The following is a 288,358-nucleotide window of genomic DNA, read 5'->3' on the forward strand; positions in this document are numbered from 1 at the left end:
CCTGAGAAGATTACATCGAGGGGCAGACTGACCTGGTGGCAAATTGTATAGGGGACAGATTGACCTAGAGGGGATTGTACTGGGGGATAGACTAACCTGGGGGTAAGAATCTACTGTTGGACAGACCGACCTGAGAAGGAATGTGGGGGGGGGGATATTGACCTGGGGAGATTGTAATGGGGGATAGACTAACCTGGGGGGGGATTGCACTGGGGGGGGGGGGCAGACTAACCTGGGGGGTTGTACTAGCTGATAGACTGACCTGGGGGGATTGTACTGGGGAACACACTGACCTGGGGGGAGGGGGACTAACTAAGATGGGTGCTGAGGGTGAGAGGATTTGTGCTGGGCGGTGGAATTTAGGTGGCTGGAGAATTTGTGCTAGGAAGGCGAAGCTGGGCGGGATTGGTGCTAAGAGGGTGGACTGGGGGGATATTTTTTCTAGGAGGTGAGATTTGGGGGGGGGGGGGGGAGAAAAATAGGATTTTTATAAAAGCTTACCTGTGAAATCCTTTTCTTGGAGTACATCATGGGACACAGAGCACCATAGTAATCACTATGTGGGTATATAGGCACCTTCAAGCGATGGACACTGGTATACCCAATACAGGAAGTTCACTCCCTATATAACCCCTCCTCCTACCAGGAGTACCTCAGTTTTTGTAGCAAAGCAATATACCTAAACCCCAAAAGAGGGGAGGGACCTCTGTGTCCCATGATGTACTCCAAGAAAAGGACTTTACAGGTAAGTTGTTATAAAAATCCTATTTTCTTTATCGTACATCATGGGACACAGAGAACCATAATAATCACTATGAGGGACGTCCCATAGCAATGTTATTTGAGGGGAGGGAGAGACAACTCGTAGGGCACCCCCAAACTTGAGGACCTATACTTCTGCCTGCAGCACACTGCGCCCAATAGCGATATCCTTATGCCTCCTTACATCCACCTGATAAAATTTGGTGAATGTATGTATTGAAGACCAAGTTGCGGCCTTACAGATCTGAGCCATGGAGGCCTGGTGACTCACTGCCCAAGAGGCACTAACCGCCCTGGTAGAGTGCGCTTTGACTTGGAAAGGTGGAATCTTACTCCTTAAATCATAAGTCTGAATTATAACTTGCCGAATCCACTTAGCGACAGTGGATTTGGACGCTTGACTGCCCTCTGGCAGTACAAATAAGACATTAGTCTTCCGGATCTGAGCAGTCGTCTTTAAAGAGATTTTGACCACTCTCACCACATCAAGACAATGCAGTGATTTCTCTTCCTTGGAACATGGTTTTGGAAAAAACGATGGCAGGTTAATATCTTGGTTCAGGTGGAAACCTGAGACCACTTTTGGCAAAAAAATCTGGACAAGGGCGCAACACCACTCTGTCCTCATGAATGATCAAGTATGGCTCTTTACAAGAAAGAGCAGCCAATTCCGAAACCCTCCTTGCTGAGGTTCCGCAAACCAAGAACACCAACTTCCTTGTCAGAAGGACTAAGGGAATATGTTGTATCGGTTCAAATGGCTGTTTTTGTAACACTGACAAAACTAAGTTCAAGTCCCAAGGGTTCAAAGGTGATCTAACTGGCGGATTAATCCGCATCACCCCTTGCATAAAACCCCGGACTAAAGAATGTGTAGCAAGTGGTCTTTGAAGCAAGACTGATAAAGCTGAGACTTGGCCCTTAATAGTACTCAAGGCCAACTTCATCTCTACCCCTGATTGTGGAAAGGCAAGAATTCTGCCTATGATATATCTCCGAGGGTGCCAACCCTTGGATTCACACCAGGAAACATAAGCCCTCAAGACTTTATAATATATAGTTTAGGAAGCTGGCTTCCTTGCATCAAGGTAGAGACAACTGACACGGAAAGCACGTTTCTTCAGAATGTGGTTTTCAATAGCAAAGCCATTAAATTTAGCGTTGATAAGGTAGGATGGAATATCGGCCCCTGTGAGAGCAAGTCTGGCCGTAGTGGAAGGGACCTTGGATCCTCCACAGCCATCTTTACGATTGCTGCATACCAGGACCTCCTGGGCCACGCTGGGGCTACCAGAATTACCGGCTTTCTTTCCAGCTTGATCCTGCAAAGAAGTTGTGGCAGCAACTGAATAGGGGGGAATGCATAAATCAGTGAGAACTGATTCCACAGGGTCACCAACGCATCTGTTACGCATGCGAGTGGATCCCTTGTCCTGGACACAAAGTTGACTAACTTCATGTTGAATCAGGACGCTAGAAGATCTACGTCTGTAGTCCCCCATCTTTGGCAAACAGCCCGAAAAATTTTGGGGTGAAGAGACCATTCCCCCGGAAATAACTGCTTGCGACTCAGGTAGTGCGCCTGCCAATTCTCTACTCCCAGAATGAAAACTGCCGATAGGCATGGAACATTCCTTTCTGCCATATTAGAATATGGTTTACCTCTGTCTGTGCTGAAAGACTCTTGGTGCCCCCTTGGTAATTGATATAGGTCACAGCTGTGGCATTATCGGATTGGATCCTGACAGGACAATCCCATAACCTGGAAGTCCAGGCCTTCAGAGCCAGACGCACTCCCCAAATCTCTAGGACGTTGATGGGCAAGGCTCTTTTGGGTTCTTGACCACTGTCCCTGGACAGTTGTCTTCTCTAGTACTGCTCCCCAGCCTGAAAGGCTGGCATCTGTCGTTACCACTTTCCAGATAACTGGTCTGAAGGATTTTTCTTTCAGCAGATTCTGGGTTAGTAACCACCAACTGTGGCTTTGGGACACCCTTGGAGAGAGCTGCATTGGCAAGTCTAAAGCTTGAATCGTTTTGTTCCAAGCAGACAGGATACTGTTTTGCAACAGTCTTGAATAGAACTGGGCATAGGTAGCTGCTTTGAATGAAGCCACCATCTTTCCTAACAACCTCATGCAAAGGCGAATAGAGGGATCTCCTTTCGACCTGACCATCTGCACCAGCTCTCTTATGGAGTTGATCTTTGCCTGAGGCAAGAACACTTTTTTCTGGGCTGTGTCTATGATCAGGCCCAAATACTCCAGCTTTTTTAGCCGTTTTAAGGAAGACTTCTCTAGGTTGAGAATCCAACCCAGACTTTCCAGATAACTGGTTGTAATGCGTACACTTTGCTCCAAACGAGCCACTGACTGGTCTATTAGTAATAGATCGTCTAGGTACGCCAAGACTGTTATGCCCTGTGCCCTTAACCTGGCTAGAGGTGGGGCCAGACCTTTTATGAACACCCGGGGTGCTGTAGCTAGCTCAAAAGGCAAGGCTACAAATTGAAAATTCTCCTGTTCTACTCCGAACCGCAGAAACCTTTGGTGAGCGGGAAATATAGGGACATACAGATATGCATCCCTGATGTTGATAGATGCCAGAAGTATTCCTCCTTGTAGGATAGAAACTACTGACCTGATCGACTCCATGCAAAAGGAGCTGATCTTCAGGAACTGATTTCAATTCTTTAGATCTAGAATGGGTCTGATATCTCCATTCGATTTTGCTACCGTAAAGAGGTTTGAATGAAACCCCAAACCTTGCTCTTCTGTGGGGATTTGTATGATCACCCCCTGAGCCAGTAATCGGTCTAATGCCTGAAACAGAGATTGCCTTTTCCCTGGATCTTTGGGAACGTTTGATCTCAGAAAATGAGACGGTGGAAACTCCCAAAATTCTAATTTGTATCCTAGAGATACCGTGGAGATGACCAATCTGTCCTGAATTTCCTCTTGCCAGACTTCTGAGTATTGCAGAAATCTTCCCCCCACTCTGGCGAGTGGGGGGCGCCTCTTCATAATGAGACTTTAGAATTTCTCTTTGCAGATTTCCGGCCCTAGGTCTTCTTCTGTGCCTGGGCCTGGGCCTGACCCTGAGGCTTTCCTCTAGAGTCTGACAGTGGAGGCCATCGCCACTGCCCAGAGGCGGATGCCCCTGGCACAGGGGAAGCAGTCCGCTTAAATGAAGGACGTTTATACTTTCTTTTGACTGGCAAAAGAGTACTATTCCCACTAGAAATCGTTTGGATGTATTTAAATCATCCCCAAATAGTCGATCTCCATGAAAAGAGAAACTAGTCAGAAGCCTTTTGCAAGGTGCTTCAGCTGACCAATTTTTTAACAGGGTCCTACGCATGTGTACTAGCACAAGCGCAAGGCGGGACACCTGGTGAATAGTCTTTCATGGCGTCTATGGCAAAACATAACGCCTTTGGTAGTTCGACCAAATTGCGGGCCTGTTGTGCAGGAACCTGCTTAAGGGCCTGTCTAAACTGGTCTTTTAAGGACTGACAGATGCCTATTGCAACGACGGCAAGCTGAATAACAGCCCCTGCCAAGGAAAAATAGGATTTTAACAGGAATTCCAACCTTTTATCTGTTGGACCTTTAAGCATTTGTGCATTGTCTACTGGGAAAGTTAGACTATTATTCACACTGGAAATCGCAGCGTCAACTGCTGGAACATTCAATTTTTTGGTGAATTTCTCCTCTATGGGATAGAGTGCTGTGAATCTCTTTGGAGGGAGAAAATGCTTATCCGGGTGATCCCATTCAGCATAAATGTTTTTCTAGTAATGCATGTACAGCAGGGGTGTCCAAACTTTTTTCAAAGAGGGCTAGATTTCATCAAGTGAACATGCCTGAGAGCCGACCATTTTACCTGTCTTTCTTTGAACTATTAAAATAAAATGCAAATTAAATATTTTATGCAAAGTTTATTGCAAATGGCATACTTTTCATTTCGTCACATGGATGACAAATCTAAACAGGTGTTAAATCACTCTCTGCCTTTCATATCTGAAGGCCAGATGAAAAAAAATCCAGAAAGCTGTAATATATGTCAGGAACATTGTAAAGTACATTACATATTATAATAAAGGTTGTCAACTTTTAAGTTAAAAAAATTTGAACAGGAACATAACACCAAGTATACATCTTGTGTCCAAATATATTCATAACTGATTTAGACCAACTGACATTAACTGAGATTTTACAATATATTTATCTCAATTGAAAAAAAAAAAACTTTGCAAAACCTTTCTATTACTTGCAAATAATCCTGGGCTATATTAGTACTTGCAAGACAGAAGAAGTGGCGCTAAATAGCGGTGTAGCTCCTAGCTGAAGTGCAAAGCAATAATCTAATGTTCCAAAAAATAAAACATAATAAAAGTTCTCATTAATGTGAGAAAATACACATTCAAAATCCCTGTACAGGTGTATCAAACACACAGCACTATATAAAAAAAGGACATGAACTCTAAATAATAGTCCATAAATATTCCCAAGGCAGGACACCGTGCAGGAAAGGTGAGGTCTCTGAAAACAATCCACCAATTCACTCAGTGTTAGTGATTCCTCTCCCCTTGAATTCCACACTCACCAGCTCCATATGCCTCACACTCTCGTGTTTTGGCAATCAGGCATAAGTGTAGGTTGGTCAGTGAAGGGTCAAAGGATCCAGATTCTTTTATAATCCGGGTGTTACCTCAATTCATAAAAAGAACTCAAGATAGTGTGATACCGTAAAATAAGTGAATTTATTCAATTTAAAACTTAAATCATTGCACTCACATGAACAATTCTTGATAAAAGCCAAACTGACACTGCAAAGCAACTCCAAACCAAAACGAATCCTCCTCTGTGAAACGCCCAGCACCACTGTGAGAATGAAGGTCACGGCGGACCTCAAGAAGCAGCGATGGATAAGTTCTCACCCCTCTCCGCTGACAATCTAAGATTGTGGATCACCTGCTGGCGACGCAGCCCAAGGGGCAGCTCCTCCGAAGCGTTTGAATGCTCCCGCTGATGCACGGAGATCCACAGCCAAGTCCCGTCCGTCACTACTGCTTACTGATAGGTGCCGTACAGCCACGCCCCGACATGTTTCGTCACATCAGACTTCCTCATGGGATTGGCTGCACGGCACGGCACCTCCTCCCCTTATACTCCTTACGTCTTACGTCGTAATAGTATGCAAATCAGTGTTCGCCTTCCCAGATGCCTCTGCGGCCCTCAAAAGCAGCGATGCTGGGCCGATCACGTACATCAAAGAATAGCTAAACTGTACAAATATCTTGAAAGTGTCTGAGCACAGTATAAACAAATGTGTTGCATAGATCGGGTATTGAAACTCAAACAAGGTGAGACGAACTGTTATACATTCTAGATATCATTCATTGGGTCACATTCAGCAGTGTGTCACCAACTTGTTAGTTAAATACTCCCCATATGGAGTCTAGAATCATAGAACGAAAATCTTGGAACAAAAATCTTACATAATAGAGTTACTCTAGCGGTTTGTAATATATGGTCAAACGAGGCAACACATACATTCCTTGACCATAGACATAAATTGGGGCATTATCCTGAATATATCCTTCATACCCCCTACCTGATGATGAAAACTCACATGAATATACTCATATCTCATTCCCTATATCTGCATTATATGACAACTGTAGTGTATAAAGAATGTGAATGACAAACAATTGTCGTGATATTGACCAGTACAGTGAGCCATCTAGTGGTGGAGATAAAAAGTGTTTTCTCTATATTTCAAAAAATTGAGCCATCCAATTACCCCCCTAAATCAGTGCAAGTACAGCCCCCTAAAAATATGCCTGTGCTGTATCATTAAGAATACTCATAATCCATTTCCTATATCTACATATGACAACTATAGTGTATAGACCACATTAAACCCTTAATGGATAATTGTGAATAACTAAAAATATATATATCGTGTTGTTGGCCAGTGAAGTGAGCCATCTAGTGGTAGAAATAAAAAGTGAAAAGTGTTTTCTTCATGTTTCAAAGAATTGAACCACATAATTACCACCCTTTTTTTATTCAGTGAAAACACAGCTCCACAAAAATATTGGTAAGCTGTGTCATAGTGAATTGCTAAATATTAATTGGCCAATTTTTTAAGTGACGCTTATATATAAAAATTGAAGTAAAGAATTAAGAAAAAAATATATATTTAAGAAAAGAAATATGAGAGTCAAAAAACAGTTGTTTCTCTCGACAATAATTAAGTGTGGCGAGTTCTAAAGAAAAATGTATAGAGAGGGATATGAGGGCAGATTCCCTTGGGTATATAGTTCAAACATCACTGATGAAGCAGTTCAAATCTACCTCAATATTTAGGCCCCTAGGGGCAAGGCTTTTCAGACGAAATATCCATAGGGTCTCTCTTTGTGAGAGATCCCTAACTCTATTGGACCCTCTCCAAGCTGGATAAACACAATCCAATCCACAAAATTGTGCTAAGGAGGGGTCTTGATGGTGTTTATCCCTAAAATGTAGAGATACACTATGGTATTTGTAACCATTTCTGATGTTCGTAAGGTGCTCCGATATTCGGACTCGGAGTAGTCGTTTCGTCCGACCCACATACAGTAGCCCACACGGGCACCATAAGAGGTAGACAACATATGAGGAATTGCACGATATGTATTCCTTGATCTCAAAGTTTTGCTGGTCTGTGCTAGTGACAGTAGTCCTCCCCCTATTTGACACCCTCACAGTTTTGCAACATACACATTTCCTACATGGGAAAAAGCCTTGTAGGTTGATTCTTAAAGCTTGTTGCCCTGGTGGATCCAGGATCTTTCTCACCACTCTATCCCCAAAGTTTGGAGCTCGTTTATAAACGAACCTGGGTGATGAGGGTAAGATTGGACCTAGGTGTCTATCCCTTTCCAAGATGTGCCAGTGCTTCCTAAATATTGCCTCAATGTCCTTGTACTGGAAATGGAAGCCCGTGATGAACCTAATTTGTTGTTGGGTAGTTACTTCTAGTGGGCGCCTACTTCTAAAACACTGGTCTCTTGGTATAAGTGCTACTTCCTGTATTGTATTATCAAGTCCCTGTTCACGGTAACCCTTTTGTATAAATTTGTCCTTTAGTAGTTTAACTTGGGTATGGTAATCCTCCAACTCGGTACAGTTTCTTCGTACCCTGAGTATTTGTCCCTTCGGTATATTACGAATCCAAGTGGGGTGATGCCCACTAGTGATGGTTAAATAACTGTTGCGATCCGTAGGTTTGAAGTACGTCTTAGTCTTCAGACCATCCGTGTGTATTTCTATAGTTAAATCCAAAAAGTTGACAGAGGTGTCACTAATTTGGGATTCTAATTTGATACCATTGGGGTTATTGTTCAGATGTCCTAGAAATTCAGTCACTGACTCTCTGGATCCCTCCCAAATGAACATTAAATCGTCTATGAAACGACGATAAAACTTTAACTGAGGCCTGTGGGTATTGAAGACTCGTTTGTCTTCCCACTCGGCCATAAACAGGTTGGCGAGGCTGGGAGCATATTTAGCTCCCATTGCCACGCCAACCTGTTGTGAAAAGAAAAAACCGTGGTACCAAAAATAATTATGGGACATGCAAAAGTCTAAGGCATGTCCCAAAAAACGTTTCTGTGTGTGGGGGACTTCATCTCTCCTGCTGAGTGCCCAATTAAGTGCCAGCAGAGCATCCTCATGTTTTATGATGGTATATAATGAGGACACATCAGCCGTTACCAAATAGGTCTCTACTCCAGGGTTGATGACTAATCCCCTTAAGAGTTGTAACAGGTCTGATGTGTCCTTCAAATAGGCTTTGGTGGTTAAAACGCTGGGCTGTAGGAATTTATCTAAATATTCACCCATACGTGCCGTAACAGAACCAATCCCGTTCACAATAGGACGGGCCGGTGGTGTTTGTGCGTTCTTGTGGATTTTCGGCAATGTATAAATGATGGGGATCCTGCATATTGAGGGTACTAAGTAGCGTTTCTCTTTATCATTCAAAGCCTTAATCTGATGACCCCATTCGACCAGCGCATTCAGTTGTGTTCTATAAGCTTCCGTTGGGTCTACTCCAAGTTTCTTGTATGTGACTTTGTCACCCAAGAGTTCCATTAGCTGATGGTGGTAAAACTCTTTATTCAACAGAACAACTCCCCCCCCCTTATCCGCCGGGCGGATGATGATATTTTTCTTATCCTCCAATGATTTTAGTCCGTCTTTAATATACCTCGGATTTACCGTTTTCTTAACAGGGAGCTCTTCAATGTCTTTCAACACTAAATGCTTGAACACCTCTATGAAGTGGTTGTTCGATAATTGTGGATTGAAAATTGACTTGTTCTTAAGCCCACTATCTATTCTCTGCCCTCCTGTATTGGCTCTAATCCCTGATTCAACAGGGTGGCTGAGGAAGTATTTCTTTAAATTGAGTGTTCTAATAAATTTATGTGTATCAATGTAAGTTTCAAACTTATTCATTACTCTCCTGGGGGCACATTTAAGGCCAGTGTGTAAAATATTTAATTCCTTCTCATTTAACTTGGCTTCACTCAAGTTATATATACCCGTTTCTACATGTCCCTCGGTCTTTTTCTTGGGTTGTCTCCGTCTGCCTGCCCGACATCCCCTTCTCCTCTTTGGTAGGGAGTCATTTCCCGGTTTGGGTAATATGGGGGTCCAGTGGGGTTGCCTCCCCTGCGTTCCCCTGAATGTGTGTTCCTCCTTGGTGTCCCGGTCCCCCTCCCACCCCTCCCCCGTTGTCCTAAAAAAGGCTCCTGTTGATGGTATGTTCTATACTCTTCATCCATTAATGGTTGGTATCTGTTGTGTAGTGGTACATGATAATTAGGTTCAGGAGGAGGATAATGGTGCCATTGTTGGGGATAATCCATGGCACGCCCCCCTCCTCCCCCTCTCTGCTGGTATGAGTGGGGTGAGGAGTGCCCATATTGTTGTGGATATCCCCTGTTATTTGATCTAATTGGGCCTCCTGATTGATGTTGTTCATTTTGGCCATACTTCCTGTTAATCGGGGTATTGCCATTCCGATAGTAATTGGGGCCTGTTACACTCCTGTTATTAGTGCCCCTAGGGGGTGCCTCTTTGGATTGCTGTGATTGTGTAATGGTCCTAGCAACCTCTCCCTCTTTGTTAGTGGTATTAGTGTCAGAATTATTGCCATTTAAACTCTGCCAAGCATAAACCTTGTTGGTTTTAAAATCATTAGAGTCCCTATTATATTTTTTCACCTTTTTCTTTTGAGTTTCTCGATCTATCTTTTCAAGTTTCTTTTGCATGTTGGTGTTGAACTCTTTCATCTGATTAGAATCAATAATGGGTTCCAGTTTACTTTGCAGGACAGTAATTTTCTCTTTAATTTTACTGAGCTTAATCTGTTTTCTTTTTAAAACGAGGGTTTGTAGTTCCCTCCCTACTCGGTTAAAAAATTCGTACCACTCATCTATAAACACCTGTTCATTAAGCCCATCCTGGGGTGCTACTTCCCATCTTAGGCTGCGAAAGATGAGGTTCTCCCTTAGATAATGTTCAAAAGTGAAGACATCCCACCATGTCTTAATTTGTTTTTCTAGCAAATTCTCTAAATTCTTAAAAGTACCCGTGTAGTCTTCCTCACAGTCAATCATTTCATGACTAGTGGAGAAGACGCATTCGGGATCCATTTGTCTATTGGATAAAAAATTAATAGCATCCATGGCTGCAGATGGTTAAGGATCATACAATGTGACAAATGAGAAAACTCAAATATACGCGCCCCTCTTGAGTCTTCACCACTGCGCTCAAATGCCAGGTGGAGGGGTTCAACACCAACATGCAAAAGAAACTTGAAAAGATAGATCGAGAAACTCAAAAGAAAAAGGTGAAAAAATATAATAGGGACTCTAATGATTTTAAAACCAACAAGGTTTATGCTTGGCAGAGTTTAAATGGCAATAATTCTGACACTAATACCACTAACAAAGAGGGAGAGGTTGCTAGGACCATTACACAATCACAGCAATCCAAAGAGGCACCCCCTAGGGGCACTAATAACAGGAGTGTAACAGGCCCCAATTACTATCGGAATGGCAATACCCCGATTAACAGGAAGTATGGCCAAAATGAACAACATCAATCAGGAGGCCCAATTAGATCAAATAACAGGGGATATCCACAACAATATGGGCACTCCTCACCCCACTCATACCAGCAGAGAGGGGGAGGAGGGGGGCGTGCCATGGATTATCCCCAACAATGGCACCATTATCCTCCTCCTGAACCTAATTATCATGTACCACTACACAACAGATACCAACCATTAATGGATGAAGAGTATAGAACATACCATCAACAGGAGCCTTTTTTAGGACAACGGGGGAGGGGTGGGAGGGGGACCGGGACACCAAGGAGGAACACACATTCAGGGGAACGCAGGGGAGGCAACCCCACTGGACCCCCATATTACCCAAACCGGGAAATGACTCCCTACCAAAGAGGAGAAGGGGATGTCGGGCAGGCAGACGGAGACAACCCAAGAAAAAGACCGAGGGACATGTAGAAACGGGTATATATAACTTGAGTGAAGCCAAGTTAAATGAGAAGGAATTAAATATTTTACACACTGGCCTTAAATGTGCCCCCAGGAGAGTAATGAATAAGTTTGAAACTTACATTGATACACATAAATTTATTAGAACACTCAATTTAAAGAAATACTTCCTCAGCCACCCTGTTGAATCAGGGATTAGAGCCAATACAGGAGGGCAGAGAATAGATAGTGGGCTTAAGAACAAGTCAATTTTCAATCCACAATTATCGAACAACCACTTCATAGAGGTGTTCAAGCATTTAGTGTTGAAAGACATTGAAGAGCTCCCTGTTAAGAAAACGGTAAATCCGAGGTATATTAAAGACGGACTAAAATCATTGGAGGATAAGAAAAATATCATCATCCGCCCGGCGGATAAGGGGGGGGGAGTTGTTCTGTTGAATAAAGAGTTTTACCACCATCAGCTAATGGAACTCTTGGGTGACAAAGTCACATACAAGAAACTTGGAGTAGACCCAACGGAAGCTTATAGAACACAACTGAATGCGCTGGTCGAATGGGGTCATCAGATTAAGGCTTTGAATGATAAAGAGAAACGCTACTTAGTACCCTCAATATGCAGGATCCCCATCATTTATACATTGCCGAAAATCCACAAGAACGCACAAACACCACCGGCCCGTCCTATTGTGAACGGGATTGGTTCTGTTACGGCACGTATGGGTGAATATTTAGATAAATTCCTACAGCCCAGCGTTTTAACCACCAAAGCCTATTTGAAGGACACATCAGACCTGTTACAACTCTTAAGGGGATTAGTCATCAACCCTGGAGTAGAGACCTATTTGGTAACGGCTGATGTGTCCTCATTATATACCATCATAAAACATGAGGATGCTCTGCTGGCACTTAATTGGGCACTCAGCAGGAGAGATGAAGTCCCCCACACACAGAAACGTTTTTTGGGACATGCCTTAGACTTTTGCATGTCCCATAATTATTTTTGGTACCACGGTTTTTTCTTTTCACAACAGGTTGGCGTGGCAATGGGAGCTAAATATGCTCCCAGCCTCGCCAACCTGTTTATGGCCGAGTGGGAAGACAAACGAGTCTTCAATACCCACAGGCCTCAGTTAAAGTTTTATCGTCGTTTCATAGACGATTTAATGTTCATTTGGGAGGGATCCAGAGAGTCAGTGACTGAATTTCTAGGACATCTGAACAATAACCCCAATGGTATCAAATTAGAATCCCAAATTAGTGACACCTCTGTCAACTTTTTGGATTTAACTATAGAAATACACACGGATGGTCTGAAGACTAAGACGTACTTCAAACCTACGGATCGCAACAGTTATTTAACCATCACTAGTGGGCATCACCCCACTTGGATTCGTAATATACCGAAGGGACAAATACTCAGGGTACGAAGAAACTGTACCGAGTTGGAGGATTACCATACCCAAGTTAAACTACTAAAGGACAAATTTATACAAAAGGGTTACCGTGAACAGGGACTTGATAATACAATACAGGAAGTAGCACTTATACCAAGAGACCAGTGTTTTAGAAGTAGGCGCCCACTAGAAGTAACTACCCAACAACAAATTAGGTTCATCACGGGCTTCCATTTCCAGTACAAGGACATTGAGGCAATATTTAGGAAGCACTGGCACATCTTGGAAAGGGATAGACACCTAGGTCCAATCTTACCCTCATCACCCAGGTTCGTTTATAAACGAGCTCCAAACTTTGGGGATAGAGTGGTGAGAAAGATCCTGGATCCACCAGGGCAACAAGCTTTAAGAATCAACCTACAAGGCTTTTTCCCATGTAGGAAATGTGTATGTTGCAAAACTGTGAGGGTGTCAAATAGGGGGAGGACTACTGTCACTAGCACAGACCAGCAAAACTTTGAGATCAAGGAATACATATCGTGCAATTCCTCATATGTTGTCTACCTCTTATGGTGCCCGTGTGGGCTACTGTATGTGGGTCGGACGAAACGACTACTCCGAGTCCGAATATCGGAGCACCTTACGAACATCAGAAATGGTTACAAATACCATAGTGTATCTCTACATTTTAGGGATAAACACCATCAAGACCCCTCCTTAGCACAATTTTGTGGATTGGATTGTGTTTATCCAGCTTGGAGAGGGTCCAATAGAGTTAGGGATCTCTCACAAAGAGAGACCCTATGGATATTTCGTCTGAAAAGCCTTGCCCCTAGGGGCCTAAATATTGAGGTAGATTTGAACTGCTTCATCAGTGATGTTTGAACTATATACCCAAGGGAATCTGCCCTCATATCCCTCTCTATACATTTTTCTTTAGAACTCGCCACACTTAATTATTGTCGAGAGAAACAACTGTTTTTTGACTCTCATATTTCTTTTCTTAAATATATATTTTTTTCTTAATTCTTTACTTCAATTTTTATATATAAGCGTCACTTAAAAAATTGGCCAATTAATATTTAGCAATTCACTATGACACAGCTTACCAATATTTTTGTGGAGCTGTGTTTTCACTGAATAAAAAAAGGGTGGTAATTATGTGGTTCAATTCTTTGAAACATGAAGAAAACACTTTTCACTTTTTATTTCTACCACTAGATGGCTCACTTCACTGGCCAACAACACGATATATATATTTTTAGTTATTCACAATTATCCATTAAGGGTTTAATGTGGTCTATACACTATAGTTGTCATATGTAGATATAGGAAATGGATTATGAGTATTCTTAATGATACAGCACAGGCATATTTTTAGGGGGCTGTACTTGCACTGATTTAGGGGGGTAATTGGATGGCTCAATTTTTTGAAATATAGAGAAAACACTTTTTATCTCCACCACTAGATGGCTCACTGTACTGGTCAATATCACGACAATTGTTTGTCATTCACATTCTTTATACACTACAGTTGTCATATAATGCAGATATAGGGAATGAGATATGAGTATATTCATGTGAGTTTTCATCATCAGGTAGGGGGTATGAAGGATATATTCAGGATAATGCCCCAATTTATGTCTATGGTCAAGGAATGTATGTGTTGCCTCGTTTGACCATATATTACAAACCGCTAGAGTAACTCTATTATGTAAGATTTTTGTTCCAAGATTTTCGTTCTATGATTCTAGACTCCATATGGGGAGTATTTAACTAACAAGTTGGTGACACACTGCTGAATGTGACCCAATGAATGATATCTAGAATGTATAACAGTTCGTCTCACCTTGTTTGAGTTTCAATACCCGATCTATGCAACACATTTGTTTATACTGTGCTCAGACACTTTCAAGATATTTGTACAGTTTAGCTATTCTTTGATGTACGTGATCGGCCCAGCATCGCTGCTTTTGAGGGCCGCAGAGGCATCTGGGAAGGCGAACACTGATTTGCATACTATTACGACGTAAGACGTAAGGAGTATAAGGGGAGGAGGTGCCGTGCCGTGCAGCCAATCCCATGAGGAAGTCTGATGTGACGAAACATGTCGGGGCGTGGCTGTACGGCACCTATCAGTAAGCAGTAGTGACGGACGGGACTTGGCTGTGGATCTCCGTGCATCAGCGGGAGCATTCAAACGCTTCGGAGGAGCTGCCCCTTGGGCTGCGTCGCCAGCAGGTGATCCACAATCTTAGATTGTCAGCGGAGAGGGGTGAGAACTTATCCATCGCTGCTTCTTGAGGTCCGCCGTGACCTTCATTCTCACAGTGGTGCTGGGCGTTTCACAGAGGAGGATTCGTTTTGGTTTGGAGTTGCTTTGCAGTGTCAGTTTGGCTTTTATCAAGAATTGTTCATGTGAGTGCAATGATTTAAGTTTTAAATTGAATAAATTCACTTATTTTACGGTATCACACTATCTTGAGTTCTTTTTATGAATTGAGGTAACACCCGGATTATAAAAGAATCTGGATCCTTTGACCCTTCACTGACCAACCTACACTTATGCCTGATTGCCAAAACACGAGAGTGTGAGGCATATGGAGCTGGTGAGTGTGGAATTCAAGGGAGAGGAATCACTAACACTGAGTGAATTGGTGGATTGTTTTCAGAGACCTCACCTTTCCTGCACGGTGTCCTGCCTTGGGAATATTTATGGACTATTATTTAGAGTTCATGTCCTTTTTTTATATAGTGCTGTGTGTTTGATACACCTGTACAGGGATTTTGAATGTGTATTTTCTCACATTAATGAGAACTTTTATTATGTTTTATTTTTTGGAACATTAGATTATTGCTTTGCACTTCAGCTAGGAGCTACACCGCTATTTAGCGCCACTTCTTCTGTCTTGCAAGTACTAATATAGCCCAGGATTATTTGCAAGTAATAGAAAGGTTTTGCATAGTTTACATAATTTTAGAGTGGCAGCTCTATAGCCATTGCATAAGGACTTTCTCTTGTGTAGGGGGTAAGTACCCCTCCACCTGGCATTTGAGCGCAGTGGTGAAGACTCAAGAGGGGCGCGTATATTTGAGTTTTCTCATTTGTCACAAAAAAAAAAACTTGCCTGCACTAATGTGAAGGGCGAAACTGAGATCTGGACTGCAGCACGTAGGCTAGGTCTGGGTCAAAGGCAGTGGTTTTGATGCGCAAAATGTCACGCAGGTGAGAGTCACTTAGTCTTGTCCTCACGCGATTCTTGTTAAAGTTTATAGCAGAGAAAGTCTTCTCATACATATATGTTGAGACAAACAAGCTCAGCATTTTCTTAGCCAATGTTCGAATCTCTTAAAACCGACTCTTTTCCAGTTGGTGGTAAAAGTTCACAAGAGAGAGCTGTTGGTGACGACTGCGTAACTCGCTGTCACAATGCAGCTCAATGAGCTCGAGCTGCAGCTGATCTGGAGCATTATCGGGGTCAACAGACAATGGAGAGGAGAAAAGGCTGATCTCCTTTTCAATAGCTGCAAAATCCTGAAAGAGCTGTTTAAACTCCCCAGCCAGAGATGTGATGTCTGCTGCATACCTGCTCATTTGCGCACTGATATTGTCCTGTGGAAAACTGTTCATTATTTCCTGCAACGCTGAAAAATGTATAGTGTTGGGCTGTGTTTGTGACAACTGCCTTATGAAAAGTTGCAGCTTTGTTCCAAAGGCTTTGAGGTGTGAATAAAGTTGGTTCCCTGCTGCATCTTTCCCCTGAAGACTTGTGTTCAGTACATTCAGATGCTTTGTTATGTCAACTAGAAACCCAAAATCAGCTAGCCAAATCAGATCAGATAGTTCTTGCATCGGTTGTCCCTTTGTTTCCAAGAATTCTCTGATTTCCTTTCTGAGAGTGTAGAAACGCTGCAGTGCAGACCCTCGACTGAGCCATCTTACATTGTTGTGATATAAAACATCTTCATATTCAGTCTGGATGTCCAGTATTAACTGTTTAAACTGGCGGTGGCACTGGGCTTTAGAGCGAATAAAATTAATAGTCTTTACCACCGGTTTCATAACATGGTCATATTTGAGATGTTTAGCACAGAGAACTTGATGAATGATACAGTGGAGTTTAATAGCTTTGCCTCCTTCTTCGATCACCTTGTTACAGATTAGGGTTGCTAATCCACGTTGTTCACCAGCCATGGCAGGTGCCCCATCAGTAATAATCCCAGTAAGTTTGTTCCAAAGCAGTTTCATGTCGTCTATGGCGGAACTAATAGAAACAAATAAATCTTTTCCTCTTGTTTGGTCCATAAGGCTCTGGAGGTCAAGTAGCTCTTCAGTCACATTCATTTCATCGTCCACCCCTCTCATAAAAATCAGCAACTGAGCTGTGTCAGATAGGTCTGTGCTTTCATCACAGGCTATTGAAAAGAAGTTCAAATCCACTCCTTTGGATGTCAACTGTCTCTTAATATCTGATGATCTTCAATTCTCCGTGCTACAGTGTTACAAGCCAGGCAAATGTTGGCAAACTCTTGCATCTGCTCGGGACAGATATTCTCAACCATTTTCATAACGCATTCTTTGATAAAGTCACCCTCAGCAAAAGATTTTGCCACCTCATAGCTCGCCTTTGTGGCATTTTCATTTGACTCACAGGCTCTTGTGAAAAATCGCTGTTGAGACATTAAAACAGCTTCAAGTTGCTTCAACTTTTCACTGCGGTCACACCCTGTTAGCTTGTCATATGTGCTATGTCGCGACTGGTAGTGTCTCTTGACATTAAATTCCTTATAAACAGCCACTGTCTCTTAGTATATCAGACAAACACAGTGATTATGTATTTCAGTGAAGAAATATTAAACTTTCCACTTGTCTTGGAAGCGGCAGCCCTCACTGTCAACTTTCCTTCTCTTGTTTACAGTCTCCATTTTAGAAATTGCCAGAGGTTTTGGTCTAAGTGTGTTCGTCCAATACACTAATACACTGCCCAACAAGAATTCTCCTAAGTTTTGTGGCTGTGTGTGGTCAAGAGTCCGAGGATGAGCTGTTATTTAGATATATATATTTCCTCTTTGGCCCCCAACAAATCCTAGAGCTCCGCTCAGGGTAAGGATTTTTACTAAATATGTATTTTCTCTTCTTTATCCCCTGAGAAATCTGGCCTTTATCACTTCTGTGGCCCCCAGGCTCCGATCAGGGCAAGGATGAGCTGTTTTTTTATATTTCTCTCTGGCCCCCACAAGGATGAGCTTTTTTTTATATTTCTCTCTGGCCCCCACAAGGATGAGCTTTTTTTATATTTCTCTCTGGCCCCCACAAGGATGAGCTCAGTTTTTTTAATTATATATATATATATATATATATATATATATTTATTCTCTTTAGATAATGGTACTTATCTTATCCCCTGAGAAATGCCTGAGCACCTCTCACTGACACTCACAAGGATGACCACGGGCGTGTTCACAAATCGATGTGCCCGATCCCGCTAGGATGCTGACAGTGTGCAGCGCCGCAGCCAATCACCGCTGCCAATGATAGGCACCGAGTCACTGAGAGCTCTGCAGCGGTGGGAATGACTTGGTGTCTGTTAGTGGCGCGGCGCGCTGCCAGCTTCCCAACGGGCTTTGGAACACACCCCAGCAACACACCCCAGCTTATCAGTGAGAGGCGCTCAAGATTTCTCAGGGGATAAGAGAAAATATATATATATATATATATATATATATATATATATATATATATATATATATATATATATATATATATATATATATATATATATATATATATATATATATATATAAATTTAAAAAAAACGGGGCTCATCCATACCCTGTGTGGAGCTAGGGATCTACAATAGTGATAAAAGCAAACTGCAAGTGGGGGCCGCATAAAACCGGTCCGTGGGTCGGACTTTGGACATTCCTGATGCACAGGAAATGCATTAAAAGGCTGTGAAGGTTTTAAGGAACCTAAAGAAAAAACAAAAACAGAACTTTCAGCTGACTCTGTTAGGGGTAGCTTGAAAGAGGAATGAATCATCTCCGTAAGAGATTATACCAGCAATTTCTCAAATTGTGAGGCTGAAAAAAGGTTCATCCACTGTTGTCACCTCTGCAGAGGAGTCATCGGTTTGCCTTTCCTCCTGATCGCCCGAGGGTAACACCTCATCCTCTACCCACTGTTCCCTTGGTAAAGGGTCTGAGGTTGGGGAGGGGGATCTAACACGCTTCCTATCATTTTAGATGGAGGATGCGATTAAAGTCACTAATCTTCCTTCTACAGGAAAATGCATCTTCAGTCACATATACAGGGACTGAGATGTGGGAAGCAGCTGCACCACCAATTGGTCCCAATGACTCACCCTGGCTTGCCATATCAGGTATCTCAGGAGAGGATGACAGTGTGGAGGCACGACTGGAGTTCCCAGCGCTTAGGGGTGGGATTTTTGGTACCTTTGTGGTGTCTTTTTTCTTTTTTGGGAGCCATAGTGCTGAGCACAAAAAGCAGAGGCACTAAGTAAATGCACAACTCGCTGAGCAAATAGTCTAGCAAAAGACAATGCTGCTAATAAAGTTCAACTTTAGTACTGTGTGTAAATGTTATTTCCTGTACTGGAAATGCCTGCATCAACCTTACATGCCCCCAGCGCTCCTGTGTCCTGTGTGCTCCTTGTGGACTTACGTCCCGCACATGGCACTGCGCCTTAAGCCACGCCTTTAAGCCATGCCCCCTCCGTCATTAAACATGTCCCCCCTCTGTTTAACCCTTTCATGACTAAGCCTATTTTTGAAATTTGGTGTTTACAAGTTAAAATCCGTATTTTTTGTTAGAAAATTACTTAGAACCCCCAAACATTATATATATATATTTTTTAGCAGAGAATCTAGAGAATAAAATGGAGATTGTTGCAATATTTTATATCACACGGTATTTGTGCAGCGGTGTTTTAAACGCAAATTTTTGGGAAAATGGACACTTTAATGAATTTTAAAAAACCAAACAGCAAAGTTACCCCAATTTTTTTCTATAATGTGAAAGATGATGTTACGCCGAGTAAATAGATACCAAACATGTCACGCTTTATAATTGCACGCACTCGTGGAATGGCGACAAACTACCGTACTTAAGAATTTCCATAGGCGACGCTTTAAATTTTTTTTACGGTTACCAGGTTAGAGTTACAGAGGAGGTCTAGTGATAGAATTATTGCTCTCGCTCTGACAATCGCGCCGCTACCTCACATGTGTGATTTGAACACCGTTTACATATGCGGGCGCAACTTCCGTATGCGTTTTCTTTGCTGCGCAGCTCACGGGGACGGGGGCGCTTTAAAAAAAAAAAATATTTTTCTTATTTATTTTTATATTTATAAATTGTGTTAAAAAAAATGTTGATGACATATTGCTGTCACAAGGAATGTAAACATTCCTTGTGACAGTAATAGGTGGTGACAGATAATCTTTATGGAGGGATCGGGGGTCTAAAAGACCCCCGATCCCTCCTTTGCACTTCAAAGTATTCAGATCGCCGACAACGGCGATTCTGAATACTGTGTATTTTTTTAAATCTGCGCCATTGGCAGCCGAGTAAACGGGAAGTGACGCCATGACGTCGCTTCCTCGTTTACAATTAGAAGGCTGGAACGAGGCCGCCCCCACAGCTTCGTTCCAGCCCGCCCCCAGCCGCCGGAGGCAGTTGATTGGTCACCGGGCCGAACGGGAGGCCCGGTAAGAGCGGTGAGAGGCGGGGACGTCCCCTCCCGCTGCTCCGGTATAACAGCCAAGCGGCTTTTAGCCGCATCGATTGTTATACTCGGGTAGCCGATCACCCGCTGTAAAAAACGGTACCGGGATGATGCCTGCAGCTGTGGGCATCATCCCGGTATAACCCCCGAAAGCTGAGTATGCACATCTGCGTACGCTCGGCAGGAAGGGGTTAACTAGCCATAGTCCGCACGCGGGCGGCATTCGGCACGCTCCTTGAGCGAGAGTGGAGGGAAGCGAGGGATGAGGCGGGAAGTTTTGAAAAATCTTCTGTGGGGAAGAAAAAATAAACATATGAAAGCCGCCGCTGCACCCCCCGAGGGGGGGGGGGTACAAACTACTGTTGTACCTCCCTTCCCCCAGGGGGGAAAAATGAACATGCTGTTTTTTAAAAAAAAACTTTGTTCCGGATGAAGAATCCCTCCTGGCTTGCCGAGACCACACATGTGCTGTTTAGCTGGGACTCTGAGCTGACTGAGAAGTAACGTACTATGGTATGTGCATTTTACCCCCTTAGTGGAGACTTTAGGCATGACAACATTTTACATATGGAAGAAAAAACTATAGGTGGACTTTTTACAGTTCCTAGGCTTCTTCCCTTACCTTATCCTCGCTGCAGGATACTGCTGTAACAGACAGATCCAAACTTCACCCATCAAGGCGGCCTGCATTAGCAAACCTTCAAGGACCGGGTCCCTTTGTAGGGGTTCCACAGTTGGACCTGTATTAGCACCCCGCCAGGAAAAACTTTAGGTAATGTAGAAATGACCAAAAAGTCCTGGGTCCCGGGGTTCAGCCCTGCAAAGAGGCGTTACAGGAAAAACTTAGTGCTTCGTATACGAGGCCTGGGTACCATCCACCTTGGCCTCAGTGGCACTTTGGATGGACCTGGTTTATGGAGGCTGTTTAAATCCAGCAAGGATCCCTTCAGTGGAGCTTTTCAGAGCACATCTTCACTTGTGACCAACACCTTAGACACTGGCGAAAAAACTGAGGTACTCCTGGTAGAAGGGGTTATATAGGGAGTGAACTTCCTGTATTGGGTATACCAGTGCCTGGAGGATTTCTGCTAAGAAAGGGCATTTAGGGGGAGGGGATTTGTGCTGCAGAGGTGGAATTTAGTGGGAGGAGGGTGAAAATGAGGGGACGATTTGTGCTAAGAGGGATATTTTGTGCTGGATGGGGGGGATTTGGAGGGGGAAGAATTAGTACTGACTGGGGGGGGGGGTGTTGGATTCGTGTTGGGGGGAGGTTGGGAGATGACTGGTACTAGGAGATGGACTGGGGGGGGGGGGGGGGATTTGTGCTGGGGAGAGCACTAGGGGAAGAGGATTTATGTTGAGAGCAGGATTTGAAGGAGGAATTTTTGTAGATGCTATAACTTTTGCGCAAACCAATCAATATACATTTATTGCGATTTTTCTTACCAAATATATGTAGAAGAATACATATCTTCCTAAACGGAGTAAAAAATATATTTTTTTTATATATTTTTGAGGGATATTTATTATAGCAAAAAGTAAAAAATATTGCTTTTCTTTCAAAATTGTCGCTCTTTTTTTGTTTATAGCGCAAAAAATAAAAAACGCAGAGGTGATCAAATACCACCAAAAGAAATCTCTATTTGTGGGGAAAAAAGGACGTCACTTTTGTTTGGGTGCAACATTGCACGACCGCGCAATTGTCAGTTAAAGTGATGCAGTGCCGAATTGCAAAAAGTGCTTTGGTTAGAAAGGGGGTAAATCCTTCCGGGGCTGAAGTGGTTAAACCACTCATGTGTTGCTTTAGCAGTGTGTTTGGGGTCATTGTCCTACTGGAAGGTGAACCTCAGTCCTAGCCTGAAATCACACACAGAGTGGTACAGGTTTGGCTCAAGAATATCCCTGTATTTACCACCATCCACCTTTCCCTCAACTCTGACCAGTTTAACAGTCCCAACTGCTGAAAAACATCCCCACAGCATGGTGCTGCCACCACCATGTTTCACTGTGGGGATGATGTTCTTTGGGTGATGTGATGTGTTGGGTTTGTGCCAGACATAGCGTTTTCTTTGATGGCCAAAAAGTTCAATTTTAGTCTCATCAGACCAGAGCACCTTCCTCCATACGTTTTGGGAGTCTCCCACATGCCTTTTCGCAAACTCAAAACGTGCCATTTTGTTTTTTACTGAAAGTAATGGCTTTCTTCTGGTCACTCTGCCATAAAGTCCAACACTACGGAGTGTACGGCTTATTGTCGTCCTATGTACAGATACTCCAGTCTCTGCTGTGGAACTCTGCAGCTCCTCCAGAGTTACCTTAGGTCTCTGTGCTGCCTCTCTGATTAATGCCCTTCTTGCCCGGTCCGTGAGTTTTGGTATGCGGCCGTCTCTTGGCAGGTTTGCTGTTGTGCCATGTTCTTTCCATTTGGTTATGATAGATTTGATGGTACTCATAGGGATCATCAAAGATTTGGATATTTTTTTATAACATAACCCTGACTTGTACTTCTCAACAACATTGTCTCTTGTTTGGAGAGTTCCTTGGTCTTCATGGCAGTGTTTGGTCATTGGTGCCTCTTGCTCAGGTGTTGCAGCCTTTTGGGGCCAGGGGCGTAACTGCCACCATAACGACCCATGCGGGCGCTATGGGGCCCGCAGCTGAGTGGGGCCCAGTGAGGATAAGAGCACCGCCGGCACAGTCTCCCAGCCAGGGGAAGAGAGAGGAAAGGAAGAGGCGAGCTGTCCGTATCAGCAGAGAGCTGAATTGCCCGTAAGAGCTTTCATTAGAACTTCCATTGTTCCCGGGGCTCACGTCACATAGCTCCACCTTTTGGCCCGGTGCCTTTGATAAACAGAACGCCGATCCAATGCGGGACATGTGATGTCATCAAAGGCATCGGGCCAAGAGGTGGGGCTATGTGACGATGAGCCCCGGGAAGACAGGAAATTCAAATGAAAGCTATTACAGCGGGCAATCCCGCTCTCTGCTGATCCGGATGGCTTGCCTCTTCCTCTGCATAGGTGGGGCTGTATGGGGCACAGGCAGATCAGGCTGTATTGGGCACAGGTCACGCTGTATGGGGCACAGGTCACGCTGTATGGGGCACAGGTCACGCTACATTGACACTAGGGCGGGGGGGGCTGTTTGCAGGGGGGCCCCATACAACATTTTGCTATGAGGCCCTGCTATTTCTAGTTACGCCCCTGTCTGGGGCCTTTCAAAAAGGTGTGTATATGTAATGACAGATCATGTGAAACTTAGATTGCACACAGGTGGACATCATTTCACTAATTACTGTATTTTTCGGACCATAAGACGCACTTTTTTTTCCCACAAAAATATGGGGGCTAGCACCGCCCCCGTCGTCGCCCAACGCCGCTGTCATCACCCCCCCCCCCCCGCCGCAATGGTAGTCCCGGAAGACAGACATCCCAGGCCCCCACTAGCGCCGGACAATCTCCCGGCCTGACACCTGCTGAGGAGACAGAGCAGCACAAGCAATGGCACAGGTCAGGCTGCATTAATGGCAATGGTCAGGCTGCATTAATGGCAATGGTCAGGCTGCATTAATGGCAATGGTCAGGTTGCATTTCTTTGACACAAGTCAGGCTGCATTGGGATGGGATGCAAAGAAAAACCCACAAATAACATCAGGTGAACTCTCTGAAAACATGTGGTGTGGCTGTTTCAAGATGCACAAGGAGGCATTTGAAGAAAGATGGGCTGCATGGTCGAGTCACCAGAAGAAAGCCATTACTACGCAAATGCCACAAAGTATCCTGCTTACAATATGCCAAACAGCACAGACAGAAGCCTCGAACCTTCTGGCACAAAGCCAAAGCCATTTGGAGAGATCAAACTTTTTGGTCACAACCATAAACTCTACATTTAGAGAGGAGTCAGCAAGGCCTATGATGAAAGGTACACCATCCCCACTGTGAAGCACGGAGGTGGATCGCTGATGTTTTGGGGATGTGTGAGCTACAAAAGGCCCAGGAAATTTGGTCAAAGATGAATGCAGTATGTTAACAAAAAATACTGGGGGAATATTTGCATTCATCAGCAAGGAGGCTGCGCATGGGACAAACTTGGACATTCCAACATGACAATGATCCAAAACACAAGGCCAAGTCGACCTGTCATTGGCTACAGCAGAAAAAAGTGAAGGTTCTGGAGTGGCGATCTCAGTCTCCTGACCTCAATATCATTGAGCCACTCTGGGTAGATCTCAAACCTGCAGTTCATGCAAGACAGCCCAAGAATTTACAGGAGCTGGAGGCTTTTGCCAAGAGGAATGGGCAGCTTTACCATCTGAGAAGATAAAGAGAGCCTCATCCACAAATACCACAAAAGACTTCAAGCTGTCATTGATGTTAAAGGGGGCAATACACTGTATTAAGAACTGGAGTATGTAAACTTTTGATCAGGGTAATTTGGGTAGTTTCTGATGCCATTATGATTTAAAAAGAGTATACACAGTTGATTGATAATAAATGGCTTCAGCCAAACACTAACCATGAGTGAAAGTAAATTTTTTGTGTTCTCATTCATATTTTCTGAAAAATGTCCAAGAAATCATAAATTCTGCCAGGTACACCCCTCACATTTTTGTAAATATTTTATTATATAATTTCATGTGACAGTACTGAAGAAATTACACTTTGCTACAATGTAAAGTAGTGAGTGTACAGCTTGTATAACAGTGTAAATTAGCTGTCCCCTCAAAATAACAACACACAGCCAATAATGTCTAAACCACTGGCAGCAAAAGTGAGTACACCCCTAAGTGAAAATGTCCAAATTGGGCCCAAAGGGTCAATATTTTGTGTGGCCACCATTCTTTTCCAGCACTGCCTTAACCCTCTTGGGCATGGAGTTCACCAGGGCTTCACAGGTTGCCACTGGAGTCCTCTTCCACTCCTCCATGATGACATAACAGAGCTGGTGGATGTTGGAGACCTTTCACTCCTCCACTTTCCATTTGAGGATGCCCCACAGGGTTTAGGTCTGGAGACATGCTTGGCCAGTCCATCCCCTTTTCCCTCAGCTTCATTAGCAAGGCAGTGGTCGTCTTGGAGGCGTGTTTGGGGTCGTTATGTTGGAATACTGCCCTGTAGCCCAGTCTCCGAAGGGAGGGGGATCATGCTTTGCTTCGGTATGTCACAGTATATGTTGGCATTCGTGGTTCCCTCAATGAACTGTAGCTTCCCAGTGCCTGCAGCACGCACGTAGCCCCAGATTTTGACACTCCCACCACCATGCTTGACTGTAGGCAAGACACACTTATCTTTGTACTCCTCACCTGGTTGCCACCACACATGCTTAACATCATCTGAACCAAATAAGTTTATTTTGGGCTCATCGGACCACAGGACATGATTCCAGTAATCCATGTCCTTAGTCTGCTTGTCTTCAGCAAACTGTTTGCGGGCCTTCTTGCGCATCATCTTTAGAAGGGGCTTCCTTCTGGGAAAGACAGACAGAATATTTCCCAAAGACAACTTCTGAATATGACGCTGAGCATGTGCACTCAACTTCTCTGGTCGACCATGGCGATGCCTGTTCTGTGTGGAACCTGTCCTGTTAAACCGCTGTATGGTCTTGGCCACCGTGCTACAGCTCAGTTTCAACGTCTTGGCAATCTTCTTATAGCCTAGGCCATCTTTATGTAGAACAACAATTCTTTTTTTTCAGGTCCTCAGTGAGTTCTTTGCCATGAGGTGCCATGTTGAACTTCCAGTGACCAGTATGAGAGTGAGAGCGATAACACCAAATTTAACACACCTGCTCCCCAAACACACCTGAGACCTTGGAACACTAACAAGTCACATGACACCGGGGAGGGAAAATGGCTAATTGGGCCCAATTTGGACATTTTCACTTAGGGGTGTACTCACTTTTGTTGTCAGCGGTTTAGACATTAATGGCTGTGTCGAGGTATTTTGAGGGGACAGCAAATTTACACTGTTATTCAAGCTGTACACTCACTACTTTACTTTGCAGCAAAGTGTAATTTCTTCAGTGTTGTCACATGAAAAGATATAATTAAATATTTACAAAAATGTGAGGGCTGTACCCACTTTTGTGAGATAGAGATAGATATGGAGATATAAACATATCTCTATATCTATGTATATATAGTATAGATCAATCACAGTGAAGCACTCCATAACATCAAATAACAAATATAAGCTGAAATGTAAATAATGTCATAAATAATCATAAAATCACATATCTATAATAAATAGTGTGTAATAATCAAATCTTGACTCATGAAGACCGTTCCATATAAAGTTAAATTCTTAATGAGTGTCCATAAGCTAACTACGTTCATGTGCCAAAAAACAATATATACTCAAAACAGCTTCCACACTGTCTTAAAACTCTTTTACCATAAACTTCCACCACAAGTGTCACCCTCATGCCCATTCAGGTGTCTCCTCACCCTCGTGCGGTAGACTCCTTAATTATTCAAGGAGGTAAACAGCGCTTTTTTTGTTGCATAAACAGGATAGCAGGACCCTGGTCTCCTCTTCAATGCTCCACAGTCCTTGCATAGATGTCTCATAAAGTATGCAAAGAAGATCCAATAGTGTAATGAAATAAAATCCATATTTTGGTAACTTTCTTCTAATTCATGGCATCATTTAGGTGTTAACAGGTGTCAGAGACTGTCCCTGGCAGTCAGGTACAGCTGGAATTATGTCTAGAGTCACATGTGACAATACTCGGGTATTATATGGAGGAGACCGATCACTTACATTGTATTGCGCACACACACGACAGAGGAGAACACACACCTGCAGTAAGTGAATATAGCAGCCAAACACACACACACACTCTGATTTTCTGCAGATTTTTGTCTTCAGATTTACCAAAACCATGTAGTGCAAGGGCCTGCCTGATTGCATACAAATTGAAACTCCTAAGGTTTGACCTCATATTATACGGTTATGGTAAATCTGAAGACAAAAATCTGCAGAAAATCTAACAACTGTGTATGGGGTCTAAGATAGGGTGATCAGACATCCCTGTTTTCCGAATTCAGGGGTAGCTCCCATACATAATTGCTGACAGACTAACAGGACATGCAGCAGTGTGAACATGGATCCAGCGCAGACAGCGATTGGGGGGCAAGCGGAGGCTTATGGCTGCAGGGAGAGTGACTGGAGCTGTCAAATTGAAGCTCTAATGTCGGGGATAGGCGGAGCTGATCTGCGGAGCTCCTCCCTCTTTGACCGACAACCCAGTACATAGACAGCTGAGTTTTCGGCAAAATAACAGCGTTTAGTGGGCGGGAAGAACATCAAGGGGCCCAGCAGCTGACAAGCGTCTCTCTCCCTCTGCCTTTCTGCTACATTAGCAGACGATCCCCAGCCTCCTGGCATTCTCCCTGCATGGCTCAGTGCTCTGTTATCAGCTTTCCTTCCCTGCATTATCTTCTATCAACCTCAGTAAGTTTTGTTACCCCTCCCTGCTTCCAGATACTTATCCTGCTTACATTCTCCCTTCTTAGTCCTGATTGTGCCCAGGTCAGTCTCCAGCCCATGTATTTACACTGTGCAGAATTAGTCTTGCTCCCTCAGCTACGGTTTGGGCATGTGCAATATATGAATATGGATTGTGTGCATGTGCATATAATTTTATATATGTAGCAATAATTCTCGGTGGAGCTGCTGGTTTAAGCGGCTTGTTACCTTCACTCTCGACACCTGTTTCACCGGCACCGGGTCTAGGGTTCCGTTGAGTTTACCTCTGGACGAAATAAGCACCAAACACTTGAGTAGGTTTTCCAATGCTTTAAGAAAACGAACAAGGGAAGTAGCAGGAAAGAGGTAGCAGGAAAGCTTAAATACCTTTTCTGTTGTATTTCTTCAGAACATTCTTTGTAGTTGAACACTTGCAATTGAATAGTCCCCCTTTCGTAGGATTTAATCTTTGCCCGCCTGGATAGACATCTCTCACTTGCCTAGCAGCCAGCACGTAGCACGAACAAAAGTCTCTGCCACAGACTTATCTGGAATAAAAACCCGTACGATCCTCTGCTACAGGATGTATTGGTTTATGATGAATGTCAGATACAGTACTTGGACCTTTAAGCCAACCCGGCAGTACTATACTGTAAGATTACTTCGGAATGCGTCCTCCAACCGAGTCACCAGGCCCCTTTCCAGACCAGCACTCTGCATGATCCTTCCATGACGGATCCTCCCCTGGGATCTTCTCGGTTGTCCAGCTTCTTCACTCAGGATAGACAGCTCAGGACCATTCCTCCACTGCTGTGGTAGGCCCCAGACAGGCTTCTGGGCCCACCCACACGCCACAGCAACGCGGGCCTCCGGCACGGAGGACCACAAGGTGGTATTCCTAGTGCATACCTGTCAGCCAGGAGGGCCAGCAGGTGGCTGAAAACGAACCCTAAAACATGGCGTCTGTCCCATAAATACTCTCTTCCAGAATGCAACTCGGAGGACCACCTCCACCGAGTTATTTCCGGGACAGAGGAGCACTCGCTTCAACACATTGGTTTTCCAACACCTGCCGATGGTGACAACGACACCCACCGGCACAATGTGGAAACTGCATGCAACGTCAGCCAAGCTGGAACAGAGGCAAATCTAACTTCCTATAATAAGCGACCCACTAAATTTACCTGTTATCGGGTAAAAATCCAGATAAAAATCTACCAGCGCTATATATATATATATATATATATATATATCTCACCATTGTATATGTCTTTATGCCCTCCTGATCTCGATCTGGAGTGTGCTTTGAGTATTGTCTAGATGGCAAGTTGATCCCAGAGGGGCCCAGATCCCTTTCTGATTGTTACTCTGGGGGCAGTATCTGTTCTGACAAGGAGAACCGTGTGTTCCCTCTTCTAGCTTATTTACTGTGATCTGTAATAGTGGAAGTGTCTGCTATTGCCCTCTATGATTTTCTTCAACAAAATGGCGACAGGCGACTGCTGATGGTGACGTCAGCAGTGCGCGACAGTGGACGCGCAGGAAATTACGTCCAGTCCGCGCCACCGCTTGTTTGGATCACAAACATGGCGTGTGTTCCAGACATAGGATGGGCCATGAGGAGGGTTGCTAAACGGCAACAGGGAGAAGAGATCCTCCACATCCAGGTGGTGCATGGAGCTAGTGACCAGCATCGTGATGGAACAGCGCTCCTGGTCTCCCCTGGTGGTGGCGGTGATCAGTAGTACAGTGACTGGGTGAGCCTTAGATGTTTATCATTCTGCATCAAGCTCCCAGCCTTTTCATGTAATGACAATCAGGGAATCACTGTGAGCATCAGGCCCCTTACTCTCCTACACTACCCTTATTAATTAGATCATGTGTATTATTTATATCAATTTATGCAATAAACACCAGTCCATAGACTTTGATCACAAGCCTGTAACATCATGTCAGATATACTGCCTCCTGTGTACAAATTCAATCAACTATATGAGTCATCTGTTTACCTATGTGGGTCCTATTTGCTTAGTGGGTGTCACCTTTTGACCGTGACCCACCAATGTGGGAGGTGTCGTTGGATCCCTCTAGGAGGTGCCTTTTTGAATGGACATTGATGTGTGTGTGTGTGTGGCAATAGTGTGTGTGTGGCAATAGTGTGTGTGTGGCAATAGTGTGTGTGGCAATAGTGTGTGTGGCAATAGTGTGTGTGTGTGTGTGTGTGTGTGTGTGTGTGTGTGTGTGTGTGTGTGTATATATAAAGCAATACTGCTGGGCTCTGAGGAAGAAGTTATTCCTTTGAAACGTGTCAGCCAGCAGTGGCCCCTGAAATCTCCTCTGTTACCATCTGCTGGCTGTTGTCATAGAGCAATTGCTGTCATCTGGATATTATTTGTATTGCAAGTTTTCTTCCAGACATTTGTGAGCAGCTTTTTACCTTAATTTAAAAAAAAAATTATATGCAAGAATAATGCACAAGGTCGGTGTGCCCTTTTGTTCTTTCTTCTCTTTTGCCTGTTAGGATACCCCTATCCCTGAGGGCAGCAAGGCCTGAGGCATTATCCACTACAAACTCACTTGTGCGCAGGAGTGTTTGTTTTCTGCTATCAGTTTCCAGTCACACCTGTACGTGCCTCTATCTCACAGTGGATTGTTCCTCTAACTCACTGCCCCCAGCCCATGTATTCTTTTCTGCCCCCCGACAGCCACAGTCAATCACCTATATTCAGGTCTTCTATCTCATCTTATCCAGTGCGGCTTCTCACTCCTCTCTTCTAGTCCCATTCCCCCTCAATTCTGCTATAAATCGCCCATCCCAATAACAAACAAATGGCCCCTGCCCCCACCTATAACTGGCCTTCACAGCAAGGAGCACATGGAAGGGCTATCACATGAAAGACAAAAACAGAACATTCCATAGCTCAACTCACCAACCAGTCTGCCAACCAACCAAATTAACCTGTCCAACAGTCTGCGTTAAGAAAAGAGGGGTTTAGTTAACACGCATTTGCAAACGCATGCATAAGCTGCAAGGCCTCATCACGGCACCCTGTGTATGCTTGCAGTCCTAACACTACTGAATTTATAAGCGTCTCCACAATGGAAGCACATGCATTAAATGGATAGATGAGGGGCAGGTGGGCCTGGAGGAAGCCCGGCAGACTGGTTGGAGAGTTGAGCTATGGAATGTTCTGTTTTTGTCTTTTAATCGCCCATCCCCCATATCCCCCTCCACACACTCCATTCCCTTCTACAAATCTATGTAGCACTGCTCAGCCACCACTATGTAACCCTTAACTGACTGACCTGGTTAATGTGTCACATTTTCTATCACCTATAACTTAGATTTGGCATTATAGAATTCTTAATTGAGTCTGAGAGATAGACCAACTGCAGCTATAACTTCAGGTCAGTCCTATTCCTCATCTATAACATCATTAAGACTGGGTTCACACTTGTGCAATCACAGACATCGCGCATGTGATTCGCACCACATTGCTATGCACATCACATGCGATGTCTGTGCAACTATATGGCTGAAATACCATCACATTTACACCAGAATGGTGCAGGACTTTTTTTTTTGGTCCACACTGGAATCGGATCACATGGCTGTTCACACCATTGCGATCAGATTCCTGCACCATTTCACAGTTCACACTGCAATCTACGAACCAAGCTGGGGGTGTCATTAGCTTTTTATTGACACCCGCAGCGGTTCGCAAATGTCAGTATGGACCGTCTGTGATGCAGGAACCCACACAGGACTCACAGGGTTTCCCACATCACACCACTGTGAACCCAGCTTTAACCACTATTATTTTTTTAAATTATGAAAAAAAAATGAAAATGTCAATGGATATTTAATAATCATTAATGAGAGTGAGTGAGTGTGTGAGTATGTGAGTGAGTGTGTGAGTGTGTGAGTGAGTGTGTGAGTGTGTGAGTGAGTGTGTGAGTGTGTGAGTGTGTGAGAGTGTGAGAGTGTGAGAGTGTGAGTGTATCTCAAAAACCAATACCTCCATGGGATCAGCCATGATCCTTCTACCTGTCCAGGATCTAACTCCCCTCCCCCAGCAGACCTAATCCCCCTGTGCACCCAGCAGCAGCTTCTTCTCTCTCAGCAAACAGGGGGATAGTTTCAAGACAGGGGTGAGGGTGAATTCCCGAGCCCTGCGCTCTGTACGTAGCATCCCCCTGAGTCCTGCACTCTGTACGTAGCATCCCCCTGAACCCTGCACGTAGCAGCAGCAGCATACAGGGGGCACACTGACCACCAATATGCTGGGCCAGTGGTTACCAATATACAGTGGACATAACAAATCAAGTTAAATAACTACCATACAACTAAAAAAATCTCAAAAGCAATAAGAGAATCATGTTAGCTGGTTCCCTCATCCAACACGAATCAATAAAAAGCAAAAAAAAAAGCAGCACTGCCCTACACTTCATCTATTAAATTGTACAAATGGACTTATAAGTGCAATAGTAAAACCTATAAATTAATCTAGTGCAACATAGTAGTGATGGTGTCACCCCCTCTGCAAAAGGTAGGAAATATTGCAGAGCTGCAATGTGCAAATAGTGGTAAAACGCCTATATTTAATATACATAAAAAAATGTAAAATATGTACATCAATTGTACATTTTATTATGATACCATCATTACTATGTTCTAATACACAGGTTGATTTGCATCTGTTATTATTATTGTATGTAGGGGTTTCACCATTATCTGAACATTGAAGCTCTGCAGTTTCTGAAAATATTTTTGCAGAGGGGGTGACACTATCACTACTATTTTGCAGTACATTGGTTGATTTGCACTGGATATTCATTTATAGGTTTTACCATTACACTTATAAGTACATTTGTAGAATTGTATAAAAGAAGTGTAGGGTTGTGTATTGGTATACAGAAAGCAGGACATACTGATCACCTTTGTATGCCATTAGGAACTAACCCCCACTTGATGACCACACCCACAGGTGCACGGCAACGTGCCGCATTAGCACCCTCACTTTTATCTCAAGCACCACCATAGCACCCCCAAAAAAATTGTCTGGAGCCACTCCTACCCGGATTAGATTTGAATTTTGCCGTCCCATCCCTTCCAAGTTTTTTTCCTCTATCTTATCTTCTTAATATTTATTAGTCCTATCCAAAAAAAATTCTAAGAAGCATTTTATTTATCTCATGGACGAAACATATATGTCATAAATCATTCCATAAACACATAGCACATACAATGCATATATCATTTGAGGAAAATATGCTTATAAAATAGTTTACCATTTGCCATTAAAAAAAAAAAATGTCCCCGGATTTAATTTTAAAAATCTGGTCACCTTAGTCTAACAGCGAGAAGACAGCAATGAGCTCACTGGACCAGTTGCAGTCTCAGGGGATCATTGACCCTGTTCCAGACAGATTTCACAGTTCCTATTCTTATCGGATTACAGCACCTGAGACAAATGTTGCTGTATGGCCCATTCCTGATCTAAAGTGCTTGAACAAGTTCTTACATGTTCATTGTGGAATTGGTAAGGCCTGGGCTGTGCTGTGCTTGCTGTTAGGAATTACTAGAACTTGCAGTTCTACTGACATTGTGTACCACTTTGAGATTTGTTTTGTAACTAATTTAAAGACTCCATCTTGTAATTTCCATATCTTAATCGTACAGTACAGGACAGGACACAGGCAACTTAATGCACCTTCAGGTGATTGGACACTGGCAAGCTTCTGAGGACACTACTTCTGGGGTGCCTTCCCTATAACCCTACTAGGGATGAGCCGAACACCCCACCGTTGAAATCAAGTGTTCATTTTAAAGGCTTATATGCAAGTTATTGCCATAAAAAAGTGTATGGGGACCCGGGTACTGCCCCAAGGGACATGTATCAATGCAAAAAAAGTTTTAAAAACAACCAATTTTTCAGGAGCAGTGATTTTAATAATGCTTAAAGTGAAACAATAAAATGAAATATTCCTTTAACCACATGCCGACCGGGCCATAGCCGAAAGACAGCTACAGTGCGGTCGGCTTATTCTGGGAGGGCGTTCATGGACATGCTGAGCCATATTCAGCCTCTGTATGTGGCCAGGCTGTGGAAGTCTCACATGTGATATCGCCGTACTCAGGAGCAGGAGAATCTATTTTGGGATGTCATTTTTGGTAAGTACATACTATGTGTTATAAATATTGTATAAATGGACAACTTTGTGTTAAAAAAAAAAAATGCGTTAACCACTTCCTGCCCGCCAGCAGTCATATGAAGTCCTTGACTCTGTGCGGGGATATCTGAATGATGCCTGCAGCTACAGGCATCATTCAGATATCAGCTTTTTCAGCCTGCGATTCCCTACACCATAAGAACAATCAAAGCAGCTGTTCCACTGCTTGATCGTTCTTACAGGAGGCAAGAGGGGACGTCCCCCCCTTCCCGCCACCCTCCGGTGCTTTATACCAACTCACCGCTACGATCGAAGCCAGGAAGGTTTTTTTTTAATTTTTATTTCAGGCTTCCCAGCCTAGAGGTGAGATGTGGGGTTTTATTGACCCCATATCTCACTGTAAAGAGGACCTGTCATGCCATATTCCTATTACAAGGAATGTTTACATTCCTTGTAATAGGAATAAAAGTGATCAAAAAAAATGTTTTTTTTGGAAAAAAGTGTGAAACTAAAATAAAGTAAAATGAACAATAAAAAGAAAAAATAATTTTTTAAAGCGCCTCTGTCCTTGTGCTCGCATGCAGAAGCGAACGCACATGTAAGTCCTGCCCACATATGAAAACGGTGTTCAAACTACACAGGTGAGGTATCGTTGCGAACGTTAGAGCGAGAGCAATAATTTTGGTCCTAGACCTCCTCTGTAACTCAAAACAGGTAACCAGAAATATGGGTACAATATTGTATGACTGCGTAATTGTCATTCAAAATGTGAGAGCACCGAAAGCTGAAAATTGGTCTGGTTAGGAAGGGGGTTTAAGTGCCCAGTTGTCAAGTGGTTAAATATCATGCCTGGGGGGGGGGGTCCCCATCCCCTTGGTCTGCCTGTAAAGTAGCACATCTTTCCCATGTTTATAACAGTACTGCAGCAAAATGAGATTTCTAAAGGAAAAAATGTAATTTAACCCCTTCCTGCCGAGCGTACGCAGATGTGCGGACTCGGCTTTCGGGAGTTAGACTGTTTTTTAGAGCCGGCGATCGGCTATCCAGGTATAACAACCAATGCGGCTAAAAGGCGCTCGGCTCTTATACCGGAGGAGCGGGAGGGGACGTCGCCGCCTCCCGCCGCTCTTACCGGGCCTCCCGTTCCACCGGGAGACCCGATCACCAATCCGACACCTCCGGCGGCTAGGGACACACTAGGGTCTCCTAAGTGTAAACACGGAAGCAACGTCATGACATCACTTCCCATTTACTCGGCTGCCAATGGCGCCAGTTTTAAAAAAATATACAGTATTCAGAATCGCTGAAAACTGCGATCTAAATACTTTGAAGTGCAAAGGAGGGATCGGGGGTCTTCCTTGTGACAGCAATAAAAGTGATCAATTTTTTTTTAACACAATTTATTAATATAAAAATAAATAAAATAAATAAGAATTTTTTTTTTTTTTTTAAAGCGTCCCCGTGAGCTCGCGCAGCAAAGAAAACGCATACGGAAGTCGCGCCTGCATATGTAAACTGTGTTCAAATCACACGTGAGGTATTGCCGCGATCGTCCGAGCGAGAGCAATAATTCTAGCACTAGACCACCTCTGTAACTCTAACCTGGTAACCGTAAAAAAAATTTAAATCGCCTATGGAGATTTTTAGGTACCGTAGTTTGTCGCCATTCCACGAGTGCGTGCAATTATAAAGCGTGACATGTTTGGTATCTATTTACTAAGCGCAACATCATCTTTCACATTATACAAAAAAAATTGGGCTAACTTTACTGTTTGGTTCTTTTAAAATTCATGAAAGTGTCCCTTTTCCCAAAAAGTTGCGTTTAAAACACCGCTGCACAAATACCGTGTGTCATAAAATATTGCAACAATTGCCATTTTATTCTCTAGATTCTCTGATATATTTATATATATATATATATATATATATATATATATATATATATATATATATATATATATATATACACACACACACACACAGTGGCTTGCGAAAGTATTCGGCCCCCTTGAACTTTTCAACCTTTTGCCACATTTCAGGCTTCAAACAAAGATATAAAATTTTAATTTTTTGTGAAGAATCACCAACAAGTGGGACACAATTGTGAAGTGGAACGAAATCTATTGGATATTTTAAACTTTTTTAGCAATTAAAAAACTGAAAAGTGGTGCGTGCAAAATTATTCGGCCCCTTTACTTTCAGTGCAGCAAACTCACTCCAGAAGTTCAGCGAGGATCTCTGAATGATCCAATGTTGTCCTAAAGGACTGATGGTGATAAATAGAATCCACCTGTGTGTAATCAAGTCTCTGTATAAATGCACCTGCTCTGTGATAGTCTCAGGGTTCTGTTGAAAGCGCAGAGAGCATCATGAAGACCAAGGAACACACCAGGCAGGTCCGTAATACTGTTGTGGAGAAGTTTAAAGCCGGATTTGGATACAAAAAGATTTCCCAAGCTTTAAACATCCCAAGGAGCACTGTGCAAGCGATCATTTTGAAATGGAAGGAGTATCAGACCACTGCAAATCTACCAAGACCTGGCTGTCCCTCTAAACTTTCAGCTCAGACAAGAAGACTGATCAGAGATGCAGCCAAGAGGCCCATGATCGCTCTGGATGAACTGCAGAGAACTACAGCTGAGGTGGGACAGTCTGTCCATAGGACAACAGTCAGTCGTACACTGCACAAATCTGGCCTTTATGGAAGAGTGGCAAGAAGAAAGCCATTTCTCAAAGATATCCATAAAAAGTCTCGTCTAAAGTTTGCCACAAGCCACCTGGGAGACACACCAAACATGTGGAAGAAGGTGCTCTGGTCCGATGAAACCAAAATCGAACCTTTTGGCCACAATGCAAAACGATATGTTTGGCGTAAAAGCAACACAGCTCATCACACTCAACACACCATCCCCACTGTCAAACATGGTGGTGGCAGCATCATGGTTTGGGCCAGCTTTTCTTCAGCAGGGACAGGGAAGATGGTTAAAATTGAGGGGAAGATGGATGCAGCCAAATACAGGACCATTCTGGATGAAAACCTGTTGGAATCTGCAAAAGACCTGAAACTGGGACGGAGATTTATCTTCCAACAAGACAATGATCCCAAACATACAGCAAAATCTACAAAGGAATGGTTCACAAATAAACGTATCCAGGTGTTAGAATGGCCAAGTCAAAGTCCAGACCTGAATCCAATCGAGAATCTGTGGAAAGAGCTGAAAACTGCTGTTCACAAACGCTCTCCATCCAACCTCACTGAGCTCGAGCTGTTTTGCAAGGAAGAATGGGCAAGAATTTCAGTCTCTCCATGTGCAAAACTGATAGAGACATACCCCAAGTGACTTGCAGCTGTAATCGCAGCAAAAGGTGGCTCTACAAAGTATTAACGCAAGGGGGCCGAATAATTTTGCACGCCCCCACTTTTCATTTTTTTATTAGTTAAAAAAGTTTCAAAAATCCAAAAGATTTCGTTCCACTTCACAATTGTGTCCCACTTGGTGATTCTTCACAAAAAATAAAAATTTTATATCTTTATGTTTGAAGCCTGAAATGTGGCAAAAGGTTGAAAAGTTCAAGGGGGCCGAATACTTTCGCAAGCCAATGTGTATATATATATATATATATATATATATATATATAATATGTTTGGGGCACCAAGTAATTTTCTATCAAAAAATACGGATTTTAACTTGTAAACACCAAATGTCAAAAATAGGCTTAGTCGTGAAAGGGTTAAAATTGCTTGCAGCTGTAATGTATTGCCGACCCTGGCAATATACATAAAAAAAAAAATCATTGAAAAAAAAAAACAGTTTGGGTCCCCCCCCGTTCATACCAGGCCCTTCGGGCAACCTCCCAGGGTCTGCAAAGGTGTTAAAACTTTTCTTCAAGGCCGCCTGAAGATGTTTCATCCTCTGTTCCCTCTGCGAAGGCAGGATGAGTTCTGCAACTTTACCCTTGTAACGTGGATCAAGAAGGGTTGCCAACCGGTAACGATCCCTCTCCTTGATACCACAAATACTAGGGTCCTTTTGCAGGCTTTTCAGAATCAGGGAGGCCATGCAGCGTAACTTTGCAGAGGCATTCGATTCTGAGTCCTCTGGGTCACTAAGGAACACATTTTCCATAACTACGTCCTCCCAGCCACGTACAACTCCTTGGGTTTCTGGGGATTGAAAACCATCTCTTGAAGACTGCTGCATGTTATCCTCTACATCCATGCTGACACAATCCTCCTCCTCCTCTTCCTGTGTTTGGCAGGCCCGCAGGAATGCTATCTGGATAAAGGGGGCCTTGAGTGGAAAGGAATGTCCTCCTCTTCCCCCCACTGTTCTGCCTCAAGTGCCCTTAAGTTCATAATTCCATGAAGCTTGTGCTCCAGGAGGAAGACTAGAGGGACAGTATCACTGATGCATGTATTGTCGCTGCTCACCATCCTTGTGGCCTCCTCAAATGGTGACAGGACAGTGCATACAACCTTGATCAGTAGACACTGGCGTGGGGAAAAGAAGCCAAGCTCCCCTGATTCTGTCCTGGTGCCATACTCACACAGGTACTAAATGATGGCCCTCTGCTTTGCGTGCAGCCGCTGCAGCATTGCCAATGTTGAGTTCCACCTGGTGGGCATGTTATCTGGCCTGCCTCAGGAGATCTTGTAAGCCTGGGGGCATGGTCAAGAAATGCGGCACCACCAAATTCAGGACATGTGCCAAACATGGGTCAAGTGTCCCTGTCAGAGGGGGGAGAGAAGGTTGGTTCGCCATTGTCGCATGCAACCATTCCTGGCTGAAGCTGGTATGGCGTCAACCACCTCTGAGTCTGCTCCTGCAGAGCTGACAGAATCTCTGCCCCAGTGTGGCTTCTGTCCCCTAGGCAGACCAACTCAAGCAATGCATGGCATCTTTTAGTCTGACTGCTTGCGTAGCCCCTCGAACACTTACGGAGCACTGCTGGTTCAGAGGACAATTCTGCAGAAGAGGCCATAGAGGAAGAGGGGGTGGAGCAGAGAGTTGTGGCAGAATCACCATCAGCTTTTTGGAGGCATGGTGGTGTAACAAGCTCCAACAACACTGAACCCTGTCCTGCATCCTTCCCAGCTGCCAGCAGAGTTACCCAGTGCACCATGAAGGAAAGGTAACGTCCCTGCCCATGCCTGCTGGACCATGAGTCAGCAGTAATATGAACCTTACTGCTGACCGCCCTGTCCAACGAGGCCAAAACATTGGCTTCCACATGACGGTAGAGAGCCAGAATGGCCTTATGTATAAAGAAATGCTGTTTTGGAACCTGCCACTGTGGTACAGCACATTCCACAAATTCACAAAAGGGGGCAGAGTCTACCAGCTGAAAAAGGCAGCAGTTGCTGTGCTAGCAATTTGGCCAAGCTAACATTTAAATGCTGAGCATGTGGATGGCTGGGACCAAATTTCTTTTAACGGTACAGCAACTAGGGTAGGGAAATTTGCCTGCTGAAATCAACTGGTGGTGTGCTGCTAGCAGATTGGCTGCAAGTACTTGTGACACCTATTGCTATACCTTCATTCCTCTCAGTGCAGGTTTTTGAGAGAACTGGAGGTACAGTAGGGTTTGAGATCCCAGATGAGGAGAAAGTAGAAGTCTGACTTTTTCTAGGATGTGGGTCTTTCAGGTGCTGTTGCCAACGGACTGCATGGCAGGTCGTCATATGTCTGGTCAAGCATGTGGTGCCCAATCGGTTGCTGTTCCGGCCGCTTGATCCACTTCAGACATAGGTTGCAAACAGCAACGGTGCGATCTGCTGCACACGTGTCAAAAAAGACCCACACCAAGGCACTTTTAAAAGTCAGCAGCACCCTGCAACTGTGGAGCTCTGCGGTGTGTTGCAATAGGGTGGTTGCCCACTGGAGGACATCCTGCCTTGTTGGAGTTGTGCCTCCTCCTTCTCCTCACTTTCCTACTCTTCTCTGAGGCCCCCCAAGTACAGTCAGTGACCTCATCATCCCCAGTATGCTGCAGCTGGGGGAACATAACTACAAGTTTCTTATCCTTCTGTGGCAGCCCCTCTCTAGGCTCACGTTACTCCCTTCCTCAACCTGGGAACCAACATTGGAGCCTTCAAATTGCTGCGCATCCTTTAGTGGCCTGTGAGCGTCTGCCTTTCCTTGGTGGCCTTCTGGACACGATGGGGATTTTTTCTTTTCACAGCACACTACACTGTATTATACAGTGCCTTGCAAAAGTATTCACCCCCTTAGCATTTTTTGTGTTTTGCTGCCTCGCAAACCTGAAATTAACATGGATTGTTTGAGGATTTGCACCAATTTACAGAACATGCCCACAACTTTGAAGATTATTTTTTTTTATTGTAAAGCAAACAACAAATAGGACAAAATAACAACAGAAAAAGTCAACGCACATAACTATTCACCCCCCTAAAGTCAGTACTTCGTAGAGCCACCTTTTGCGGCTATCACAGCTCCAAGTCGCTTTGGATAAAGTATCTATGAGCTTAAAACTGGGATTTTTGCCCATTCCTCCTTGCAAAACTGCTCCAGCTCCTTCAAGTTGGATGGTTTGCGCTTGTGAATAGCAATCTAAGTCTGACCACAGATTTTCACTCGCTGAACCAACGTGCACACACACAGTACACAAGTACTAACGATCCACACACACTACTCAGACAACACTCAGGTACTCACAATACACAGGTACTACCTGACACTGACACTCAATACAGTCCACGTGCACTCGCAGCACTCATGTACTTACAATACACAGGTACACACTCACCCTACACAGGTACACACTCACCCTACACAGGTACTTGAGCCGTTACAACCTCTTGTTTTCAATTCTGGTTTTTTAACTCACCACTTAGTCCAGTTCCACTTGGTCTAAGTTCCAGCAAGCGCAAAGATGAGCACTGTGACCAATTAACCACTCCCCTTAATTAGTAGGCTGAAGGAAGCAAAGAAAAAAAAAAAAAAGCTGTTTAAAAAGTGACAGAAAGAGGTTAAGGAAATGCCCCAAAAAGAACCTAAAAATGCAACCCAGCAATCAAAAAGCAAAACTTGTTCACACTCTCCACTCAAGGTCCCAACTGTTTATCTTCCAACCAGCAGTCTGTATTTGTAGTTCCTGAACTGGAGGGCCATAGTTTGGAGACCCCCTGGTCTAAAGCAACTTCCACTTGGGTTTGCAGAGCAAGATATTTTTACTTGGAAACGATCACTCCAGATTGGACCGCGGTCAAATCAACCCTACATATTCCAACCTTACGGTTGGGACTAAGAATTGCTTTTGGAAGTTCAGGATCCATCAAACGGTTTCAGAGTCCACACTATTAAATGAAAGTTGATCTTCAAAAGCCGGAGCAAGCCGTCCCGGTAACCTAACAGGTATATATCCCCCAAGTGATAATTATTACTTTTTAATCAGTCCTTCACATCTGTTAAAAAAATAGCTTGCTCACCAGATAAAAAATTACCTCTTTGGTCATATAATGCCTTATAATAGCAGGGTTACAAATCCTCCATCTCCCCTCTGCAAAGAACTCCCTCTCCATTGGTTCTTTTCGCTCATCCATCCCTCCGCTCAGCAAGAGAGATAAGAAAACAATCACCATTGTGCAGCATATAACACCTTTATTTAAATGTTAAAATCACACTCAAAATGTAAAATTAGCAAAGAATAGCATAGAGCAGGCTCCCAATACAGTAAATCCCTGCACGTCCGGGTTCCCCACAGCATCTGACATCACATCCTGCCATCAATGCATTTTGTCACTAGGACTTTCTCAGGAACACAGCCTGCTATACGATCACAGTTTAAACAGCCCTTCCACCCTTACACAAGGACCACCCACATTTCAATTGAATAGCTTTCACCCTTACTCCAAACCCATCCACATATCAAATACTATCCCCTATAAAATCTTAATAAAATCATGCCCTTATGCAAGCCCACATTTTAATATAGATTAAAACTAGGGGCATAGTGGTGTAGTGGCTAGCACCTGTGTCTGTCCCAGATTCATTGGTTTTAATCCCAACAAAGACACTACCTGCCTGCAGTTTACATGCTGACAAAAATATATGTTAAGTGCTGCATAAATTGTTGGCGCCATAGAAATACCAATATATAAAAAAATACAACATAGATCTCTTTGCTCCATCTAGTTACAGAAATAATAATATTCATTATACAATTCCCCCATATTTGCATGTAAAATATAAAAACTTATGCACATATATGTACATTTCCCAAACTCAAGAATGAGGTAATTTTGTCAAACATATAGACCTCAAAAATAAGAAACAATTTAAATCCAGTCCCACATTTAGCACTTAAGGTTGCATCCAACTCAAAAAGCCTTCTCATTTAATTGTGAGAGATTTCCCTCATCATATTGGAACCACTCCAATGTCCTTTAATGGTATGCCACAGGATTTTATTTTTTTTATGGTCCCTGTTATAGAAGGCATTATATGACCCAATAGGTCATTTATATCTGGCAAGTGAGCTATTTTTAGTAGATGAGGAGCATGGAGATGAAGGACTGAATAATCAGGAATATTGGGTACGTGGTGAATATATTCACACATGAATTGCCTATGAACAACTATTCACCATTTATACACTGAGTGTTGATGTATAGGTCTATTTTTCTGCACAAGTATACAATTTATTTTATTATTGTAATTTTATGTATATGATGTGACACACACATACTTACATATAATTTACAACACTGGTTTTCTGATATATATTTATTCACTATTTATCCTGGAGAATAAAAGGTTAATCCAGCAGCTTTAAAAAGTGTTTGAGCGAGTAGGGACTAGAGCACAGGTTTGCGTGGTATTTTTAACAGGGCTACCCTGAGCTTGTAGGAGCCCCAAGACTGGAGCTAACACGTTGGGGAAACCTCTGGGCACACTGACAGGCCAAACACTTTCTGGATATAATTATCCAAAGCAGGGACATACAAATGTCCTTGAAAAGGTAATCGTTCAACCTGCTTCTAACAAGGCAGTTTTACTGACCAACAGTTTAGCAATAAGATCCTGTGCACGTGTACATATAAGACACTCAGGAGAGACAGCTGTTAAATGGAGTCCTTTAACCACATCCCGGCCAGCCGCCATTATACTGCTGCAAGGTGGCTCGTTCCCGCAAATCGCCGTAGCTGAACTTGCTTTTGTGGGCACGCGCACGCTCCCATTGACCAGCGGGGAGCCAATCAGCGGGTCCACTGGCCACCCACGATCGTTTCCTGCAGTGACAGAACGGAGATCTGCCTGTGTAAACAAGGCAGATCTCCGTTCTGACAGGGAAGATCACACAGATCCTGTCTTTCTGCTATGCATGAAGACGGATTTCTATACATTTCCCCAGTCACACAGTCCCCCATACAGTTAGAACACACAGTGAGGGAACACATTTAACCCCTTGATCACCCCTGATGTTAAACCCTTTCCTGCCAGTGGCATTAGTACAAGAACAGTGCAATTTTTTTTTCGCACTGATCACTGTAATGTGGCAATGTCGCAGTCCCGCTAAAAATCACTAATTGCCACCATTACAAGAAAAAAATAATAATAAAAATGGCATTAATCTATCCCCTATTTTGCAGACGCGATAACTTTTGCGCAAACCAATCAATATACGCTTATTGCGATTTATTTTTTACCAATAATATGTAGCAGAATAGATATCGGCTTAAACTGATGAATAAATTTGTTTGTTTTTTTTTTGGAAAATGTTTCATGGCAGTAAGCCATTTTTAAAAAATTGTTGCCTTTTTGTTTATAGCGCAAAAAAAAACAAAACACAAAAAAAAAAAAAAAAAAACACAACATGCAGAGGTCATCAAATACCACCAAAAGAAAGCTCTATTTGTGGGGAAAAAAAGGACATTAATTTTGTTTGGGTACAACATCGCACAATTGTCAGTTAAAGCAACGCAGTGCAGTATCGTAAAAAATGGCCTGGTCAGGAAGTGGGTAAATCCTTCCAGGGGTTAAGTGGTTAAGGGCAGTGTTTTTTAACTCCAGTCCTCAAGGCACCCCAAGCAAGTTGTAAGGTCAACACCACTAGAGAGGAGGCAGCTTTAGATAAGGCCTCCAGAAGTTTGTCAGAAGCAACCCTAAAGTGTAATTTATTTTAATTTAATTTCAGTTTTTTTTTTGCCATCTGTGTCCCATAGGGGAGATTTACCTTTACTTCCTGCCTCAGTCAAAACAGGAAGAGGAAATCCTTCCAAAGTGAGGGAATCCTGTGGTGTCTCCAGAAACGTGTCCCCATTGGAAGATCTCACCTCTTTTACTATTATGGCGTCGACCCAAAATTTGTGATTTTTTTTTTTAACTTTCATTTCCGACAAGAACGGTAAACAAGACAAAGAGAGGGTGAATCTACAGACAGCAATAAAAGCTGATAAATGTACTAATCCCTCGCTATCCAAAACTAAAAAAAAAAGTTTTGCCTTTACACTTTAAACACCAGTAACCTTGTCCACTGGAACTGTGAGGGTCTATCTGAAATAGGAAACTGCCAGCTCTACAACAGCATACTCCATTTTTGATAAATTAGCTTTCCACAGGATATTGGTGGAGAACACACTTTTTTTTGGTGAGCCCATACTGCACATAGCACATCCTTTAAGTGGGGATTTACAGAAAAGGATTGGGAATGCTGAGAGGCTGTTCCATGATCCTAATCCAGAAATCTTTCGAGCAGATTGCTCAGGAAGGGGCAACTTCAAATTTGTCTGAACCACTTCCTCAAGAAAATCAACACAGGCTTTTTGAGTCTGTGATAAGCCGTGACCCTGGAACTCTTAAGGAGCGAATACCTCTGAAAAGAAGGACCACTTTACTTCCCACCTCTTCCTCGGTGGGATCTAAATCAACCTCCTCCTCCCCCAACAGCAATAATGCACTAGAGGGTGAAATGCATTGTAGGGTTTAGCTCCTCCTCTATCAGTAAGGGGCGAAATGCATTGATTAGAGTTTAGAGTGCGGGCAAAACGCATGGGGTAGAGTTTAGAGTGCTGACGTCACATGGACTGTGTGGCAGCCACACTATATTCATGCACCCTGGACCACGAAGATCTGGTCAGTGGATCTGTTTAAAAAGGAGAGCTTCCATGAGAGAGCGGTTGTCTGGGTGAATACAAAGAGTGCTGTTGCTGCTTATTTTTTGGCAGCCACATGTTCTGGTGAGTGCGGAGTATTGGTGGTGGTTTTAGCACAGTGAATGAAGTTAAGGAAGATTCCTGAACACCATATGTTCAGGAATTGGTGGACTTATTATACAGATTGATATATGGACCATTGATTGGTCTTATTTGTGTATCATTTTTTCTCATTTACTTTTCTTGTGAATTTATTTTTCATTGAAGTCTTCACTGATTAGTGGTATATATTTTTAGATGTTAAAATTTGTTTAACACTGCACCCATATATTTTTTTACATACCTGAAAATATCAGCATAACCCTATTGTAATGGATCTGAAGATACTCTGTGTCCTGGGATGTACAATAAAGAAAAGCAGTTTATGTAGACATTCGTGCATCATGGCATAGCAGAAGACTCAGCAGAGAGAGACAGCGCCAAAACCTAGCAAAAAAAAACTATGCTGAGAGTGAGAGGGGTTATGCAGAGTGGTGTCATGCTTTGCCAGTGTCCAATCACATGGAGGTGGAGCATAATCCAATAGTCTAAAAATTAACTCTATGTCCTGTGATGTATAATTTAGAAATCCAAATTTTCTCACCCACTGAGGGACATCAAAAGTAATTAACTGTCAGAATGTCCAAAAGCGTTCCAACTGAGTGTTGAGCAATAGCAAAAAAAATTTAACTTTCACACACAGTAAATAATGAACACTGATTTGGGTTATTATTACTCAAGAAATGTAGCAGAATACATTTTGGCCTAAATTTATGAAGAAAGACTATTAGCAAAATGTTTTAAACTAAAAAAAAAAACAAAAAAAAACAAAAACATTTTTTTCAGTATTTTTGTCGGATATATATATATATATATATATATATATATATATATATATATATATATATATATATATATATATATATATATATAAAAAAAAAAAAACAGTAGAGATTAAATGCCACCAAAAAGAAAGCTTGATTGGTCTCAAAAAATAATAAAAATTGAAATTGGTTAGTGCTGCATGACTGAGTAATTGTCATTCAAAGTAACAGTGCTGAAATCTGAACATTAGCCTGGGCAGAAATCGGGTGAAAGTGTCCAGTATTGAAGTGGGTAATCACACTACCCTACTCCCTAGTAGGTTTCCCCTCAAGCGGTGCCCTACATGGCATAGATGTCCTCAGGTTTGGTCTGCTGCTGACAGTAGGGGATCAGGACCATTTCTCTTGCTGACTTACCAGTGATCATTTCTGGCTGTTCCCACTATATGTGAAGACTTAAATAACTATAGATTGAAGCATGGTGTTTACATACCGTGGGTTGAGCTGAGAAATTGCACTGAAAAAACAATACATCACTTAAAGCTGCACACCAGCAATAGTAATTTAAGAAGCACTGCTCTTGCATCAAAAACGTAATAAAAAAGCCGAGATTGTACAACATTATCAGACAATACTAGAGGTGGGTAATTTCTGTAGGGCATTATGTGATCCAAAACACACACATTCCTGCTAACTACATCTCTCAAGAGCCCTCTGAATCAAAACAGGTTTGCTCTTGGGGGTGGATTGCAGCAGGAAAAGGCAGAACAGCTTGCCTAGATCTTTGAGAAGGTCCTCCTACTGCAGGTAGTGCCAATGTAGTGACATCCACACTACATATACAGAACTACTAGGAGGCACTTAGCAAATGGGCACCCTACTAAAGTGACTAGTCTATCACAAAAAAAAGTCTTGCTGCATGCAATTTCAAGTAATGCTTTAGGACTGATTTCAAGTATCTACAGAGTCTATAATGGTAATGGAGGGCACATTAAGTAAAGTTGCACTTGCAGCTAAATGAATACACATTAAGAATCTGAATCTGCTACATTTATGCTGAAAAAATACATTTTATACAAACCAAGTACATATATATATATATATAAAAAAAAAGGTTTATTGTACTTCAAATACACAAACTCAACAAATTCCTCGTTCCAAAATGAATCTTCAAGAAAAAAAAAACGACATGTCTAGCGGTGGAATACAGTTTTAGGAACTACTTTGATTAGTAATCCCCCCATCTATTGCAAAGTAAATGAAAACGATGTTCGGGAAAAAAAAAAACAAAAAAACATTTATACAAGATGATTGATTAAATCAGTTGTGTGACAACAACAGATGAAGGCCTCATTCTAGGGTCTGAACTTGCTGGTACTTTTGAAAGGGAACAAAAAAATAAAAGCCTTTCCAATTCAATAAACGAAATGAAAACAGCTGTGGAGAAAAACAGACTTGTATTCCAGCAAAGTATCTTTCAGTCTGCCATGAACAGTCCAAAAATACTTTCAAATGGTTATCGCGATCCAATAAAATACTACGTAACTCTGCTGTTATGGCACCATACTTTCCAGTCAAACTGACTTGAAGAAATCAGATCGCTTCAGATGATGCAAACCAACTGAATCTCTAATAAAGCACATATGACAGCTGTGACACCTAGATTAGATTTCTAGAGTGTTGGACAGATAACCATTTTCCAGCATAATCCTGCTCTTCTTTTTTTTCTCCTCGTGTACATGAAGTTATTTGTATTTGCCTTTTTTCTTTTTTTGCAGTTTTTAGGAGAATGACCCAAGATAAACCTTGTGTTTTTGCTCATGCAGTTGTTCTGAACAGTTAGTATGAACCGACATATATCCACATATGGCATGCCCTGTTATTTTGTGGTTCTTCGCGCAGGCTCTGAGGCAGTTGGTGGAGGTGGTGGGCCGCGTCTATCAAGATCGTCTACATAGGATACAATAAGTTTACGTCTCTCCTCGGGAATGCAGTCAAGTACTAGATAGCGTTTGTCATTTTGTAGAATCTTTTCAACGTCCTTTAGATGCTGGTCAGATTCTTGAACTAATTTCTTTGACCTATAAGGAAATGACCAAAATCATTAGCGTGATCGAATTTTTTACAAGTGGAAGAATATTTTTTATTTTAGTTTGGAGTGAACACACACTGCGTCATTATCACTGTCTATAAGTGGTCCTACTGTGACAACCAGAACTCTGCTGAGTTGAACCCACCTTAGGAGTGTGTTCATATATTTCCATACACAATGCATTAGGAGGGTTTTGACAGCATTATTATGCAGCAAATCCTTCATAGAAATACATAGAAAATGCAGCCCATAGAGTAGAACAGGAAGTTCATTTAACAGCAATGCACAAGTTGCAGAGGCCATAGTGCCATTAAAGGAACTGCAGTCTGCTCACATAATTTGTAATAAAAACATCTTTGCTATTCTGAAGCTTCCCTCCAACCACGTTGCATATTATTTTATATATACTGTGATTCTGTACTTGCCAAACATGCTGTAGAAATCTCCCTCCACTGAGTCTGGCTGCAATCATTTTAACTGGGGCAGCTGAAGCTGCTGCCCGTTTACTTCCTTGATTTACACACACACCTCCAGCTCTGCAGCTCTCACTGGCCCTCTTCCTGGCAAACAGAGCTGTGCATAATCTCATAAGCCTAGGCTTTTTTACCAGACAAGAAACAGGAAGTGGGCTGTATACAGCCCAATGTTCACACCATGTTACACATAAGTGTCCAGTGTTTCTCATAAATTGTTTTTTTTCACACTTCACCACTGTGCAAAGCTGTATACCACCAGTGATTCCAATAAGAAAAGTTCACTTACCAAATGGCAATGACCCCTTATAAATATACAGGTCAGTATGCGCTTTACTTCTGTATAAAAGGCATTATACAGAAATGCATGTCCCTTGGTGGTATGGAGTGGAGAGGAGATGGAGATTTGAGTCCCAGGAGATCTGGCATGCTAGAAGCAGACTGGAATGGTCTTTTCAAATAAAGTAAAGGGCATACTGACCTGCATATTTATAAGGGGTCATCTATAGAAAAAAAGAGATTGCGCAAAAACTCAAAACACATGAATAAAGAATCATGCAGAAAACACATAACATGTGAGTGAATAAGTCACTACGAATTATTATTGTGTTGAAAAAGTCCCAACAAACACAGGATGAACTTTAAACTAAAGAATCCAAAAAAAAGAGACAACTTATATCTAAATGCGTTAAAAAGTCCCAAAACAGACACGATGAATTTGAAATAGCACGACAATGAAGGCAACTTCTGATGCAGCCCCTGGAAATCTGCAATGGGGGCTGGTCAATGCTTAACCACTTGCTTACTGGGCACCTAAACCTACCTACTGCCCAGACCAATTTTCAGCTTTTAGCACTGTCACTCTTTGAATGACAATTGCGCGGTCATACAACACTGTACCCAAATTAAATTTGTATAATTTTTTCCCCACAAATAGAGCTTTCTTTTGATGGTATTTGATCACCTCTGTTTTTTTTTTTTTTTTTTTTTGTTAAAAAAAAATTAAAGAAGACTGGAAAAAAAAAAAAAATTACAAAACCGTTTTATATTTTGTTAATAAATTTTGCAAACAGGTAGTTTTTCTCCTTCATTAAGTAAGCTGCACTGATGGGCAACACTGATGGGCACCGATAAGGCAACACCGAAGGGCACCGATAGCTGCCATTGGTGGATACTGAGAGGTGGCACTGAAGGGCACTAATAGGTGGCACTGATTGGAACCACTGGTGGGCATTGATAGGTGGCACTTGTGGGCACTGATTGCTGGCACTGGCAGGTGGTACTGGTGGGCACACGAGGCTCTTCCTCTTCGGGACCAATGTTCCTGCAAACAGAAGCCGGTGATCGGCTTTTTTTCTCCTCACGCTTTTAGCGTGAGAAAAAAACCCAAAAACATTACAGATTCTCTGTTTACATCACGTGATCAGCTGTCATTGGCTGACAGCTGATCACGTGGTAAGCGGCTGGGATCGGCCTCTTTCTCGGATCTGTGATCACCCGAGTCTCGGGGATCACAGCGCGCACCACGTGCACCCTTCAGGGGGGCGTGGTAAGGCTGCAAGGAGGAGGACGTCAATAGACTTACTCCTGGCAAAGCAGATCCACGCTGTAGCCATCATTTGACTATAGCGCAGATTTGAAGCAGTTAATATCCGAATGGAGAAGCAATTTAAAAAAAGCCAGATGGCCTCTTACCGGACACGATGGACCCCAAATTATAGAGATCAAACTCGCCTGATATCCACAGTGTCAGATGTTCCACCCGGTCCGCTCCAAAAAGGAATAGCCGCTCTCTCTCGTCTGGGACAGGGAGATGGTTTAATAACTTTCCAGTCACTCTGCTCGATACTACTCCAATAATTATTTTCAAAGGTGTTAAGAAAAAGAGAAACTTCATGGTGCAGTAAATAATGGTAGTTTATTCCAAAATTTTCCTTAAGCACAGCGCTGTGCTTAAGGAAAATTTTGGAATAAATTACCATTATTTACTGCACCATGAAGCTCCTCTTTTTCTTCTAAATCCCTTTGAAACTTATTGGAGGAGTATCGTGTCCGGTAAGAGGCCATCTTTTTTTTAACTTACTTCTCCGTTCGGATATTAAGCATTGACCAGTCACCATTGCAGATTTCCAGGGGCTGCATCAGAAGTTGCCTTCATTGACATCCTATTTCAAATTCATTGTGTCCATGTTGAGACTTTTTAACACATTAGAAGTTGTCTTTATGGATTCTTTATTTTAAAGTTCATCCTGTGTTTGTTGAGACTTTCAACATGATAATATTAGATACAGGTTATGTGATTTCTGCACGATTATTTATTGATGTGTTTGAGTTTTTGCGCAATCTTTTTTTCTATATAGGTTTGTAAATTGAGTATTTAATTCTTTGAGATAGCAGCATACATGCACACATTTTTTCATATATGAATTGTATTTTTTTTTTAACACAATATTTTTTATAATACTGATCGCATTACTAGTTTGGTGAGCACAGAATAAATAAATTATACATAAGGGGTCATCGCCATTTGGTGAGTGAACATTTTTTTGGAATCACTGGTGGATTACGGCTTGGCACAGTGGTGAAGTGTGAAAAATACACAATTTATCGGAAGCACAGGACGCTTATTAACAGTGTGAACATTGGAAGATTTATGTAGAACACAAAAGTGTTTTTCCACTTTTAACTATTCACTTTATAATTGTATGATATATGGCTAGAGAAGAAAATTGAAGTGTATACAGCTCCTACTTTTCTTTTTTATCCTGAGGTCAGTGCCACTGGCTGCACCAGTACGCTGTGAATGAGAGGTCCTGTGTTGATGCCCCCTCAGATGACATGACTGATTCCCAGAACTCACAATTTGTAATCAATCTTCTGAGTTGAGGGACACTGGATGTTATTCAACCTGAAAAGACTAACAGCTTTTTTTGATGAAAATGGGTACTTCTTGGGACAGCTTCGATTGAATTATTAAAGTCAGATTTATTTATTTTTTTTACATCGAGACAAGCTTTTAGGGAAACGTATCCCCAAGTTAGGCTTCAACATAGAAATCTAAGTGTCAGAAAACATGGTTAGGATTAGTAAAACAGCCCCTTATAGCACTTAATGTGAAATTTGTTCAAAATAAATGTAAGATTTTTACTGACTAAGCAAGAAAATATAAATCGCTTACATTTCTAAAATTACAAACCTGTATGTAATAAACTTTGTTTCCTTCAAAAGTGTTCGGAAGTCAGCTTTGGCAGTTATGTGTTTATCTCGGATATATTCTTCAAATTCTCTTTGCCTTTTCTGCAAGCACAAAAATAAATAACTCCAGCACCAAGCAGAAATAAAAACATGACCAACAGAAAAATAATAATATAAAATTTATTTCTTACACAGATTATGGATGGAATCACTTTGTTAAGCACCTTTAAAAGGGCTGTAATGGGGCTTTCAAAAAAGAACACATTCTGAGCAAATATTGTAAAAATAACCTGAAAATAATTTCTGATGTGAAAAACAGATTTTCAGATTTTCTATCTAGTAGTACTCGGTGCATCTAACAAGCTAAGTGAGGCCTTTTATTGCACTATGCCTGATATCACAGGATATGACTCGTCTATTTCCATTCAGTCTAAGCAGACGTGCATCAATAAAGTAGAACAGCAAAGCTGTGCTGTATTGCAAAGCAGTAAGCACAGAATGCATGAGCCAATATGGCTGCCCCATGTACAAACAATATACAATAAAAAACTCTAAACAGAAATAAGGTTTTAAAGACATTAACACACCATTACAGTTATTTTCCGGTTATTGATATGTTTACTGTCATAGTCTACTTCATTCTAACCCTGTGGTTGTATATATGTGACATTTAGAATAAGAGTTTGGAAAACAGGAAAAAAAAAATTACATATACATACAGTTTGGATTATACTGCTTACTGGGGGATTGGACACTGGCCAACAGAAAAATTGTATGCCAGCCCCCAAATAACCACTCCTCAATCCAACATGCCTCAGTTTTTCCCCCCTTCACTTCTTGTGTCCTAGGAGGATGTCAGCTCTGCTGAAAAAAGTTTAATAAAGATCCCTTGTCACCTTTGGGTGCACGACTCTCAGTGCACCAGCTGCTTATGTTTGCAAGTACCTGAAGCTCTGCCTCTTACTATGGATGTAGTTGCATTACTGCTATGCGGATGCAATATGTATGCATATAGACAGAGGTGGCATTTCTGCTGCTAAGAGGACTGCAGTCCATACTGCCCTAGAGGTTTTGAGGGTGTCCACTCTGTATCCTTTGAGGGAATTGGCACCTGCACTCTGGAAACTGGTGCCCCTATAATTATAGGGTCCACATTATTGAAATCTTCTTCAGCTCTGCTGGGTGGGTCCAAGTCAAATCTCTTGTCCTCTGAGCATGAAAAGTCTCTTGACATCTCAGTGTTTCCAGAAGGACTACCTGACCTACAAGGTGGACCGAGACCAGCTTAGGCTGTCCCTTACATAAATAAGGACCTAGAACCTCAGCATCACTTGGACACATCTGTTTCTTCGCAAAGCACTAACCCACATGTTTTAGTCTAGTCCTTTTCCAGGCATCCACTCTGCAGGATGCTCAGGCAACCTGTGAAGCATTAGAGAGGTGGGGGCATGATCTAAGTGTAATATAAAAAGGTATTTATTGGAGTGAAAGACAATTGGCAAACAACTTACACAAACAGTTAAAAGAACGTGCTCATTAATAGGATAGGGCCTCTGGTGGTAATCTGCAGCATAGCAGGACACCTTGGTACAAGCAAACACACTAAGGCCCCTTTCACACTTGTGCGACCTGAAAGTTGCGTGATTTTGGTGTGTATTTATGAGGTCTATGGACCTCAAGTAGCCTCAAAGTGGGACCAAAGTAGTGCAGAGACTACTCTGAAGTCGCACACATACGCATGGTACAGATATGAATGGTATACATGGACTTGTCATGCGACTTTGCAGTCCCAAGTCGCAGGACAAGTCACACAAGTGTGAAAGGGGCCTAAGTGGGCTGGTGGGTAACCTGTAGAGCCAAGATGACACACCAGGGGGCACCAGACTAAATGTAGTAAATTACAGGCAGTATTAGGTGCATGAAAATTAGTAACTCACATGGTACAAAAGAATTGGTGCCCACGGTCAGCACATGGCTCTGGCATGTGGGGCATGGAGTCTCTTCTGTAAAACCTGCAGCCTTCCACATGAAGAGCCAAAAACCAGTTGTAATGGAGGATGCAGAAACCAAAAAGATGGCCGCCGGACTCCTTTGGGATGCAAAGCACACTGGAATTGACATTAGGGGGCAGGGCCACATGTTTCAAGGCCGCCAAAGTCTATTTCTCAAGCCAAACTATGCAAGAAGCCGCCCGGATGTTCCAATTGAACTTTGGACTTTTTGCTGTACTCATCATCAGTATACATACACACACACACACACGACACTCATTGTGCCATATATCCCCCTTTTTTTTATCTATAACCTGTGAAGAGAGAGTGCCAGCTCCTTCCTAAAAGGCCCAACACCTCCAAAATCCATCTGAATAAAACTCTGCTGGGTTCCTGTGTTGCTAGCTACCTGGCTCTGTTGGCCAAAACTGTACAGCTTAAGTCTTTCTTAAAAGAGGTCTAAGCCCTGTATACACCCAGATCTCTTGTCATCACATAGGTAGTTCACCCCTATCGCAAAAGTGTAGGTAACTAACACACACACACACACACTAGCTTTACCCTGTTTCAATTTTTCCTGGCCTATCTCCACTCCCCTCTCGGTTGGCATAGGCTTGGGCCTATCTCTATAGACCAGGTAGTCCCTGGCACGAAACTTTAGCCTCTTCAGGCAACTGGGATAGTTCCCTCTCCCCATGCCTGGGCAACTTCACTCAGGGGAGTACCTTAATCCTTAGTTACAATTTGGCTCCTCAGAACAAATAGTTCTATACACACTAGCAGGTACCACCTTGACCAAGTTTCCAGGTTCGTTGGACACATCCAGGCGTTGCAGTTCATCCATCTCTGAGAAGGAGTGGGAGTCTGCCATGCACGGAACAATGCTAAGACCTTTAGCCTTGCTCACACTGTCTTTTCTAGGTACAATGCCTTGGAAACTCGCTCTCCTCGACAGCCAGTGTCCAATCACCTGAAAGTACTTGCCTATAACCCAGTTGTCTGAGTCTGCCTGTGTCCTGTACTGTAGGATCAAGAAAAAGGATTTTACCACTTACCATAAACTCCTTTTTTTGATTCATTAATGGACACAAGTCTGACCCCTTTGTTTCGGTTCATGTTCTTGGTACTGCTTTACAAATAGTCATGCTAACAAGCAGATGGGATATAGGGGGGCTGACTTACAATAGTTCTGGTTGCTAATGTCCCAACCTCCTGTAAGCAGCAGTATAACCCGACTGTATTCCTGTGTCCCGCAAATAACGCAAAGGAGTTTACAGTGAGTACAAAAATCCTGTTATTCTCCATGCAATTTTTAATTGTGCCTTTTATTACTCCAATTTTTCAACAACTTGTTTAGGCAAAAGCAACAAAGACAAAATCTGTATGGACAAACCTTTTTGTTTTAGTAACCCAAAATATAGAAGACCAAATAAAACACGTATTTGATGAAAGCCCAGCAATGCATTAATTTTCTTACCCGATCACTGGAAGAAAACTTAATAAACCGAGGATCATCTTTAATAATTTTCTTAACTTCTTTCCAAGTTGAAGTTAAAGTAATCTGGAAAAAAAAAAAAAAAAAAGTTTAGTTAAGCTGTCAAAATCTTAAAGCGGAGTTCTGCTGGAAATTTTTTTTTTTAAAAAGTCAGCAGCTACAAATACTGCAGCTGCTGACTTTTAATAAATCGAACACTCAGCTGTCCCAGGGTCCTGCGATGCGGGGGGAACGAAGCCCCACTCGTCTCCCCCTCCTCTATGCGGCGCCGGCATTGTCACTATGGGCGCCCGGCTGTGGCTTCATATCTGGGCACGTACTGCACATCCTCGGGGGGAGGGGGCTGGGGGGGTGGAGAGGTGAACTTCCTTCCGGCGCCGCGGAGCCCCGGGAGGAAGTGGGAGCTGGAACCCTCTAAAAAGAGGGTTTTTGCTCCACTCCACCACAAATGTGGCATGTTAGGGGGTCACCTTCCCTTAAAGCGGAAGTTCCATTTTTGGGTGGAACTCCGCTTTAAAGTATACTAAACAGAATGACATGGCTATGAAAAAGGTACACAGACAGAAAGCCCTGTAAGCGGACATTGTAAATACCCGTTTATATTAGTATATAAAGTACATTGCTCATAGTTGGAAGCCTTAATAATGTTACATACTGTATACGTTTCATCTAGGAGCTGACGGAACTGTTCACGCTTCTTTTTTGTAAGAGCGTCAATGTGTTCATTGAAAAGTTTTTCTTTTTCTTCCCTTTCTAATAGTGAGCCAGATTCCCATCTGTGATCTTTTCGAAGCGTCCTTCTGGTGTCTGACCATGAAACGTCTGAAGATCGCACCTATGAAAGTAACAGAATGCAATTATAATCTAGTTTTTACAAACATAAAAGGAAAAAAATAAACACACGATTTGCCCCTCGAAAAGGAAAATTACAAGGATTTGGAAAAATTCAATGTAGATAGTTACTTGCAAATCAGGTGATGCCAATGCATTTTCCGAAACCAAGTGCTAAGTGAGAGAAGTTTATTTTAATCATTACCTGTCGCACTTTATTTAAAAACTGCACGCCTTCGACTCATAGCAGGCATCTTAAAGAGGAACTGCAGTCCGCTCACATAATTTGTAATAAAAAACATCTTTGCCATTCTGAAGCTTCCCTCCAACCACTTTGCATATTATTTTTATATATACTGTGATTCTGTATTTGCCAAATATGCTGCAGAAATCTCCCCCCACCGAGTCTGGCTACAACCATTTTAACTGTGGGCAGCTGAAGCTGCTGCCTGTTCACTTTCTAGATTTACACAGAGGCACACCCTTAGCTCTGCAGCTCTCAATTGCCCTCTTATGACTCACCCCCCTTCCCTTCCTGGCAAACTCACAAGAGAGAGCCGTGCATTTTTACCAGACAAGAAACAGGAAGTGGGCTGTATAAGGTATTTACTGGCAGAAAAAAAAAAGTTTTACTATCCAAAGTTAAAACAAGGGCAGAAGATTTAATAGATGGAAAGTTGAAAAAATGACTGAAGGCCGCTTTAAAGATAAAACTCCCATGGACTGCCTGTAATCTGACTTTAAATACTGTGCTCACTGCTGGGAAAAGCAGTGAACCAATTATGCTAAGCAGGGGGCAATTAGATTTTTGGTTTACTTGCAAAACCCTTTTCTTGAAGTTCATCACAGGACAAAGTATCTTCAAAAAAAATTACGATCGGGTTATGCTGCCATCGTCAGGTGATTAGACACTGGGGGGGGGGGGGGGGGGGGGCGACAGGTAACCCCCACACAGGCGTAACCCCTGTCAGTCAAGCATGGCATTGGCTATTTTACGGGGCATAAACAAAGTAAGAGAAGTGGGATCCCTATCTGTGATGTACACTGATAAAAGGATTTTACAGGTAAACCAAAAATCACATTTTCTTTAACATACATCCTAGGACACAGGGTACCATCATAACCATTACAATAGGAAACTCAAAGCACTGAATATGAGGTCATCATCACAACAAGCCAACAGGTTCTTAAACACCCGAACCAGAACAGGTAAGAAACTCACACAGCTGCCTGCAAGACTTTCCGATGAAAGGTTGCATCCTCAGAAGCTGGAACATCCCCTTGCTAAAACTTTGTAAAAGTATGCACTGAAGACCAGCTGCAGTTGCCTTACAGACTTGCGCTACAAAAGCCTGTGTTAAATTGTCCAGGAAACTCTCCTGGCATTAGAAGCGGTTACCAAAAACAGTGGAACTTTCCCCTTTATACCATAAGCTTGAGAAATAATCAGATGGATACATCAAGAAATGGTAGATTTGGAAGCTGCATAGCCTTCAGGAAGCACAAAGCAGTAAACAGACTGACAATTTGCAGCAGCTGACTTAAGCTAAAACTTGATTACAAAAACCACAGCCAAGGTATGAAGAGCCTTGTTCCCCTGGCGCTGGAAGCTTAGGATAGATGGAAGGTAACAATATCCTGGTTAAGATGCAACGAGGAGACCACCTCAGGTATAAAGGATGCCAAAGGCCGTAGAACCACCTTGTCATTGGGAGCACCAGGAACAGCTCCTTGTACACAAAAGCAGCCAATTCAGAGACTCTACGAGCCGAAGTAATAGCAATCAGAAATATAACTTTCAGGGTTAGAAAGATTAAAGGAATATACCGGATGGGTTCCAATGGAGAGTTATGCAATATAGAAAGTACCAAGTTGAGGTTCCCCTGATGGAATAATACGCAAGACCCATTAGACAAATTGGAAAGCAGCAAAGAATGCAAAGCAATAGGCCCATGAAAGAAGCCAAAAACTGACCTCTGATTGTACTCAAGGTCAGACTCCGATAAACTCCAGTTTTGGAGAACCACAGGATACGCCCCACAACATAATTCTGAGGATGAAGTTCTCTAGCCTGATACCAGTTAAAACAAGTGGTAAATTTTCCTTGAAGTCACATTCCTAGCCTTTAGCAGGGGAGGCATGACCAAATCAGACACTCCTGTCTCTCAGGCCCCTGGCTTTACCAGCCATGCCGTTGAAGCCAGCGACTGTAAAGAGGAATGGAAGATTGGACCTTGCGAGGTTGATCTGAAAGGGCCCATGTTGTCTGAGTACCACATTCTCTTGGGCCAAGCTGTGGTAAACAGAAGCTAGGGATCTAGGGATGCCCTCCTCTAGAATCAGCAGGAGCTGTAACGGGTGGAAGGCATAAATTAGGGAGAACTGATCCCACAGTGTCACCAGAGCACCCACCGCAAATGCTTGGCGATATCTGGTCCTGGATGTGAATCTGTTCAGCTTTACATTGAACCTGGACACCAGCAGATCCACATCTGGGGTTCTCCAATTCTGTCAGAGTTCTGCAAACACTTCTGGATGAAGTACCCATTCCCCAGAGCCAGTTGCTGACGACTGTGAAACAGAGGAAAATTCGACTTGCCTGTAAAATTCCATATCTTAGAGTACAGTGCAAGCATCTTATTTATACATCATGTGTTATAGGTTTGTACCTTCAGGTGAGTGAATACTGGCAAGCCTTTAAAGTAGCTATAAAGGCAGGGTTTTTTTTTTAACTTACAGCATCCTGTGCAGCAAGGTGCAAAACCGTCTGCCATTGGCTCCCGCTACTGTCAATCAGAGCCAGTGACGAGGGAGCAGGGGCGGGGCTGAGCCCCGCTCTGTCTTATGTCCATGAACCTTGCTGTGGGGGGCACTCAAAAGGGGGGAGCCAGGAGTGCCAGTAGAGGACTCAAGGGGAGGATCGGGGCTGCTCTGTGCAAAACCATTGCACAGAGCAGGTAAATAAAAACCTGTTTGTTATTTTAGCAAAGATATACTACTCTACAAAAAAAAAAAAAAAAAAAAAAAAAAGGACAATCGTCCAGGGCACCTTCCCAATAACCCTACCCTACTCTGAGCCCACAATGCAAGCAATGCAGAGTAACAAGGAAACTGTAGGGAGGGTGGCTTATGTCCTGCACTATACTAGAATATGGAATTTACAGGGAAGTGAACATTCCTCTAATTTTATTCATACAGTACAGGACACAGACAACTTATTTATACACCATGGTATGTCCCCCAAGCAATGAATACAAGGGTGGGCACCAACTACATAAAATGGAACTGTGTAAACCCTGTTGCTGTAAGAACCTTGCGGCTGAAAGCTGCACCCGCAGGAGATCGAACATCCACCTGATACCTTTGAAAAAGTATGAACTGAAGACCAGGTGGCTGCCCTACAGAGTTAGGCAACAGAGGTGAATTCAGTGGTGAATTCTGAAGCAGGGTGCCAGTTATGAGGTCCTGCAGAAAGAACAAACAGGAAATCTGTCTCACTAATGGAAGCACTAATGGCTCCTACTACATCCAGGCAATTGAGAGAGAATTACTTTGAATGCTTGGATGGCAGAACAATGTCACCATTGAGACAACACAAACAACCGTTAGAAGAAAGTATGGTCTAGGGCAGGGGTCTCCAAACTATGGCCCTCCAGTTGTTCAGGAACTACAATTCCCATCAAGCCTAGTCATGTCTGTGAATGTCAGAGTTTTACAAAGCCTCATGGGATGTGTAGTTCCGCAACAGCTAGAGGGCTGTAGCTTGGGGATCCCTGGTCTAGGGTGTAATTTGACCCTGTCATTGTAAAGTATGAGGAAAGGCTTTTTCTTTACAGGAAAGGGTCGTCAATTCAGAAAAATATCTGTGCAAGGCAGAGGGAATAAATTAAGTTTCCAAGGAAACAGGCAGGTAAAAAGGTGGTAAGCAAAGGAGGAAATTCACACTGACAAATTTTGCTATCTGGGTTTTATGGTAATGCTGACACAAGCCATGTTGTAATTTAAGGTCATTAAAAATGGCCTTCCCTTTTTAACCTGTATCCGCTGTAACTTTCTGTAAAATGCAATGCAATATAGCAACCTTGAGGCATTCTTGTACAACATTGGTGTACCGATTGCCTCCAGAAATGTAATTTCCTGCTCATGTGATTTGCTCCCCAATTTCCCCGGACGTCCGCACTAAGATACAAGTCAAATTTTAGACACCTCCTACAATAGGAATTTCAGTTTTGGTGCCATACCCACCAAGAGCTGAAATAAAAAATTATGTAGTCCCTGCAGTTTTTTTTAAAAATTAGAACACTAAGAGCTCACAAGCTAATTACACTGAACCAATCCTTCCCATTCACAATTAGTCTGCAAAAGACGCAATGAAACGAACGGCCATTACTTCAGAGCAACAAAAAATAAAATTAAAAACACTGCAATGTACATTGACCAGAGGGATTTTTTTTTTTCTCAACAAAAGTGGAGTTACTCTTTTTAGTTTGATAAGTAGTCCTCTTAGGCCTTGTGGGTATTCCACAAGAGAGTTGGGTCTGTGTCAGGATTATGATTAGTTTGAAAATAGGATTTTTTTTGTAACAGCTTACCTGTAAAATCCTTTTCTTTTGATGGCCATCACGGGACACAGAGCCACAGTAATAAATGATGGGTTATGTAGGTACCTTTGAGTATTGGACACTGGTCACACCCTAATCAGGAAGTTCAACCCTCTATATAATCCCTCCCCTTCCAGGGATACCTCAGTTTTGTAGCAAAGCAATATAAGTGTATTAGAAGAGGGGCGGGACCTCTGTGTCCCGTGATGTCCATCAAAAGAAAAGGATTTTACAGGTAAGCTGTTATAAAAAAATCCTATTTTCTTTCTCGGACATCACGGGACACAGAGCCACAGTAATAACTGATGGGATGTCCCAAAGCAATGCCAACTGGGGGGGGATCACAACCATGTAGGGTGCAATCAGACCTGAGGACCTTGTACCGCTGTCTGCAGCACACTACGCCCAAAGGCAATATCCTCATGCCTTTTCACATCCACCTGATAAAATCTGGTGAATGTATGGACTGAAGACCAGGTCGCGGCCTTGCAGATCTGAGCCATAGAGGCCTGGTGATGCACTGCCCAAGAAGCACTAATAGCCCTTGTGGAATGTGCCTTGATCTGAAACGGAGGAATCTTCTGTTTCAAACCGTAAGCCTGAATAATCAATGGTCTAATCCATTTAGAAATGGTAGCATTTGACGCTGCCTGTCCTCTACTGGGACCCTCTGGCAGCACGAACAAAACGTCCGTTTTGCGAATTTGAGCAGTTGCTTCCAGATAGGTTTTGACTGCTCTTACTACATCCAAAGAATGTAGTGACCTCTCTTCCGGAGAACAGGGCTCTGGAACCACCTTCGGTAAAAAAATGAGGATGAGGGCGCAACACCACTCTATCCTTGTGTACAATCAAATAAGGCTCTTTACAGGAAAGAGCTGCTAGTTCTGATACTCTTCTAGCAGAAGAGATGGCTACCAGAAAAATTAGTTTCCTTGTCAGCAAGATCAAATGAATCTGACATATTGGTTCAAAAGGCTGTTTCTGTAACACCGACAGAACCAAGTTCAAGTCCCAGGGGTTTAGGGGCGCCTTAACTGGAGGATTAAGACGCATCACCCCTTGCATAAAGTTTCGGACTAAAGAATGCGAAGCAAGTGGCCGTTGAAACAATACTGATAAGGCCAAGACCTGGCCCTTGATGGTACTTAAGGCCAGCTTCATCTCTAATCCTAATTGTAGAAAATCAAGAATTCTACCTATGACATATTTTCTGGGATGCCAACCCCTGGATTCACACCAGGATACATAAGCTTTCCAGACTCTATGATAAATCATTCTGGAAGCTGGCTTCCTAGCATTGCTCAAGGTAGATATGACAGGACCTGAAAGCCCACAACTCTTCAGAACATGGGTCTCAATAGCCAAACCGTCAAATTTAGCGTTTGTAAAGCAGGATGGAACACTGGACCTTGGGATAACAGGTCTGGGCGTACCGGTAGGGTCCACGGGGAACCCACCGTCATCCTTACTATTTCTGCATACCAAGTCCTTCTGGGCCAAGCGGGGGCCACCAGAAGTACCAACTTCCTTTCCTGCCTGATCCTGCGAAGGAGTCGTGGCAGTAGCAGAATAGGCGGGAATGCATAAATCAGTGAGAACCGAAGCCACGGAATCACCAACGCATCCGTCCTGCATGCAAGAGGATCCCTCGTCCTTGCCACAAATCTGTCTATCTTTTTGTTGAATCGGGATGCAAAGAGATCTACATCTGGGACCCCCCATCTTTGGCATATGGCCCAAAAGACAGGATGCAGAGACCATTCCCCTGGGAGTAACTGCTGGCGACTTAGATAGTCCGCCTGACAGTTCTCTATCCCAGGAATGAAAACTGCCGATATGCATGGCACCTGCATCTCTGCCCAGGCTAAGATCTGGTTCACCTCCTTTTGAGCAGCTCGGCCCTGGGTTCCTCCCTGATGATTGACATAAGCCACTGCTGTGGCATTGTCGGACTGGATCCTGACCGGGCAACCCTGTAGCCTGATAGTCCAGGCTTTTAGGGCTAGGTATACCGCTCAGATCTCCAGAATGTTGATGGGTAGGGTCCTCTCGGTCCTGGACCATAGCCCCTGGATCGCAGACTGTTCCAGAACTGCTCCCCAACCTGACAGACTGGCATCTGTTGTTACCACCATCCAGGTAACCGGTAGAAAGGATTTCCCCTTCTGCAGGTTTTCGGGTATGAGCCACCAATTGAGGCTCTGACGCACCGCATGCGACAGGTGCATCAGAAAGTAATGCCAGAACCTTCTTGTTCCAGACCGACAGAATACCGTGTTGCAGTAGTCTTGAATGGAACTGAGCATAGGGAACTGCTTCGAATGAAGACACCATCTTTCCTAGCAGCCTCATACAAAGGCGGACAGAAGGCCCCTTCTTGGTCCTGACTGTCAGAATCAGCTCCCTTAAAGCAGAGATCTTTGCCTGAGGAAGAAATACTTTCTCCCGGCTTGTATCTATGACCAGACCCATAGGTTGAGGATCCAACCTTGATGTTCCAGATACTTGACCGTGGTCCTCAAGTTCCCGTTCAAGGAAGCTACCGACCGGTCTATCAAGAGCAGGTTGTCTAGGTATGCTATGACAGTTATACCCTGAGCCCTTAATCTGGCCAGAGGAGGAGCCAAGATCATTGTGAACACTCGAGGTGCAGTGGCTATCCCGAAGGGCAGAGCCACAAACTGGAAATGGCGCCCTCCTACTTCGAAGCGTAGAAACTTCTGATGAGCAGGAAAAATGAGCACATGTAGATATGCATCTCTGATGTCTATCGATGCCAAAAACTCTCCTCCCTGCAGGATGGAGACTACTGTCCGAATTGATTCCATGCGGAAGGACTGAATCCTTAAGAATCGATTCAGATCTCTTAAATCCAGAATGGGTCTGACAACCCCATTTGGTTTTTGGACCGTAAAAAGGTTGGAATAGAAGCCCAATCCTTGATCCTTTGTGGGAACCACCCTGATGACCTCTTGCGACAAAAGTCGCTCTAACGCTAGAAGGAGCGACTGCTTCTTCTCTGGGTCTCTGGGAACACTTGATCTGAGAAAACGAGGAGAGGGAAATTCTTGGAACTCCAGCTTGTACCCTAAGGTTACCATGGAGATTACCCATCTGTCCTGGAAGTCCTCCTGCCAGAGCTTTGAGAACTGTAGCAGTCTTCCCCCCACTCGAGCGAGCGGGGGCGCCCCTTCATGAAGAGGCCTTAGTGTCTTGTCTAGAAGACTTCTTCCCCCAGGACTTCTTTTGTTCCTGGGGTTGACTCTTGTTTCTAGCCCCAGGCGGAGGAGGCCGTTGTGACTGCCTGGAGGCTGAAGCCCTGGGGAAAGAGTCCGTTTGAAAGGGGAACGTTTACTCTTCTTCTTTACAGGTAAGAGAGTACTTTTCCCACAAGAGATTCTCTTGATATAGTTATCCAAGTCTTCTCCAAACAACCTTGCACCACGAAAAGGAAACCCAGCCAAGAGCTTCTTACATGGTGCTTCGGCTGACCAATTTTTCAACCATAAGATTCTACGCATATGCACCAACCCAAGTGAAAGGCGAGAGGTTTGCATGATAGAATCTCTGATGGCATCAACAACATAACATAAGGCCGCTGGAAGGTTAGCAAACCCCTGGGCCTGTTGTTCAGGTAATACTTTGATGACCTGCTTAACATGGTCTCTTAAGTATTGACAGACTCCAAATCGCTGCTACAGCAGGTTGGGCCACTGATCCTGCTAAGGAAAAAACATCCTTTAATAAGCATTCCATCTTTTTATCCATAGGATCCCTGAGCATCTGAGCGTTGTCTACAGGACAAGTCAGACAACTATTTACAGAGGAATAGGCCGCATCAATGGCCGGCATGCCCCACATCTTAATAAATTTTTCTTCTATAAGATAAAGTGTTGAAAACCTTTTCGGCGGAAGAAAGCGCTTATCTGGGTGATCCCACTCAGAATAAAGGAGCTTTTCAAGTAAATTATGAACAGGAAAAGCATGTGCTGCTTGGAAAGGTTTCAGTGACCCCAAAGCAGAAGAGGATTCTTTAACAGCTTCAGGTACAGGCAACTTAAATGTGGAGCGGACCAATCCAGTAAGGATCTGTACTAAGACTTTCTCCTCTTGGGAAGCCGAAGAGGGTCCCTCTCCACCTGATTCCTCCGAAGAGGAATCATCCGTCCCATCCTGATCCCCTGAAAGGGATTCATCTCCTTTATCACAGAGCTCCTCTTCCTGAGGGTCTTGGGAAGCAGAGGAAGGCCTAGTACGTTTTCTTCCACTGAGTGAAGCTGTAATCACGGCTATTAATCTTTCCTCTAACCCAGTAATGGTTGAGGAAAAAACCTCTTGTGTAATGGGGGGGGGGGGGGGGGGGAGCAGACAGGGGGTCAGAACCTGAACGAGATCCCCTAGTGTCTCTGGTTCTGGGGGTTCTTGAACCTCTTCTACCCATAGTGCAAAGCAACAAGGTGTGAGGTATCCAAAATGAACACTTACTGCTGAGCGATGTAGTCTGGCAAAAGCCTTGCTACCAAATGCCCAATCTGGTGTTACCCTAGTAAATGCAGCCTAGGAGAATGCCTGTGTCCCACCTTACATGCGACTGTCAGCTGTGTCCCTCCAAGGCTCAGAGCACCTGCAAAGTGTGCTTTAAGTAGCCATGCTTCTGGCACTGTGGACGTCTGAGCACGCTGACGCTGTGCTGACGCCCCCCCCCCCCCACTCTGCCGCCCCCCCCTTTCGTTTTTTTCAAAAACGAGCGCTTCCCGCGCGAGCCTGATCCTTCCAGAATAAGTATGGAGGAAGGCTGGGGGTGGAGGAGGAAGGAGAGAGGCTGGCAGGGATGGAGCCTGCATGATGCAAATGGCGGCCTGGTGGCGGCAGTGCGGTGTAAAAACCGTCTTACAGCCCATTTACGGCCTCCCACTAGCCTGGCGGGAATGTCCCAGAGGAGAAAACCCCCCATCCATCCTACTTGGAGCCGGTCGGAGGAGCTTGTACAGCGTCGGACGCTGAGACAGAAATCAGCATGAGAAGGTATATGCTCTTGGTAGCCCCCAGTGGTCACAATAGGCATAGCATGCATTTACCTTAAAGGAGAAAAACAAAAATTCTGTGGAATCTCCTCTTACCTTATCCAGCCGCAGGGTTCTGTATACACAGACCCAATCTTCTTCAAACGGTGGGCTCCGTTTGAAAAAACCGTCAGAGACTGGGGCCCCCTACGAATAGGGGGATCCTGCAGTTCTGGCCCTGTAAAGCAAATTAGGAGATTTAAAGCCATTTTCTGATCTGCTGGGTCCAGCTCTCTAAAAAGAGAAGCGTTACAGGTAAAACATCGTTTCTTCAGACACGTGGCCCGGGTACCATCCAATTCGGCCATGAAAAGACACTTTGAATGGATCCGGTTCGCCTGGCTTGCCCCAGTATAGGATATCAGGATATTCCCTTTGGAGCTTCAGCACAGGACATCTTTACACGTCCAACATCTAAGACACTGGCGTAAAAACTGAGGTATCCCTGGAAGGGGAGAGATTATATAGGGGGTTGAACTTCCTGATTAGGGTGTGACCAGTGTCCAATACCTAAAGGTACCTACATAACCCATCAGTTATTACTGTGGCTCAGTGTCCCGTGATGTCCGAGAAAGAAAATTAATTGATATCAGATTCAATTTTCTTTTGGATCTTCTGGTTCGTTGAGGGGGAGGAACTGAACTTCCAGGGGGTCAGAGAGCTGGTCGCCTTGGAGAGGTGTATTTCAATGGATATAGGTGCGTGGTCCGACCAAATGATCATGCCAATGGAGGACCAGGGATCTTTTGTAGGGTGAATTTGTCGGTTAAGAATAGATCAATTCTGTAGTATACCCCATATAGCGGGGGAATAGTAGGTGTAGTCTTTTTCGTTGCCATGTGCACAGCGCCAGACATCATATAAATCCCCAGAGGCTTGAAAGCAACATAATGATGTAGAGGTTTTTCGGGCAGGGTCTGTGGAATCCATAGATGGATCAATCACTTAATTGAAGTCTCCACATAGAATTAGTGGGTGGGCTTTATGTGTTTGGAGTTTACGTGCTATAGTAGCATAAAATTTTGGAGTAGGATTATTTGGGGCGTATAGATTATGGTCAACGGAGAGTTGTCAAAAGATGCAGAGAGGAACAGGAAGCATCCGGATCTGCGTCCATCGAATGAAGCTGGAATGCTACAGATGCTTTCACCGCTATCATGACCCCTCTTTTCCTAGAGTCTGCACTGGCCAGGAAGGTGTGGGGAAATTTTGGGTGACTGCATTGTGGGGATTTAAGTGCAAAGTGGGTTTCCTGAACTCAGATAACATCGCATTTAGGGGACAGGGCCTCCTTCCAGAGTAGGGAACGTTTGTAGGGGCTATTCAGCCCTTTTGCATTAAGAGACACAACTTTGACATTGTGAGGAGTATAAGTATGCCATTGTGTGCGTATCACTAGTTCAGGCAACGCAAAAGACCAGACCTTCTTTACAACATTAAGTTTACAAGAAATACCGTGATGAGTGCATATCTTAGTTGTATGTGATATATATGAATAGTTATACACATTGGTGTCAAACCTAAGAGGAAAGCGAGGGGGAAACAAAGGGATATGAAGAGTAAGGAAAAATAATAAGCGAAAACATAAAAATGAACAATTGCATACATGGTACGCTTTAAGTTGGGGAGGTGAATGAAAACCAAACAGTAATGAACTGTGGAGATACTGAACTGTCTGAACACGGGAGGAGGTTGTTAACTAAGGCATGCCACCCTGTAAGTTGTGCCAGATTAGAAGACAGAGTATATTACTTGTTGGTGACCATGCGCCAGTCTCCATGCACAAATTTGGCTGCTCCTTGGGTGGGGGCTCCTGCTTCAGGTGTGGGGATTAAGCCCCAGTTGTGAAGCTGCTTTAGGCCCTGTTTTAAGTGGAGGATGGTGGTGGTTTTGCCCTGGTAAGTGATGGAAAGTTTAATAGGGAAGCCCCATTTGTATAGGATGCTGTGTTGCTACAAGATTTTGGTGCCAGGTGCGAGATCCCTTCTCTTTTGTGTTGTGGCAGCAGAGATGTCAGAGTAGATGGCAAGTTGGCCGTAAGGATTTGGGAGGGAAGGCATGGATTTTGATGTCTGAAGAATCTGCTCTTTTGTTTGGAAGAAATGGATGCAAGTAAGGACATCTCGAGGTTTACTGGAATGTGTGGGGGTTTAAAGATCCTATGTGCCCTATCAATCAATAGATCTCATTCTGAGAAGGATGGTACAAGGGCTTTGAATAGGAGTTGCAAGTATTGCGACAGCTCTTGAGGGGTCACTGACTCAGGGATCTGGCGTATTTTTAAGTTGTTTCTGCAGGTGCGATCTTCAAGGTCGGCAAGTTTAATCTGAATGTGTTGAAGCTCATTTGCTGGTTCCTTGTGTGCATCCACTAATTCATTATATGCCTCTGTGAAATCAGTGAGCTGCCTCTCCACCTTATCAGTGCGGTCCCCCAGATCATCTACCTGCATTTGGATATGGGAAATTGACCTATTTAGATCTTTTTGTATGTCTTTTTGCAGGGTCATGAGCATCTGCTTCAACATGTGCCGAGACTGCATTGTCCGAAGCAGGCAGATCTGCTAAGAAGTCAGTCATTTCCCCTCCATCACCTTTCTCCTCCTCAGCTGCGTAATACTGTAAGGATTTCTTGCTTACCAGTGCTGTGTGGCTTGGTGAGCTGAAGGGGGATGAGACTGCTCTTTTGTTCCCATCTTTGTTGCCAGAGCAGAGCACGGAGGGAAGCATGTGAGGCTGCACTGCCTCTGTGTCCCGCGCCATTTTGGGAGCTGTGCAGCCGTGAGTCACTGAAGAACTCTGGCAGCGGCGCTCTAGCGGCTTATTCCTCTTGCGGGACAGCCTCACTTGTTCTCTGGGCAGATGGGAGGTGGTTGGTGCTGTGTGCGGCGGGTGCTGGACTCTGCTTAGTCCCCCTGTGTGTCTGACTGCTCAGATTAGGCGGCCATATCCGTTCGTGGCCAAGCTCTGGCCCGGAGTTACTCTTTTTAATAATCAACTATCAAGACATACCTTGACCTTAAAGTGGAGCTAAACTTCTCTTTCCTTTAATAGTCCGAGTCCCTTGCTGGCATGCTGTCCTTTGTCAGTCTTCATTGGCCAGCCTAGAACGACCTCACTCCTGCGCATGAGCACATGTGCAGTCATTCTGACACACAGGCGAACAGTCAGGTAGGTTTTTTTTTTTTTATTGCTGAGCCTGCCTACTCAAAGTTTTTGACACAGGGACTTTAGTTAAACTAATGGGTTTAGTTCTGCTTTAATAGAATTTCAAACATCAGTTGTCCTAATCACTCTCCAGTTCAACCTATATGAAAAGTTTTTTGTGCAGCTTTCATTCAGGTATAGACTTCAAAACATCTCTGTTGCAAAAATAAGACACTAAATAACAGATGTACTTGCAAAGAAAGTAAACTATTCAGAAGAAAGTGAAACCATTCTTGTGCCAGCAAACACTGATGTGATGCAAAATTGTAATTTTAAGGGCTCATGCACACTGGGCATTAAAAACACCACTTTTAGAAGCGTTTCACTGAATTTTTTTTGCCTTTAAATGTTCCCTTAGTGTTAGGGGCTACATACACAAAGTTACACATGTTTTGCGCTTGAACAATAATTCATTTAATTGTCCAGAATAAATTCATTTGCCCATTGAAATCAATGCCCAAGTGCTTGAAGCACCAAAATACTTTAGGTGCATTTTTGCTGCTGCCGTCAGAAGACCTAGGCAAATAGCCAATGTGCATGGAGGAGCCCGTCTCTTCAGCAACTGACATCTCAGAGTGTCAATCTCCTTTGTTCTCCACTGCGCTCAGTGGTACCTCCCACCAACCGCTATTTTACTACTGAGTCCTTTAGTGACTTTGGGGTTGGCAGGATAAACCACTGAACACAGCACGGGACTAAGTTCGACAGTCCTGGAAGAGTCCATTTCTAAAGAGACGACTTCAGCAGACAATTTTTCTTCATCACAGTGATGTTCAGCAGTGCAGGCGGTAGGGGGGGGGGGGGGGGCATATACTTTTCTTTACAGGGACATCTAATATTCCGGCTTTTTTTTAATCAAAAATGAAAAGGACAGAATACCTTGCATATGAAGATACTGCTTTAACCAGGATCCATCAGAATACATATACATTTTAAGAATATGCTTTTTTTACTCTGAATTTTGCTGAAAATGCTTGCCATTTTCATTTTTTAATGCACATAAAGCATTAATCAAAGCATAAATTACCAGTTAAATAACATATTTAAAAACAGAAAAACGTCCTTTCATTACCATATCAGACAGAAGGGCTTTGAAATTCTGGATGGCTTCCTCCCGCTTGTGCTGCTCTCGCTCTCTATCAATCTCCTTGGTCTGTTCAGATCGTGCCTTCTGCACCTCCCGCTCTCGTTCCCGTAAACTGGCCTCAATACGAGCCTGTCTTTCAAACTCCTTTTCTTTCTCAGTATCCAAATTCTGCAGAGGGAGACATGAAAATAACTCGCATTATGGCCAGCTAACAATGAACACTTCTTAAGAGATCCATAACAAACAGGCTTCTGGGAATGGTTTTTTGTGATCTTATTTTTTAGGATTCTTGCACCCATCTGCCGTATTTGCCTATTCAGCAATCACCGAAAGGAGCACACTTGCCCTATTAAAATAAAGATGTAGATACAAAAAAAAAAAAACAAAAAACAAAAAACAAAAAACAAAACAACAACTTCACTTCACAAAGCATAACTCCATGAAAAAAAAAGTTATTCTTTCATGCAGTGGGTCTTGCGGTCAGCAGTTTAGGTAAGTATATCTCTGCTCCGCAATCCCCTTGACGCAAATGAGCAGTTAACCCATGCAGTGCGGGCACAGCCCCACTGCATGGGAATTTTTTTTTCCCCTGGAGTTCTTCTTTAACATAGGAATACAGTCACTGATATGACTTTAAGTAGGACCTTCCTCATGCACCCATGACAGCGCACGTGCCAGGCAACTGACTGCTAAGGTACTGAGCACTGCTCAGAGCCAGTGTTCCCAATGTTAAAGGAAATCAAAAGTAACAGTGCCTTCCTGATATGCAGATGATTACAGGAAGCCAGTAGAAGGACAATATTTATATTTAATACATAACATAATTCAAGGGTGTATACAGTATGCAAGTTTAGTTTAAAATTAAAAAGTGATCCTTTTACATATTTTCTGGTAAAATGCTGGGACATTAAAGATTTTACTTACACTAAAAGAATGCACTTAGGCTTAATGCACACAGCTGTAATAAAATTACTGATATACAGCATCAAGATCCTGCATGAAAAACACAAGTATGGTCCATAAAGTGCACTCGCTTACACATGTACAGTCAGTGGCATAACTAGAACCTTCAGGGCCCTGGTGCAAGAAACCATGGAGGGCCTCCCTGACCTCCAGCCAGGGCCCTTCCCACTGATCGTGGAGGCAGCAGGACCTGGATAGGATGGGGAACAAATCCCCCCATTTTCCTCCTGCAGCCACTTAATGCCTATCAGAGGGAGAGGAGGAGAAGCAGACTTTTAGTGGCTGCAGGAGAAAAATTGAGGGGATTTTTTCCTCTAACCCCCCCCCCCCCCCCACATCCAGGTGTTCAGGGGCAACATGTGCGCTATTGCAATTGTTACCCCTGTAGTTATGCCCCTGGGATGAGTGGCAACAGTGGTGGTTGGGGAGGGATAGGATCAGTGGCGGGGGATGGGATGAGTGGCAATGGTGGGGGGGATGGGATCAGTGGCAGCGGTGGTGGGGGGATGGGATGAGTGGCAGCGATGAGGGGGGATGGGATCAGTGGCAAGGGTTGTGGTTGGGGGGGTGAGATCAGTGGTGGGAGGGTGGGATGGGATGAGTGGCAGCGATGAGGGGGGATGGGATCAGTGGCAAGGGTTGTGGTTGGGGGGGTGAGATCAGTGGTGGGAGGGTTGAATGGGATGAGTGGCAGAGGTGGTGGGGGGTGGGATCAGTGGCAAGGGTGATGGTTGGAGGGGGATGGGATGAGTAGCAGTAGTGGTGGTGTGTGTGTGTGGGGGGGGTTATCAGTGGCAGTAGTGGCGGTGTGGGGGGGGGGGGGGTTTATCAGTGGCAATAGTGGCGGTGTGTGGGGGGGGGGGTTATCAGTGGCAGTAGTGGCGGGGGGGGGGGGGTTATCAGTGGCAGTAGTGTTGGTGTGTGGGGGGGGTTATCAGTGGCAGTAGTGTTGGTGTGTGGGGGGGGGGTTATCAGTGGCAGTAGTGTTGGTGTGGGGGGGGGGGGTTATCAGTGGCAGTAGTGTTGGTGTGGGGGGTTATCAGTGGCAGTAGTGTTGGTGTGGGGGGTTATCAGTGGCAGTAGTGTTGGTGTGGGGGGTTATCAGTGGCAGTAGTGTTGGTGTGGGGGGTTATCAGTGGCAGTAGTGTTGGTGTGGGGGGTTATCAGTGGCAGTAGTGTTGGTGTGGGGGGTTATCAGTGGCAGTAGTGTTGGTGTGGGGGGTTATCAGTGGCAGTAGTGTTGGTGTGGGGGGTTATCAGTGGCAGTAGTGTTGGTGTGGGGGGTTATCAGTGGCAGTAGTGTTGGTGTGGGGGGTTATCAGTGGCAGTAGTGTTGGTGGGGGGTATCAGTGGCAGTAGTGTTGGTGGGGGGCATCAGTGGCAGTAGTGCTGGTGTGGGGGGGCATCAGTGGCAGTAGTGCTGGTGTGGGGAGGCATCAGTGGCAGTAGTGCTGGTGTGGGGAGTATCAGTGGCAGTAGTGCTGGTGTGGGGAGTATCAGTGGCAGTAGTGCTGGTGTGGGGAGTATCAGTGGCAGTAGTGCTGGTGTGGGGAGTATCAGTGGCAGTAGTGCTGGTGTGGGGGGGTATCAGTGGCAGTAGTGCTGGTGTGGGGGGGTATTAGGGGCAGTAGTGCTGGTGTGGGGGGGTATCAGGGGCAGTAGTGGTGGTGCGGGGGGTATCAGTGGCAGTAGTGGTGGTGTGGGGGGGGGATCAGTGTCAGTAGTGGTGGTGTGGGGGGGGGGGGGGAATCAGTGGCAGTGTTGATATTGAAGGATGGGTGCCACTCACTTGCAGATCACTTGGTCTCCCTCCTTGCTCCGTCTTGCTTGGGCGAGCAGAGAGGATGGGCGGGGCCTGTGAGTGAAGGCGGAGCTATAGAAGATGGGCGGAGCAGACGGGGACTGTGCCCGTGAGTGCAGGTGTGACAGAGAAGATGGGCGGGGACTTAAGTGAAGGCGGAGCCGGAGAAGATGGGTGGAGCGGGCGGGGATAGAGACAGATGGGCGGAGAAGATGGGCGGAGCGGGCGGGGACTGTCCCCGTGAGGGAGCAGAGGATGGTCAGGGAGGATGGGGGGAGCAGCAGGAGAGGATGGGCAGGACAATCGGGACTCCAGGTGAATGACTATCTCCTGGGCGGCGGCGGGCCCCCCCACAGTGGCAGAACTCAAGGGCCCAGTCGCAAATGCGACTGGTGAGACCCTGATAATTCCGCCACTGTGTACAGTCACGTCAACATGTGCATGCTTTTATACACATACAACATTTTTTAAAGCCAATCTTTAAATTAGGAGTATACAAATTTACATACATATGCAATTTTATTTACAGCTGTGTGCATGAGCCCTTAAGAGCCGGTAGAACAAAACAGCAGTAACATACTTTCACCACCTTCTCGATGTACTGCTTGAAAAGATCTTCTCGGGTTGAGGAGCTGTCTATAGCCTTGTATCTGGGATCCCCCTCAAATTTTTCTTTTACTTTGCTCCATCGAGACTGTGCATCCAAATGGTGACTTGCTAACAGTTCATAGAAGTCATTTTTCACCTGAAATAAACACAAGGCCATACATTTCAGAAACTCATAAATAAGACTGATTCATTCGTTTATCTTGTTATCCTAAAGAAAAAAAAAAAAAAAAAAAACAACAATGAAAATCAACTATAATCACAAATGTTACTTTTACCTACTTTCTGGGCAGTAGGAAAGAAGACAATTTAACATTGGGGAGTCGAAAATCTTTCAGCAATCTACACCCTAAGTGGCAAATCAGCAGATAATAGTAAAGTGTAGGATAGGGAAGTTTATGAAATCACCAATTACGTGTTTTTTTTTTTTTTTTTCTTCGTACAGTCCAATAATTCAATGTTTTAAAGGAGTATAGCCATATATATTACAGACATAGGCATCTACAGGCAATAATTTACTTATTGTTTGGGGGATTATTGTAAGTGATCAGTTTAGATGCAAAGAGCAGCATTCTTAAAATTTTCAGCATTTTCAAACAAGGTCCAAAGGCACCACTAAGAAGTCACGTTTTTCCCTGAGTGTGATGCTTAGAACACTTGATCATTTTTGTACATCTGACTGTTGGCTTTATTAGAAAAAAAAGGGAATTTGTTTATGTGCCTGGATAACCTGGAGCTTCATCCAGGCACTTGAGTACAATGCAAAATTGTCTTATCTGTAGGTACAACCTCAGGCACATTGGGCTTAAAAAAAAAAAAAAAAAAAAATGCTGTTTTTACAGGCTTTTCAGCCAATAAAAGCACCTCTATGCTAGCCTACAGTGGATATTAAAAGTCCACACACCCCTGTAAAATGTCAGGTTTCTGTGATGTACAAAAATGAGACAAAGATAAATCATTTCAGAACACTTTCCACCTTTAAAAGTGACCTATAAACTGTACAACTCAGTTGAACAACAAACTGAAATATTTTAGGTGGAAGGAAGCAAATATAAAAAAATTAAATATGATTGCATATTTAAATGTGCACACCCTTAAACTAATACTTTTTTGAAGCACCTTTTGATTTTATTACAGCACTCAGTCTTTTTGGGTATGAGTATCAGCATGGCACATACAGTGCCTTGCAAAAGTATTTACCCCCTTAGCATTTTTCATGTTTTGTTGCCTCACAACCTGGAATTAACATGGATTGTTTGAGGATCTGCATCATTTAATTTACAGTACATGCCCACAACTTTGAAGATTTTTTTTTGTTGTTTTTTTTAATTGTGAAGCAAACAACAAATAGGAAAAAATAACAGAAAAAGTCAATGCGCATAACTATTCACCCCCCTAAAGTCAAACACTTTGTACAGCCACCTTTTGCGGCTATCACAGCTCCAAGTCCCTTTGGATAAGTCTCTATGAGCTTGCCACTGGGATTTTTGCCCATTCCTCCTTGCAAAACTGCTCCAGCTCCTTCAAGTTGGATGGTTTGTGCTTGTGAACAGCAATCTTTATGTCTGACCACAGATTTTCTATTGCATTGAGGTCTGGGCTTTGACTAGGCCACTCCAACATATTTACAAGTTTTCCCTTAAACCACTCAAGTGTTGCTTTAGCAGTGTTTGGGGTCATTGTCCTGCTGGAAGGTGAACCTCTGTCCTAGCCTCAAATCACACACAGAGTGGTACAGGTTTTGCTCAAGAATATCCCTGTATTTAGCACCATCTTTCCCTCAACTCCGACCAGTTTCCCAGTCCCGGCTGCTAAAAAACATCCCCACAGCATGATGCTGCCACCACCATGTTTCACTGCGGGGATGGTGTTCTTTGGGTGATGTGATGTATTGGGTTTGTGCCAGACATAGCGTTTTCTTTGATGGCCAAAAAGTTCAATTTTAGTCTCATCAGACCAGAGCACCTTCCTCCACACATTTTGGGAGTCTCCCACATGCCTTTTCGCAAACTCAAAACGTGCCATTTTGTTTTTTGCTGAAAGTAATTGCTTTCTTCTGGTCACTCTGCCATAAAGCCCAACTCTATGCAGCGTACGGCTTATTGTCGTCCTATGTACAGATACTCCAGTCTCTGCTGTGGAACTCTGCACCTCCTCCAGGGTTACCTTAGGTCTCAGTGCTGCCTCTCTGATTAATGCCCTCCTTGCCCGGTCTGTGAGTTTTGGTGTGCGGCCGTCTCTTGGCAGGTTTGCTGTTGTGCCATGTTCTTTCCATTTGGTTATGATAGATTGGAGGGTGCTCCTAGGGATCAAAGATTTGGATACTTTTTTATAACCTAACCCTGACTTGTACTTCTCAACAACATTGTCCCTTACTTGTTTGGAAAGTTCCTTGGTCTTCGTGGCAGTGTTTGGTTAGTGGTGCCTCTTGCTTAGGTGTTGCAGCCTCTGGGGCTTTTCAAAAAGGTGTGTATATGTAATGACAGATCATGTGACACTTAGATTGCAAACAGGTGGATGTCATTTCATTAATTATGTGACTTCTGAAGGTAATTGGTTGGACCAGAGCTTTTTATGGGCTTCAAAACAAAGGGGGTGAATACATACGCACATGCCAATTATCAGTTTATTTCTGAAAAATAGTTTTATGTATATATTTTTCTAATTTTACTTTACCAACTTAGACTATCGTGTTCTGATCCATCACATATAAATCAGATTAAAAAAAACATTGAACTAAAGGCTGTAATGTAACAAAATAGGTAAAGCCAAGGGGGGTGAATACTTTTGCAAGGCACTGTAGATACATTGACCTGGCAAGATTTGTCCACTCTTTGCAAAAACACTCCAAATCTGTCAGATTGCGAGGGCATTTCCTGTGCACAGCCCGCTTCAGATCACCCTACAGATTTTCAATCGGATTCAGGTCTGGGCTCTGGCTGGGCCATTCCTAAACTTGAATCTTCTTTTCCTTTGTTGATTTGGATATATGCTTTGGGTCATCATGCTGAAAGATAAATTTCCTTTTTATGTTCAGCTTTCTAGCAGAAGCTTTACGGTTTTGTGCCAATATTGACACAGTTCAAAATTCCCTTTACTAAGGCCCCTGTTCCAGCAGAAGAAAAACAGCCCCAAAGCATGATGCTGCCACCATGATGCTTCACTATGGGTATGGCGTTATGTTAGTGATGTTTAGTGTTTTTGCGTCAAACATATCTTTTGGAATTATGGCCAAAAAGTTCAACCTTGGTTTCATCAGACCATAAACACATTTTCCGACGTGCCTTTGGATGACTTCATATGTGTTTTTGCAAAGTTTAGCTGGGCTGGGATGATTTTCTTCATAAGAAAAGACTTCCATCTTGCCACTCTACCCCATAGCCCAAACATACGAAGAATAAGGGAAAATCGCTGTCACTTGTACCACACAGCCAGTACTTGCCAGATATTCCTGCAGCTCCTTTAACGTTGCTGTAGGCCTTTTGGCAGCATCTCTGACCAGTTTTCTTCTCGTCTTTTCATCAATTTTGGCATGATGTCCAGCTCCTGGTAATGTCACTGTTTGCCATATTTTCTCCACTTGATGACGACGACATTCTTCACTGTGTTTAGGTTTATGGCATATCTTAAGCCTTGGAAATTCTTTTGTACCCTTCTCCTGACTGATACCTTTTAACAATGAGATCCTTCTGATGCTTTGGAAGCTCTCTGGGGACCATGGCTTTTGCTGTAGGATGCGACTAAAAAAATGTCAGGAAAGACCTACTAGAACAGCTGAACCTTATTTGGGGTTAATCAGAGGCACTTTAATCACTTGCCTACTGGGCACTTTCACCCCCTTCTTGCCTAGGCCAATTTTCAGCTTTCAACGCTGTCACACTTTAAATGACAATTGCATGGCCATGCGACACTGTACCCAAATAAAATTTTTATCATTTTTTTTTCACACAAATAGAGCTTTTTTGTGGCATTTAATCACTGCTGGGTTTTTTATTTTTTGCAAAAAAAAAGAATGAAAAAAAGAAAATTAAAAAGGTGTACTGATGTTCGCTGACTGAAGGGCACTAATATGCCACACTAAAAGGCAGTACTGACTGTGTAAAGTAATCAGGGCATTGATGAGTGTCCCGATTACCTGTACAGGTCCCCCCTGCGACGAGATGCCGCCGATTAGCTCTCTTCGCCACACACTCTGTCAGTGTAAGCTGAGGAGAGCCGATAAATGGCACTCCCTTTTTTATATATGGCCGGATGTGATTCACATGAGTAACTCTTTACCGAGATCAGGGTCGCGCCGTGTCCTAGGAACAGCGGCGGTTTTGGGGCATTGTCATATGATGTCGTCCCAGAACGAGAGTGCCACCCCGCCGCCGTCCTTTTACTATAAAGGCGGGTGGCAAGTGGTTAAATTATGGCAGGTGTGCGTTTGTGTGTGTGTTTAACATGAGTTTGAATGTGATTGCTTAATTCTGAACACGGCTACATCCCCAGTTATAAGAGGGTGTGCACACTTATGCAACCACATTTTTTTAAGTGCATCTTTTTTTTGGGGTTAGAGCCACTATTACGTTTTTATCGTTGTCTGTGCCCCCAATGTGGAGATATTCCCCTCCATCTGTACTGGTGACCATTATCACAGAAAAAAAAAGTAAGAAGAAATCCAAAATTTCAGAGTTGTCCCCAGAACATGAGGCAAGAGGAAATCTTTCAATGAAGACACCTGTCTAAGAGAGGAGTTATCATTTTGGGAGGTCTTCTCCTACTTGCTGTTGCATCTCTGGGACAGGAATTGAAGGAAAATTTCCCCAATTGTAGAAACCCCCCCCCCAAAAAAAAAACACAACAACTGGCAGGGGTTTTAACCATTACCTATTCTACCCAAAACCAAAAAGAGCGTTCTGGCTATACATGCAAGTCAAGCATGTGTGTGCTATGACCTAAATACTATTCTTTCCCCCAGTTTATACGTCAGTTGCGCGAAGAACACTTGGGCACCATGAGAAGAAGAAAAAAAAAAAAATGGCAGACTGTCAACCAAACACCAGTAATATACGTGCCGAATGTAAATAAGTGAACTGCGTGTTATTTTGCATACTATGAAGCTGTGTTGATGTAAGTAACAGTAACCTTAACTTTTTAGAAATATAATCTACATAGGGATGACAGTATTTTCTATCTCCAGAATGTTGGTGCTGGTCTATTTCCGCAATTCACCATCAGTGATCTATACTTCCCACTGCTGCTTTCTAATTCAAGTGACATTTAAGTCTATTCATTTTTCATGCATGACCTTTATCTAAGAGAAGCAGACATTTATACCTAAAACAGAGGTTTAAAAAAAACACCTGAAAAAAAAGGCTAAAAGCTATAGCCACTACTTTGAAAAAAGAAAAGATCAGGGGACTTGGCTTTTTTGGGTTAAGGAAATATTTCTTTGTTTATTGCAGACAGTTTTAGAAGAAACAACTCTTCGCCGTAAGGACATTCTTCTTCTCTGTGAGGATTTTGAAGCTTCTGAGTATTGAGACATCTATACCAGCATCTACTTTGCTCTCTAGTCTAGATCCTTTCTGTACAGTGACGGGAAGCAAACTTTCAGGTAATGCCACAAATTAAAGAAGAACTTCACTTTCTCCCTCCATCTTACAAGTTATGATGGCTTGTCCCCAATTCACATATTAACCTGCCTAGCAGATCCAGCATTGTCCTGCTGTGATCCTCTGTTCAGGGTCCTGGGCAGCCATCTTGGTCCTTTTTAGTGATCGTGAGCCAGATGTCTCTTCCAGATGCAGGCTCACACCTGCTGTGTGTCCCTATTCCTGCAGCCTTCCAAAATATGTAATGGGAATATTCCAAAGGGCTGAAGGAGAAGGGACATGGGCGACGAGGCCGGATACAAGATAAAACACAGAAAAAAAAAAACAGTTCCTATTGTGGAGGATTGGTGAGTGGGGTTTAAAAGGACATCACAAAAGTGATGCAGGGGTTTCAAGTATATAGTTGCACAGTTAGTCTGGTTGAAGAAGACAAGTCCATCTAGTTCAACCAATAAAAAGGTAAACCAACGTCAGGCTGGAAGACCGCTTAGATGAGGAAGTGGAAAAACAAGATGGCGAGCGAGCTTCTTGTGGGATGCAAAGCAGGCTGCAAGTAAGGTAATCTGGATGTTGGGGGGTGGAGCTATGCATTTCAAGGCCACCCGAGCCTTTTTTTCAAGCTAATCTAGCAAGCTTGAGAAAGAAGCTTGGCCGGCCTTGAAATGCATAGCTCGGCCCCCTGACATCCAGATGACATCAATTCCGGTCTGCTCTGCATCCCACAAGAAGCTCTCTGCCATCTTGTTGTTTTTCACTTCCCCATCTAGCTGTCTTCCAGCCAGACGTCTAGACTTTCCAGGCTGTAAGTTGTAGGAAGAGGCTCCCCACCCCAAATGCATGAGCCAACCACTAACGGATTACATACAAAAAGTGCCATCTCTTCTTCCCATGTGAGTTACTAATTTACAAGTATTTCTCAGTACTATTAATCCTGCACTCAGTTTGGTGACCCCCCCCTCGGTGTGTTCTCTTGGTCCTGCAGGTGTATCCATCCACCTCCTTTTGGTCTGAGGTTCACTGTTGTGAGACTGTCCATCAGAAGCCCTTGCTATGTGATGAGCCTGATTTTAACTGTTACAGTGCGAGTTGTCATTTGTCTTTTTACCACAATAAATCTGTTAAAATACTACACTCAGATTGCACACTGCTGTTCTTATCTGCAAGCAGAAATGCTTACCTGAGCCTGATCTTGATCCAATGATGTGCACGAGAGCAGAGGCTCTCTCGACTATCTCTCCTCATTGACTCAGACACAGCAGCAGGAGCCATGGCCCATGAGGAGGGAGTGGGGACAAGCTGTGCTGTCTTATGAACACATGTATTATGAGCGGGCTTGACAGCGAGCACGCACGAGTGCCCCCATAGCTAACAAATTGCTACTGGGGCACTCGGCAAGTTAGAGTGGCCAGGGGCGCCGGCGGGAGACCCGAAAAGAGGGAGGATCCAGGCTTCTCTGTGCAAAACCATTGGGCAGAGAAGGTAAATATAACATGTTCTTTTGAAAAAAAACATAAAAACTTAATCTTTACAATCAATTTAACCAAATTAAATGTCGACTCCAAAATAAATGCCCAGTTTTGCTAAAAAAACAAAACAAACTTGAAGTAGTATTAAAAGGGAAACTGAAGTTTACAATATTTGCCTCTGCTTCAACGGTATGATGGCCACAAAGTCGCTTGCTGGCATCTTCTCTGACTTCTTCCGGGTCCCGGTCCTCAGCTGTCTTAATTGGCAGGCGTGCGATGGCGTCACTCCCGCACATGTGCAGGAGTTCAGTCATCTCGGCACACAAACACTGCGATGAAATATGAACTGTACATTCTACAGATAACTGAGCAGGCAGGTAAGTTTATTCTATTTCAGAAGAGACACTGCATGTTTCTTCTGTAATAAAGAGCCTGCTTGCTCACAATTTTTTTATATGAGACATCAGTTCCTTTCTAAAGCTGGGTTTTACATTGCTGTTGTGCATTAAAGCGTGTTATGCCACAAGCGAATGTGTGTTGTGTTAAGGGATCACATTCATTTGTATGGGCTGCCTAATGCACCAGAAAAAAATGCAAGCACTATTTGCAGCCTACCAAAAAATAAGGGTAGTGCATTACCATGTGCTGTAGTGCTCTTCAACACAGGTGTGTTGTGATATCAGTGGGAATGAATGGCAATGCAGTGCACCAAAGCACAATAACGAAGACCCAAGCTAAAATCTTAGAGAAAAATAAAAAGTTCCAATAATCAGGTAACAGGAAGATGCTGTTTTGATCTCTCACAAGATTCAGTATAGGAGAGAAAGCTGCAGATTTTCAAATTGACAAGGTTATATAGTCATATGAGAGTAGATTTGATCTGCGTAATGACACAAGGAGATATTATCCCGCCAATCAGCCTCTATAGTAGAGGCAGGGGGTCCGATGCCACTCAAGGGTTCCACCTCCAGAGCACACTCCAAGCTGTGAGAATTCAGTAACAAACAAGCTCATTGACTTGCAGATTAACCCTTTAAAACGCATAATTTCTTTGCCAGCAGTGAATCTATAAAACTGCCGGAAGCTCCCCGTTCACCACCAAAAAGCATCTGTCTGCAACAAACATGCAGAGATGATATAGACGTACGTACGTACGTACGTACGTACGTACGTACGTGCGTGCGTGCGTGCGTGCGTGCGTGCGTGTGTGTGTGTGTGTACACACAAAAAAAAAATTAAAAGTAATTACCTGGACAATATGGTCTACTTACCATAACCAGAAACAAAATTAAAGTGGAAGGTGAAAAAGTGAACTGCCATATTATAGGGAACTTAAAGGAGTTGTAAAGGCAAAAGGTTTCTTTTTAACTTAATGCAGTCTATGCATTTGTGTGTGTGTGTAGCGGGCCCCCCAGCTTACCCTGAGCCCCTTCTCTATACAGCAATGTCCACGATTCCCTCGGACGTTCCGGACCCTCCCGATTGTCTGGGGCTGCAGCGCCATTGGTCTCCCGCAGCTGTCAAAGTCAGTTAGCCAATCAGGAAAGAGAGGGGGCGGGGCTTCATGTCTGAATGGATACACAGTGCTCTGACTTGGCTCGGGTGCCCCCATAGCAAGCTGCTGGTCTATGGAGGCACTCATCAGGGAGGGGCCAGGAGCAGCGAAGAGGGACCCGAGAATAGGAAAATCCGGGCTGCTCTGTGCAAATCCACTACAACAGAGCAGGTAAGTATAACATATTTGTTTTCTGTTTTTAAAAAGCAAGACTTTACAATCACTTTAATAAATGTTAATGGTCTATTAGCATTATCCTGAAAATATACCGATTTGTCCGGAATTCCTTCTGAAAATTATTAGTGTACTAACTGTTATGCGAGGGTGCCTTGGCACTCCAGTGCCCTAGACCTCATATAGCTGTATATCTGCAGTGTGAAATCTATGGCACTGCTGTGTCTGACTGCTAGTCTCTGGAGATATGGTGATATCACTATTGTGCTGCTCGATGTTGTTCTTGCTGGAGACTCCGACATCAGAAAGCAAAACCCTGCCTCTGACAGGGTGGCGTCCTCTACACCAAAGGTCTTCAAACTTAACAAAGGGCCAGTTTACCATCCTTCAATCTTTACAGGGGTCAGGCTATGTCCAATGGCAGTAGAATTAGGCAAGCCATAGACGATTCAATTTTCTTTCCTTTCATTATGGGTGGAAGGAAAGAACAATTGCTCCATTTCCCCATTAACACAGTGTTGATGGGGGAATTCCTCCCGCAGTGGTATTGCCAGCAGGGAGCTTTCCTGACCGGCAGAACAGAATGATTACTGCTAGCGCCCATACGCTCCCCCCTCCCCGGTAGCAATCCCATGTAAAAAATTTGACAGGCTGGTTGTAGTCGATTGATGAATCAATAAAAAAATAAATAAATTGCAGTGCTCAACACAACATCAAAGAACTCAAAACACCTGAAGCGTTATATTATTACATTGTAAAGTGCTGCGCAAACTGTTGGTGCTATATAAATCCTGTACAATAATAGTAGTGAGTCCAACATTGAAAATTATATACATATATACACACACACACACAAAAAAAAAAAAAATCAAGCAAAATAGTTCAAATTATATCTTGTGAAGAAGTATCAAGTAATAAGATTCAGGTTATCTCCTTCCTCTAGTACTTCAATCACCCAGTGTGACCTCCACCAATACCAGAAAAACACACTCACCAGATATAGTTTGTTGTTTAATGAATAGAACAGCAAAAATCACATACGATAAGATCCAGGTCACCAGAGGTCTGTGGTCATCATTAGCTCACACTCATGTCATGCATACCAGAGGTCTTGCAGTTTTTAATTCATGAGTTTTTTTCATATATCTGTATGCAATAAAGAACTTTGATATATTCTATTCAGTCCAACTTTTTCTAACTGCCTATAGGCCCTCGGGAGCAATTTTTCTAATTAATCATATTTTGCAGCACTTTCTCTCCACCCAGGTGGGTGGGTTTCACTTGATCATTAGCTCACATTTATCCGCTCTAACCAAATCACAGGACCCTCTTTAGAATGTATCCGAGTGCATGGATCATGATCAGGAAGCTTTATTTCTCGTGGTAAAAAAAATTCAGCGTATCCCACCTGTAGTAATTTTTTCGATTGTTTGGTCAACTTGGGTACAAACAGCCTGCTCATAGATGGATCAGATTCTCGGCCTGTCCCTGCTGCTCCGGCCAAGATTCGATCCATCTATGGCTGACTTTAGTGGGATGAATAGTGCCCCATATATGGCTTAAGGGGAATGAAGGAAGGAATGAAGGGAGGAATACGGTCTATTATCAGTGGAAGGAATAGTGCCCCAAGGGCCAGCTAAAGGCAAGCAAAGAGCCACGTCTGGCCCACTGGCCACAGTTTGGAGACCAATGCTCTACACATACACACACACACTGCAGAACACGGAATGGTAAGTTAGTAATGGAAAATGATCAGTTGCAGGTAGGCCACAGGCAATACTGATTACTAGTCATTTTCTCTCTGCCTGCCTTTTTTTGGCCACAGCTTCAGTTCTTTCTTAACAGGGAACAGTCATCACATTTTAAATGATCAAGAAACATAATCATCACAATAAAATAAGACTAAAGAACTACAAATCCAAAAAGTCAATTTAACTAGATAGCAGTCATAAAACTTAAAGCACAATAAACTTTGTCAGCAGCACGAATTGTGAGAGAGTTACCAGCTTACCTTCTCGCCTTTGTTTTTGGAGTCTTCCTTCTCTTTCTTTCTTGCTGCTATCATAAATTCACCAAATAACGTCTCACGATCTTTCATTTTCTCAATGGCTTTGAAACGAAGATCTTTGGCATGTTTGGCTGCAAATTCACTAAAGGTCATTCTGTAAAAATGAGTGTGTTAGTATCAAGTGTCAATATTTTACAAAACATTACTTTACCAGTGATTAAAGTAAAGGTAAATTCAAGGAAAAGGGGGAAAATAGCATTTTTTAAAACAGCTTACCTGTAAAATCCTTTTCTTTCGAAGGACATCACGGGACACAGAGCCACAGTAATTACTGATGGGTTATATAGGGTATCACTGGTGATTGGACACTGGCACACCCTATCAGGAAGTTCAACCCCCTATATAATCCCTCCCCTTGCAGGGATACCTCAGTTTTGTAGCCAAGCAATATAGTGTATTAGAAGAGGAGCGGGACCTCTGTGTCCCGTGATGTCCTTTGAAAGAAAAGGATTTTACAGGTAAGCCGTTTTAAAAAATCCTATTTTCTTTCTCGAACATCACGGGACACAGAGCCACAGTAATTACTGATGGGATGTCCCAGAGCAATGCTACCTGAGGGGGGGGGGGGACCACGACCAAGTAGGGTGCAATCAGACCTGAGGACCCTGTACCACTGCCTGCAGCACACTACGCCCAAAGGCGATATCCTCATGCCTTCTCACATCCACCTGATAGGATCTGAGTTGCGGCCTTGCAGATTTGAGCCATAGAGGCCCGGTGATGCACTGCCCAAGAAGCACCAATAGCCCTTGTGGAATGTGCCCTGATCTAAAACGGAGGAATCTTCTGTTTCAAACCGTAAGCTTGAATGATCAATTGTCAAATCCATTTAGAAATGGTAGCTTTTGACGCTGCCTGTCCTCTATTGGGACCCTCTGGCAGCACAAACAAAACATCTGTCTTGTGGATCTGAGCAGTTGCCCAGAGATGGGCCTTAACTGCTCTTACTACATCCAACTAATGTAGAGATCTCTCTTCCGGAGAACAGGGGTCTGGAAAAAAGGAAGGCAGAACAATGTCTTGGTTTAAATGAAAATCAGAAACCACCTTCGGTAAAAAACTAGAATGAGGGCGCAGTACCACTCTATCCTTGTGTATAATCAAATAAGGCTCCTTACAGGAAAGGGCTGCTAATTCTGAAACTCTTCTAGCAGAAGAGATGGCCACCAGAAAAATTAACTTCCTTGTCAACAAGACCAAAGGAATCTGACTTTTTGGTTCAAAAGGCTGTTTCTGTAACACAGCCAGGACCAAGTTCAAGTCCCAGGGGTTTAGGGGCGCTTTAACCGGAGGATTGAGACGCATCACCCCCTGCATAAAGCTTCGGACCAAAGAATGCGAAGCAAGTGGCCGCTGAAATAATACTGATAAAGCAGAGACCTGGCCCTTGATGGTACTCAAGGCCAGCTTCATCTCTAATCCTAATTGTAGAAAATCAAGAATTCTACCTATGACATATTTCCTGGGATGCCAACCTCTGGATTCACACCAGGATACATAAGCTTTCCAGACTCTATGATAAATCATCCTGGAAGCTGGCTTCCTTGCATTAATCAAGGTAGATATGACAGGACCTGAGAGCCCACGACTCTTCAGAACGTGGGTCTCAATAGCCAAACCGTCAAATTTAGTGTTTGTAAGGCAGGATGGAACACTGGACCTTGAGATAACAGATCTGGGCGTACCGGTAGGGTCCATGGGGAACCCACCGTCATCCTTACTATTTCTGCATACCAAGTCCTTCTGGGCCAAGCGGGGGCCACCAGAAGTACTGACTTCCTTTCCTGCCTGATCCTGCGAAGGAGTTGTAGTAGTAGCAGAATAGGCGGGAATGCGTAAATCAGTGAGAACTGATGCCACGGAATCACCAACGCATCCGTTCCGCATGGAAGAGGATCTTTTGTCCTTACCACAAATCTGTCTATCTTTTTGTTGAATCGGGATGCAAAGAGATCTACATCTGGAACCCCCCATCTTTGGCGTATGGCCCAAAAGACGTCGGGATGCAGAGACCATTCCCCTGGAAGTAACTGCTGGCGACTTAGGTAGTCCGCCTGCCAGTTCTCTATTCCCGGGATGAAAACTGCCGATATGCATGGTACATGCATCTCTGCCCAGACTAAGATCTGGTTCACCTCCTTTTGAGCAGCTCGGCTCCGGGTGCCCCCCTGATGATTGACATAAGCCACTGCTGTGGCATTGTCGGACTGGATCCTGACCGAACAACCCTGTAGCCTGATAGTCCAGGCTTTTAGGGCTAGATATGTCGCCCAGGTCTCCAGAATGTTGATGGGCAAGGTCCTCTCGGTCTTGGACCATATCCCCTGAACCGCAGACTGTTCCAGAACTGCTCCCCAACCTGACAGACTGGCATCTGTTGATACCACCGTCCAGGTAACCGGTAGAAAGGATTTCCCCTTCTGCAGGTTTTCGAGTATGAGCCACCAATTGAGGCTCTGACGCACCGCATGCGACAGGTGCATCGGAAAGTCCAATGCCTGAACCTTCTTGTTCCAGGTTGACAGAATACTGTGTTGCAGCATTCTTGAATAAAACTGAGCATAGGGAACTGCTTCGAATGAAGACACCATCTTCCCTAGTAGCCTCCTACAAAGGCGGACAGAGGGACCCTTCTTGGTCCTGACTGCCAGAATCAGCTCCCTTAAAGCAGCGATCTTTGCCTGGGGTTGAAATATTTTCTCCTGGCTTGTATCTATAATCAGACCTAAATACTCCAGTCTTCTTACTGGTTTTAGGAAAGACTTTTCTAGGTTGAGGATCCAACCCAGGTGTTCTAGATACCTGACTGTGGTCCTCAAGTTTCCATTCAAAGAGGCTACCGACCGGTCTATCAAGAGCAGGTCGTCTAGGTATGCTATGACAGCTATACCCTGAGCCCTTAATCTGGCCAGAGGAGGAGCCAAGATCTTTGTGAACACTCGAGGTGCAGTGGCTATGCCAAAAGGCAGAGCCACAAACTGGAAATGGCGCCCTCCTACATCGAAGCGCAGAAACTTCTGATGAGCAGGAAAAATGGGCACATGCAAATATGCATCTCTGATGTCCATCGATGCCAGAAATTCTCCTCCCTGCAGAGTGGGAACTACTGTCCGAATTGATTCCATGCGGAAGGATTGAATCCTTAGGAATCAGTTCAGATCCCTTAAATCCAGAATGGGTCTGACATCCCCATTTGGCTTTTGGACCGTAAAGAGGCTGGAATAGAAGCCCAATCCCTGGTCCTTTGCGGGAACCATCATAATGACCTCCTGCGACAAAAGTCGCTCTAACGCTAGAAGGAGCGACTGCTTCTTCTCTGGATCTCTGGGGACACTTGATCTGAGGAACCGAGGAGAGGAAAATTCCTGAAACTCCAGCTTGTACCCTAAGGTTACCGTGAAGATTACCCATCTGTCCTGGAAATCCTCCTGCCAGAGCCCTGAGAACTGTTGCAGTCTTCCCCCCACTCGAGTGAGCGGGGGCGCCCCCTCATGCAGAGGTCTTAGTGTTTTGCCTAGTAGGCTTCTTCCCCCAGGACTTCTTTTGTCCCTGGGGTTGGCTCTTGTCTCTGGACCCAGATGGAGGTCTGGAAGCTGAAGCCCCCGGCGCTGGGGAAAGAGTCCATCTGAAAGAGGGACGCTTACTCTTCTTCTTGACAGGTAAGAGAGTGCTTTTCCCACAAGAGATTCTCTTTATATAGTTATCCAAGTCCTCTCCAAACAACCTTTCGCCACGAAATGGAAACCCCGCCAGGAGCTTCTTACATGGTGCTTCGGCTGACCAATTTTTCAACCATAGGATTCTACGTATATGCACCAACCCCAGTAAAAGACGGAAGGTTTGCACGATAGAACTTCTAATGGCGTCAACCACAAAGCATAAGGCCACTGGAAGGTTAGCAAACCCCTGGGCCTTCTGTTCAGGTAATACTTTAATGACCTGCTTAACATGATCTCTTAAGTATTGACAAACTCCAATCACTGCTACTGCAGGTTGAGCCACTGAACCTGCTAAGGAAAAAACATCCTTCAATAGGGATTCCATCTTTTTATCTACAGGATCCCTGAGCATCTGAGCATTGTCTACAGGACAAGTCAGACTATTATTTACGGAGGAAATGGCGGCATCAATAGCTGGTATTCCCCACATTTTAATAAACTTTTCTTCCATCGGATAAAGTGTTGAAAACTTTCTCGGCGGAAAAAAACGTTTGTCTGGGTGATCCCACTCAGAATAAATGAGCTTTTCAAGTAAATTATGAACAGGAAAAGCCTGTGCTGCTTGGAAAGGTTTTAGTGACCCCAAAGCAGAAGAGGGTTCTTTAGCAGTTTCAGGTAGGGGCAACTTAAATGTGGAGCGGACCAATCCAGTAAGGATCTGCACTAAGACTTTCTCCTCTTGGGAAGTCGCAGAGGGTCCCTCTCCACCTGATTCCTCCGAAGAGGAATCATCCGTCCTATCCCGATCCTCTGAAAGGGATTCATCTCCTTTATCCCAGAGCTCCTCTTCCTAAGGGTCTTGGGGAACAGAGGAAGGCCCAGTGCGTTTTCTTCTACTGAGTGAAGACGTAATCACGGCCATTAATCTTTCCTCTAGACCATTAATGGTTGAGGAAAAACCTCTTGTGCAATATATACAGGGGCTGAAGTGCCAGAAGTAGGTGTAGCCCCTGACCCCAACAGCTCTCCCTGGCTAGCCGTCCCTGGCCCTTCGGGGGGGGGGGGGGCTGCTGCTGGCAGGGGGCCCTCAGAACCTGAGCGAGATCCCCTAGTGTCTCTGGTTCTTGGGGTGCTTGAACCTCTTCTACCCATAGTGCAAAGCAAAATTCTGTGGAATCAACCCTTACCTTATCCAGCCGCAGGGTTCAGTTTACACAGACCCAATCTTCACCTCTCACGGTGGGCTCCGTTTAAAAAAACCGCCAGAGACTGGGGCCCCCTACGAATAGGGGGATCCTGCAGTTCTGGGCCCGTAAAGCACCCAGCTAGAAAACCATTTTCTAATATGCGGGGTCCAGCTCTCTAAAAAGAGAAGCATTACAGGAAAAACCTCATTTCTTCGGACACGAGGCCCGGGTACCATCCAATTCGGCCTAGAAAGGACACTTTGAATGGATCCACTCTGCCTGGCTTGCCCCAGTATAGGATATAGGATATTCCCTTTGGAGCTCAGCACAGGACATCTTTACACGTCCATCACCTAAGACACTGGTGTAAAAAACTGAGGTATCCCTGCAAGGGGAGGGATTATATAGGGGGTTGAACTTCCTGATAGGGTGTGCCAGTGTCCAATCACCAGTGATACCCTATATAACCCATCAGTAATTACTGTGGCTCTGTGTCCCGTGATGTTCGAGAAAGAAAAACCATTTATCCTCACTTGCAAGATACATTAGAGCAGGGGTCTTCAAACTACGGCCCTCCAGTTGTTCAGGAACTACAATTCCCATCATGCCTAGTCATGTCTGTGAATGTCAGTTTTACAATGCCTCATGGGATGTGTAGTTCCGTAACAGCTGGAGGGCCGTAGTTTGAGGATCCCTGCATTAGAGTAACTGGAAGAGATTCAAAATGAGGGAAGATCTAAAAAGAACGAAGTGGTTAATCCTGAACATTGTGTAAAAAGGCTATTTGATCCTGTCTTCTCTGATCCTCCCCTTCTTTTACTATCCCCAATCAATCTACTGATAGTACATAACCTTGGAGGCATTCTGCACGTGCTCAGTTTGATTTGTATTGCTAGAGGGGAGTGTTTTCTTATTTTTGGGAGGGTGCATGTGATCAGCACAGGGCCAATCAGCAATGTCCAGACAGAATGTCATGGGTCATGCAGCCTCATAGGACAGTCAGGGGAGAATGAAAACTCCTCCTACAAGCTTTAACCAGTGCTCGGCTGGACACTGATAGAAGTCACAAGACTGCTATATACTGCTGATGAGAAAAGATATTTAGCAGTTTATATTTACTATAATAATTGCATTTCCATGTTCTGTGTACTGTGGGAGACCAGATATAGTAAATGCAGGATCCTGGGTTTAGTAACACTTTAGGGAAAGATTAAAAGAAAATATGATTCAATGTAGTGAACACTATAGTTCTACTATCCTAATCTGGGAGTCTTTCAATGCAGCACCTTAATATGTTGTGTAGTATGCATTGAAGCACAGGTAAGAAAACACACACATCGTGTGTGTGTGTGTGTGTGTGTGTGTGTGTGTGTGTGTGTCAAAAATTTTGGGCCCCAAGACATTGTTTCTCAACCTTTTTTCAGTCAGGGAACCCTTTAAAATTATGTACAATCTTAAGGCACCGCATTCTAAAATGTGAAAACCTAAATAAATAGTTTTATATAATACAGAAACACTTACGCATGCAGGACACCCAACTTTAGTGGAGAATTATTATTCCAAAGCAAACACACCTTTGGACACTGGTACCAACTAGTATTCCAATGTTTCTTTTCTCCCTTTCACTCAGCTAATGTGACAATAGTGTTGATGGAGAGGGGCAGAGGAGGGTAATGCATGCCTTGAACGATAACGGTTAAGAGTTGCTAGTGTGCTTAAGTTGGCTCTCTACCAAACTGTCAATCCATTAAATGGCTAGTGTCAGATGATCACATGTGCAGCACCATGGCACCTGCAGGTCAAACGGAGGCTAAGATGGCTATAAAGGAGAGGAAAATGTATTCCGCTTTAAGCTTCCTGAGTAAAACGGTTGATGGAGTCCACATTTGTAGGTCGCAGTACACTGAGCAGCTGCCAAGTCATTGATTACTGTAAATGAGCAGTTCACACTCCTCTTGGTAAGGGGCTTCATATGGTAGGAGAAAGGTCATCATAACCATCAACACCAAGTGGCTTGCGAGATGACTGCACGTTAGGGACCCTGCTTATTTTAATGGATGATTCTGGGATTTGGACACCTGAGACTGCTATTTTCTGTTAACTGTCATCTGTGCATGCACAGCTCAGTGTACAATCTTGGCATGCCTAGGTGCATCAACTTCACTGTTTTTGCATGATAGTTATGTCATCCCAGGCTGACCACGGATACAAAAACTAGAAGATGACTGGGCGAAGATGGAAGTTACAGCTCAAAAGCTTGCATTGCCAAAGGGCAAGTACAGAGGATTTATAGTAATTTATGTTTAGTGGTTTATGTTGCTCTGACCGTTGTGCATTTGCTCTACATCCCCAGACTGTAGAGAAGTAAAGCTTGCCTAAAGATGGATCGAAATTTGTCTCGTTCAGTAGGAACTGGTTGAATATCTATCCATGTATGGCTGCTCCCACTTGACACAAGCTAATCTAACAATCGACTTCTGTTGAAGATTGTTAGGAAATATTTTTCTCAATCAGCAGCTGCAGCCATATGGCTGCTGCCACTGAGCAGAATATTCTGACAGCGAAGAGTCCCCACTCTCAGAATACAGCACTTCAGCAGGGAGGATTCCTTTATCCACGTCGACCGGGTAGATGGGGAACCTGTTTGTTTATTCGATCAGCCCACTGGCTGATCGAAAAAAAAAGGAAGAGTAATCAATGACCAGCTTTAATGTTGAGGATACTTCATGTCTATAGTTGTAGTGGACACATATGTAGAAGAAAGGAAGCAGCAAGAAAACAGGAGTGGGCAGTCAAATAAGTAACCACTACACACAGTGGGTGGCTAGGCCTATGACATGTAAATTTTTTCTTCCCATTACCATTTGTACTTTACTGTCCCTTGAACCCCCCTTTTTTTAATGCACATTTTAGGCCTGAAAGTTACTTAAAAATAATATTTCCTGAAACCAGAGACCCTGTAGAATAAAATGATTGTAGCTGCACTTTTATGCCACACACTCTTTAGCACAAGATACACCAAAATTAAATTTTAGCGAACACAAACACAATATAATCCCTATTTTTTAAATGTAAATGAGGTGTTGGGTTTAGTAAAAATAGGATTTTTTAAAACAGCTTACCTGTAAAATCCTTTTCTTTCGAAGGACATCACAGGACACAGAGCCACAGTAATTACTGATGGGTTATATAGGTATCACTGGTGATTGGACACTGGCACACCCTATCAGGAAGTTCAACCCCCTATATAATCCCTCCCCTTTGCAGGGATACCTCAGTTTTGTAGCCAAGCAATATAGTGTATTAGAAGAGGGGCGGGACCTCTGTGTCCCGTGATGTCCTTCGAAAGAAAAGGATTTTACAGGTAAGCTGTTTTAAAAAATCCTATTTTCTTTCTCGAACATCACGGGACACAGAGCCACAGTAATTACTGATGGGATGTCCCAGAGCAATGCTACCTGAGGGGGGGAACCACGACCAAGTAGAGTGCAATCAGACCTGAGGACCCTGTACCGCTGCCTGCAGCACACTACGCCCAAAGGCGATATCCTCATGCCTTCTCACATCCACCTGATAGAATCTGGTGAATGTATGAACTGAAGACCAGGTTGCGGCCTTGCAGATTTGAGCCATAGAGGCCTGGTGATGCACTGCCCAAGAAGCACCAATAGCCCTTGTGGAATGTGCCCTGATCTGAAACGGAGGAATCTTCTGTTTCAAACCGTAAGCTTGAATGATCAACTGTCGAATCCATTTAGAAATGGTAGCTTTTGACGCTGCCTGTCCTCTATTGGGACCCTCTGGCAGCACAAACAAAACATCCGTCTTGCGGATCTGAGCAGTTGCCCCTAGATAGGCCTTAACTGCTCTTACTACATCCAACGAATGTAGAGATCTCTCTTCCGGAGAACAGGGATCTGGAAAAAAGGAAGGTAGAACAATGTCTTGGTTTAAATGAAAATCAGAAACCACCTTCGGTAAAAAACTAGGATGAGGGCGTAGTACCACTCTATCCTTGTGTATAATCAAATAAGGCTCCTTACAGGAAAGAGCTGCTAATTCTGATACTCTTCTAGCAGAAGAGATGGCCACCAGAAAAATTAATTTCCTTGTCAACAAGACCAAAGGAATCTGACTTATTGGTTCAAAAGGCTGTTTCTGTAACACAGCCAGGACCAAATTCAAGTCCAAGGGGTTTAGGGGCGCTTTAACCGGAGGATTAAGACGCATCACCCCCTGCATAAAGTTTCGGACCAAAGAATGTGAAGCAAGTGGCCGCTGAAATAATACCGATAAAGCAGAGACCTGGCCCTTGATGGTACTCAAGGCCAGCTTCATCTCTAATCCCATCTGTAGAAAATCAAGGATTCTACCTATGACATATTTCCTGGGATGCCAACCTCTGGATTCACACCAGGTTATATAAGCCTTCCAGACTCTATGATAAATCATCCTGGAAGCTGGCTTCCTTGCATTAATCAAGGTAGATATGACAGGACCTGAGAGCCCACGACTCTTCAGAACGTGGGTCTCAATAGCCAAACCGTCAAATTTAGCGTTTGTAAGGCAGGATGGAACACTGGACCTTGAGATAACAGGTCTGGGCGTACCGGTAAGGTCCATGGGGAACCTACCGTCATCCTTACTATTTCTGCATACCAAGTCCTTCTGGGCCAAGCGGGGGCCACCAGAAGTACCGACTTCCTTTCCTGCCTGATCCTGCGAAGGAGTCGTGGTAGTAGCAGAATAGGCGGGAATGCGTAAATCAGTGAGAACCGATGCCACGGAATCACCAACGCATCTGTCCCGCATGCAAGAGGATCTTTTGTCCTTGCCACAAATCTGTCTATCTTTTTGTTGAATCGGGATGCAAAGAGATCTACATCTGGAACCCCCCATCTTTGGCATATGGCCCAAAAGACGTCGGGATGCAGAGACCATTCCCCTGGAAGTAACTGCTGGCGACTTAGATAGTCCGCCTGCCAATTCTCTATTCCCGGGATGAAAACTGCCGACATGCATGGCACATGCATCTCTGCCCAGACTAAGATCTGGTTCACCTCTTTTTGAGCAGCTCGGCTCCGGGTGCCTCCCTGATGATTGACATAAGCCACTGCTGTGGCATTGTCGGACTGGATCCTGATCGGGCAACCCTGTAGCCTGATAGTCCAGGCCTTTAGAGCTAGATGTATCGCCCGGATCTCCAGAATGTTGATGGGTAAGGTCCTCTCTGTCTTGGACCATACCCCTTGGACCGCAGCCTGTTCCAGAACTGCTCCCCAACCTGACAGACTGGCATCTGTTGTTACCACCATCCAGGTAACCGGTAGAAAGGATTTCCCCTTCTGCAGGTTTTCGGGTATGAGCCACCAATTGAGGCTCTGACGCACCGCATGCGACAGGTGCATCGGAAAGTCTAATGCCTGAACCTTCTTGTTCCAGGTCGACAGAATACTGTGTTGCAGCATTCTTGAGTGAAACTGAGCATAGGGAACTGCTTCGAATGAAGACACCATCTTCCCTAGTAGCCTCATACAAAGGCGGACTGAGAGACCCTTCTTGGTCCTTACTGTCAGAATCAGCTCTCTCAAAGCAGTGATCTTTGCCTGGGGTAGAAATATTTTCTCCTGGCTTGTATCTATAATCAGACCTAAATACTCCAGTCTTCTTACTGGTTTTAGGAAAGACTTTTCTAAGTTGAGGATCCAACCCAGGTGTTCTAGATACCTGACCGTGGTCCTCAAGTTTCCATTCAAAGAGGCTACCGACCGGTCTATCAAGAGCAGGTCGTCTAGGTATGCTATGACAGCTATACCCTGAGCCCTTAATCTGGCCAGAGGAGGAGCCAAGATCTTTGTGAACAGTCGAGGTGCAGTGGCTATCCCGAAAGGCAGAGCCACAAACTGGAAATGGCGCCCTCCTACCTCGAAGCGCAGAAACTTCTGATGAGCAGGAAAAATGGGCACATGCAGATATGCATCTCTGATGTCTATTGATGCCAGAAATTCTCCTCCCTGCAGGGTGGGAACTACTGTTCGAATTGATTCCATGCGGAAGGATTGAATCCTTAGGAATCGGTTCAGATCCCTTAAGTCCAGAATAGGCCGAACATCCCCATTTGGCTTTTGGACCGTAAAAAGGTTGGAATAGAAGCCCAATCCCTGGTCCTTTGCGGGAACTATCATAATGACCTCCTGCGACAAAAGTCGCTCTAACGCTAGAAGGAGCGACTGCTTCTTCTCTGGGTCTCTGGGAACATTTGATCTGAGGAACCGAGGAGAGGGGAATTCCTGAAACTCCAGCTTGTACCCTAAGGTTACCGTGGAGATTACCCATCTGTCCTGGAAGTCCTCCTGCCAGAGCTCTGAGAACTGTCGCAGTCTTCCCCCCACTCGAGTGAGCGGGGGCGCCCCCTCATGCAGAGGTCTTAGTGTTTTGCCTAGTAGGCTTCTTTCCCCAGGACTTCTTTTGTCCCTGGGGTTGACTCTTGTCTCTGGACCCCGATGGAGGCGGCCGTCGAGACTGCCTGGAGGCTGAAGCCCCCGGCGCTGGGGAAAGAGTCCGTTTGAAAGAGGGACGCTTACTCTTCTTCTTGACAGGTAAGAGAGTGCTTTTCCCACAAGAGATTCTCTTGATATAGTTATCCAAGTCCTCTCCAAACAACCTTGCACCACGAAATGGAAACCCAGCCAGTAGCTTCTTACATGGTGCTTCGGCTGACCAATTTTTTAACCATAGGATTCTACGTATATGCACCAACCCCTGTGAAAGACGGGAGGTTTGCACGATAGAATCTCTAATGGCGTCAACCACAAAGCATAAGGCCGCTGGAAGGTTAGCAAACCCCTGGGCCTGCTGTTCAGGTAATACTTTGATGACCTGCTTAACACCTCCAATCGCTGCTACTGCAGGTTGGGCCACTGATCCTGCTAAGGAGAAAACATCCTTCAATAGGGATTCCATCCTTTTATCTACAGGATCCCTGAGCATCTGAGCACTGTCTACAGGACAAGTCAGGCTATTATTTACGGAGGAAATGGCGGCATCAATAGCCGGTATTCCCCACATTTTAATAAACTTTTCTTCCATCGGATAAAGTGTTGAAAACTTTCTCGGCGGAAAAAAACGTTTGTCTGGGTGATCCCACTCAGAATAAATGAGCTTTTCAAGTAAAGTATGAACAGAAAAGCATGTGCTGCTTAGAAAGGTTTCAGTGACCCCAAAGCAGAAGAGGATTCTTTAGCAGTTTCAGGTATGGGCAACTTAAATGTGGAGCGGACCAATCCAGTGAGGATCTGCACTAAGACTTTCTCCTCTTGGGAAGTCGCAGAGGGTCCCTCTCCACCTGATTCCTCCGAAGAGGAATCATCCGTCCCATCCTGAACCTCTGAAAGGGATTCATCTCCTTTATCCCAGAGCTCCTCTGTCTGAGGGTCTTGGGGAACAGAGGAAAGCCTAGTGCGTTTTCTTCCACTGAGTGAAGACGTAATCACGGCCATTAATCTTTCCTCTAGACCATTAATGGTTGAGGAAAAAACCTCTTGTGTAATATATACAGGGGCTGAAGTGCCAGAAGCAGGTGTAGCCCCTGACCCCGATGGCTCTCCCTGGCTAGCCGTCCCTGGCCCATCTTTAGGGGGGGAGGATGCTGCCGACAGGGGGCCCTCAGAACCTGAACGAGATCCCCTAGTGTCTCTGGTTCCTGGGGTGCTTGAACCTCTTCTACCCATAGTGCAAAGCAACAAGGTGTGAGGTATACAAATGAACACTGCCCACTGAGCGATGTAGTCTGGCTAAAAGCCTTGCTACCCAATGCTTAGTCTGGTGTTACTTCAGTAAATGCTGCCTAGGAGAATGCCTGTGTCCCACCTTACATGCGACCGTCAGCTCTGTGTCTCTCAGAAGGCTGAGTGCACCTGTACAGAGTGCCTTTAATAGCCTGCAGCTGGCCTGAGTGGGATTCTAAGCACTCTGTGCTGACGTCCCCCCCCCTCCTCTACCGATCCCCCCCCCCCCCCCCCCCCAGTTTTGAAAAAAACGAGCGCTTCCCGCGCTGCCGACTCTCCTGTCATGCTTCTGGAGAAAGGCTGGGGATGGGGGGGGGGGGGGGGGGGGGGAGGCTGGTAATCTGCCTGAACGGCTATCTTCAGAGATGGTGGCCATTAGGCCGCAGAGCCCGGGTGGTATAACCACTTTCTAGACCCCTGTGGCCCCTCTCTAGCCTGGGGGGGGGGGAACATTCAAACATGAGAAATCCCCCTTTCCATCTTACCTGTTTGCAGCCTGCTTGAGACGCTGGGACATAATCAGCGATGAAAACACCTGAGACAGACAGTCAGCATGTGCAGGTTTGTGCTCTTGGCAGCCCCCGGTGGTCACAATAGGCATAGCATGCATTTACCTTAAAGGAGAAAAGCCACTAGAACTCAAAAATTCTGTGGAATCTCCTCTTACCTTATCCTGCCGCAGCGTGCTGTTTACACAGACCCAATCTTCACCTCTCACGGTGGGCTCCGTTTGAAAAAACCGTCAGAGACTGGGGCCCCCTACGAATAAGGGGATCCAACAGTTCTGGAAACGTAAAGCACCTCGCCAGAAATTAGGAAGTTTAAAGCCATTTTCTTATCTGCGGGGTCCAGCTCTCTAAAAAGAGAAGCATTACGGGTAAAACCTCGTTTCTTCGGACACGAGGCCCGGGTACCATTCAATTCGGCCATGAAAAGACACTTTGAATGGATCCGGTTCGCCTGGCTTGCCCCAGTATAGGATCTTAGGATATTCCCTTTGGAGCTCAGCACAGGACATCTTTACACGTCCATCACCTAAGACACTGGCGTAAAAACTGAGGTATCCCTGCAAGGGGGAGGGATTATATAGGGGGTTGAACTTCCTGATAGGGTGTGCCAGTGTCCAATCACCAGTGATACCTATATAACCCATCAGTAATTACTGTGGCTCTGTGTCCAGTGATGTTCTAGAAAGAAATATTTTTTTTTGTCACACTTGCCTGCAAAATCCTTTTCTTTGAGTACATCATTGGACACAGAGTTAGGCTAATATTCATTACCTGCTGGGTTACATCTCCAGGTCAATGGATCCCCTATATAAACCCCCCCCCCCCCCCCATACAGGAAGTACTTCAGTTTTGTAGCAAGCACTGAATCCTCAAATAGAGGGGAGGGACCTCTGTGTCCCATGATGTACTCAAAGAAAAAGGATTTTACAGGTAAGTAGGACAAAAAAATCCTATTTTCTTTTTCATACATCATGGGACACAGAGTTAGGCTAATATTCATTACCTGCTGGACGTCCCAGAGCAACACCCTGCCAAACAATAGCCATTAGACCTTATACGTTAGCCTACAGTACACTGCGGCCGAAAGCCGAATCCTCGGCTGCTCGAACATCCACTTGATAAAATTTTGTGAACCTATACACTGAAGACCAGGTAGCAGCCTTACAAATCTGAGCCACAGATACCTGATGGCGAAAAGGCCAGAAGGTTCCTACAACCCTATTAGAATGAGCTCTCACCCTAAAAGGGAGGAGCTTTATGTTTCAGACCATAGGCCTGAATGATCAATTAACGGACCCAATTGGCAATGGAAGCTTTGGAAGCTTCCTGCCCCTTCGGTAAAACAAAAAAGGAGTCTGATCCTCGGATCCCCGCAGATCTAGACAAATAAACCTTGACTGCCCGGACAACGTCCAAAGAATGCAGTCGTCTCTCTTCCGCCAAACGAGGCTGAAAGAAAAAAAAGAAGGCAAAATAATGTCCTGATTTAAATGAAAGGCCGACACTACTTTTGACAAAAAGGATGGAACAGGTCGTAACACGACCCTGTTGTGGAGGAGGATCAAGTACGTTTCCCTGCATGAAAGGGGCGCCAACCCTGACACCCTTCTAGCCGAGGTGATAGCCATCAGAAACGCTAGCTTCCGTGACCACAAGTCTAATGCAATGTCCTTGATAGGTTCAAATGGTTGTTTCTGTAACACAGACAGCACCCAAGATTAAGTCCCAAGGACACATAGGTGACCTAATGGGGGAAGCAAGCGAGTTGCCCCCTGCATAAAGGTTCAGACCAGTGAATGGGAGGCTAAAGGCCTTTGGAAGAATACTGATAGGGCCGAAACTTGACCTCTGATTGTACTCAAGGCCATTCTCCCAATCACATATTTCCAAGGATGCCATTTTTTGGCTTCACACCAAGCAATATAAGTCTTCCAGACCTTACGATTGATCTTCCAAGTGACAGCTTTTCTAGCATTCACTAGGGTAGACACCACTGGTCCCGAGATGCCACAGTCCTTTAACACCCTGGCTTCAATAGCCATGCCGTCAAATTTAGAGACTGTAAATTGGGGTGAAATATAGGACCTTGAGACAGTAGATCGGGGCGCCGTGGAAGCGTCCATGGCCCGTCTATTGTCAGTCTCACAATCTCCGGGAACCAGGGCCTTCTGGGCCAGGCTGGTGCCACCAGAACGACTGGAACTCCCTCTCTCAGAATCCTGCGCAACAAATGTGGAAGGAGAAGGATCAGAGGGAAAGCATAAACCAGGGAGTGCTGGCTCCATGGAACTACCAGAGCATTTGCTCTGATTGCCAGAGGATCTCTTGTTCGGGACACAAACTGCTGTAGCTTGTTGTTGAACCTGGATGCCAGTAGGTGGACATCTGGCCATCCCCAACATTAGCAAATTTCCCGGAACACTCCTGGGTGTAGGGACCATACCCCCATGAAGATTTGCTGGCGGCTGAGATAATCTGCTTTCCAGTTCTCTACTCCAGGTATATGGACTGCCAATAGAATCGGCACCAGTCCCTCTGCCCAGGCTAGTATGTGGTTCATCTCCTTCAGAGCTGAACGACTCCTGGTACCGCCTTGGTGGTTTATATAGGCCACTGCGGTGGCATTGTCGGACTGAACCCTGATAGGGCAGTCCTGAAGCTCCACCGTCCATGAGGGCCAGTTCAGTTGATCTGTTCTGTCCTTGACCATTTCCCTTGAGCTGTGAGCCCCTCTAGGGTCGCTCTACAGCCTGAGAGACTGGCATCTGTAGTCAGTACTCTCCAAGTTACCGGGAGGAAGGCTCTTCCCCTTCAAAAGGTTCTGATCTTGCAACCACCAATTTAGGCTTAAGCATGCCCGAGGAGATAAGAACATTGGATAATCCAGGGCTTGTCCTCTCCTGTTCCAAGCCAACAAGATGTCTTGTTGTAGAGGCCTGGAATGGAACTGGGCATAGGGCACCGCCTCGAAGCAGGATACCATCCTCCCTAGAAGACTCATACAGAGCCGAATGGAGGGTTTTTTGTGGTGCCCCTTATCTGACGCACCTGATTCTTCAGGGCATAGATCCTTGTGGGTGGCAAGAATACTCTTGCTCGGACAGTATCTAGGATCAGACCTAAATATTTTAGACTTTGAGCTGGTCTCAAGATTGACTTTTTGGTATTTGTGATCCAGCCTAAGCTTACCAAATACCGCACTGTGCATGTTATGCTCTGTTCTAGAGCCTGTAGTGAGTGATCTCTGAGCAGGTCGTCGTCCAGATACCCGAACACCAGGATCCCTTGGGCCCTTAAAAAGACGCAGCACTGGTGCTAGGACCTTTGTGAACACCCGGGGAGCTGTAGCAAGCCCGAAGGGTAGAGCCACAAACTGAAAATGACGTTCCTCTACTGCAAATCGCAGGAACCTCTGATGAGGCTGAAAGATAGGTATGTGTAAAATACGCGTCCTTTATATTGATGGAGGCTAGAAAGTTTCCCATCTGGAGTGAGGCTACTACTGAGCGGACGGACTCCATCCGAAAGGACTGGATCAGTAGATACTGGTTCAGGGATCATAGGTCCAAAATGGACCTTGTGTCCCAGTTTGGTTTTTGAACCGTAAATAGGTTAGAGTAAAACCCCGCGCCCCTTTCGGGTACAGGAACCTCTACAATCACTCGATGCACTAAATGATGTAGTGCCTGAAGCAAGAAGTCTTTTTGGAGGATCTGAGGGAATGCTGGATCTTAAAAACCTCTGAGGGGGAACCCCCCCAAAACTCCAGCTTGTAACCGCGGGATATATTTGAGGTGACCTACTCGTCCTGAACTATTGTTCTCCAAATGTCCGCAAAGTGCAGCAGCCTTCCCCCCACCCGATGTAGTGGGTGCATCCATTCAAAAGGAGTGCTTGGTGCTGGGTTTAGAAGAATTTTGGACCCAGGGCTTTTTCTGGCCCTGGCCTTGCGGCTTGCCCCTGGCCCTAGTGCCTTGTTGGCGGCGGAACTGCCTTGGCGCTGAGACATGAGGAAGCAGTCCCTGAAATTTTAAACGAGGGACGGCTGGTGCTTTTATTCACAAGAAGTAGAGAACTCTTCCCCCGGAAATCTTTTGGGTATATGTGTCCAAGTGATCACCACATAAACGTTCACCATGAAAGGGGAAACCTGCCAATACCTTTTTGCGAGGAAGCTCGGCTGACCAGTTCTTAAGCCACAAAAGTCTGCGCATATGTACAGACAAGAGAGCCAAACCAGAAACCTGCTGTATTGAATCCTTTAAAAGGTGTCAACAGCAAAACATAGCGCTCGAGGAATATTTGCCTTATTTTCAGGCAGATCATCCTGGTTAGGCCCATCAAGCCGTCTGATCTGATCCTTTACAGACTGGCAGATACCAATTGCTGCAACAGCTGGCTGAATAGCTGAACTGGCCAAAGAAAAGGAAGCCTTTAATAATGACTTCAATTTCTTGTCAACAGGGTCTTTTAAGCCCTGTGTGTTATCTATCGGACAAGTCAAGTTCTTGTTTAAGGAAGAGACTGCTGCATCTACGGCTGGCATGCTCCACTTCTTAACAAACTTTTCATCCATGACATATAAAAAGGGAAAACCTCTTCGGAGGAACAAAAATCCTGTCAGGATGTTCCCACTCAGCATACACCACCTGTTCCAACAGAGGGTGTAAGGGGAAAGCCTGTGTGCGCCTGAAGAAGCCTCAGGGATCCCAAAGAGGACAAGGGAGGCTCAGTAACCTCTGCAAAAGGCAACTTAAAGGCAGAACGAACCATTTCGGTAAGAGTCAGGATCAAAAGCCTCTGATTTTGAGGCAGACACAAACTGGTTATCTTCTTGTCCAGATTGCTCGGAAGCAGACTCATCCGCCTGGCCATCCACAGAATCCTGAGCTTTAAGCTCTTCCACCATCCTCAACCCATTCCTGCTCCAGACTAGGAGGCTCCAAGGGTTGGGGGATGTGTCACGCTTCTTGTTACCCTGCGGGATAGAGGGACTCATGCCAGCAATCCTGTGCTCTAAACCGGCTAGGACTGAGGACAGTTTATCCTTGGTGATAAAGGGTGAAGAAGGCGCAGCAGCTCAGATTGCCCACAAGTCCTTCAGGGGATATGACTAGGTTCATCGGGAACTATTGATGACATAGGTGTGCCCTTCCCTGTAGTGCTAGTCCCGCTCCTCTTTTTTGAAGACATTTACTAGCCACAAAAAGGGAGTACCTGGGTGCAGTATTAAAACACCTCAGAAGGGAGACCCTTTAAAGGGCTCACCAAGCCCCTATGCAACAATCCTGCTAAGCACCTTTAGCCCGCTAAAGCAACACCTGGTGACTCACGTGACCCGGGTAAGGAGAAAATGACCTGCTGCAAATGCTCGTTTCAGAGCCTGCTCTGTGTCCCACAGCTGACTTCTGGAAGCACAGCATGCTTGGCATAGACAGCTTAAATAAGCTGGCTGTGCGCCGGAACGTTCTGTGCGTGCATGCGTACGCACGTGCATGGTCCTGGCGATCTGGCATGGTTGTATTCGCGTATGACGCGAATCTTTGTGCACCCAGATAAAGGCAACGGCGCAGGTTTTACTTACCTGTCCAGGCGCAGGGCAGCTTAGAAACTAAGAGCCCAATCTTCACAGCGGTTTCCTGTGACTTGAGGACCTTTGAGGACTGGGTACCCTTTTCACGTTTTGGGTGCACTCCTTTGGACCTGTACAGCACCCTGCAGGAATGCCTTAGTGGTGTGGTGTCCAGGATTCCACTTTGCAGGGTCCAGCGCCAGGAGGCCGCATTACAGGCAAAACCTCGCAGGATCTTGAGTCTGTACCATTTAAGCATATGAAGCCTGTGTCAAATGGATCCAATCGGTCAATCCCTCGATTCATTTAAGAACCGTTTGTTGGACTAGAGACCTGGAGCTCAGAGAGCTCAAAGAACCATGTCATCCACTTTGCAGACACTGGTAAAAAACTGAAGTACTTCCTGTATAGGAGGCGTTATATAGGGGATCACTTCCTGTCTAAAGACCTTTGGTCTACCAGTGTCCATTCACCTGGAGATGAAGTATAACCCAGCAGGTAATGAATGTTAGCCTAACTCTGTGTCCCATGATGTATGAAAAAGAAATAGATAATAAGACTTAAAATTGAGGGTGCATGTAAAAAAAACTGCCCATAAGCAATGCTTTGCCAATTTAGAGGTAATGGTGAATGATGGACCTAGAAATATTGCTCTCACACACCCACAGTGTGTGTGGCGACACCCATATGTGTGTTCCACTTCAACTCCTGATAGAACAGAGCTTGGGGGCAAGCTGCACATACTCAGTTTGGTGTATACTGCTAGAAATGTTTTTTTCTGGGAGGGTGTTTGTGATCAGCACAGGGCCAATGAGCACTGCCTGGACAGAGGGTCAGGGGCCCTGCAGCCTCTTAGGACAGTCAGTGGAGAATGAAAACTCCTCCTACAAGCTCTATCCAGGCACGTATAGAAGTCACAAGACTGCTTAAATTGCTGATGAGAAAAGGTATTTAGCAGTTTATATTTACTACAACAAATGCATTTCCATGTTCTGTGTACTGTGGGAGACCAGATAGTGTGAATGCAGGGTCCTGGGTTTAGTAACACTAAGTTGGGGGTGGCAAAAGGGTTATATACAACACTTACGGTTTTAATTCCGTGAATGCAAGTCACTGTATAAATGTGTGTAAATGTATACACTAGTCACATAGGTGTAAAGTGTATACCTGGTATTAATCTTGCCTTCCTCCATCATTTTCTTGAAGTCTTCCTTTGACTGCATAATCTTGTTTTTCTTCTCTCTCCGCTCCTCCTCCGCCCTGGTTTTCACATACTGATCAAACACCTGGGGAGATTTGAATTAGCATCCATCAATGTGAAATTATTCATCAGTGGGGCACAGGAGATCAGTGGTTATACAGGGGCAATTATTGGAAGAATTGTGAGAAATATGCTTGCAGTGTGCTACAAAACAAGGCTGCAAATTGTTTATAGAAATTCACCTGACCCATTTCTTTACCCATTGGAAATTCTGCACTTTACAAAAAATATGTTACATGTAGCTTCCAAGCAGTCTATTACCATATTTTATTGTAAACTACTCCAAGGAACCAAACTCATGAACAGATCTACCCTTCTCTTCTGGTTGATAGCGATTTACATAATGAAATCATTTAGCAAAGTCCGAGCTCTAGAGGAGTTTGCAGAGGTCTCAGACAAAGGTAAACCAACACCTTCCATTTGTTAGAGGCTGCAATTAATATGGCTACAAAAAACGTAAAAATGCCAAGGGAAGGGGGTGGGTGGGGGATAAACATGCAGCATATCCCTGCAATACATACATATTTCTCCATGTTCTATCCCTTTAGCCACTTTCCACCTAGACCAAATTTGACATTTCTCTCCTACACATAAGAATCAATGTTTTTGCTAGAAAATTACGCAGAACCCACAAACACTTTATAGAAATAATGGCGATTTATGTCACATAGTATTTGAGCAGCAATCTTTCAAATGCAATTTTTTTGGAAAAAAATACACTAATTAATTTTATTCCAAAAAACACCATATATAACCCAATTTTCGGCAAAATATAAAAGATGATGTAAATAGATACAGAACATGCTTTAAAATTGGGCACACTCGTGGAATGGCGCCATAGTTCGCTACTTAAAAATCGCCATAGGCTACGCCTAGAGGAAAAAGAATAGCAGTATTTACATCTGCCAGAGCCAGAAGTGATGTCATGATGGGGCTTCCGGCCTCCTAGGAGCCAGATCCGATCCCCAGCTTCCGGATAACACGAGAGAGCCCGGAGAGGCACCACAGAGCAGCATGGGGGGGGGGGGGGGGGGGGGGCTTGGGGCGCAATACCCCCTCCCGCTGCCTGTGGCTTTTACAGAGGGAATCGCTAGGTGAAAACTAAGATATCTGAATGATGCCTGAAGCTGCAGGCATCATCCAGATATCACCACTTCAACCTAAGGACATATGAAGTCGTACGGGCAGGGAGTGGTTGAAGACCCAGTAAATACAATAAAATGCTTGCAGATTTACCAGAAATGCTCACAAACTTCTTTTGAGGTCTGACGGCAGGGGGGGGGGGGGATTTTTTTCTACAGCTTACCTGTAAAATCCTTTTCTTGGAGTACATCATGGGACACAGAACAGCCATAATAACTAACTGGGTTATATGCCACCTATAGGTGAATGGACACTGGCAAATCAAAAAAAGACAGGGAGTCCTCTCCTATATAACCCCTCCTACACAGGAAGTACATCAGTTTTGTAGCGAGCAATAAACTTCCCAGACAAGAGGGGCGGGATCTATGTGTCCCGTGATGTACTCCAAGAAAAGGATTTTACAGGTAAGCTGTAGAAAAAAAATCCTATTTTCTTTATTGTACATTACGGGACACAAAGCAGCCATAATAACTACCTGGGACATCCCCAAGCAATGCTTTTGAGGGGAGAGAACCCATTATGACCAAACAAACACCATCAGAACAACAGGATCTATATTGCTGCCTGCAGTACACTGCGTCCAAATGAAACATCCTAACATTCACTTAATAAAACCAGGTGAATATATGCACCGAAGACCAAGTAGCAGCTTTGCAAATCTGAGCCATCGATGCTTGATGAATTGCCATGAAGCACCCACCCTCCTGGTAGAGTGTGCCCTTACTGGAAAAGGCAGGGCCTTACCTCTTAATTCATATGCCAGAACAATTATTTGGCAGATCCATTGGGAAAAAAAATAGACTTAGGTGCTGCCTGTCCCTTCTTGGGACCTTCGGGCAATATAAACCGAGCATCAGTCTTCCGAATCTGAGCCGACATCTTCAGATGGATCCTGATAGCTCGTACTACATCAAGAGAATGAAATAATTTCTATTCTGTAGATTGTGGATTTGGAAAAAAGGAAGGCAGAAAGACATCCTGATTCGGATGAAAACTGGACACTACCTTAGGCAAAATTCCGGTTGTGGCCGCAAAACCGCCCTATCCTGGTGCAAGATCAAATATGGTTCTTTACAGGACAGAGCCGCCAATCCCAACATCCTCCTGGCCGATGTCACTGCAACCAAGTAAACACATTTTCTTGTCAAAAGGACCAGAGGAATCTGCCGAATAGGCTTAAAAGGTTGCCTTGTAAGACCCTCAGGACTAAATTGAAATCCCATGGGCACAGAGGTGGCCTGACCGGGGGAAGCACATGATTCATGCCCTGTACAAATGTTCATACTAAGGAGTGAGTAGCAATAGGAGTCTGAAAAGATTTTTGCTAAGGCCGAAATTTGACCTTTGAGTGTACTTAAAGCCAGATTTATTTCCACCACTTTTTGTAAAAATGCCAGAATTCTCCTGGCCTCACACCAGGCAATGTAGGATTTCCAGACTCTATAGTAGATACTCCTAGAGACTGGCTTCCTAGCATTTAACATGGTAGACAATACTGGCCCAGAGATGCCCTGGTCTTAAAATCCTGGTTTTAATAGCCAAACCATTAAATTTAGAGACCATAAAGCAGGATGGAATATCAGGCCCCGTGAGAGCAGATTCAGACGGAGTAGAACCCATGGGTTTCCCACCGTCAATCTTACAATTTGCGCGTACCAAGTCCTCCTGGGCCAGGCTGGAGCTACTAGAAGCACCAGCTTTCTCTCTTTCCGGATACTGCACAGTAGCCTTGGCAACAGCCGGATTCCCCCCGGAATTCTATTTTGTACCCCTGAGACACCATAGAAATAACCCACTTGTCTCAGATCACTTCTTCCCAGGGGCCTGAGAACTCAAATATCCTTTCCCCCACCTGCGTGAGTGGAGGCGCCCCTTCATAAAGAGGGTTTGGGACTGGATTTGGGGGCCTCTGGGCCAAGGGTTTCTTCTGCCCTTGCGGCTTTCCTCTAGACCTGGATGGCTGAGGCCGTCGAAACTGCCTGAAATTGGAAGTTCTGGGTACTGAAGCACTAGACACCTTAAAAGGAAAGTCGCCTGCTCCCTTTAACTGGTAGAAGCGCACTTTTACTCCCTGAAATCTTCAGGATATATTTATCCAGATCTTCTCCAAATAGCCGCTCCCCATGAAACCAGCTAATAGCAGCAGGGTAACTCCGCAGACCAGTTTTTTTAACCAAAGAATCCTGCGCATATGTACTGATAGAAGGGCAAACCGGGACACCTGTTGTATGGAATCTTTAAGAACATTTACTATAAAACATAAGGCATGAGGAGCAATTCCTCAGCAGACACCCCCTTTTAAAGACTGACAGATACCTATAACTGCCACAGCCGGTTGTGCAGCAGACCCAGCAATAGCAAATGAAGCCTTTAATAAAGACTCCAATTTCTTATCTGCTGGATCTTTAAACACCTGGGCATGATCTACAAGATAGGTTAGACTCTTATTCACAGAAAAAAATGGCAGCGTCCACCGATGGCATACTCCATTTCTTTATAAACTTTTCCTCCACAGGATACAAAAATGCAAACCTTTTAGGAGGAATAAAAAGCTCATCAGGGTGATCCCAGTCAGCATACACAATTTGCCCTAGCAACAGATTCAAGAGGAAGGCCTGCAAACTCTGTGGAGGACAAAGAGAGAATAAAAGATTAAAAAGAAAACCTCGGGGACCTCTACAGGAAGCAATTTAAATCCTGATAGGGCCATCTCCATGAGAGACTGGATTAACAGTCTCTGGGATTGAGAGACTGGATTAACAGTCTCTGGGATTGAGAGGCTGAAAACAGTTCTTCAGAACCTGACTCCTCAGGAGTCCGTGGCCTAACCTTACTCCTGGTCATTTACTGCCAACTTCTTCCACATCTTCTGCCCAATCCTGTTCCAATGTAGGTGGGGGCTCAGGTGAAGGGTAACTACCCAGTTTCCTTCACTTTGGGAAACTGAAGCAATCATATCTGCCATCTTTCCCTCCAGCCCAGCTAAAGCTGATGCCAAGTTGTCCTTTGTGACGTAGGTTGAGGCAGAAGCATTAGTTGTCGCTACAATGCCTGACAACCGTAATGGCTCAGACTGGCCAGTTGCCTCAGGTCTTTCAGGAGAGTTAAACACAGCAGATATATGGCGAGAATCCTCTACTACTGATGGTGCCTCCTCCACTCCTCTTCCTGAGACATAAAAACTTGAGGCATCAAAAAAACGCCCTTGTGCACTCAACCGTCCTGCAAAATACTGTACCCAGTCTTTGCAGTACACAGCTCTTACAGGACCTGCAGTGCCCTGGACCATCCACCCACAGTGACGCATGTGCCCAGCCTACGCCACTCTGTGTCCCTTCCAGCCTGCTCACAGGAGCATAAGCCAGGAACACCTCCTAAATATGGCCACTTCCACGCTTGTAGCGTGCCGCACACCTCTCGCATCCCTCCCACGTGTACGCTCGTCGCATCATTCACGCACAGGCACGCGTGCGCGCCCACTATAGCTGCATAAATAGCGGTGGGAAAGGGCCACCGAAGGTGCCAGAGTAGAAACTAGGTGTGCGGGCGGGGAGATCCAAGAGCCGTCGTCCTGCTGGGTTTAACCAGGCTGGAAGCCTCCACATGAGAGCCCCCCCTGGATCCGTGACATCACTGCCCCCAAGTGGATAGAGAAAACATGACACCTAGTCTCAGACACAAAAGATGCTGTGCATATTTTTTTTTTTTTTACGGTTTGAGCAAGTGCAAAAGAGAAGAGTTTTAAAACACTTACCAATCCCGCCGCAGGACTCTGCTTAAAAAGCTAGACTCCAATCCCCCCCCCCCCCCCCCACATACAGAGGGGTTATGTCTCATGGACCTTCAAGGACCGAGTCCCCTTGAATTTGGGGCCACTCCCCTGGACTTGTAGAGAACCCTGCCGGGTGTCCTTTGGAGTTTTTCTTACCAAGGGTCCAGTGCCAAAAGGGTCACATTACAGGCAACACCTCTTAGTCTATGTAATCGAGGTTCAGGTACCATTCATTTTAGTACATTACTGTCCGGATGGATCTGATTATATAGTCCCTTAAATCCTTCAGGATCTGTTTCCAAGGCCATTCTTTTAGCTAGATCATGGAGAGCATCTCCAACCATGACCATAACCTTACAAGACACTGGCAAAAAATAGGATTTTTTATAACAGCTTACCTGTAAAATCCTTTTCTTTCGATGGACATCATGGGACACAGAGCCACAGTAATAACTGATGGGTTATGTAGGTACCGCTAGGTATTGGACACTGGTCACACCCTAATCAGGAAGTTCAACCCCCTATATAATCCCTCCCCTTACAAGGATACCTCAGTTTGGTAGCAAAGCAATATAAGTGTATTAGAAGAGGGGCGGGACCTCTGTGTCCCGTGATGTCCATCGAAAGAAAAGGATTTTTTCTGCATACCAAGTCCTTCTGGGCCAAGCACGGGCCACCAGAAGTACTGACCTCCTTTCCTGCCTGATCCTGCGAAGGAGTCATGGCAGTAGCAGAATAGGCGGGAATGCATAAATCAGTGAGAACCGATGCCATGGAATCACCAACGCATCCGTTCCGCATGCAAGAGGATCCCTTGTCCTTGCCACAAATCTGTCTATCTTTTTCTTGAATCAAGATGCAAAGAGATCTACATCTGGAACCCCCCATCTTTGGCATATGGCCCGAAAGATGTTAGGATGTAGGGACCATTCCCCTGGGAGTAACCGCTGGCGACTTAGATAGTCCGCCTGCCAGTTCTCTATCCCTGGAATGAAAACTGCCGATATGCATGGCACATGCATCTCTGCCCAGACTAAGATCTGGTTCACCTCCTTTTGAGCAGCCCGGCTCCGGGTGCCTCCCTGATGATTGACATAAGCCACTGCTGTGGCATTGTTGGATTGGATCCTGACCGGGCAACCCTGTAGCCTGATAGTCCAGGCCTTAAGGGCTAGATATACCGCCCGGATCTCCAGAATGTTGATGGGTAGGGTCCTCTTGGTCTTGGACCATAGCCCCTGGATCGCAGACTGTTCCAGAACTGCTCCCCAACCTGACAGACTGGCATCTGTTACCACCGTCCAGGTCCCCGGTAGAAAGGATTTCCCCTTCTGCAGGTTTTCGGGTATGAGCCACCAATTGAGGCTCTGACGCACAGATGCACCTGTCGCATGCGGAAAGTCTAATGCCTGAACCTTCTTGTTCCAAGCCGACAGAATACTGTATTACAGTAGTCTTGAATGGAACTGAGCATAGGGAACTGCTTCGACTAAAGACACCATCTTCCCCAGCAGCCTCATACAAAGGCGGACAGAAGAACCCTTCTTGGTCCTGACTGTCAGAATCAGCTCCCTTAAAACAGTGATCTTTGCCTGAGGAAGAAATACTTTCTCCTGGCTTGTATCTATGATCAGACCTAAATACTCCAGTCTTCTTACTGGTTTTAGGAAAGATTTTTCCAGGTTGAGGATCCAACCCAGATGTTCCAGATACTTGACCATGGTCCTCAAGTTCCCGTTCAAGGAAGCTACCGACCGGTCTATCAAGAGCAGGTCGTCTAGGTATGCTATGACAGTTATACCCTGAGCCCTTAATCTGGCCAGAGGAGGAGCCAAGATCTTTGTGAACACTCGAGGTGCAGTGGCTATCCCAAAAGGCAGAGCCACAAACTGGAAATGGCGCCCTCCTATCTCGAAGCGTAGAAACTTCTGATGAGCAGGAAAAATGGGCACATGTAGGTATGCATCTCTGATGTCTATCGATGCCAAAAATTCTCCTCCCTGCAGGATGGAGACTATTGCCCGAATCGATTCCATGCGGAAGGACTGAATCCTTAGGAATAGATTCAGATCTCTTAAATCCAGAATGGGTCTGACATCCCCATTTGGCTTTTGGACCGTAAAAAGGTTGGAATAGAAGCCCAATCCTTGATACCTTGTGGGAACCACCATAATGACCTCTTGCGACAAAAGTCGCTCTAACGCTAGAAGGAGCAACTGCTTCTTCTCTGGGTCTCTGGGGACACTTGATCTGAAGAAACGAGGAGAGGGAAATTCTTGGAACTCCAGCTTGTACCCTAAGGTTACCGTGGAGATTACCCATCTGTCCTGGAAGTCCTCCTGCCAGAGCTTTGAGAACTGTAGCAATTTCCCCCCCCCACTCGAGCGAGCGGGGACGCCCCTTCATGAAGAGGCCTTAGTGTCTTGTCGAGAAGACTTCTTCCCCCAGGACTTTTTTTGTCCCTGGGGTTGACTCTTGTTTCTTGCCCCAGACGGAGGAGGCCGTCGTGACTGCCTGGAGGCTGAAGCCCCTGGCGCTGGGGAAAGAGTCCATTTGAAAGAGGGACGCATACTCTTCTTCTTAACAGGTAAGAGTGTTTTTCCCACAAGAGATTCTTTTGATATAGTTATCCAAGTCTTCTGCCTGTGTCCCACCTTACATGCGACCGTCAGCTCTGTGTCCCTCCAAGGCTCAGAGCACCTGTAAAGTGTGCTTTAAATAGCCATGCTTCTGACATTGTGAGCGTCTGAGCACGCTGACGCTGTGCTGACGAATTACAGACTCTCCTAAAAAGAACTGGTACAATGCAAAGTTATTTGTGGGCATAGGTACACTTCACTGTTACAAACCCAAATACTGTAGTGGAAACTACTATTAATGTACTTTTTACGTGCAAAATTTTAGGCAATATTATTGGTTAAAAGGAAACCAGTGCAGTAAAGAAAAAAAATGAAATTGCGATGGCCTTGTGTGTCATACGGATCCCCTGGTTTCAACACTTTTATACTCACTGAGCTAAAACAGGTGTGCAGTTCTGGAGTTCTGGTTAAACTGGCTGAATACTTGTTCTGGACTAGTGAATCAAAAAGTACTGTGGTAAGACGATAACCACTTTAAACACATATGCAACAATTCATATATAGTTAAGTAATAAACATCTGGCAAAAACGAGTGCATATAAGGAGGCCGTGAAGATGATGCAAACAGGCAGTGCCTGTCCAATGATGCCAAATAAAAAAAAAAAAAAAAAAAAAAAAACACATCCTAGGACTTTGTGGTCCCTACCAGGCAGAATCCTGGAAATATACCCCCATCCAGCGGTTTTCATTCCTCACAGTGGGCATAGGCCCTAAGGAATATTCAGGTACAGGGTTCCCCAGACAGGTGGACCATGACGCTGGAACTGAAAAGCACTCCGTGTATAACTGAAGACGTTACACCAAGGGTGCCTAGGTGAGCGCCTAAATGCAGTGTCCATTGCCAAAAGCCGCTAAACAGGTTGGGCCATCTTCACAGCGAAGGTCCTCGTACGGCCTTCAGGACTTAACTATAGATTATCCATTTGCAAAAATGAACCTCAACAGTTCTGCAGTAAATTAAGAAATTTGCTGGTGGGGGGGTTGCTTCTCAGGGGAGAGGTCTGTTCCCCTAAGATACTAGCAAAGAGCTGAGGCATGCTGGGAGTGGGAAGAGTTATACTGTGCTGTCCTTACAGCTCCTTTGCCAGTGTCCTATTACCTGAAGGCAGCAGCACAATTATGTACTGGAATACTTCTCCTGTGTCTCGTAACATAGGATTATGTAATGTGAACAGTTTAATGTCCATTGTTTGAGCACACGTGCACTTTAAGCTCAATTTTTACTTTATTTGCCCATAAAAACAGCAAAATCTGAAATGATGAAATGCAAGATTTTGCTACTTTTTTTTTTTTTTTAAAGCTCCCATTGTGCATTTTTACCTGCTACAAAACGTACCTGTTTCCTCTCTTTAGGGTTCAGAAGTAAATAACGAGGATCAAACACAATCTTGTGGAGCTCCTTTTCCCAGGTTGAAAATGCTGACACCTTTAAGGAAATAAAGACAAGGCAATATAGGCAGAAAATTAGTCGTGGTTTGTACAATAATTGAACACTATACGCTTCCTAGTAGTTAGCTTGCATGACATCTGTACAAAGGAGGACAGAGCAGAAAGCAGTGTTCAGATTTTCATCACTAATGGATGATGATCAGTGGGAGGCTAGACTGGCAAATTTTCAACACTAATTGGCTTTGAACAGGTCTCAATAATTACACAGAGGCAACACACAGCTAATAACTCATTAAAATAGCCACTACTGAGCGACATTTAGAAGGCACTTCAAAAGCAATCCTTGAAGTTGAAATAATATGCCTGGCAGAGGCTGGAAAAACATAACCCTTTCATTACCTAAAAAGCCAACACTGTGAAACTATTCAATCCAGGTCCTGCCCAGCTGGAAGTTAAAAGGTACATTTACACTACAAACACCTGCCAAAACCTGCTTTCAGGACTAAAGCCAATTAATCCCTTTATAGTACTTTGAGGTCTGTGCACAGCCACCATTACCATTTTTAAATGTAATATGGATGTCTTAGAGAAAACTCCCAGGCTAGAACAGAAGATGAACCTCTTGACCCCAAGAACTCTTCTGACCTACCAAATTCAATCTTTAAATTGGAGGAAAATATAAAATGACGAATGCTCAAACCTATTTCTACCAGATCTTGCATTACCGAGGGCCTAGTAGAAAAGAAAGCAGCAAGTCTGAACAACTGAAACTTCTCCATTTGAGTTTTAAGTTTTGTCTAAAGCCCAAAAGTGTATGGAAATCCCCCCAAAAAATTATATTGCAGCCCATCAGTCCCTAGATGTAGTGGTTGCATCAATTTCTTTTTTTTAAGTTTTTTTTTCCCCATTTATTCTCACGTGGTGATTCTGACAGTAATACAAGTCTTGTCCTAAAGCTCACTTACTGCATTCTATGGAGTGGCAGCACTGTCAACCTAGGACAGGTAGTGTGCTAGGACTACATAACATCTGCCTCTCTAGTCATCGCCTTAACTTGTGGTGGAGAAGTGTCTTGTAGTCCACAAAATATAGCTAGGGAAGCTGAGAACATTGTTTGAGATCAGTTTAGTGCACAGAAAATGACAAGAATGCTAGAATTCACACAAGATCAACAGGCATTTTTTTGCACTTGCAGACATTTAGCTTGGCCTGAAAAAAGAAAACAAATGCAACCACAACATCTGAAGCTGCAATACATTGCAAATTTGTACATGGATTTAGACATTCTTTAAAGACGACCCACTCAAACTTTTCATAGTACTTTTCCCAACAATGACTTGATTTTAATTACTCAAGGAGGCCAGCACAAGCTTTGTTAAAGAGGAGGTCCAGCTCCCCCACGAAAAATTAAAAGTCTGCAGCCACATATACTGCAGCTGTTGACTTTAAATATATTGACACTTACCTGTCCAGGGAGGCGAAGATGTCGGCACCTCAGTCGATCTCCGGATCGGCTGCAGCCGCCGCCATTCCTGGTAAGGGAACTCGGCAATGAAGCCGGTTCCCTACTGCGCGCTGCGCTTTCTAAATTGATCCGGTGGCAGAGGAAGAAGGAGGGGGCCTGTCTCCCAGAAGTAGAGAACGGTACCTGTCAAAAAACAGGTATCCCTTCCACCCTCCCCCCTGAAAGGTGCCAAATGGATAAGCTGAACTACACTTTAAAGATGAATTTTAGGTACGCATATTTTTACATATAGTTACATTGGTCCAGATTGGCTGATCCCCCAGCATGGGCACCATTCAGAGTAGAGATGCACCAATACCTGTTTTTTTACCGGCGAGTACAAGTATCAATACTTGTACTCAAGTACTCACCGATACCAATTACCGATACCATTTTTTCCCCAACGTTAATGCAAGGTCAACCTTATGATTTTATTTTTTTTCTAAATTAACTCAATTTTCCATATACAAAATAATGCCAAATGCATGTGTAATGCAATTACAGAGACCCAGATCTCAGCTAAAGGGACATAAATTATCAGTTTGGTTTTTATGTTTCATTTTACCATTTAGTTTTTATTTTTACACCGTCCTTAAAAAAAAAAAAAAAAAAAAAAAAAAAGGGTCACTTTTATTCCTATTACAAGGAATGTAAACATTCCTTGTAATAGGAAAAAAGCATGACAGGACCTCTTAAATGTGAGATCTGGGGTCAAAAAGTCATCAGATCTCATATTTACACTAAAATGCAATAAAACAAAAGTAATTTCCCCTTTAGGAGCATTGGGCAGAAGTGACGGGGGCCATCTTTCCCTCACTCGGCATCCAGGCAGTGAGGGGAGCGGACGCGATTGTCTCCGCTGCTACCGATAAAAGTGATCTTGTGGCAAATCTGCCGGAAAGACCACTTTCCTCTTAAAGAGAAACGCACGCCGTTCCTGAAAATACCAGGGCTGTGGCAGCTAGCTGCTGCCATAACAACGGTATTTAGCATCAAAATACCGACGTACAGGTACAGCGATTTACATGAAGCGGTTAAAATTTGTTTCAAATTTTTTCCCTAAGGTGTTAATCTTTATTTTCTGTTCCCATATTTTGTCCACCTACAATCCACTAACGTTCCTAAAGTTTTTTTACTCAAGTGGCTATATCTGTATACAACTCAAAAAAGATTCCCACACATCTAAGAATATGATTTACTAACCCCTCTCTCAAGCAACATATCTCTAAACTGCTTCATTCGAGCATCCAGGGGAACAATGGCTCGTTCACGCGCAGCTTTAATTTCAGCGTCCATTGCAGTTTCTTTTTCAGATTCTGTCTCCTCTTTCCTATTAAAACAGATATATATGTACACAGCTGTCAGTTAGAAAGAATATTTATGTAATTTCAATTTGACTTGAGCTGAAAAAAAAAAAAAAAAAAAAATTTATATATATATATATATATATATATATATATATATATATATATATATATATATATATATATATATATATATATATATATATATATATATATATATCCTAGAGAGTAAAATGGCAATCATTAAAATATTTTATGTCACACTGTATTTGCGCAGCAGTCTTTCAAATGAAATTTTTTTTTTGGAAGAAATACACTTTCATACACTTATAAATTTAAAAAAAAAAAAAAAAAAAAAAAAAAACAGTAAAGTTAGTCCCAATGTTTTTGTAGATTGTGAAAAATGATGTTACACCGACTAAATAAATACCCAACATGTCATGCTTTAAAATTGCGCACACTCGTGGAATGGCGACAAATTACGGTACTTAAAAATCTCCATAGGCGACGCTTTGAAAACTCTGTTTAGAATTGGAGAATGTCTTGTGCTAGTATTATTGCTCCTGCTCTAACGATCACAGCAATACCACACATGTGTAGTTTGAACACTGTTTACATTTGTGAGCGTGACTTACAGTATCTCACAAAAGTGAGTACACCCCTCACATTTTTGTAAACATATTCTATCTTTTCATGTGACAACACTGAAGAAATGACACTTTGCTACAATGTAAAGTAGTGAGTGTACAGCTTGTATAACAGTGTAAATTTGCTGTCCCCTCAAAATAACTCAACACACAGCCATTAAGGTCTAAACCACTGGCAACAAAAGTGAGTACACCCCTAAGTGAAAATGTACAAATTGGGCCCAATTAGCCATTTTCCCTCCCCAGTGTCATGTGACCTGTTAGTGTTAAAAGGTCTCAGGTGTGAATGGAGAGCAACAGCGTTAAAATCGGTGTTATCGCTCTCACTCTCTCATACTGGTCACTGGAAGTTCAACATGGCACCTCATGGCAAAGAACTCTGAGGATCTGTAAAAATGAATTGTTGCTCTACATAAAGATGGCCTAGGCTATAAGAAGATTGCCAAGACCCTGAAACTGAGCTGCAGCACGGTGGCTAAGACCATACAGCTTTTTGACAGGGCAGGTTCCATTGAGAACAGGCCCCGCCATGGTCCACCAAAGAATTTGAGTGCACATGCTCAGCGTCATATCCAGAGGTTGTCTTTGGGAAATAGACGTATGAGTGCTGCCAGCATTGCTACAGGAGGTTGAAGGGGTGGGGGATCAGCCTGTCAGTGCTCAGACCATACGCCGCACACTGCATTAAATTGGTCTACATGACTGTTGTCCCAGAAGGAAGCCTCTTCTAAAGGTGATGCACAAGGAAACCTGCAAACAGTTTGCTGAAGACAAGCAGGCTAAGGACATGGATTACTGGAACCATGTCTTGTGGTCTGATGAGACCAAGATAAACTTATTTAGTTCGGATGATGTCAAGTGTGTGTGGCGGCAACCAGGTGAGGAGTACAAAGACAAGTGTGTCTTGCCTACAGTCAAGCATGGTGGTGGGAGTAAATAAATACATATATACGCTGCCCTTCCAAATGTAGAATGTACTCTTCACATTAAACATATGTGATAACCAAAGTGCAAATATATATGTGAATCACACACAGTGATAAATCCTGTATCTGGTTACTGTAGAAAGTGACAATAGTGAAACAAATAATTATAACTACTTAAAAATGAACATATAAATGTAAATAAATGATTAAACTAGTAAAAAGTGCTATAATCGTGCATCCATATAGTGAATGATTGTATCAAAATAAATGTCCATAAAATCATATAGTGGACTATATGATAATCCACTAAAAAATATATATGGAGAAAAAGTGCTTTTATGTGCATATGTGTCATCCAATTATATCAATTTAGAAGTGCTTCTAAAGCCCATGCGATTTGGAAACTGCTGTGAAGTTAATCCAAAGCAATCCGCAGTGATCACACTCAGGTGCTCCCCCCCTAGGTAATAAAACACTCACCTCAGAGCGTGTGACTTTGCACTTAAGCTTTTACCAGACTCCTAGACCTGTCAGCACAATACCTTGGTTTAGTTAAAAAAAAAAAAAAAAGACTGGATGGTGTAATAACGTTCACATAAAACCCCCCTATGGGGTACTTACATAGATCAGGCGCGTCAGTGCGCCACTCTACATCAGGCAAGATATGGGATAACTTCCTGACAGATCACCTAGGGGAGGGGACAGGACGGACGTTCAGCAGGTGATCTGTCAGGAAGGAATCCCATACCAATCCAGTATCTTTATATGCTGTTTGCCTGATGTGAAGTGGCGCACTGACGCGCCTGATCTATGCGAGTACCCCATGGGGGGGGTTTATGTGAAACGTTATTACACCATCCAGCACTTTTTTCACTAAGCCAAGGTATTGTGCTGACGGGTCCAGGAGTCTGGTTAAAACTGCAGAGCCCCAGAGGTGGTTCACAGGCATGTATTGACTGAGCTTAAGGGCAAAGTCACACGCTCAGAGGTGAGCATTTATTACCTAGGGGGAGCTAACTAAACCCCTGCTTTTAACAGATGGTTAGACAGGTTAATTTGGTTGGTCAGTTGAGCTATGGAATTGTTTTTGTCTTACATATATATGGCCCTCCATGTGCTCCTTGCTGTGAAAGCCAGTTATAGGTGGGGGCAGTGGCCATTTTTTTGTTACTGTTCATATATATGGTCCGGGGACACACTGGGCACCTTCGCTGCCATTGTGCTCTTACTGGGTGTCCAGTGTGCTCCTGTTCCTTTAACGGGGGCTGGGCTGTCTCCAGGCTCACCTGCCCCACATCTATCCATTCCATGCATGTGCTTCCACTGTGGAAACCCTTATAAATTTGTAGTGTTAGGACTGCAAGCAACACAGGGTGCCACGACGAGGCCTTGCAGCTTTCACATGCGTTTGCAAATGTGTGCTAACTAAACTCCTGCTTTTAACAGACGTTTAGACAGGTTAATTTGGTTGGTCAGCAGACTGGTTGGTGGGTTGAGCTATTGAATTTTTTTTGTCTTACATACCTAGGGGGGGGAGCACCTGAGTGTGGTCACTGCGGATTGCTTTGGATTATCTTCACAGCAGTTTCCAAATCACATGGACTTTAGAAGCACTTCTGAATTGATATAATTGGATGACACATATGCACATAGAAGCACTTTTTCTCCATTTATATTTTTTAATGGATTGAGTCCACTATATGATTTTATGGACATTTATTTTGATACAATCATTCACTATATGGATGCACGATTATAGCACTTTTTACTAGTTTAATCATTTATTTACATTTATATGTTCATTTTTAAGTAGTTATAATTATTTGTTTCACTATTGTCACTTTCTACAGTAACCAGATACAGGATTTATCACTGTGTGTGATTCACGTATATATTTGCACTTTGGTTATCACATATGTTTAATGCGAAGAGTACATTCTACATTTGGAAGCGCAGCGTATATATTTATTTATTTGCTTTTATCTGCATGTTTTTAGGAGACGTGTTTAATGCTTGCAGCTGATTTACGGTGCCATTCAGGCAATTCATAATCATAGGAGGCTCACAGGATCTTTTATACATAATGGTGGTGTAAGTGTCATGGTCTGGGACTGCATGAGTGCTGCCAGCACTGGGGAGCTACAGTTCATTGAGGGAACCATGAATGCCAACATGTACTGTGACATCCTGAAGCAGAGCATGATCCCCTCCCTTCGGAAACTGGGCCGCAGGGCAGTATTCCAACATGATAACGACCCCAAACACCTCCCAAGACGACCACTGCCTTGCTAAAGAAGCTGAGGGTAAAGGGGATGAACTGGCCAAGCATGTCTCCAGACCTAATCCCTATTGAGCACTTGTGGGACATCCTCAAATGAAAGGTGGAGAAGCGCAAAACATCCACCAGCTCCGTGATGTCGTCATGGAGGAGTGGAAGAGGACTCCAGTGGCAACCTGTCAAGCTCTGGTGAACTCCATGCCCAAGAGGATTAAGGCAGTCCTGGAAAATAATGGCGGCCACACAAAATATTGACACTTTGGGCCCAATCTGGACATTTTCACTTAGGGGTGTACTCGCTTTTGTTGCCAACGGTTTAGACATTGATGGCTGTGTGTTGAGTTGTTTTGAGGGGACAGCAAATTTACACTGTTATACAAGCTGTACACTCACTACTTTACATTGTAGCAAAGTGTTATTTCTTCAGTGTTGTCACATGAAAAGATATAATAAAATATTAACAAAAATGTGAGGGGTTTACTCACTTTTGTGAGATACTGTATGTATGCGTTCACTTCTGTGCGCGAGCATAGAGGGATGGGGCGCTTTAAAAAAATGTTTTCCCTTATTTATTTTAATTTCATTTTTTTTACACTGTACCTTTACATTTTATCACTTTTATTGTTGTCACAAATAATGTAAACATCCCTTGTGACAGTAATAGGCAGTGACAGGTACTCTTTATGGAGGGATCTGGGGTCTTTAAGACCCCAAATCCCTCCTTTGCATGTAAAAGCATTCAAAACCCTAAGTCTTCAGTAAACCGGAACTGATGTCATGACATTGCTTCTAGGTTACTATTCCTGAGACCCGATCAAAGCAGATTCCAGCACAGACGTGCCAGCTGGTCATTCGGGACTCCCCAAGAGACAGAAGAGCCCGGACAAGCCGCGGAAGGCATCGGTGGGGGGTACACCCCCTACGGCTGCTTGTAATAACAGCCAAGCGGCTGATTAGCCGCATCGGTTGTTATTACAAGAAAGCCGACCGTCCACTCTAAAAAAACGATACCGGGCATCACCGGGGAGAAGTGTGTTTGGAGAGAGATGGCTGTTGAGCTATCAAAGCTGAGAGGAGCTTGAAGCTGGAAGGACCCCTGTTACCTATGACTTCATCCTGCTGGCCCCTGACTTATCTGCTATGATGGATCTATACCGCTCTACATAATAAGTTGGTCATTTCCTCTGGCTGTGTCATTTTGCTCACCGCTATCTGACATCTGGTAAGCAGGCTCCCTATGCGGTTTGCTGCACGCATTAACCCCTTCACGGATAGGCATTCATCTGACTGATACAGTATCCACACTTGTTATACATATTATCTGGTAAGCAGGCTCTCCGTGTGGTGTTTTCACTATCCTCTTCACTGGAAGTTGATCCACATACCCGCATGATTCGCACAAATATTTTGCCAATATCTTAGAGGTTCTTTGTGCGTTACCTGCTGGTTCCAAGCACCGGGTGTTTATATGGTTCTCTCACTCTGAGTGCCACCTTTTTCTCTTTTCCTTTTTTACCAAGTTATTTGTCAGTATTATGCTATGTTACTTTATATTTTTTTGGGTTGAATTTTTTGCGAATCCACGCCAATCTAAAGAGTGAAAATTGCAAAATTCCACTGTGATCGGTTTTCAAAGGCCGGGTTTAAGCCATCTGCTCGATTTGGCTTGCCATCTGGTAAGCATGACATCTATCAGTTGGGACTTTTAATTGTTCGATTCAACTAATAAGTGATAACCATTGGACAGTCCAGGAGTTTTGGATTTCCTTTCTTGCAGTTGAATTCTTATTTACTTTATATCATAAAGGAACTTTTTCAAAAAACATTTTTCACAGATTTTTATTTAATTTAATATGTATCAGTCTAATGCGCGGCTTTTCCATTTTTAGATACCGGGCATCACCCCAGTACAACCCCTTGAAGCCGAAGGCTGCATATTTGCGTCAAGGGGTTAACTGTAAAAAACTGCAAATTGAGGAAGTTGTCAGTGTCTTAAGCAAGTCCACCTGAGTTTTTAGATAAAAAAACATTTGTTTGCAGGGAGGATCACTATTGTATGGACAGTATCCACAGTCAGGGAAAAATATGCCAACCTCGGGGTTGGGGCTAAGGCTGACTTCAGTAAATTCAGAACCCATCCTTCCTTCTCCAGAGTATGCACGGTGTTAATTGGTCCCTAGCAGAGAAGCAGATTTTCCCCTCAGAATTAAGTTGTCCAGGTACCCTATAAACAGAGATACTGAGCACGCAGGAGCACCAGAACTGGAGCCAGAAACTGGCAGCTGTGGTCAGGCTGAACAGCAGTGCTACAAACTGAAGTAGCACTCCACTGAAAACCACAGAAGCCTTTGGTGAGGTTAAAAAGTGCAGGCAAGCATCCTTGATATATATAACAGGAAATCTTAATGCTAGAGAGAGGCCACCACTGACTACACAGATTCTATCCAGATCTTCTGCACTCATAGAAACTTGAGTCTCATGAGATCCAAGATGTGACCAACATCGGTTTTGGTACCATGAAAAGGCTCGAGTAGAAACCACAAAACCTCTGAAAGCGGTATGATCACTCATTGAGTAAAAGGTGATTGAGAGCTTGCAGAAGAGAAAATCTTTTTTTGTGCATTCCAAAAAAAATTAGGAAAGCGCAAAGCGCAGAGGGGATTGGAAAATTGTAGCTTGTGGTCGTGAGCCACAATATTGCAGACCCACTCATCTGCAATCTCTCCCTGCCAAACCTCAGCGAAAGCCTGCAAACATAGGCCAACTAAGAGTGAGGGCATGTTTTTTTTTTTAATGCTTTTTGGAGTAGGATTGGCAGGTTTTTCAACCGTAGGCTTGGCCTTTTTTTTTTTTTTTTTTTTTTTAGTGGCAACAGCTGACTCTTACCCACAGTCGCCTTTTGGATGTAAATCATCCAAAAGCAGGACCAAACGTTTCCCTAGAAAAATAAATGTTTCACATGTTTCTTGTAGGGCAATTTTGAACAACACCACTTTAACCATAAGATTCTGCGCATGTACGGATAAGACCACCAGATGAGAAAGTTGTTGTATAGAGACCTTCAGGGCGTTTCCATGCGAACAGCAGAGCACATGGAAAATCCTCCAGGTTTTTGCTCGATTCAATATCTCTACTAGTAAAATCCTCTCCAGTCATGTGATGAGTCCACACCTTAAGTCTTTGACGCATGCCAACAGTGGGAATTGCTGGATAAAAAGCTGCTCCCACCAGAGCAAACAAGGGCATGAATAAAGCCTTCAGATGTTTGTCTAAAGCATCCTTAAAATACCAGGAACCCGTTCACTGGGAACATGAGGATCTTGTTGAGATAAGACTGCCATATCCTACCAAAGGCATACTCTATTTCTTGGTGAACCCACTCTAGTTATTATTTTGCTGAGCGAACTTTGATGGAACAAACACCTTCTTAGGTTGAGCCCAGTCCTGGTAAAAATTATCTTTTAAATGAGGATGTACAGGGAAGGATTGAGGATGCTGTGACGGACGCAATGATCCAAATCCTGTTACCTTTGGAGTAGAGGACTGGGAAAGTGGCAACTTCAAATTAGTCCAGACAACTTCCACGAGAAAACTCAAAGGCCAATAAATCATAGGGTTCTTCAAGAGAAGATTCCTCAGATGAGCAATCCTATTCATCCCCTTCTAATAGAACATGCTCATCCTCCTCTACCTTATCCTCCAATGGTTGCTTCTATGTTAATAAGGGGAAGGATAGGAGTAATGCGACTAAGCTGTCAAGTATTCCAGAAAGCTGCTGCTGTACCCCAGTAATGGCAGATATGAATTCCTCCCTCATCACAAAAAGAACTTGAGAAAGGTGCCCCAAAAGTAGTGGCGATACCAGATAGCTGGAGGGAGTCAGAGCTGCATAGAACAAACCTGATCCCCAGGGGATACATTGCACAGGGGGTTGCGTTCAGGTTCTTATCTAAAGAAGGCATTTGGGAGCCCTGAACCCCTATATCCCCCTTCTGCCATCAATAAGACATGGCCTGCTGGGAACAACAGGTCTAAGTCAGCTGAGAGGGCACTGAGCTAATAAAGGAACAATATGCTGGTTACTCTAGAAAATTTCCTAATAAAATCTGCCAGTGCTTTACCCCACAAGGAAAAGTGGTATGGTGTAGCCAGCCAATACTTTTTGTGATCAGTAGTACCACAAGGACTGCACAGACATGACCATCACCCCCAAAACACTAGCAAAAAACTAGGGTCTTGGGGAGAGGTCATGCCTAGGAATGTATGTACGTGGCAGCATAAACCTATCATGAATATGTGTCCCATGATGCATGATAAACATTTTTGAGACCCATGTGTGAACATACTGAACCCTAGAATAGAAAAAGGTTCTACCAAATATCTAGTAAAATAAGTTTATATTTCAGCAAGATGATGATCAACAGCATAAGTGCAATATTGAAGAAATAAAACTTTTCCGTTACCTGTTTTTTTGCGTACACAGCCTTACACCCTCAGAGTGTGTGAGCCACTTCCATTCGACTTACCAAAAGTGCTTCTCCCTTTTGGTGTCTTTTTGAAGGAGATCACCAGTGTTTGTGCAATAACATTTTGCAACACGACACTAAATATTAACCTTGTGTTTCTGCCAAACACTTGTGTGCCATCTATCTAGCTGCCTTGGCCAACCCACCAAGCTGCACAAAGCTGGAAGCTGAAGAAAAGCTTGAGCTATTTGGCTACAATCTAAGAACAATACAATATGTATTTAAATCTAATGTGAATAAAGTGACTATAAATTCAATTACAAATTCTTATATTTTCAGCAAAGATGTTTTTAAAGCAGAATTCAGGCAAAGAACTCAATAAAAATTTGACATGCATATATGACCAGCTGGATTACCTGCCAAGAAATCTGTATTTCTGTCAAGCCAGTTCTGAGATTTACACAGCCTGGATTTAAGAATTTTCTACGTGGCAGTTAAACACAGATCAGTCACCTCTCTAGCCATAGCCTGTAAATAGATAGTTGTAGACCAGCAATTGACTAAATGAGACCATGTCTCTGCTCTCTCCCCTGAGAGCACATGTAAATGCAGTACACCCGATTGTTCCCAAGTGGCATCCTTCCCTCTCCACTGCTGCAAAAGTTATTACAAGACGCCGATATCAAATGCAGATATTTATACTAGTTTTATTAAAATGCATTTTAATACATACATAACTGTTTTCATAGTGGCTTTTTCATACCTTACTAATGTTCAGTTTCAAATGTAAATATATAAAAACGTCTCTGCCTAATTAGTACCCAAATTCAAGGTCCAGTGCTGTTGCCCAACTAGACAAGCTGTTTATCACTATTAACTCTGACAATGCACACCCAACTGTTTGCTAATCATATTAAGGTCAGATTTAGCATTTTTTTTTGTTTTTTATCACTAGCAAATAGATGTGTTTAAAGCGGAGTTCCAGCCTCTAAAAATTTTTTTTTTTTAGAAGTCAGCAGCTACATTAATGTAGCTGCTGACTTTTAATATAAGGACACTTACCTGTTTAGGGATCCCGCGATGTCGGCCCCCCAAAGCCAATTCATCCATCAGCTCAGGAGCAGGCACCAGCATTGCAACCATGGGAAACCGGCAGGCTTCACAGCCGGTTTCCTACGGCGCATGTGCGTGTCGTGCTGCGCTTTCTGAATGGTCCCGTCGTCTTCTGGGACACACACAGTTCCCAGTAGGCAGCACGGGGAGGAGGAGGAGCCGGTAGGTAGAACGGAAGTCCAGCTGGAGAACGACAAAAACCACACGATATCCAAAATCGAGGGGGGTGGGGTACTCTATTGTTCAAGACCTAGATTCATTTAAGACTGGAACTCCACCTAAAATGTTAAAATTTAGGCACACTTCACAAGAAATTATTTAAATACTATATTACTAAAGCCAACACACCAACAGGCATATGTGTGAAAAATACCCCTAATGAAATTTTCATTGAAAAGACTTCCAAACAACAAAACTTACTTCCGCTTTTTTGCTTTAACAGGTTCATCGTCGTTTGCATCTTCTGCAGATTCGTGATCTTCTTTGACTTTGCAATAACAAGAGTAAACAAATTTATTAAAATCGGGACCTGGTTTTTTTTTTTTTTTTTTTTAAGTAACTTGAATTAAAAAGGGAGAAGACAAGCCATTTGGAAATTCAATATAAATCATACACTAAATGGATTTTTTTTAAACAGGGAAATGGTTTTGGTTCTGTAATATGTGCAATATAAAAGGGTTAATCACACCCACAGTATATAAAACTAACACCCTAAAAACTGGATGCTGAATAATTAGAGGAGAAAGTGCTTACAAAAAGGGTCTATCGTCATAAAATGTTAAAGGTCTGTAAACTCACAATATTTTTTGTCATCCTCTAATCCTCTCTTATGTGGAGGCTCCTGGATAATTTTATCAACATCAGCTCTTCCAATCAGGTCTTCTGGTCTGTCCCACATAGAAAGGCGAGTGGTAGGATTGTAGAAAAATACCCGTTCATCACCAGTCCACACAACACACCTAATTGTGGAAAAATACACCATTAGAAAGTCATAGCAGCTTAGGGTTTACAAGGCACCCATAGACACGAAATGACCCACATTGGACGGATGGAGACACAATCTTCAAGTATATAGGTAATAGCCAATACCCTGGGCTGATCACTCTCCAAGGAACTTGCAATGAGCACTACTGTTACCTTCTACTAAAGCCAGAAAATGTCTGGTTCTACTACCTTCAGGAATTAATAAACATGCTCAGGAAATTCCAGCATACATGTCAACTGTAACAGGGATTTCTATGGATAGCATAAAAGAAGCCAGGAAATAAAGGGGCTGCCATAGATGACTTCTCATGCTGACACACTGGCTTTAGTCACTGGCCCATAATAAGTAAGCAGAAGGGGGTCCTGACTTCAGGATACATTTTATTCAAAACATTCTTGTTCCAGGCCAGTATAGCCTCATGTACACTGCTGCTGATAAACGGACGTTTAGAAGCAGTTGGGCATTTTTTTCAACTGCTCCTGAACTCTCCTCTATGTTAACTTATCAGTACACGTACCCAGGGTCGTTTATAGTCATTTCTAGGCAGTTGAGTTTAGAGGCTTTTTTTGGAACGCAAAAAAATGGGTTCGGAAGCTGAGAGGAGATTAGAGGCATTTCAAGTGCCAAACTTGTCTAAACGCAGTAACTCGCGTTTAGCCGCGTTTCGTTTACAGGCGTTTCTTTTTGTGGCTATTGTGAAAAAAAAAAAAAAACATTTTTTTTAAAAAACACTTCTAACAACGCAAACGCGGCAAAATGCCACTAAGCGCCGCATGTAAACGTGGCAAAACTGACGTTTCAAATGTAGGTTACTATCTGTCAAATTAAATCGTTCAGGAGAGGTTGTAAAAACGTCCCGTGTACATGAAGCCTTAAATGAAAAATTATTGATGCCAGAGGCACAAACAGTAGGTTGGTAATGACTGCAAACATCTTTTTCGTGACATGTTTGAGAACATGTCTGGGAATATCTGGGTATAGTACAGACATTTACAGATGGTGTTTGAATTTTTATAACTATGAATATTTACAAAATGAAGCAATGCAATATAACACAAGTTTACAGGATCATTCGGGGAGAATATCTTTTAATATATGAGGTACAACCATACAAGTAGGATTGGGAAAATTCCAGGCGACAAGTAGATAATATGTATCCAAGCAAAGTAAACAGTGGTTTTGTAAGTCACTTGATTAGGACTCTACAAGTGAAAGACCCCTGACATATCTTTACAAGGATAAAAGAAACAAAGTCAGCAGTCGGTTTGACTTTAATGTTTTCAAATACTGTGACTTTGAATGAATTGCTGATCCGGCTGCGAACCTTTACAAACTTACATGTTCTCAAAACAAGCAGTTATTCAGGTTTAAAATAAACCCTCTTTAGCTGTAGGCACAGTGGAACAATTTTCCCCTTACAGCAGATCACAACAGAAACACTGAAGTCCTTCTCTCAGCATACCTCAGCCATCTCCCCTTGTCATCAGTGACTTGCAGGAGAAGCTGAATGTCAGAATTCCAAATTGAACTGTAGTGCTTCTGCTGTGAGATTTTAGAACTGCTTCACAGTTCCTACAGCTAGAAACAGGGTTGCGAGTTTGTTTTATAACTCATTTATTGTTAAGATATAAATTCCTGAACAACTATAGCCTGGCCACTGGCTACCCAAGTCCGAAATGCAGATGCATTTTAATACTCCTCTCTCTAAAGGAAGAAAAAAACAAAAAAATTCAACCATTGATAGGGCTAAACTGACACTTGCTATTTACGTTGAAATCAATATACTGTAATGAAAATTGCCAAAAGGTAGTTAAAAGAAACGTATAGTGTTTATGAATCAGGATTACATTTTTCCCCCATTTTAATCATACTGCATATGAATGTTTTGAATTTATTTTTTCCGGCAGATAGGCAATCTTATTTTTACATGTTTAATAGGCTAACCTGATCTGATCTGCTGAAAAAAAGCCTATTGACTGAGTTAAAAAACATCAAGACTCAGGAGGGACTCATCCTAAGCATGGTCTGTTCTGCAGAGCGCCTAAACAGATTTTCTATATACTGAAACAGTCTGAAAAGCAAAAGCTAATGTCCCGCTTCGCTTTCTCTTAGGAAAGCTCAGAACATATGTAAACCAGTATCATGAGTAAACCCTGGATTAAAGCCCAACTGAAGTTTTATTTAGTTAAATACACTCTAGGTGCAGTGTTGGAAACATGTACATGAATTTGAGGCAAGCACCAACGTTCGTCATGTAGAGAGACACGGAGGTCAAACCATTGTGTAGCACTGCAAAACAGAATGCAGAGCTTGACTATGTAATTATTAAGCAAACACTACCGTTGATATTTTATTAGATCTTTTCATGTGACAATAGTAAAAAGTGACACTTTGCTACAATGTAAAGTAGTAAGTGTACAACTTGTATAACGGTAAATTTGCTGTCCCCTCAAAATAACTCAACACACAGCCATTATTTTTTTTAACCCGCTGGCAACAAAAGCGAGGACACCCCTAAGTGAAGATGTCCAAATTGGGTCCAAATAACCATTTTCCCTCCCCGGTGTCATGTGACTCGTTAGTGTTACAAGGTCTCAGGTGTGAATAGGGAGCAGGTGTGTTAAATTTAGTGTCATCACTCTCACTCTCTCCTACTGGTCACTGAAAGTTCAACATGGCGACTCATGGGAAAGAGCTCTCTGAGGATCTGAAAAAAAATGGCTGCTCTACATAAAGATGGCCTAGGCTATAATAAGATTGTCAAGACCCTAAAACTGAGCTGCAGCACGGTGGCCAAGACCATACAGCGGTTTAACAGGACAGGATCCACTCAGAACATGGTCGACCAAAGAAGTTGAGCGCACGTGCTCAGTATCATATCCAGAGGTTGTCTTTGGGAAATAGACGTATAAGAGCTGGTAGCATTGCTGCAGAGGTTGAAGGGGTGGCGCAGAGGTTGAAAGGGGGGGGGGGGGTGTCAGCCCGACAGTGCTCAGACCATATTGGTCAATATTGCATCAAATTTGTTTCCATGGCTGTCGCCTCAGAAGGAAGCCTCTTCTTATTTGGTTCAGATGGTGTCAAGCATGTGTGGCGGCAACCAGGTGAGGAATACAAAGACAAGTGTGTCTTGCCTGGGTGGTGGGAGTGTCATGGTCTGGGGTTGCAGGAGTGCTGCCGGCACTGGGGAGCTACAGTTCATTGATGGAACCATGAAAGCCAACTTGTACTGTGACATACTGAAGCAGAGCATGATCCCCTCCCTTCGGAGACTGGGCCACAGGGCAGTATTCCAACATGATAATGACCCCAAACACACCTCCAAGACGACCACTGCCTTGCTTATGAAGCTGAGGGTAAAGGTGATGGACTGGCCAAGCATGTTTCCAGATCTAAACCCTATTGAGCATCTGTGGGACATCCTCCAACGGAAGGTAGAGGTGCGCAAGGTCTCTAACATCCACCTGCTCCGTGATGTCATCATGGAGGAGTGGAAGAGGACTCCAGTGGCAACCTGTGAAGCTCTGGTGAACTCCATGCCCAAGAGGGTTAAGGCAGTGCTGGAAAATAATGGTGGCCACACAAAATATTGACACTTTGGGCCCAATTTGGACATTTTCACTTAGGGGTGTACTCACTTTGGTTGCCAGCGGTTTAACCATTAATGGCTGTGTGTTGAGTTATTTTGAGAGGACAGCAAATTTACAGTTTTACAAACTGTACACACACTACTTTACATTGTAGCATAGTGTTCTTTCTTAAGTGTTGTCACATGAAAATATATAATGAAATATTTACAAAAATGTGAGGGGTGTACTCACTTTTGTGAGATACTGTGTATACACACATACATCGAATATACACATTAACAGGGGGGCAAAAAAGTATTTAGCCAGCCACCAATTGTGCAAGTTCTCCCACTTAAAATGATGAGAGAGGCATGTAATTGTCATCATAGGTCTACCTCAACTATGAGAGACAAAATGTGGAAATAAATCCAGACAATCACATTGTCTGATTTTTTTAAAGAATTTATTTGCAAATTATGGTGGAAAATAAGTATTTGGTCACCTACAAACAAGCAAGATTTCTGGCTCTCACAGACCTGTATCTTCTTCTTTAAGAGGCTCCTTTGTCCTCCACATTACCTGTATTAATGGCACCTGTTTGAACTTGTTATCCGTATAAAAGACACCTGTCCACAACCTCAAACAGTCACACTCCAAACTCCACTATGGTGAAGACCAAAGAGCTGTCAAAGGACACCAGAAACAAAATTGAAGACCTGCACCAGGCTGGGAAGACTAAATCTGCAATAGGCAAGCAGCTTGGTGTGAAGAAATCAACTGTGGGAGCAATAATTAGAAAATGGAAGACATAAAAGACCACTGATAATCTCCCTCGATCTGGGGCTCCACGCAAGATCTCACTCCGTGGGGTCAAAATGATCACAAGAACGGTGAGCAAAAATCCCAGAACCACACGGGGGGAACTACTGAATGACCTGCAGAGAGCTGGGACCAACGTAACAAAGGCTACCATCAGTAACACACTACGCTGCAAGGGACTCAGATCCTGCAGTGCCAGACGTGTCCCCCTGCTTAAGCCAGTACATGTCCGGGCCTGTCTGAGGTTTGCTAGAGAGCATTTGGATGATCCAGAAGAGGATTGGGAGAATGTCATATGGTCAGATGAAACCAAAGTAGAACTGTTTGGTAGAAACACAACTCATCGTATTTGAGGGAGAGAGAATGCTGACTTGCAACCAAAGAACACCATACCTACTGTGAAGCATGGGGGTGGTAACATCATGCTTTGGGGCTGTTTCTCTGCAAAGGGAACAGGACGACTGATCCGTGTCCATGAAAGAATGAATGGGGCCATGTATCGTGAGATTTTGAGTGCAAACCTCCTCCCATCAGCAAGGGCATTGAAGATGAAACGTGGCTGGGTCTTTCAGCATGACGATGATCCCAAACACACCTCCCGGGCAATGAAGGAGTTGCTTCTTAAGAAGCATTTCAAGGTCCTGGAGTGGCCTGGTCAGTCTCCAGATCTCAACCCCATAGAAAACCTTTGGAGGGAGTTGAAAGTCTGTGTTGTCCAGCGACAGCCCCAAAACATCACTGCTCTAGAGGAGGTCTGCATGGAGGAATGGGCCAACATACCAGCAACAGTGTGTGACAACCTTGTGAAGACTTACAGAAAACGTTTGACCTCTGTCATTGCCAACAAAGGATTTATAACAAAGTATCGAGATGAACTTTTGATATTGGCCAAATACTTATTTTCCACCATAATTTGCAAATAAATTCTTTCCAAAATCAGACAAATGTGATTGTCTGGATTTGTTTCCACATTTTGTCTCTCATAGTTGAGGTATACCTATGATGACAATTACAGGCCTCTCATCTTTTTAAGTGGGAGAACTTGCACAATTTGTGGCTGACTAAATACTTTTTTGCCCCACTGTGTATAATAAATAATATATATATTTTTTATATATAATTACACACACACACTCTATTAACAAAAATATTGTGACACCTGCTTTTACACGCACATTATTTTAATGGCATCCCAGTTTTAGTCCGTAGGGTTCAATATTGAGTCGGCCCACCCCTTGCAGCTATAACAGCTTCAACTCTTCTGGGAAGGCTGTCCACAAGGTTTAGGAGTGTGTCTAAGAAATGTATGACCATTCTTCCAGAAGTGCATTTGTGAGGTCAGGCACTGATGTTGGTCGAGAAGGCCTGGCTCACAGTCTCCACTCTAATTTATCCCAAAGGTATTCTATTGGGTTAAGGTCAGGACTCTGTGCTGGCCAGTCAAGTTCCCCCGCCCCAAACTCACTCATCCACGTCTTTATGAACCTTGTTTGTGCATGTAAAGCAGTGTTTCAACTCCAGTGGTCAAGGTGCCCCAACAAATCATGTTTTCAGGCTATCCCTCAGATGACACGGCTGTGGTAATTACTAAGGCAATGAAACTGATAAATCACCTGTGTAAAATGCAAAGCCTGAAAATATGACCTGTTGGGATGCCTTGAGGACCGGAGTTGAGAAACACTGGTGTGTATATGTATATGTGGGTAGTGGTTTGAACCTCTGACAATTTTGTATTGCTGTCTTTTTCTCCTAGTTTGCTGTCTGACAGAACAGAAGTGAGGGAAAATATGCTGTGTATTTAACCAGTGTCAAACAGAGCAGAAAGTTCCATTTGTCCCAACAGAAAAAAAAAAATTAGCTCTTCTGTCAGGATTTTATTCTAGTCTGCATCTGTTAAAAGGGATTTTCCCTCACTTCCTGTCGAGGTGACAAATATCAGAAAAGGAAGTGAAAAGAAATCTTAATAGGGAACCAAACAGGGGTTTTAACTTTTCCTCACTTTTTTCAAAATGAAAAGAACAATTTTTAGCTAAAGTTGAACTTTATGTTGCTCACCCCAGCATACAGGGGGCTTGTGAAGTATTCAGAAAATGTTACAGCACAACACAAAATTATAATGAAGTTTAAAACGGCAGACTCTCTGTACGCTCAGAAGCATATTTCATGCGCTTTACTATAAAATATGATTGGATACATCAAAAAGTACGGAACATGAAAACAGCCAGAGCGTTAAAAATTTTGAGAAGGTGGCTAGCAATGACAGCCTTCATAAATTCTTTTTACAATTCTTTTTTTTCATTTTAGAGTAAAAGGAGGGTTAAAACCCTTGTAAGGTTTATTTTTGCCATCTTTGTACCATTGGGGAGATTTCCTTTCTGAGCCTGCCCCCATAGCCAATAGGAGGAAGTGAGTAAATATCTGCAAATTAAAGAATCTTTTGCGGACCCTCAGGTCACCAGAACTAGTGTCCCCATTGGAAGATTTCCCCCTCTATTACTTTTCTGGGGACAGCCCAAAATTTGAGATTTACTTTTACTTTCAATGATAATGGTAAACAGGACAAATAGTGAGGGTGAATCTGCCTAACGGGGGCACAGACAGCAATAAAGACTGACCGGTGTTCTAATCCATTTCTCCTCTATCCAAATCTTGAAAAAAAAAAATAATAATAATTTTGCCTTTAGTTATTTGAAGTATGGAAGCTACCAGGGGTGACTAAAATGGGGGAAATGCTAACAAATCTTGTTAAGAGCACAGATATGTTATATAAAAAAAAAAAAAAAAAAAAAAAAAAAAAATTCTAGAGTTGAATTTTGTTTCTGCAAGAAAGGCAACGTTCAGTAATGCTGCCAGCCAATGCTATGAGCAAGAGACACAGTGGATGAAAGCGATGGATAATTATGCTACAGGGTTGTCAAACTCATCCTGGTTTACAACGAGTCAATAACCCAGAATACGTATATGCATGCCAACTACGATGGGTATAGAAAAGAATGCCCTCCATTTAACCACTTGCCTACCATATAACTTACATATACGGTAGCAAAGTTGCACCTAGTAAGGGATCCAACACTTCCGGGTTGAGGGCGCACATGAGAGCCACCAGAGGCCTGCTCCCGCTGCGAGTATACAAAGCGGGAGCTGATCAGCGGGTACCGCGGACTCAATGTCCACCAGCACCCGCTGATCTTTCAGTACAAACAAGGCAGATCATTGTTGTCTCAGTAGGCAAGGCATGGATCCTGAGTTTCTGCAAAGCAGGGACACAGATCCATGCCTTCCCCTAGTAAAAGCACCTCCCACCATACACAAAATCACTAGCTAGGCACACAGTTAACCCTTTGACCGCCCCTGATGTTAACCCCTTCCCAGCCAGTGTCATTAATATAGTGACAGTGCATATATTTTTTTTTAGCACTGATCACTGTATTTGTGCCACTGGTCCCCAAAGTGTCAGTTAGTGTCTGAATGTCCACCGCAATATCGCAGCCCCGCTATAAGTCGCTGATTGCTGCTATTACTAGTAAAAAAAAAAAAAATTCCATAGTTTGTAGACGTTGAAGTGATCAAATAGCACCAAAAGAAAGCTCTAGTTGTGGGAAAAGAGGACATAAATCTTGAGTAAAGCATCGCACGACAGGGCTGCAGACAAGCTGACATATAAAGCATATAAAGCTTGTGGTTGCCACATTACACCCAAAATATTGGTTGGCATAACTTGTTTTAGAAAGGCAAAGCTATATTTCACTAGCCTTGCTGAAAAATAGTTAACAATTGTGGGGGACCACATTAAAACAAAAAAAGTAACAAGGAGTAAAACCTGGTTCATTAACCCCAATTCGTTCACATATTTAGCAAGCAGAAATGCCTGTAAAATGAATGTTAACAAAATTACAGTCTCTATTAGGCACATTACAAATTCAATAGTAATAAATCATTAAAAATACGGGTACCAGAAACCTGTGAACTGAACATACAGAAGAGACCCATATATCTGTGAAAAGGTATAATCATCCAGCAGAGAAATCAGTCTTCTTACCAAACACAAGCAAATAATGTAAGAAAATGAAAGCCCTTGCCTGTAAAGATGCAAAATCCAGGGCTAACACAAAAGTCCCTGCAAATATTGGCAAGAAAACAGGCTTTGGGGGCATAAGTACCATGGAGTGCCAGGAATTGGTGTGGTAGCTACTGGACGGGCTTTTTGGGCAGCTTTTTCTTCCTCCGTCATTTCTTCTTCTTTTGGCTCCTAGAAAAGAAAAGTTACATTGAATTTGGGAAGGAGTAAAAGTTACCATGTATTTCCTGTTTCCACCAACTAGACTGTATATTAAAGCGCAACTAAAGCACAACTAAAGCACATGAAACTATTTTAGAAACCTTAACAGCGCAGCCAATCTGACCAACCTCTGTGCACTACTAACCTCAATAATTGCACTGCGACAGTATTAAACGCCTACTCTCACCTAGCTCTCACCTCCAATGGCACTGACATTCTTCAGTTAGGGCTTCCTGTTTACACAGTACTAGCCATGCCCACATGTGACGTAGGAGAAAATTCACTAACCATTGGTAGCCATGCATATTTTAGCCCGGTACTCAGAGCTCCTTGCGCTGGAAAGTCTTTATAGATGCTGGAAAAGTTGACCACACACATCCATCAGGAGAATAACCACACAATCTTTTAGCGTAAATAAGGAACAAAAAAAGCATTCTTCAACTGCAAAATGCATCTCTTTGTGTTGTGCTTTTATGATTGTTACTTCAGAAACAGAACAGGTTTGTGTAGCCTTGTTTTTGCTTTAATAAAATAAGTCAAACTCATCTTTTTTGATGAGGAAAGGCAACATCCGGAAAGCTGCTTAAAGTTATTTCCTTGCTACATATTGACAATTATACTCCTAGTATTTTCCTTTGCTAAATTTTGTTTGCATGGAATTAGGCTTTTAGCTTATTAAATTTTAAATATTTGATTTTCCCCTTCATTTTTCTCACTTCAAGATGTTAGGCCCCTTTCACACGAGGCAGACTCCGCTTCCACGGGGTCCGCCGGCTCAGCGGGAGATCTCTCCGTTGATCTCCGTGGAGCCCGCGGTTGACAGGTCCCTCTCTGCTCACTGAGCGGGGAGGGGCTTGTCGAGTGCCGCTGGTTGCTATGGAGAGATCGGACGAAAACGGACATCATGTCCGTTTTCATCAGATCTCACCCGATCCGATGGCGACAGATCTGAACATAGAGCCATCCGTGCTTTAAGAGGATTGGACCGTTTCAGATGTCAGCCATGACATGTCTCCGCTGACATCCGTCGCTCCATAGGCTAACATGGAGCTCCCGTTCAGGTCCGCCGTCAAAACTGACAGGCAGACCTGAACGGTCCGACCATGTAAAAGGGGCCTAAAGGCTTTTAAGGCACAACTCTTAACTTTATATTTTGAACACCCATAGTAGCACATCTGTAAACAGTAACTAAATGGTGGGCTGAGGTTCTAGTTTCAATTCCAACAAAGGGAACTAAATTATCTATACAGAATTTGCCTTCCCATATCTGCTAGTTTTCTTTGGATGTTTTGGTATGTGTCCTAATAAATAGGTCATAACAACTAAAATGGTAGTAAAGGCTTTTTTTCCCCTAAAATATCAAACGTTATACTTGACCCATTTGTTTTTTATGTTTACTGTTAGACAGGGTCAATTCGTTTTTTTGCAGGCTGGCAAATGAGCTGGGAATTTTTGTTTGTTTTTTTGACATGCGTCGCCCTTTCATGTGCTCCTTGCTGTAAAGGCCAATTATAGGTAGGGGTGGTCGCCATTTGTATTGGTGATTTGGTGTGGGGGCGCACTTGATACCTTTGCTGCCATTGTGTTATAGCTGGGTGTCCAGTGCTACCCTGTACCTTTAAAGGAGGGGTGGGCTGGGCTACTCTTAAGGGATAAGTTCAACTTTGGGACTATGTTACATGTAATATTCTTCTAAGTCTGCAGGAATCCTGCATGGCACCTGCTATCTGCTGATTGGAGGTGCCATGCTTTCCAGGCTCCTAGTAAAAAATAAATGCACTTTTTTTTACCTGCAAAAAGATGTGCATTTATTATTTTTTTTAAAAAGGTGAACTTATCCTTTATTTACGTTACTATATATGTACTCCAACTTTGGAGATTCTCAGATTAGGACTGCAGTACACTGGGGTGCAATGATGTGGCTTCTGCAGCTTATGCATGCATTCTTAAATGTGTGCAAACTAACTGTTTAACGTGAAATGAATGGGTCAATTGGGTTAGTTGCAGGCTGGCAAGTGAGGTGGGAATTTTTGTTTGGGTTTTTAACATGTTATACTTACCTGCTCTGTGCAGTAGTACTGCAGAGAGCGGCCCCAAAGCTCCTTATCTAGGGTTCCCTTGCCGGCGCTCTCTGCTCCATCTCTTCTGCATGAGCAACCATATCAAGCCACTTGCTATAAGGGCACATGTGCAGATTCACTCCTGAGCCAGTGTGCGTCCATAAACACACAGCACAACTTGGCCCTGCACCCTCCTCACAGGATTTGATTGACAGCAGCAAGAGCTAATGTATCTCGCCGCTTCCTGTGTGTCCTGTGATGAGATAGAGAGCGAGGGAGACCAGTGCCACTGCAGATGGGTACATCGCTGGATCGAGACAAGATTCGGAGTTGAGGGGGCGATACTACCACTGGGACATTTTTGTTTTAATGCAGGGAATGCCTTAATATGCAGGGGTAGGCAACCTGTAGCCCTCCAGCTGTTGCAGAACTACAAGTCCCATCATGCCTCTGGGAGCAATTGTAGCTGCCAGCCTTGCAATGCCTCGTGGTAAATGTAGTTCCACAACAGCTGAAGGGCCACAGGTTTCCCATCCCTGCCTTAAGGTAAAAATTATTAGAACCAATTTAAAAAATTAGAAAATGTAATTTTTTTTTTTTGCAAAGAAGCATGGAAAGCAGGCTCAGTGGATTACCGATGCAAAGCTCTGGCTCACGCAGACTATTCCCTGCAGCCGATGGCTTGTACCTTGGTACAAGCCTTTGGTTACCGAGTTGGAAAAAAGTGTGTGGACATGACTGCACTTGCACTCCCTTAAGAACTACAACTCTCTGCCGCAGCGACAGATAGTACTCCGTAATTTATCTTTTACAGATCATTTTCAAATAAGTCAGGAGCCAACAAGAAGTACCAGACAAGTTTTTAAGAAAGTGTGAGGCATGGTTTGAAGGTGGAGAGCTGTGCTCGCTGACCATGTTTCAGATTACACCCCAAAATATACTTGTAACATGAAACATTCTCAGAAAGGTGAACATTTAAGTGCTTAAACTTTAAAAGTGATGTACTTCACTTTTGGGTCATGGGAAAACAAAAAGCGTCCCCACGCCCCTGATCCTTCAAGCACCTTATCTATACAAAATCTAAGGCCCCTTTCACACGATAAGCCCGCTGGGATCCGCCTGTCCGTTTTTCAGATGGATCTGAGTGGGCCACCCATTGACTCCTATGGGCAGGCAGATGTCAGTGAAGATGTGTTCGTCTGCCATCCAATCCACTAAAAACAGACGTATGGCGATGCATTCAGCCATCCTTCTGGCAGATCGGATGAGATCTGATGAAAATGGACATGCTGTCCATTTTTGTCCTATCTCCCCATAGAAGTCAGCGGGGCTCTGACAGGTCCCTCCCCGATCTGATTCCTGTGCGAGTTCACAGTCCAGACTGAGATCTGTGAACCAATCTGGGGTGTCATTAACATTGTATTGACACCCGCAGCGGTTTGCAGGGGGCAGTGTGAACTGCCTGCAGGAGAGATGCGATGCAGGAATTGGCACTGGAATCGGTTCCCGCATTGCATGTGTGAGATCCCAGGCTAAAGGAGATTCACTCCAATTGTCCTGATCACCAATTTTATTGGGATTGAAAGTGAGAAAAGGCCAGTTTTTTGACTTGCCACCAGAACAGGAAGAGAGAGTAAACCTACAAAAAATTTGTTGCAATCTGAGGCACATGGTAATGCGCCTCTATGCCTTCAACATATATGTAACACAACACATATGCCCTGGGACTTTATATAGAGGAATAAAGAGAAAACCTTCCACTCATACTCATGGCAACTAAGAGGGGATTTCCCCACAGTAAAAGAGAGGCACTCTCCCATAGACATGAATGGGTGACTGTGGCTGTACACAGCTAGGTGCCTCTATTAGTTTATTAGTGTAAAGTAACTCATGCACACAAATTTAAATGTCCCAAACGCAGGTAGTGTGCATTCAGGAAGTTATGTCTGTGTGCATGCATAACTTTACGCTAGCTGCGTACAGCTGATTCCACCTATTTAGGTCCATGTGCAGCTCCAGGACATCCCAGGCACCAGAAATATGCAGCATATTTACACTGCACAGGCAGATGCGACCATGTGCACGGAACCTAAAACCTCAAAAGTGGGAAAAATGTGTTCTTTAAAACATTTTATAGTAGATACCAAGCAAAAAATCATACTTTCTGGATCTCATGTGCACAAATGAATACCCTTCTCCCCTAAGACCGTACTGGCACTCATGTATCTGATACTGGAAAATGCGGATGCAGTAGCTCATCTTCCTTAGATACACACACCCTCCCCCCGACTATGAAAAACACATTGACGAGATTATTCTTGTAGTCATAAAGAGGCATGTTTAGTGCCAGGTCAGTAGGTACTGTGCAATGCACAAAAGCCCTGATTGGCTCAGAGAACTGAACATTCATATTCAGGCACATATGCATGCTGTATGAGTATTTTACATATGTGTAACCAAATGTATATATATATATATATTTTTTTTTTATTTGAGCTCCTGAATTGGGACAATTTCTGCAGCACCATAAAATAAAAAAGGCATGTGTCAGCATTCATTTACTAATTTACAGTGGGTATAATTACATTTTAGCAACAAATGCTTTGGGTATCCAGGATAAACGTGAAAATTCGATGAGACCATTTTGAAAAAATGTGCAGCCTCTACAAGAGCAGCTGGTGTGAATTTATGCACAGTTGCTTCTGCAGGGAGCATCTGCTATTGTTAAAATCTCTATTTCAGAAGGGCTAAAAAGTTATGAGGCGTTTCAGTCAGGGGTGCTCTTCGCTTACTTAAAAAGGCACTGGAGAACTGCTCGCTCTTAGCCTGACATTCATGATGCTACCACTGATTCATCCCTGCAATGGAGATAAAGCGCTCACTACTGTCAGAAGGCTGCACTAGTTTTTTTTTTTTAGACTTTTTTTTTTCCAAGTTAGGTAGTGGAAGAGTTTTCCCTTCTACTCATGTTGTTGGTTTACCTCAGATATCAGGCCAAACTAATGCACACAAAATTAATAGAACGTCAGTGCTGAAAAATACACATAATTTAACTGGGCCTGCAAAGCAACAATAAGCAAGGATTCACAATAATGCAAAGCAACTAATCACAACTGCTATTGTTCCTGCTACACAGATTTCTGATTGGCTGCTTACGACCAGGTCAAAAAAAGAAAAAAAACATGCATTTTTGGGGGGTTACTCCCCCCCCCCCCCCGTTTCTTTCTTCTTAGGACTCTGTAAACTTTAAAGTATTGCACCCCACAATCAGCAAATCGTAGGTGTAATGTCAGGCTCCACCAAACTGTGTGTAGCAGCTGTCTGCCCGTATCTTCCATATGGGCAGGCAGTTACTGAATGACAGGAAGATTAATTGCAGCTCTCATCAGCGCCATGGTAGTTCACTGAGAACTACAAGCTGTCAGCCGCAAAGGTTGACTGTACTTGTAGTTCATTAATTCACAAAAATCCATGAATAAATGATGCGGCTGTGTGGGCGGAAAATTCTGACTATGGGGAGAAGATCCCAGGGAAGAGCAGGCAGATGCTGAACATGTTACTTATCCTTTAAAACGTTTTTTTCCAAAAACAAGATTCTAGACTTATAAGCAGCTGTGGGCCAATATACACTGGATAACACAACACTTCTAAGTGATCAATCACTTGGTAACTTGGGCATTTTTAGATAATCATAGCAAAAGGTGACAGAAAAAAATCACACAGCATGCCCCATCCCCACAACAAAGTAATTGAAAAGGATAATACCAAGAGTTTGGTTGCAGGCTTTTACCTCCTTAATCTCCTTGGGAGGTTCTTCCTTTGGCACCTCTTCTTCGGCCTCCATTGGCTGGGGTTCTTCCACAACTGGTTCAGCTTTAACTGGTTCCTTTACTTTCTCAACTTCTTTATCTAAAGGAAATTGTTAGAATCATGACTAGAACTACCAATCAAGAAGTTATTGATCTTTTGTAGCTATTGCCATGGACTCTGTTGGTGAACTTGTATGCCATTACATGCAATATAATCTTGGTAGCAAGTCTGTGCACTATAAACACTGCCTAGATAATGAAAGGCCATCATGCCTGCAGATGTTCACACACCATGTGGTATTAAAAAGGTTTGCATTCAAATTTTAGCATCAAGATGTACTAGAGGCAAAAAAAGTGCTAACTGACCCAAAAGTGGCAGAATTTTCCACCTCATAGCCAACTATGTTAACCTTATTTAAATGCTTTTAACAGTGACTGAAGTGAAAAAAAAATATATATGAAAGCCAAAGCTTTGAAAAAAAATATATAATTGGCCAATAATGATATGAGTGCATACCTTTTTCTTTAAGTTCCTGAGGCTTTTCCCATGTGGACTCCAAAGTGCGATTATTATAATAATACATTTTGCCATCAGCAGTTTTATATTCGGACCATTCAGACAACATTGTCGCTCCTGCTAGTGTGGCCGGAGAAGCAGCAAGGGCCACTTGAGGGTGCATCATTGGGACAATTGAAGGAGCAATTCCAGGCAAGACACCTAGAAACATTTTTACTGAATTAATATGAGAGTTAATATTAGAAATATTAAAAACACAGCAATCTTACTTAGGCCTATTCTCATGTCTATTTTTCTGCTTAATCTGAACACACAGGGAGCACATTTCACTTTCCAAACTCTATTGAAAAGAAATGCCTTCATACATGCAGATATATTTAAAGGAAACCTAAAAGCAAGGAAATATGGAAGATCACACTGCAGACTTGTTTTTATTTTACAGGTGCAAGCTCTCAGCCCCTTGGATCCTGACTTCACTACCTAGCAAAAAAAAAAAGCAAGACAGGAGTTTAGACTTCTGCATTCTTCACTTGGCTAACTACGTACAGGTGCATCTCAAAAAAATAGAATATCAAAAAGTTAATTTCAGCAATTCAAATCAAAAAGTGAAACTCATTTTATAGAGATGTGTTACACACAAAGTGATATTTCAAGCATTTATTTTATTTTGATGCTTATGGCTTACAGCGAGTGAAAACCCAAGATTCAGTATCTCAGAAAATGAGATTACACAAGACCAATTTAAAAAAAAAAAAAATTGAATACAGAAATGTTTGCTTACTTAAAAGTATGTCCATGAACAGTATAGTATGCACTATACCAATACTTGGTCAGGGCTCATTTTGCATGAATTACTACAACAATGCGGCGTGGCATGGAGGCGATCAGCCTGTGGCACTGCTGAGGTGTTATAGAAGCCCAGGTTGCTTCGATAGCGGCCTTCAGCTCGTCTGCATTGTTTGGTCTGGTGTCTCATCTTCCTCTTTACAATAGCCCACAGATTCTCTATGGGGTTTAGGTCAGGCGAGTTTGCAGGCCAATCAAGCATAGTCCTACTGGAAAATTAAATCAGCATGTCCATAAAGCTGGTCAGTAGTGGGAAGCATGAAGTGCTCTAGAATTTCCTGGTAGAGGGCTGTGCTGACTTTGGACTTAAAACACAGTGGACCAACACCAGCAGATTACATGGTTCCCCAAATCATCACTGACTGTGGAAACTTCACATGGGACCTCATGCAACTTGGCATTTGTGCCTCTCCACTCTTCCCCCACACTCTGAGACCTTGATTTCCAAATGAAATACTAAATTTCCCACAGTCCGGGATGATTTTCTGAGATACTGAATTTAGGGTTTTCACTAGCTGTAAGCCATAATCGTCAAAATTTCCACAAAAAAAAAAAAAAAAAAAAAAAATTGCTTGAAATACATCTCTGTGTGCAACACCGCTACATAAAATATATGAGTTTCACTTTTTTTTATTAAATTATTAAAATAAACTTTTTGATATTTTTTGAGATGCACCTGTACTTATTCTAGGTGATTGATTCGCCAGGCAGTAAAACTAGAATCAGAATGAAAACAGAGGATGAAAACCCTGGAAATACACCTTTAAAAAACAAGTTAAAAAACTTGCACTTCTCATATTTTTATCTTCATGTTTCCTGCAGTTTCCACATACTGCCCAAAAATTGGGCCTGAAAAATCCTTGGCTGTAGGAGTAGGCAACCTTGGCCCTCCAGCTGTTTTGAAACTACAAGTCCCATGAGACATTGCAAGACCCTGAAAAATCACAGGCATGACTCCTAGAGGCAAATGCATGATGGGATTTGTAGTTTCACCACAGCTGGAGGGCCGAGGTTGACTACCCCTAAAGGATAAGTTCCCCTTAAAAAATGAAAAAAAATAAAATAAAATAAATGCACATGGTCTCTTTAAACTTTTGTGGTACATTGCAGTGCATTACGGCACATTAACACATGCTACACAGCACATTAATGTATTTTGTAGAGGCAGCCCATTCATTTGATTGGCCTAAAAGAAAAAGGTACAAATGTGTGAAAAAGAAGAAATAGAAGCTGCCATTCTCCAGCATCTAGTTTTGGGTCTAGTGAAGCTAGATAGCTCCGGTGCCACAGAATTAGTATGGGGTTCAAAAGTCAAAAGGGCATTGTCAGGTATTTTGCTTTTTTGCTGGAATGCCCTTCACGAGTCATTACTTGTTATATCATCTTATACTCAATGAATCTGAAACTTCAACAAATGTAATTATTCAACTTAAACTGGCTCCATTAAAATTGTTCATTGAAACAATCTAAAGCCAAGGGTATATTTGTTACCGATAAACAGTTTTACTTTTCATGTACAGATTACAATTTGGGTACTATACCCAACTTCATCCATATCTGTTAATTTTATTTTAGGCTATAACTCAGGGCTGAACCACCTGCCAATTTTCAATATCTCCTAAAAAACGGCATGGGGGAGAATTTTTCAGGCAGTTTCTCTACCCCCTCATATTAAGGGCCCTTTCACACTGGGGCGGTTTGCAGGAGATATTGCGCTAATAGCACCTGCAAACCGACCTGAAACAGCCGCTGCTGTGTCTCCAGTGTGAAAGCCCCGGGGGCTTTCACACTGGAGCAGTGCACTAGCAGGACGCGAAAAAAAGTCCTGCTAGCAGCATCTTCGAAGCGGTGAAGGAGCGGAGTATACACCGCTCCTTCCCACTGAAATCAATGGGACAGCACCCCTCTCTTGGCCGCTAGTGGGGGGTAAAACAGCCCCGCTAGCAGCCACATACCGACGGTAAAGCGCCGATTACAATAGTAGCGGCGCTTTACCATCGACGCCGCCCCCGCCCCAGTGTGAAAGGGGCCTAAGTCATAACATGGTCATTTCCTTGCAGCTCAGTTCTCCAATTTGTGATTTTACATCCATGTTTTCTAAAGTGCAGGAAGTATACTACTGGGTGGTCTCATCTGATAATATATGTGCAGAAAAGCTCTGCTCACTCTAGTGATGACTGCAAAAGGGACACTGGGGGTGGGGGGGGAGCTTACTGATATGAACCTGTGTCAACAGAACTGTACGCTTTCTCTGAGAAGCTATGTTCATTATGAAACTGGACATTGGATTTCTAGGTTACATGCACAAAATGAAACTATTACTAGTACAGGTAAGCTCTGACAAAGCACAGTTCATTCCGGTGGTAAATGGCTGACCAACTTTTTGGATACAAAAGTTCAACATTAGAAAAAATTAACCTAAAGCTGACTTCCAACAGGGTGGGCGATCAGCGACTGCAGCCAATGGCTGCACACTGATCTCTGTACTCTGACAGTGGGGAGACTCTAGCACGAAGGAGAGGATTCCTACATCCACTTCAATTGTGTGGATGGGAGAATTGGCTCTGTTTTTTTTTTTCCCCCAGCCCACTGGCTGAAAGAAAAAAAAAAATTAACAGTGTACAGTCAGTTTAACCCCATGACTGACTTTAAAATAGCCATGGAGATAAACAGAAGTGAAGATTGTGGTGAAAAGATCTAATCATCAGGATTAAGATATAAAAAGCCAGCATGGTATTCATTTTGCCAATAACCATATAAAACTGAAGACAAAAAAGGAAGTGCATCAAAAATAAGCCACGTCTGTAAATTATTGAAGACACGGAAATAAGGTAGTACTGAGTATTACCAGGGGAGTGGACTTTATAGGCTAAGCAACAATAGAGAAGAAGTAACGGTATAAAAATATAAATTTATTAAGAATAACAAATACATAAAAATGAGAGTGAAAATTGTAACATATATGCATCTATGATTGTTGTGCAGTGAGCCCTTGTATGTCTACATAGGGATTTGACATACAAGGGCTCACTGCACAATAATCATAGATGCATATATGTTACAATTTTCACTCTCATTTTTATGTATTTGTTATTCTTAATAAATTTATATTTTTATACCGTTACTTCTTCTCCATTGTTGCTTAGCCTATAAAGTCTGCTCCCCTGGTAATACACAGTACTACCTTATTTCCGTGTCCCCATATAAAACTGAAATATAAGCATGGGTAGAGATGATCTTTTGTAAAATATTTTTTATAAAGACCAGGCTGAGATCTCAGTCACAGACATTTTACTGTGCTGTACACCGATGTGTGATCATTGAAGTGCTCATTCATGCAACACCCCTGATTCAGGGCACAGTGAGTGTGATGTTCTATCACCGAGCCATTGATCGAAAGATCTCCATACTGTTTCACTGCCTGCACTCTGGTCTGCAGCTGGCCAGTTATCAGATCTATCCCCATAGCCGGCCATAGGATGGATAACTAATCTTGACTGGCAGCAGAGAGCAAACAAAAGAGTGCTGGTTTGAGAAATTTAAAAAAAAAAAAAAAAAAAAAAAACACACCACATGGTCCATGATCAAGAACATAAATTTAAGTGTAATGCACACCAACAGATGCACTATGGCATGCCTAAACTACTGACAGAATTCATTTCTAAGTGTGATTTTACAAGCCTTGTGTTTTCACCGAAACACATGAAAAAAAAAAAAAAAAAAAAAAAAAAAAAAAACACTCAAAAAGAAGGTACATACGTGCATTTGGTGTGAATAGGTCAGGTCAAAAGACTGTGTACTCTAGGTTCCTGAATGTTACTTACAACTAGTATAAATTGGTGTGAGATGTGAAAGAACACGGAATGCAGCATTAGTACCCACATAAGATGGGCATTTAACATGGTGCCAGTGTACAAAGCAATGCTAGCACCTTGAGAAGTGTTCTTGTATTCAAAGTAGCCATTTGGCTTAAAACATCTTCTCAGACCAGGCATCAGACACATGTACGGATTGCCCCTTTTCAATTCTGTGCACACAAAGCTTAAAAGGTGGTTGTAAACTTCACACATGAATAATGAACAAAGCATATCCCTCTATAGTGTGTACTTGTCTAAATTAAGAGCACTTGTGTATTACCAAGTGTAATTTCTATCTGTGGTCTCATTCCCCTATCTGCATGAATCCCTTCTGACAAGTTTTCCCTGAGACCAAGAGAAAAATTAAATTAAAAAATAAATAAATAAATAAATAATATAGTGACAGGGTCAGCCTCAGCTCTCTTCCTGTCAATTCCCTCTAGTCAGATCTCAGAGCTCTCCTCACAGAGCTGTGCAGAGGGCAATTAGAGCACTTCCACACTGCGAGTGCCATGCGTTAGCAGTAAATCAACGCTTTTCATCCACTAGCAGGGCACTTTCAACCCCCGCTAGCGTCTGAAGAAAGGGTTAAAAGGGCCCGTGTTGCGGCGCTTCAGCAGCGCTGCTCATTCATTTCAATGGCCAGGACGTTTTGGGAGCGAGTGTATACCTCGCTCCCAAACCACCCCAAAGATGCTTCTTGCAGCACTTTTTTTCCCGTCTTGCAAGTGTGTCTTGAAAGAACTCGGGCTTTCACACTGGGGAGGCATGAAAGGCGCTTTTCAGGTGCTATTTTAGCGCTAAAATGTCTGAAAACTGCCTCAGTGTGAAAGGGGTCTTGCAGCTCTCCCTGTTTTCTAAAAGCTCAGACAAGCTTTGTAAATTCTGCACTTTGAACAGATGTATAGAAGAGAAGTCTGCAGATAGACAAGTACACCTTACATAGGAGGAGTCACTTCACGGGGTGTATAAGTGTTTACAACCAATTTAAATACCAGTCTATAAATGGAACAATTTGCCTGAGATGATCAAATTCAATGGACTGAGCCCGAGCAAAGGCCTAAGATGCAGTACAAAGCTCAGCGTGCATCGCAAGTCCAACAGCACAGGCCATGCAGATCAAATACTGCATCTTACCCCAAAACTGAATACAAACAAGTATTAAACATAAGCACAAAAGAGCACTTTTAAAAAGTATTAACAACTACATTTGTTGAGTCAAATTCAATCTTTTTATATTATCAGTTGTATTTACATTCATTAGGAGCACCACTACTATGCACCAATTTTAATGTCACCAAGTTGCAGAGGATGGTATTACTACAGCAGGATTTACGGCAACATCAAAGGCTCTTTTTGGTGACTTTGTAAATGCAATAGGACACAGAAAGCAAAGCACTACATTTAGAGTTTAAAAGAAATAGAAAAGCTGCAGGAATACCAATGTACTGCTTCCCTGGTGACTGATGCTGCATAGTTAGGAAGACCTTTGGGACAGAGTTAAATCCTACAGGCAAACAACAGATATTAGTACACAACAGTTCAATGTTCTATAAAAAGGGAATGAACTACAAAGCACAGTCAATTATTAGGACATCTAGAAGCCACGTTAAACAATATCTAGACACTGCAGTACTGACGGCTGTCGAGACATTTACACCAACAAAGCACACACATGCATGCATGCAGGCAGGCAGGCATGAGACACATCACTGAAAGGAAATAAAAACAAAATTTAAAGCAGTACTGGGAAAACAGGAAAACATGTTAAAAGCTGCTTTAGTTGGGTAAACCCAACATACCTATATACACAGCTATTTACCCTAAAGGTCATACTGCTGCAGGGAGGGAAAGGCTGCAAACATGACATTTAAAAATACAGGGATAAAAGAAAAAAAAAAATACAACAGCATTCTACCATGCCAACTGTCAAACAAACAAACTGAAACAGTATTAAAGAGTTACCGGTTTTGGTGGTAGCGACTGTCTTTACATACGGGCAGCTGACTATTTGCATCATTGCTACACCTGTAAAATGGATATGCAAACATGTTTGAACGCAGCAGCTAGCACTGTGTCTGCTAGCACTGGGGCTGAACACTAGAACACACTGCAGAGATTACATCAAGAAAGCATCTAAACATTGCCTGCTACTGGAGGGTAGTTTGCTATATGAAATAACTAGGAAAACAAGAACAGCTATGGAACATTGGAACTTTGTTTTTTTTACCTGACCCTCTGCAAACCTCTGATTTTAGGTTAAAGTGGAACTTTACCCATAAGAATAAAAAACTGTATGCTCTTTAGCAAGGAACATACATTCCACATTAATGATTATGCTACCAAAATGAGTGTGTGCTGTAAATTGCCTCCAGCATTTCTCCCGTTTCTTCTTGCTGGAGGCTACCATTTTACTGAAGCTCAGAGAAGCAGTAAATCCTAAAGCAAAAACTAAACATCATTGATTTAACGGTTTCAAAAAACAATTACATTCCTGGAATGCCGAGATTGCCAATTATCACATTTGCTTGTTTCCTCAACCAAACTGTCAAACCATCAAATGGCTGGTGTCATAACTGATCACATGTGCAGCATCGTGGCAGTTGAAGATCAAACAGAAGCAGCTTCTGTAAACTGGACTATTGTTTTTCTTCTTTCTATCTGCAATGTAATGTCATAATGTGCTGGTATGCATCTCATACTAGCATATTATGTGAAACTTACCTGAAAACAAAGCAGTCCAGCGACTCAATGTTATCGCTGGAGGCCGCTTCCATCTTGACCCGTCATGCTTCCAGGTTCGCGGACTCTGGCTCTGTGACTGGCCGGAGCTGCGATGACGTCACTCCTGCGCAGGAGCTGCCATTAACAGCACAGGGCTCTGAAGGAATGGCACGGGTGACTGTTCCTTCAAAGCACATGCGCCAGTGAGGTCACAGTGCATGTTTAGGAGATGTTTACACTACCTATAGGTAAGCCTCATTATAGGCCTACTTATAGGTAAACTTTAGCGATGGAAGTTTACGTACACTTTAATTCTGCTTTAAGGCTGCCAGCAGATCGGCCTCTACAAATTTAGCAGTGCCTAAAATGGAGAGAAACTGAGCATGTGCAGAGTAGGGCGAGACAGTGTATTACTGGCTTTTAAACAGTATAGACACTTATTTTCAACGTTTTACAGTAGCTATACCTGCAAAAGAGGACAGCCTGAAGTGATCTAACAAAATTTTAATTTTCTGAGTAAAGTTCCACTTTAATTTTTTTTTGTTTTTTAACACAACAGTGTAAATTCTAGCTTACACTTCAAAGTTTTCAAGCAAAATGTGCCAAAGTTACCCACATTATAAAGTATATGTTAATAAATGAAAAAGCCGTAGACAAATCACACACTAGGGAGACACACTGGTTAGGTGTTAATAAACCATGTTGCGACATGAAGAGCCCTAATGCTATAAAAGTCACTTAGGAGCACCAACACAGATTTATTGCTGGTGTGAACATCAAGAGAATCAGCAAAATGAGAGTTGCAACAAAACCAAAGGATTCAAAACCTGAACTCTGCAGGGCTACTATCTATAGCCTTGAACAAATTTGTTAGTACCATTCCACGAAAAAAAGAACCACCCAAAATATTCTCTGAAATAACAGGCATCTATTATTGTTTATTTCATATTTAATAAAAATCAGATGGTTTGTGTTTTTACAAAATTTCATGTTTGAAAGAGATAGTCTACCTTTACAAAAAAAAACTGCCTATGCAGATAAGGAGCGTCTGCAGATAAAAACTAACTGAACAGCTTTGACTAAAGTTGAATAATGTCCTTGTTAAAGGTGTGCCGGTAGGTCATTTACATACCTCATGAAACCTGACTGGACTACTCCTAGGACTTTGCTAAGTGAGACCTAGTGGTTGCTGCTCACCTTCACCATCACAGGAATTAATTTATTCTGCAATTCAGTTCCCCTCACATGCACTCTCTCCCTTGATGCAGTAGCTCTGACCCAAGAGGTGAACACTAATGACTAGGCCTCTTTTACCAATGTCCTGGAGTACACTCCAGTGAGGCTCCGTGAACTATATAAAAGCCCACACCTACAGCCTTACCTACATATGCGTTTTTTTGGTAAAGGTGCATCAACCCTAAAAAAATCTGACTGTTTTTGATTCAATAAAATACCAAGTGGTTGTAAATCTAAAAAAATTTAAATAAAAAAAAAAAAAAAAAAAAAAGTGAATTACCTTTAAGGTATTTAAATCTGCTTTGTGATGTTGCCATTTTCTTTTGTGCATTAAAGTAGAATTACAGGCAAATCTTTTTTCTTCATTTTGGATAAAGGGAGGTATAACCCATCAGGTTTATTTTTTTGCCATCAGTGTCCCATTGGGAAGATGGTAATTACCGTCACTTCCTGTGCCATAGTCAAAACAGGAAGAGAGAGGAAATTCCTGCAAATTAAGGGAAACTCTTGGAGACCCCCAGGCCACCAAAACTAGTGTACCCATTGGGGACAACCCAAAATTTGGAATTTTCTTTTACTTTTAACGAAAATGATAAACAGGACAGATCAAGAGCCCAAATCTCTCTAAAGGAAGCACAGACAGGAATAACAACTGACAGGTGTTTTAATCCATATCCACTCTATCCAAAACTTAAAAAAAAAAAAAAAAAACAAAACACTTTAGTTCTACTTTAAAGGCAAGATTTGACGAAAAAAAACAAAAAAAAAACAAAAACAGAGAAATGTAAGCCTTTCATGACTATGGAAAATAGTTTTCTTTATCGTACATCATGGGACACAGAGCCTTAAGTGATTACTTAATGGGTTATAGGCCACCTTCAGGTGTTGACACGGGTAAACCCAATCAAAGGAAGTTTACTCCCCTATATAACCCCTCAACCTTCCAGGAGCACATCAGTTTTTTCACCAGTGTCTAAGGTGTTGGTTACGATTGAAGAAGTGCTCTGACCATGCTGGATTTAAAATTCCTCCATAAAAAGAAGCCAGATCCATCCAGAAGTGTGAATAAATAAAGTGAGGCTGCGCTAATCCTAGCAAGAACACAGATAATGGTAATAATAATATTCCTAGTGGGCTGATTGAACACACTAAGGTATAGACAAATAAAAAAGTAAAACCAATAATGAATAATATGTGATCACTCTTGCGTAAAAAACATATCACTAAAAAAGGAAAAGTACAAAGTGCACTATTGCTATATAAAAACTATCAATAAATCTCCATAACCAAAAATTACTGTGAAAATCCCAAAATTGTAGCAGCAAATGTAGGAGTAACAACTCCTATATAAAGTGCAAAAAATACCATATAATAGTGAATTACAGCGTGTAACATACATGCAACACACAAAGTGACTTGTGCAACAGTAAAAACAACGTGATAAGGCAAAAATTGTCAAATCAAAGTGCTTCAGCATATATAAAGTCCTCCTTCGTAGAGTGACACCAACTTCCTAACATCCATATGTTGCAGTGAAGTGCTCAAAATGTAAAAAAAAAAAAAAAATTGTGCTCCTCTTCGTGTTCACGCTCAAACGTAAAAAAAATGGTGCTCCTCTTCGTGATCACACACACACGCACGCACGCAGTGGCCCCTTACCTTAAGGTAATGGGGTAACCGCATATGACCAGTATTGGGAATGCCATCCTTTAAGTATCTCCTCTATCCTCACGGTCCTAGTCCTGGAGCATAATTCCCTCAGATGATGGGGGGGGCACGGAAATAGAAAGAAGGAAGGTCCCAAATAGTGTGATAATGTAGGGCTAAAACTGGCTTTTATTGATAAAAAACATGGGTACTCCCAATAAAACAATGAGAGAATGGCTTATCTCCGACGAGCGGCGAGCTCGTAAGCCTCGATCAGTATAGGTGCCTGTCCCGTCCCATCCAGAAGTGCCACTGAGGCCTAAAGTGGACGGTACCTGGGACCTTGTATCCGAAGCACAAAGTTTTGCCTATAATGCCTCTCTTTGTAGGGCTGGACCCCATGAACCCAGGGCTTAGGTCTTGTTACATTACCTCAAGCTTCCTGATGGGGTGCTTATACAAGGCCCAAGGCAGTTGGACCCCGCATTTACGGACCCAGTCCTTGAAGGTTTGCTAAACGTAAAAAAAAAAAAAAAACAACATGATGGGTGAAAGTTGGATTTTCTGTTAATTCAGCAAAATCCTGCGGCGAGGACAAGGTAAGGGAAGAAAACTTAGATATTAAAAACATCTATGCATTTCTTTCATTATAAGGAAAAGATGTTGTCATGCCTTAAAATCTCCACTAGATGGAATCTATGCACATACCTTACTCTGTTGTCTCACTGTGTGCTCAGTTCAGTGTCTGGCTGCTCAGCGTGTGGAAGATTTTTTGCAAGGTAAAAAATAGAGATAGATAGATAGATATAGATATAGATATAGATATAGATATAGATATATATATATATCTCTCTCTACAAAAAAATGGCTTTTTACTTCCCTGATGGGACCAGAGAGTTAGGAGATGCGGAAGGTCCGGCCGTTTTACTGCTAATGTCTGTTACTGTAGGCTGTATTTTTCACATATCTGTGCCTCACTGCAGGAGGCTCTGCTGCCCCTCCCACACCCCCCAGCATTGGGCCTGGGACCCAAAAAAAACGCAGCGCTCAGGCCCAGCAAACATTTTAAATAAAAAAGGGGGCGAGATTTTTCCGAGGGGGCGGGGCCTAACGCAGGTACCGTGAAATGTCCATGATGACGCATGGCAGGCTAATAGCAGATAATTATACAGCTGTGTCAGTCTCTCCTCTGCTGATGAGGAGGAAACAAGCTGCCTGCACACAGGGACACACGAGCTGTGGGACACGTATGGGTTGCAAAAACTGGCATTCCTGATTTAGGAACAACACTCTTTTCCAGCACTAAGCGGAACTGTATAGCAGCTTTAAAAAGTCATGACTATTTTCAGCGATTTGGTGCAATGTGTACAGCGCCTCTGTTTTTTGTACTTGGGACAATGCCTGCCAAAAAAGACACCACAAAAGCCAAAAGAGTAAAAGGTTTCACCCCCAGGCATTGGGATTTTCAGTTGTATTTCCATGCTGTCATCCTCGCCTGAATTACCAATTATGGCAAGCCAGGGTGAGCCATTGGAGCAAATGGATGGTGCAGCTGCCTCTTACATCTCAGCCCCTGTATACGTGACTAAAGATGCCCTTTCCTCCTCCCTTCAGGATCTGGAAGAAAGATTAGCAGCTTTAATCGCATCCTCCATTCAAATGGATAGAAAGTGTACTAGGTCCCCCTCCCCCGCTTCAGCTTTGCAAGGGGAACAGTGGGCACACAATGAGGTTTTACCCTCAATCGATCAGGAAGAGAAACAAACCGATAATTCTTCTGCTGAGGAAACAACGGTAGATGAACCTTTTTTCAGCTTCTCAATCTAAGAAATTGCTGATACAATCTCTTACAGAAATGGTTTGTTCCACTTTCATGCTGCGTCTAACAGAGTCTCATGAAAACTTGGCTTCTTCCTTAGGTTCTTTAAAACCTTCCCATCCTTTGCATGCGTTTCCTGCACATGCATTTACTTGAACAGCTTATTTTTTCGGTATGGGATAAACCAGATAAACATTTTCTTCCTCCTAAGAGGTTTTCAATTCTCTATCCTCTGGAGGAGAAATTCTCCAAAAGATGGAAAGTACCAGCAATTGACGCTGCGATTTCCGATGTGAATAATAACTTAACTTGTCCTGTAGACAATGCACAGATGCTTAAGGATAAAGAAGTTGGAATCCCTGCTAAGATCTGCTTTTTCCATAGCAGGAGTCGTCACGATAGGAGTCTACCAATCCCTAAAGGACCAATTTAAACAGGCCCTTAGACAGCTTCCTACACAACAAGCTCGGAATTTGGCTGAACTACCTAAGGCATTATGTTTTTCCATAGATGCCATTAAAGACTCTATTCACCAGGCATCCCACCTTATGCTTATGCTTGTACATACAGTATGTGCAGAATCCTGTGGATGAAAAATTGGTCAGCTGAAACACCATGTAAAAACCTCCTAACTGGGTTCCCCTTTCTTGGGGAGGCGACTGTTTGGAGAAGACTTTGATAAATATATGAAGATTATTGCTGCTGGGAAAAGTACTTTTTTACCAGTCAAAAGAAAATATAAACGCCCTTCATTTAAAGGGGGTCTTTCCCCTGCGCAGAGGCTTCCGCCTCTAGGCAGTGGTGACGGGTTTCGCATCAGACTCGAGGAAGACCTCTGGGTCAGCCCCAGGCTCAAAAGAAGCCCTGGGGTAGGAAATCTGCAAAACAGAATCCTAAAGCCTCATCATGAAGAGGCAACCCCCCTCACCAAGGTATGTGTGTGATGGAAAAATCTGGACAGCCGCACTCCGGATTAGAAAAGTGAAAAATAAAATCCTCTTTATTGAAAAAGTAATAACATGATTAAAATCCGTACATGGCTTTGTTGGGATAATGCAGCATAACCGCTAACGCGTTTCACGCTCCCATAGAGCGCTTACTCATAGCTGGTTTGTACGAAAGTGATCACCACTTATATACACATAATTTATCTACCACATGACTACATATTGATTATCTGATTTGAAACAGCTGATCGTTAGTCTGTGTGGGGTCTTTTTGGCATAGATGTGATTGGATGTGCGTCCTATAGTGGATTCACTAATGAAGACATGAATATATAAATGAAATGTATTCATATTGGCAAATGTCAACATATATAAATAATAAAAAATTCTATTCAAGAATTTTGAAAAACATGTTTGTTATTTTTCAAAACCACAATAATGAGATGGGTGCTGGAATTTGACGTTCAAACGTATAAATTATCATACGGATAGGCGCAAGTATGGGCAAACTATGTGAGCTGGTGGCTGCGGTATAATGTAAACGGTGTATAGGATGAGTTACATTATGTTACATTATTACATTATGTGTGTATGGTGCATAAATATATGCAAAAAAATTTTTTTTTTTTTTTTTTTTTAACGACATAAAGATAAAAATAATGATGAAAAGCAATTCTTTATATGTGTGTGTATGTGTATATGCATGATGATTTCAACTTTCAAAAAACGTGGTGACATATGTGAATTGGAAGCTGGGCAGGAAACTGGCGTCCCATCGCAATAATGCGACCAAAAGTCTCCTGATTTACAGGAGTCTATGTGTGAATAAATGCTTTTGCTTCAATTCCTACATGTGTGAATATTATTCTTTGCAACATATAAAGGATTGTGAAACTTATCACTCTCTGATAACCCCGCCACTACAGCTTCACAAAAGTGCTCATTTAAAACCTTGCATCACTCCGTATGGGATGCATTAATCCCAATCAGGTAACAACATTAACGTTGCTGAACGTCTTTCTTTGAAGCAATCACATCTCTCGATGAGTTGTCTTCAAGTGTATGGGCAGAACTATATGAGGTAGATAAAAATGGGACAAAGTGCAGTGTTTATGCACCTGTCTCTATTCTTTCTATACATAGTATAATATTGGCAGTGACCATATGACAGGTTCTTCCAATATATGTGTTTATATCAATAGATAAGTAACAATCTCACTAAACCAATTACTATGTGAAATAAACAACTAATCTACCTCTTTGAAGACCACAGCTCTTAAATCAACTCAAAACACATGGGAACCTTGCAAAAAAGGTAATGAACCATGTACACATGTGGTAAAAAAACATTTGTGCAAAGTTAGGCTAGCCATACACCATACAATTCTCCCGTGCAACTCTGGTCTAGATTCACCAAAACCATACAATAGGAGGCCAAACCCAAACACCCTCAACTTGTATGCAATCAGGCAGGCCCTTCTACCACACAGCTGAAGGCAAATCCAAAGAAAATTGGACAAGAAGATTGCACAGTGTATGGCCAGCTTTAGTGTTATGGTCTACCTGCAGCTACCATCAAACAATAATGTCTAATTAGAAACGAGATTCAAGTGACAGTGAATGCAAAAGATATAGTAAATTGTTTCTTTTAAATGAAAACATATATGCATATCACTAGTCATTTGCTCGTATGGATTGGAGTGTGTGTAGCCCAATAAAATGTATCGGTTACTGGGGATATGTGTAAAAAAGGGAACTGATATATTGATATGTGTCCCTATATTTTTTTTTATTTTTTTTTGCTCCATCATCCACCAAAAAAGGAATGTGGATGTGTAATCAAGGAAAAAGTTGGGAGGAAAGGGTTACAGATGTATTGCTCGGGGATATAGCTTCAATGTTGTTTTATTCATAGAAATGTGAAACGTCCCACTCAAAGTTTAACCCCCATGGAATCCTGGTGTCTAACGAGAATATCCAAAGGACTTCTCGTTTGCACAGTAACTGGAATCTGTCACCTCCTCTCACCGGTGTGATGATTTTCTCAATGCCCTGAATAGTTAAACTGGAAGTGTCTTTGTGGTGTGTGTAAACCCAGTGCTTTGATACATTGGTTAAGATCTCCTTCTCAATATTATACAGGTGATCATGTAACCTGTCTCTGAGACGCCGTCTCAGGTAGGGGGAAGACTTCTGCAATTTTCAGAAGTCTGGTAAAAGGAAATTCAGGACAGATGGGTCATTTCCAAAGTAACGCTGGGGTACAAGCTGGAATTTTGGGACTTTCCACCGTCTCACTTCCTGAGGTCAAGCGTTCCTAAAGATCCAGAGAAAAAACAAACAGACAGTCTGTTTCAGGCACCAGACCAATATCTCAAGGGGTGATCATACAGATACCCACAAAAGAGCAAGGTCTGGGATTTTACTCAAACCTTTTTTTTTTGGTACCAAACCAAATGGAGATGTCAGACCCATTCTAGATCTAAGAAAGCTAAATCAATTCCTGAAGATCCGCTCCTTTCGCATGGAGACAATCAGGTTGGTAGTTTCTATCCTTTTAGGAAGAGAACTTCTGGTGTCAAATCGACATCAGGGATGCATATCTGCATGTCCCTATATTTCCTGCTCATCAAAAGTTTCTGCGGTTCAAGTCAAGTTAGAACAGCAGCAATTTCAATTTGTAGCCCTGCCCTTTGGGCTAGCCACAGCACCTCGGGTGTTCACCAAGTGCTGGCCCCACCTCTAGCCAGGTTAAGGGCACAGGGCATAACAATCATAGCGTACCTAGATGATCTATTAATTATAGATCAATCAGTGACTCATTTGGAGCAAAGCGTACGTACTACAACCAACTAGCTGAAAAGTTTGGGTTGGATTCTCAACCCAGAGAAATCTTCCTTAATACTGCTAAAAAGGCTGGAGTACTTGGGTCTGATCATAGACATAGCCCAGGAAAGGGTGTTCGTTCTTGCCTCAAGCAAAAATCAATTCCCTAAGAGAGCTGGTGCGGAGGGTCAGGTCAAATGGCAATTCCTCCATTCGCCTCTGCATGAGGTTGCTAGGAACCATGGTAGCTTCATTCGAAGCAGTTCCCTATGCCCAGTTCCATTGAAGACTGTTGGCAAAACAGTATCCTGCTTGAAACAAAAAAAATTCAAGCTATAGACTTACCAATACGACTGTCCCCAAGCCTCACTTGGTGGTTATTAACCCAGAATCTGCTAAAAGGAAAAATCCTTCAGACCAGTCATCTGGAAAGTGGTAACGATGGATGCCAGCCTTTCAGGCTGAGGAGCAGTACTAGAAAAAAGACAACTGTCCAGGGACAGTGGTCAAGAACCGAAAGAATCTTGCCCATCAATATCCTAGAGAATTCGGGCAGTACGTCTGGCTCTAAAGGCCTGGACTTTCAGGTTACGGGATTGTCCTGTCAGGATCCAATCCGACAATGCCACAGCTGTGGCCTATATCAATCACCAAGGGGGCACCAAAAGTCTCTCAGCACAGAGAGGTGAACCATATTCTAACTTGGGCAGAAAGGAATGTTTCATGCCTTTCTGCAATCTTCATTCCGGGAGGAGAGAATTAGCAGGCGGACTACTTAAGTCGCCAGCAGTTATGCCCAGGGGAATGGTCTCTTCACCCCGACATATTATTTCGGGCTGTTTGTCAAAGATGGGGGACACCGGACGTGGATCTTCTAGCACCCAGGTTCAACACGAAGTTGGGTCAACTTTGTGGCCAGAACAAGGGATCCATTCGCATGCAGAACGGATGCGTTAGTGGCCCCATGGGATCAGTTCTCACTGATCTATGCATTCCCCCCTATTCAGCTGCTGCCTCAATTTCTTTGCATGATCAAGCTGGAAAGAAAGCAGATAATTCTGGTGGCACCAGCATGGCCAAGGTCATGGTAGGCAGAAATCATAAAGATGGCAGTGGAGGGCCCATGGTTCCTCCCACTACGGCCAGATCTGCTCTCTCGGGGACTGATATTCCATCTTTCCTTACAGTTTCTAAATTTAACGACTTGGCTATTGAAACCCACATTCTAAAGAAACGTGCGCTTTCCGGGTCAGTTATCTCTACCCTGATTAATGCTAGGAAGCCAGCTTCCAGAACTATATATTATAGAGTCTGGAAGGCTTCGGTTTCCTGGTGTGAATTCAAGGGTTAGCACCCTCGGAGATAAAATCAAAGGCAGAATTCTTGCCTTTCTACAATTAGGAGTAGAAATAAAATTGGCCTTAAGTACTATTAAAGGCCAAGTCTCAGCTTTATCGGTCTTATTTCAAGGATCACTTGCTACTCATTCTTTAGTCCAGGGCTTTATACAAGGGGTGAGGTGGCCTAATCCGCCCGCCAAGCCTCCCTTGAACCCTTGGGACTTAAACTTAGTTTTGTCTGTGTTACAAAAACAGCCATTTGAACCAATACAACAGATTCCCCTAGTCCTTCTGACAAGGAAGTTAGTATTTTTGGTTGCTATAGCCTCAGCAAGGAGGGTTTCAGAACTGGCTGTTCTTTCTTGTTACGCCCTCGTCCAGGCTTTTTGCCAAAAGTAATTTCAGGTTTTTACCTGAACCAAGATATTGTCCTGCCATTGTTTTTCCAAAACCATGTTCCAGGGAAGAAAAGTCACTACATTGTCTTGATGTGGTGAGAGCAGTGAAAATCTATTTAAAGAAAACTGCTCAGATTCGTAAGACTGACGTCTTATTTATTCTGCCAGAGGGTCCTAAGAAAGGACAGGCAGCGTCGAAATCCACTGTCGCTAAGTGGATTTGGCAAGTGATAATTCAAACCTATGACTTAAGGGGTAAGATTCCCCCTTCTCAAGTTAAGGCGCATTCTACCAGGTCAGTTAGTGCTTCTTGGGCAGTGCGTCATCAGGCCTCCATGGCTCAGATCTGTAAGGCCGCAACTTGGTCTTCAGTGCATACATTCACAAAATTTTATCAGGTAGATGTAAGGGAGGTATGAGGATATCGCCTTCGGGCGCAGAGTGCTGCAAGCAGCAGTACAAGATCCTCAAGTCTGGGTGTACCCTGCGGGTTGTTTTCTCCCACCCCTTCATGTGGCATTGCTATGGGACATCCCATTAAGTAATTACTTAAGGCTCTGTGTCCCATGATGTACGATAACAAAAAAATAGGATTTTTATTACAGCTTACCTGTAAAATCCTTTTCTTGGGAGTACATCATGGGACACAGAGGTCCTGCCCTTCTTTTGGGATACAAGTATATTGCTTTGCTACAAAAACAGATGTGCTCCTGGAAAGAGGAGGGGTTATATAAGGGAGTAAACTTCCTTTGATTGACTTTACCAGTGTCAACACCTGAAGGTGGCCTATAACCCATTAAAGCGGAGTTCCACCCAAAAGTGGAACTTCCTCTCATCTGATCCCCCCCCCCCCCCCCCGGTGCCACAATTGGCACTTTTCAGGGGGGAGGGGGGTGCAGATACCTGTATTAGACAGGTATCTAGGTATCTGCACCCACTTCCGGGAATAGACTCCCGCGGGAGTCACGCCCCCTCCCGCCCCCGCTGTCTCCTGGGAAACACACAGGTCCCAGGAGATAGCAGGGACTACTTAGGACGCGCAGCACGACTCACACATGCGCAGTAGGGAACCGGGAAGCGAAGCCACAACGCTTCACTTCTTTATTCCCTCACAGAGAATGGCGGCGGCAGCAGCCGAGAGCCGAGCTGTTGCCCGGCTTCGGGTGCCGACATTGCTGGACTCCTAAACAGGTAAGTGTCCATTTATTAAATGTCAGCAGCTGCAGTATTTGTAGCTGCTGGCTTTAAAATAATTTTTTTTCCAGGTGGACTCCCTCTTTAAGTAATTACTTAAGACTCTGTGTCCCATGATGTACTCCAAGAAAAGGATTTTACAGGTAAGCTGTAATAAAAATCCTATTTTTGTGAGTGCTAAAGTTCACACTACTTTAACCACTTCCAGCCCAAGGATGTCATACGACGTCTTTTGACTTTCAGTGGGGATATCTGAATGATGTCTGCAGCTACAGGAATCATCTTTTAGAGCCAGCGATTCTGTGCACCGTAAGAACAATCATATCGGCAGTTCCACCGCTTACAGGCGATTGGATGGGAGGGGACACCCCCCCCCCCCCAACCCCCCCGGTGCTTCTCCGGGCTCTCCAGTGTCATCATGAACCCGGAGAAAGAATCCGCCGCCGCAACGAGCATAGAAATTTCCGGTGACCTAGTGGTCACCAGTCATCTCTAGAACTGTTGGAGGCCGTTGTAAACAAAGCCGCGATCGCGGCTGGAAAGCATGGGATTGTTAATTTTTTTTTTATCTCAAGCTTTCCAGCCTGGAGGGGAGATGTGGGGTCTTATAGACCCCATATCTCTCCATAAAGAGGACCTGTCACACACTATTTCTATTACAAGGAAGGTTTACCTTCCTTGTAATAGAAATAAAAGTGGTAAAAAAAAAAAATTTTAAAGAGAAAGTGTAAAAATTAAAAAAATAAAGTAAGATAAAATAGAAGCGAACGCACAAATCCCGCCCACATATGTAAGGGGCGTTCAAATCACACACGAGGTATTGCCACGTGCATTAGAGCGAGAACAAAAATTCTAGCTCAAGACCTCCTCTAACTCTTAACTGGTAACCAGTAAAAAAATTTAAAGCGTCGCCTATGGAGATTTTTAAGTACCAAAGTTTGGCGCCATTCCATGAGTGTGCACAATTTTAAAAACGCGACATGTTGGGTATCTATTTTTTCGGCATAACATCTTTCACATTGTACAAAAAATTGGGCTAACTTTATTGTTTTGTTATTTAATTCATGAAACTTTTTTCCAAAAAGAAAAAAAATGTGTTTGAAAAATTGTTGCGCAAATACCATGCGACATAAAAAGTTGCAATGACCGTTATTTTATTCCCTAGGGTGTCTGCTAAAAAAAAAAAAATATAATGTTTTGGGGTTCCGAGTAATTGTCTAGCAAAAAGATAATGATTTTTACATGTAGGAGAGGCGTGCCAGATTAGGCACGGTATGGAAGTGGTTAAAATGAAACAGCCTTTAGGCTCCGTTCACATCCTGGCGTTTCAAATTGTGGGCGGAATCGCCACGATTCTACCCGTGATTTGAAATAGCAAAAATCGCATGATGCCCATGCGTCACTTCCAATGGCACCCCGACCGTGGCGCAATTTTGCTGCGATTTGTCAGGCGACAATTACAGTAAAATCAAAAGCTCTATGGGCGACAGGCATCCCGCAGGCAACCAAACTGATGAGGCATGGAGGATCTCAGTTATGAGGATAGATAAGAGGAACTGAATTTATTCTCTCTTAAGAAGAGATTAAGAGGGATATGATCAATATGTATAAATACATAAGTGGTCCATATAGTGAACTTGGTGTTGAGTTATTCACTTTAAGGTCATAACGGAGGACAAGGGGGCACTCTTTACGTTTGGAGGAAAGATTTAATCTCCAAATACGGAAAGGTTTCTTCACAGTAAGAGCTGTGAAAATGTGGGATAGACTCCCTCAATAGCTGGTTCTGGCCAGCTCAGCAGATTGCTTTAAAAAAGGCCTGGATTCTTTCCTAAATGTACATAATATAACTGAGTAATAACATTTATAGGTAAAGTGGATCCAGGGAATATCTGATTGCCTCTCGGGGATCAGGAAGGATTTTTTTCTCCTGCTAGAGCAATTCAGATCATGCTTTTTTTTTTTTTTTTTTTTTGCCTTCCTCTTAATCAACTGTGGGTATAGGATTTATGATTTTTTTTAATTTTATTTTTTTTCCCTTTTATTGGTTGAACTAGATGGACTTGGTGGATGGTGTCTTTTTTCAACCTATGTAACTTCCCGCTCCTTTCCCAGAAAAAAAATCGAGTCAGGCTGAGCGCTGCTTAGCCAGTCACAGGGAGTTTTGTATTCTTTGAAAGAATACAAAGCTTCCTTTGATTGGCTGAGGTGGAGAGGCAGGTGGGATGACATTACAATCTCTGTTTCAGCCAAACAGAGCAAGCTTTGTACTCATTCACAGAACACAACGCTCCCTGTGAATGGTTGGGCAGCACTCAATCTGACTCAAATTTTGTTCCGGGAGCAGGACAGGAAATTCCTGTCCCACTGCCAAAACTCAGTGCTGTATACTGTATGAAGCTGACGCTACATACAGTTTATACAATACACATAACCGCTTCATCTGTTCGTGAAGGACATAGTTTGTCTGGAGCAGCTTAGTCTAAACTAAACTTCACATGAAAATCTACTTTGAACACCGATGTATTTTGACCTTTGAGTTTAGCTTGAATCGTTGAAAGCTTTCCTTGGCCATTTGTCTACTATTCACAGTATACTTCTGTTCAATGTCTGGGTAATTTGCCTTTTGTTGCCATGTTCAGGAAGGTTGGCTATAAACTTCAATTAACCTGAAACTAATATTTGCAACTGTCGTCACAGGACTATCAAGCCATTTGGAGAGGGCCCTATAGACTTTACCATGTTGGTCTATAATTTTCTTTCTGGCCTCCTCAGACAACTTCTCTGCTTTCTCTGGTCCTTCTTTCAGTGTGTTGCACATGATAATAAAAGACAGCAGTTGACTACTTTTCTCACCTAAACAGGCTGACTGACAACAAGATAGAAGATGTGTGATACCAATTACAGAAAACCGTTTAAAATATCACTATGATCCATTTATAATCCTTTCTAGTACCAACAAATCTGTCCAGGCCATTTGAGAGCATCTTTGTAGAATAACCAATAATTTATCTCAAATACATATACTAGGACTTAGGCCTCATCCAAGAAATCTAGGACAAAAATTAGGCAAGTAAAAACCCCCTGAACCCTACAAAGGTGGACTGTAATGGCCATAAAGCAGAGACATATTAAAAATGTTACAAAATGTATTATACAATTTTAAAACCACCAAGAAACTAGAGTCCCCACCCAACAAGAGGTGGACTAAATAATACACATAAGACCCCTTTCACACCGAGCCACCCATAGCGTCGGCGGTAAAACGCCGCTATTTTTAGCGGCATTTTACTGTCGGATTTTTGGTGCATTTCGGCCGCTAGTGGGACGCTTTTACCCCCGCTAGCGGCCGAGAAAGGGTTAAAACCGCTCACAATAGCGGTGTTTTGCCCGCGGTATCCCAGCGCTGCCCCATTGATTTCAATGGGGAGCAGAGGTGGAGCGGTAAACACACCGTTCCTTCACCGCTCCAAAGAAGCTGCTGGCAGGACTTTTCCTGACATCCTGCCAGCGCACCGCTCCAGCGTGAAAGCCCTCGGGCTTTCACACTGGAGCAGCTGTTTGAGGGCGGATTGCAGGCGCTATTTTTAACGCTATAGCGCCTGCAAAACGCTCTCGGTGTGAAAGGGGTCTAGGATACCGCCATTGGCTCCCGCTGCTGTCAATGTAAGTCAACTGATGAGGAGAGAAAGGGGGCAGGGGTGGGGCGCAGCTCCGTGTCTAAATGGACGCACAGAGCTGTGGTACGGCTCGGGTGCCCCCGTAGCAAGCTGCTTGCTGTGGGGGTACTCAACAGGAGGTAGGGGCCAGGAGCACAAAAAAAAAAAAAAAAGACCCACTACACAGAGCAGGTAAGTATGACGACAGGTTTGTTATTTATTTATTTTTTTTTTTAAGTTGAAACACACAAGACTTTAATATCTGCTTTATCACAAGCCTGAGAAATGCAACCAAGCACTGGTGGCAAAGGCATCACACTGTAGGCAGCTATGCCTGTACATAGACCCTGTTTTCTTGCAACTTGCCCCAATAAGGGCTCATGCACACAGGACATTTTAAAAACGTCAGCAGCGCTAAAAACGCCCTTTTTTTGCATTAGCGTTATTGCGTGGTTTTTCATTAAAAACACTTTATAATGTAAAAACACCTAAAAATGTCAAACGCGGCCTGGCGCGTTTAGACTGCTCATGGAAGCACAGGCTGTTTTTTTTTCTACTGCCCACTTATGCCTCTAACAGTTTGTGTGTTCATGGACACACAGGCTAACATGGAGGGGCTTGGAGGCAGTTAAAAAACAAAAACAAAAAAAAAACGTCAAAGGCTCCCAACAGTAGCTGTAAAAACGTCCTGTGTGCATGAGCCCCTAGCCTTTACTCTTACTTTATGGGCAGCAAGTCAACTTTACGAATGTTGCCTCCCCATTGACCTGCATACATTTTAGCTTGAATACCCCCCCCCCCCCCCCCCCCCACACACACACACACACACACACACACACACACACACACACACACACGACTGCAAAGCTTCAGCTCCTTTCTGTAAAAGCCGCCCCCCTCCCAGTTCCTCCCCACTATTCCGTTAATCCATGGAAGCAAAAAGAGGGGATCCATTGTGTAAGCTACAAGCTATATTGATTGCACTGGACTCCCACATGACAACCCTGGTAGTTACAAGGGAAAGCAGAGCTGCATCACGGGAGGAAAGAGAGCGAGTCACATTCTGTCCATACCCGGAAGAACCGAGCATTTCACTTAGCTCCAGGTGTGCAAATGTAGTGGCCAGGGTACCAAAGGGATAGCAAGCAGAGGGAATGAGTCATGCATGAGCTAAATACGATATACATTAATGGTTGGATCTTGTAGCTATAACCACTGTTGAGATCTCAAACTTGAGTCACAAAAAATTTAATTTGGAAAACACAGAAATAGTTTATTTCTCAGTCCTTTTGATAAGCAATATATTAAAACAATCGTTGTACTTAGAATTACATTACCGAACTTGCATAAACACATGATAGAACACTGCCACCTCCAGTCACTAAGAGTCATTACAAGATAACGAGTTCAGTTGTCTCTTGCATAATAGTTTAAGGACATAAAAAAATATTACTTAGGTGTGCAGTCTAACAGTTGCCTACTACTTGTAGTTCTCGTTTTTTCTCCTTTTTGCTCATAAACTGCTATTTTTGGGCCCACTGCTCCTTCTTTGTGGCCCTCCATTTGACAAAAGCTACAAATCCATACCCAATTTTTCTGCTCAATACTTGAATAAAATGATTTTAGGCCCCTTTCCTGATATAATTGCAATTGTTACCATGATGTAATTTACCAAAATGCTATAGGCTTTTCCTGACGTTAAACAGGTCAATAGATAGGAAGCACTCTCATTGAAGATGTTTCACTCGATTTAGCCCAGTTATTCATGCAAGTTTGAGCCGACTAAATATAATAATAGAACCTCACAATTAAAGTGTATGCAAAGCCAAAGCTTGTTTTTAAAGCAGGAAAGAGTTTAACCACTAAACTGCCAGCCTGTATTACCCCGTCATTACCAGAATTGTGTTAGTTACAAGGCTGTGTTAGTTTGACATTTAGACCATCATGCAACTGTACCCAAATTAATTTTAGATATTTTTTAGCCAGACATTTTCTTTTGATGGTATTTAATAACCACCGTTCTTTTGAAAAAAAAAAAAAAACACAACACACAACTATTTCACTTATTTTCTGTTAAAATAAATATGCCAGAACAGTATGAAAACCCCTGAAATGAAATTTTGAAAAGTAGACACCCCAAGCTGATCCAATTTTTTGCCACAATTTTTGCAAATGAAGAAACATGCCAGTATTGAGGGCTTAAACATGGAGCTTGAGAAATGATGCACTAGATATTTTAATGTACAGGTCATACACAGAGGGAGGGGCAGATGAACAGGTTAATATGCTGGTTACGTGCAATGGCAGGATGGATCTGAAGGGGTTAATAATGTTCAGATGTGCAGGGTAAGTGAGGTGAAAGGGTTAAAGGGGTTGTAAACCCTCACAGTCTATGCATTAAAGGTGAAAAACCTTCTGTAGTGCAGCAGCCCCCCAGAGATCCCCTTCACTTACCTGAACCCGGTCGTTCCATCGACGCAGACGAGTACAGCAGCTCCAGCCGCTGTCTCGGGTCCTCACTGTATAGATTGATAGCAACGCAGCCATTTGCTCCTCCTGCTGTCATTCAAATCCAGAGACATGGGAGCCAGGGCCGAGTCCCATCTGTCAATGGACGCACCAGCAGGACTCTGGAGCGCGCCCACACGGGTTTCCCCTTGGCATGCGGGTCTGTGAGGGGGCACTAGATGCGGGAAGGAGCGCCGCTGGGGGGACCCCAGAAGAGGAGGATGGGGGCCACTCTGTGCAAAATCCTTGCATAGAGGAGGCAAGTATAACATGTTTTTCATTTAAAAATTAAATTAAAAAAAAAAAACCTTTACAACCCCTTTAACCTTCTTAGCGGCAACTCCCGAGTGTGGCTCGGGGTGAATTTTCATTACGAAAAGTGGTAACCCCGAGCCACACTCAGGATTGCATCGCAGGACCCAGACAAAGCTACCTACCTTGTCCCCGGGATCCTGCGATGTCCTCCCGCTGTGTCCGCGGGCTTTGTCCTCCGCCGGATGTACTGTGTGCCGGGCTCCATTCCCTGCGAGCGTTGTGACGCACAGGGGAGGAGCCCGGCGACAGATTCAAAAAGTGCAAAAAACAAAAAACACATACAGTACACTGTACTCTGTAAGATTACATTACTGCATCAAATCATTTCACATCCCTTTTGTCCCTACGGCTTTGTCCAGTGACCTGCATTCACTATTATATATGCCATTCTTTTTGCCTGGAAACTTAAGAATGTCCATGGCATCCAAAAAAACGTCCCTTTACATCAAAAGCAGTTTTTGACCAGCTAGAAAACAGCGATAGTGAATTAGAATCACTTGCAGAACTGAGCGATAGCGATTCATGGGAAATTTGTCATCAGACACTGAAAGTGACGACAGCGACAAATCTGCGACTGAGCAAATTTCAGTGTTTTTGATTAAATAATTGAATACATTTTATTATTTTTGAAAATTTATAGTTATTATATTCTAATTTCGTGTTTCAAACTTTATCATACCTGGGATGTTTACTATACTCTTGTTTCAACAGATTTAAGTGAGTTATTCCTAATAATTACAGGCCTACAATATAAAAAAACACCAAAATTTCTATGCAAAACAATGTACCGCTTTAAGATGCAAAAATCTGACATAATATACAGGTCACACAGAGGTTGCATGTGGGGAGGAGGGGCATGAAAGGGTTAAAAAAAAAATTGCTCCCTATGTCAATGAAACAGAATGAATGAGTCTGCAGGTGCATTCATTCTGTCCCCATTCACAACTACTGGATCTCTCTCCTTCCCCTGTTGGAAGGGGAGGGATCAACACTGTGTAAACAATACTATTTGATCACAGTGATAACCAATCACTGTGATCACATGGTACCCAGCCCTTTATTCAACTTGATACAGTGTCTTTATTTACCAAGCCATCTAATCACAGCTCAGTGCACAGCAATTCCAGACAGATCATCCAACGTTTTTAAATGGAAAGGGTAAGTATAGGATCATTGATCCGCTTTTTAAAGATGTAACATGATAGAGAAGGGGTTAAGCGCCATCTAGTTATTTTTTGCTGCCTGGTTGAATTTCCTGACTTCCTTTTCTGGAGATGGTACTGGAAAATAACAGGGAAATCCTTAAACGAGAATTACGATCTTTGAAAGCAGTCATGGTAATGTGTGTTCCAATGATAGTATTTTCCCTCACTTATTGCCCTGGAGACAAGTCAAAAGTTTGGATTTCTAATTAGTATCTGTCTCAGTGATAAAGAACACTAGGATAAAGAAAGTGAATCTCCACAGCAGCAACACAAACAATAAAAAAACTGACGGGGGTTATAAATAAATACCTTTACATACACTTTAGCCAGGAATTAGTAAAATGTTAGGGGTCAAACAGCCATGCAAGAATTTAAGAATTTCCATACAAAATACTGAAAAAAATTTATTATAAAATGCAAGTGGTAAAATCAACCGTGCAATACAATCCTTATTAAATAGATACATAAACATTAAATAATGCACAGTAATTAAAATACTCCATGTGTTTTGCTTTAGCAAACCGACTGTAAATTTAAAGTGGAACTGCAGGAAAAAAACAGCAATGATTAACCGCCTATGATTGGGTTGCTGCTGTTTAGTGTAAAAATAACAGTTTAATTCAGTGCAGATAAACAGCTCACTTTTTCCCACTTTACGATTGACAGATCTGGTTGTAGAAGAGTGTGGTATTGTTTCGTTCGCTCCTCCCTTCTTCTCCCCTCATGGATTCACAATATGGACAGAAACTGAATACAAGGCACTGAATGGACAAGCGGAGAACAAATCTCTTGTCCGTTCTCTGAAGGCTTATATTCTGTGAAAGGCATACAAGGCTTTTGGTGAAGGGAAGAGGGAACAACCTGATCCCACACTGTGCTATAGCTGGAACAGTCAATCACAGCGCTGGAAGAAGAGTATCTAGCATGAAGGAAACTTATGTTTACAGCAAGTAGCTGCCATTCAGATATAGGATACTAGTCAGAGGTAACATTTCATTTGCATAGTTACCCCAAAAATGTTTTATTTCCAGGAGTTCCACTTTAACTTCTACAGACACCCTGCAAGCAAGTTGATGAAACCATAAAGCATATGTAAAAGTTCTCTCAAAAATTCTAAAAGGCAACACAAGTGTCTAAAAACATTGGACAAATATTAAAACTACCTTAAAATAGCACATGCATTGTTCTAGCCGTTCACAGATAATGGCATTCACAAAAAAATAAAACAGATTTGTTGTATGGCAGTGCAAATGAAGCGTAAAAATGATTAACAAAATAAAACCAGAAGGTAGAAATAAACAGCATAACTCTCCAGAAAACAGTCAACTTTCTATACCTATGTATAGGTTTCCTGTTACACGTAAGTATATAAATTAAATAGGTAACCTAATTTGTGCTGAGAGGTCATAGCTAAAATATAAGATTTATACTTCACCTGGCAGTGGTATAGGCATGCCTGGAAGAGGAACTCGGAATGGGGGTACCATAACTGGAGGGAAGGCTTGAATTGTTGCTGTAGGCTGCGTCAAGGCATGAGGAACCGTTGGTGGCAATGCCTGGGAAAGAGATTGAGACAGAGCTTGCACTGATGAGACTGTGGGCAGAGATGCTGCCATACTGACCGAGGAACTGACTGAGGATGAGGTGGTCACAGAAACTGTCTGGGATTGCTCAGGAGCAGATGAACCTGTTAGGAAGCAGTACATAGTTTGTTAACACTGAAATGACAAAGGCATTGTAAGGTGTGATTAAGATGTGATGCAAGGATTTCAAAAGTAATTAATCCTAGCTATATTTTAAAGTTTATGGGGTAGATTCACTAAGGCTCAGTTCACACTGTCACGCAACTTGGGATCTGAATTGTGAGCGACATGTGAAATCCCATGTTAGTCAATGAGAACTGTCTTAATTAGCACTACTGAAGTCACTCCGACTTTAGAAAAGGTTCCTGTACTACTCCAAGGCGAATCCTATCTGACTTGTGCCCATAGACTTTAATGGAAGTTGCCTCCATGTCGGATCCTTAGCTTCATTGTTGTGATTTGGATAAGACATTACAGGAAGATTATCCAGGTATTTCCTGAATTTGCCTGGCAAAGTCATGCCGACTTTCAGGTTGCGGCAGTGTGAACTGCCTCTTAAGCCGTGTACACACAAGCGGAATGTCCGACAGAAAAAGTCAGACGGAAGCTTTTCATCATCTATTTCGATCGTGTGTGTGCCTCATCGGACTTTTTTTTTTGAAAATTCTGACGGACCTAGAAATAGAACATGTTCTATATATTTCCAACGGAACCAATTCCTATCGGGAAAACTGCTCGTCTGTATGCTGTTCTGACGGACCAAAAACAACGCATGCTCTGAAGCAAGTATGAGACGGAAGCTATTGGCTACTGGCTATTGTACTTCCTTTTTCTAGTCCCGTTGTACATGCTGTACGTCACCGCGTTCTGGACGGTCGGACTTTGAATTAACCGTGTGTAGGCAAGCCCGCTTGAATGGAATTCCGTCGGAGAAACCTTCAGAGTTTATTCCGAGGGCTAAACCGGTCGTGTGTGCGCGGCATAAGCCTAGGTTTACACATATGCGATGCGGGAAGCAGTGCATCTTTCCCACAGACAGTTCATACTGCCCTCTGCGAACCGCTGCGGGTTTCAATACAATGTTAAATGACACCCCCAGATAAGTAGATCAGTTCACAGATCGCAGTCTGAACTGTGAACTCGCACAGGAGTCAGATCGCATGGGCGGGAACACCCATGCGATCCGTTCCAGTTCGGGGAAAAAAAATAAGTCCTTGCACTATTCCCCTGCAAATCGAAAGCGAATTCAGCCATACAACCTTATGGCTGAACTCGCATTGCACAGACATCGCATGTGATCGGTATCTCAGTGCGGGTGCGAATCACAAGCGATGTCTGTGTTTGCACAAGTGTGAAGAGTTAAATAATGGCAAATAAAATGCCGGAAAATACCACAAGCATTAAATCAGTTGTGAAAGTTCAATTCACTAAGAATTTAGCGTTAAATAATGAATGTGGTATTTTTGTGATTACTCAGTAATTATGGGGGAGGGGAGGGGCAGGGGGCGGGGGGGGGGGGGGGGTAATGGATTTTGTGTTCCTGCAGGGAACAAAACTGATCTCTTCCCTTAGTAAAATTAACTAACACAGTACACAAAAACACTGGCTAGGTGCACAGTTAATCCTTTGATCACCCTAGATGTTTAACCACTTCCCAGCCAGTGTCAATGGTACAGTGTCAGTAAAGCTGGATACACTATCCAATTCTCTGTAGATTTTTTTCTTCAGATTTACCAAAACCATATAATGAGGTCAAACCTTAGTTTAAAATTGGTGTGCAATCAGACAGGCCCTTGTACTACATGGTTTTAGGAAATCTGACAACAAAAGTCCTATAGTGTGTGTATGGGGGTTTAGCATCCGACACAATATTGCGGTCACGCTATAAGTCGCTGATCGATAACATTACTAATATGGAAAAAATAAATATAACCCATAGTTTGTAGACGCTATAATGTTCACTTACACCAATCAATCAATATACGCTTATTGGGATTTTTTTTTTTTTTTTTTTTTAACAAAAACATGAACTAGAATACATATTGGCTTAAATTAATGAAGAAATTAGATTTTTTAAATTTTATTTTCAAAATTGTCGATTTTTTTTGGTTATAGCACAAAAAATAAAATAACGTAGTGGTGATCAAATACCACCAACAGAAAGCTCCACTTCTAGGAAAAAAAATTACAAATTGCATTTGGGTACAGCACTGTCTATGACCTGGCCATAAAGAGGGGGTGGGGGAATAATCTTCTGGAGGTCAAGGGGTTAACAGAAATGCATCTACTTGTGCAGAAAAGCCCAATTTTCTTCCAAACATGTATAAGACGTTACCTAAATTCCTTATGCATTCAGAAAATAATCAGTTACAGGTTAAAACGTGGTAGTACACAAAAATCTCTCATTTGCCATTATAACTATCCCATCATAAACCAATGCATGCTTTGTATCCTAGAAACTGCTTAAACAGATGCTGCAGCAAAACATTCATTCACATCTATCCATGGTAAATGAAGGTTGCTTGATGGGGAAATTTTCTATTTCTTTAGCATTATTTGCTCACAATATCCAAGGTAACCAGGCTTAGAATTAATTCTTGGATATGTTTCTCGAGGTAACTAAGTGTAGTGCTAAAGTGTTTAAAATTGGCTGAACCAAACATGTATGTATATCACAAATAATCATAAATTAGTTGATATGTGACCCTATAAAGTAGTAATTAATACAATGTGTAAAAATAAATGAATGAATAAATCCCAAAATTCCACACATAAATAACTGAAAGTTAAATATTACAAAAAAGTGATTGTGAAAAAGGAAAAATACAAATAGATGTGTCCGTGAAAAAACGAACAATCCGCAGTGTTGATTGAATAGAAGGAAAGTTCTAAATCACCGCTTAAACATCCAATCCGATTTTTAAACCGAAGAGGGGCTGAGAACACCAGTGCAGCAAAACCTCCACCGAGACAGATGTAAGCTTACCAAATAGTTTGAACTCAAAAGAACCTACGTTCTATGAGTCAAACATGCTTTGTGTTATCAACCGACAACCAGGGCGTAGTATTAGGAATCCTCTCTGACTGTGAACCAAATACGTCCCAAAACGCATGAACAATCCGTCTCCATATGTAGGTGATTGCACATAGAGTGATATCAAATTTCAATTGATCGGATAGGAGAAATGCAGAGAAAAAAGCCACATAGCATAATTCCGTATGAACTGTTAAAATGTATTAATATAAAAAACACACACATTTAGGACGTGTTAACAAGCGCTTGTATAAAATAATGGCGGCAGTGGAGTCCTCCCACTGGGAGGACTTTTATACAAGCACTTGTTAACGCGTCCTAAATGTGAGTGCGTTTTTTATATTAATACATTTTAACAGTTCATACGGAATTATGCTATGTGGCTTTTTTCTCTGCATTTCTCCTATTCTATCAATTGAAATTTGACATCACTCGATTTGCAATCACCTACATATGGAGACGTATTTGGTTCACAGAGAGGATTCCTAATACTACGCCCTGGTTGCCGGATGTTAACACAAAGCATGTTTGACTCATAGAACGTAGGTTCTTTTGAGTTCAAACTATTTGGTAAGCTTACATCTGTCTCGGTGGATGTTTTGCTGCACTGGTGTTCTCAGCCCCTCTTCGGTTTAAAAATCGGATTGGATGTTTAAGCGGTGATTTAGAACTTTCCTTCTATTCAATCAACACTGCAGATTGTTCGTTTTTTCACGGACACATCTATTTGTATTTTTCCTTTTTCACAATTACTTTTTTGTAATATTTAACTTTCAGTTATTTATATGTGTGGAATTTTGTGATTTCGGATTGGATGTTTAAGTGGTGATTTAGAACTTTCCTTTAGCGCTACACTTAGTTACCTTTACAATTAGCAAAATTATCTGTTTGTTGTGTTAGCTGCTACCACCTATTTTGGCAGCGCGGGGTACCCTTTTATAATATAATTTGGATATGTTTCTCAACTCCAGTCCTCAAGTACCCCCAGCGGTCAGGTTTTATGGGATTTCCCTCAAATGAAACAGCTGTGGTAATTACTAAGGCAGTGAAACTGATCAAATCACCTGTGCAAAATAATGGAAGGCCTGAAAACATGACCTGTTGGGGGTACTTAAGGACTGGAGTTGCGAATCATTGTCTTAGATGACCTAATGGTATGGCATTGTAAACTAACCGGGATGGGCTATCTCCTTGAAAGGCAATACTGCTATTCAGAGTGTGTAATTAGCCAAATGCTACCTATATACTACAGCCAAAACTTGGAATAGTTAGTCTCGCCTCAGAGCTGCTATTTTGCATGTGTCTGATTTGATCATGTGTATCACGCCACACAGACAGGGGACTCTGTGGCAAAAAAGGCCTCTATAGCTAAGTAATCTTGTTACATTTTCTAATATCATTACATCTGTTATCTATAGCGGTCATTACTTAATTAAATGTTATACATACAAGTATTTGTGTGATCTCTCTATGCACATCTCAAATAAAACCCCAAAAACATAAGCCATTCTGTAACCGTGATAAAACATTGCTGCATACATATTAAAAGATTTTACTGATGTGCATGTCGGTGAATACAAATTTTACACAGCTACAAGTAAGGGCATACTTGCATTGCGTGTCTACAGGCCTTCCATTTACCACAACACTGAAGAAAAGTTGTAATGGCTATCAAAGCTGTCAGATCTACATTACACAACCTCTAGGAGCCTAATGAAAATGAACATGGAAGCTACATATCTTAGTTTTCAAATATTAAAATGTAGGAAATATAACTTACTAGGAACCACCTGTGGGATAGAGCTAGATGTGGAAGTATTAGTTGTAGACGATTGACTGGCTGAAGTTGCTGACGTAGATACCAATAATGAAGAGCTACTGGTTGTTGGAGAGGGAGCAGTAGAATTCTGCACATGAGCAGGCTGGGATTGCACTTGAGCTTGTGCCTGAGCCACCTGAGCTTGAGCTTGTGCCTGAACTGCCTGGGCCTGAGCTTGAGCTTGAGCCTGAACTGCCTGGGCCTGAGCTTGAGCCTGAACTGCCTGGGCCTGAGCTTGTACTGCTTGAGCCTGGGCCTGAGCTTGTACTGCTTGAGCCTGGGCCTGAGCCTGAGCTTGAGCTTGAGCCTGAGCTTGAGCTTGGGCCTGAGCTTGGACTGCCATTATTGGAGTCAGCTCCGACTGCTGAATAATCTTCACTCCATCAGGTTTAGTCCATGAAGATTCACGGGTTCGTGCATTGTAAAAATATGCCTAGAAAAAGAGGAGAGTTAAAATAAAACAAATTTGTCTAAATACACAGATAAATGGCATTTACTTTGTTCTTCTAAGGCAGTGATGGTGAACCTCTGTCACCCCAGATGTTTTGGAACTACATTTGCCATGATGCTAATGCACTCTGCAGTGTAGTTGAGCATCATAGGAAATGTAGTTTCAAAAACATCTGGGGTGCCAAGGTTCACCATCACTGTTCTTTGGTAACATAGGGGTGCTGCACTCTCAGCACAGTGTGGATGTGTAGGACAACAGGTATCCTGATATCAGTCACGCACAGATCATATGAAAAGAAGCAGTCGTGGCAGTGACTTCTTCTCATAAGTTACTGGCACTGGTCTGTCAAGAATATCTTTTACTTGCTTGATGGTGGTGAAGCGAATCTTAATGGTTTCGTCTAAAATACTTGCACAACCTTAGAGCTTTTTAAAACATCTAGTTCATTGATTTTTTTTCTCTACATGCTATTTGTAAGACTCTATATGAGCTAAAGTTTTTAGAGCTGGATGGCAGTTACTTTGGGGGATATAGAAAGAGGAAGTGGGTATGTTTGTGAGTATAGATGAGGTATAATCTTTACAATCTTTACTCCTTTCTCCCCCCCAGCATTCCTCCTGGCTTTGATGCTTAGACTTGCCATACATGTTATAATCTGACTGTGCAATCAACTTTAGCTTTACCAAAACTATGTAATATGAGGGCCTGGGCACCTATTTTATTGAATCAATTTATATCCAATCAGGCAGGCTCTTGAATTCCATGCCTGTTGGTAGATCAAAAGGAGAATGTACAATAAAACCAATATGCATGGTGGGCATTAGGGTGGTGAATTTATAGGACCACGAGACATGAGTGAATGAAAATTTTCATGCGCACACTGCTAGGGCAGGTATCATAGCAACTGCTTTCATCTGACAGGTGGCAGTCAGCTTGTCAGATATGCAAACACTCCCAGTGGTTGCATGTAAAACCCCCCCCCCGCTGTCAGGTCCACATGACATACAGACCTGGCAGCAAAAGGGTTAATGATATACAATCGGGGGGAGGTGTGTCGCATGATGCATATACCTAAATATAGCGAGCCAACTCTGGCAAGAGGGATAGATGCTTGTTACACAGAGGGTGGAAAATTATCTATAGGAAGAACCTGGGGTTGTTCCCCAAATTTCTCAGCGATTTGCAGTGTGGCTAATAAGGGGCCAAAGTCCTTAAAATAAAGGACCTTGTAATCTGCATACATCCTGACGGTCTTGACAAACGGCCTGCACTGGTAGACTTTGTATAGAAGGGTTGGGCCTGATGGATATTGCAAGTGGTTCTGCTACATAAATACTTTTAAATCATCCTACTCCTCTGAAGTGGATGTGGATCTGAGAAATGCTTTAGAACAAAAGGCCTTTTTTGAGGACCTTTTTACAACACTATTATGTGCATGCATGTGCGAGAACAGAAAAAGTGGAAGTGAAATCACAGGCAATCAGACTGTGCACAGAGAGGTCATTGGATCTTCTTCCTACTACTTCCTATTAAAATGTGCCTGCTGGGATAAAACACCTCCCATGATTCCCACCTCTGGGGGATTTGGTTTTTTTTTTTGGGGGGGGGGGGGGGGGGGTTGGCAGAAATGTTTCACTTTTATTTTGCCACCAGTATTTAAAATTTACTTTTTGGGGGGACATTAGAAATTCCTTCTACTGAACAATGGGGGCTGACACCCAACTGGTCACTTTGCAAAGTGAGAGCAAGCAATAATAACAGTCATTTGAACAGGAAGCATAATGCAAGGAAAATGTATAGATGGATTGCTGGACACTTGCTGGTATTGGGAGGAAAAAGATAACAGCACTAAAGATTAAGCCTGTCCTAAACTTCTGCTCAAAAATTGCTCTGGCTGGACTTCAGTTTTGAACTACAATCTTTCCTTTGGCCTAGGTTCACACTGTAACGATGCGGGAACCAGCACGATTACAGCGCCGTTTCGCGCATCGCATCTCTCCCGCAGGTAGGTCACACTACCCTCTGCGAACCGCTGCGGGTGTCAATACAGTGTTAATGACAAGCCCAGATCGGTTCACAGTTTGCAGTGTGGACTGTGAATTCGTACAGGAATCAGAGAACACCCATGCGATCCGATTCCAAAGCGTAGAAAAAAAAAAAAAGTCCCTGCACAAGCTGTCACAGCCGGGTGCTGGACAGGTGAGTGTGTGTTAAAAGTCAGCAGCTACACTTTTTGTAGCTACTGACTTTTAAAAAACTGAAATACAAGTGAAACTCCCCTTTAGGAAGCCTAATCCACAGTGCATCTAACAAACCTTGAAATTCAGCTCTAACAGTCCAATCTAACCTCTTTGCACAGTTATAAACGTGTAACTTAATCTGGAAACCTGGCACCATTTGTGAAAATGATCAAAGTGAATTACAAACCTTGCCATCTGGGGTCTTATTCTCCACCCAGATTTCCTCATTTGGAGGCAGTGTTGGTGCCTGCGTAGGCAAAGTGTTAGGACTGGGATTTGAAGTTGTAGCAGGTGAAGAAACCGGCGGTAGCCCTGGTGGAAACAGCATTCCTGGAGGCGGCATACTTCCAATATGTGGAGGAATAAAGGGAGGTCTCTATATAAAACAACCATACAATGGTTAAATGTAAACCAAATTAATTCAATATACTAAATCAAACATCCACTTACCGTATAAAGTAGAAAAAACGAATTATAAATAAAAATCCTGCGCACCCATATACAATTAAAGCTGCAAACAAAGACCAAACCACTCTCAAATGATGTGAAAATGTGCTGTGCTGTTACAAAATAAACAATTGACATATGTGTGAAAAACGTACTGATTTTTATTGAGTTTTACACGTTACTTGTATTGTTTAATTTGTAACAGCGCAGCACATTTGTAACCCTTTCATTGCACAGTTCTTTTCCATCAAGTTCATAAACAGCATCATCTGTATCTCTTGGATCTTCAAACTCCACAAACCCAAAGCCTCTCTTCAGATCAAGGTCTCTCTCCGATTCTTCCATAGCCCTTGAAAAACCTTTCCACATCTTTTTCTCTGGCAGATAGGTTCAGCCAACCAATGAAGACTCTGCAACCACTCATATTTGCAATATTCTGAAACAAAGTCTCAAGATATCTAATCTCCGAATAACCAATTTCACAAATAAATTTGCCGGCAAGGTAAAGAAGTTACACCTGCAGCTGCTCTGCGTTACAAATTGGTTGCCAAGATTCTAAATTGGTCTAAAGTTCAATGGCCTCTCCCTTATCTTTTGAGATTTAAAATAAAGGCAGCAGTTATTAACCACTTTAGGCAGAACCCCAGCTTTTAAAATGGAGTTCCACCCAAAAGTGGAACTTCCGCTTTAAGCACTCCTCGCCCCCTGACATGACACAATTGGCATGTCAATTGGGGGGGTACCAAGTTTAGAGTGGGACTTCCTGTCCCACTTCCTCCTTCCTGCTCTTGCCCGCCTAGGCAACTCCTCCTCTCCCCTTAGGCGGCCCCTCCCTCTCTCCAATCTTCTGGTACACGTCACAGGTCCCAGAAGATTGCCTGGCCACTAGCAGAGTGCAGCGTGACTTGCAAATGCACAGTGGGCACCCGGCCATGAACCCGAAAGCTCACGATTTTAATATATTTTACATAGTTCATTTGGGCCAGCTTGGTCCCTGACTAACGTGCTGAATAAACTGTATGTCGCTGACCACTTTGGGACTCAAGGGGGTTATAAAAGGTTCATGGATTAAAAGTTAGCCCAAATGAACTATGCCCCTCACTAACAGGTGAGGCCACTGGATGTGCTGCATATAACTGTATATAGCTGAGGCTACATATAGCAAAACGCACTGTATTCCATGTTCAAGCCGAGACTTTCCTGTCCCATACCCGGAACACAGTAGTCTCTGATAAGTTCTCAGCCAGTCAGAGAAAGCAATGTATTCTAACTATAAATACAAAGCTTCCTCCAATTGGCTGAGTCAGAGGTTAGCACATCCAGCGGCCTCACGTTAGTAGAAGTTCTGAACGGCATTGTGTTCTCTTATGTGAGCCATGGATGCTTTCACAGTAAACACATGTCATCCAGATGTCATTTTTGGCAACTGGGAAAAAAAATATAAATTAGCTGCAGCAAGAGCTGGGGAGTAGTGAAGCGGTGTGCGCCGACAGGGCCAGAAATGAAGGCCATCTCTCATTAGAATACAAACCCACCTACTGCAGGGGTGTGTGTGTATATCACACACACACACTTTTTCCGTGGCACAAGAGACCCCCCCTTCATGCAGGTCTATGGCAACAGATTGCACCCACCAGTAGATCACTATTTGAAGCTATCAACCAGTAGTAAATTGCAGTGATCTACTGCATGGAAAGCTGCATCAGCTATGCCCAAGCCTCTGGACTGATAAACGTGCTTTGATATCACATCTCCTCCTATCTCAATTTTTTAAAGCATATCTTTTTGGTGTTCATATCGGCAAATAGTCAAAAAGAATTGTACAAGCCCAATTCCAAAGTTGGGACGCTTTGTAAAATCTACATAAAAACAGACCTGTTTAAATTGAGAAAAGGTACCATTTAAAAAAAATAAGTAATTTTGAAATTGATGGCAGCAACATGTGTCAAAAAGGTTATGACAGGGCCATATTTACCATAGTGTAGCATCCCCTCTTCTTTTACCCCCTTGCCGACCAGTGCACGACGATATACGTCAGCACAACTGGGCAAATGGCCTACAGGTGTGTCCCCTTTAAATCCGTGAGTGTGCCTGCGGACTATATGTCTGCTGGGGGCCCGCGATCCTGTCTCGGAGCAGCAGAACGGGGAGATGCCTATGTAAACAAGGCATTTCCCTGTTCTGCCTAGCAACATGACAGAGATCTACTGCTCCCTGTCATGTTCTAGTGAGACAATCCCCCCTACGACACACTTAACCCCTTGATCGTCCCCTAGTGTTTAACCCCTTCCCTGCCAGTGTCATTTACACAGTAATCAGTGCATTTTTATAGCACTGATCGCTGTATAAAAATGACAATGGTCCCAAAATAGTGTCAAGTGTCCGATGTGTCCATCACAATCACGGAAAAAAAAAAAAAAAAAATCGCAGATCGCCGCCATTACTAATAAAAAAAAAAATAAAAAATAAAAATGCCATAAATCTATCCCCTATTTTGTAGACGCTATAAAAAGCTTTTGTGCAAACCAATCAATATACACTTTATTGCGATTTTTTTTAACCAAAAATATGTAGAATACATATTGGCCTAAACTGAGAAAGAAATTTGTTTATATAATTTTTTTAGGGATTTTTTTAATAGAAAAAAAGAAAAAATATTTTTTTTTCCCCAAAATTGTCGCTTTTTTTTTTGTTTATAGCGCAAAAAATAAAAACCGCAGAGGTGATCAAATACCACCAAAAGAAAGCTCTATTTGTGGCAAAAAAAAAAAGACGTCAATTTTGTTTGGGTGCAACATCGCACTACCGCGCAATTGTTAGTTAACCACTTCAGCCCCGGAAGGTTTTACCCCCTTCCTACAATTCGGCACTGCGTCGCTTTAACTGCTAATTGCGCGGTCATGCAATGCTGTACCCAAACAAAATTTGCATCCTTTTCTTCCCACAAATAGAGCTTTCTTTTGATGGTATTTGATCACCTCTGCCGTTTTTATTTTTTGCGCTATACACGGAAAAAGACCGAAAATTTTGAAAAAAAATGATATTTTCTACTTTTTGTTCTAAAAAAATCCAATAAACTCAATTTTAGTCATACATTTAGGCCAAAATGTATTCGGCCACATGTCTTTGGTAGAAAAAATGTCAATAAGTGTATATTTATTGGTTTGCGCAAAAGTTATAGCGCCTACAAACTAGGGTACATTTTCTGGAATTTACACAGCCTTTAATTTATGACTGCCTATGTCGTTTCTTGAGGTGCTAAAATGGCAGGGCAGTACAAACCCCCCACAAATGACCCCATTTTGGAAAGTAGACACCCCAAGGAATTTGCTGAGAGGCATGTTGAGCCCATTGAATATTCATTTTTTTTGTCCCAAGTGATTGAATAATGACAAAAAAAAAAAAAAATTACAAAAAGTTGTCACTAAATGATATATTGCTCACACAGGCCATGGGCATATGTGGAATTGCACCCCAAAATACATTCAGCTGCTTCTCCTGAGTACGGGGATACCACATGTGTGGGACTTTTTGGGAGCCTAGCCGCGTACGGGGCCCCCGAAAACCAATCACTGCCTTCAGGATTTCTAAGGGCGTACATTTTTGATTTTACTCCTCACTACCTATCACAGTTTTGAAGGCCATAAAATGCCCAGATGGCATAAAACCCCCCCAAATGACCCCATTTTGGAAAGTAGACACCCCAAGCTATTTGCTTTGAGGCATGTTGAGTCCATGGAATGTTTTATATTTTGACACAAGTTGCGGGAAAGTGACAAATTTTTTTTTTTTTTTTTTTTTTTTTTTTTGCACAAAGTTGTCACTAAATGATATATTGCTCACACAGGCCATGGGCATATGTGGAATTGCACCCCAAAATACATTTAGCTGCTTCTCCTGAGTATGGGGATACCACATGTGTGGGACTTTTTGGGAGCCTAGCCGCGTACGGGGCCCCGAAAACCAATCAGTGCCTTCAGGATTTCTAAGGGCGTACATTTTTGATTTTACTCCTCACTACCTATCACAGTTTCGGAGGCCATGGAATGCCCAGGTGGCACAACCCCCCCCCCCAAATGACCCCATTTTGGAAAGTAGACACCCCAAGCTATTTGCTGAGAGGCATGGTGAGTATTTTGCAGCTCTCATTTGTTTTTGAAAATAAAGAAAGACGAGAAAAAAAAATTTTTTTTTTCAATTTTCAAAACTTTGTGACAAAAAGTGAGGTCTGCAAAATACTCACTATACTTCTCATCAAATAGCTTGGGGTGTCTACTTTCCAAAATGGGGTCATTTGGGGGGGTTTTTTGCCACCTGGGCATTCCATGGCCTCCGAGACTGTGATAGGCAGTGAAGAGTGAAATCAAAAATTTACGGCCTTAGAAAGCCTGAAGGCGGTGCTTGGTTTTTGGGGTCCCGTACGCGGCTAGGCTCCCAAAAAGTCTCACACATGTGGTATCCCCGTACTCAGGAGAAGCAACAGAATGTATTTTGGGGTGTAATTTCACATATTCCCATGGCATGTTTGAGCAATATATCATTTAGTGACAACTTTGCGCAAAAAAAAATAAAAAAAATAAAAAATTGTCTCTTTCCCGCAACTTGTGTCACAATATAAAATATTCCATGGACTTGACATGCCTCTCAGCAAATAGCTTGGGGTGTCTACTTTCCAAAATGGGGTCATTTGGGGGGGTTATGAACTGTCCTGGCATTTTATGCACAACATCTAGAAGCTAATGTCACACATCACCCACTCTTCTAACCACTTGAAGACAAAGCCCTTTCTGACACTTTTTGATTACATAAAAAAATAATTTTTTTTTGCAAGAAAATTACTTTGAACCCCCAAACATTATATATTTTTTTAAAGCAAATGCCCTACAGATTAAAATGGTGGGTGTTTCATTTTTTTTTTTCACACAGTATTTGCGCAGCGATTTTTCAAACGCATTTTTTGGGGAAAAAACACACTTTTTTAAATTTTAATGCACTAAAACACACTATATTGCCCAAATGTTTGATGAAATAAAAAAGATGATCTTAGGCCGAGTACATGGATACCAAACATGACATGCTTTAAAATTGCGCACAAACGTGCAGTGGCGACAAACTAAATACATTTTTAAAAGCCTTTAAAAGCCTTTACAGGTTACCACTTTAGATTTACAGAGGAGGTCTACTGCTAAAATTACTGCCCTCGATCTGACGTTCGCGGTGATACCTCACATGCATGGTGCAATTGCTGTTTACATTTGACGCCAGACCGACGCTTGCGTTCGCCTTAGCGCGAGAGCAGGGGGGACAGGGGTGCTTTTTTTTTTTCTTTATTATTATTATTTTTTTATCTTATTTTTAAACTGTTCCTTTCATTTTTTTTTTTTTTAAATCATTTTTATTGTTATCTCAGGGAATGTAAATATCCCCTATCATAGCAATAGGTAGTGACAGGTACTCTTTTTTGCAAAAATTGGGGTCTATTAGACCCTAGATTTCTCCTCTGCCCTCAAAGCATCTGACCACACCAAGATCGGTGTGATAAAATGCTTTCCCAATTACCCAATGGCGCTGTTTACATCCGGCGAAATCTAAGTCATAAAATGCTCGTAGCTTCCGGTTTCTTAGGCCATAGAGATGTTTGGAGCCACTCTGGTCTCTGATCAGCTCTATGGTCAGCTGGCTGAATCACCGGCTGCATTCTCAGGTTCCCTGTTGAGACAGGAGAGCCAGAGAAAAACACGGAAGACGTTGGGGGGGGGGGGGCATTCCCTCCCACTGCTTGTAAAAGCAGTCTAGAGGCTAATTAGCTGCTAGGATTGCTTTTACATGAAAGCCAATCGCTGGCTGAAAAGAATGATACCAAGATGATACCTAAACCTGCAGGCATCATTCTGGTATAACCACTCAAAGTCGTGAATGGCGTACCTGAAGACAAAAAAATGGTTAACAATAAAGCACAGTAAACGGTAAGGTATAAAAAATTGCATATCTGAAAAGCAAACATGATAAAACATAATAACAATAAAACATTGCAGAATAGAATACAGTAAAAAAGAGCAGAACAATAGAGAGAATAGAGAGAGAAAGAACAATAAAACGACAACTATTTTTTTTTTTATTTTATATTTTTGTTTGTGTTTTTTTTTTTTTTTTACACTTTTTTTTGTAACTAACTTTTATAACTGTAACCGGTTCCAGGTTCGGGTCTCTCAAAATGCGATGGCATCTTGGGAGACCCTGTGACAGTGTGTCTAGTCTGTGCAATGCTGTACCCTACGCTAATACTCAACTAGTGAATGGTAGTGTTCAAAACATTCACCAATGCAAAGACCAGGATTGTCAGGACAGGAGGGACAATAATAGCGGGTGTCACGCCTATATCCGCGTTTGCTGCAGACACGACATCTTTTTTGGGGGGGGGTTCATTGGGTAGGGGTACTCGGGAGGACATAAAGAAAATGCCTCTCATGCAGCCGACTGCATTTGGTTGGGGATGTGAATGGGGGAAGTACGGGCGCTGCAGAAGCGGTGGGTTCCCAATTAGGATTGGCGAATGCAGCAGGAAGGGCACTATGGACACGATGGGCCTGTGTTTGTCTTCTTGGTGGCAGCGGGACACTACTTGTGCTTGCCACCTCACCAGCTTGAACTGCACTTATGGGACTCGCCATGTCACCAAGTGTTACTGCAGTGCTGGTTTGACTACGACCGGGGTGTACTAGGGCGCTGGTGCTTGCCAGTTCACCAAAACACTACCAAAAAAACTGTTAGAGATTGCAGGGATCAGGCCTGACTCTGCGAACGCTGCAGTTATGCGTTTAGTGTTTTGTAAGTGTCAGTGATCGATCGATACTACACTTGGGTGGGCTGGGGTGGGCTGGGCTGGGCTGGGCCGGGCAGAGGGGCAAAACGCAGGTGCTAGCAGGTATCTGGGCTGATCCCGCTAACACTGCGTTTGTGGGAACCCTAAACTGCTGGGGACGCTAGTATAGATCTGATCAGATCAGATATTGATCCGATCAGATACTATACCACTAAGGGAGGTGTACGGTGTGTGCGTGGGTGTTAGCGGTACTGGCGCTAACCAGATGCTGCCTGGGGCTGGCGCTTGCCAGTTCACCAAAACGCTACCAAAAAAACTGTTAGCGATCGCAGGGATCAGGCCTGACTCTGCGAACGCTGCAGTTATGCGTTTAGTGTTTTGTAAGTGTCAGTGATCGATCGATACTGCACTTGGGTGGGCTGGGCCGGGCGGAGGGGCAAAACGCAGGTGCTAGCAGGTATCTGGGCTGATCCCGCTAACACTGCGTTTGTGGGAACCCTAAACTGCTGGGGACGCTAGTATAGATCTGATCAGATCAGATATTGATCCGATCAGATACTATACCACTAAGGGAGGTGTACGGTGCGTGCGTGGGTGTTAGCGGTACTGGCGCTAACCTGACGCTGCCTGGGGCTGGTGCTTGCCAGTTCACCAAAACGCTACCAAGAAAACTGTTAGCGATCGCAGGGATCAGGCCTGACTCTGCGAACGCTGCAGTTATGCGTTTAGTGTTTTGTAAGTGACAGTGATCGATCGATACTGCACTTGGGCTGGGCCGGGCGGAGGGGAAGAACGCAGGTGCTAGCGGGTATCTGGGCTGATCCCGCTAACACTGCGTTTTTGGGAACCCTAAACTGCTGGGGACACTAGTATAGATCTGATCGGATCAGATATTGATCCGTACAGATACTATACCACTAAGGGAGGCGTATGCTGCGTGCGTGGGTGTTAGCGGTACTGGCGCTAATCTGACGCTGCCTGGGGCGACGCATATCACCACCGGGCGATCAGGGGGCTAAACCTTTATTAGGTAATAAACGGCGGGTGCCCTGACACTATAAAAAATAAACGAACTAACCAGCGTCACCCGTAACAGTTATACGGTGATCAGTGGTGAAAGGGTTAACTAGGGGGCAATCAAGGGGTTAAAACATTTATTAGGTAGTATATGGGGGTCCCTGTCACTATAAAACGCTGACGGCGAACGTAAATATTTACGTTCCTAACTAGCGTCACCAGCGACACTAATACAGCGATCAGAAAAATGATCGCTTAGTGACACTGGTGACAGGGGGTGATCAAGGGGTTAAAACTTTATTAGGGGGGGTTAGGGGGGTATCCTAGACCTAAAGGGGGGTAATATTCACTGTCCCAACACTGTAACGGTCACAAACTGACACCATGCAGTAATCAGAAAAAAAAAAAAAAAATACTGCTTGCTGTCAGTTTGTGACAGGGGGGGGGGGTGATTGGGGGGGGATCGGGGGGCGATCGGGGGGGGATCGGGGGTGTAAAGTATGCCTGGCATGTTCTACTGTGTGTGTTTGTGTTGTGTGCACTTACATGTCATCTCCCCTCGGCGCTGGAACGGAAACTGCCGAGCCGAGGAGAGATGACATCACATCCTCTGCCTGTGTGAAACTACACACAGGCAGGGGAGGATTCCGATTGGCTGGGAGCGATCGCGAGGGGGGGGCCACGATCGGATGGTCTCCCCCTCGCCTCCCGACGCTCCCAGTCAAATGCCGACCGCCGCTGGCACCGGGGGGGGGTCCGATCGGACCCCCCGCCCGCGGGAGGCAGATCACGTACAGGTACGTGATTCTGCCTGCCCGTGCCATTCTGCCGACGTATATATACGTTAGGCGGTCGGCAAGTGGTTAAAGCAGCGCAGTGCTGTATCGCAAAAAGTGCTCTGGTCAGGAACACTCTGTAAATCTCTGGGAACTGAGGAGACCAGTTGCTGAAGATTTCAGAGAGGAATGTTGTTCCATTCCTGCCTGATATATGATTCTAACTGCTCAACAGTCTTGGATCTTCTTTGTTGCATTTTTTTTGTTTGAAGAAGCACCAAATATTTTCAATTGGTGAAAAGGTCTAGCCCAGTTAAGCACCTAAACTCTTCTACCTTTAAGCCACGCTGTTCTCATAGATGCAGTTTAGCATTGTCCTGCTGAAATATGCAAGCCCTTCCCTGAAAAACGTCATCTGGATGGCAGCATATGCTGCTCTAAAACCTAGAAATCTTTCAGCATTGATGGTGCCTTTCCAGATGTGCAAGCTTTTGAGCATGGATAACAAGCCGGAAGGTCCAAAAAGAATGTAAAATTTCAATTTGTCTGACCACAGAACAGTTTTCCACTTTGCAACAAACCATTTTAACTGAGCTTTGGCCTAGAGAAGACAGCAGAGTTTCAGGATCATGTTTAGATGCATTTTGGATGGCACGGTGAACTGTGTTCACAGACAGTGATTTTTGGACGTATTCCTGAGGCCAGGCAGTGATGTCCATCATAGAATCATGTTTGTTTATAATGCAGTGCCATCTGAGGGTCCAAAGATGACAGGCGTGCAATATTGCGCTCTTTGGCCTTGTCCCCTTGCGCACAGCTTTCTCCAGATTCTCAGAATCTTTCGATATAAATGCACTGTAAATAATATAATTTAGTCTTTCCTATTTTACACTGAAGAACAGCATTCTGAAATTATTCCACAATTTTTAGACACAGCTTTTGAGACTGTTGAACCTCTACCCATCTATTTCTGAAACACACTGACTTATTAAGATACTCTTTTTAAGTACAATCAATTTTTATGAATTTTTTTGGAAACATTAAACATACATGAGGCTTTGTATTTCACAACTATACAATCGCAAACGTTTTACAACATGTATACAGCGGATTGAAGACAAACATCGTTATATTAATTTAATGCCAAATTAACATGCTCTTTTTATACCAAATCGTGTTACTACCCTGTTGCCAATTAACCTAATTAGTTACAAAATGTTCTACCAGCTCTTCCTTAGCACCAGTTACTATGTCCGCTTTTTGTTGCCCTCTCCCCACTTTTTTGAGACGTGTTGCTGCCATCAATTTAGAAATGACCTTTTTTCCTTACAGCGGTACTGTATTTTTGGGACCATAAGACGCACTTTTTTCCCCCAGAAATATTGGGGAAAATGTCTCTGCGCCTTATGGTGCGAATATACGTCAGGCACCACCCCGTCACCGCTCCCCGCCGCCGCTGGCAACGCCCGAAGAGACAGGAGAGCAGGGGACAGACATCCAAACCCCCTGTGGGCGCCAGGCGATCTCCCGGCTGGGCCTGCCTGAGACTGCTCCCGAGACAGGATGGGATAACATCAGGTCAGTTTGCGTTTGCGGCAATGGTCAGTCTGCGTTTGCGGCAATGGTCAGTCTGCGTTTCATGGGCACTGCAAAATATTTTAGTACACCATTTGGTTCAAAATATTTTTTTTTCTTGTTTTCCTCCTCTAAAACCAAGGTTTATTATAGGCTTACCTGTAGCAAAAAGTGGTCTGTAAGGGTTTACAACCACTTTAAGGACCCATGTGGCTAAAAGGAAAGAAGTGCATGCCTTTAGAAATGCCCCAAAGTTAAATTAGGAAGCATACAACAGGACAGAAATAGCTTCTAAAAGTTGACACAGCCCAACACTGACAGCAATTTTCAATGCAATGTAGAGCACTATTCAAATAGTTACCTGAAGATGAGGAGGAGCAATTGGAGGTGGAATGCCACTAGGCGGTGGCATTGGTGGCATATTGGGATCGAAAGGAGGACGTCCAAATGGAGGCCGTGGTGGTGGCGGAGGTCCTCGCATCATACCGAAAGGAGGTGGTGGACGTAAGAGAGGAGGTGGGCCTCTTAAAACAGCAGCTGGGGGAGGTGTAGGACCACGAAATCGCAGAGCCTGCTGCTGCTGCGCCATCCTAAAAGTAGGTTAACACAAAGCAAATAAAAAAAGAATCCCATTATTTGTTCATAAACAAAAAAGGTTTGGTTTTCAAGTGGAATGCATTTGCAAGCATGATGGTTTTGCTTATCTACAGAAGTTCTAATGAACATGCTTATGGGAAGAAGACCAGAAGGATGACCTCACCAATGTACTGATTATTTACAGTCAGCAAGCAGGGAGAGGATAAATAAATTTCTGCCATATGACAGAGATATGAGATAATTTTTCTTGAAGTTCTGCCTTAGGCTAGGTTCACACTGCTGCAGTGCGAATTTAGCGCGGTTTTGTTCCGATTGCGTTGCGAATTTGCATTGCGAATTCTATATGTGTTCTTGCGATTCTACTGCAAATTTTGCAGTCTATAGAGCTGAATTCGCATCGCACACGGATCAAACTCGCACAGGACCTTTTTTTCACGCAGGTTATATTCGCAATGCATCGATGTGAACGGCACTAATGTTAATCTATGAAATTTAAATGACTTGCGAATTTGAGCGATCGCAACGACTCAAATTCGCAATAGAATTCGCAGCAGTGTGAACCTAGCCTTAAAGTATTAAATAAGTTCCATGGTCACAGTAAACACTTTCAATTTGTAAGCCCAGCATTGCAACAACAATAGGTATTTTTGACAACCCAATATACAGTATCTCACAAAAGTGAGTACACCCTCACATTTTTGTAAATATTTTACTACAGTATAGCTTTTAATGTGACAACACTGAAGAAATGACACTTTGCTACAATGTAAAGTAGTGAGTGTACAGCTTGTATAACGGTGTAAATTTGCTGTTCCCTCAATAGCTCAACACACAGCCATTAAGGTCTAAACCACTGGCAACAAAAGTGAGTACACCCCTAAGTAAAAATGTCCAACTTGGGCCCAAAGTGTCAATATTTTCTGTGGCCACCATTTTTTCCAGCACTGCCTTAACCCTCTTGGGCATGGAGTTCACCAGAGCTACACAGTTTGCCACTGGAGTCCTCTTCCACTCCTCCATGAGGACATCACAGAGCCGGTGGATGTTAGAGACCTTGCGCTCCTCCAGCTTCCATTTGAGAATGCCCCACAGATGCTCAATAGGGTTTAGGCCTGGAGACATGCTTGGCCAGTCCGTGACCTTAACCCTCAGCTTCTTTAGCAAGGCAGTGGTCGTCTTGGAGGTGTGTTTGGGGTCCTTATGTTGGAATACTGCCCTGTGGCCCAGTCTCCGAAGGGAGGGGATCATGCTCTGCTTCAATATGTCACAGTATATGTTGGCATTCATGGTTCCCTCAATGAACTGTAGCTCCTCAGTGCCGGCAGCACTCATGCAGCCCCAGACCATGACACTCCCACCACCATGCTTGACTGTAGGCAAGAAACACTTGTCTTTGTACTCACCTGGTTGCCGCCACACATGTGTGACACCATCTGAACCAAATAAGTTGATCTTGGTCTCATCAGACCATAGGACATGGTTCCAATAATCCATGTCCTTAGTCTGCTTGTTTTCAGCAAACTGTTTTGCTGAGGCTTCCTTCTGGGACAACAGCCATGCAGACCAATTTGATGCTGTGTGCGGCGTATGGTCTGAGCACTGACAGGCTGACCCCTCCCCCCCCACATTTTAAACTCTGCAGCAATGTTGGCAGCACTCATACATCTATTTCCGAAAGACAACCTCTGGATATGACACTGAGCATGTGCACTCACCTTCTTTGGTTAACCATGGCGGGGCCTGTTCTGAGTGAAACCTGCCCTGTTAAACCGCTGTATGGTCTTGGCCACCATGCTGCAGCTCAGTTTCAGGGTCTTGGCTAGGCCATCTTTATGTAGAGCAACAATTTTTTTTTTTTCAGATCCTCAGAGAGTTCTTTGCCATGAGGTGCCATGTTGAACTTCCAGTGACCAGTATGAGAGAGCGAGAGCAATAACACCAAATTTAACACACCTGCTTCCCATTCACACCTGAGAATTTGTAACACTAACAAGTCACATGACATCGGGGAGGGAAATTGGCTAATTGGGCCCAATTTGGAGATCACTTAGGGGTTGTACTCCCTTTTGTCGCCAGCAGTTTAGACATTAATGGTTGTGTATTAAGTTATTTTGAGAGTACAGCAAATTTACACTGTTATACAAGCTGTACACTCACTACTTTATATTGTAGCAAAGTGTCATTTCTTCAGAGTTGTCACATGAAAAGGTATAATAAAATATTTACAAAAATGTGAGGGGTGTACTCACTTTTGTGAGATACTGTAAGCTTAATTGAAATCTCCTTTCATGTTGTGAGTTCTGTCTGTCTGCTGACCATCTCTTTCCACAACTTTCTGAATTCCCTGCATGCTTTTCAGCTTCTCCTCTATTGTTTATGTTTAATATATAAGGACTACATATCCAATGGTATCTTGCTACAATAGTAAGAACCGGCAAGACTGTGATGTACCAATAACTGACACTTCAAGGATTAGTCTTGCCAGCTCTTATTACTACTGTTGCATTGGAGTGTGTTGGGATACATCAAGCCTCGGCACCTGTTAGTGGACCTGGTGTATGGATTGGGTTGTCCCTGCAGAGAGCACTGTTACCTTTTTCTTTTCCAATGGTACCTTGCTGCCTGTGTTTTGTCAGATTAGGCGACACGTCAGATTTTGTAAGGGAAGTGACATTCCGTCGCCGCCATCTTGCTACACCCCGCACTGTGAACCAGTAAGGATACAGTGAGAAGGCGGCAAGCGGACATCTATATTCACTATAAAAGCTGAGTTTACTCTTAAAAATAAGTGTGAAAAGACTCCGGTGGGTGCAACAAGATGTCCGCTTGCCGCCTTCTCACTGTATCCTTACTGTGGACGAGTGTTGGGTGTAGCAAGATGGCAGCGATGGAACCTCTGTTACAAAATCTGGCGGGTCGCTTAATCTGAAGAAACACCTGCAATCAGTGATTCCTGTACTGACTCCACCTCCTGAAACTCCTCAGCACCTCTGTAGTTCAGAAGCAGGCTCTGTGAAATGTGTGACACAGCATTGCCTACTCACAGGCTATAGTGAATATGTGTCACAGCATTTAAGGCAATAAATGTGTGAGGATCTTCAGGCTAGAAATAACTGAAATACAATGTGGAAATGAATATAAGATTTTAGATTTTGACCATAAATACGCTTTAAACCCTCAAATGTGAAGTATGATAAAAAGTTCTACAGGATTCATCAAGTTTACACTTGGCTTTCTATCTGCAGACTGTCACTTGTTTGCAATCTGCCTTCGCAGTTTCTCTGTACTACGTCGCCATCTTCATGGAACCACCCTTATATACAAGCTTTTGCCTGTGACAGGGATGCAAGCGCATTGTTCTCAAAGCACTAGGGATAAATGCAGTCATACGACTAAGGCTCATGCGTTTAAACTTGAGACCGGCCATTCATGCGTCATTTCATCAAAGAGGGGAATTACCGGCATTCAGTGGATGGAGTGACTGATGTGAGCAGGTGACATTGCTATATACTGTATATGTTGCCGGTCCCTCGCTCAGTAGTAACCCCCAGCTCTGCCGCTCCCCCGCTCACTAGTAACCCCCAGCTCTGCCGCTCCCCCGCTCACTAGTAACCCCCAGCTCTGCCGCTCCCCCGCTCACTAGTAACCCCCAGCTCTGCCGCTCCCCCGCTCACTGGTAACCCCCAGCTCTGCCGCTCCCCCGCTCACTGGTAACCCCCAGCTCTGCCGCTCCCCCGCTCACTGGTAACCCCCAGCTCTGCCGCTCTCCCGCTCACTGGTAACCCCCAGCTCTGCCGCTCCCCCGCTCACTGGTAACCCCCAGCTCTGCCGCTCCCCCGCTCACTGGTAACCCCCAGCTCTGCCGCTCCCCCGCTCACTGGTAACCCCCAGCTCTGCCGCTCCCCCGCTCACTGGTAACCCCCAGCTCTGCCGCTCCCTGGTAACCCCCAGCTCTGCCGCTCCCCCGCTCACTGGTAACCCCCAGCTCTGCCGCTCCCCCGCTCACTGGTAACCCCCAGCTCTGCCGCTCCCCCGCTCACTGGTAACCCCCAGCTCTGCCGCTCCCCCGCTCACTGGTAACCCCCAGCTCTGCCGCTCCCCCGCTCACTGGTAACCCCCAGCTCTGCCGCTCCCCCGCTCACTGGTAACCCCCAGCTCTGCCGCTCCCCCGCTCACTGGTAACCCCCAGCTCTGCCGCTCCCCCGCTCACTGGTAACCCCCAGCTCTGCCGCTCCCCCGCTCACTAGTAACCTCCAGCTCTGCCGCTCCCCCGCTCACTAGTAACCCCCAGCTCTGCCGCTCCCCCGCTCACTAGTAACCCCCAGCTCTGCCGCTCCCCCGCTCACTGGTAACCCCCAGCTCTGCCGCTCCCCCGCTCACTGGTAACCCCCAGCTCTGCCGCTCCCCCGCTCACTAGTAACCTCCAGCTCTGCCGCTCCCCCGCTCACTAGTAACCCCCAGCTCTGCCGCTCCCCCGCTCACTAGTAACCCCCAGCTCTGCCGCTCCCCCGCTCACTAGTAACCCCCAGCTCTGCTATTCCCCGCTCAGTAGTAACCCCTCAGCTCTGCCATTCCCCACTCAGTAGTAACCCCCAGCTCTGCTATTTCCCACTCAGTAGTAACCCCCAGCTCTGCTATTCCCCACTCAGTAGTAACCCCCAGCTCTGCTATTCCCCACTCAGTAGTAACCCCCAGCTCTGCTATTCCCCACTCAGTAGTAACCCCCAGCTCTGCTATTCCCCACTCACCTCTCGCTATATTGCTCCCAGGCTGAGCACCATGTGTGACATTACTAGCTTCTCCTGGTCCGTTCCTCCAGCCCTCTCTCGCCGGTCCCCAACTCACCTACTGCTATAGCAATTCCCATGCTAGTGGTTCCGTGGTACCAAAAAGCTGCAGGAGCTGTTAGCAAACTTTATTATAGACTTCTATGGAGGCTTTTCAGATGCTTTGAAGCGCAAAAAAAAAAAAAAAAATCGACACAGGGTATAATTTTTGAAGTAAAGCAAAGCAAAATATAAAACAGGACTGTAAGCTGACCATTCAATTTAGTGATAAGGGCTTTGATTGGCATTCAGAGTGCTTTAAAAAGGCGTGTAAATGAGCTTTTAGCACTTTAAAGCAGTATTGAACCCAAAAGCTAACATTTACTATAATGCAGCTTACCAACCTTTTGGTAAAAGGCCGCATGCGTTTTCTTTTTAAGCACCCTTTCATTTTCACCTGGTGATCCAGCAAGTGCAACCAAGAACAAGCTCTAATGCAGTTAAAGAAAAACTCCTGGTGTTTCTACCAATGAGGGAAGGATGAAAGAGTGCCTTTCCCGAGAGACTCTTACTATGCGCATGTGATCACTCTTAGATGAGGGTTGCGTTATCTGGTAACCCTTGTTTGATGGTGATGGTTTGAGGATCTTATCCTATACCCTCATCACGGCTTGTGGGAATTTTTTTTTTCTTTTTTATTTCATTCTAGTGATATCTGCCTCTATATAAACTCTTAATTCTGATTCACTGGATATTTTGTTGCTATATTTTAATGTACTTGTATTTCATTACGTCACTCTGTTTTATGATAAGTGGTTGAATTAAATACACTGCTGTCTATAATAGATATTGGGGTGAGATCCTGGTAATAGATTTGATTTATAATTTTTTTTGCATCATTACCTTAGATTTTCTTGAGCACTGTACTTGTTTTTATATCACAGTTACAGGGATAAGACAAAGCACTGGCAAGGGTGCTTACAATGATCAGATTTTATGTAAATCCTTCATCCCAAAAAACACAGTTTGCTGCTAGTATATGTACCACTTCCATCCCCCCAGACTAACAATGCTGCTGTCCAATAGGTGCCCCCTGGGGGCACTCTAATAGAGGTGTGTTACTGAATAGTATAGAATAGAATAGTCTGGCCACTGGGGCTGCTGCTATAGACTAGTATTGTCAGCTACATTCAGTGAGAAGTGCTGTGTCTTGACACCAGTACAGACAACTTCCCCTACACTGGCCGGTATAGGTTGTTTTTTTTTAGTGCATCCCCGCCAATAAAGTGGTTGTAAAGCCTTAACATTTTTTTACCTTAATGCATTCCTTGCAATAATGTAAAAAATGTTTAGGTGTCAGCATCCCCCCTCAACCCTCCCCCCCCTTTTGTTTACCTGAGCCCTCAGTCGATCCAGCACTGTGCACGATTGCAGCTCTTCTCTCCCCCCACTTCCAGGTCTCGCTGGGGCACCGGGAGCTATTGGCTCCCACTGTTGTCAATCAAAGACAGTGACGAGGGAGCGGAGCCAAGTCCCTCTGTCTGTGTCAATAGACACAACAGCGGGGCTCAGGAGGGAGCACACACGAGTCGCCCATAGGAGGCAGCTTCCCATTGGGTCACTGGACAGAGGAGGAGCCAGGAGCGCTGGTGGGGGACCCGAAAAGAGGTTTGCGACTTCTCTGTGCAATCATTGCACAGAGCAGGTAAGTAGGAGGTTTGTTTTTTTACCTTTACAATCACTTTCAGGAAGAGCCTTGCATTTTTATCAATGACTACAAGGCTTCCTCTGGTGGAGATCATGCTTTCATCTGTCTGCCTCTCCATCACCATTGAGCCTAGGTTCAGACTAGTGTGATGCGGGAACCAGCGCGATTACAGCACACACTGCCCTCTGTGAACTGCTCGGGTGTCAATACAATGTTAATGACAACCCTAGATCAGTTCACAGATAGCAGTGCAAACTGTGGATTCGTACAGGAATCGGATCGCATGGATCCAGTGTGGGGAAAAACAAGTCCCTGCACCTTCAGTGCAAATCTAATGCGAGTTCAGCCATACTGTATGGCTGAACTGACATTGCTTAGACATCTCATGTGATCGGCGCCTGCGGAGTGGGTGCGAATCACATGCGATGTCTGAGATCGCACTAGTCTGAAAGTGATGGTAAAGCTGTTATTCTACTTTAAAAGTGGTTGTAAACCCTTCCATATACCCAGTGAAGTGACTGGCCTAGGGTGATATACAGGAATGAAACAAAACCTCCTACATCAATTGTACCCCTTTATCCTCAGTCTTCCCTACATCCGTTCACAGTCCAGAATTTATAACTTGTCTGAGCATTCAAAAAAAAAAAAAAAAAAAAAAAAAAAGGGGGCGGAGAGCTGAAATTACACGCCTCAATGAGGAGAGCTCAGAGCTGATTGGAGGGAAGGGACACACACCCCTTTACACAGCAACAGAGCTGTGGCTGTCAATCAGATGGAGATGCCACCATTTTTCTCTTAGTGCCAGTAAAACTTGTCAGAAGTGAATCATGCTGATAGCAGAGGAACGAAGCAGACAGAAATGACACTGAATGCTTGAGACAAATATAGATGGTGATGCTTTGTTCATATTGAATGTCTAAGGTTTACAATCACTTTAAAAGGGATTGTAAAGGCAGAAGGTTTTTTTTATCTTAATGCATATGCATTGATAAAATGTCTTTATCCAGAGATGTTGCAGAAATGTCTAAGCTGCCCAGGACTCCCCTCTTCATTTGCTAAGACAGCAGCATGGTGTGATTGGCTCCAGCTACAGTAAATCAAAATCATTCAGCCAATAAGGAGAGAGAGGAGGCCAGGCCACGTCTCATGTCTGAATGGACACAGGAAGCTTGACTCAGCTCAGGTGCCCTCATAGCAAGCTGCTTGTGTGGGGGCACTTAACAGGAGGGAGGGGTGAGGAGCAGTGAAGAGTGACCCAAGAAGAGGAGGATCCAGGTTGCTCTGTGCAAAATCTGACTGTATAGAGCACGCAAGTGTGACGTTTGTTATAAAAAGGAAAACGAAAAAAAAAAACAGGGGGAGAACCTTGCATCACTTTAATGTCCCGTACACACTATAAGAAAATCATACAGAAAATACCGCTTTTGAAGCGATCATACGATAATCGGATCATTAGTACAGAGCCAATAATGACAGTTCATCTGATATTATTCTATCAGACGTGCACGAAAAAAATTTTCGTATGATGCCAGATTGTAGGATTTCCGTTTAATCAGTACAGCTATCGTTCGAAAATGCAATACAAATGCATTATAACACATGACATCACTTCTGAAGTTTTTTTCTGTCGTACGGAAATTTTCATTACTTTAGTAAACTCATCAGATTCGATCTGAGATTAGCATCCGATCCGATTCCAGTGCGGATCAAAAGAAGGGTCCTGTACCATTTTAGTGCGAATACAAACTGAATTCGCATCTCACAGACATTGCATGGGATGTGCACAGCAATACGGTACGAATCACATGCGATATCTGCAATCGCACTAGTCTGAACTCCCCTAAAGCTTGTATGAAATTGTAACGAATGTGTAAGGAACACAGAGTGCAGCTCTAGCCATTATAAAAGGTGCCCAGTCATAGAGGAAGAACAGAGAGCTGACACAAAGATACAATGCATGTGGCCGGCATGGCTCTATGAACACTCCATTCCATCCACACACATCACTCTATGTGTATAGTCAGTAATATAGACGTGAGAGCTCCACTCAGGGATAAGGACAGGCCGCCCATACACACCATTCTCCCGGCATGCTTTGCACGGGTGCCCTGGCCTCTCTCATGCATGGTAATTCATATTGTCATCACATGCTTACCGCGCACACAGCGCGCCTTACACACGCCACAGCGCCCAGCAGCGACAGCCGCCCAGCAGCGACAGCCGCCCAGCACCCTCAGTACCATGCGCTCTTCCCACCGGTATCACCTACCTAATGTCACTATTGTACCTCTCCACATCGGAGTCCCCACGCTCCGCCATTACAGGAACAACCGATAACCTCACCACTGACCCACCTACCCACATACCACCTGACTGCATGATCCCTGCCGCTATTGGCTGAAGAGAAGGTCAATCAATTGAAGTTCCGGCGAGTTCGATGACAATTTCCGGAAAGGGGAAGCCCAGGAAATGACCGCTAGGGGGAGGAGGGAGCGGAGAGCCCGGGAAGATGAAGTGCTGACAGAGAGAGAGTAGCGGTGTTGCTGGAGATGTCTGTAGCGAGGAAGTAGACTGGAGTGTATTGGAAGGGGGAGAGTTCTTAGAAGGATACATAAAACTGCTTGGAATGGTTACTGTGCTATGTACTGGGGAGAGAAGAGCAGACCTGTCCTCACATTCTCTGCTACATGTAAAAAGCATTTTTTTTTTGCCAGAAAATTACTTAGAACACCCAAACATTTTTAAATATATATATTTAGCATTTTTTGATGTCACATTATTTGCGCAGCAGTTTTATCAAACACAATGTTGATGGAAAAAAATGTACTTTAATGCAGGACTTGACAAATTTGCTTTGAATCAATTTTTTTTCATTTTTTAACTTAACAAATCTTACAGGTGTAAACTAAGGATGAGCTCCGGTGTGTTCGCAAGCTGCACACGCCGAGCCCACCAGGAAGTCAGCAATGCACTGCGCTAATCACAGGCAGTGAGACATTTCCCAATCTGTGCTGCCGAGCATCGGGACAATGTCTCACTGCCTGTGATTAGCGCTGTGCAGTGCCGATTTCCTGGCGGGCTCGGCATGTGCAGCTTGCGAACACGCCGGAGCCCATCCTTACTGTAAACATGTTCCGGAAGGTGAACTTATCCTTTAACCCTTTCACAGCCAGAGTTGTTTTTGCACACGCTTAAAAAAAAATGTATTTTGGGCTGAAAGCAGACACCATAGAGCAGGGGTCAGCAACCTACGGCCCGTGGGCCGCCGCTAAATGTCCGGCCTGTCAGTGCATATGATGATTTTTTTACGTTAGGGTTGCCACCTCATCCCTTTTAAACCTGTACACATATTAAAGTGGCGTTCCACCCAAAAAAAAAAAAAAATTCATGAATGTGCCTTACTCACCTCTAAATGCCTGTTGCTAGGGGGTCCCTCGTAGTCTGTGTCCTTCAGTGCCTGGGCTGGTGACATCACTTCCCCTCAGCGCAGGAAGGGCTCAGCTCTGCCCCCTCCCTCTTGTCAATCATCTGGGACACGTGACAGATCCCAGATGATTGCGCGGCCAATCACGGCATGCGGCGTCGCTCGCGCATGCGCAGTGGGTGCCCAGCTAAGAAGCCACAGCCGGGCGCCTACAGGTACAATGCCGGCATCGCCGAAAGGAGGGGGAGAGGAGCGGGGCTTCGATCCCCCGCATCGCTGGACCCTGGGACAGGTAGGTGTCCGATTATTAAAAGTCAGCTGACTTTTAATTGTTTATTTTTATAATGGGAACACCACTTTAATTACACAGGTTCTGTGGCTGATTAAGGTGGTAATTAAACTCACTTGGTGCCTTATCTGCATTAAACTAGCCTCTCAGAACCTGTGTAATTCAGATGTGTTTGGGTTTAAAGGGTTGAGGTGGCAACTCTATTTCACATGCACCCAGCCCGCAGACATTTTAACCCCTTCGTGCCAACCGTACGCAAATATGCAGCCACGGCTTGAAGGGGTTGTACCAGGGTGATAGCTGCAGCTGCACACATTACCCCTGTACCGTCTTTTAGAGACAGTGATTGGCTTTCTTGGGATAACAACCAATGCGGCTAAGAAGCTGCTCGGCTGTTATCCCAAGCAGCAGGAGGAGACGTCCCCTCCCCCCTCCGAAGCTCGCCCGGGTTCTCCCGTCCCACCGGGACCAGCCGCCACGTCCACTGGCTGGCCAGAGACCCGAACAAAGCCGGAATCAGCTTCAATCAGGTCTCAGATCAAGTAACCTGGAAGTGATGTCATGACATAATTTCTGGTTTACTGAAGACTTAAAGACGCCAAATTTGAAAAAAAAAATTACAGCATTCAAAACAGCCAAACTTGACGTTTTTAATGCTTTTAAGTGCAAAGGAGAGATTTTGGGTCTTATAGACCCAAGATCCCTCCATAAAGAGAACCTGTCGCTGCCTATTACTGCCACAAGGATGTTTACATTCCTTCTGACAGCAATAAAAGTGATCAGATTTTTTTTTAAAGGAACAGTGTAAAAATAATTAAATGAAATAAATCAGAAAAAAAAAAGTATAGCGCTCCATTACTCTGTGCTCGCACGCAGAAGTGAACGCATACGTAAGTCACGACTGCAAAGGTAAACCGTATTAAAACCATATGTGTGAGGTATCGCCACATTCATTAGATTGAGAGCAGTAATTCTAGCACTAGACCTCTGTAAGGGGGGCTATGTGATGTGCAGGGGGCTGTGTATGTAAAGGGGTCCAGAGGTGCGGGGGATGTGTAATGTTAAGGGGTTCAGATTATTATCTTCATTTATTAGTAGGTAAATGCAGCCCTCCATGCATTCACATACATTGAATCTGGCCGTTAAGTGGTAAAAGGTTGCTGACCCCTGCCCTAGAGAATAAAATAGTGGTAGTTCCAATTTTTTATGTCACACAATAATACCACTAAGGTCTAGGAAACACAAAACTTCAGAAAAAAAAACCACATTAAAAGTTCATTTTAGGGAGCACAAAAATGCAATAAATTACTGATTTTATTGGGAAAATATAAAAGCCGAGGTTGCACAGAGTAAATAGTTACCCAACATATCAAACCTTAAACATGTCAATACCCTATATTTTCCATAGGCAATGCTTTAAAAGCCCCCTATAAGTCATCAGGTTAGCGTTACAGAGGAGGTCTGGTGCTAGAATTATTGCTCTCATTCTGGCGTGCATGGCGATGTGTAACGTGTATCTCAATCATCGTTTTTAGGCCTATGCACCCTGCCGTGTGTGTTTATATGTGGGGGTGGCCACAATCTTTTTTTTTTGGGGGGGGGGGGGGGGGATGATTATAATGCTTGGGTGTCATTTGCATGCCTCCCCTGTGCTCCACTGAATGTAATGCAATGCACATTGCACTGCAATACATTCTTTCCCGGTCTTGATGGCCGGGGAAACTGTCAACGGGGACCCAGAAATGGTGTCACGCGTCACTTCCGAGTCAACATCTAGAAGGGGAGGAGAGTGAATGTGTCTGCTCTCCTCCCTCCCCCCTACTCGAGATGCATTGCGGAAAGGGCGCAAGCAGAGTGTGGGGAGTATTCGTATGGCAGCCCAGGCGCCAGGCACCTGGAGTTTGTCGAGCCCTGCTGTCATGAATTATAATGCAAAAAAATATATATATAACCCAGTTTTTTGGTAAAATATAAAAGGTGATGTTACACTGAGTAAATAGATACCTAACATGCCATGCTTTAAAATTGCACGCACCCCGGGAATGGTGACAAACTACGATACTTAAAAATCTCCATGGGCGATACTTTAGAAACTTGTACAGGTTACCAGTTTAGAGTTACAGTGGAGGTCTCATGCTAGAATTATTGTTCTTGCTATCACATTCGCGCTGATAACTCACGTGTGGTGCGAACACTATTTACATATATGTGCAATACTTACCTACTTATGCATTCGCTTCTGCACGGAGGGACAGGGGCGCTTTAAAATATTTTTTTTTTAATTCTATATTTTTTTCATTTTTATACAGTCCCTTTTAAATCTTTTTTTTTTATCACTTTTATTCCTATCACAAGCAATGTAAACATCCCTTGTGATAGAAATAAGGCATGGCAGGTCCTCTTTATGGAGACATTTGGGCTCTATAAGACCCCAGATCACTCCTCTACCGTGGAAAGCATGAGAGAGGGGAAAAAAAACATTGATCTCGTGCTTTCCATAAAACAACAAAAAGGCAGGGTTTACATTTGCTTCTGGTCTCCAAACTTTCTAAACAAAGGGCCAGTTTACTGTCCTTCAAACTTTAGGGGGGCCGTAATGTGGCCAGTGGGATAAGAAAATATCATGGTGTCAAAGGGAGTAAACATTGTCCCCACTTTGCTGTTAGGGGGAGGTTTCAGTGGGAGGAATAGTGCTCCATCGTTGTTGTCAATGGGAGGTATGGTGCCCTATCGTTGGTGTCAGTGGGAGGAATAGTGCCCCATCGTTGGTGTCAGTGGGAGGAGCAGTGCCCCATTGTTGGTTTAAGTGGGAGAAATAGTGTCCCATCATTGGTGTCAGTGGGAGGAATAGTGCTCTGTCATTGGTGTCAGTGGGAGGAATAGTGCCCTGTTGTTGGTGTCAGTGGGAGGAATAGTGCTCCATCATTGGTGTCAGTGGGAGGAATAGTGCCCTGTTGTTGGTGTCAGTGAAGGAACTATGCCCCACTGTTGCTAACAGTGGAGGGCATAATGCAAAAAGGGCCAGATAAAAGCAAGCAAAGAGACACAGCTTGGACCACTGTCCTAGACCATAGAGACGGTCTATGATAACCCAGTGGCCTCGCCGAATAAGATACCTGGGCTCCTCGACCACACGGTAGAGGCACCCCCTCCCGCCGCCTGTAACAGCAATCCAGGGGTTAGGATTGCTTTTAGATGAAAGAGCATCGTCAGCTGAAAAAAAAAATACTGGGGTTATGGCATACAGCTGCAGCCATAACCTCCGGTATTGCCACTTGAAGTCAATCATGTACATGTACGTGATTTGACATCAAGTAGTTAAAGCTGAAAGTGTAACTAAAGGGAAAACTTTTTTCATTTTGGATAGAGTAGGGCTGACCATACATTATACAATTTTCTTGTACAATTTTCCTTTAGATTTACCAAAACCATATAATATGAGGTCAGACTTAAACACTTTCAAATTGTATGCAATCACGCAGGCCCTTGCACTACATAGTTGAAGGTAAATATAAAGGATGTTGAATAAGAAAATTGTATAATGTATTGGCAGCTTTAGGGAGGGTTTTTTGCCATCTGTGTCCTACTGGGGAGATTTCCTTTTACTTCCTTTCTCATAGCCAGAGCAGGAAGTGAGAGGAAATCCTTCCAAAATGAGGGCAGGATGATGTGCCAGCAGAACTAGTGTCCCCAGTGAAAGATTTCCTTTCTATAAGTCAACATTTTGGATTTTTTTTTTTTTTACTTTCACTTTCGATGGTAGCAGCTGCCAGGACAAATATCAAGTGTGAATCTCCCTAACGGGGGCACAGACAGCACTAGAGACTGACAGGTGTTCTAATCCCTCTGTCCATAACTGAAAAAAAAGGGGGGGTTTGCCTTTAGTTACACTTGAATTCTAGTACTGAATGTACTGTATGTATTGTTCAGATCCAGTAGTAAACTCATTCGTTATGTGTCATAGTGTGTATCCCATTACCCACAGGTGGCTGCCTCTGCTAAGAATGTTCCTCGCAGTATCTCCTTTAGAGCCAGCAGATCCCATCCTGAGCAGCTCTTTTCTGGTACTGTGAAGATTGAAGTGATATTAACGCAAACTGTTGGCACTATATAAATCCAGTATAATAATAATTAAAGGCTGTTTTTTGTTAAAAAAAAAAAAAAAAATGTTATACTTACCTGCTCAGTGCAATAACACTGCACTTACCTCCTCTTTGGCAGAACCCCACCATCCCTGTCTACTTCTCCCTCCTTTTGAGTGCCCCCTCAGCAAACGTGTGCTAAAGAGACACCTGTGTGTGCGTGCTCCCAAGCTGGGCTATGTGCATCCATAGACATCCTACACTCTCTCCTCACAGCAATTTGACTGACAGCAGGGCCTCTTGCACACGAGAGTAAAAAAATGCTGAGTTTTTTACTGATCTGAAATGAGATGCATTGTTGTCTATGGGACATTGCACACAGATTACAGAGCAGTAAAACAAAAATAGAAAATGTTACATTTGACTGCAGTAATTTACTCCCGTGTTTACTAGTTTAACCACTTGAGGACCGCCTCACGCCGATGTACGTCGGCAAGGCGGCACGGGCATGCAGAATCACGTACATACACGTGATCTGCCTCCCGCGGGTGGGGGGTCCGATCGGACCCCCCCCCGGTGCCCGAGGCGGTCCTCTTTTGTACCCCGGCAATCGGAGGTGAGGGGGAGGCCATCCATTCGTGGCCCCCCCCTCGCGATCGCCGCCGGCCAATCAGAACATTCCTTTGCTGCTGTATGCTAAACAGCAGCAAAGGAAATGATGTCATCTCTCCTCGGCTCGGTATTTTCCGTTCCGGCGCCGAGGAGAGAAGACATCCATGTGAGTGCACAAACACTACCCCTCACAGTAGAACATGCCAGGCACACAAAACACCCCCGATCCCCCCCGATCACCCCCCAATCACCCCTCCCTGTCACACTGACACCAAGCAGTTTTTTTTGTTTTTTCTGATTACTGCATGGTGTCAGTTTGTGACAGTTATAGGGCGTACACACGGTCGGACTTTGTTCGGACATTCCGACAACAAAATCTTAGGATTTTTTCCGACGGATGTTGGCTCAAACTTGTCTTGCATACACACGGTCACATAAAGTTGTCGGAAAATCCGATCGTTCTGAACGCGGTGACGTAAAACACGTACGTCAGGACTATAAACGGGGCAGTGGCCAATAGCTTTCATCTCTTTATTTATTCTGAGCATGCGTGGCACTTTGTCCGTCGGATTTGTGTACACACGATCGGAATTTCCGACAACAAAATTTTGTTGTCGGAAAATTTTATCTCCTGCTCTCCAACTTTGTGTGTCGGAAAATCCGATGGAAAATGTCCGATGGAGCCCACACACGGTCAGAATTTCCGACAACACGCTCCGATCGGACATTTTCCATCGGAAAATCCGACCGTGTGTATGGGGCATCACTGTGGTAGGGCAGTTAGTATTAGCCCCCTTTAGGTCTAGGGTACCCCCCTAACCCCCCAATAAGTTTTAACCCCTTGATCACCCCCCGTCACCAGTGTCGCTAAGCTATCATTTTTCTGATCGCTGTATTAGTGTCACTGGTGATGCTAGTTAGGGACCTAAATACTTAGGTTCGCCGTCAGCGTTTTATAGCGTCAGGGACCCCCATATACTATCTAATAAATGTTTTAAAACCTTGATTGCCCCCTAGTTAACCCTTTCACCACTGATCACTGTATAACCGTTTCGGGCTACGCTGGTTAGTTCGTTCATTTTTTATAGTGTCAGGGAACCCGCCGTTTATTACCGAATAAAGGTTTAGCCCCCTGATCGCCCGGCAGTGATATGCGTCACCCCAGGCAGCGTCAGATTAGCGCCAGTACCGCTAACACCCACGCACACAGCATACGCCTCCCTTAGTGGTATAGTATCTGAACGGATCGATATCTGATCAGATCTATACTGGTGTCCCCAGCAGTTTAGGGTTCCAAAAAACGCAGTGTTAGCGGGATCAGCCCAGATACCTGCTAGTACCTGCGTTTTGCCCCTCCGCCCGGCCCAGCCCACCCAAGTGCAGTATCGATCGATCACTGTCACTTACAAAACACTAAACGCATAACTGCAGCGTTCGCAGAGTCAGGCCCGATCCCTGCGTTCGCTAACAGTTTTTTTGGTAGCGTTTTGGTGAACTGGCAAGCACCAGCCCCAAGCAGCGTCAGGTTAGCGCCAGTACCGCTAACACCCACGCACGCAGCATACGCCTCCCTTAGTGGTATAGTATCTGAACGAATCAATATCGGATCTGATCAGATCTATACTAGCATCCCCAGCAGTTTAGGGTTCCCAAAAACGCAGTGTTAGGGGGATCAGCCCAGATACCTGCTAGCACCTGCGTTTTGCTCCTCCGCCCGGCCCAGCCCAGCCCACCCAAGTGCAGTATCGATCGATCACTGTCACTTACAAAACACTAAACGCATAACTGCAGCGTTCGCAGAGTCAGGCCTGATCCCTGCGATTGCTAACAGTTTTTTTGGCAGCGTTTTGGTGAACTGGCAAGCACCAGCGGCCTAGTACACCCCGGTCGTAGTCAAACCAGCACTGCAGTAACACTTGGTGACATGGCGAGTCCCATAAATGCAGTTCAAGCTGGTGAGGTGACAAGCCCAAGTAGTGTCCCGCTGCCACCAAGAAGACAAACACAGGCCCGTCGTGCCCATAATGCCCTTCCTGCTGCATTCACCAATCCTAATTGGAAACCCACCACTTCTGCAGCGCCCGTACTTCCCCCATTCACATCCCCAACCAAATGCAGTCGGCTGCATGAGAGGCATTTTCTTTATGTCCTCCCGAGTACCCCTACCCAACGAGCCCCCCCCAAAAAAAGATGTTGTGTCTGCAGCAAGCGTGGATATAGGTGTGACACCCGCTATTATTGTCCCTCCTGTCCTGACAATCCTGGTCTTTGCATTGGTGAATGTTTTGAACGCTACCATGCACTAGTTGAGTATTAGCATAGGGTACAGCATTGCACAGACTAGGCACACTTTCACAGGGTCTCCCAAGATGCCATCGCATTTTGAGAGACCCGAACCTGGAACCGGTTACAGTTATAAAAGTTAGTTACAAAAAAAAGTGTAAAAAAAAATATATATATATATATATATATATATATATATATATATATATATATATATATATATATATATACATACACAGGGGGTCCCCGGGTTACAAACAAGTTAGGGACTGTAGGTTTGTTCTTAAGTTGAATCTGTTTGTAAGTCGGAACAGGTACATTTTTTAAGTGTAGCTCCAGCCAAAAAAACTATTTTTAAGCTTTTTGGATAACATAGGGAAGGATTATCACCCCTGTAACATTTGTTTTAATGTCTGTGCCCCTGTTCAGAAGATTTCACCTCACTTTCTGCCCCAATGACAATTGGATTTTGAAAATTTTGGGTTGTTGTAGAAACAAGCCTTGGTGATAAAGCATCAGTGGAGACACATTTTCCCCATAATAGCTCTTACAGGAGTGAATTTCCCTTCCTAGGGGTAGATTTCCTCTCACTTCCTGTTGTCTCCTTCCGTTTGTAAGTAGGAGTTGTTTGTAAGTCGGATGTTTGTAACTAGGGGACCCCCTGTGTATGTGTATATATATATATATATATATATATATATATATATATATATATATATATATATATATATATATATATATATATATATATATAAAATAAAAAAAATAGTTGTCGTTTTATTGTTCTCTCTCTCTCTATTCTCTCTCTATTGTTCTGCTCTTTTTTATTCTATTCTATTCTGCAATGTTTTATTGTTAGTATGTTTTATCATGTTTGCTTTTCAGGTATGCAATTTTTTATACTTTACCGTTTACTGTGTTTTATTGTTAACCATTTTTTTGTCTTCAGGTACGCCATTCACGACTTTGAGTGGTTATACCAGAATGATGCCTGCAGGTTTAGGTATCATCTTGGTATCATTCTTTTCAGCCAGCGGTCGGCTTTCATGTAAAAGCAATCCTAGTGGCTAATTAGCCTCTAGACTGCTTTTACAAGCAGTGGGAGGGAATGCACCCCCCCACCACCACCGTCTTCCGTGTTTTTCTCTGGATCTCCTGTCTCAACAGGGAACCTGAGAATGCAGCCGGTGATTCAGCCAGCTGACCATAGAGCTGATCAGAGACCAGAGTGGCTCCAAACATCTCTATGGCCTAAGAAACCAGAAGCTACGAGCATTTCATGACTTAGATTTTGCCGGATGTAAACCGCACCATTGGGAAATTGGGAAAGCAGTTTATCACACCGATCTTGGTGTGGTCAGATGCTTTGAGGGCAGAGGAGAAATCTAAGGTCTAATAGACCCCAATTTTTTCAAAAAAGAGTACCTGTCACTACCTATTGCTATTATGGGGGATATTTACATTCCCTGAGATAACAATAAAAATGATTTAAAAAAAAAAAATGAAAGGAACAGTTTAAAAATAAGATAAAAAAGCAAAAAAATAATAAAGAAAAAAAAAAAGCACCCCTGTCCCCCCCTGCTCTCGCGCAAAGGCGAACGCAAGCGTCGGTCGGGCATCAAATGTAAACAGCAATTGCACCATGCATGTGAGGTGTCACCGCGAACGTCAGATCGAGGGCAGTAATTTTAGCAGTAGACCTCCTCTGTAAATCTAAAGTGGTAACCTGTAAAGGCTTTTAAAAATGTATTTAGCTTGTCGCCACTGCACGTTTGTGCGCAATTTTAAAGCATGTCATGTTTGGTACTCATGTATTCGGCCTAAGATCATCTTTTTTATTTCATCAAACATTTGGGCAATATAGTGTGTTTTAGTGCATTAAAATTTTAAAAAGTGTGTTTTTTCCCCAAAAAATGCGTTTGAAAAATCGCTGCGCAAATACTGTGTGAAAAAAAAAATGAAACACCCACCATTTTAATCTGTAGGGCATTTGTTTTAAAAAATATATAATCTTTGGGGGTTCAAAGTAATTTTCTTGCAAAAAAAAATAATTTTTTCATGTAAACAAAAAGTGTCAGAAAGGGCTTTGTCTTCAAAGGGTTAGAAGAGTGAGTGATGTGTGACATAAGCTTCTAAATGTTGTGCATAAAATGCCAGGACAGTTCAAAACCCCCCCAAATGACCCCATTTTGGAAAGTAGACACCCCAAGCTATTTGCTGAGAGGCATGTCGAGTCCATGGAATATTTTATATTGTGACACAAGTTGCGGGAAAGAGACAATTTTTTTTTTTTTTTTTTTGCACAAAGTTGTCACTAAATGATATATTGCTCAAACATGCCATGGGAATATGTGAAATTACACCCCAAAATACATTCTGTTGCTTCTTCTGAGTACGGGGATACCACATGTGTGGGACTTTTTGGGAGCCTAGCCGCGTACGGGACCCCGAAAACCAAGCGCCGCCTTCAGGCTTTCTAAGGGCGTAAATTTTTGATTTCACTCTTCACTGCCTATCACAGTTTCGGAGGCCATGGTATACCCAGGTGGCACAACCCCCCCCCCCCCCCAAATGACCCCATTTTGGAAAGTAGACACCCCAAGCTATTTGCTGAGAGGTATAGTGAGTATTTTGCAGACCTCAATTTTTGTCACAAAGTTTTGAAAATTGAAAAAAGAAAAAAAAAAGTTTTTTCTTGTCTTTCTTCATTTTCAAAAACAAATGAGAGTTGCAAAATACTCACCATGCCTCTCAGCAAATAGCTTGGGGTGTCTACTTTCCAAAATGGGGTCATTTGGGGGGGTTTGTGCCACCTGGGCATTCCATGGCCTCCGAAACTGTGATAGGCAGTGAAGAGTGAAATCAAAAATTTACACCCTTAGAAATCCTGAAGGCGGTGATTGGTTTTCGGGGCCCCGTACGCAGCTAGGCTCCCAAAAAGTCCCACACATGTGGTATCCCCATACTCAGGAGAAGCAGCTAAATGTATTTTGGGGTGCAATTCCACATATGCCCATGGCCTGTGTGAGCAATATATCATTTAGTGACAACTTTGTGCAAAAAATAAAAAAAAATTGTCACTTTCCCGCAACTTGTGTCAAAATATTATATGGACTCAACATGCCTCTCAGCAAATAGCTTGGGGTGTCTACTTTCCAAAATGGGGTCATTTGGGGGGGTTTTGTGCCATCTGGGCATTTTATGGCCTTCAAAACTGTGATAGGTAGTGAGGAGTGAAATCAAAAATTTACGCCCTTAGAAATCCTGAAGGTGGTGATTGGTTTTCGGGGCCCCATACGCGGCTAGGCTCCCAAAAAGTCCCACACATGTGGTATCCCCGTACTCAAGAGAAGCAGCTGAATGTATTTTGGGGTGCAATTCCACATATGCCCATGGCCTGTGTGAGCAATATATCATTTAGTGACAACTTTTTGTAATTTTTTTTTTTCGTCATTCAATCACTTGGGACAAAAAAAATTAATATTCAATGGGCTCAACATGCCTCTCCGCAATTTCCTTGGGGTGTCTACTTTCCAAAATGGGGTCATTTGGGGGAGTTTTGTACTGCCCTGCCATTTTAGTACCTCAAGAAATGACATAGGCAGTCATAAACTAAAAGCTGTGTAAATTCCAGAAAATGTACCCTAGCTTGTAGACGCTATAACTTTTGCGCAAACCAATAAATATACGCTTATTGACATTTTTTTTAACCAAAGACATGTTGCCGAATACATTTTGGCCTAAATGTATGACTAAAATTGAGTTTATTGGATTTTTTTTATAACAAAAAGTAGAAAATATCACTTTTTTTCAAAATTTTCGGTCTTTTTCCGTTTATAGCGCAAAAAATAAAAACCGCAGAGGTGATCAAATACCATCAAAAGAAAGCTCTATTTGTGGGAAGAAAAGGACGCAAATTTCGTTTGGGTACAGCATTGCATGACCGCGCAATTAGCAGTTAAAGCGACGCAGTGCCAAATTGGAAAAAGTCCTCTGGTCCTTAGGCAGCATAATGGTCCGGGGCTGAAGTGGTTAACTAAGTAAATAGGTGCAGCGCTAAACAAAAATAAAAAACATCCAGGAATAAAAAGATATCAATAAGGTAAAGTCCTTTCAAAATATACAGAGCACAAATAATGTCCAGATATCATGTATGAATCCACCAAGCAAACGTGATTTTCACAGCAATGTAGTGTGACTGATAGAAGTACCCTTCACCATGTACTGAATGGCCTCTCACCTGATGACCAGGACCCTTAAATAAAGAGTCAAGAAAGCATTCCCATAGGGATCATAAAATGAAGGTTCAGTCCAGTGATAAGAGACTCCTCCAGATAACCACGTAGCAGGGGGTCAGCATGATTCATATAAATAGAAAGGGACAAACATAGTGCTCTCCGTATGCCATACTTTATTAAAAAATATAAAGAAAAACACTTACATAACAGGCACTTCACAAGTGCCAGGACGGTAACAGTGCATAAAACAGCAGAGTGTGTACAAGCGGTGGAGCATGCGCGGTAGCCGCGGATGATGTCACGACGTCACGTTCTGGACGCGTTGCGTCCGAGTGGGCGGGGACTTCCTCAGCAGATGTCGTGACTACGTGGGCACCCGCGCTACATGGAGGTGAGTTGTTATGGCAACAACAAACAACAGGGGATGACGTACATCTGATGGGAGCCGATTCCGGAAGTGTCCCCTCACACATCATTCGGAGTAAACGGAACCCAATCAGAATATTAAAAGCTCATATCTACACATACTCTAATCAAAATAGGATATAAAATGTATATATATGATCTGGTAATAAAACATTAAGACACACAATACAAAGTGTAATCTTAACAGAACTGACAAGAACACCAAGATCAAATCGGAAATACTATTAAAAGTTATCACTATCCATCATCCACGACCACCGACTGCTCCAAAAATATCCTAAAGATATGTAAAATCAGATAAAATTATAAAATGATCTTATAATAAGAATAAAATAAAAATAAAAATATTCCTACCGATCAGAGATAAAGCAATTAGTGTCGAACTCTACATTTAACCCATCGGGGCACATTACTCTTGTTTCATAAATCCAATGAGATTCTCTCTTACTTAATTGTCTGATGAAATTTCCCCCTCTCCAGTGCTTCGTGACCCTTTCAATGCCCCAGAATTTCAGACACTTAGGATTTTGTTGGTGAAAAGTCTTGAAATGTCTGGACACATTGTGGGTCTTAAGGCCTTTCTTAATATTGTTGACATGTTCGGCCACTCTGACATGTAAGGGTCTTGAGGTTCTACCAACATACTGGAGCCCACAACTGCACTCCAGCATGTAGACCACCCCAATGGTATCGCACGTGATTAGCTGTTTAATCTCATACTCTTTATTAGTGGCCGTAGCTAAAAAAATTTTTCTTTTTTTAATGTTTCCCTTGGAGTGCCTGCAGGGGACACATCTACCACAAGCATAGAAACCTCCCAAGAAAGAAAAAAGCCTATCTGACGCAGGTACTGGTGGATTAAGAACACTCGGCGCTAAACGATTCTTTAATGTAGGGTCTTTTTTGTAAATAAACTGAGGTCTATCCGGCAGTATAGGGCCTGAGACTCTATCCTGCTTCAAAATAGCCCAGTTTTTTTGGATAATTTTCTCAAATTTCCGGTATTGTATGTTGTAGTCTAATACCATTTTGAAATTGTGATTATCGCTAGTGGGGACTTTGGAGGAATTAGCAATTAGTTCGCTTCTCTCCAATGACATGACTTTGGACACCTCTTCATCTAATATAGCCCGATTGTACCCCTTCTGTTCAAACCTAGTGGTGAGGATTTGAGATTGACTAACAAAATTCTCAACAGTAGTGCAATTACGGCGCAATCTAATATATTGACCCCTGGGGATGTTACACAACCATGAGTTGTGATGGCAACTCCCCAGGGGAATATAAGAGTTGCGATCAGTGGGTTTGAAATAATTAGTAAGGGTGAACTGATCATGTGCAATACTGATAGATAGATCCAAAAATACTACCTTTTCAGAACTGATGGTCCATGTAAGAGAAATATTTTTAGAGTTGTTATTTAATGATTCAATGAAGTCATCCAACCTGGATCTTTCACCATTCCAAATTAAGATGAGATCATCAATGAATCTCCTGTAACACAGCAACTCAGGGGGGCGATGGAGGAAAACCGCTTCATCCTTCCAGTGGGCCATAAAGATATTAGCCACACTAGGAGCAAAGCGGGCCCCCATAGCTACACCCCTGGTCTGCAAATAAAATTCTCTATTGTACCAAAAATAATTCCTTGTGAGGCAAAAATCCAAGCAACTCAAAAGGAATTCCTGATGTCCACCGGACAAGGTAGATGAAGCCAAAGCCCATTCTACTGAAGCCATGGCATCCTTATGGCCAATAATGGTGTACAGGGAACTTACGTCCGCTGTCACCAGAAATGTAGAAGAAGAGCATTTCAAGGTTTCAAGAATCTGAATAATGTGCTTTGTGTCCTTCAAAAACGCGGGAGTTTGCGTGACTAAGGGCTGCAAAAAAAAGTCGATATATTGTCCCAATCTAGCAGATACAGAATCGATCCCATTAACAATGGGTCGTCCTGGAGGGTTAACAGTGTCTTTATGAATTTTTGGTAAAAAATATATGACAGGTGTTCGACAAAACAAAGGATCTAAATATAGAGCCTCTTTCTTGTTAAGGATCCTTCGATCTTTACCATCCTCAACAATGCTATGCAACTCATCCTTAAAGGACAACATGGGATCTTTATTCAAGATATGGTAAGTATCACGGTCTGATAAAAGATGGCACATTTTGTTTTGGTAATATTCTTTGCTAAGAATAACCAACCCCCCACCTTTATCCGCCGGGCGGATCACTATATCCCTTCGTTCAGTTAGGGACTTAATGCCCCGTTTAATAAACAGTGGGTCAGAAACTTTTTTAATATGTAACTTCTCCAAGTCATTAGAGACCATATTCTTGAAAACATCTAAGTGTTTATTATCCGATATATGAGGGTTAAATGTAGATCTGTTACGTAAGGTAGAGTAATTCTGTCCAGAAAGTCTGGACCCCTGAGAGGGATGGGATAAAAAATATTTTTTCATATTTAGAGTTCTTATGTATTTTTTAATGCTAACATAAGCGTTAAATTTGTTGAGATTTTTTATAGGTGCAAATTTTAAACCACGATCAAGAACTTTAATTTCATCGTCATTAAGATCAACATGACTGAGATTATAGATCCCTATACCTGATGCGGCTTGGATTTTTTGTACTCGCTTCCCCCCTCTAATTCCTCTCTTTGTTTTCGCTTTCGGGGGGGATCGGGATTTGGGGGTGTATATGGTACCCGATGTCTCCAAGGTTCCCCTTGGGCAGCCTGATATTGCGAGGGGGGGTATCTCTGTGCCCCCCGTTGCCCTAAAAAATCAATCATCATTATTTTGGTATTGGTTATAATCGGTTAGAGGTGCATACCTATTCTGTGTAGTAATAGGTCTATCATGTACGGGGTAGGAGTTATCTCTGACCTGATAATCCCTTCTATCATTTTGAGATGGATAACCATCTTGATAAGGGGGGGGGGGTTATAATGAGAAGGACCCCTCGAGTTGTTTGACTGTTGGGTATATGGCCTGGAACTTCCTCCTCTCCCTTTTCCCCTCATGTTTCTCCCCCTTTTGTTGTTAACTTTCCTATACCCATTCTGATTGGGATGGGACTGGGGCTCATTAGAGCAAGGGAGGTCATATTCATAAACAGGATTTAATCTAGGAGTATTAAAGGGAGCGACTTCAATACTCGGTTGGGTTGTCTGAGTATTCGGAGCAGTATCCTCTGTAGTGGGAGTATTTTGCCATTTAAAAATCACCCCTCCTTTAAAGTCATCAAAATCCCTAATGAATTTTTTCTACTTTTTGTTCTGTGACTCCAGGTCCCATTTAGCAAGTTTATTTTTGAGTTCACCTGATAATCTCAGAAATTCTTCGCTATCTTTTAAAGCCTCTATATTCTGAGTGATCTCCCCAATTTGGGAATCAAGGACTGTCATTCTTTTCCTCTTGCGTATTAGGAGAAATTCTAATAGTTCAAAACCTCTTTTGATAAAGAAATCACTCCATTCTGACATGGACTGTACATCCGTGAGTCCATCATTAGGGGGTAAATCCCACCTTAAACGTCTCGGGATCAGTCTGGCAGCCAGATATTGTTCAAAAGAGGTGATATCCCACCATGTTTTGATCTTTTTCTCATATATATATCCTAATTTCCTAAAAGATTGAGGAAGATCATTGCGGGACTCAAAAGTAGGATTCCTAGAGAACACTTCATTAATCTTAATATCCCTCTTATCAAAATAACTAAAAACATCCATACTGCAGCTAGATAAATGAAAGTTGTAATGAAAACTATATAATAGAAGAAATATATCAGCGCATGTATGCAAAAGCCGGAAAGCAGCTGAACACCAGGGTCAAACGATCAAATCCCTCAAGACAAATAAGTAAATAGGTGCAGCGCTAAACAAAAATAAAAAACATCCAGGAATAAAAAGATATCAATAAGGTAAAGTCCTTTCAAAATATACAGAGCACAAATAATGTCCAGATATCATGTATGAATCCACCAAGCAAACGTGATTTTCACAGCAATGTAGTGTGACTGATAGAAGTACCCTTCACCATGTACCGAATGGCCTCTCACCTGATGACCAGGACCCTTAAATAAAGAGTCAAGAAAGCATTCCCATAGGGATCATAAAATGAAGGTTCAGTCCAGTGATAAGAGACTCCTCCAGATAACCACGTAGCAGAGGGTCAGCATGATTCATATAAATAGAAAGGGACAAACATAGTGCTCTCCGTATGCCATACTTTATTAAAAAATATAAAGAAAAACACTTACATAACAGGCACTTCACAAGTGCCAGGACGGTAACAGTGCATAAAACAGCAGAGTGTGTACAAGCGGTGGAGCATGCGCGGTAGCCGCGGATGACGTCACGTTCTGGACGCATTGCGTCCCAGTGGGCGGGGACTTCCTCAGCAGATGTCGTGACTACGTGGGCACCCGCGCTATATGGAGGTGAGTTGTTATGGCAACAACAAACAACAGGGGATGACGTACATCTGATGGGAGCCGATTCCGGAAGTGTCCCCTCACACATCATTCGGAGTAAACGGAACCCAATCAGAATATTAAAAGCTCATATCTGCACATACTCTAATCAAAATAGGATATAAAATGTATATATATGATCTGGTAATAAAACATTAAGACACACAATACAAAGTGTAATCTTAACAGAACTGACAAGAACACCAAGATCAAATCGGAAATACTATTAAAAGTTATCACTATCCGTCATCCACGACCACCGACTGCTCCAAAAATATCCTAAAGATATGTAAAAACAGATAAAATTATAAAATGATCTTATAATAAGAATAAAATTAGAATAAAAATATTCCTACCGATCAGAGATAAAGCAATTAGTGTTGAACTCTACATTTAACCCATCGGGGCACATTACTCTTGTTTCATAAATCCAATGAGATTCTCTCTTACTTAATTGTCTGATGAAATTTCCCCCTCTCCAGTGCTTCGTGACCCTTTCAATGCCCCAGAATTTCAGACACTTAGGATTTTGTTGGTGAAAAGTCTTGAAATGTCTGGACACATTGTGGGTCTTAAGGCCTTTCTTAATATTGTTGACATTTTCGGCCACTCTGACATGTAAGGGTCTTGAGGTTCTACCAACATACTGGAGCCCACAACTGCACTCCAGCATGTAGACCACCCCAATGGTATCGCACGTGATTAGCTGTTTAATCTCATACTCTTTATTAGTGGCCGTAGCTAAACATTTTTTTCGTTTTTTAATGTTTCCCTTGGAGTGCCTGCAGGGGACACATCTACCACAAGCATAGAAACCTCCCAAGAAAGAAAAAAGCCTATCTGACGCAGGTACTGGTGGATTAAGAACACTTGGCGCTAAACGATCCCTTAATGTAGGGGCTTTTTTGTAAATAAACTGAGGTCTATCCGGCAGTATAGGGCCTAAGACTCTATCCTGCTTCAAAATAGCCCAGTTTTTTTGGATAATTTTCTCAAATTTCCGGTATTGTATGTTGTAGTCTAATACCATTTTGAAATTGTGACTATCGCTAGTGGGGACCTTGGAGGAATTAGCAATTAGTTCGCTTCTCTCCAATGACATGACTTTGGACACCTCTTCATCTAATATAGCCCGATTGTACCCCTTCTGTTCAAACCTAGTGGTGAGGATTTGAGATTGACTAACAAAATCCTCAACAGTAGTGCAATTACGGCGCAATCTAATATATTGACCCCTGGGGATGTTATATTTAGATCCTTTGTTTTGTCGAACACCTGTCATATATTTTTTACCAAAAATTCATAAAGACACTGTTAACCCTCCAGGACGACCCATTGTTAATGGGATCGATTCTGTATCTGCTAGATTGGGACAACATATCGACTTTTTTTTGCAGCCCTTAGTCACGCAAACTCCCGCGTTTTTGAAGGACACAAAGCACATTATTCAGATTCTTGAAACCTTGAAATGCTCTTCTTCTACATTTCTGGTGACAGCGGACGTAAGTTCCCTGTACACCATTATTGGCCATAAGGATGCCATGGCTTCAGTAGAATGGGCTTTGGCTTCATCTACCTTGTCCGGTGGACATCAGGAATTCCTTTTGAGTTGCTTGGATTTTTGCCTCACAAGGAATTATTTTTGGTACAATAGAGAATTTTATTTGCAGACCAGGGGTGTAGCTATGGGGGCCCGCTTTGCTCCTAGTGTGGCTAATATCTTTATGGCCCACTGGGAGGATGAAGCGGTTTTCCTCCATCGCCCCCCTGAGTTGCTGTGTTACAGGAGATTCATTGATGATCTCATCTTAATTTGGAATGGTGAAAGATCCAGGTTGGATGACTTCATTGAATCATTAAATAACAACACTAAAAATATTTCTCTTACATGGACCATCAGTTCTGAAAAGGTAGTATTTTTGGATCTATCTATCAGTATTGCACATGATCAGTTCACCCTTACTAATTATTTCAAACCCACTGATCGCAACTCTTATATTCCCCTGGGGAGTTGCCATCACAACTCATGGTTGTGTAACATCCCCAGGGGTCAATATATTAGATTGCGCCGTAATTGCACTACTGTTGAGGATTTTGTTAGTCAATCTCAAATCCTCACCACTAGGTTTGAACAGAAGGGGTACAGATATGAGCTTTTAATATTCTGATTGGATTCCGTTTACTCCGAATGATGTGTGAGGGGACACTTCCGGAATCGGCTCCCATCAGATGTACGTCATCCCCTGTTGTTTGCAATGCGTCCAGAACGTGACGTCATCCGCGGCTACCGCGCATGCTCCACCGCTTGTACACACTCTGCTGTTTTATGCACTGTTACCGTCCTGGCACTTGTGAAGTGCCTGTTATGTAAGTGTTTTTCTTTATATTTTTTAATAAAGTATGGCATACGGAGAGCACTATGTTTGTCCCTTTCTATTTATATGAATCATGCTGACCCCCTGCTACGTGGTAATCTGGAGGAGTCTCTTATCACTGGACTGAACCTTCATTTTATGATCCCTATGGGAATGCTTTCTTGACTCTTTATTTAAGGGTCCTGGTCATCAGGTGAGAGGCCATTCGGTACATGGTGAAGGGTACTTCTATCAGTCACACTACATTGCTGTGAAAATCACGTTTGCTTGGTGGATTCATACATGATATCTGGACATTATTTGTGCTCTGTATATTTTGAAAGGACTTTACCTTATTGATATCTTTTTATTCCTGGATGTTTTTTATTTTTGTTTAGCGCTGCACCTATTTACTTATTTGTCTTGAGGGATTTGATCGTTTGACCCTGGTGTTCAGCTGCTTTCCGGCTTTTGCATACATGCGCTGATATATTTCTTCTATTATACTGAAGTGGTTAACCACTCGCCGACCAGCCACAGTACATATACTGCGGCAGGTTGGCTATATTGTGAAAAATGACATACCTGTACATCGCTTCATGCAATAGATACTGCGGACGGGCGTGCCCATTGCAAGCCACGGGAGTGCGCACACAGGTCCGGCGGATCTGATGTCTGCCGGCCACCCGCGATCGCGGTACAGAGAGGCTTTAAACAAGGCAGATCCCCCTTATAACAGGGGACAACATGGAGATCTGCTGTTCCTAGTGATCAGGAACAGCAATCTCTGTGTTGTCCCAATGAGCCCATCCCCCACACAGTTAGAACACACCCGGGGAACACGGTTAACCCCTTGATCGCCCTCTAGTGTTAACCCCTTCCCTGCCAGTGTCATTTATACATTGATAAGTGCATTTTTTAGCAATGATCACTGTAATAATGTCACTGGTCCCCAAAAAGTGTCACTTGGGGTCAGATCTGTCCGCCCCAATGTGGCAGTCCAAAAATCGCAGATCGCCACCATTACCAGTAAAAACATTTAAAAAAAACAATTTTGCAGATGCTTTAACTTTTGCGCAAACCAATCAATATACGCTTACTGCGATTTTTTTTTTTTTTTTTACCTATAATATGTAGAAAAATATGTATTATTTGTTTTTTGTATTTTTTGGATCTGTATTATAGCAGAAAGTAAAAAATATAGTGTTTTTTTTTCAAAATTGTCGGTCTTTTTTTGTTTCTAGAGCAAAAAATAAAAAACGCAGTGGTGATCAAATACCTCGAAAAGAAAACTCTATTTGTGGGAAAAAAGGACGTAAATTTTGTTTGGGTACAATGTTGCACGACCACGCAATTGTCAGTTAAAGCGACGCAGTGCCGTATCGCAAAAAATGGCCTGGTCATTAAGGGGGTAAATCCTTCCAGGGCTGAAGTGGTTAATGTTATGTTATGTTATATTACAGTACTGGCAATGAAGAAGAATTTTGCTCATCCATACGCTTGCACACCTTTATTCACCTATACTCAACATTACTCAGGTCTTTACACACAATTTTTGGCCTCTTACACACGGCCGTCACAGGTTCCTGAGTAAATATGAGTAAATGATGACACCCGTGTGCAAGAGGCCTAAGGTTGGGGGGGGGGGTTATAACCCCTGTCAGTTATTTTTCTGCCATCTATGTTCCTTTGTGGAGATTTCACTTTCTGTGCCATAGCCAAACAGGAAGTGAGAGGAAATCCCTGTAAGTAAAAGGAACTCCTTGGGGACCCCCAGGTCACCAGAACTAGTGTCCCCATTAGAAGATTACTTTTCTAGGGACACCCAACATTTGGGATTTTCTTTTACTTTAATTTTCAATGATAATGGTAAACAGGAAAATTAGGGTGAATTTCCTTAACGGAGGCTCAGAAAGCAATAAAAACTGACAGCTGTTCTAATCCTTCTCCACTCTGTCCAAAACTAAAAAAAAAAGTTTTGCCTTTAGATATACTTTAAAGGGTTCGTTTACCTTTACCAGAAAATTGGCTATGCAAATAAGGGGCATCTGTACATAAAAACCTACTGTCCCGCTCTGACTAAAGTTTAATAATGACCTTGCTATAGGTGTAGGCCATTTAGGTACTTTGTAAAGCCTGACTGGAATACTCCTAGGACGTTGCTATGTGAGGCTTAGTTACTGCTCACCTCCACCATCATAAGAGTGAGCTCTCAAATGCTGAACTCAGAGCTACTGCATCAGGGGAGAGAAAGCAAATGTAAGAAGGTTTGAATCAGAGTAGAAGCTCACTCCTGTGATGATGACAGTGAGCAGTAACAACTAGGCCTCACTTGGCAACGTACTGGGAATATTTCAGTCAGGCTTCACAAGTTACATAAGTGGCCTACACTTATAGCAAGGGAATTATTCAGCTTTAGTCAGAGCTGCACAGTTTGTTTTTATCTACAGACATCCCTTATCTGCATAGGCAGTTTCTATGTAATGGTGAACTAACCTTTTATTGGATTTTCTGCATTAGACCCCTTTCACACTGCAGCGTCGCTAAAGCGCTAGTCGTTTTTGCGGTGCTTTTCGGGCACTAGCAAGGTGGATTTTTTAAGGTCACGTGAGAACGTGACCTTAAAAAAAGTCCTGTTTTGCGGCGCTTTCAAATCGCTTTTAAGGCGCTTTGGAAGCGCTGCCCATTCATTTCAATTGACAGGGGCGTTTTGGGAGCGCTATTTATAGCGTTTCTAAGCCGCTCCAAAGATACTGCTTGCAGTGCTTTTCCTAACATTCTGCAAGCACACCATCCGAGTGTGAAAGCACTCATTGCAAAGAATGGGAGGCAGTTTTCAGGCGCTTTTTAGAAGCTATTTCTAGCGCTAAAACGCCTGAAAACTATTAAAGTGGATGTAAACCAGATTGTCTATGTTGTCTACTGGGTGCTCGGGTTCGGCACATCACGGATCTGGTGGACAGATTATTGGGGAGGGGGCTGGGGAAGACCCAGCTGTCATGGTGCACATTGGCACCAATGGCAAAGTCAGAGGAAGATGGAGTGTCCTAAAAAACGATTTTAGGGATTTAGGAGCTAAATTGAGGAATAGGACCTCCAAGGTAGTATTTTCAGAAATACTACTGGCACCTCAAGGCACACCAGAAAGGCAGCAGGAGATTAGGGCAGTAAACCAGTGGCTGAGGAGCTGGTGTAGAAAGGAGGGGTTTGGGTTCCTGGACAACTGGGCCGACTTTTCAGTCGGTTACCAGCTCTATAGAAGGGACGGACTGCACCTAAATGAGGATGGTGCAGATCTGCTGGGAGTGAAGGTGGCCGGGGGGGAGGACCAGACATAGACATAGCCAGCGTGGAACGTATTTTAGTTGGTAATATAGGGGGCATTAGTGGTAGGTTGACTAAAACACCTAAACCCATGGTAAGTATAGAAACAAGTCCTGTTTGCACCCTCAGAACACCCAATAAGGAGACAGTATGTATCCGGACAAAACTACGAGGCATGTTCACTAATACCAGGAGTCTAGCAGGCAAGATGGGAGAACTAGAGCTGCTACTGTATGAGGAGGAATTCGATTTTGTGGGAATTTCAGAGACCTGGTTCAATAGCTCTCATGATTGGCTGGCAACCATTCAAGGGTCTTCCCTATATCGCAGGGACATGGATGGTAAAAACGGGATAGGGGTATGCCGGTATATAAAAAAATGATATACAGGTGAATGTGAGGGATGACATCACTAAAAGAGCAAGGGAAGAGGTGGAATCCTTATGGGTAGAGTTACAAAGGGAGGAAACCAAGGAAAAAAGTAATCCTGGGAGTATGCTGTAGGCCCCCTAACATGAGGAAGGAGGGGTGACAGACCTCCTATCACAGATTGGAATGGCGGCAAGAATGGGAAGTGTCATTATAATGGGGAATTTTTATTATCCATACATAGACTGGGCGGAAGAAACCGCACATTCATCAGCTGCAGTGTGAGAGTGCTTACGTACTGGGATGTGTGTGTACAGGAAAAGACAATGCGTGGCTATTGGCTAACATTCAGACCCCAGGGCTGGTGGGACACCTGGATTATCATTAAGGAGGGGAACTGGATCTATCCCATGCATGAGACAAAACTGTACATGAATACCCAAAACTGAAGTTTGTGACACGATCTTAGTCAGTATACTGCTGATGTTGAAATAGGTTCCCGGGAGACCTGAATTTCCCTGTGCTTGGTGAGACTACCTTATGGTGGTCTGTGGTCATCTGTAGTCGGTAAGGAGCGCTAATACTCACTTGGGTGTGAATTATCTTGGAGACTGAATCCTTTTGCACTCCTTTTTGGAATTTTATCTTCACACTTTTTATGGACCCTTTCTGATTTACTCATTTACACTGTGTTCATTGGATTTGGGACTTTTTCCTTTCATCAGTGATTTGCTATATGTTTTATATCAATTATATTTTTTTTATCACTTTTATTATTTTTCATGTTATCCGCATTATGTTTATTCAGTGAGAGTTTATTTCACCATTATTTGTGTGTATTGGATTTTTCATATTCCTTCTATTGATTATTTGTGCATCACTGTTAGCCATTTTTTGTGTGTGGTACCTGCATTAGTTTTCATTTGAGAGTTTTTTCACCATTTTTGATTAATTTATTTATTACTTTATTCTTTTAGCGCTGCATCTTGATTTATCACATAGTGTTTGAGTTTAGTATTAAACTTTTTGGTGCTGGCTGCTTTTAGTTATTTTCTAAAGATCTTTTCTATTTTGAGCGCAGCGTTAACCCTAGGGTTTTGTTTACACATTCATCTAAGCCTCGCCATTTCCTAAATGTCTTACGGGACAATTTCATGGGTCAGATGGTTAATGCACCAACAAGAAACAATGCGTTACTAGACCTACTGATTACCAACAATACAAACCTGATTACGGATGTAGAAATACGGGGCAACTTAGGAAATAGTGATCACAGGTCAATTAGTTTCAGCATAAATCACACAAATAAGAAACATAAGGGGAATGCAAAGACACTGAATTTCAAAAGAGCCAAGGTCCTGAAACTACGATCCTTGCTAGAAGATATTAAATGGGATAAAATCCTAGGAACAAAGAACACGGAGGAAAAATGGATGTGCTTTAGGAGCATATTAAATATGGGTATTAGCCAGTGCATCCCAAAAGGTAATACATTTAAAAGAGCTAATAAAGCCCTGGGTAGCTTAACGCCAATGTAAACATTCATATAAAAGCAAAGGAGAAGGCCTTCAAAAAATACAAGGCTGAGGGATCCTCATCAGCACTCCAACTGTACAAAGAATGCAAAAAGAAATGTAAGGGTGTAATCAGGGTGGCTAAGATAGAACACAAAAGGCACATAGCGGAGGAGAGTAAAAAAAATCCCAAGAAATTCTTTAAGTATATAAATAGTAAAACAGGAAAGACAGATCATATTGGCCCCATAAAGAATGATGAAGGGATTCTGGTTACAAAGGATAGGGAGGTGGCAAAGGTTTTGATTGTATTCTTCTCCTCAGTCTTCACGAGGTAAATAGGGGGCTTCAGTAACCAAAACTGCAATGTTTATCCTCATGACATGTCACAGGAAGCACCCCCATGGTTAACAGAGGATAAAATCAGAAACAGACTTGAAAACTGGACATAAATAAGTCACCAGGACCAGATGGCTTGCACCTGAGGGTCCTTAAGGAACTCAGTCAAGTAATTGCCAGACCGTTGTTCCTAATTTTTTACGAACAGTCTACTGACTGGTATGGTACCAATTGATTGGAGAAAAGTCAATGTAGCACCAATCTTTAAAAAAAAGACCAAGATATATCTCTGGGAATAACAGACAAGTTAGCCTAACATCAATAGTATGCAAGCTCTTGGAAGGGATGATAAGGGACTATGTACAGGATTTTAGTAATGAAAACGGTATCGTTAGCAGTAATCAGCATGGATTCATGAAAAATCGTTCTTGCCAAACAAATCTGTTAACCTTCTATGAGGAGGTGAGCTGCCATCTAAATGAAGGAAGGCCCGTAGACATAGTGTGTCTGGCTTTTTCAAAGGCATTTGATACAGTTCCCCACAAACGTTTACTATACAAGCTAAGGTCTGTCGGCATGGACCAAAGGGTGATTACCTGGATTGAAAACTGGCTACAAGGGCGAGTTCAGAGGGTAGTGATAAATGGGGAGTACTCTGAATGGTCCAATGTGGAAAGTGGAGTCCCTCTGGGTTCTGTCCTGGGACCAATCCTATTTAATTTATTCATAAATAACCTGGAGGATGGGATAAACAGCTCAATCTCAGTATTTGCGGACGATACTAAGCTAAGCAGGGCAATAGCTTCTCCGCAGGATGTGGAAACCTTGCAAGAAGAGCTGAACAAATTAAGGGGGTGGGCAACTACATGACAAATGAGGTTTAATGTAGAAAACTGTAAAATAATGCATTTAGGTGGCAAACACATGAATGCAATCTACTCACTAGGAGGAGATCCTCTGGGGGAAACTAGAAAGGAAAAGGACCTGGAGGTCCTTGTAGATGACAGGCTCAGCAATGGCATGCAATGCCAAGCTGCTGCAAGCAAAGCCAATAGAATATTGCCATGCATTAAAAAGGGAATCAACTCCAGAGATAAAACAATAATTCTCCCACTCTACAAGACTCTGGTCCGGCCGCACCTGGAGTATGCTGTCCAGTTCTGGGCACCAGTCCTCAGGAAGGATGTGCTGGAAATGGAGAGAGTACAGAGAAGGGCAACAAAGCTAATAAAGGGACTGGAGGACCTTAGTTATGAGGAAAGACTGCAAGCACTGAACTTATTCCCTCTGGAGAAGAGACACTTGAAAGGGGATATGATTTCAATGTACAAATACTGTACCATGACCCAACAATAGGGATAAAACTTTTCCGCGAAAGGGCATTTAAAAAGACTCGTGGCCATTCACTAAAATTAGAGGAAAAGCGAATTAACCGGAATCTGCATAGAGTGTTCTTTACGTTAAGAGCGGAAAGAATGTGGAATTCTCTTCCACAAGCAGTTTCAGCAGGGAGCATAGATAATTAAAAAAAAAAAAACTATTAGACACCTAAACGACAACATACAGGAGTATACATTGTAATATTGACATAAAAGCGCGCTCACACACAGGTTGGATTCGATGGACCTGTGTCATTTTTCAACCTTACCAACTATGTAGCGATTACAGTTTAGAATGGTATCTCTTATATAAATATTATCAATAACTAAATGGCAATCACATATTCGGCCGTGCAACGTTGCACCCAAACAAAATTTACGTCCTTTTTTCCCTCAAATAGAGCTTTTTTTTGGTGGTATTTGATCACCCCTGCGTTTTTTGGGGGGGTTTTTGTGCTATAAACAAAAAAGAGCGAACTGGGAAAAAAAAGCAATCATTTTTACTTTTTGCTTTAATAAATATCTCCTAAAAATATATAAAAAAAACACATTTCTTTCTCAGTTTAGGCCGATATGTATTCTTCTACATATTTTTGGCAAAAAAAAAATCGCAATAAGCGTATATTGATTGGTTTGCGCAAAAGTTATAGTGTCTACAAGATAGGGGATAGATTTATGGCATTTTTATTATTTTTTTTTTAATTTTATTATTAGTAATGGCGGTGATCTACGGACACATCGGACACTTTTTACACTATTTTGGGACCAGTGACATTTATATCAGTGCTATAAAAATGCACAGATTACTGTGTAAATAACACTGGCAGGGAAGGGGTTAAACACTAGGGGGTCAATCAAGGGGTTAAGTGTGTCCTAGGGAGTGATTCTAATTGTGGGGGGGGGGAATGGGCTCACTAAAACATGACAGAGATCACTGCTCCTGATGACAGGGAGCAGTAGATCCCTGTCATGTTGCTAGGCAGAACAGGGAAATGCCTTGTTTACATCTTCCCGCTCTGCCGCGGTGTGTCACGATCGTGGGCCCCCGGCGGACATCAAGTCCGCGGGCACGCTCACGAAGTACGAGGTGGGCGCGCGCCCCCTAAGCCACACCTTAAAGGGGACATACAGGTACGCCCATTTGCCCAGCTGTGCCATTGTGCCGACCTACATCGTCATGTGCTGGTCGGCAAGTGGTTAAACATTCAGCAGTGAGGACTATAATCTGTACACAGCAAGGCACATACAATGCCTATGTGAACAGGTCACATGAGGGCAGAGGAATGGCTCTGATTGGTGTCAAACCCCTCTCTTCTGTTCCTCAACAAATAGATGCAGGATAGTAAATACAATGTTAGAACCTTTGGCAGTAAGAAACTGTATTGAAATTCAACCTACTCTTTCAGAGAGTTCTTGGTGAATTGTAGCTCTATGAGCTCAGTAGAAACAAATCCCTTAAGTGGGGTAGGAGGTGAGAAGTAGTCCTGTATTACTGTGAGGCTTCTATGTATTTTATTAAATTTTGCCCTTACTCATAACATTATTAATAATAGCGTTAGGATCAATTTTTTTGGTTAATTTTTTAGCTTAGATTACCATACAAAATACTTCACATCAATGTTTTCTATCTCTCCACCAGATTCCTCAATGCAGAGATCCTTTGTGGTCTGCGGTTCCTTTATGACTGGGGGATTGTACACTGGGATCTCAAACCAGGAAACATTCTGCTGGATAGCATCGGACATGTGAGAATCACCGACTGGCATCTCAGCAATGGGTGTGAGCACAGCCTGCAACCTGATGCCCATCATTGGCACTCTAATGTACACGGCTCCAAAAGTAAGCATTGGATCATTTTGATTTTCCTGTCTTCTTGTCAGTAAAACAATCAGTAATAGCCATTCTACAATATTATCACAGATTTTTTTGCGTAAGCTATATGGATTTGCCACTGACTATTTCTCCCTGGGAATTAGGCCTCATGCACACTGGACGTTTTTACAGCTGCTCCTGGGGGGGAGTTTCTTATCGTACATCACGGGACACAGAGTCATAGTAGTTACTATGTGGGTTATAGGCCACCTTCAGGTGATGGACACTGGCAAGCCCTAAATTAAAAAATGCACTCCCTATATAACCCCTCACACTGGTGGGAGTACCTCAGTTTTTTCGCCAGTGTCTAAGGTGTTGGTCACGAGTAAAGATTTGCTGTGCTGAGCTCCACTGGAGCAATCCTTGCTGGGGCTAGCCATGCTGCCGGATCCATTCAAAGTGTCTTTTTGGCCGAATTGAATGGTACCCGGGCCTCGTATCAGAAGAAACAAGGTCTTGCCTGTAACGCTTCTCTTTTTAGAGAGCTGGACCCCGGGATCCAGTACTTTATGGTATTAAGGCCTTAAAGTTTTACTGGTGGTGGTGCTATTACAGGTCCAGGATTGTGGGTGTCCTCCAGGATCCCCAGCTCCTGAAGGTTTAACGGAACCCACCGTGAAGGGTGAAGAGGTCTGTTGGTTTACCACAGAAAACCCTGTGACAGGAAAGGTAAGTGGAGTTTTTCTAAGAAATTTTAAAAATTTTCTTATGAATGTCTCCTTTAATTTAGTAAATGTTGTCATGCCTATGTGTCACCACTGGGGGCTGTATAGAGCACCTACCGTCTCATGCTTCTCAGAGGGCCCACGTTGTGTCCAGGAAACAGCATTTTTTTTCCTCTCCGGCCAGCAGCAAACCTCCGGTGGGTTTTCCTCCCCATCAGACGCCCCCCTGTGCTGTTTTTCTTCCCCTCTTCTCGGGGAAGGAGCGCAAAAAAAAAAGCACCGCGAATGGCACGCCGCTCGGTGGCTTCCAGGCCCCCCTTCGCCATTTTTACCCCTCTCTCTGCTGATCCCATAGGATCGGAGCCCGCGCTCGTGCGGGAAAAAGCTCTTTTTCTAAAAGAGGGAGGGGAAGCCGTAGGCGACCGGGGGGGGGGGGGGGTGGGGGGGGGGCTTAGCGCGGCGTTGGTGTCCTCCAATGCCCAGTGCGGGAAGGAGTGTTTTAATAGACACCATTGTTGCTGTTGCATGCTGCGGAGGGACACGAGCAAAGGTGGCATGTAGAAGGTATGGTGACACCGGCATTCCTTTGACACATTTACTGCTGCATCAGGATGGGCATTAATAGCAGCAACAGAGCTGAACTATTGCTCAAGCAAGTGTATGCGTTCCTTCTGGTAGTATCTCTGCTTTGTGCATCGGGCTATGGTCAGAAGGGGGGAAAAAACAACCCCAAAAGGGGCTCTTGTGAGACTTCTACAGTCACACGGAAGCCTAGATCCATCTCAATAAAGATGGCATCCTTCCCTGAGAGTAATATAGTGATCAGAGTGAGCCATCAAGAGGGGCAAAAATTGATGCTTTAATCGCATCCCAGAGTGGGACTAAGCATAACAGGTCCCCGTCCATTGCTCAGGACCCTCATGCTGAGGAACAAGGGGCAAGAGATGACTATTGGTACAGTCTCTCACTGAATTGGTCCGCTTCACATTTTTACTGCCAATAAGCGCTGTCAATCGATGAGCCCACTTCTGGTTTGGGTTCACTAAAGCCTCCTCAATCTGTTAATGCTTTTCCTATCCATTCATGGCTAAAAAAAGCTTATGTACTCTGAGTGGGAGCACCCAGAAAAAACATTTTTTTTCCTCCCAAAAAATGTTTCGATACTTTTTCTTATGGAGGAAGAGTTCTATAAGAAATGGGGATTTCCAGCAGTTGACGCTGCTATATCCTCTGTAAACAAAAACCTGACTTGTTCAGTAGACAATGCTCATATGCTAAAGGGCCCAACAGATAAGAAGTTGGAATTTTAAAAAGAGCTTTTTTTTCACTCGCAGGTTGGCAGCAATCAGAGTATCTCAGTCCTATTAACCACTTACCAACCGGCCCATAGCCGAATGACGGCTGCAGGGCGGTTGGATAACTCTGGGAGGGCGTACTATGACGTCCTCCCAGAATTCCCCTCTCGCGCGCCCCCTGGGGCGCACACCCGAGCACATCCGTGACCGCCGGGTCCAGAGGACCCGGCGCATCACGGATCCCAGTAAATGGTCGCTGATCGCGGCCGTTTACCATGTGATCGCGCCGTCAAATGACGGCGCGATCACATGTAAACAGACCGGCGTCATCTGATGACGCCGGTTCCTCTCCTCCCCACCTGTGTACCGATCGGTACACTGTGAGCGGAGAGGGGGATGGATGGATGGCTGCAGCGCTGTGGGCTGGATGTGTAGTGCCCACAGCGCTGCACAGAGACATCCAGCCATCCATCCATCCATGCTCAGCCATCCCCACTACTCTGCAATGCTGTGCAATACTCTGCAAAGGCCCCACATTACCCTGGAATACCCCACATTACTCTGCAATACCTCCACAATACTCTGCAAAGCCCACATTACCCTGGAATACCCCACATTACTCTGCAATACCCCCACAATACTCTGCAAAGCCCCGCATTACCCTGCAATACCCCGCATTACCCCGCCATACTCCGCCATACCCCGCCATACCCCAACATACCCCGCCATACCCCGACATACTCCGACATACCCCGCCATACTCCGATATACCCCGCCATACTCCGACATACCCCGACATACCCCGCCATACCCCGACATACCCCGCCATACTCCGACATACCCCGCCATACTCCGACATACCCCGCCATACTCCGACATACCCCGCCATACTCCGACATACCCCGCCATACTCCGACATACCCCGACATACTCTGACATACCCCGCCATACTCCGACATACCCCGCCATACCCCGCCACACCCCGCCATACCCCGCCACACCCCGCAATACCCCGCCATACCCAGCCATACCCAGCCATACCCAGCCATGCTCAGCCATACCCTGCCATGCTGAGCCATGCTCGGCTGTACTCGGCCTCTGTATGTGGCCAGGCTGTGGAAGTCTCACACATGTGGTATCGCCGTACTCAGGAGGAGTAGGAGAATCTATTTTGGGGTGTCATTTTTGGTATGTACATGTTATGTGGTAGAAATATTGTATAAATGGACAACTTTGTGTTAAAAAAAAAAATGCGTTTTAACCACTTCCCGCCCGCCGGCCGTCATACAACGTCCATGACTTTGTGCGGGGATATCTGAACGATGCCTGCAGCTACAGGCATCATTCAGATATCAGCTTTTTCAGCCGGCGATTCCCTACACCATAAGAACGATCATAGCGGCTGTTCCACTGCTTGATCGTTCTTACGGGAGGCGAGAGGGGATGTCCCCCCCTCCCGCGCTTCTACCGACTCACCGCTACGATCGAAGCCAGATCGTTTTTTTTTTTTTTTTTATTTCAGGCTTCCCAGCCTAGAGGTGAGATGTGGGGTCTTATTGACCCCATATCTCACTGTAAAGAGGACCTGTCATGCCATATTCCTATTACAAGGATGTTTACATTCCTTGTAATAGGAATAAAAGTGGTCAAAATTTTTTTTTTTTTGGAAAAAAGCATCAAACTAAAATAAATAAAGTAAAATGAACAATAAAAAAAAAAAAAAAAATTTTTACAGATTTTTCGGTCTTTTTTCTTTTACGGCGCAAAAAATAAAGAACCCAGCGGTGATTAAATACCACCAAAAGAAAGCTCCATTTGTGTGAAAAAAAGGACAAAAATTTCATATAGATACAGTGTTGCATGACTGAGTAATTGTCATTCAAAATGTGAGAGCACCAAAAGCTGAAAATTGGTCTGGTTAGGAAGGGGGTTTAAGTGCCCAGTTGTCAAGTGGTTAAACAAGTAATGCTAATGCGCAAAACCACAATAATCAAATACGGTGGAAAGGAGCTGCCTACATAAAAAAAAGTGTACTCACATAACTCAAACAAATAAAAACAAAGTATGTGGCGCTAACTAACCCTGGGTAAAATGAACAAATAAACAATAAGGTGCAATAACGATTGATATAAAATCCATAAATTCTAAATCCCAATAGAAGTCAAAAAAGCAATAAAAACCATCATAAAGTGCAATCAAGTGCAATAATGATAAACATTAAATCCATTGATTCAAGAGCACAATATAAGGCAATAAAAAACAATTATAAAGCTCAATGGTGAATAATAAAAAGTGCAATAGGAAATGCAGAATGAAGCTAGTAGCTCATTCAGAATGAGTGCAAAAATAATATGGGATAGTGAGATAGCGATGTCCAAAACAAAAAAGAAAACGTGACACACTAATGTGTATAATGAATGTCCCAAACTCACTGTCAAGTGACCATAAAAAATATTATTAAGTGCAATCCAATAAGCAGTATAGTGCAACTCCGAATATCAACGGGATCCGATCTTCTGATAATGATGATAAAGGGAAGTGAAAGTGCAAAAGGACAGTCACTGATGAAAAGTGTCTCGGATAGATAAAGTTCATCCAATCATAGTCCGGAGTGCAACACCTGTTTCGCCCAGCCTCTCACCTGTAGCAGCAGCCCCCAATGGGCCGAATCGAGCATGAACCAGCAAGTGAAGTGCTCCACAGAGGATCCGGTTGTAGTCACAGCACACGGGGACACTCGATATCCAATTCACAATTGCACTCTTCCACACTCAATGAGTGCCTTCCTCTTTGCCTTCCTTCAGTAATGACAGCCCTGACTTGTCCCTTGCCACTTTGTCCTCCAGTACTTTCACCTTTTCTGTTGATTTTTACAGCTTCCACATCACTCCTCTTTAGCTATTGTCTCGCCATGTCCACCTAGATGAGATCCTGACCAGCACAGGAACTTCCTGCGATAGCCAAAGCAATGTCCAGAAATGTCCAATAGGCTGAAGAGGAGTGATGTGGAAGCTGTAAAAATCAATCCATCATTTGTCCGCGGAAAATTTTAAAACCTGCCATCCAACATTTATATGCAGAAAATCCAACAACAATTGTCCGATGGAGAGTACAAACGGTCAGATTTTCCGCCAACAGCCTGTCTTCACACATTTCCCGTGGGAAAATCAGATCGCGTGTATGCTGCTTTAGGAAGAGATTGCCAACAATTTTTGAGGTTTTAGGTTGGGGAATTCATTTGTTTTGTTTATACTTTTTTGGAAATGTAGCGCTAAAAGTGAAAAACAGTAATAGTAAATAACTGTGATAAATTCAAATCTATAACATTCTGAGTCCCATTTATGTGCTGATAAGAGAACAAAACAATTCCCAGATAGGTCAATCCAGACAGAGGGCAAAGTTCACCACGGCCGAGTAATTGTTATCATATGGAAATAGATGATAAGCTGAGTGTATAAAACATCCAAGGAAATGTGTCATCCTGAGTTCCAAACCTTGATGCAGGGACCAATCATGACACAATCTTCTGGAGTGTATAACCACCCTTAAATGTCACCCGGAAGTAGACTAGTCTACACGTGGTGCAAACAAGGTCCAAAAAGCCCGCGAAAATGGATGTGATTCCCACGTGACCGGCAACAGCCAACTACGATCGGGGCTGGTCACGTGAGAATCGAGGTTTGGAACTCAGGTCCTCATGTGACCAGTTCCTCTCCAATCACTGACTTTGTCATTACCAATGCTTTTATTGACATTTTATATATATATATATATATATATATATATATATATATATGAGCAATATTGGGGAGCTGTTAGATGCCCCAGTAGAAGTCCTAGTAGGATGAAACGCATCGGGCTTGGTTTCACTGCTCCCCATATTGCTTTTACTTATTGCTTTTTATTGCTTTTTACTTACATTTTATCCTGTATGTTGTTTTTTATAAATAAAAAACCCACCTTTTTTGACCTGCACCATTGGAAGCCCCCTTTTTTCTTTACATACCTCACTGGATGTGAGTTTTTTCGGCTTTCCTTTTGGTCACCAACTTCTCAGTGGCTGTTGTCACCATCGAGACCCCATCGAGAGATCTCTGGACCTCCCCGGACCCCTCGGATCGCTCCTGTGGATCCGCTGACTTGGATATCCATGCCTGATTGACCTGTTGTCGCTGACATTCAGGTCCATTGGTTACGGTAAGAGTAATTAATCTTATCTTACATTGGATGACATATTTCCTTGGATGTTTTATACACTCAGCTTATCATCTGTTTCCATATGAGAACAATTACTCAGCTGTGGTGGACTTTGCCTTCTGTCTGGATTGACCTATCAGGGACTTGTTTTGTTCTCTTATCTGCACATAGATGGGACTCAGAATGTTATAGATTTGAGTTTTTCACAGTTATTTATTATTACTGTTTTTAACTTTTAGCGCTACATTTCCACATTCCTCCACTTTATGAATTTTTGTCACATTCCTATGTAGCAGCTCACTCTTTTCTTTTCACTGGTTAGAGCAATAATTATTTGCATTTTATACTTTTACTTTTTTGTTGCTAGTATATCACCCAGAATGTAATAGAATAAGGAATAAGGTGCTTTATAACTTTTTTTTTATTCAACTTTATTGCTATAACAAGGGATAAACAACATTCGTTGTGATAGCATGGTCAGTGAAAGGCACTCTTTATGGAGAGACCAGAACTGTTCTACCTTTTACAATAAAACTCATAATTGATGGTTTTACACTATGTTTCGCTAACATGGAGCGCCCGTTCAGGTCCGCCATCAAAACTGACAGGCGGACATGAACGGTCCGATCGTGCGAAAGGGGCCTTACTCAAAAAGCAAAACAAAACAGCTTGTTTGTAGCACAAAACAGTCCACACCCCAGTACAAAAATCTAACCTTTGGCTCAGCACCTGCAGAACTTTTCCTTAACTAGGTTAGTTCCCCATCTGCCTGAAGGATTCAATGACTAGGTCACTAGCAGCTAGACATGTGCGCCGTCAATAAATTTGTTTCGTTTCGTACCGTTCCGTTTTGTACTAGAATTAATTCGTATTTCATAATTCGTGTCCGAAATTCTATTTAGATTCATACGAAATACAAATTTTCGTTTGTTAACTTTTCGTAACAATTACGAATGTTCTATATATTCAAAATGTATAATGTGCTAATATTAACCTCCCAATATAACACGGTGTGATCTTACACTTTTCAGCAGCAAAAATCGCATATGGTAAGGTGAGTTGCATACAGCTAACAGCTGGGATCTCCTCACACGCCAACAGTGTACACACAGCACTGCTTGTCACTGGCTCCTCCCGACTAATTTCATCACTAGAAACGTGACTTTTTCAAAGTGAAAATCACGGTTTCATCACGTGTCTAGTGATGAAACCGGTCGGGAGGAGCCAGTGACGAGCAGTGCTGTGTGTACACTGTTGGCGTGTGAGGAGATCCCAGCTGTTAGCTGTATGCAACTGACCTTACCATATGCGATTTATTCTGCTGAAAAGTGTGAGTGAATTTTTTACCCTTCTTATATAGCAATTACATATCACACTGCCTGCGCAATGGGCTTTCTTTCTTTGTTGTTTCATACCGCGGAAGTTCTTTGAAAGCCAGAAGCCAGCCCATGCTAATGAGCAGCTGAATATATGAGCAAGCCAGCTATCACTGGGGATTACTCATTGAAACCTGTCTATATTCATCAAATCACCAAAGACGTTATATTTTTTCACAGCAGTATGCTGTCCTATTGAGATACCTGTGCACTGTGGTTCATCACATTAATATATCTTATCTTTATTTTTCTCTTTTTAATTGTGTTCAATAATTTATTATCACATTGATATTCAGTTATAGGATTTTGTTATGGTGAAGGATGTTATGTTATTTATAATAGGCTATATTTGATTATTTTGCACATGATTCACTGATTAATCATTAAGAGATCACACCGTGTTATATTGGGAGGTTAATATTAGCGCATTATACATTTTGAATATATCCAACACTTTTTGTGTGATATCAGTTCACATACACAATAATTGCAGCTATATTATTTGGTCATCTAGTATTTGTCACTTATTTATTTATTTACTAGTTCATATCAGCGCTTTAGTACACTTTTTATTTTAAATTACGAATGTTTGTTATGATGAATTTATCATTATGAGGGGCTCCCACCATCCCTGTGCTGTGCTGACTTCCTGGGTTTTTAACTTTTAGGTTCGTTAACTTTTCGTAACAATTACAAATGTTCGTTATGATGAATTTATCATTATGAGGGGCTCCCACCATCCCTGCACTGTGCTGACTTCCTGGACTTTAACTTTTAGGTTCTTTAACTTTTCGTAACAATTACAAATGTTCGTTAGGAATTTGGATCCGAAATTCAAATTTCGTATTTCGTACAAAATTCGGAAACATAGCAATTCGTATTTCGGATCCTCCCAAATGTACGAATTTACGGAAAGTCGTATGAATCACTAATTGTACATGTCTACTAGCAGCTTAGCAGTGTCTCAGTCTCCTAAGTGTCTCCTGCCTCACACTCCACTTCACAAACACCTGTTGATGATTTCCTGTTCCTTTTCAGGCGTTTCCTGCAGGTGAGTTAACACCTGGAGGACCCAATGGCCTGTAATCAGGGTTGGAGGCTCATTCTCACCCAACTCTTTGAGTCTCTGAATTCCAGATCCCATCTAAGGATTTATTAACCTTGGGAAATTGTAAGCCAGTTTTTCCTTGTATTAACTGGAATACCTTACCTTGCATGGGTGAGAACCCATGAGTACTCCAAATTGTCCTCAAATCATCCCTCTTAAAGGGACCACATCCCAAATAGTAGGAAAACATTCCTGTCTTCCAGGGCCTATCCTCATGTATCTATTTTATTTACAATTGCTCTAAAAACAACAAACTGAACTCAATAAGTGGGTGTTGATTTTACAACAGTCCAGATATATAGTGGAGATAGGTGGGAACTAGTTATTTTGTGTATACTTATATCTTAAGGAAGGTAATACACAGAACAAAAATGTGCACATGAAAGAAACATCTCAGGGTGAAGTCACACTAAATGGAGAGCTGCCCCAGCGCTTTACCGCTGCGCCAGATCTCCATTACCAGCTGTGGTAGAGGACAGTGAGTTGTGAAATTCAGCACATCACATGGCTCCCTTTTTTATGTTTTGTACAAACTTTGTTTGAAGTATAAAAAAGTTACACTTCATGACATGACAATGTACAGCAGTGCGATGCGCTGAGTTCCTGTACATTACTGTGTGATTTGGTATGGTGAGCTGTGATAAAATGCAGCATGTCTGCATTTTTTTTGCAGCACTCTGCAGGGCAGCCATATGCTGGATTGCAGTGTAACTGGGACACAGTGGAAACAATTGCTACAAGTTGCTACAAATAACTAGAACAGACACATCATTTATGAGGATTCCACATTCCAAAGCTTCTAAATTGAATGTTTACTGTCTTGCCCTTGCAAAATAGGTAGTGCAATTAAATCTAGACATATATTCATTATTAAAATAATGAAATGGAATACTGCCAGCATAAGTACCTGGAGCAGGAATCCCTTGAACAGCAGGCCTCCGATTGAGAGGATGATAGCACTGTAAACCATTTAGGCTTTACTTCATTCTAGTACAGACAAAATGATATGAGTAGAGATCACAATAATGATCTGCTCATTCTTTGTTGTCCAATCAACAGGTTTGGTGTAAGTTAGTGACCAAGCTTTTTGTGCTTTACTGCACTGGATGGTGGTGAGGTGACCCAACTGACTGTGCTGTCCTGCAGGAGTAACAGAGTCAAGAAAGGACAGCAAAACCGTCAACATATTTGTATTTTACTAGTTTGCTTGGTGTTTAGTTTTCATTGGTTGGATTTAGAGTTTTCATCAGCTCTTCATCTTAATTTAGTAACCTGCTTCTTAATTAGACTAGAGTTGCCCTTCAAATTGATCTGAGAAATATAGGATCCTGAATAATAGATCACATGATTAGATCTCAGGTGTATAACTCTAAGCTTCGCACACAAGGCCACCACATAAGACACCTCTACGTTGTTCACTGAGCAGTGTCAGGTTGTGTTAGGGAGAGTAAAACAGAGGGCACTCAGCCAGAGAATATGTGACCTGTGCCAGGAAATGCATTTGCCTGGGAAGTGTCAGGCATGGATGATTTCATTGTGCCTCTAGCAATCAAGCATGGGCCTGTGGGATCATTAATGCTTCTAAGCACAACTAAAGATAGGAAATATTTTTTTTTTTTTGAAGAGATATGCAATAGTAAGATATGGGTAACTCCAACATATGATCTGTAATTGATTTACCGTATCTGTTCAATCCATGTAACATTTGTGCAATTTTCTTCTACAGTAAAACTCTTCCTGTAATATCTCAGCTGCAGAATTTCTTCTATATCAAATTCTGCTTAAAGTTGTCTATGTTTGGACATCAGCCATGTCTAATTGGTGCACGAATAAGTGCTCTACTTGCATTAGGGCAAGGAAACAATTTCCTGACTTACTGACTCTTGCTATAGCCACTATTAACAGCTGACAGAGAAGTGAAATTTTGGCATGGTAAAGAGTGCTAAGTTTGCCAGAACCAAAACGAAATAGTGAGTAAGATGAATACATAGAGTGGTGGCCATTCATTCACCACTCAGGCATACTAATTTAGACTTGGAGCGGCAATTTTGCCAGTTCTCTATAATACTGAAAATTTGTCCAATCACCAATTTATATCTATGCTGTCTAATAGGTCTGTAAGGGTAGGGTTGTGGGGTGGTTTTCACATCCTCCATGTTTACCTCCTTGTTGGGTGCAAAGCAAGGGTCACATGAGAGGCCTACCCCGGGATGGGTTCTTCTGGGCAGCACTAAGCACTCTGTACAGGGTCACTGCCATACACATGGGGTATCTTTACATGACGCAGACAGATGACTAGGCATGAATGAAGGCTAGTTAACTCTCTTGATGTTTTAAGCATCTCCATGGTTACTTGCGCATTTAGGAAGGATACACAGAGCTAATGCCCTCCCTATCTGTCCAGCGTATTATCGCTAATTGACTCACGTTAACGGTATGTGGTCCCACCGTGCATCTATTGCGAATGCCATATGCGCACTCCACTTTAATCTTTCTCTTCCATACCTGTGCACAAGATGAGTGCCCGGTGGTGCAGATCTGCTGCCACTGCTATTGGAGGTGGATCGTGTTTGAATGAGTGCCAACAACATCTCCCTTGATGCAAGATACTATCTCCCCTGCCACATGTACACGCTTAATGACAGGCTGCTAGAGAAACCTTTATTACCCATGGTAACCACTGTACCTTTACACTGTACTATTATTATTATTTTGATTTTATATAGCGCCAACAATTTGCGCAGTGCTTTACAACATGAATGCAGACCGTACAGTTACAATACAATTCAATACAGGAGGAATCAGAGGGCCCTGCTCGTTGGCGCTTACAATCTAAAGGTGAGGGTCAAGTGATACAAAAGGTAATAAGTGTGGGAGATAAGCTGATGGAGAAAGTGGAAGTACAGTTGTTAGGTGGAGCCTGGATAGGCTTCTCTGAAGAGAAGAGTTTTCAGCCATTGCTCTCTGCTCTTCCCCGCCAGCATTCATTGGAGTGCCAGGCTTGAGATGGGGCGGATGCAGCTGGCTTTGGCTCTCAGCTAGACGCTGAGAGTCAAAGCCAACTGTAAATCAGGCAGCTGAGTAGATCCTGACAATATAGTTGAGATCCTTCCAGGGCATGGAGTGGCTCTGTGACGTCAGCTGATAGCAGGCAATAGTTGCTCTAAGCTGCCAGTGTCTCACAAGTTCAAAATAAGTGCACTCCTGGGACACAGAAGACAAGTATGGCCAAAGAAAGCTTTGTCCATACAAACTGTACTGGTATACAAGGAGTTAAAACAAGCTTACAGCTGCTGCTTGATATTGTCTTTTTAAGCCTGCGAATGTCTTTCAATAAAAACGTTCCAGGTGGCATTAGAGTCGCCCAGTCACTTTTACAGTACTTTTACAGTACTGAGAACATATTTCCCCTGGGCTCTCCAGGACAAGCATTTCATCCCCAGCTACTGTTGCTGAGAAGCAACTAATCGTAGACAATTTGTGTTTAATTGGTTGCAGTAGAGGGCAGGGGAGACATTGGAGGTCCCTGCTATCTCCATAAAGAGGACCTGTTATCTGCTCATGGCATCACATAGGGCGGCTGGTAAGCCCTCTAGTGATAGCGATAAAGTTAAAAAATAAAACTAAAATATATATTTTTTTTAATGCAACTGCTATCATTTTTCTGTATAGGGAATCTGCTTACAGAAAAGCTATAATTGTTTGGGGGTTAAAGTCATTTTCTAGCAAACAATGCAGATTTTAACATGTGCAAAACATTTCCTCTGTAGAAAATTGGTTAAAGTGGCTGGAGAAGATTGTCAATGCTGAGATGAAAAAAGCATTAAAGCTGAAGTTGATTTAAATTTAATTTTGCTGTGCAGCATCAGGGAAATAATTTACAAAGGGTGTCCCATGTCCAGCTGGCTGGCACATAATGTAGAAATCTCCCCACTGCCACTGGTGGATCCTGTCATCCACTTGTCCATCTTCCATTCACAAATCTTTTGCATACTGAGAAAAGTAGTATGATTTCTATGAATAGAGGAGGCGGGCAGAAGGGATGGGCAAACTGCACAACTATTTCACATTTTTAGCAGGTAATGTTAACCCCTGCAGAACGAAAAGATCAGCACTGTGGGGAGAAGATTTCTACACTAGGCAGCAGCCAGCCGGACATGAGACACACTTCATTACTGGTAAAAGTATGTCCCTGGTACTACATATAAAAAGAAAATGTAAAGAGTAACTTCACTGTTGAGAAAAAAAACAACCTTGTCTTGGGTGATCAGTGTACATTGTAGGGATTTCAGCAAATTCTGTTGCAGACTAAATTTTCTGCTCTGAAGAAAAAAATCTTTGTTCCGCCATGTCCTTTGGATACTGATCCTGAATGGGAGTGACTGGTTTGTTCCCAGGGCTTTATTTCTCAGAAAACAGGTGCAGGAACTCAACTGCAAGACCCCAAAACCCCCCTCCCCACAACACACCCTTCAAACCATATCAAATAATGGGTGTGATAAAATTCCACTTACAGTGGGGGGGTCTTAAAGGGGCAATAAATATCAGGAGTGCATTACGTACAGAATGCAGAGTTCAGGGGTGCGCCACATGCAGAGGTCAGGGGTGCGCTATGTACATAGTGCAGAGTTTAGGTGTGCGCTACACGCAGAGTTCAGCTTTCTTCCACAGCTGCTTACATCTGCATCCCCCATCCACATCTCACTTTCACCCCCTCTTCAGCTCTGACCTCCGCATGCAACCCCCCCTCCACTGTCGCCATCTTCTCCCCCCTCCTTAAAAGCTCCATCATCTTCCACGTCTTACTTTTGTTGCTATATTAAGTTGAAGCACTGAGCTGGCTCTAGTACCTCCCTGCACACTGTAGGTGGCTCCTCTTCTCTCACTTATAACCCCCTCTCCACTGCCGCCATCTCCCCCCCCCCCCCCTTAAAAGCTCCACCATCTTCCACATGTCTTAATTTTGTTGCTATATTAAGTTGAGGCAACGAGACGGCTCTAGTACCTCCCTGCACACTGTAGGTGGCTCCTCCTCTCTCACTTACAACCCCCCCTCCACTGCGCCATCTCCCCCCCCCCCTTAAAAGCTCCACCATCTTCCACATGTCTTAATTTTGTTGCTATATTGGGTTGAGGCAACGAGACGGCTCTAGTACCTCCCTGCACACTGTAGGTGGCTCCTCCTCTCTCACTTGCAGGGAGATCATCCAGTAGAGGTGTCGGCATCTGTATTGCACCCTGGACACCTGCATCTCCCTTGTCCCCATCCTGCACTCTGTGGGAGCCGCTCAGGAGATCAGATCTGTGGTAGCCATTGGGAGGAAAGCTATCACTGGTAAACACAGAAGCCAAACTGAGTTCCACCAAGTACCAGCTGAAAAAAAATCCCTGTTTGTTCCAATCATCTGGTGCACTCTTCATGTTCTGATGAGAAAAATTGCAATATCTGCATCCACTTGGAAGTTTTTTAACATTTTAGAGTATCTCACCAAAACAAAAAATTATATTGTAGAGGATGTCTAAAATCTGGCTTTTATCTTAGTGAAGACTTCAGAGAATAAAATCAGTGAACCAATCACACTAGCAGAAAATGACATTTCTTTGGGCATTTTGCCCCATTTGAATGGGACTACCTATGGATGGATTGAAATTTGGCCGGTCCGTGCTGAACTGGCTTAATTTCAATCCATCTATGGCCAACTTTCGTTTATTTTAATTTGTTGTCTTTTTTTCACAAAAGTGGAGTTACTTTAGCTTTAAAAAGGTGTAAACAGCATTTTAGGAGAACAAAAACGTTTGTGATCACTGATTTATCAAACTAATAAATGTCATCCAGTTAGAGTTTGGATCTACTTTAACCACTTGCCGACCGCTGCACGCCGATATATACGTCGGCACAATGGCAGCGGTGGGCAAATGGACATACCTGTACGACCCCCTTTAATTGGTGGGGCTAGCAGGCGCACGCGCCGACCGCGTACAGCGTGACCGTGCCCGGGATTGCGTCCCGGAGCGGCAGAACGGGGAAGTGCCCATGTAAACAAGGCATTTCCCCGTTCTGCCTTGTGACATGACAGAGATCACTGCTCCCTGTCATCGGGAGCAGTGATCACTGTCATGTAAGTTGAAGCCCATCCCCCCACAGTTAGAATCACTCCCTAGGACACACTTAACCTCTGGATTGCCCCCTGGTGTTTAACCCCTTCCCTGCCAGTGTCATTTACACAGTAATCAGTGCATTTTTATAGCACTGGTCGCTGTATAAATGACAATGGTCCCAAAATAGTGTCAAAAGCGTCCGATGTGTCCGTCATTATGTCGCAGTCACAATAAAAATTGCAGATCGCTGCCATTACTAGTAAAAAAAAAAAATTAATAATAAAAATGCTATAAAACTATCCCGTTTTGTAGACGCTATAACTTTTGCGCAAACCAATCAAAATACGCTTATTGCAATTTTTTTTTATCAAAAATATGTAGAAGAATACATATTGGCCTAAACTGAGGAAAAAATTTGGTTTTTTTATATATTTATTATAGCAAAATTAAAAAATATTGTCTTTTTTTTTTTTCAAAATTGACGCTCTTTTTTTGTTTATAGCGCAAAAAATAAACACCGCAGAGGTGATCAAATACCACCAAAAGAAAGCTCTATTTGTGGGAAAAAAAGGACATCAATTTTGTTTGGGTGCAACGTCGTGCGACCGCGCTATTGTCAGTTAAAGCGACGCTGTGCCGAATCACAAAAAGTGCTCTGGTCAGGAAGGGGGTAAAATCTTCCAGGGCTGAAGCGGTTAATACATATGGCAAGCTAAAACTGCTAAATGGAGTGTTTCATCTGAAGAGGTGAGTCACCCTTACCCTTTTTTAAGCCCACAACAGGCTGCGTTTGTGTGTTTTTTCTTTTATTTTGAATTGAACAGCGTTAATACCATCAAAGCAGCAAAGCCAAATATCTTACTGTGCACATCATTTAAAGTGGGTATCTTCAGATGTACATGCACAAGGGACCAAATGCAAACTTTTATATTGCAGTGGTTGCAAATCTGGTTTCAAATAAATTGTATTGATAACATTTTCTTATCTCCTCTGGACAAGCACTTTATTCACACTAAGCCATGTTCAATATACCTCCCACTGTCAGCAGCCTTTACATGAATCATCTTTAAAGTAGTCTACCTAAAACTTTTTTTTTTTTTGTTTTGGATAGAGTCATAAAGACAGAAGTTTATTAGGTTTCTACTGCTGTCTGTGCTCCCACTGGGAGGTTGTAACGACTGTGACAGAAGTTGAAGGAAACTCTGTGAGGGTTCTGTCATTAAAGTATAACTAAAGGCAAAAGTTTTTTTTTAAAGTTTTGGATAGACTAGAGATGGATTAGAACATCTATCAGATTTTATTGCTGTCTGTGCCCCTATTAGGGACATTCACCCTCTCTATGTGTCCTGTTTATATTATCATAGAAGGTGAAAGTAAAAAAGTCACAAATTGTGGCTTTTTCCCCAGAAAAGCAATAGAGGGGACACTAGTTCTGGTGACCTGGGGGTCCCCAAGGGATTCTTTTAATTTGCAGGGATTTCCTCTCACTTCCTGTTTGGCTATGGCACAGGAAGTATGGTGAAATCTCCCCTATGGGAAACAGATGGCAAAAAATAAACTGAGAGGGGTTATGGCCCTCCCTTACTCTATCCCCCCCCAAAAAAAGTTTTGTCTATAGTTCTACTTTAACCTACTCTATCCCCAAAAAAATAGGGTGATTTTTACTTTGAAGCAGAAATAAAGTCTGTACATACTCACCTCCACTTCAAGCTCCCTTGCTGTTGCTGACATCTTTACCTAGCCGCCTTCCAGGTAAATATCTTCAGCCATCATGATCGGCCGGTCTGCAATGACGTAATATGCCATGCATGCACACACAAATTGATTTATTTGAGTAACCAGGATTGTACACTGAGCTTCACATGTGTTCTAAAGAATCTTGCTGACAGGAAGATAAGGAGCCATTATTGCAGACAAAATATAGTATTTATCTTCTGCATTACAAAATATCCCTGCTCCCAAATTTAGCTTTTGTGGTAAGGTTACGATTTAATAAGTACATTGACTAAATATGTAAAACACATACATGTTTAGGCTTATTCAATAAGGGAATTCAAAAAACCAACAATAACCAATTTGTTTTCAGTTTGCTTTAGTTAAGACAGGTTTTTTTGCATTTAATCACTTTATTACGAATTGAATATTCAATAACCAAGACTTCCTGAAAGGTAAAGTAGAATTGTTCAAGGAAAGCATACCGTGTTACACATTATCCAATGTAAATTAGTAGCCAGTGTGATTTTATTGACATCATCTAAACAAGAAAAAAATGAGAATCCACTAGAGGGTGCACAAGAAACAACAATAAAGGAAACAAACTGATCTATTACTCTAAGGCTGCATTCACACTTCAGCATTTTGAATCGCGGGCAGATTTGCCACACGGGACTCGCATTTGAGATACCATTCATTTGAATGCCACCTCAGATCGCAGTGCGGGTCTGCCAAGACTGTCGCGTGATAAATCGCACTGCAATCGCAGCAACCCACATCGCAGGAAGCATGTCGCCCAAAAAAAGTTCAGGAGCCACTTTTGGGTGACATGCTTCCAGCGATGCAGGTTGCTGCAATTGCAGCACGATTTATCCCGCGACATTCGTGGCAGACCTTCACCGCGATTTGGGATGTCATTCAAATAAATGGCATCTCAAATGCGAGTTCCGCGATTTGTCATTCACACATCAACGCTTTTAAATCGTGGGCAGAATTGCGGCAAATTTGCCCGCGATTCAAACGCTGAAGTGTAAATGAGGCCAACCCCTTACATTAAGAGCAACCCTTTAAATCAGGTGTTCCCCTTTCACATCAGAGTCCTCCTTTACAGTAGGAGTCCTCTCTTCACATCAGGAGTCCCCCTCACATCAGGAGCTCCTTACTTAGCATCAGGAGTCCTCCTTTAACTTCAGAGTTCCCCTTCACATCACCAGTGTCCCTTTAATCAGGAGTTCCCCTATACTTAAAATCAGCAGTCCCCCTTTACATCAGCAATGGCCCTTTAAGTCAGGAGCCCTCCTACATCAAGGTCCCCTTTACATCAGGAGTCCCCCTTTCCCATCAGAGTCCCCCTTTAACATCGATAGTCCCCCTTTCCCATCAGAGTCCTCTTTTAACATCAGTATTCCCCCTTTACATCTGGAGACTCCATTAAATTAGGAGTTATCCTTTCACATCAGGAGTCCCCCTATGCATCATAAGTTCTCCTTTGCACCAGTAGTCCTCTTTTTCCTATTAGAATCCCTCTTTTTTATTTTAAAAGAAAGACTTAATTGAGCAGATGAAATAACAAGTACAGAAGTTCAGAGCAAAACAGGTTTAGAAAGACTGCAGATAACAACATCTCACATTTGAGTCAATGAATACCAACCATAATATAACATTAGTCATCAAAAATACAAGTATGGACAGTCATATATTTATATAAATCGATTATAGATCCAAAGCCACCCCTAAGGAGCCTCTTAATAAAATATATAGCAACCTCACAGCTTTATAATATATGGTCCAGAATAAGATCTACCCAGGATAGGCCTGGAACCTCTAAGAAGGGAGTCCATATTTTGTCAAATTTCCCAGTACAACCTCTATGCTGGTAAATATATTTTTCGAGTCGTAAGGTATCTACCATTTGGGTGATCCATTCCTTTACTGTGTGAGGGTCTGTAGACTTCCACTGCCTCAGAATTAGTTTACAGTCCTGGAAAAGAGCTCTAGTAGTTATAGCTTGCTTAGGGGCATCCTTGACCGGGAGGTCATCTAAAACACCCAGCAACCTCTATAGCTGCACGATTCTGGCTAAAATGAGAATCACGATTTTTTTGCTAAGAAGAGTTAAGCCATCCTCCTGGATGGCTTAACTCCAATGTAAAAATGCATACAAAAGCAAAGGAGAAGGCCTTCCCAAGAAATTCTTTAAGTATGTAAACAGTAAAAAAGGGAGGACAGACCATATTGGCCCCATAAAGAATGATGAAGGACATCTGATTACAAAGGATGGGGAGATGGCAAAGGTATTGAATTTATTCTTCTCCTCAGTCTTCACAAGGGAATCGGGGGGGCTTCAGTAACCAAAACTGCAGTGTTTATCCTCATGACACGTCACAGGAATCACCTCCATGGTTAACAGAGGACAGAATTAAAATTAGACTTGGAAAACTTAATGTTAATAAATCACCGGGACCAGATGGCTTGCACCCTAGGGTACTTAGGGAACTCAGTCAAGTAATTGCCAGACCATTGTTCCTAATCTTTACTGATAGTCTACTGACTGGAATGGTACCAGCTGATTGTAGAAAAGCCAATGTAGCACCAATATTTAAAAAGAGCCCAAAATACATCACTGGGAATTACAGACCAGTTAGCCTAACATCAATAGTATGTAAACTCTTGGAGGGGGTAATAAGGGACTATATACAAGATTTTAGTAATGAGAACAGTATCATTAGCAGTAATCAGCATTGATTCATAAAGAATCATTCTTGCCAAACCAATCTATTAACCTTCTATGAGGAGGTGAGTTGCCATCTAGATAAAGGAAGGCCCGTAGACGTGGTGTATCTGGTCTTTGCAAAAGCATTTGAGACAGTTCCCCATAAACGTTTACTGTACAAAATAAGGTCTGTTGGCATGGACCATAGGGTGAGTACATGGATTGAAAACTGGCTACAAGGGTGAGTTCAGGGGGTGGTGATAAATGGGAAGTACTCAGAATGGTCAGGGGTGGGGTCCCCCAGGGTTCTGTGCTGAGACCAATCCTATATAATTTGTTCATAAACGACCTGGAGGATGGGGTAAACAGTTCAATCTCTGTATTTGCAGACGATACTAAGCTAAGCAGGGCAATAACTTCTCAGCAGGATGTGGAAACCTTGCAAAAAGATCTGAACAAATTAATGGGGTGGGCAACTATATGGCAAATGAGGTTCAATGTAGAAAAATGTAAAATAATGCATTTGGGTGGCAAAAATCTGAATGCAATCTATACACTGGGGGGAGAACCTCTGGGGGAATCTAGGATGGAAAAGGACCTAGGGGTCCTAGTAGATGATAGGCTCAGCAATGGCATGCAATGCCAAGCTGCTGCTAACAAAGCAAACAGAATATTGGCATGCATTAAAAAGGGGATCAAATCCAGAGATAAAACGATAATTCTTCCGCTCTGCAAGACTCTGGTCCGGCTGCACCTAGAGTATGCTGTCCAGTTCTGGGCACCAGTCTTCAGGAAGGATGTACTGGAAATGGAGCGAGTACAAAGAAGGGCAACAAAGCTAATAAAGGGTCTGGAGGATATTAGTTATGAGGAAAGGTTGCGAGCACTGAACTTATTCTCTCTGGAAAAAAGACGCTTGAGAGGGGATATGATTTTAATATACAAATACCATACTGGTGACCCCACAATAGCGATAAAACCTTTTTGCAGAAGGGAGTTTAACAAGACTCGTGGTCAGTCATTGAAATTAGAAGAAAAGAGGTTTAACCTTAAACTGCGTAGAGGGTTCTTTACTGTAAGAGCGGTAAGGATGTGGAATTCCCTTCCACAGGCGGTGGTCTCATCGGGGGGGCATTGATAGTTTCAAGAAACTATTAGATAAGCACCTGAATGACCGCAACATACAGGGATATACAATGTAATACTGACATATAGTCACACTTATGAGTTGGACTTGATGAACTTATGTCTTTTTTCAACCTCATCTACTATGTAAGATAGATCACGATTCTCGTGACGTAACATCATCTTTCACATGAAAACAAAAAAAATAAAAGATAAAGTTACTATTTCTTTTTTTTTATTCATTGAAGTGTATTTTTTCCCCAAAAATTACGCTTGAAAGACCGCTGGGCAAATACAGTGTGACATAAAATATTGCAGCAATTGCCATTTTATTCCCTAGGGTCTCTGCTAAAATGTATATAATGTTTGGGGGTTCCAAGTAATTTTCTAGCAAAAAATATTGAATTTAACTTAACCACTTGACAACTGGGCACTTAAACCCCCCTCGTGACCAGACCAATTTTCAGTTTTCAGCGCTCTCACACTTTGAATGACAATTACTGTACCCAAATGAATTTTTTGTCCTTTTTTTCATACAAATAGAGCTTTATTTTGGTGGTATTTGATCACCTCTGGGTTTTTTATTTTTTGCGCTATAAATGAAAAAAGACCGAAAATTTTGAAAAAAAAATGCATTTTTCTTTGTTTCTGTGATAAAATTTTGCAAATTAGTAATTTTTCTTCATAAATTTTGGCCACAATTTATACTGCTACATTTCTTTGGTAAAAATAACCCAAATTAGTGGATATTATTTGGTCTTTGTGAAAGTTATAGAGTCTACAAGATGTGGTGCAAATCATAAAAAATTGATCACACCTGACGTACTGGTGGCCTATATCATTTCTTGCAACCCAAACAAGCCAGGAAAGTACAAATACCCCCCAAATGACCCCTTTTTTGAAAGTAGACATTCCAAGGTGTTTAGTAAGAGGCATGGGGAGGTTTTTGATGTTGTCATTTTTTCCCACAATTCTTTGCAAAATGAAGATTTTTTTTTTTTTTCCCCACAAAATTGTCATTGTAATAGGTTATTTCTCTCACATGGCATGTGTATACCACAAATGACACCCCAAAATACATTCTGCTACTCCTCCTGAGTATTACGATACCACATGTGTGGGACTTTTTCACAGCCTGGCCACATACAGAGTCCCAACATGCAGGGAGCGCCGTCACGTGTTCTAGGAGCATAAATTACACATCTAATTTGTTGACTACCTATTACACTTTTGAAGGCCCTGGAGAACCAGGACAATGACATGTGACACTGATGACAAATGGCACTGATACGTGGCACTGATGACAGATGGCACTGATACGTGGCACTGACACTGATGTGGCACTGATGACAGATGGCACTAATACATGGCACTGATGACAGATGGCACTAATACGTGGCACTGATGACAGATGGCACTAATACATGGCACTGACAGATGGCACTGATGACACGTGACACTGATGACAGATGGCACTAATATGTGGCACTGATGACACGTGGCGCTGATGACAAATGGCACTGATGACAGATGGCACTAATATGTGGCACTGATGAAATATGGCACTAATACGTGGCACTGATGACAGATGGCACTAATACATGGCACTGATGACAGATGGCACTAATACGTGGCACTGATGACAGATGGCACTGATGACAGATGGCACTGATACGTGGCACTGATGACACGTGACACTGATGACAGATGGCACTATGTGGCACTGATGACAGATGGCACTTATACGTGGCACTGGGGACAGATGGCAGTGGGGACAGATGGCACTGGGGACAGATGGCAGGGACAGATGGCAGGGGCAGATGGCAGGGGCAGATGGCAGGACAGATAACAGTGCTGACACTTTTTTATTTTTCTGTTTACTTACCACCGCAGCGGTTCGCTCTCCCTCCTCACACGCTGTCTCTGTGTGAGGAGGGAGAGCCGGCGATGAGAGAGGATCTCATATGTTTACATATGAAATCCTCTCTCATTGGCAGAGCGATCACACTGTAAACGGCCGCTGTCATTGGCCGTTTACGGCGATCTGTGACTGGCTGTGTCCGAGGGACACGGCCAGCACAAAACTTCCCCGACGCGCGCCCGCGGGAGCACGCAACGCGGAAGTGAACAGGACGACGTCCAGGGACGCCCTCCCGGCAATTGGAGTCCGCGCTGTAGCCGTCTTTCGGCTATAGCGCGGACGCCTAGTGGTTAAGAAACAAGTGTCATAAGTGGTTAAACTTCCTGCATTTACATACAATGTTTCATGTTAAAAACTTGGCAGACTGCCCGGATGTTTTCTTTTGACAGCTGAGTGAGCAGATAAGTCTCTCCACTTGTTATATGAAAGAATCGGCAAACTCTGCAATAGATATGGGGGGGGGGGGAGGGGGGGTAGTATCAAGATAATTTTTTAACGATTAATTGTGCAGCTCTAGCAACCTCCTTCCAATATAGATGCAATTTTGGGCACTGCCACAGTAGATGTATCAGATCACCATGATCCCTATTGCATCGAGTGCAAGTGTGGTCCTCTCTCACTCCCATACGAATTAGTCAAGCTGGTTTAAAACGAACCTGCAGGAGTAAGTATAACTGTGAGAGACAATGAGCAACATTTAGGGAGCATTGTGTAACCGCTAAGAGTGCCTCCTCCTGTTGCTCCTCCTCAAAGGCTTCAACATCCTGTCCCTATTGGGATACCACTTTAAGGGGGCAATCCTGGAGAAATTTTGTCCCTCTTTACATCAGGCACTGGGGGAGGGGGGGGGATAGAGGGGGGAGTGTTGGGAAGAGTGTTCCAGGGATATAAATTGAATAGATAGTGACTGGGACAGGGATCCCAAGCTTAGGATGTAGACAGCTAAAAAGGAGATACTGAAGGCTGGATTACAGGGAGTTGTGCTGTGGACCAGGGGAAGTATCTGGGATGGAGGAGTCTAGCAGGAACTACTGGCCGGCAAATGGCGGGGAAAGGGAGTAGGAATCTAGCAGAGAGAAAACAGAGGTCTGGTGTGTCAGGACAGGAGTGATTGATGACTGGGAAGGGGAGATGTGTATCAGGATCAGAGATGCTGCCGGCTGGGAAGGAGAGTTGGAAAATAGAGCTTCGGGACTAAAGTCACTGATTGCAGAGAAAGGAGTAGTGGAGCTGGAGCTGTTTGTTGCGGGGAAGGAGAGGAGAAAAGCAGAGAACGCATGTGGCTGAACCGAGATGGCAGGGAGGAGAGAAAGTATAGACCAAAGGAGAATAGATGAGCTTGACCAGAGAGGAGAGCTTGTGGGGGAGGAGAAAATGTGTACGCGCAGCGGGAGCAGAGAAATCACCAACCTGTCAGATGTCAGAGAACCCACATGTCAGGCAGTGGATGTTGGTACCCAGAATTGGAAATGACAGTGGGTGTGGGATACTGACAGACAAATGTGGAGGCTGGGTTATATTGTATGGCTGGATCAGGGTGTTCTGATGTGTATGAGACCGGCTGCAGGGATTAAGAATTGGAAGCAGAAAAAATTGAAAATTGTAAAATACATGAATTGTGTCAAAAGATAGAGAAAAAAAATGACTGTCATTTCTCCTTCCTTCTATCTGCTGTGCAAGTGAAGAGTGAGAGGGGCAGCGGAGGTGGTGTGGGAAACTGCTCACCTGAGCGGGACATATGTCAAAATACAAATCCGTGCATTGCAGGGAATAAAAAAACAGCAAGATCACCTGCAAGTGTACAGAGCTCTGTGTTGTTTACAACACAAAAATATCTTCCATGAACGACAGAGCCAATCAGCGGGTTCTGGCGATCAATCATTGGCCGGGACCCGCTAATCGGCTTGTGCTGTAACAAATCACAGCACAGCCGGGGCAGTGGGCACGCATGCTCCTTACCAGGAAGCGCTAATCATGTACCAGATATGTGATCCAACACATAGCAGTGGTCCTGCCCCCCATAGATGTACGTGGGCGGTCGCTAAGCGGGTAGGCTTATCCAAAGAGTCATGTATACCCTGCTGCTGAGGTAATCCCTCACAACACCAACACAATAGTTTTGTGTCAATGAGTGGCAAAGACAGTGCATTAAGATTGCGTTGATCAAGTGATTGAATGATTCTATCTGGGGACAATAATGTTGACAGATAAACATGGATATTTTGGATCTGGGCATGGATTTTTTTCCATTTGCCTCCTGATGGATTAAAAAATGGAACAGAAACAAATGTACACCTATGTATATCGCTCTCCATTTAGATCCATTTTCCTCTGCCCTTGAGGGTGTAGGCCCCAACAGGAACACTGAGGCATCTGTGTGAAAGCTTACCTAAAAGTGGAAGGTAGAATATATACACAGAACGAATTCTGAACAGTTCTTCATTAATTAGCATAAATTCACTCATTGGGTGGCCCTTTTGGCACCCTCCTTCCAACAGCCTTCAGTCTGAAAACTGAAGGAGCCAGACAGAAAATCAGATGTAGTCACTGTTCAGGTATTCTGACAGCTGCAGGTGCCAGTTGTCAGAAATTAATTGCTCGGAGGGAGCTTTATCTATTCACGCTGTTTAGCATGGAAAGGAGAATTCATATATTTCTCTCATTCAACCAGGAGAAATCTTACAGCCTATAACCAGATTACCACATTTACAGTGGCTAAGTGATTAGCACTTCTGCCTGGCAGCACTAGGGTCCTTCAAATCCCAACCATGGCACTATCTGCATGTAAATTTACTGTTCTCTTTGTGCCTATGTGTATTTTCTCTGGTTTCTCCCCACACTCTGAAAGACAAGCTGGTAGGTTAGTCGGCCCATGTCTAAATTGGCCCTAGTATGTGTATGTATGTATGTATGTGAGTTACGAACCTTAGAAGCTCCTCTAAGGCAGGGACTGATGCAAAAATACTATATATGTAAAGTGCTGCGTAAATTGACAGTGCTATATAATGACCTGTAATAAATAAAATTTACTGACAGTGTTCTTAAAGCGGGGGTCCACCTATCTATCGTTTTTTTTTTTTTGGAGTTAATTCACAAACTTTTCTTCTCATGATTATCTACTCACATGTTCTGTGTAATAAGTCTGCCTGTGTCCGATTTCGTTGTAAAGAATAACCTATAAAATTCACTGAAGGCGGTTTCCATCTTCATTGTGGGCATTTGAAGCCCACAAGCATGTATTTCCTGGATGCGGTGAATGCTGTGCTCCCAGCATTCACCGAGATGTTGTGATGACGCTGTTGCACAATGCATGCTGGGAAGCCTGAGACTAGCTCCCAGGGACTGTGGGAGGTCTGGGAGAGGCTAGAAACACACCTACTCCCATGGGAGGAAAACCAGGAAGTGCTAAGAAGATTAGAAAAAAAAAGGTAATTACGGCGATTTAAATTTTTTTACACAGCATGTCAGCATCTAGGCAAGGAAGAGAATGCATAGAGATAATGTTCAAAATTTGGGTGGAACCCCGCTTTAAATTGGTTTTAAACCTCAATCATGGCATCTTAGCAAAGAACATATATCTGTAATGTGTATTTATCTCTCTCCAAACCTCTGAGTGTCGTTTCTCTCTGGTGCTTTGTTCCTCTGTTATCAGCATGAGTCGCTTCTGAGAAGTTTTCTGGACACATGAGATACATTTTGGGGAGGAAGATAAGCACACAGCTTGTCTATTCACAACACAGTTCTTCAGCTGTGTGTAGGAGGGTGTGTGCCTTTCTTCCAATCAGCTCTCACAGACTGTAACTGCAGCCTCTCTGCCCTGCCTCTGTGCTCCTGACAGATGGAGAAAGATTTTTATACTTTTCTATCCTTTTGAAGGGGTGTAGGGAAGAGAAGACTGTAGATAAACAAATAAAACCTATGCAGGAGGAATTGTTTAATCTCTATGTATCATCTGAGGCTATTCACTTCATTGGGTATATGTGAGGATTTACAACTGCTTTAATGAATCCACTTTTAGGTCATAATGGGGGAAATTTACTAAAACTGGTGCACTCAGAATCTGGTGCAGTTGTGCATGGTAGCCAATCAGCTTCTAAGGTTCAGCTTGTTCAATTAAGCTTTGACCAAAAAAACCTGGAAGCTGATTGGTTTACATGCAGAGCTGCACCAGATGTTGCACCATGCGGATTTAGTAAATAACCCCCTATGTGTCCGATCGACCCCTTTCAGCAGTAGAAGCATTGACAATGATTTCTTGTTGAGAGGGATCTGAATGGAAATGGATGTCACATATGTTTAGTTTTTTGCTCCATTTGCTGATGGCAGTAAAACAGATGTGTGTTCATGTTTGGTGAAAATGCATGCCGATGTATGAACATCCGTCGTTATCTGTTAACCTCTGGTCATCGCATTAACAAAAGCAAAGGTTAACTGAAAACTGCAGCATTGTTGATCAGCATCCCTTGCAGCATTGCTGGTCAGTGTACTCTGTAGCACTGGTGGTTGTGTGTTCCCTGCAGCATCACCAATATCCCGAGATATGGGAATAAATAAGAGACATATAGTGCTCTCTGCTAACAAGCATTTAATCGAATTATAAAAGAATAACACTTACAAAAAAAGCACTTCCAAAAAGTGCCAGCATACGAGCGCCCGTACATCAAATCACACAGACGGCCACGGGTGACGTCACGTAACTACGCAAAGAAACCATGCCTGGACATATGTGAACTGGCTCTTAATGTTATCTGTAGGAAAGAAAGAATGAAAGCAAGGTAAATGTCAGTTAAAGCTATTATTGATAAGATTGGGAAATGTAAAGCAACCCTATTTTATTCATTGTGCTTACTAACACAAACCGTGCCAGCAGCTGGTTTGGCAGCAGCCATGTTGGCCGAACAGCCATGTTTTTTAGAACTTAAATGGTGGCAAAAAAGGAGCAGGGGGAGGAACGAAGGAGAGTGGTGTGGTGATTGTTTTTTTCCAATAGGAAGGGTATATAAGCACTGTGAATTATTTTCAGTTGTCTTTCCAAGAGAGGAATCTACTGCAGAATTTTGTTGTAGCCTTGCAGTATTTTGTCTACTATTTCTGCGTCCGGGAAGACCCTGCCCCAGTTAGCCATTGAAGAGGAGGCAATAGTAGGAGTGATCTTACGGATAAGGGGTTTGTAGATGTCTGAAATGTTATACGAACCTTCTTGTAGTAAACAGTCCATTATAGTTACTTGGAATCTCTTGCCTCCCTCTCTACATGAGGCACGAATGAAGTTGATACATTGCCAAAAATAGAAAACATGGGACTTAGGGAGAATTTCTCTGCTACGACCGTGAAGGCGTGAGGTAGTCCAGATTCTAGGTCACGAAGGGAAGAAAATTTGGTCAGACCCTTTTTGTTGCCATATGGGGAAAATTTTGTGTTCCATCCCTGGGGGGAAACTGGGGTTGCCTTGGATTGGTAGATGTGTGGAGATGAATGGGGAGAGCTTCAAGCATTTTCTTACTTCCCTCCAGGCTATGGCTGTATCAAGAAAAAGAAAATTATGTTGCAGGTCTGACTGTATGGATTTTAATTTGCAGTGTAGGAGAGCCACCAAAGAGTAGGGGTGGGCCATCAGTGATTCAATAGGGTAGTTTGAATAACAGGAAGCCTGCAATATCCAGTCCAGACCAATCCAAGAAGACAGGCTAAATTATATGAAGCAAAGATTGTAGGTCGGCAATTGACTGCAAAGTTGTGCCACATCCTATAATTAAACAGTCAAGCAGAAAGAAAATTCCCCTAATGGTGGACTTTAAAGGCACATGTGAAAAAACATAAGAAAAAATATATAATATATAAACAGTCATTTATTCATTTCAAAACATCATAAAAACATCAGTAAACAATATAATAAACATTGCGAGGAATGCGATTCATACACTTGTACATATATGGGATATTGGTACCAATGTACTTGCATCCGACGCGTTTCGGAGTTGTTTAGCCTCCTTCAGGGGTGGATGTAAGTTTAACAGAAGTTTCTAAATTAGAGACAATGTATTGACAGAAAAGTAATAAGTATATATACATATCAAACCATAAAGACATAAGTGCATACTGTACTTTTCATTTTATTTACACTTACATTGGCACTGTGTAAGCTGACTTCGCATTCCAGAACAGTTTAAAAACAAAGGCATTGACACTGTCTGTCTATTCGGCGTATTCCCGATTGTGATAGGTAAAGGTTGATTAACGTGTCCAGAATGTTATTACTTCATGCGTAGCAAATGAAGATTTAACTAGGTATAGGAATATGTAGATGATTTGATTCCTCAAAAATTAGAGGAAGGGCCCAGAGATATAGGGCATAGAGGAATTTAAGACCTGAAACTCCACTGAGGCCGAACGCAGGTCCTGTAAAATGTAAAAATATAAATATATATAATGGCCAATCGTTGGTCAAAACTCTAAATGAGTATAATTAAATTAAAGAAAAATCCTTTAATAGTAGAGGTACAACATACCTGATAGAACTACTGTGGAGGATTCAAAGGGATATGTAGAGGGTGACTGATATAGGTTGGATGTGTCTTGGATGGCTAAAAGTAATAATAAGAGAGGGAGGGGGGTATGGGAATACCATTAAGTAAGTGTATGGTCTCTCCAACTAGATGTTATTGACAGTTTGAGGCATAAACATATCTAAGTGTTTAAAGAGTTTATAAAGTTTGGATAGACCTGGGATATCATTGGTCAAGTGGTATTGACTAAATAATATTTAAGCCAGTGGAGAGATAAATAATGTATAGTGTGATTAGCCAAAAAGGTCAGTGATCACAGCAATAGCAAATCAAAAAACTGAGGGGGGGGGTGGGAGGAAAACCCAAATCCAGCAATACAGTAATACCCTCTGGCTTAACAGGTGCAAATATAGAAAGTAACATAGCATTAACACTGGGGTGTATTAAGTAAGACGTAAGTTATATATTGGAGTATCACTTACTTTGCACGTAGGATGGCTGGACATCAGCTCAGACCGACAGCATCCTGCATACTGCAATGGACGCTCGGTGTGAGCAGTGTCTAGGTATAAATAGCCCTCCTCGCCAATCAGCTGCTGGTAGCACTTAAAACACTGTCAAATAACAATCAAATTAAAATAAAAGCTGCGGATAAGGGTGGAAATATTGTGGTACTTAACAATGAGGACTATATCAAGATGTGTAATAAAATATTAAACAACTTAGAATGGTACCGCCGGATACCGGCAAGTCTTGTCAAAAAATACAATCAGAACTTTTACGTACAGTATTGATAGACGCGGCTTATTCCAACTCGATAATCACCAAGTCCCTATGGGAATTCATTAGGAATAACTTCCCCCGCACACCGGTTTTTACTTACTACCAAAAGTCCATAAGGACACAAGAAACCCCCCTGGTAGACCAATCATTTCCGGTATAGGGGCGATTAGCGAGAATGCTAGTAAATTGATAGACGAAGTTCTGAAACCATTCGTTTCTTCCCTACCTTCCTTCGTCAAAGACACATTGCATTTTCTGCAAATTATTGACAAATTGGAAATCCCTGAACATGCATTATTAGTGACAATAGATGTTGAATCTCTCTATAGCTCTATCCCCCATGAGAAGGGTGTAGTAGCTATCAAACACATTCTTCGCACAGCTAGACACATAGATCCCACATATGGAGAGTTCATCACCTCATTACTAGAATTCATCCTCAGCCATAATGTTTTTACTTTTGACGGCTCCCACTACCTCCAGGTGCAGGGGGTTGCGATGGGGACATGTTGTGCCACATTGTATGCCAACCTGTACCTGGGGGAGTGGGAGGCCATGTTTTTGGGTGACGAAAGTCTATCGATGTACACGGACCACATACTTGGGTGGTACCGGTACATCGATGACCTCTTTATTATATGGGACGGATCGATTAATCTTCTCCAACAATGCCTTTTGAGGATGAATTGAAATGAATTCAACCTTAACTTTACAATGTCATTTGATAAGCACTGTGTTACATTTTTGGATGTGGAGGTTTACAGAGGAGAGGGAGGGACTATCATGAGTAAACTTTACAGAAAACCTACCGTGAGCAACGCAATTTTACATGCCACCAGCTTCCACCACAAACCCCTCCTTGATTCAATTCCGTGTAGCCAGTACCTTAGGGTGAGACGTAACTGCTCCAACGACGATACTTTTAGAATGGAAGCAAATAAATTACGTGACATATTATTACTACGGGGATATTCCCATGCCTCACTTAAACGGTCTTTTAAAAAAGCCCTTATGCAGTCAAGAAACGAGTTACTTTGAGTTTACTCTGAGAAAGCGAATAAAACTGGCAAAAATGATACGGATACTATTAGAATCATCACAAAATACAATAACCAACATAGACAAGTCAGGAACATTGTAGAAAGATACTGGCATATGCTACAGTGTGATCCAACACTGGGACCACTTGTCCCGCCGAGACCCCTCTTCACCTTTAAACGAACCACTTCCTTGAGAGATAAAATCACTATGAGTGAATTCAAGGGGGAAGTAGGCAAATCCCACTGTAAGTATAAGGGAACTGTTAGATGTGGAGATTGCAACTACTGTAAATACATGCTCACAGATAAAAACCCGACCCTCCCGAATGGTCAGATCTTCCACCCTAGACACTTCGCTAATTGTAAAACTTGCGGAGTGATCTATATACTTATATGTGAGTGTACGTGTTTCTATATAGGAAAAATAAAAACGGAGTTCTGGAAGAGAGCATATAGACACATACTGGGCATGAAAACCTGTGACCCGGACCTCCCACTCGGGAGACACACCACAATAGTGCACAATGGCAAATTTCCGAAGATCAAATTTCTTATTTTAGACCGGGTACACCCGGGGTCAAGGGGGGGCGACTGGAACAAGACATTGTTACAGTTGGAATCCCGCTGGATATATAATTTAAGAGCTACTCAACCTCCAGGCTTGAATGAAACTATCTGGTTCAAGCCCTTCCTTGAAGGTTTCTCTTCAGGTGGCAGGGAACAGTAACTAAGACGGCTATCCTTGTAGACTATGGGCTACTAATTCGTCCCATGGCTATATAAACCATCTACCTGGCACTACTGCCCTTATATGTTATTAAGATTTGTTCCACCCTCATTATGACATATAATCATGCCGTATACAACCTACTTTAATTGCAGACTGTGTACATATATGCTTAGCGCAACTGTTTCCTTTCTATAGTTTTATGCCCGAGAAACAACTCTGGGATACAATCTTTGTGTACAATCTAACTCTACTATCTGTCACCCCAGTCCATATAACAAATATTAGGCAACTTATATCCTACATGTACTTATGTTTTCATCTTTTCTGCTGTTTACAATCTCTTTTTATTGAATGTACAACCTCACCCTGTAAAATACTGTCAGTTAGCGGCGTTTCCCTCTTATTGTGATAAATTTATAATATTTTGAACTCTGTGCACGTTTTTCGTGCCTCTGTCTCACACTACATCAAAATTTCATTTTGTGACCTGAAGCTCGCCCGGCACACAAAGCCGCCTGAGTGTCTCTAGCTCATGGCGGCGCTGTGTGAGGCCACAGTGTAGATTACACTGTCCTCCATCTTGCGACCCCAGCGGACATGCGCAGTCCGCCGGGGAAGCTAGACGTGTCGGCGGGTGGAGTAGGCGTGGCCACGCCTCATCGCGGATGCTTGCGCATGCGCGAGGGGGGCCTGGCGGCGTTCGCTCCACCCGGGGGGCCACCCATAGCGTGTCCGCCCCTCCTCTGACACTGAAAGTCAGCTGTTGGCTATTACATATAGTTATATACATATAACTTATGTCTTACTTAATACACCCCAGTGTTAATGCTATGTTACTTTCTATATTTGCACCTGTTAAGCCAGAGGGTATTACTGTATGGCTGGATTTGGGTTTTCTTCTCCTCCCCCCCTCAGTTTTTTGATTTGCTATTGCTGTGATTACTGACCTTTTTGGCTAATCACACTATACATTATTTATCTATCTCTCCACTGGCTTAAATATTATTTAGTCAAAACCACTTAACCAATGATAGCCCAGGTCTATCCAAACTTTATAAACTCTTCAAACACTTAGATATGTTTATGCCTCAAACTGTCAATAACATCTAGTGGAGAGACCATACACTTACTTAATGGTATTCCCATACCCCCCTCCCTCTCTTATTATTACTTTTAGCCATCCAAGACACATCCAACCTATATGTCACCCTCTACATATCCCTTTGAATCCTCCACAGTAGTTCTATCAGGTATGTTGTACCTCTACTATTAAAGGATTTTTCTTAAATGTAATTATACTCATTTAGAGTTTTGACCAACGATTGGCCATTATATATATTTATATTTTTACATTTTACAGGACCCGCGTTCGGCCTCAGTGGAGTTTCAGGTCTTAAATTCCTCTATGCCCTATATCTCTGGGCCCTTCCTCTAATTTTTGAGGAATCAAATCATCTACATATACCTATACCTAGTTAAATCTTCATTTGCTACGCATGAAGTAATAACATTCTGGACACGTTAATCAACCTTTACCTATCACAATCGGGAATACGCCGAATAGACAGACAGTGTCAATGCCTTTGTTTTTAAACTGTTCTGGAATGCGAAGTCAGCTTACACAGTGCCAATGTAAGTGTAAATAAAATGAAAAGTACAGTATGCACCTATGTCTTTATGGTTTGATATGTATATATACTTATTACTTTTCTGTCAATACATTGTCTCTAATTTCGAAACTTCTGTTAAACTTACATCCACCCCTGAAGAAGGAGGCTAAACAACTCCGAAACGCGTCAGTGCAAGTACATTGGTACCAATATCCCATATATGTACAAGTGTATGAATCGCATTCCTCGCAATGTTTATTATATTGTTTACTGATGTTTTTATGATGTTTTGAAATAAATAAATTACTGTTTATATATTATATATTTTTCTTATGTTTTTTCACATGTGCCTTTAAAGTCCACCATTAGGGGAATTTTCTTTCTGTTTGACAGGCTAAATTATATGCCCTGATATTGGGGACAACCTTGCCTCATACTTTTATAGAGGTAAAATTCTTTGGTGAGAAGGCCTGCCACCACCAGTCTGGCCGCGGGAAAGGTGTCTATAGAGTTTACCAGATTGAAAGAACCAGTAAAGCCCATTTTAGTTAGAACCATCCAAAGCCAGTCGAAGCTGACATTATCAAAGGCTTTCTCCACGTCCAGAGTGATAATAGCAAAGTCCTTCCCTGGGTTACACTTGGCATGTTCTAAGACCGTTATTACTTTAGGGATATTTAATGTGGCTGTTTTTCCTTTTACAAAGCTGACTGGGCTGGATGTATCAGAGAGGGGATAATATTGGCGAGTCTGGTGGCAGCAGTTTTTGAGAGGATCTTGACATCTAGATTTAAAAGTAATATAGACCTATAGGACCCTGGCTCAAGGGGATCTTTTTCCTTTTTTATCTATAGGGTCAGGAGCATATAGGGAGGTATAGTATTGTAACATAACTTTGTTAATCTCCTGTGGTGTGGTTCTAATGGTGCCTGAGGTGTCTCGTAGGGAAGTGATATGTGTAGGACGATTTGGGCCTTTGCAAAGCCTTGCCAACAGCTTGCCCGCTTTGTTGCCATATTTGTTTAGGGTGGCATCCATGTGAGCCAGTTTCATCAGCTCTAGAGTGTCTGCCCATGTGTCAAATGCTCTCTTGGCTGCCTGCCATTCTACTCTGTTTTTGAGGGAATCTTGAGCAGACAGGGAACACTGAGCCAACCTGAGCCGAACACTTGCTTTCCTATAACTAGCTAGGGCATGTTTTTTTTATAGGAGGCAGCATAGGAAATGATTTGACCTTGAAGATAGGCCTTACCTGCTTGCTAGTATAAGTTGGGGTTGTCTATGTGGGTTGAGTTGGCAGAGGAGAATTCTTGGATGGTGTGAACATGTAGCGCTAAAACGTGCCAAAAACATGTGTTGGGATGAATGTGATTCAATAACTTATGGGTGACCGCCCACCGTAATGTGGGTGTGAATAAAGTCAATGATAAAGTCCAACAATATAATAAAATGTGAAATCCAGTGTGTGTGAAGAAATCTTCTAATATGTGATTCATCAACATGGAAATCTTGAAGTGGAGAGAGATAAAACACTCTTACCGGAACCGGTGGATTCGGATGCCGCTGAATGTAGGATTCCTTTCGGGCGGTGGATATCATTGCAGCTGTTCCAGACAAGAGGAGATGTGTTTTGAGATCCGGAACCTCCACCTTCTTCCAGGATAGCCATCCTTCTGGATCTCTAAACCTGTTTGATTCGGTGTCACCGGCATCTGAATCCACCGGTTCCGGTAAGAGTGTTTTATCTCTCTCCACTTCAAGATTTCAATGTTGATGAATCACATATTAGAAGATTTCTTCACACACACTGGATTTCACTTTTTATTATATTGTTGGACTTTATCATTGACTTTATTCACACCCGCATTACGGTGGGTGGTCACCCATAGGTTAATGAATCACATTCATCCCAACACATGTTTTTGGCACATTTTAGCGCTACATGTTCACACCATCCTATTTTTGAATACTTGTCATATTTTTGTGTAGCAGCTTTATTTTCTTTCACTGGTTTAGCGCAGTTATATTTCTGTTTTTCTAGAGGAGAATTCTTTCCAAGCCAAATCTATATATGTCTGGAAATCAGAGTTGGTATATAGATACTATGTAAAACACCATAAGCAGATTGGGAGTCTGAGTGGTCGAGTGTTGCCGAGAGTGGAGTGTGGTCCAAAATGGCTATGTCGTGGATCTCTGCCCCTGAGATCATTGGAATAATACTGTCAGTACAAAAAATGTAATAGATTCTGATGAATACATTATGAGGGGAGGAATAGAATGTGAATTCCCTGTCCGCTGGGTGAAAGTCGCCATAGATCGGTGAAGTGAAGGGAGTCCATTATAGAAACAAAATAGGTCAGACCGGGGTCTCTGAGTAGCTTACACGGGCGTTTGAGAGCAGATCTATCATCCGTCAGGTGCAATGTGGAGTTGAAATACCCTCCAACAACATGAGGAATGTGTGGGGACTTTAATAGTCTAGCAGATAGTTCCCCAAAGAATTGTTTTCCAGGGCTATTAGGTGCATATACATTAGATATCATGAGATCTCTATTACCCAAGTGGATATGGGCAGTGAGAAAATGACCTTGACTGTCAGATTCTACTGATACAACTACACATGGGAGGTTCTTGTGAATTAGAATAAGCACCCCAGCTTTGCGGCCGACGGCATTGGATCCCGACACAGTATCCACCCAAAGCTTTTTCATATGGTGAAAGTCAGAAGATGTCAGATGGGATTCCTGTATGGGAGCAATGTCAGTTTTTAGTCTCTTAAGATGACATAGTACTTTAAGTCTCTTAATAGGGGACCTAAGCCCTTTCACGTTCAATGAGGTAACTTTCATGGGGGGATTTCTGAGAGAAGGGTTTGGGCTGGTTTTAAATTAGCATAAGATTTTACCAGGGTGAGAGGGACTATTGTGCTGACAGATATCGGTGCACGTGCCTTATGTGAGACATCTATTGCCTGTGTATTAAGCAGGTGGATGATAATAGGCGGTAGAGGTGTACAAAATGGAAGAAGACATCGAGGGAAAATAACATAAGTAAACCATAATACGAAACATTCACAGAACTTCACTTTTTCCTGATGGGTTCACTGTGTAAGCCAGCTCCCAATGACTGCCCCGGTAGATGGTGCATAGGTAAGCCACTTTAGCTGGTCAATCTCAACGGACTCGGGTCGTTAAAGAGGGAGGGAGTCAGCTGTATTCAGTGAGGCCCGTAAGGAAAGTTTGGAGAGCAAAGTCTAATGTAAATAGAGGCCCAATGCCTAATCAAGGTTGCTACAAGTTATAACAGTTCTAATGGTAAATGCCACCATAGTTCAGGTATAGCCAAGGGCGGCCCATCCATTAAGGCCACACGGGCGCTGCTCCTTTATCCATGCCACCCCCTATATGATTAACCGGTTCGATACAGGGCATTTTCACCCCCTTCCTTCCCAGACCAATTTTTAGTTTTCAGCGCTGTCGCACTTTAAACGACAATTGCGCCTTCGTGCAACGTTGTACCCAAACAAAATTGACGTCCTTTTTTCCCCACAAATTGAGCTTTCTTTTGGTGGTATTTGATCACCTCTGCGGTTTTTATTTTTTGCGCTATAAACAAAAGAAGAGCGACAATTTTGAAAAAAACACAGTATTTTTTACTTTTTGCTATAATAAATATCCCAATTTTTTTTTAAAAAAACAGATTTTTTCCTCAGTTTCGGCCGATACATATTCGTCTACATATTTTTGGTAAAAAAAATCGCAATAAGCGTATATTGATTGGTTTGCACAAAAGTTATAGTGTCTACAAAATACGGGATAGATTTATGGCATTTTTAAAAAATATATATTTATTTATTTTTTTTACTATTAATAGCAGCGATCGTGATTTTTTTTCGTGACTGCGACATTATGGCGGACACACACCGGACACTTTTGACACAGTTTTTGGGACCATTCACATTTATATAGTGATCAATGCTATAAAATTGCATTGATTACTGTATAAATGTGACAGGCAGGGAAGGGGTTAACCACTAGCGGGAGACGAGGGGTTAAATGTTTCCTAGGGGAGTGATTCTAACTGTAGGGGGAGGGGACGCACAAGGGGAGGAGACCGATCGGTGTTCCTCTGTACTGGGAACACAGATCGGTCTCCTCTCAACTGACAGGACGTGGATCTGTGTGTTTACACACACAGATCCACGGTCCGGCCCGGTTAACGGGCAATCATGGGTGCCCGGCGGACATCGCGGCCGCCGGGCACACGCATCAGGTCCCAAACAACGCGGCGGGCGCGCGCGCGCGCCCCCTAGCCGGCCGGGTAGCCCAGGCCGTCATATGACGTCCACCCAGGATGGGAGATCCCATCTGTGGACGTCATTTTACTATGGTCGGGTAGGGAAGTGGTTAATAGATAGATTCATGCATAGCATGAATCTATCCACGGCCGCCATGGCCACCCCCTATTCATGCATCTAGCCTCTTTCAGGACACCGGGCGCATGACTTACAGCGGCTGGGGTGTTTTTTTTTTAAGCAGCTGATTAGAGCCATAGGCTCTAATAGGCTTCAAAATAGGGTGGACTCGGGGCGCAGAGCATTGCGCTTGGAGCCCAACCAGGTGTGTTAGAAAAGCAAATGAATATTCGCTTTTCAAACACTGAATCGCCTCTCTGCCATTCAGGAAGCACGGGTCTGATACCCATTTCACATTGGCTGAAAGGTCAGGCGATTGTATTGGACGCTTGAAGGTGGAGGAGGGAGATGCACGGCGGAAGCTGCCGTGATCCACACCACGGGAGGAGGAAGAAAGCTGCTGGACATGTTGCTCGCTGCCCACCCGCTTCCTAGATGGGGTAAGTACAGGGCTTTGATGTCCCGACTGTCCTCGGGGGGGTGCTGTTTGCCCCCCCAAATGAAAAAAACCACCAGCCGCCACTGGGTATAGTCAAAAGGCAAAAGTACATTTACCTGTGTGGTGTTTGAGGAGAGCTCCAGGGATTAGGAGTCAGCGATAGGTGGAACTGTTATTTGAGCCAGAATATTTGAGGCGCTTATGGGAGTCCTTCCGTGGGCTTCGTTGATCCAGAGGTACGAGGGATCGGGGAGGCCCTGGAGGAAAGATTTGGTTTTGGTTCTGAATATAGTGAGCGCAGGAAGACCTCAGCCTCTGATGGGTCATGGAAGGAGAGCTGATCCCCATTGGGAGCTTTGAGGCAGAGGATGGCAGGAAAGACCAGAATACATTTTATTTGTTGCTGGTAAAGTCCAGTGCAAATATACTGAAAAGCTTTCCTTTTCTTTGAGACTTCAAGACTTCAGTGGAGTAGTCCGCAAAAATCAGGATTTCGACTGCATCGATTTGTAAGGATCTGGATTGCCTGTATTTTTGCAGAATAGTGGCTTTGTCTGCGTAGTTTAAAAACTTGCCAATGATTGGATGGGGGGGGGGTGTGGTCAGTGGAATATGTCCCCTTGTGGTGAGCCCGTTCCACTGTGCAAGGGCCTGGTAGTCCTAGTGCTTCTGGAATTCTGCAATAGCCGATGCTTGCATGGATTCTGGGACACCCACAAAGAGCAGATTACTGCGTCTCGACCTATTCTTCAGGCCCTTCAACTTCTAAATGATATATTGGTTGGTTTTATCCTGCGTCTGTTCTGTGGTTTGTGCCTGGTACAGTTAATCTTCTATATTAGAGAGCCAGTGCTTGGCTTCATTTAGCCAGGAGGCATGTTCCCCAAGTTCTTTTTTCATTTTGCATCATCCATGCATTTACTGCCTTTTCTACTGAGGCCACTATCGTGGGGAGAGAAATGCAGCCACAGCTTGGGCAATGCGATCCGTGTTGCTGGGAGGGAGAGGCAGGGCCAGCACTCACCTCCGTTTCGGGCGCCTCCGCCATGGTGGATGACAGGGCTGAGACTGCTGGGCCGCTTGCGATCACTGGCTATTTTTCTCTAGAAAGCGGTCCATGGGTGTGTGGGGGCCACCTGGAGGGCTCCTGCGGTCTGCAGGTGGACTTCCTTTTTAGATTGTCCCCCTGTCATTTACTGGAATAAAGTTGTAGCTGATCCTCTTTGCAGTGGTGTGATGCTTCAGTATCAGTTTATGTAGCATTACACTGCAGCTTTTGCGGTCAGTTTGCTTTACAGAACTGGTGACATCGTTGTGGTCTATTAAATGGACACCTGTGTTAGTGTTAAATGGGGAGTTTGCAAATATGTCGGTTCTAGAAAACCATATTCAGTGTAAGGGCCAATTCACACCAGTGCGTTGATCTGCGTTTTAGTGCAGCTGTAAAACGCAGATCAACGGAAGGACATCCAAAAAACAATAATTTCAAATGTGTCCTATTCACACCATAACGCTGTGCATACATGACAATGGACATCAAAATGTATGTCAACGGACATCAAAATGTATGTTAACGGACGTCAGTGCACGTTAAAACGCGACTAAGGTGGATGGAAGCGTAAATGCATTTTTTATACATTTACACAAGTCAGTGTGAATTGGCCCCAAATCTTGTCATACAATTAACTTTCATGTCATGCTATGTTAATGCTTGCACCATCCTGTGGATGCCTTATGGATTACCACATCTATCTTCCCAATTTACCAACACTTCCCAACATATAATAGGTTTTTGTATTATTTTTAGCAAGTACAGTACCACACCAGAAAGTTGTGCAGTTACAGGTGTAAATAATTTTTGGCCTTTTAATAATGAAGAACAGGGTACACCAACTTTAGCTGTTATGACAGCAATAGAAGACTTCCAATAGCTGATGACCAGGCTCTGCCATCACATTGCCAAAGTTTCCCCCATTCCTTCAGGCAGAATCAAATTTGGTTAAGAATATTTGCAGGCTTTTAGAGCATGAGTACAACTTTACAGCTTCTATTTAGCATTTATATCTGAATCATGTTATCTCTCTGTTGTCATCTTGTAAGGGACTGTAAGGACCTGGCACAGTATATTTTTAACACCAAAAAGGCAAGATGAGGTTAGGTTAATGTTAGCCTAAAGAGAACCTGTCCCCAAACCATTAATTTCAACAGCAATCATACAAACATATTTCATGCATTTTAGTTGCCTGTAAAATCCTCCTTTGTGTAGACATCCAAAAGCCCCAAGTCTACTGTGTAGCATGGACATCTTTGATGTGTTATCAGCAGACTCAGAGGTGTCACTCAAGTGCCATTCCATAGAATTCCCTATCTCTTCCCCAGCAGCTACCTAAACAGTTATGTAGGTAGATAAAGGAAGGGATAAATGAGTGGGGCAGCACAGAGAAAGATTAGATACTCCCAAAAGTGATGAGTGTTCTGACATGCAAGGGCAGGCAGATGTGCTAGGGAATTGACTGCTTCTGGGACAGAAAGTTTAAAGGCACATTGCAAGTGAATAAAAAAAGAATCATTAATCAGAGAAAAAACAGTGCAACTAAGCAGTTGAAATGCATACTTTTTTTTCTGTGCTTTTACTTGCATTTTTTAATTGGTGAAAGGATCTCTTTAAAGTGAATCCGTGCTTTTCTCATTCAGGGCAAAACAACAGGCAGACCTCTATTGCCATATATACTTGCCTTCCTTTTGTTTCCCTGCTCCATTAATCTGGCGGGAGTGATATCAGTTCTGGGTAAGCTAAGAGCCGTTGTCATAGCTAGGAAGGGGCTATGAATTCTACTTATATGGTGTTGATTAGCCCAGTGCTTTAACATGCTCTTACATACTAAGACGTATTAAGTATTTTCTTTGATGACCCCTGTCAGGGCTGAACAGAGTAGTTATTACTGATGGTGGAGGGGGATTATAGATAATCTGTTGATACCCCTGAATGGGCAAATCACAGGTTTGCTTTAAGGATTACGTTTAGGGGGAGATTTGAGTTAATGGTAAAAGCAATTCTGGGTCATCGAAAACGAAAGTAAGGAAGCAGTTTGGATTTGTGGCTCATAAAATGCCTACACTTACCTTTCTAGCACTCCTCTGCAGTCTGATTCATGTCCAGGTGCTGCCAAAACTCTATGAAAACATTGACTTTGTAAAAGTCAACAGTTACCCATTGCTAACCACTTTCGCACAACCCCTATGTAGAAGCACTTAGGCCTGAAGTGTGGCAGGCCAGAGGAGTGTCAGATATTCCCTCACACCCGGAAACACAGGCATTTTTTGCCCCAGGGCAGCAGTAGATTAGGCATAAGGGAAGCAATGAAAAGGTATGGCATCTGGTTAGGTTAACAGTTAAGGGATAATGGTGGCACCACTGCTTGCATTACTTGTACGGTGCCCCATCTATCTCAGAAACTAGGTACTGTATTGGAAGAAGTCACCAGGTCCCTTCTGGTTTACTGTGTAACCTGCTGCCCCATTCCTCCTGCCGCTCTTCACCTCCCCATTGGTTGGTGGGAGGAAGCCAGTGGGATGGGTAGGAAGAGACTTGGTCACATTTGCTCTATTAGTGTGCTATACATAAAAGGTAACTACTCACAGGCACAAGGAACTGTCTGCACTATCGTGGCAGCTGTTTTCTGAGGCCAGGAGAACCAGATGTTTGCTTTAAGGAATAAATAAGGGCCAGCACATTTTACTTATATTTAACTTCTTTTTCCACATCTATAACAGTTGTGCTAGGCTCCCACCATTCCACCTCTGTCAAAGCAGGATATATATGAAAGCCATTCGATAACTTTATGCTTTCTCTTATCCATTTGGCTATTACCTTTTTTGGAATGGTTGTTTTACTGCAGGATTCTGTTGTTCTTCAGCTGTAACTCACAGATAGATGGCCTGAATTTCTCCTTTAGAATTTTCTAACAAAGAGTTTCGTTATTCTTGATTTCTTTACAAGGTGCCCAGGTCCTGCGTCAGTAATAAAAGCCTCCAGTTCCCTCTCTACATGTAGATCTGTTTTTTTTTTTATGTAGTGCACATATTTTTGGTTTTGTTCATTGTCAGAATTTGGCAGAACGGCCATCATCAGTGTCCACTGATCTCCGTTTGATGAATTTAGATCTGAATGTGGCTTTATTGAGGTCTACAGTCTCTGAAACAGCTGTGCAGACTTGAACAGATTGACATCCACAAGTTATCTCCAAAGGTTTTCAGAAACCTCTTTTTGAACATGGCATGATGTTCTTCTATGAATATCTCTGATCTTCCAGCTTGACATGATGTTAAAGACTTTAGTAGCTGAAATAATAATAAATCATTATTTTTACTATAGAAGCACAGAAGCTGCCACTGCTGATATGCTTTTCTGAAAGTACTAGTTCCCTGGCTGCCATTTTGGTCTAGTGGCTCTAGTACTTTGAAAGTCACTGATCCAGAACAAGTGTGCAGATCAGTTCTGATTTTACCCTGAATTGCTTTATTTAAGTACAGGTTTCCTTTAACCACTTCCGCCGGCTATACGCATATATATCCTCTTGGCAGGTGGGCTTTAACACCAAGTGGCTGCATCTATGCGGCACTGTGTAAACAAGTTACCGTGCTGAGAGTGCACTCCCAGCATGGTGACTAGCAGGTACTGGAAAACTCCTGATGCATACTTGCGATCGAAAGCTTTCCAATCATGTGACCCCTGTGACAGCCAATCACAGCAGTCACATGATCAGAATGCTTGCCTCCGCCTCCAGGCTCCTAGAACATATTCAGGGGCTGGGAGACAGCGGTGGGAAGGAGATAAAAGTGATAATATTAAAGTGTATATGACTATACTCAAAGCATTTACTCTAATACTAGCTAGGCAATTTTTTTTTACATATATATAGTGGGGGAAATAATTATTTTATCCCCTGCAGTTTTCCCACTTACAATGAAATAATGGGTCTATAAATGTTATCATAGGTGTATTTTAAATGATAGAGACAGAGTATGAACCAAAAATCAAGAAAAAACACAATACAAATGTTATACATTGAGTTGCAGTTCAATGAGTAAAATAAATTTTTGATCCCCTACCAACCAAAAATAATTCTGGCTCCTACAGGCTGGCTACAGTATGTGCTCATGTGATACACAGATTAGTCCTGTCAATTTAAGAACGTGCTCCTAACAACTCCTTATGTGTATAAAAGTCACCTGTCCACAGAATCTCTTTCTTTCATTCAAACCTCATGATCATGGGAAAGACCAAAGAGCTGTCAAAGGATGTCGGGGACAAGATTGTAGACCTGCACAAGGCTGGAATGGGCTACAAGACCATCAGAAAGTAGCTTTACATCGTAGAACGCTTACATCGTAGGCCTTACTGACCACAGTTTGAATCTGTCACTTATTTTTTCCTTCCATGTCACTTCGTACATATCTTCAAGTTCTTTGTTGGTCCCGTGTGTGTGCGCCTTGGTATGGACCTAGCCGCTGCCGATGAGATGGTGTTGCCGGCTGTTTGACCACCGGCAGCGAGTGAAATAGAAATCAAATGACATATCTGATGTAATCGTGTATATATGATGATTTCTCGCTTATATTGACCGAGTATTAATAAGTGTGATGTACATGCATGGCTTTATTTGATTTGTTTGTTATTCAAAGTCTCGGAGAGAGGGGGATTTTATTTTATTTTTTTCAGGATAGACATCTGCCTTACCTGGATCCTATTTTGTCCTTGTCTTTTGACTCCCGTACGGACGCCCAAGGGTGTGGACCGGGACTAGCAGCATACCCTAATGGGTGATGCTGTCCTGCTGCATGCCCGCCCTGAGGTGCTCTGTCCTCTACGGCGTCCCGGCTATATATTACATCTTCCAACACTGCAGGACAGCTCCACTGTCTGCAGGACTTGTATTTTCGCCCTGATTAACTGGTAACCAGATGTGGTCATTTATTCAGTTTCCGGGTATCAGTCCGTGTTTCTTGCACCTCCCCCTTTGCGTCCGCGGGGCGCCATTGCCATTTACATTGATAAATATACATCTCTTATGTTGCAGAGACCGTCTTTAGCCATCTTTTCTTTTTGGAAATTTGACTTTGTGATTCTCTACTATCCCCATGCATCTTCTTAGTTTATGTGTCTGAGAAAGACTGAAATAGCTCGGGAGTTAGTCATTTTGAGGTGAGAAGGTCTTTGCTTTACATACTTTGAAATTATGAGGTGGGGTTTGTTGACTCTTGTACAGTATAGTGCTTGACAGACGGATATATGCTTTATTAGTTTTTGTAGATGGCGTTTAGCCAGTCACTTGGAGTGTATACACCGACGCCCCTAGTGGCTGCCCTGTCCGTATGAGCTCCGGGCGTGTACATCATTATAATTACAGAGGTACGGGAGTGTGGTGAGTATGGTTCATTCATATTTGGTTATGGACTGGTGCTCTCTTCACCCCTAAAATGATTTACCCTTACTTTGATGTATAATTTATTGCAAACACTGCTGCACCTTTATCTACTTTACCAATTTGAAAATTACATCCCTCCCTATGGGAAGTCTGACACTGTAAGGACAAGTCTTGGGGCCTAGGCAGCAGGGTTGCCCTGTCCCCCCCCCCCAACGGTGCTCACTCCAGGACCTCTTAAGGTACGGGGTTTGGGCTCTGGTGGGTTTTTGTTTGTTTTTTGCTTTTTTTTTTTGGGTTGGGGGTATTCTCTCTCTTTGCACACCAATATGAACCATGCATCTACAATGTTATATTGTGTTAAAAATTCTTCTATGTATTATGATGTATTCATTCATTTTTGTTTGTCTTTTCTTTATACACCTAAGGTTATGCACAATTTGCTGTTTTTTAACATTATTATTAACTGAATGCCTCCGTCCTTTTCCTGATGAAGCCGCTCCGGCGAAACATGTTGAAACTTCAGGATGTAGGAATCATTTATATGCAACTTCAGTTCTCTCATTAGGTCAGGGTTGAGATAGGTGTGCATACCCAGGACCATGAATGTAACTGTAGTCATATTTTTTATCATGTTTTGTGTGTGTTTTTTTGAATAAATTATTTATATATTTTTACTAAACTTTTGTTTTGCTTTGAATATGAAGTACCCTTAAAATCACATTCTCAATAAATTTCTTGCTTACTAATTTTAGGGATGTTAGTACATTTGTATATTATGTTTTTCCTTTGGTGCTGACCTCTTTCCACCAATTTCTAGCTTTGTGAAAAGGTGATAACTGTTGAAGGGATTATTTGCAAATGGAAAAAATACAAAATAACCATCAATTGCCCTCGGTCTGGAGCTCCATGCAAGATTTCGCCTCATGGGGTAAGGATGATTATGAGAAAAGCGAGGAACCACCCCAGAACTACACAGGAGGAGCTTGTAAATTATCTCAAGGCAGTTGGGACCACAGTCACCAAATAAACCATTGGTAACACAATACTTTACCATTTAAATCCTGCAGCGCCTGCAAGGTCCCCCTCCTCAAGAAGACACATGTACAGGCCTGTCTGAAGTTTGCCAATGAACATCTAAATGATTCAGAGAAGGATTGGGAGAAAGTGCTGTGGTCAGATGAGACCAAAATTTAGCTCTTTGGCATTAACTCGACTCGCCGTGTTTGGAGGTGGAAACATGCTTTGGGGCTGTTTCTCTGCTAAAGGCATAGGCCGACTTTGCCGCATTGAGGGGCTAATGGATGGGGCCATGTATTGTAAAATCTTGGATGAGAACCTTCTTCTCTCAGCCAGAACACTAGAGATGGGTCATGGATGGGTCTTCCAGCATGACAGTGGCTCAAAACATACCGCCAAGGCAACAAAGGAGTGGCCCAAGAAGAAGCACATTAAGGTCATGGGGTGTCCTAGCCAGTCTTCAGACCTTAATCCTTTACAAAATTTATGAAGTGAGCTGATACTCTAAGTTGCCAAGCTACAGCCAAGAAACCTTAAGGATTTAGAGAAGATCTGTAAAGAAGAGCGGACCAAAATCCCTCCTTAGATGTGTGCAAACCCGATAACCAACTACAAGAAACGTCTTACCTCTGTGCTTGCTAACAAGGAATTCTCCACCAAATACCAAGTCATGTTTTGTTTGGGGATCAAATGCTTATTTTACTCACTGAACTGCAACTCAATTTCTAACATTTGTATTGTGGTTTTTTTCTGGATTTTTCGTTGATATAGTGGAGTCTGCCCATACCTCCCAGTGCACGGATATCACTCTTCTATGTATTCATTTTATACTCTCAGCTGCTGTACTTGGACTATCCAAAGTGAAACTTTTAAAGATAGATATATTTCATAATCTACTTCTACTACAGGCTGCTGTGACCACTGTGCTGCGCTGAAAAAAAGTATGGCTGGCTTTTTTTTTCAGTGCACACCACCCGCATACCATGGCAACGCAGTGGTGTGAATCGGGCACATAGAACACAAGGCATTTTGCCTTGTCTTGTGGTGGGATTGCTCTGAAATAGCCGCCCAAAGCAGTCCCACCACACCTGGTATGAATGGACCTTAAATCAATGGAAAACATTTGTCCAGCAAAGGAAATAGCTCAATAACATTCACTTCTTCACCCCATTCACACAGAAAGAAATATACAGCATTGTGCCCAAAGGACAAGTATATCCCAGTACAATTGTTTTTGCAGCTTGGGGGTAGAAAAAATGCTGCTCAGCAGCCTGTTTTTAGCGACCCCCAATCGCCAGTGTAAACTATGCCTAGTAGTTGAAATAATAATAAATCATTATCTTTACCATAGTAGCACAGGGACTGCCACTGCTGATATGCTCTTCTGAAAATACTAGTTCCCTGGCTGGTACATTTGAACAAGTCAAATATATAGAGTTTCTTAACTAGTTGTGGCCACGACGTGACGTCATCATGCACAGGAACTGGCGATAAACTCGCTTTGGAGTTGTGACAGACCCAACCGGGACAGGGGCTTTTGGAGGGGACTGCAGGGTAGCCTCTTGCCTACTGACTATGGGCCCTGGTTTTTGGGGGGACTCTATTCTTTGGGTGGTGTGTGCCCGGGAGACCTTTTGGAGTGGTTTTGCTTTGGATTCAGGTCCATGTTTCCCCCAAAACACACAGACTCTGGGAACCTAGGAACTGGATACAGATTTGTGCCCTCTGTGCCCAAACCAGCAATGGCTGCTCCAACCCCCAACACCCCCCCCCCCACTCAGAGAGCAGAAGATTATAGTCAGCTTAATAGAACCTGATGCTGAGGTCTACTGCTTTGTGCAATCTGTTTATTAAGGTGTCTTTCTCTCTTTGTATAATTTCCCCATTGTGTGCCTCCTAGGTGTGAATCCCCCATTGTTAATTGAGTCACCTGTTGTTTCTGTCTGTCTGCTAATCCTCTTGGAGATGTGACTAGCAATGTGTCCACTTTATCTTGTTACCGAACCATTGTGGGATGTTTATGTGTTAATGTTAGCCGCTGATTAGATGTACTGATAGTATTACTGTTTACAGTTTGCATTGTTTAGGATAATGTGATCAAGCTCTTACTTATTTTGTGTGGTATATATTCTGTGTGAATTTACAATAAAGTCAGTTCCAGTTTGCACCTAGGCTAGTGTAGTGCAATGCTCAGCTATAATACCTGGTTCCAGAGTAGAGGAAGCTATATCTTGGTGGAAGCACCCAGGCGGGGTGCCAGACAGTCCGTTACATTTGGTTCGCAGCAGTGAAATCTGCTTCCTCCCTATGGAGCAGTTCCAAACTACCACCGGGACACATCTTTGGGAAACCACTGCAGAGGCTATTCCACACAGCTATGGAAGTGAAGTTTCAGCTGTGGATGCAGTGAGAGCTCACCCAGTTTGGTGGACTTGGTTCTGTATGGGACTCATCGATGTGGAGGTATGTGCTAGGGGCTATGGAGAGAAGCCTTACAGTTGGAGCAAGAGCATTGCGAAAGGATCTTTCTACCCTGGAGGAGCGATACTGGCTCCATCAGGACTTACAGATGCCCTTTCTCAGTGAGCAGCCCCAGCAGGAATGGGTGACCTGACTGAAACGTCTGGTCTACATCAAGATGATGTTGGATGAAGGATACCGAGTGCTTCATTGGTACCCAAGTTTGGCCGTGGCTGAAGGATGATATGCCCATGGAGGGCTATGATTTTGATGGTCCAGGACTATTATTTGAGAGAATCCAGGAAGATCCGGACTTCGGAAGTACAGCCGAGTGGCAAAATTATCACAATCCAGAAATGGATATTCCCAACAATCTCAGATTGCAAGTAGATTTTGATTTTTTTAATGCAAGAGTGGGAGCTGGAACAAGCATATAAAAGACTGTTCGACAAAGCTCAACAGTATGCCCCAGCACCTATAGATGGTATGGATTATGAGCCACCCGCCGATGTGCTGGCACTGGGTCTAAGTGCCACCAGCCTGTGCCCTGGATTTTCAGCAATTCCAGGACTAGGGATTTAATAGACTTTTCTGCTGAGAGGGAATAACCCAGTGAACCTCCAGCAGAGGAGCTGGTATCAAGGCAGAGGCTACTGACCTCTGCCTACAACAATCAGTGGCCCTGGAGGATTTGTGCGAGGCCACCAAATTTTCATGTTGTTTCCCAGTGGAAGAGCTGGCATCAGGGCAGAGCACCAATGACCTCTGCCCAGCACACACAGCACTTCTGGAGCTCCAGGGAGCTGGGGCAGGTGGCCCCTCTCCCCATTAACATGCTGCTGTAGTGAAGCTTGAACTCCTAGCTGAAGCACTGGCAATCAGACAGAGGGTCCAAGATCTCTGCCCCACACCCGCAGCAGTTCTGGAGGCCCATGGTGAGAAGATGGCGGTTCTTCTTCCCTAGTGGCAGTCATAGATGCAGAGAGGGTAGAAAGCCATCCTCACTCACCAGCGGCAGTCCAAAATGAAGAGGGGAAGGAAGCCATTCCCCCTCCCCAGCAGCAGGCCCAGGACCAGGGAGAGGAGGTGGTTGCTCTTCCTCCCCAGCGGTAGATCCACAGTCCAGGAGAGGAGGTGGTCATCCTCCCTCCCCAACAGTCAGCCAGAGCTGAGGAAACTGTCTTCCCTCCCCAGCAAGGATCCATGCATCTGGGAGAAAGTACCAGAGAAATGTCAGCAGCTGGATGAGAGTATAGGAAATTGAGCAGCAGGTTCATCTCTCCAGTGGAAGTTCAAGGACTTGGGGGAGGAGGAAGCCATCATCACTCCCCAACAACAGATCCACAGACCAGGAGAAGAGGTGGTTGTCCTTCCTCCCCAGCAGCAGATTCACAGTCTGGGAGTAGATGAGGCCGGCCTCCCTCCTCAACAGTTAGCCGGAGCGGATGACGTGGGGTCCCCAGCAGAAGTGCTAACATCAGGCTTGAGTGCTACCAACCTCTGCCCAGCGCCCACAACAACTCTGGAGCTTCAGGGAGTCAGGGGCAGGTGACCCCTCTGCCCAGCAACAGGCTGATGTAGTGAAGCTCCTACTCCCAGCTGAAGTTCTGGCAACAGGGCAGAGCGCCGCTAGCCCCCTAGACAGGGGCTTTTGGAAGGGACTGCACGATAGCCTCTTGCCTACTGACTATGGGCCCTGGTTTTTGAGGAGGCTCTATTCTTTGAGAGGTGTGTGCCTGGGGGACCTTTGGAGTGGTTTTGCTTCAGAGTAGGGTCCATGTCTCCCCAAAACACACAGACTCTGGGAACCTAGGACCTGGATACAGATTTGGGGCCTCTGTGTCCAAACCAGCAATGACTGCTTCAATCCCCCTCTAGACTCAGAGACTCTAAAGCCTGGTACACACTAATAGTTTTTTTTTTGAACTGACAGCTCTAGTCAGAGCTGCTGTACAGTACTAACAATCTGACATTAGTACAGCTATCGCCCTTGCTGAGCTGTTGTGTTCTAACAGGGGGCCAAAACACTCTGATCGTCGCTGATCGGTAGTCGGTCGGCTACTGGTTTTCCAGCATGCTCGTCCGACAGAAGCTGTTTTTATTGAACCAGCCGACGTCGCCCGACATTTCGCCCATGTGTACGGGGCTTTAGCAGAAAATAATTATAATCAGCTTAAAACAGTCTGATACTGAAATTTCCTGCTGCTTTGTATAATCTGTTTATTAGGGTGTCTTTCTCTCATCGTGTACTATCCCCATTGTATGCTTCATAGGTTTGAATTCCAATTGTTAATTGATTTTGTCTCTGTCTGTCTGCTAATCCTCTTGGAGATGTGACTAGAATTGTGTCCACTTTACCTTGTTACTGAACTATTGGGGAATGTTTATGTTAGCTGTTCATTAGATGTACTGATAGATGTACTGATTACAGTTTGCATTGTTTAGGATAATGTGATCAAGCTCATGCCTGATTTTGTGTGGTATATATTCTGTATGACTTTACAATAAAGTCAGTTCCAGTTTTCACCTAAGCTAGTGTCGTCTAGTTCTTGGGTGCAATGGTCAGCTATTATACCTGGTTCCTGGTTCCAGAGTGGAGGGAGATGTATCTTGGTGGAAGCACCCAGGCGTAGTGCCAGACAATTTGACACAGGGGTATCTGCCTGTCTGCATGGAATAACGTGACCTTGTAGATTTTTAATAATTACGCACTTTACTTTTAACACCTTCCCATGCAGCATATAACAGAATGACAGCCGCTGGTCCACGCAGCGGTGTGATCTGTCACAGGACACAGCCGATGACTGATCAGGGTACCGGCTCGCTGCCGGTACCATGTGACCGCTGTGACCAATCACAGCAGGTCACATGACAGTTGTACACAATGAATGTCTTTCTTTCATGCCATCTATTGTGTAAAATTGTGCTGCTAGCTGTGATTGGTCAATTTGATCACATGAAACAGACAGGACCAATCACAGCTCGTCTGTACCATGTGATTAGTTTTGACCAATCACAGCTAATCACAACAAAACAAACTTAACGAATCGGTTTCATTACGTAATATGCTTACTTATAGCAATGTAATTCACTGCTATAATCAAACATAATGTGTAGAAAATGGCTCTCTGCATCGCCCCCTACACATGGGGAATCAGTTAAAACTATAAATGATACACTTTTAAGAGAGCAACTAACTTACAGACATAGGGGTAGCCCGACAAAATTTGAGCATATCTGGGATGCCTGGCTAGACATTCCTGGGTTTGCTCCACTAGAATTAGTTCACAATAAAATTCTTGGTGATAAGACATCATCCACTTGATTGAAGCACTATTAACTGAGGTATCTGTAGTAAGGAGAGGTGAATATTAGCGATCTCTCTCCAATTCCACTACAAGTAATATATAGGATATGGTGGTACTTTGACTTGCAGAGGGCAACTGTTTTGTTTTTATTTTTATGTTTAGTTGTGTTTTTATTTACCTGTTCAGGTATATGTTTGCTTACTATGAATCACACCCCATTTCTAGGGGTGAATGTTTCCCTTGCCCTGCTCTCTGGGCATATCTAGGTTCGGGGAGAGGAACTGGGGTAAAGGATAAGCGGAGGACGCACAAATGATGTTATAAAATACTCAGGAAGGCTTGCTAAGCTCACTTTACAATATATTCTTTTTTTTCACATGGACTACTTTGCTAGATGCAGTGATATTGTAATTACTATAATGCCAGATTGATACATCGATATGATTGTGTCTCCTCGACACTGTGTTTTGTATGTTGAAAATCTTCTCTTATTTTTTCAATAAAAACTATCTGAAAACATGATGTGTAAAAAAAAAATCCTGATCACTTCCCCAGAGTTAGTGTTACTATGGTAACATTATATTGCTTTGGTCACAGTGTGTTAAAAAAAATCATAAAAAAAAAAGAAAACTGCCATAAGTCTTACTAAATACCTTGTACTGTCTTCTTTCTAAAAAGGGGTAATTTGGGTGGTATTTGTACTGTCCTGGCGTTTTAGTGCCTCAAGAAATTAGATCAGTACATCAGGATTGATCAATTTTCAGATATTTACCATAGTTTGTGGACTCTATAACTTTCCTTTACACTATAGATATATACTGATTTGGGTTATTTTCACCAAAGAAATGTAGCAGAATACATTTTGGGCTAAATTTATGAAGAACAATGATTTATTTGCAAAAGTATATAACAGAAACAAAGAAAAAAGTGTTTTTTTTTAAATTTCAGTCTTTTATAGTTAATTTATCAAAAAAATAAATAAAACCCCAGTGGTGATTAAATACCACCAAAAGAAAGCTCTAGTTGTGTGAACAAAATTATAAAAATTTAGTTTGGGTACAATGTTGCATGACTGCGCAATTGTCATTCAAATTATGACAGCACTGAAAGCTGAAAATTTTCCTGGGCAGGAAAGGGGTAAAAGTGCCCTGCATGAAGTGATTAATAAAGCGGTTGTGTTTTACATATTATACTATGGTTTGCCCCTTTTGGTTTATATCTTGGGCCGCTGTGAACACATTCTGATGGCGAATGGTATCGGAACCTGGGCAATAACTACATAAAGCGCTTTTAGATCATTTTATTTAATGACCACTGCGATCTGAATACATTTTATGGCATTCACAAGTTGTAACACTTTTAAGGAGTATTAAGTTAATCTGAGTTTGTTAAAATTCAAAATTCACTTTTGGAGTGGAACTATAATTTTAGGACACTGTTTAGTTTATTATTATCTAATCAGTTTGTGATTGGTTATTACTCAACAGATTGGTTAAGGTATGAGTGATTTGTACCCTATATATTGAAATCATAGGAAATCGCCTTAAGGAAAGGGGCACCTCTGCTCATCAATATAATTTGTTCATTTTGGAACTTTTGAATTTCATTTTGACTCGCAGCGTATTTCTTTTTCGAACTTCCCACTTCCTCCAGGTTCAGGGGGTTGCGATGGGGACTAGATGTGTCCCAATCGTATGCCAACCTGTACCTGGGGGGGTTGGGAAAGGAACTATTTTCACGTGATGACGTGTCGATGTGCCTGTCCCACGTTATATCGCGATACAGGTAAATTGACAACGTCCTTCTCTTCTGGAGGAGGACGCAATTTATGGATGCTCTATCTGCAAATTCCTATAACCTTAAATTCACAATGGAATACAGTCAGAGATCAATTTTCTAGATCTTAAAATTGCTATTGATAAGGATGGTTTTCTTTATTCTTCTCTTTTTCGGAAACCTTCCTCTGGAAATAAAATCTTGCATGCAGTGGACACCATCAATCCCTTTTAACAAGTATTCTATTTAGTCAATATGTCGCGTACACACGACCGTTTTTTCCATCGGAATAAACTCTGAAGGTTTTTCCGACGGAGTTCCGCTGACACTGTCTTGCCTACACATGATCACACCAAAGTCCGACCGTCTAGAACACAGTGACGTACAACAGGTACGACGGGACTAGAAAAAAGAAGTTCAATAGCGAGTAGCCAATAGCTGCTGTCTCGTACTTGCTTCAGAGCAAGCGTTGTTTTTGGTCCGTCGGAACAGCATACAGATGAGCGGTTTTCCCGATAGGAACTGATTCCGTTGGAAAGATTTAAAACATGTTCTATTTCTAGGTCCGTCAGAATTTTTGAAAAAAAAAAGTCAGATGAGGCCCACACACGACCGGAATGTCCGAAGAAAAGATTCCGTCGGACTTTTCCTGCCGGAAAGTCCGATCGTGTGTACGCGGCATTCGAAGAAATTGTGCACGTGATGGGGACAGCAGACAGCAGCCCATGGACTCTACATTAGACTAAAACACAGAGGTTATAGTCATAGATTGGTCTAAAAGGAATATAATAAGGCCTCTAAACGTGATAGGAAAGATCTAATTTTTTTCCACTAAATCTTCAACTACTCAGCAATCAGTTAAAATTATAACACAATATTCTAGACATCATGCTCAGTTCCATAATATTCTAACCCAATATTGGCCTTTACTTTTAGCCGATACATCTGCACAAAAATACATCAAACATCAACCAGAAATTACCTATCGACGGGCCCCTTCCCTTAGGGACAAATTGGTACATAGCCACTTTGACCCTGGGGGTATTGATCTTCCATCTCAAACTGGCACGTTTGCCTGCAACAAATGCGATGTGTGTTGTTTTATTCTAGATGGTCATACTGTGCTTCTCCCCAACGGTCATACACATAACGTTCCCCATAGAATTTCATGCTAGACTATTGGAGTGTTATAGCTTGTCAAATGTTTATGTGGAAGTTTTTATATAAGTAAAACTAAACCTTTTTTCAAGAGAATTAGGGATCATACTATCCCTATTTCTAAACGGCTCCTGACGACTTTCATTAGCCGCCATGTTGGTTCCGAACACAACTTTGACCGTAATATGATTACATTCAGCGCTCTCAAGCATGTGCCCTCACATGCAAGAGGCGGTGGCATTGATCGTACCCTCTTGCAACTGGAAACTAAATGGATCCATAATTTAAATGCCACCAAGTACCCAGGACTCAATAAACTTCATTTGTTTCAAATCATTTCTATAATCCTTCATCATGTACGTGTCAGTCACATGATGTTTTTGTGATAGTCCTTATGCTATATCATTAGGTCGCCCATTTTCTCCTGTATTGTTCGATATTTACTGTTGCTGCCAATATAAACACTGTATTTGTTATTGGTTCTTCTCTGATCTCCCTCCCATGTCTATCCACATGAGTCTGTCTGTTCAATTATGTCTGCCCTTTTTTTTTTTGAACCATTGTCTCTTTATTTAATTATTCCATTGTATGTTTTTCTTTTCCATATACTTTTTAATTACAATGTCATCATTCATTGTCATGTTGTTTCATAAATGTACATATTTTATGACCATATACTTATTTGCTATTTTCTGTGTTAACGTGCAATATATCTGTGCTATGCTGTTTGATTGTTTTGCACATTTATTTACAGTGGGGCAAAAAAGTATTTAGTCAGCCACCAATTATGCAAGTTCTCCCACTTAAAAAGATGAGAGAGGCCTGTAATTGTCATCATAGCTATACCTCAACTATGAGAGACAAAATGTGGAAACAAATCCAGACAATCACATTGATTTTGGAAAGAATTTATTTGCAAATTATGGTGGAAAATAAGTATTTGGTCAATATCAAAAGCTCATCTCAATACTTTGTTATGTATCCTTTGTTGGCAATGACAGAGGTCAAATGTTTTCTGTAAGTATTCACAAGGTTGTCACACACTGTTGCTGGTATGTTGTCCCATTCCCCCATGCAGATCTCCTCTAGAGCAGTGATGTTTTGGGGCTGTCACTGGGCAACACAGACTTTCAACTCCCTCCAAAGGTTTTCTATGGGGTTAAGATCTGGAGACTGGCTAGGCCACTCCAGGACCTTGAAATGCTTCTTACAAAGCCACTCCTTCATTGCCCGGGCGGTGTGTTTGGGATCATTGTCATGCTGAAAGATCCAGCCATGTTTCATCTTCAATGCCCTTGCTGATAGTAGGAAATTTGCACTCAAAATCTCACGATACATGGCCCCATTCATTCTTTCATGTACACGGATCAGTCATCCTGTTCCCTTTGCAGAGAAACAGCCCCAAAGCATGATGTTGCCACCCCCATGCTTCACAGTAGGTATGGTGTTCTTTGGTTGTAACTCAGCATTCTCTCTCCTCCAAACACGACGAGTTGTGTTTCTACCAAACAGTTCTACTTTGGTTTCATCTGACCATATGACATTCTCCCAATCCTCTTCTGGATCATCCATCACTCTCTAGCAAACCTCAGATGGGCCCAACATGTACTGGTTTAAGCAGGGGGACACGTCTGACACTGTAAGATCTGAGTCCCTGGCGGCGTAGTGTGTTACTGATGGTAGCTTTTGTTACGTTGGTCCCAGCTCTCTGCAGGTCATTCACTAGGTTTCCCCCATGTGGTTCTGGGATTTTTGCTCACCGTTCCTGTGATCATTTTGACCCCACAGGGTGAGATCTTGCTTGGAGCCCCAGATTGAGGGAGATTATCAGTGGTTTTATATGTCTTCCATTTTCTAATTATTGCTCCCACAGTTGATTTCTTTACCCCAAGCTGCTTGCCTATTGCAGATTCAGTCTTCCCAGCCTGGTGCAGGTCTACAATTTTGTTTCTGGTGTCCTTCAATGGCTCTTTGGTCTTCACCTTAGTGGAGTTTGGAGTGTGACTGTTTAAGGTTATGGACAGGTGTCTTTTATACTGATAACAAGTTCAAACAGGTGCCATTAATACAGGTAATGAGTGGAGGACAGAGGAGCCTCTTAAAGAAGATACAGGTCTGTGAGAGCCAGAAATCTTGCTTGTTTGTAGGCGACCAAATACTTATTTTCCACCATAATTTGCAAATAAATTCTTTCAAAAATCAGACAATGTGATTGTCTGGATTTGTTTCCACGTTTTGTCTCTCATAGTTGAGGTATACCTATGATGACAATTACTGGCCTCTCTCATCTTTTTAAGTGGGAGAACTTGCACAATTGGTGGCTGACTAAATACTTTTTTGCCCCACTGTATTTTGTCATGCTTTTCGGGGTATGTTTTTATGCCCTTCTAGGGTGTCAAAACCTCTGGGAATATGCACTATGTGTGGCACTTGCCCCCTCTCTGACTGACCCTTGGTTTTGGGGGCCGGCCCACAGCTTCATTTTTGAATAGCCGCTATATGGACCATGTTTGTGGCTGTACAGACACTTAGGGCTTTTTAGCCTGCTGTCTGTCCCCTGTGCAACTTTTAGAGCTCGCCTGTCCCCTCCGGGCCCGCTCTGGCCTCTCCCAGACACCGCTGGCCCTCGGTCACCGATTGGATGGGGCTGTCACTCTTTTTCTCCCCCAGGCCGCACCCGCTGGCTGTACCTGGGTGTGTTATACCGCCCACGTCATGACGGCGCACTGCCACCATGACTTCTGGGAATTGTAGGCTAACGCGGGCCTGTCCACAGGCGCATGCGCAATGGACTCCTTTTGTCCGTGCTCGTTCATTGACATCAGACGCCAAACGAGTGGGAGGTATATAATGCTGGGCCACTCCAGCAGATTGTCGACTTGAGATCAGGGGCGACCGTACTCTTTTTTTTCACTTTGTGCAACTATATTATTCTTTCAGACCTTACATTTGAGCTTTCTGTCTATTGACCCCTTTTCCTTTTGATCCACTGATGGACATACTACTATATTGCTGCCTATTGACCTTTTACTGGGAATATTTCTATGGTCTCTGTGATGCCTTAGCGGGCATGACTGGAGTTTTTCCATGTTAGCAACTTGGAAACTAGTAATCTTTTTAATTATATTGAGCTATGTGCCACGCTTTCCATATATCTAATGATGCAGCCATATCTAGTATTCTGTTGTTTCTTTTCATCTTTGGATCAACAGCTACTTTAATCTTTTATATACTCATAACCTTCTATTTTTCAATGCTGGGTATTTTTTGTATTTCAGTGGCTAAAAAGTTGTGTGCTTAAATTTTGGGACAATTTCTGGTCTCATTTCCATATCGTACTAGAACATTGGCGCCCCTGAACCCACTTGTTTTGTGATTTTGAGCATAGTGAGTACATAGTTCCCTTTTTTTAGGTCCTTTCCAACTGGCCCATATAACTGGACTCTTGTTTTTTGTCCAGAATGTATATATATTATTCATATTTTTGGTCTGTTTTTATATACTTTAGCTGGGTTCTTATCTACCTCCTGCGACCGCACACGGTCCCCTCTGCGCTATCCTTGGTCGGGGCCATTTTTAACATCTTAAATTCTCCCCCTCTCCTTTTTGGGGAGTTCCCCCCAATTTATCCATCTCCTGGTTCAGAATTGATCGAGGTACACTTCCCTGAAGTCATGACAAAAGTTTGTTTCTTATATTTATGGTCATCATTTGTATAATTATCTATATTTTGTCTTATATTAGAGCTGGATTATTTGGGGTGGTCCCACATTATCCCCTGGGGAAGCCATCATTGGCAAAACATGTTGGGACTCAACATCTATTTGTGACCACCTTCCTTTCTCGGGATACCAGTAATCCATTACATGTATTATGTATATGCTCTATATTGGCTTTATTTGGAATTTCCTATATTTTCTTTCCTTTTTTTTTTTTTGTACTAATAAAGATATTATATTTTTTACTATCCAATTCTCTATGTACCATTTGTTATAAGCACCGCAATAATCCCAATCCTCCATTTTCCTGAACCTTGTACTTTGTTTTCACATCATTTGAATTTCAATATGGTTTTTAAGATGACGTGTGTGTCATAAAATTGATTTATTATGTGTCATTTGGGTATAGCGCTACACTTTTAGATTTTTTTTTGAGTTTGGTGTTGTGTAGTTGTACTTCCAGGTTTGGCAGGCCAGGAGATGTACCTGTATGTCGAAGCCCTCCTGGTTGGACACAGCACGAGTTTGCCAGCTAATCAGCTGTGGCCAGTCACACACAGATTCCTGTGATTACAAAAAGCTATCTGGCTGTTTCTGCAAAGCAGGAGGAAAAAACAGACAGATGGTTAACGTAGAACTATAGGCAAAAGGTTTTTTTCATTTTGGATAGAGCAAGAAAGGGTTATAAACCATGTCAGGTTTTTTTTTCGCAATTTGTGTCCCATTGCGGAGACTTTCCTTCACTTCCTTTCCCAAAGCCAAACAGGAAATCCCTGCAAATTAAGGGCGGTCATTGGGGACCCCCAGGACACCAGAACTAGTGTTCCCAATGGAAGATTTCCCCACTATTACTTTTCTGGGGACAACCCAAAAATGTATTTTACATTCACTTTCAATGATAATGGTAGACAGGACAAATGGAGAGGATGAGTCTCCCTAATGGGGGCACAGACAGGAATAAAAATTGGCAACCGTTAGAGCTGCACGATTAATCATCAAGAATCGTTATCGTGATCTTGACTAAAATGTTTCCCGATTCTTTCTATGCAAAGAAATCTCTCTGCTCTTCTGAAGCCACAGCCCTCAAAAGAAAGGAAGGAAAAAAACAGGCAGTCTGCCAAGAATCAAAACATTCTTTATCAGTTGAACTTAAGTATAAACATTGTAACAATTTGTCAAAGGAATAGACTTTGTGTGTAAGTGAAAAAAGTTTAACCACTTAAACACTAAACCTTTTTGGCCTTATTCAAACGAATGATCCGTTCAGGTCCGCCTGTCAGTTTTTTAGGCGGACCTGAGTGGACCCTCCATAGACCTCTATGGAGCGTCGGATGTCAGCGGTGACATGTCCGCTGACATCCGACCCGCTCCGATCCGAAAAAGTGTAACGGAGGAAAAACCTACTTTTCCATCCATTATCGGATCGGGTGACGACGGACTGTACGGTCCGTTGTCATCCGATCCCCCATAGGGGAGAGCGGCACTGTGACAGGTCCGTTGCTGCACAGTGTGCAGCGACGAAATTGTCATCTGCCTGCTCAGCAGGGATCCACGGAGCGATCCCCGCTGAGCAAGCGGATGTTTACGGGGCGGATCATCTCGGATCCGTCCCGTGTGAAAGGACCCTTCCTGATATTTGTTGGTTATAAGTTAAAATAATTTTTTTTTTGCTAGAAAATTACTTAGAACCCCCAAACATTATATATTTTTTTTTTAGTAGACACCCTAGAGAAGAAAATGGTGGTTGTTGCAATATTTTATGTCAAACTGTATTTGCGCAGCGGTCTTTCAAATGCAATTTTTTGGAAAAAATTACTTTAATGAATTAAAAAAAAAATTTTTAAAAATTAACCAGTAAAGTTAGCCAATTTTTTTTTGTATAATGTAAAAAATTTTATGTCGTGAGAATCGTGAGAGAATCATGATCTTTTTATTCTAAGCAAAAAATTTGTGATTCTCATTTTGGCCAGAATCGTGCAGCTCTAGCAACCGTTCTATTACCTCTTCATTCTATCCAAAATGAAAAAAGTTTTGCCTTTAGTTATAATTTAAGTAAAAGCAGTAGTCATTATTACAGTGTCATTGTACAGTATTATCACTGATCACTGTATTATTGTCACTATTGAGGTCAGCGTCAGTCAGTTAGCACACCCAAGACAGGAAGTTCACTTCCTATATAACTCCTCCCCTTACCAGGAGTACCTCAGTTTTTTCACCAGTGTTTAAGGTGTTGGTCACGATTGAAGATATTCTCTGAGGAGCTCCGCCGGAAGAATCCTTTACTGGATTGAGAGCAGCTACTACAGACTGGATCCATCCAAAGTGCCACTGAGGCCAAAGTGGCTGGTACCCGGGCCTCGTATAAGAAGAACGAGGTTTTGTCTGTAATGCCTCTCTTTGGAGAGTTGGACCCCGGGGCCCAGTGCTTTGGTCATGCTCACATTACCATAAAGTTTTCCTGGCGGGGTGCTATACAGGTCCAAGGGAGTGGAACCTCGATAAAAAGGGACCCGGTCCTTGAAGGTTTTCTAAACGCAGCCCGCCATGGTGAGTGAAGGTTGGATCTGTCTGTTGTCAGCAGTATCCTGCGGTATGGATAAGGGAAGGGAAGAAGCCTAGGAACTGCAAAAAGTCCACCTATGGTTTTTCTTCCTTGAGTAAAATGTTGTCATGCCTTAAGTCTCCACTAGAGGGAGTAAATTCATATACCTTTGTACGTTGCCTCTCAGTTCGGCTCTGTGTCAAGCAGCTAAACAGCATGTGTGATCTCGTTCATGCAGCATTGTTCAGTGGGGATTCCTGTCCAGGAAAAAGTTTGCCATTACTGCACTTTTCCCCCCTGAGGGAACTAAGGGGCTGGGAGGTACAATAGCAGTTTGTACTCCCCCTCCCTCAGGGAGTGTGATGGTTTTCCCTATATTTTGGGCTGCCATGATCCGGCCTCCCTTCCCTCCCCTCTTGCTGGGTCTGCCGACTGACAGACCCGAGCGCCACCCACGCGTGGGAACTATTTGAAGTTTTAAAATTAGGGGGGCGGGGTTGATGAATGGAGGGGGCGTGGCTTAAGCGCGGCGCTGTGTTGGGGGTGCAGCGTGCTGGGGACGCCGAGCCCAGAAAACAGACTCTAGTTGCTGGAGAGTACAGCTGCTAATCACACAGGACACAGGAGCGGTGGGGGCACATAAGGCGCTGCATACAGGCATTCCCAATTAGATGGAAATACATTTTACTCGGCACCAGGCTGGATTTTATTACCGGCATTTTATTTGCTAGACTATAACCCAGCAAGTGGGGCATTTATTTAGTGCCTCTGCTTTTGTGCATAGGACTATGCCTCCCAAATAGGCCAGTGCAAACACCTTTAAGAAGGTACCTAAAGCCTCACCCCAGGCATTGAGGACTCTAGTCATGCCTCCACATTGTTATCTTCTTCTGAAGTACCAGAAGTGGCTAACCAGGGTGAGTTATTGGAACCTGTGGGTGTTGCAACTGCTTCCAACATCTCAGCCCCTGTATACGTGACTGAAGATGCCTTTTCCTCCACCCTGCTAGGGCTAGAGGAGAGATTAGCGGCTGTAATTTTCCATCCAAAAGGTAGATCCCCCTCCCCCACCTCAGACCCTTTATCAAGCGAACAGTGGGTGGAGGATGATGTATTACCCTCAGGGGATCAGGAGGAAAGACAATCCAATGATTCCTCTTCTGAAGAACCCTTTTCAGCCTCGCAATCTGAGAAATTGCTGGTACAGTCTCTGACAGAAATGGTCCGGTCTGCTTTCAAGCTGCCCTTAACCGAGTCAGCCAAATGTTTAATTTCTTCTTTGGGTTCCTTAAAACCTCTGCAAACTTTGCATGCGTTTCCCATCCATGCATTACTGGAACAGCTTATTTATGCTAAATGAGATCACCCAGATAAGCATTTTCTCCCTCCTAAAAGATTTTCAGTACTTTATCCCATGGAGGAGAAATTCACCAAAAGATGGAATGTACCAGCAGTTGACACTGCTATATCCTGTGTGAATAAAAGTATAACTTGTCCAGTAGACAATACTCAAATGCTTAGGGATCCAACAGGTAAAAGATTGGAATTCCTGTTAAAATCCTTTTTTTCTTTGGCAGGGGCAGTTACTCAGCCTGCAGTCGCTGCAATAGGCATCTGTCAATCCCTGAGGGACCAGTTTAAACAGGCCCTTAAGGAGATTGCTGTGCAACAGGCCCGGGACTTGGCCGAACTGCCAAGGGCATTATGTTTTGCCATTGACGCCATTAAGGATTCTATTCACCAGGAGTTTCGTCTTGCACTTGTGCTAGTGCACATGCTTAGGATCCTGTGGTTGAAAAATTGGTCAGCTGAAACACCATGCAAAAGGCTCCTGACTGGTTTTCCTTTTCATAGGGATCGGCTATTTGGGGATGATTTGGACAAATACATGCAAAAGTTTTCAAGTGGGAAAAGTACACTTTTGCCAGTCAAAAGAAGGAATAAACGCTCTTCATTTAAGCAGGCTCCTTCTCCAGCGCCAGGGGCATCTGCCTCTAGGCAGTTGCGACGGTCTCCGCCGTCAGGCTCTAGAGGAAAGCCTCAGGGTCAGGCCCAGGGACAAAAGAAGTCCTGGGGGCAGAAACCTGCAAAACAGAATTCTAAGGCCTCATTATGAAGGGGCGCCCCCGCTCGCCAGGGTGGGGGGAAGACTTCTGCAGTTCTCAGAAGTCTGGTAGGAGGAAATTCAGGACAGATGGGCCATCTCTACAATAGCTCTAGGTTACAAACTGGAGTTTCAGGAGTTTCTACCACCTCGTTTTCTAAGGTCAAACGTTCCCAAAGATCCAGGCAAAAGGCAATCTCTG

The 288,358-nt window shown here is 43.2% G+C and overlaps 1 protein-coding gene across 3 annotated transcripts; it reads right to left on the reverse strand.

Moving 5' to 3' along the window:
• Window positions 1–47,211: 47,211 nt before the first annotated feature.
• On the reverse strand, window positions 47,212–197,316 carry TCERG1 (transcription elongation regulator 1). 3 transcript variants are annotated; one of them, XM_073620622.1, is made up of 21 exons: window positions 197,197–197,316; window positions 188,218–188,446; window positions 177,406–177,594; window positions 174,489–174,960; window positions 169,527–169,778; window positions 148,239–148,301; window positions 141,571–141,771; window positions 141,035–141,153; window positions 135,066–135,154; window positions 126,331–126,491; window positions 125,953–126,019; window positions 116,002–116,128; window positions 113,242–113,331; window positions 104,258–104,376; window positions 84,320–84,470; window positions 73,500–73,655; window positions 70,132–70,314; window positions 56,011–56,190; window positions 55,338–55,421; window positions 51,871–51,971; window positions 47,212–48,190 (listed from the first exon to the last, which is right to left on the reverse strand). In XM_073620622.1, exons 1-21 carry the CDS (start codon window positions 197,304–197,306, stop codon window positions 47,989–47,991), a joined length of 3,345 nt encoding a protein of 1,114 aa, XP_073476723.1. In that variant the 5' UTR covers window positions 197,307–197,316; the 3' UTR covers window positions 47,212–47,988. The 3 variants fall into 3 exon arrangements, with proteins under 3 accessions (XP_073476723.1, XP_073476721.1, XP_073476724.1); XM_073620620.1 differs by having other exon boundaries at window positions 73,491–73,655; XM_073620623.1 differs by lacking the exon at window positions 148,239–148,301 and having other exon boundaries at window positions 73,491–73,655.
• Window positions 197,317–288,358: the final 91,042 nt, after the last annotated feature.

The sequence above is a fragment of the Aquarana catesbeiana genome, linkage group LG03 (genome assembly GCF_042186555.1).
Source record: "Aquarana catesbeiana isolate 2022-GZ linkage group LG03, ASM4218655v1, whole genome shotgun sequence".
NCBI classification, from domain to species: Eukaryota; Metazoa; Chordata; class Amphibia; order Anura; family Ranidae; genus Aquarana; species Aquarana catesbeiana.

Coding starts and splice junctions, on each gene's coding strand:
- TCERG1 (XM_073620620.1), bottom strand. CDS start 197,306: ATGCAGTCAGGTGGTATGTGGGTAGGTGGGTCAGTGGTGAGGTTATCG. Junction 169,779..174,488: donor TATCCCACAGGTGGTTCCTA/GTAAGTTATATT, acceptor GCTTCCTAACAG/GTTCATCTGCTCCTGAGCAA. Junction 48,191..51,870: donor ACAAAGTTTATTACATACAG/GTTTGTAATTTT, acceptor ATTTCCTTATAG/GTCAAAGAAATTAGTTCAAG.